Below are 243,793 nucleotides of genomic sequence, written 5' to 3'. Positions count from 1 at the left end.
ACCCAAATATACAGATGTGCAATGCATTTCTGTCACACTCTTGAGGAACTCCAATCACAATGCACTGGATCAGAGCACACCTTGCTTTTCAGAACAATGGGCTTTGTAAAAATCGAAAGGCGGGGAGTAGAGGATTAACAATAATGTACAATATGTGGATAAAAATTAGTTTTTTGAACCTTAACCCATTTGTGCCCATTTTTTTCTGAATGGTTTCATGTAGTCATGCTAATAGTGTCCTATGTGAACATGTTCTGCATTTATTTTCCCCAGGTTTTATCTATATATAGTATTCCTGTAGCTCAAGTGGTAGAGCAGTGCATTATCAAGCGCAATGTTAGGGGTTCGATTCCCTGGCATCACATGAAAGGTAAAAATTGATAGCCTGAATACACTGTAAGTTGCTTTGGATATGTAAGTTGCTTTGCTTTGGATTGCTTTTTTTTTTTATCGGATTCTTTCTTTTTTTATCGGATTTGAATGTGCGGCATCTAGTTGCTGGAGGGCAAATATGTTGTGTTCACCCCCTTCAATGTGACATTTTCATCATCTAGCTTATGATCTCTTAAATATAAAAACACAACAATTTCATTTGTCTTAAAATGGTGGAACATAGTGCAGAACATAAAAAAGTTACATTAAAATAAATAAATAAATAAAAATAAATAAATACAATGAAATAGGAAATATTACATCTATGTAATAAAAAAGGTATACCTGAAAGAAAATGAAAATTACATATTTAACTATTTGGTTACCAACATTCTGATATATTTGTATATTTTATACACACACACACACACAAAAAAAAAAAAAAAAAAAAAAAAAAATATATATATATATATATATATATATATATATATATATATATATATACACATATATATATATATACACACACATATATATATATTTTTGTGCTCAACAGAGGAAAGAAACTCATAAGTTTGCAACTTGAGGGTGACTAAACGATGACACAATTTCCATTTTAGGGTGAATTTCCCCTTATGTAAGCAGTGAATGTACAAGTAGTTTTATGAATTTACATATTTGCCTGCTATACTTTGTGATTTAAATATGTAAAATATCACATATTTTATGAATTCACAAATACTGATTGGGTCTATTGGATTAACCCTGAGAAAAGTCCTAGATATTCATAAAATTAATGATATTCTTTTTTTTTTAAATATATGATTATTTAAATAATTATCATGTGTAGGCTACACCTGTGATTGTTTTTTTATTACTGAACTTGCAGGTATTTTCATTCTTAGCGGTGTGATAGTTAAACAACAATAAATACATACAAATTAATAGAATGAAGAAAATATTACATAAAAAATGTATACCTGAAAGAAAATTATGCTTTTTTTAGGCCAATAGTATTCAATGGCTGACTGTAGTACATGATTTCATATAATAATGTACAGTAAATGTGAACTTTTGAAATTCAAAATTATAATGGAATCATAAGTCATAAAAAAACTACTGGTCATAAAGCTACTAGTCATAAAAAATTAGGGTCCTTGACCAATTAGAATGAAACACATCCTAACTGGATGAAGGGGCCTCAATATTTTGCCACTTAGAAGGCAAAATGTCATAAAAGGGAGAAAAAGATCACCTACAGCAATTAATCCCATGTGTTAGCTTTTTATCTTTCCATTCTTCCTTTTGTGTGACTGACTGCAGTTTGTAAACTGCTGCTTTCACTTGATAAACGGGACCCCCCCCCCCCCCATGGCAAAAGCAGACACAGAAGTGAGGCAAAGCTGTGGAAAGATTGCTCTCTCATCTCCTCCTTTAGACAGATTTATTCTGCATCAATTTAAGGTCTACTGTACAGAAGAGATATCACTTAAAGGGTTAAGTTAGGTTTTAGGTGGGCTATAATGAAAGCAAAAGGCACTAAACAAGACCAATAACCTTAATTTATTAACCTATTAACACATTATACCCCATTTACACCCAATTATGTTCTTTTTAGAAACGTCATATGACCCCTTTAAAGTAATGGGCAATTTTATCCTAAGTATCATTATCACCCTGTGATTTTAGCTCATGATAACTTCAGCACAGATTTAGAGTGCACATAAACGGATTTTGTTGCTGTTTCTGATGATTTTGCAAAGATATAACTCAAACTAATCTTTCACATGTCATGTGTCTTATTGCAGTGTATTTTTAACAGATAAGATCCTCTTTTATCAGGGTGCAAACGTAAGAAGGAGCAGTGTCCTCTTAACACTTATGCAGCTTGTTTCAGACAGCAGCATTTCGGCTGTGGTCGGCTGGGTCAGAGAGACTCTCTTGAGGGAGTTTGGAGTCGTCTGAGTCCTTCCCATCAGCAGAGCACTCGTGCAGTCCCTGAATGAATAAAATCTCAGCTCTGCTCAAATATCACAGCACATTCCCTGCCTCCAATGTACCAGGCGTGAAAGCACACTGTTCTGTGCACAGTAGATTACAGAAAGACAGTGATTTATATATATAAAGATGCAGAGTGTCTTTTACAGACTTGAGCAACAATTTGTGATGCTAAACGTGGAGAGAGTCCAGACATATCAGTCCAAATATATCTGAGTAATAGCACAGATAAATGAATTCTTGTTGTATCTTTCCTCCTATAAAACATTCTCTCTCAAGGTACGCCGCCAATTTTTTTATGGTTTTACAACAGAGAGACATCAGGGAGTTTCGCTTGTCACTCCCATAAAAACTAATTTTATCTGTTGGCCGGCTTTAAGAGCTCTTGTATTTCAATGATAATCCCCTGAAGTAATATGTCTCACCACACGTTGCCTGAGAACTTTGGAAATAACCTAAATACACACTACGAGCTTCCTTGTTGTTGTTCAGTTGACCCTTAGTGGTACTCGGTTCGCGACCTCAGAGCCTCCTCATGCGGTGAGGTAATCTGCTTGAAAAAGGTCAACCACATGGACATCAACACTCCAGACGTACCACCTGCCTCCTACTGAAATCAGTTAGTGTTATTGTGTAGGCATAGACAGTCTCACACTCACTAACATCAACTCAGCCTACTGAGTCTAGACAGCAAACATGCAAAAGGCCTTGATTTAATTTAATGATTAGGCCTTGATTTAATTTAAGTATTTGTTATATATAATTCACATTATTTGTTTTATTGCATTAACACCAATTTTTATATCATATATCAAATTCATAATAATAAAAGGTACTTTATTTCTGTACCTAGAATATTAATTCTTAATTCTTTAAGGGATTGTTCACCTAAAAATAAAAATTCTGTCATTAATTGCTCACCCTCATGTGTCATTGTACTGTTGTGGCCGCGTGTCAAAGACCGACATAGGAGGAGATGTAGTTGTTAAATAAAATCAAATAAAGTAAAATTAAGGATGAAACACTGGTGGCACATGGGCTATTTTAATGATACGCTTACTACCTTTCTGGGCCTTGAACATGGTAGTTGCATTACTGTCTATGCAGGGTCAGAAAGCGCAATATCAAAATATCAGAAATGATCAAAAATATCTTAACTTGAGTTCTGAAGATGTATGAAGGTCTTATGGGTTTGGAACAACATGAGGGTAAGTAATTAAAGACAGAATAAAAAAAAAAATTCAGTGAACTATACCTTTAATAAATATTAATTTTAATATTAAACATAAAAAAACAAACAAACATTTAAATGCATTATGTATCGAAATCAAGATTTTTTTAAGTAGAAAACATCACATCTGTTTTATGTGAATTAGGTAATCCAAGAATGCATTGCCCCATGCTTAGTGCAAAATTCTAAGGTGCTGAATGAGTGACAATATTTTTTTTACTATGAATATATCTTTTAGTCACTAAAAAGCTTTTGCTGAAATAGCTCCGTGTAATTAACAAAATACTATTTTACCCAATATTTCCTATGTATTTTTGAGTTTATCTATGCTGTGCATAGGCGAGCGTGATTTCATCAAGTACACCATGTTCCTGGATCAACATCCTTGTTGATCCTGGAAAACATTCCAATCAACCAATCAGAATAGAGTTACAACTTTTCAGGAAATATATGTTTTAGGCTTGCAATCAGGGTTAGGTGCTTCTACATCCTTGTTAATCAGCTATAATTTCCCACTGATTTTAGGAATAAATGATGGGTAGGGTTAGATTTAGGGGTAGGGATTGGGTTAAGTCAATATTTTAGACAATAATGTTGATCCAGGATGATCAAAAGATGTTGATCCAGGAATGTCTTACTTGGCAAAATTACGGCGACCTGTAAGCTTAGCATAATGTTACCATCTGACTCTATAAAAAGAGATATATTATAAGGTCACACCGCACACACAAATGTCATGTCAGGGTGTCACCACTCAACAACTGTGATGACAGTGCAGTCAGGGGATGGACATTTCCACTGTGTGGGACTGAGGGGTTGTACTGTTCTTTCAGTTTTAGTTTACTGTGGGCATTTGTGATATAAATAACCCCTGGGGTTAGATTTGTGATTTTTATCAGCTTGATAAAATTACGCACGACACTTATGCACGCTCATGCAAACGCATGCAGACAAACCCATGCAAATATTTATACCTTGCATAATGCAGGAGTGGAATTAATAAGGGGAACATATACACATGCAAAACCCATTAAACATGTATTTAGTACACCGTGTTCATGGAAATTACATCCATTAATCCGCTTTCCACTTTAGTTTGGGTTTTGAAAGCATTCTGTAGCACATAAGCAGTAGTGTTTTAAACTGAGAATTGCTACCTATGACACAGAACATCCCAGCATTGTCATGATTTATTCATAAGCAGTCGGGGGCAAAAGAAAGTACAATGAATTCCCCAGCAGATTTCTTGTTCTGGTTTGTTGTTGTTCTTTTTTTTTTCTCTTTACTTTTTCTTCTCTAGAAAAAATGAGCAGCAGATAGCTAGAGATGTCTGGTTTATGACTGTTAAGAACTGGGGAGTTTTTGGAGAGACAGGCACGGGGCCGTCCCGGCCTGACAGATGAACAGCAAGAGAAGTGTCTTGCATTCCAGGCTTCTGAGACACAGTTATTTATTTATATATTTAACCTGCAATAAACATATTAATATTATTAAGCAAGGTAAATTAATAAATAAAAAAGTAACAATTTTGATAGATAGATATAGATACTAATAATGTGTAATAAATAAATGATGTGTGTGTGTGTGCTAAATAAATTAGTAAATAAATAGATTATACATATCTAAAAAAAATGTTTAGATTAACTGCGGTCTTCACATTCTCCTTCATCATCTTCGTCTCTTTTATTATTATTGTTAGGAAAGGCCCCTTTTGGGTTTTCCTCTGAGTAAAGCACTTGTCCTCCACCCACAGTCTCCCTCGGTGTCTTTCTGTTTCAGTGCGTGATGCTCTCGTCTCCCTCGATTACATTGTCATCAGTGTTGCACACCTTCAAAACCGTAACCTCCCACTGTTCTGAATGCCACCTCTGAAAAACCCTGTCGACAGATCAAGCATAAACACCCCCATATTTCTGTGAAAGAAAAGTTCAGAACTGAACAACTCAACGTTGACTGACAGTGTATAGCTAATAACAGTAACGTTAGCATGAGAAGCTGAGATGAAACCCCTCAGAGTCTATCTCTATCTTAGACTTATGGTCTGTTAAGATAAATGAATACATTATATAATGTGCATATGGGGGAATGGTGCTTCTCTGAATTAATTTTTGATGTGTTCATTTTTCAATGTTAGTTTTACAGCAGTCGGCTGATTTAAACTTTTTGTACAAGGTAGTTTAAGGATTGATCTGTTCTATAAGTAACTGGAGCAGGTTTATTATCTTGAACATTAGACAAATGTATGTTGTTATTCACAAAAATTCAATATGATTATTCTGGTCTTGGGTCACCTAAAAACAACATAATGCTTTTTGCTGATAAAATATGTATGCCAAACAAAAACTTTGTACTTTAACTTTGAGGGAAAGTACAAAGTCGTGTCTAACAGAAGTACAGAAGTAAATCACTTTGTCTAAACATGCAGGAGATACATAAATCCACTGATGTTTTTAAACTTAGACTTCAAGCCTTTGGCTTTAGTGCTTCTGTGAGGTGCATCTGGGATCCAGGCTGCCATAATAATCAACAGGGAATGTTGTGGGAATACCCCCAATCTGTTACTTTGGAATGTCTTATTGGTCTGGCATAATATTTGGGCCTGTAAAAAGAGAAGGTTCAAAGGAAGAAAGAATGAGAATGATAAAGCTTAAAGTCAAAGGACAGATGTTGTACTTTAGTCTGAAATCTTCCAAAGCTGTGTATTTGTCCTCTTTTATTGATGTTAATCCGACTCGGATTTTGGATTGTTCACATAGCACATGATCATGAAATGCTTAAAAAAAGCATTTTGTATGTTAAATCCAATTACATTTCCATTGGCGTCCCAATGATACATTTCCAGGCCAGATGGTGAATGAGCAGGGAGAGTAGGTCATACTGACAATAAGTTATTAATAATTCACAGTTTAAGCAAAGATCAGCCATCCATGTGTCATATGATATTACACGTTATTATTAATGGGTGGACTGTGTCAGCTATCTGCGTATGTGAAATCAGCTTTCCCTCTATACAGCAACTGAGCTGAATGTTAATGAGTCAAGTAAAATAACATATATAATAATAATTATATAATTTTTCTATATATGGCTGGAATATTGGCATTTGGGGACTAACAAAGTAAATGAACACCAGATATAATGATATATGACATACAGTTTACTTTATAGTTTACAAAATCGGATGAAGACTTTGGCAGCAACAAACAACAAGTAATAGGTGTCCACATCCCTGGCTGCTGTAGAGACATTTTGCCTGCAATATTGATCCTATTAGTTAATGTTTTTATCGAATGAGCCTGCTGCTGACACATCAGATCTTGAAAGTCGAAGTAGAGCATTGCAGTGAGACAAATCGGTCTTTAGGGTGATCGCATTGACCCCAAAACTGAGAAAACAGTGTTAAACAAAGTCAAACAATGCTCTTACTTACCACAGTGTGACTTTCATCACATGTGCAATAAAGAATAACAAGACTGAAAAGGAAGTCGCCGTTCCACCCTTAAACAGTTTCGCATGAATCAGTTAATTCACACTTAGTTGTAAATGTTTCTGGTTTAATGACAGACCCCTTTCACAAACAAATACACCCTCATTATTTTTTGCTAAGGCAAACTAGGGGGCTTTCCCTGAAAATTCTTCTACATACAAAGCTCTGCTTATCTGGCCCTGCCCTGGGCCTGTGCCGGTATCCAGAGGAAGTTCACAACAGTCTCCCCTCACCCACCACCCCTACAATCCCCGCTTTTGTCAGGAAACACTGAACAAGCCAGCGGACAAAGGCCTTGTTTGGTCTTCAGAGGTTTGCCATGTGCTGGGACTGAGGAAGTTCCTAATTAAAACCAGTCGCTAAACATCAGCAGTCGTTCTTTCAATAGGTTTGACCACTTCCTCTTTCTGTAGATTACCATGAGGTTTTCCTTAAAGACCCCATAAAATCCCAAATGGAGTTTTGTGGCATTTAATTCATGTCTGTTCACTCTAAAGTCATCAATACCAGTGGTGTGGGCCGGAATTTACAAGTGTCCCCAAAGCTAAAAAGTCTTTATTTATTTTTATTTATTCATTTATTATTATTTATTTATTTAAATTAATTATATTAATATAATCTTAATCAAAATGCTTTTGAGTTGAAAACATATTTTTGAGTTTATTTTTGTAAAAACAAAAGTACCAGAAGTACGCATTCAAAAATCATCTTGGACAATTGAAGAAAATCTGAATCTTAATGAGATATGCATTTGATATTTGCAATTTTATATAGGAAAACTGACCTAAAGTTTCGATGACTCATCCTGCACTACACTGATTTGGTCCAATCAAATGCTCTCTAGTATGAGAATGCCCCGCCCCCTGACACAACCTGCAACAGTAAGGGACAAATTTAAAGAGATAGTTAACTCAAAAATGAACATTTTGTCATCATTTATTCACCGTCATGTTGTTTCAAACCTTTATGACTTTCTTCAGTAGAGTCAAAATAACACTGACTTTCATTGTATGGACAAAAATAGAAGCACAAAAGTTTGGAACAACATGAGGACAGAACTCTTAATTTTTTGGGTGACCTGTCCCTTTAATAGTTTTGACGTAACTAAAGGCTAAAAATATGGGATGAGCTCACATCTGTTTGTATAAGGGTCTCTCAGTCTATTTGCACTAGAGAATATAAGTGCTATGACTCTCAGCTCAGCCCACCAGCTGAACCTGGCCAAGGAGGGGGCAGCGTGCTATGAAGTTGGAGGAAGCTGTCAAAAGGAAACAGAACTCTTGTCAGAATCCATTTTGTTGTGGTTCCCGAATGTGATTCACTGTTTCTAAGACTGCCTCTGGAAAAACTGGCAAGTGGGTGACAGCGGATTGCTCAGTCAGAGTGAGAAACACACCCCAGCTTTTTACTGTTACTTTTTACTCATGCAGGCTTACTCAAAACATCAAACAACTGCAACGTCAGGTTATGAGAGTTGTGGGATATTTATGAGACAAAGTCATATGTTTAGGTTGAAAAGCAGGCGTCTAATTTCTTACTTTCACCATGGTTGAAACACGTTAGAACACGTTAACAAAGACTTCGATTTTTTTTTAAGAACGTCTCTTATGCTCACCAGGGTTGCATTTATTTGTTCAAAAACAGAGTAAAAACTAGTATTGTGAAATCTTATTACAATTTAAATAACCGTTTTATATATTTGTATATATTTTCAATTTGTATTTATTCCTGTGATGGTAAAGCTGAATTTTCTGCATTATCACTCCAGTCTTCCATGTCACTTGATCCTTTAGAAATATTTCTAATATGCCGATTTGGTGCTCAAGAAACATTTCTCATTAATATCAATGTCAAAAATAGTACTGGCCAGTCACCACCCCCCCCCCCCCACCATAAAATTTGAATCCATCATTCTGAATAAAAATACAAATTTTTGATTGAAACGTACTAAACCCTATGTCTGTGCTCTGTGTATGAAACGTTGTACATTTAATTGTGATTCAGATAAAAGGTTTATCTGACACCATGATTAAAGTCAATGAAAAATGCATCAGCGTGAGTCTCGCTGAATAATGCAGAGAAACAGAATACTTTGATATGACAATAGGTCAAAATATCAATTTGGGTCTTAATATGCATCTCTTTTTAAACTACGGAATAAATATTCTTAAAGGGCTTTCTCATATTTTGCAGTGGAGAACAGAACCTGTTTAGTTGTTTTGAATTAAAACCACTTAAAAATCTCACTCAAAAATGTTTTGACTTGTAGATGGCTGGTAAGTTTATATATGATTTTCTTTCTTCTGTGGAACAAAATTGACAATTTGACATTTGATTTTAATTAGATATTTTCACCAGTGAATATTAAGCTTAAAAAATGTGGTTTACAATTCAGAAATAATGATTCGTTCATGATCGTTCTGACTTTTGTATCCTGACCAGAAAAAGGTCTCCATTATCTCAGCTCCAGATTGAGTAAAGATTGATGCAGTGCTCCTCTAAATGTTTCAGTTGGGTGACATCATTAGACCTGACGTACACAGTATTTAAATTGTGTAACACTAGAGCCCTCAGGCCTCTGAGTACAGATAAAAAAGATAACCCTGGTGCTGAATTTCTTTAGTAGGGTCAATGTGTGCTAGTAACTCCTTGTGCATCAAAATCACATGTTGAACTAGATCAAGTTGACCCTTTACATCAGTCACTGAGGTGCAAACTAATGTATTAAATCTCAATATAACATGTCTTTCATTAGATATGAATGATACAACAAATGGTCAGAAATCTCATATTTCAGAGATGTGAAGAGACGTAGAGGCAGTGTCATTTTAGTATTATTCATGCAATTTACTACATTTTTATTCCTCAACTTAAATCTATTTTATTTCAGTTAGTTGCCAAAATATCATTTTCATCTAACATTTATATTTTATTTCAGTTATAAATCTTCAGTAAACCATCACAGCATTGCTTGATGATTGGTGCTCCAACCTGACAACCAAGCAACACATGGCCAAGAAACCATTATAAATCTCTGGTAAGCATTTGGCGTCAAACGCTACATTTTCTCTCAGAAAAGTAAAAGTTTCAGTTCTGTGATGCAACCATACTAATTGATTTATGGAAAAACAGAGAGTTCTCCATCTATGTAAAAACACTATGTATGGTTTTCCCCTCTCAAAGGTCTTGGCTTTTCAACTGCCTCCACTGTTTGTGTTTTCAGCTTGACAGCACTTTTTAAACTCCATTAGGTTATTGATACATCTGCAGACATGTCCAGACATGCTGGAACTTGTTGACCTTTCTGCATCTGTCATTTATTTCCAACTTCCTCTCAAATATCCTTGTGTTTCGCATGACTAAAAACAATACAGAGAGTTAGGGCTGGAAAATTTATCATGATTATGAACAAAAACAATTCCATTAAAGTAGTTGGTAGCCATATTCTTTGAGATAACTTTCACATAGATTATAGAGCCCCATGACATTGCTAAGACTAGTTTAGTGAGTCAGAGATATTGCACAGAGGTGCGTTTCATGAGCGGCTTGTGTTTGGACGTGACTGCAACCCTCCTTTTCCTCTTGATTGCAGTGGAAACAGATGGCTCTGCCTGATACCGCCCACTGGCAACCAGAGATCAGCACCTTTTCTCTCTCAAATACAAGAGATCAGTCTGACACACTAAGGCCCTTTGTGATGAAGCTCTACAACACTGCTGGAAATACAAAAATGACCATAGAAAAACATTTGCCAACAATAAAATTTATATTTCACTTGATTACCCATGAATGCACTGGACATCAGCCATAATTGTTGATAAGCCAGTCAGGCTGCTGTTGAATGTTAAAATTGAAGGCTTTCCATGACTACAAGCAAGTTTGTGGCAGATATCCAGACTGTTCAATGCACTGTGTGAATGATTGCCTGGCTCGCTCATTGTTTAGTGTGTCTGCCCATGCAGCCCGTTTTGACAATAATTTACGGGGCCGCTCTTTACTTAGAGATGCACTCGCAACAGTGAGCATGGACCACTCAGTGACAACATTAGTTGAGAAGAGAGAACCTCACTGGAATACAACAATTTTCAAACTTTAATTGAGCTCCTAAACGGGTAAGGAAATTTGGGGACACCCATCATCATGGCGATACCAAGACAACATACTAAACAAATATTTGATAGATTTTTTTAATTGGTTTTGGAAGTCATAATAACACTCATGACTTGTTGAGATTGACTTTACTGCTTTTATGTTTTGGGTCTCAGAGATCCCAGTGATTTAATGGTTAAAATAATCATTTAAAATAAAAATTTCCCTTTACATTTTCACTTTAACCTATTTATCTAACACAAAACCTAGTTGACAGCTATTATTAAGCTATCTATCTATCTAGCTATCTATCTAACTATCTAGCTAGCTAGCTATCTACTGTATATATATAAAATTGACATTTTATGGTTTATGCCTTGCCTTGCCTTGCCTTATCCATTCTGACAAAATGTTCATTACAAGTTCTGAAGTATCAAACCGATACTTAAATATATATTTTTAAAACCATTAAATGTGCTTCTCAGAGAAACTTTAGTAGATTCATTTTGGAGATTATGTAAAACCTCTGACTCAATAGCCATATTAACTTGTTTGTTCTTGCTGCCCGTGGTGTGGAAGCTGACGGTAAAGATGTGCTAATTAGAGGATCTTATCTGAATGAGGATGTACATCGCCTGCTGTTCTTTTTTCTAGTGACTCAGTAGTGAAAGACTCATTCTTACTCTCTATTCTACCCATACCTGTACTTTTACGTTTTTTACTTACTGTTACTATTCTACATGTGTGTAGAGCGGTAAACCGCGGTGAATGTTTTGGCATGTAGATTAATATCGCTCAAAAGTGGCGTGGAGAACAACTGGGGAGAGGCAGAAGAGAGGTGAACCGAACCTGAGGTGTGGTATACTGTTGACTCAATCTGAGGACTTTAACATTAACTTACTGCACAGACAGGTGGGAACTTCCCTGACGGTGCTGTTTAAGAAAAGTTTCAGACATTAAATAGAATCTTATTCTCTTAAAGAAACTCTTCAGGTTGGCTTCCAAGAAACACATTCAGTAGCCCAGGTTAAAATCAATTTTTAATAGTTTTTAATTGTTAGAAATTTAATTTAGGTCTGGACTTAAGCTATCTCTGGAAAACGTTTTGAGCCTGGCTGAATAAACTGATATCCTCTTGATAATAAAATATTATATAAAAAATCAGAACCTCAGCAAAAAAGAATCCATTTATTTTTTTTTGATTACACTTCACTGGCCTTTTTCAGTTACGATGACATTTTATTGGACAAATCTAACATTCACAACATTTCCAACAACAACTAAACAAACTTTTTTTTTCTGCAAGTATATTATTCAGAGCAGATCATTGACCGTAGATCTATTCTGTTTAGGATTATTTATGTGTTTTCGGAAGGATTTGTTCAATCTTTAGAAGATCCACTATTGCTTTTCTTATGTTGGATTTGTGACTCATTACATTGTCACTCTCACAATTCTCACAATTGTAACCTTTTTAATGGCCTACTGATGTATTGAACACCTTCTGAAATTATTTTGTTGAACACAGAGCTCAATTCACAGGGCAGGGACCCCAGCCTCCATACATTCAGAAGCATTGATTTAGTAGGCTTCCTCTAGTCCCAGGGCCTGGGACAATGCTCCTGGTTGTTCACCCTGATGGCAGCTCTGTCTGGATTCGCTTTCTTAAGAAAGAGTAACAAATAACAAAGAGTACCACACTCCATAATCATGGATTTATGAGGGCCAAATTCTTGCGCAGTAGGTCTGTAACTAATAAATCTCAATTACCTTTTAAATTCGATCTACTGAAATGTTTTTGGTTCAAGCAAACTATCTAATTTTAGAAACCTGTGTCCTTCAGAAAGCAAAAGTAAAATTTCAGTTTGTGTTACTGGGAAAGGCCCTTAGTCTCATACCTGACTGTGACTGTATGAATTTAACCTCTGAACTCTCATGAGTTGACCATCCAGTAACTTTACATCTTTTTCAACAAATACGATGTGGGGAAATCCCAGGAAATTATTTCATTTGTGCCTGAATGACTTACTAGTGATGTAATGAATAGGGTACTGACTTTTTGATTTTGAAACGTTTCACACTGATTACTGTAGTGTGAAAAAAAAAATCATAATTTTTTGTTCTTCACTGATTTCATTCTAATTTAGGACTGTTATAATCTAATGGGTTAAATGGAATTGTATTTTATATTGTATCTCTGATTTGGAAAAATGTAGCATTACATCACTTGCTCACCGTTGGAACCACTGCAGTGAATGGGTGCCGTCAGTACGAGGTTTGTAACTGATAAAAACATCACACCGATCCACCAATTAGTTCACCAATTAATCCACCAAAGAAACAAAATCTACTGTACATTTTAGATTTAATGCAAATGTAATTTTTTGGGGGGTGAACTATTGATTGAAAATTGTGTGTGCTAAATGAAATGAAATGAACTTTCTTCTTATTGCTATGAATTAGGTCAAAATTATTGCAAGTCTATTTATAATTTACATAGATATTGATTAATGTCCTCACAGGTTTCTTCATCATGGCCAATCAGCCTCTACCACTGTCTCAGGAGACTTTAGCTCAGTTCAATCGCTCCATGTCCACAGAACCATGTACCTCGGGGCCTCCAAGGCGACGTCTGGGCTCTATCTCCACTCGCCGAAGCTCCAAAGACCAATCCAAGGACCAGCCCCACCACAGACCCCTGTTTCTCAGGAGCATGACGATTCCTTCATCCGAGTCATCGTTCTTGAGCCCCACCGTCAGCAATTCTCACATCTCCATGGGCAAGCGGTTCTCATTCGCAGGCTGGCACCAGGGAGGAAGAGTGAGCTTCTCTGGACTGTACCTCCAACAACCCATCCAGGAGGTGTATGTGGAGAACACCTACAGAACGGGACCAGAACCAGGGTGCCATTTCAGTGCCAGCAGGACCCAGCAGATCTTACAGGCCACTTTGGATAGTTATTTGAAAGGTGTGTGTTACAGTCCTGATAGTTGTAGTCAGCTGTGTCAGATGTTAGCAGATCTAGTTCTCAGTAAACTAAAAGATGTCAATCCGCCACGATATAAAGTCGTGTGCCAGGTGGTTGTCGGGCAGAGTGGTAAACAAGGTATAAGGGTGGCCAGCCGTAGCCTGATGAACCCCAACACTGACAACTACACATCTGCTGTTTTCCAGAATCACCAACTGTTTGCTGTGGCTTTGGTACACGGCTTGTACTTTGAATAAAGGCTAAATCAACAGCCCTTAATAAGAGTGCACAAAATGCATGCTTGAAAAAGTAAATAACATTCTTTTTAAAGATTCAAACTAAGGGTGCATTTAGTTGATTAAAGATGTAGTAAAAATGGTAATATAATAAAAAATCTTTACAATTTTAAAGAAAGGATTTTTTAATAGTTGAATAGGGGCAGAACATTTTTTTTGGCTTGTCTCTGAATTAAGACTTTTATACCATAATTTAAAAAAGTTAAACATTTTAAAAAGTAAATTAATACAGTGATGTCAAACCAGTATCACAATTTATATACAAATTGTAATCTTTCAAAAAAAAAAAAAAAAAAAAAGTTAAATCTTTACACACTGTATAATAGGGCTGTATTCTTTGTTGTTTGTTTTTGAAAGTCTTATGCTCACTGAATTTGTCATTAAATATTTTACGTATCTTGCATATTTAAAATCATTCTTAACAGTTCTAAACTTTTAAAACAAGAAATTAAGTTACAATTAGAAATTAAACTTATAAAAATGTAAATGTTTAATGGTCTTTAAAATCTGAAAACAAAAAACCTAACTCAAGACACAGAACATGTAGATTTTCAATAAACTTTATTCCCCCCCACTCTCCCAGTACATAAAAAGTGATCATATTGAACATTTCCCAGTGTTGACACCGTACAATTGTTACATCAATAAATAAAAAAAAGAAAACAATAAATAAAAAAATAAATAGAACACGTGCCACATTTAATTAATAATACTAGTTAGGATTTGTCTGAGGGTAATGGCTTTCACAATGTTGGTATTCTGAACACTTATTTTAACACTTACAGCCATGGTCACAGTTTTGAGGACATTATGATTACTTATGATGGAGGATGTCAAGTAAACAAAGCTGGAGGCACACTGAATACATAGTCTTTTTCTTCCTCAAGTACAGACATTAAGGATATAATCACTTTTAACAGCAAAAAGCTTATATCAGGTGTATTTGTAGTGTTTCTTCCCCCACTCTTGCCTAATTCGCTTGGAAAAAACAAATATGAAGACTCTATATAAAGCCGCTTTCATTCCCTTTGTGACTTCAGCTTGAGATCCAGGGCCATTATTGCAGAGGAATCCATCAGAAAGGCACTTTAGTCTCTCCAGCTCCAAACTGCTCCTCCATGTATTACCGTTCCACCACAGCCATTCACCTCTGCCATCTTTAAAACTAATCTCATTAAAAGAATAACCTTTTGGTGTTCATAGCTCTTGTTTGTGTACTATTTAGTGAAATAAAATGTCCTTTTTTTCTTTTAGTTTAAAAAGCCAAGTGATCAAGCATAAAAAGCCAAGCCCATCTTTGCGCGGTGTTTGGGACACCGCGAGCAAAAGCGAGGCGCTTAAGAAACCTGTGAGTTTTATGCCATCTGCACTTAAAATGAAATCATAAAAAGAACAGGCTCAAATGTTCAAGCTGGTAGTGTGATACGGTCGGTGTAGGCTCAGTCGCAAAAACAACAAAAGAAAACCAAACGAAAAATAGTGCACCATACTTCAAAGAGGCCAGCCGATGGCCAAGGACAGGAGATCTTCGTGGCAACGTGGAAGCTTCCCCTGATTTCTTTCTTTCTTTGTCATAGTCCTTTCTGCTTCTTAAACGGAAGCGGTAAGCAGCAGCAAAAAAAAGAAAAGTTCTTAGTCTTTATGCGTTGGTGTAGTGCTGGAGAAGCTGTACCACGTAATGAAGCCGCTGCCGGAGCTCCGGAGAGCAGCCCCATTGGGAAAGCACGTTCAGAGGGTAAGAATAAGAGACGCGCTCCTTGCTGATGTATGTCAGCAGGTACGAGGAGTCCGAAGTCTTGGACAGGATGATTTTTGTATGGTCGGTGTAAAAATTCACCTGGGAAAGAGAGCGGAAAGAGAGGGAATGTTAAGAACTGGCCAAGCAATTCAAATGCTCAACATTTCATCCTTTTTTGCACCATCAGAGACTTACCTGTATGGTTCGGTTGTCAAAGAGCATGACTAAGGCGTGATCAGTCTTGATCCACTGCAGAAGCAACGGAGAAGAGCTTGGAGGTGGCTGGTCCTCACTGTTGACGTCTCCACCCTTCAAAAAAAGGAAAACTTGTTTTAAAATAAACTATAAAATTATTTTTTTACATTTTCTGATATATTTGTGATTTATTTATTGTGTAAATATTTAAAATAAATAATAAATAAAAAATATTTATTTTTTAAATAGAATTTAACTTAATTGCTGAACTTTAGTTTAGTTTATATTTTAGAGAATAAACCATTTGAAATATTGCCATTAAAAATTGTTAATTAATAGTATCACATAATTCAAATGTCGTAAGTCACAGGTACGTTTGTAGCAGTACCCAAGATGGTATGGGTCAAAATGATCAATTTTTCTTTTAAGCCAAAAAATCATTAGGATATTAAGTAAAGATATTTTATTATTTTTAATTAGTTCTATACATTGCTAAGAACTTAATTTGGACAACTTTAAAGGTGATTTTCTCAATATTAAATTTTTTTTACCCTCAGATTTCAGATTTTCAAATAGTTTTATCTCAGCCAAATATTGTCCGATCTTAATAAACCATTCACCAATGGGAAGCTTATTTATACTACACCCTCATGACTGGTTTTGTGTTGAGGGGTCACGAATGTTCAAATTCTACATTTAAGGGGTTAATTTCTACACTCACCTCCATTAGGTTCTGCTCCATGTAGTTAGCCATCAAATCCACTATGTGTTTTTGATTCAGGAGCTTTTCTGGTAAAGCGTCAGCTGGAAAACTAAAGTGTTGGTTGTTCGTCAGACAGTAACGTACGGTCCTGCAGAAGAATACAAATAAGCAATTAGAACATCATGCCTAAAGCAAAGCTACTTAAACCAATTTGGCCAAAAGCAAAGACTTTGTAAAGAGTAAAGCACTCTATGTGGGTCAGAGCTCAGTCCAAATGCCAAACTGGAGACTTCTTAACGAACGGGAATACAGAAAGCAAGCGGACGTACCTCCGCTGTTCACACAGGCTCAGATGAGTGCCTTCGTTGAAGAGTACACCGACGTTCTGATTGGAGAGCTGATAACCAAAGCCGTATTTGTTGGAGTAGTCGACCCACTTGGTTACCCAGATTAAAGGCTTGGTTTTAGAAAGGCAGGGTGGGTTTTTTGAAGCTGGAAGAGGAAAGGACAATATTTGAGTACATGATCAATGGCTCAAGAGTAAACCTTGAAATTGCTTAAGCGCCACAGTGTGACCAGAGTGTGGGAACAAACCTGTCGGCATGGAAGACAAGCAGCTGTTAAGAACCTTCATGGCAGATTCGGCTACAGCAGCAGGGGTAGGGATATCGTCACCAGCTGAGAAAGGGGGAAAAATAAGGAACAAAGTCAAATGAAAGTGATTTAATTCCTTGGGAGGAAAAACTAATTGTGTATCTTGGTTGTTATATTATATTATACACAACAGTTCTTTGAGGAAAATCATGACCCTAAACTTTTGATTCATAGTGTAAATGTAAAAAGTAAAAAGAAATGGCAAGTCACCATGCTGCTAAACCTAGCAAAAACTTTTTTTTTTCTTTTTTTTTAATGAATTAGGCCAGGATGTTTTTGGACAAACTGGTTCCTAATAGCGGCCTCTGAAAGCCTGCGGGTTGAGCCTAAAATAGGCCACATGCATGCACAACTATTTGCTGCTGTATGTCTGAGCAAATCCGCTTCTACGGTCCCTTACCATCAGTGCTGCTGGCGACGGTGCCTTTGAAGGAGCGAGACGCAGACTTCCTGGACTCCTCCTCTGCCGGGGTGTCCAGAGGGCCAGAGCTTGCCAGTTGAACCGTAGGAGAAGTGACCTGAATATCACAAGGAAGTCATATTGTTTTAACAATCATAAGTACTTCCCTGTTCTCCGTTTTGAGCAATTATTATCATGCACAGTGGACAATTACTCTCCAATCTGGTGTCTCAAGTTTAAAACATCTATTTGTCATGCGATTAACTCGCCGACTTGTGTGCGTTTGGTCAGTACGGAGTTATTCTGAGACGTTCAGCACAATAGCTGGACGATTGCACTCTATTATTCATCTACAGCAGCTTTCAAAACATGTCCCCACAGAGCCCACTATAGCTATGTTGAGAAAAAAAAAAAAAAAACAGCATGCATACTGACGTGGCTTTTTGCGACAGCCATGAGTCAGCCAGGGAGCAACAGTTTACGGTGATGCTATTAATACATGCACATAAATGTAAAAAAGTGTGATTTATTACCTCATTCACTCCCATTGTCTTGTAGCTCATTTGCCGACCGATGGAGTGCTTCACCATACCAGAAACCAGCTTAGAAATGTCATCTTTCTCCTCACAAGGTGCCTTTTCAACAGCTGCAAAGACATTTTGTGTCAATAACAAAGAAACCAATGTCAGAAACTAATGTTTGAATCCAAACCGATGGTGTTATTGTCAACTAAAATAATTTTGGTAATTAAAGTAGGTACATACCTTTCGATTTCTTCTTGCCAAAGAAGCTTTTAGCCATCTTCGTAAAGAACTTCTTGGCAGGGCTGGGTGGATTAAGCTCAGGCACCATCACACAGCTGCTGGGAGGGAGTTTTTCCGGGGTGAAGCCCTGAGGGAGGGAAAAAGAAAGAAAGAAAAAAAAAAAAAATTAGAGGACTACAAATGTACAGTAAGAAACTCTCTATGAAGAAAGCGCACACTTAAAGAAAAAAAAATCCTTTAAATTACGTATAATTACTACTCAGGGTTTTAGTATGCTAACCTTTGTGAAATACTCGTGGGCCAGTATCTGATCCAGTGTAAGGCGGTCAGATGGGTTTTTCTGTAGGATAGCGGAGATCAGCTTCTGTGCAGATGGAGTGAGGGAAGGAGGAAGGCTGTATCTCACTTCCTTAATACACTTGTAGGTCTCTTTCAAGTCTAAGGTTTCAAAAGGTGGATTCCCACATAGAAGTGTGTACCTAAATAGACAAGAAAAAGAGCTCGTCATCAAGGCTGTCAGATCTGCTGCATCATAAATAAAGTATGTGATATGGACTTTCCATACTATAAATACACTAATATAGTTCTAATAATATATTAGTCTACACCAGGAAGTCCCAGTCTTTTTTTGTAAGCTGAACCCCATTGCTCTAAAACATGTTTGTGGTTTTTTTGATGATGGTTAATGGTCACATGACATGCAGGTAAACAAAATCTTGAATTTTTTTAGAAATGGTTTAATTTTGAAACGAGGATTTATAACTTCAAATTTAATTATTAGCCTTTCATGTACTCGCAAAACCACAGTCTACACAATAACCATAAAACAGTGTAGAGTAGATTTGATAAGACTTACATTACACAACCCAGCGACCAAACATCTGACTCGGTCCCATGGCCTTGTCTGTTTAACACCTCTGGAGCCAGGTAGTTTGGAGTCCCGCAGATGGTCCTGCAAGAGCAATTTTTTCTCATCAGCACACAAAATCAATTTGATCTCTATTAAAGTTAGTGAAGGCGGCATACAAACTCACTTCTTCCTCTGCTCGACTGTCTCCAGCTTTGCTGCCAGCCCAAAATCTCCTAATCTCAAGTCCATGTTTTCATTCACAAAAAAATTACCTAAAAAAAAAAAATTGAGCATTATCAAACCAACTGAATTTGATGGATGTCATACCATGATTCAAACTGCAGGCTACACAATCAAAAACAATACCTAGTTTGAGGTCTCGGTGGAGGATGCCTTTGTTGTGGAGGTATTTGAGCGCAGAAATGATCTGTTTGAGGTAGTAACGTACTTCTGGATCTGTCAGCGTATGTCTTGCTTTCCAAATGTGTGCCAGAGACTGTAAACACCAAGCACAGGATTAGAGTAATGCCTTGTATTCCCCAAAGCGAACCATGAGAGCGCGGTTTTTAGCAAAGCAACTCACCTTTCTGCTGCAGAGTTCAAGGAAGATGTAAATGTTGTCTTGGTCCTCAAAGTGATGGGAAAACTTCACCACATGCTTGTGTTGGAGGCTTTTGTGAAGCTCGATTTCATTTATGATCTACGAGACAAAAATCAATGAATGAACATCAGAGATGCAGCTAGAAAATATGAGGATTCACATGTGTATTTGGTGATTGTTTGTTTACCTTTCCTCTCTGGTGTGGCTTTGAGACTCTGCTTTGAGGAATAACTTTCACAGCATACATCTTGTTGTTGGCAAGATCTGTCATCTCATAACATCGCGCAAAACCACCCTAAAACAAAAGCCATTCTATATTTAGTCACAAAGAATGTTTCAACAGAAAAAAAAAAAAAAAAGGTTATGAATAACTTAAGATTTGGCTGCAGGTGCCTGTACAACGGTCTTAAAACTCAATGACAGTGTCTGGAAAACTGGCTAGTTGCTTACGAAGACAATTTATTTGGAGGTTACTAGTGTGTTTAACGTTTGATTGATACGTTTTCAGCATCACTAATGTCAAGAATGCAGTATGGATCCTGAGACAGTCAATATGTCCAGACCAGTATTTGAAATCTGGAATTGATTTATGGGCATTTTTACCATTTGTGCCATATAAAAACGGTCTCATTCATTTTGCAAATGCTTTAAATGAAGAGAGAGAGAGAAAAAAAAAGGCTATAACCTAATTTTTTTTGGATCTACTGGTCACATCTGACGCATCATAAATCATTAACAAAACATTAATTTGTCCTCTAACATAAAAATGGGAAATTCTGCGTTATACATGATAATCCTTATCTCGTAAAATAATAATACAAAAAAATGATACATATTGCAGCAATCCTTAGTTGGTCCAAGAAATGTAAAGGAATGACGTATTTTTCCAAATCCTCCTACCCCTCCTTACAGCATCACAATGATGCGGCACTTTAAATACTAAGATTAACGAGACTCGAATAATCATTAAATTAGTCTAGTTAAAAAAGAAAGCCTTGCTTAGTAAACAATTCAACAAAACCGGGGCAGTGGTCATTGGTTGCACTGCTCACGAGCAACGCAGCATCATTTCCATTGATGCACGGATTCATTCATCTTTTCCTGACATCGAATATTAAAAATCCTCCCAATCGTAAACTGCAAGCACGGTCTTCGCAGACGAATCACGTAATAGACAATATTTGAAAGACACATACAATGCAGTGCTAGAAAAACCAGCAGACAGATTCTAGAAACGCACTGCGGTCCAGTGATTCTGGTGCACCGAGACACATCTCCTAAAACCAGCCAAACCCAAGCACGAGACCGATACACCGCGCACGTTTAAACACACCAGGAAATGCGATCAAATACACCGTGACAAATCACATAAATAATTAAAATAACCATATTGATGAAAAACAGACAGGTACCTTTCCCAAAAGCTTTCCTTTACAGTACGACCTTCCAGTCTTTGCGTCAACCACCACCTGCGCGACCTCCGTCTTAACGTGCTCGGATTTACTCCGGTTCGGCTTGGTGGCCGCTTGAGCCGGTTTGAACAAATCCGGATTCATCATTTTACAGGAAAGACGCTGCGCTGAAGTAAAACAAGCTGGATCCATTCATTAATATAGATCCTTCGCCCTAGAAAATAAACTCCTTATGTGAAGTCCCAAAGTCTGGCCAAGTTCTGTAACGTTAATCCTGTCCTGTGTGAGTCAAACATGCCGCGCCACCGGAGTGCTGCTGTATATAAACGGTCCGTGACGTCATGGGCAGAGGCGGGGGGAGAGAAACAACGCCATTGGCTGCTGGAGATTCAATCAAAGATCAGAGAGACGCATATGAAAGTGCGGTAGAAAGTGAATGAAAACCTGAGAACATCATCCAATCAAGGTTGACGTGATTATATGGCCCTCCGGATGACTTGCATGACGGTTTCTTTTTTCCTCTGTTTAATGATTTTGTATTATGTGAACATTTATTTAGCATTATCAAAGCAGCTTTGCATAATTTAATATTGTAAATATTGTAATATTGTCTAATTTTTCGCGGGGATTAATTAACGATTCATTGATATTATGTCGTGCTGTGTAAAAAAAAAGTAATATATAGATGGCTGCCACGAGTTTTGAATATAAATTGCTTATACACTGACTGTATTAACATCATGTGGATAAAGCAAAATTACATAATTGTGGAACATACAACTGTACAGAACTGAAAGAGAAACCTGTGGGTTCATGCGCCTCCCTGTGGCTCAATTAATAAACCACTGGGACTTTTCCCCCCCTTTTGCACAAAATGTTTTCTAGATTAGAAAATGTAATGTAATGTAAAACTAATTGACAAACACCGATTCACAGTTTAGTTAAGTTCATAATTCTGAATAATAATGCATCACAGCACTATTTCATTTAATAAACATGGGTTATATAAAGACTCAGAAACGCCTTTTTTTTTACGTTTTCTTTGTATTTTCAACTCTTAAGTTATATAATATGGTCCTAATTACTAGAATAATATTACAATAAATAAATAACCCAGAATTTTCAATAATTTTACCCCCAAAAAATTGATTAAAAAACTCCTTGTGGTTGGATACAATTATAATTATTACTGTTATATTATGTTCTTTATTAATAAATAAAAAAGTAAAATAAATGAGAATTGATCAATTGCATTAGTAGTAATAGTAATATTGAATGACACCAATATTTAATTTTTTTGATTACTAGAAGCAATAAGCATTTTTTAAAGATATGTAGTACTAATTTCAACAATATTGACAACAGTAAGCCATATGTTTCCATAATTTTACCACAATGAATAACATAAACAAATGTATGCACATTCCGTTTTCAAGCACCTCCTTGTGGCTTGATAGGTAAACTACAGCGAACAATTATTGTACATAAAAACACACATTTATGTGTACAGTTATGTTATCTGAAAAGATTTTGAGACTGTATTAAAATTCTAATTAACAGACACTGTTTTCTTTTATGTCCACAGTTTATTTAGTTCAGATACTCTGTTTTCTCTACATTATGATGAGAGTAATATTATATGACAACAATATTTAATTTCATGACCACCAGAAGCAAGAAATGACTTTTAAATTTTTCACATTTAAGGTACACGGTCTTAAGTGCAATAACATTGACCGAAAATTAGCTGAAAATTTGTCGAAAAGTTGTTACCATATGGAACAACTTAAAATTATGAACGCTTTGAAAATTACAGTGGGAATGGAAACACTTTACAAAACACAATTTTCAGTAACAGCTGTATTTAACAGGTAAAAGTATAAAAATAGATAAAATAATCTAAATAAATTGGAATGGCATGTATGAAGCAGCTGAATTAGGGTGTTTCACTGTGGAAGCAGACCAATAAACTGGCTTAGAAGTCAAAGTCATCTGCTTTGGCCTTCTTCTCCTGAGACTCAACCCAGGCCTTGTTGATAGTGCGCTTCATCTCGTCATCTCCATCTGTGTAGATCTTCTGCAGCATGCTCATCAGCCCCTCGCTTGGATCAGTGTTCCCATCCAAGTTGGGTTTGCTGAAACAGATAGATTACCATTAAATTACCATCTATGATATTTATAAACATAATTTGAAGAACCAAAGCCCGGTTCCCCAAAATGTTCTTATCGCGAAGTAGTTCTTAACCTATTCCTTAACCTCTCTCTTAACCTTATGGCACGATTACCAACACGTTCGTACGCTAAGTATATATTCTGTAAGTCACACTTTCGTAAGGTTGGTCTGGACCAAGCTCTCTCTTAGCGTTGTTTGAGCTCAAGACACTACTGTACAGCAGTCTATAGAAATCAGCGCAGCGCAGTACAAGTCAAACTATGGTATGTTGACAATGTTGTGGCTCAACAATGATTTTATATTATTTTTTACGACTCATAATAAATTATGTTCGCAATGGATACAGGCATATTTATGAAGTTGAATTTTTGTGGTATCAGAACTAATATGGTGGTAATTAACCTAATTAACCTTTTTCGTAATGTATTTAAAGCGAATTGGCAATCAATTTTTTGATAATTAAAATCTGGCAAACAATTTGGCTCTAAATGGCTAAGATCTATAAATGGGTAAGCATGGTGGTGTCCAGTAAGCGACCAACTATAGCAGCGATCCAACGTGTCATTGTATTGAATCAAAGACGGAGCCGTTTAGTCCATGTCAATTTTTTTATTCGGCAAAACTTAAGCCCTTTTGACATTTTTCCTGACGTGGCTATATAAAAAAAAAATCGCCTCCCAAGACAGCTCATTATGGAGCTGCTGGACCTTCTCAGACCTGCGCTTGCCAATCAAACGTGGCGGAATTTTGCTTTAAGCCCTGAAGCCCAGCGCTACTTTTTTTTTTTTTTTTTTTTTTGCTACAGAGAGCTTCATCGAGGTCATGGGAGAGGGCCTAATCAAAACCTCGGTGTGGAGGTGCGTCCACACTGTCACCAACGCCCTTCTGCGCCATTCCGGGGATTACATCCTGGGGATGGCACACTCGTCCCTATCGCCAATCCATCAGTGACTGATCAGGCGTAGGCTACATATCGCGAAAGGGATACGTGGCCATAAACGTGCAGGACCATAGTGGACCATAGGGTTGTGATTTCTGACCTCATGGCAAGGTCCAGCAAAACTTCAACTTCCTCTGACGAGAAGCTTGGTGCCCTTTTTTACATTGCTTCCCCACCATATTTTGTATCTAACTCTCTCTCTCTATGTTCATTGTAGATAGGTTGCTTTTTATTAAAAAGATCAATTGCAATCAATACCGCATTAAACAGAAGTAACTGCAGCTGCTTGCCAAATCAATTCTGATTGTAAAGTACCTTACCATTAATATAAAAGTGTATTATATAATTTTTGTAAGTCGTTAAACCCATGTCAAGAAGCGGCACAAGTGGTACAACGGGATAAGGAGGGTGGATGATTAGCGAGGGATACCCGGTAAGTCTAACTGTCACAACATATGGTGTGAATATATTACTGACCATTTGATAATTAAATTTATTTCTACTGATAACTTAAAATATGTTAAAATAAATGTTACTATAATAATTTGAGGAATATTTCATTTGCATAGAACGTGTTTTTCTTAACGCTGTATTGCACCTTCGCGTGAAGTGGAAAATCGATTCCTGAGCAATCGATGGAAACTAATTCAGCACCCTCACTTTGGACAGCGCTCTTGTTACGTCGGACGTAAGAGGCAGCGTGCTAAGAGCTTCCTAAGGGACACTTCGGGGAACACACATAGGAACATAAACAACTTTGGTAAGATATATCTTTCGAGGTCTTCTTAACACGCTAAGAATGAGCGTTATCGGGAAACCGGGCCCAAATTAAGTATGATACTTATAACTATGATGTTACCCTGATAATAGTGCATTATGCAGTCAAATATATATGTTTTAATAATTTTATACTTTTTATAATATACAGTAATATACTTATTTTATAATCAGGGTTTCAATTAAGAACTTTTTGAAGAACTGAACACATAAAATGAATACCATATGAGCAGGGTAGGTCAAATAAAGTACAAAAAAATTACTGTAAAAAAACTCATTTACAGTTCAGATACAAGTTTTCACAAAAACAAAGTCTATAAAATGATAAACGTTACACCGATGCAACCGGTTCTTGACTCGTGAATGAGTCAATGTTCAGCAGTTCAGTCAGAGTACTGTTTGAGTAAATGAATTACTCCGGGATATTGGTTTGTTTGAACTCAGAGGGAGCGTCAGCCACATTAAAAAAGTTTACAACTTAAGTCATTTGTGGATCAGTGCCTGTTGGAGACGCGAAACGTTTAACGGTTCAGTTTGATTTGGTGAACTGGTTCAAAAAGATCCGGTTACATCGAGTGATTCGTTCGCGAACCGGATATCACAAACTGCTTTGTTTTGAACTTTCTCTCACAACAGACACGGAAGAGAAGACAATGCTGAATAAAGTCGTAGTTTTTGCTATTTTTGGACCAAAATTTATTTTTCGATGCTTCAAAAAATTCTAACTGACCCTCTGATGTCACATGGACTACTTTGATGATGTTTTTCTTACCTTTCTGGACATGGACAGTATACCGTTCACACAGCTTCAATGGAGGGACTGGGAGCTCCCGGACTAAATCTAAAATATCTTAAACTATGTTCCGAAGATAAACGGAGGTCTCACGGGTTTGAAACGACATAAGGGTGAGTTATTAATTACATCATTTTGATTATTGGGTGAACTAACCCTTTAATAGTCAAGTGCGTCTTATATATGTTTTTCTCCTCCTCATGACGTATTTTTGGACTGATGCCTCTTATACTTAGGTGCGACTTACAGTCCGAAAAATATGGTAATAGTTTGAATAATATGAATTTACATGTATAACTTTTACATTTATATTTTCTTTTTATGTATCAGCACCATTAGATTTAAAATTGGCTTCAATATACCAATTTTAAAACTAATACAGAATCGAACTGTGTGCATTTTACTCACTCTTTCTCCTTAGACTGTTTTTCGACTTGTGTCAAGCAGTCCCACTTTTTTGTTGACTTCTTCTTGCACATAACAAGCACCATGTCTGTTTTTATCTGTAAACAAATGAATGAATTTCACTTAGCTATACAATTTTATCCATAAAACAAATCAATTTGCCAAATTACAAAAACAAAGAAAATGACCAACCTTTTTACTACTCTCTGCTACAGTAATGGGAAATAAAAGGTTGTTGACTGTCATTTGATGGTTCTTCCCATCCAGATCTTTGACTAGTACATTGAAGCCTCTGTGAAGACAGAATAGCAGAACATTACTATAGATATATACAGTATATAATCGAATGTGAATTTTAAGAATTTATTTATCTGAATATTAGTTATTAAAATAAAATAAATAAGCATTAATCCATAACGTTACCATAATAAAAAAGATAAACCAAAATTCTGCAATATTCAATGTGAAAACAATACCTCTCTGTAAAGTTGGCCTCAACATTTTCAGCTGGAATAGTATGCACTCCTTTTAGTGTAATGTAGATTTTGACAAATTTGTCAGACTGGTCCCATCCTAAGACACGCACACAAAAAACATTGACCGGTATATTAGACCAAGCATATCATTTTGGAATAGCCTATGCCTAATAGTATGAGGTATGAACGCACCATAATTATTAATTTTGACTGTGTATCCTTTGAGTGTTGTGTCAGTTTTGTCTCCAGAGTCTTTTTTGGCTTGCTGCAGTTTCTGCTGCAGCTTCAGCTTCTGCTCCAGCTCTTTCTCCACCTTCTTCTGCTCTTGCGTTAACGCGTCCCGCACGCGCTGGCGTTCACATTTCTCCAGCAGACTCGTAATCTCTTTAAGATCACTCTCAAGACCGGCGATCTACAGACACAAAGTCAGATCTGAGAACAAGTGAAGAAGCATGCTTACATCTTCAGCACGGGTGAGGTGAGATCAGCAGGCAGCTTTTATCTCAGAGACAAGCGATACTTAGTTCACCCAATGTGTATACTGTCCCATAAAACACCCAAGTAAAACAGGAGTTTAATTTACATTCATTAGCTTCTGTTTATCAGTGCATGAGGCTTTACAGTACAATGAAAACACTTGGCGAATGGCAAGACTGCTATAACACTGTAACGTTACTCACTAATGTAACGAACTGGGAGCTAAAACGAACAACACACAGTTCATTATACCATCTCATTGATGTCCATCGCTGCCTTGAGGAAACCTTAGGACACTACCTTCTGCAGTTTTGAATTCAAGTAATTAAAATGAACTTTGCTTTCAAACGAGCTCCGCTTGTCCGCTGATATATGCATTCAGGGCTGTTTCTAGAAGTATTCTTATTTCCGCGTTATGTGATGTCAAAATAAAAGTCCTCATTTTAGTTGCCTTTGATAAATGACCACTACTAAATAATTCTACAAAATCAGAATATTCATATTCATAATGAAAGAAGAAGAAAAAAATGAAATTTGAAATGAATTGATTGCATTACATATGGGGTAAAATAATTCTTAACATAAAGTACAAAAATGTACTTTAATTTTAAAATTGTAAATGTACTCATTACTTTCAAGATTTATTACAGCGACCAGAAAATATTTTGTCAACGAACAGAAAAATAATTAAAATGTAATTTACAATACATTATTTTAAGCTTTATGTGTTGTTGATAAAATGTGTCTTCTGTATTTTTGTCAAAATTAGTTCAAAAATATAATATTCCAGTTTTCTGACACCAAACAATGATATAAGCAATTGGTAAAATGGTTATATGCCAGTAACCTAAAACCTAAAGAATTAAAATAAAATAAAATAATAATAAATAAAAAAAAATCACCAAACCCAAAAGTATCACATAACACCTTTTTATTGTATCTACAATAAAATAGCACATCATTTTCCATCATTTAAAAAAAAAAAAAATCAATTCAATATTCAATAGAAGAAACAACAACATTTGAGCAGGTGCTTGTTGGTTTTCCAGCTCTTTGTCTTTGCATTTTATGCAGGAATATCTTCTTGTTTCATTGCAAGGTTTTAGAAAAATCCCATAGCTGATCACCACATTGATCTCTGTATTCCAGACATCTGGTTGTGGTCCGCTAAATGCCGAAAAACAATGCGACTGAGACGCCACCTGCGCTTCACTCCACGAGGACGTGATGTCATCACACACCTGTTGCGAATGCGCACAGGACAACTGTCCCGGGGCAGTGCGGCTATTTCTTTATCAGCTATCTCCTGAGGAAATAAACATGAGAGACATGGCCTGTCTTATCATCAATATTTTATATAAAATTGAATTATCGTATTTATTGGAAGTCAAAATAAAGGTTAATTACTGTGTTAATGTATTTAAAATTCTGACAATAAAAATCCAATCATGTACAATGGAAAACAATCTAAAGAAGGGTATAAACTTCCATCGCATGTAAACGGCAAAACTATGAATGTAACAGTTACCTGTAGCTCTTTTGGCAAAATAGTATTCTTCCTAATGGCATTGATGCGCAGTCTTGTATCTGCATATTCAAATGCCATTTGTCTCCTTTTCACATCCCGCAACATCCTCCAGTTCACATAGTAGCTCCTGGCCTGCTCCACCACTCCAAGTGAACTTCTGTAGGCCTGAAGAACATCAGAGGAGATTTTACATGCGAATACGTGTATAGTTTAAATACACCTAGTCGAAACTATAAATGTCACTAGTATGTCTTGGTGTAGGCTTATCTTATTACAGTCTAACGTGATCGCAGACTAAATACAACATCATTCAAACACAAATAAAATGGATTTAAAGTTCTAACAGACTTTAAATCGACAAATCTGACATTTTAAAAGTGAATTTACCTGTCTACAAATCGGCAAGGACGACTGCAGAAACCCCATCCCCGTGCCGAGGAGCTTCCAGGCCGCCATGTTGATCCAGCATTAACCTCGATGGTGCTTTGAAGGGTAAGAATTGTGTTTAGTACATCGTTACCGCCATCTCCTGGTCATATTCAATGTTCATTCGAGCATTTTGTTTTTTTCCTCACTCAAAACTCTGTTGCAAATTGTTTACTAATGTGTTTTGCTTAAGTTATGATGCTTTGTTGTCATAGGATAGCCTATAGCCGACAATATGAACGAAAACTTGCTTTGTCTGAATGTCATGGCTAATCATATTTAGACATTTTTGAAAAGTCCACAGAGAATTGTGGCTCTGAGCATCTATCACCAGCCATGAAAATAGTAGTGTAACATTAAAAAAAAAAAATTGGTTTCATAAGACAAAATAATCAGCAAAATCATAAAAAGTGTAGAGCAGTAATAGTTTGTGTGTAATTGCAGTATTTAGCCAGATAGTGGCAGAATATCGCTACTAATTCACCAACACCAGACTCGTTAAAAAGGATTAAACTAACAAACGTGTTTAAACGCGGTAGTACACTTTGACAAAATCACTTAAAGCCTTAAATACCTGTGATATAAGTTATATGCATTTAAAACAATAGCTAGTTCTTGACTCCAATACAATATTACCCACAACCATAGCGTATTCTATTCTATTCTATTCTATTCTATTCTATTCTATTCTATTCTATATTGTTCTATTCTATTCTATTCTATTCTATTCTATTCTATTCTAATGTTATCTATTTTTTTTTTTTTTTTTTTTTTTTTACAATTTCTACTCAAAAAAAAAATATATTTTAAAGCTTGGCATTTTAATTCAGCAGGTTGGTCTTCACAAATGACATTTTCAGACCTGAAAATGCATCTGGACACATGAACAATCGCACCTCGGAGACCTTTGAGACATTGTGAGGACCTGCATTCTGCACCTGCATTGTGCTAGTAGCAGTTCAAGACAACAGAAACAAGCACTCTTCAAGACAATAATCTGATCTAATGCTGACTGGCTGTACAGATAGGAAATCTGGGCACGTTTAGACAGAAACATTTTTGAGCATATTATAGGCCTACAAAGTATTAGAATAAACAGGGGACAGAGTGCACCTTCTGTTTTAAAATTCCTCCCTCACAGCTTGATATCAGAGGTAAGTTTCCAGGTAAGTTTCCATTCCAGCCATTGAGGGTCTGCTGCAATTTTTTGAGAGGTGGTTCAGCGAAAAATCGGCAGCTGTCAGCAGGAAGTGGCTGTCACTGGCAGCAGGAAGTGGCTGCCAATAAAACCGGATGGCAGCTGTCGCTAATACCCGGAAATTGGAGGAGGCTGCCGGCGGCAACAAGACAAATAAATAATTATATACACTTATGATTGTTTAATACTTTTTTAAATAAGTATAAAGGTCAGTATTGTATATTATTTGATTTAAAATATTGATCAAATATAAACAAAGAAATAAGATCATTTTGCTAAACGTTAATTTCCAGCTGAATGTTTATGCATGTATCATTGTTTGTGTGAAATAAAACAATTTATATTTATATACGAGAGTGGCACTTACTGGGTGTATGTTGTATATTTATTATAGGCTATATACACAAATGACTGAAAAGAGAGAAGTCTCTCAGAGACCTTTATTTAAAATCATAATTTGCGGTTATATTTGTAGTATTTCAAGAAACAACTATATATATATATAGTATATAGTATAAAGTAGCTGTTAAATTTGTAACTGGGTTAGTAAGTTGTCAAAGTCAGTGCTTTACAATGTAAACCGTATAAAATATATCCAGTAAGCAAGCAGACTAAAATATCAATCAGAATCACTAACAACAATCCGGAGGTATTTTCAAGACTCTTAGATCAGAACTGATGAGGTATACAGTGTTACTTCTCCAGCATCTTGCACCAATCACTGTAAAACCCAAGGTGGATGTGCATCGCCCCTCATTTTCCTCTTGCAACATGGTCAAGTCAAGCATTGTTTATTTATATAGTGCTTTTAATAATACAGCTCAAAGCAAAGCAACTTTACAGTATTAAATAGGAAAATAGTGTGTCAGTCAAAAATGCAGAAGGACATTAGTAAACTCAGTTTGTAGTCAGTTTAAAAGGCAGTTTATCATTCAGTTCAGTGATGTCATCCTTGAGCTCGGTTCAGTTTAAATAGTATCTGTGGAATCATGTCAATGATATCACTGTAAATGAAGTGACCACAACGAAGCAAGCCAGAGGCGACAAGGAACCAAAACTCCACCGGTGACAAAATGGAGAAAAAAACAAGGTCTTTACAGGGGATCTGTATCTGGGCTCTAGTTGTCCTGGTCTCCGCTGTCTTTCAGGGCTGTAGAGGTCCTTTCTAGGTGCGATCCACCATCTGGTCTGGATACGTACTGGATCCGGGTGACTGCAGTGACCTTCGAATAAGAAAGAAACAGATTAATATAATTGAAGATGTTAATATCTATACGATGTTTGATAGGGAGCCAGTACAGGGTTTACAGAACTGGGCTAATCCGGTCATACTTCCTGATTCTAGGAAGAACTCTAGCTGCTGCATTTTACTATTCATAAGAAATTGGTGACATTAATACCTAAATTGCTTTATTAACAGTAGACATGCATGCACAGCCATATTAATGATTATTCCCATTGCATCTTGTCATCATGTACAGAGCAGTGATTACATTTTCATGCATAATTTGCACACCTGGTAAGCAGTTGTTGTAAACCTCGTCGCAGTGTCTGCAGGGTGTACATTTTGTTGAATTCCTGACATGGCTTAGACTTGTTCTCCATTTTGTTCCACCTGTATATTGAGATGAGGAGCATGAAAACAGCATTATTACAAAGATAAACATTCAGACATGGCAACTGAGAAATGTAATGTTATGGCACCTTTTTAAACCTCTAATCAAATATGTAAAAGAAAATACTCAGTCAAGCCAGCTGGATTGCGCCCTCTTTCGAAAGGAGTCTGTATACAGTACAGCAGACTTCTGAATTTGGAACAAACCAAAGACGGACTTAGTAATGTAGCATCACCCCTCCTCCAGGATCACGTAAAGAAGAATTTCCAACAGGACAGCATCTGGCAACTATTGGGTATTACAAAAAAAATAAAAAAAAGGTGTCAGTGCCATGGTTTTGTCTCAAGATGCACATCAGTAATGTGTTTTTTTTCTTTCTAAATGCATGTTTACAAAAGCTACTTCAATGTTCTAAATTTAACTACAGACTAATCCTGGCTTAATCCAAGCCCTGTCTGTGAAACTAGACCTAAAAGTTATAAGGAATTATGAACCGGTCCATTATATTTTGTATAGATAACAATAAAAAAAAATAAAAAAAAATTGTTTTGCATTCACATGCTTACAACTTCAACTGGTACACAGAACAGTTCTGCACATGCATAGTATTAGAGAAAACACACCTCAATAGTGCAAAAAAAAAAAAAAAACTTATTTTAAGAACTCTTAAGTTAATGTATATCACACAATCTCCTGAAATACTTAACATGCAAAAATATATGGTTAGTGTTGCAAATGTATCTTCTATCATTCCAGTCAAACAACATTCTTTTATATTATTCAATAGACTGTTAACACGCTAACAAACGTTAATATTTAATGGTACGTCAAACGTAATTTGAAGTTAATGGTAGGCCCCTAACAAGGTACACAAACAACGTTGCTACCACTAATTAGATTTCATTGAACAATTAAACCAAAGTAGACACCAAGTCTACCAAGTCGTTCACCAAGATACCAATTAAAATCAAACTTACAACGCAAAAAAACATTAATTACTCCGATGACCAATTTCTGAACTTACCGTTTGATCAATCGCAACCATTACTGAAGCGTTTGGGTGCAGTTATATCTGATTGGTTGCGCCCACGTTGGTCGATACTGATTGGCTCCCACCGAATGGCAGGTCCCGCCTACCATCCGGCTGACAGTTACTGCCTTCCGGCTGTCAGTTACTGCCTTCCGGCTGTCAATGGCAACCACTTCCTGCTGCCAGCTGCCGATTTTTTATCTGAACCCCTGCAATTTTTTTTAATCAGCACTTCCATAACTTAGTACTAAATGATTACTTTGCCATTTCTTATTCTCATCTACCATTCTGTCATTACCACATAATCCCCCCAATAAAACAATGAAAGTGAAAAAAAAAAAAAAAAAAAAAAAAAAAAAACAGACGACAAAATGAAAACCAACAAACGCTTGTTATGTGCTTCTCTGCATGACATTGGTTAGTTCAACCCCAAGGCTTTCATAAAAAATGGTACTAGTAAATTCCTGTAGAATTTCCCAAGCAATCGGCCTTTGTTAAAAGATACAAGGAGATGTGTTCTGAGAAAAATGCTAACATATGTCAAATTGCACAACTTCACAAAGAAGATCCATTATGTAAATTAAAGTGGAAAACAGATCTTGTGAGGTCTAGACATGTTATTCTTCTATAAACCAATTGTTATGATGTGAGGTTAACGTAAATAAATGAACAGGAATAGAAAGGGAACATAACTAATTTTAATCCATGTAAGCCTGCAGGCAAAGTTGCTGAAGGCTCTAACCATATTTTTCCATATGTAAATATTTTTTTTGTGACAATATTTCTAAGACCACGGCTGTACAAGCAGACAACTTAGGAAGAGCTCCTGACAACTTACTAATGATGCCATGTGGTGATGTTTAATTCATGAGTCATTCCTGGATGTTTACTCAGAAATATACCTAACTTTAGTGACCAGTGAGTAAAAATCCTAGAATCTTTGCATTACTTTCTACAGTATATATATATATATATATATATATATATATATATATATATATATATATATATATATATATATATATATATATATATATATATATATATATATATATATAACATTATTCAAATAATTATATTTAGGACATGCTTTGGAAGTATCTGGGTTATTAATGCTGTTGATCTATAAAATTCACAGCATAGTTCTATTTCTTTTATTTCTTTTATAAAGCACAATGCCATACTGTGTCATGCATTTGCTGCTCTTTTGAAGTTGAATCTAATAACTGCAACTCTGATCTTCTGAAGATTTCTGAAGCATATAGGCTTCAAAATATTTAGTAAATTTCCTGCTGTTCGCAGGCCACTTGAAACCACACTAGTTGCTTTTAAATGAGATCAATCCTTTCCAAATACAAACCCGATTTATTCTGCGCTTTGTTCTTTAACAAATAAAAAAAATAATCATAGTGGTGTGAAGGGAATTCATATTCAGAAATTCCAGGTCGACTCCCACTGGGGTTTGAAAATGAGAAACAACTAAACCGTGCATGATGTCAAACTGAGTTTGAGGTTGAGATTTTGTAAGCTAAAATTGTCACAGTCATTGATTTCTATTCTCCTGTTCCTTTTGAGTCCCATGACCTTATTTGGTCACATTCCTTTTCTTGTTTAGTTAATTGATTACTCCCCACCTATTTCTGTTCTTCTGATTACATTCCTTGTGTTTATAAACCCTGTCTGTTTAGTTCTTGGTTGTCAGTCCTTAAAGTTATGTTTGTGTTTGTTCTTCGTCGTTGTTTTGATTAAAATCTCATTTTGGAAATTCTGTGTGACACCGTCTCTCCTTGAAGACATGTACTGTCACAGAAGGACTGACCTAGACAGAAAATGAAGGCTGAAGAAGCATTGAGGTTTTTGCGGCAGAGCGGTCGGAGGTTGGACCAATATACAGAGGATTTCCTCTAGCTTACTAATCAGGTGAGCTATCACGATTCATTCCTGGGTTTTTTGCTTGGGCTGGACGAGGACACAATCTGCTGCACTCTTCCTGGTGATTTCCCTTTGATCGAGCTCATTAATCTTATCCTCTGGTTGAACAATTCTGACTTCGAAGTGGATGAAGTTCATGAACAGCCCAAATATCCTCGTCCAGTCCCCTCAGGAATGGGCTGTGTTGCGCCTGCTCACCCTGAGCTGGGAACCTCTGCATTCCGCTCCAACAGCTCCTCCCGCCTTCCCAAACCCAGACACCCCAGTATCCTCCTGAGCTCAGCTGTCTCCCTCAGCCCATCAAAACTGTAGCCTGTGGCAAAGCCTCCAGTGTTGGCTCCAGCCCCAGAGCTCGCTCCAGTGTCGGCTCCAGCCCCAGAGCTCGCTCCAGTGTCTGCTGCCGGCCCTGAGTCCAGGCCCGTAAGTGTCCCCAAGTTATTTTTTTTGGGGGGGGGGGGGGGGGGTGCAGTAGGGATCCAGCCATAGAGGTCGAGGCCAAGGTTGGGGCCGTGGCCTCTGAGGCAGCTCCGCCAGGGCCTATTGAGTCTCCAGATCTGCCAGGGCCTCCCGAGTCTCCAGATCCACCATGCAATGCTTCGCCCTGGAGGTACACCCCCCCCCCCATGAAGTTACGGCTCAGGACGAGCCTTCCAGGAGGGGGGAGTATTGTCACAGTCATGGACTTCTGTTCTCCTGTTCCTTTTGAGTTTTCCTTATTTGGTCATGTTCCTTTTCTTGTTTAGTTAATTGATTACTCCCCACCTGTTTGTTCTTCTGATTACATTCCTTGTGTTTATAAACCCTGTCTGTTTAGTTCTTGGTTGTCAGTCCTTAAAGTTATGTATGTGTTTGTTGTTCGTCGTTGTTTTGATTAAACTCTCATTTTGGAAATTCTGTGTGACATCCTCTCTCCTTGAAGACACGTACTGTCACAAAAATAGTTCTTTTATGTGCAAAAAGTATTCTAGACCTCAGATTTACTTTTCAGAAAAGAGATTAAAAGTGCATATTCTTTTTATATTATCTTCACTGGTTCATTTAAACTACATCACAAAGAGCTCAAATCAGTTTCACTAATACAGTGTCCTGTTTGATTTTCATGAGCTACTTGGGTGGGCTGGTCATTCTAACGTCACTATATTAAGCCTTGCAAAGTCAGAATTTGAACACACTGCAGAAGAGAAGCTGGCAGTCTAGTATTTGTGGGTAACTCAGTTTTTATATGAGCTCAGAGAAAGTGAAATGGAAGAACGTTTGCAAAATGATTTAGTCTGCTTGTGCTAAACATGGTTCAGCATCTAAATATTAATATATCGGTTGTTTTGGCCAGTCCTCTGCCCTTCATGTAGAGCCAGAAATATTGTAATTAGAAGTTACAAGCACATGAATGGCTAAACAAAGTCATGTTTACAAGTGGGAAAGACATGACTTGTCGAGTTGGAATAGGGCATGACAATTTTTTTTTACATTACGGAAACACTTATAAAACAGTAGGAAGCTGTCTGTAGTGAATTATAATGTATAATTTAGCAAGTTGTTTTAATTTGATCTGCAGAAACCACTGATAGACACTTGAAGGCAGCATCTTTCAAAAAGTTCCCATAAATTTCACTTGAAGAAATTCAAACGTTCCACACATGTGGAGATGCATGTTCTGAACTCTTTACCATATGTGGTAACAGGTGATTTGCAAACATAACCTCAAGACTGTTTGCTTTCCACAGTCTAGCATTCTGCACCAGTGGCTCTAATTGTTTATTTAGAATTGTAAGTTTTCACACAGCATATCGTTCAGAAATTCTCCACTGTTCTATTATGCAAAACGTTGGTTAGAGAGTGGGAAACTCTCATTAACTCTCATTAAAATTAGGCCTACTTTTAAAGAAGATTTTACAAGTTTTGACAAAGTGGAATCGGTGCAGTTCTCTAACATTTCCATTGTGCTTGCTAATGTTTCAGGCAGCCTTCCAGCTATGAGTTAAAGTCCCTTTTAGACTCGAGGTCAAGGTCTTCTTGAATTTTGGAATGTTCTGCATTGCTCTCTCAGGACTGTGTCAGTCAAATAGCTGGGGACCGATGACTACCCGCACTGAACGAATCTATATTTTGACGGAAGCCCCTGTTCTTCCTCTGTCTCTCCATGGGTCAGTGCATGTTTTTATCTGCATTTTACACTCCAGTCCTTCTGTTCAACAGATGCTGAAGCTGACATATAGGAAAAGAGAGAACATCCATCCTGAAGTCCCCTTTAAGTTGATCGTCAATTTCAGTAAACAAACATAGGTCTTCTAGTACGACTCCCTGCAGTGTAATTATTATTAAACATCCAACCTCTAATTTCAGCACAGAAGCACAACAAGTATTTGATTAACGTTTTGTCCCCGATGCCTGTCTGGTTTTGACATTAGATTAAGAAATAGAGACGTCAGAGGGAATGAACCTCGCACGGCCAACCATCACAATCAGAGCGATCATGCTTTCCAAACCTAACTGTTAATCCCATCAAACATTTATGACGAATCGGGCTCAAAATAAAATATGAAATGATAACTGGGACATTAGACCTCTTCAGAGTTTTTTGCGTGACCATCTGTGAATTCATTCAAATAGACCACCAAGGTTAACAGGAAGTGTGCTCTCAGGGCACCCACTACCCTTTTCCACTCAATGGAGCGGGGTAACCCAACACAATACGGCAGAGCAGAGTCTGTAAACTTTACCAAACCTTCCTTTATTGAGTCAGGTAATTGAGATTGGCCTGCAGAGAGAAAAAGCCTCACATGTGCATGTCAGCATGTGTTTCTTGCCTGTTTTAACCATTTCACTAAGATGGTAAATTTAATCTATAGACGTTTGGGGAGGGCTGCCATTAGAAGTGAGATTGCTTGACTGATTTCCTCAAGCCATGGTGCATTATTTTCAACAGTACATCTAAACTATGTAGATGTGTAGTGTTCTGGGGAGCTGAAGTGTAATATTTCTGAACCCACTTGAGTGGGTGGGTAGGGGATATCTAATTTAGCATGGAGAATGTGGCTGGAGAAATACTAGTTCATTTGATTAGACTTCTGGAAAACTTTCACACATGCTCTTGTATGATATCAGTCCTCTGGCAACAGTATTGTCAAAAGAGTTACAGATCATTTATTACTGTAAAAGCAAAAAAAACGTAAAGTTGAACTGTTGATATAATCTGCACTTTTTTTTGTCTTTCTCTATTAAAGAATCGAAATATTCTAAAATAGAGAGAGATAAATCTGAAGCTTATAAAGCTGTCATAATTGTCTGTTGGAAAAGTAGATTAAAGGACAGGTTAGATAGTTACAGGATAAATAAATGTCAGTGGAAATGGTAGGTAATTTGATGTGGTGCACTGTAATTAATATAACAAAATTCAGACTCAGTGTTTTGATCTTGAGATGCAATCAACTTATGTTTCCTGTTTGTATCTTTGACTAATAGCAATGAAATAAGAAAATTGTAACATTTTAGCCAAAATATTCCCAGTTACACTGTTTATTTTTGCTCTTCCAACAAATATATTTCCAAATGAATTTAAAGCAGAATCATTCTATTCAAGCAACACAGAATACCTAACAGCAATGGCATTTCATTCTTGGATCAATCAACGTTTTCTAAGGAATCGTTTCAGTAAATGATTCAATGATTCATTCATTTTTTTTTTTTTTTTTTTTTTTTTTTGCTTTCTGAATGAATCTGTGTAGTTCTACAGATCGATTTACTGAATGGTTCAATAATTCACCAAAAAACCTTTGCTAACTTTGTTGCCAGGTACTGGCGTAACTGTGCAACCTGCAGAAAGAGTCGTACAAAAGTCCGTCTGGAACGCATAAAACAAAGAAAAACCGAGCGATTCACAAACATTGTCAGCTTGTAACACCATATGGGACATTTCTTCCAGAGGTTTGACCTCTGCTATACCTATAAAGAAAGAATGTTTTTTTTTTTTTTTCTTTTTTTTTTTTGGGCCATGCAGTGTGGGTTGAAACAGCATGCTTCAAGTCAAGTGTCTATCACATTATATCTTAGGAGGAAAGAATCTCGGTGGCCAATGAGAAACAGGTGAGAAAAGACAAGCTTTGCTCTCTGGGAGGGAGCTGAGCTCTTTTTGTGCCTATGGAATACTGTAGAATGATGTTTTGGTGGCCTTTTCTAATAAGGTGGTGTTTTATTCTGGTATAAACAAAACAAAGTACTGAAAATTGTGTGTGATTCTTGATTCAATTTACTGGGAATACCACCCGCATGTGCAGAATCTGTGCTGAACCTGATAAATTAACATTTAGTCAGAAGCATTTAGCAGTAAGTGTTTAAAGCAGAGTTTTGACATCTCTTTCAGTATCTATATTCTTTTGACAACTAATTAAACCTTTTGCTTTCACTTATTTAGCAGCCCTGAGCTCAAATCATATCTCTGAATGGAGAGATGCAATCAAGATCTTTTTGGTCTGTTCACCTACAGCTGAATCAAGTATAATGGATCTAAATTTAATAAAGAGTAAATAATGCTGTGGTATTACTAAAGGCTGACTATAAATTCAGAGGCTCTCATTATTAAATATGGTGTCTACTTTGACGAAGGTCCAGTTGTTTCCAATATGATGTTGAGCAAATTTAGTCAAAATTGCATTTCTATATTTATAATTTATATTTTACACTTAATTTATTTTGCTTTGCGATTTATTGTTATTATTTGGATTTCCAATAGCCTACTCTTACAGGGACTGTTTAACCAAAGATGTTCATTCTGTCATCATTTACTCATCCTTCGTTCTTCTGCTGAACACAAAACAATTTATTTTGAAGAATATGGGTAACTAAATGGTTTACGGTAGCCATTGACCTTCATAATATTTTTTATTTTTTTTCATACTATGGCTACCATCAACTGTTTGGTTACAAATTCTTCAAAATGTCTTCTTTTGTCTTCATCACCTAAAAGAAATTGTAGATATGGAACAACTTGAGGGTAAATAAATGATGACAGGATTTTTTGTGGTTGAACTATACCTTTGACACCCAATTTTTGTAGATATAGATGTCTTGGATTAACATTACATCTGGATTCATTTCAAGAAGTGAAGGACTGTCAAAAGCCATGAGCTTGAAAAAATCTTGTGACTTGAAGCTCTTTTCTATTTTTCAGGTTAGGAACATGCTGTCCCAAAGAATCCTGCCATGGACTTAAAATACATCAGCATCACAGAGGTCTGATTCAGTCAGATGGCACGAATGTGAAGAATGCCTTTTGAGCTGAACTTAAAGGTCACCTGCATGCTGGTATGTTTATTGCCATACATATTCCTGCTTTGAGTTATAACAACAATCTTACTTAAGTCTGTTTGTGCAATCAAGACCATCAGTCAGCTTTATGAAGAGAAAATCGTTATTAGGATCACATTTTCTCTGATCGTTAATGTTAACTATGTCTCAGTTCAATGAATAGAGAATGGTGCGATGAAATTGCAACACATCCTATTCGGTTGCTCTTCCTACTGCTGCTATGAAAAGCCTTCATTCCTTACCGTTTATTATGATCCCTGCTTTGGAGACAGGCAGATAAATGATTGTATAACATAACTCAAAGCCTACTGTTGACAGTGTGATATAGAATATTGGATCTGTGTCTCACACGTATGCGAGTATTTGCAGAGACCTTATGGCTTCGATTTAAATTTCTTAGCTCTCTTATGGTGGTGTTGACCTTTAAAACCAGCCTAATAAAACCCAGAAGCATTCCATATAAATATGTTTAAATACCGAGATTTAATTTTCTTTGATAGATTTCCTTGTGGCTTTGTCTTTGTAGCCACAAGTCTTTCTGCTTCTTTAGTAGACTTTAAAACAAACATAATGTAAAAAGTTAACTCTCGACAGAAGAGAGATGGGTTGTGAAAACACTTTACACCTCTGGGTTTCTCTAACGTGTAGTCTGCTTATAAATTTTATCCATGTTTTTATAGCTACAGGTTATTGCTAAGTATTTGTAATCATCATAAACCTCCAGCATAGCAATCAACATTTTTTCCTTCTCCTTTTCCCCCCAATTTTTTATTCTGCGGACCTCTCACGTAGTCTTTATTGAAATATGTCCCCATTTCCTTAATGCACAAACTCTTGCTGAGCCTCTGCCTCATAAAAAGCATGGTGAAAGCCATAAGTCTGCTTCACACCATGCCGCATTCTTGTACACAACACCGGTGGCCAAACACATTAATCAGTTTACTCAGATCCTCTTCTCAAATAAACGGAGAGAGAGGGCCGTTGGTGAAAAATGAGTGATGGATGAAAGCTGCATTTCCTTTGTGGGTATCATCTCAATGCTAGGGTTGAAAAACTGGAAAATAATTCAATAATTCAAAAGGAAACTGGTTTGATATATTTGAGGATGTGTCAGGAGGGACCTCAAACATGTGTATCGCTCAAAGGGTAAATGATTTAGAGCTCTCTGGAAAATGTAAAACATGCGGTAGCCAGATTTTGACTTCAGACATGTATATCATTCTAATGCTCACCGTTCACTGGTAAACAAGTGGTAAATAAATATGGCCACTTAAAAAAAAAAAAAAAAAAAAAAAAAAAAAATATATATATATATATGTATATATATATTGTCAGACAAGTATACCAATCCATTTAAAAAAAGAAAAAAGAAATAGTAATGATGCATAAATTGACCAAAAGTGAGAGTAAAGACTATTAATGTATTACAAAAAGTATGGATTTTAAAATATTACTGTTGTTACTGCATTTTTGATCAAATAAATGAAGCCTTGGTGAGCCTAAGAGACTTCTTTCAAAACATAATGTACATCATTAGGCAGCACATAAATAACAAATATTAAAGTGCCACTATTATGGGTTATGAAAAGTTCATATTTAGTTTTTGGGAATCTCCGACAACAGGTTGACATGCATGCAAGTTCAGAAAACACGTTCATTGTCTTTCACACTTTAACTTTCATAATATGAATGTATTTTTACTAGGGCCGGGACTCGATTAAAAAAATTAATCTAATTAATTAGAGGCTTTGTAATTAATTAATCGAAATTAATCGCATTTTAATCGCATATAAATATTTGACCTGAGAACAGTGAGAAGTAATTTTTTTCACATGGATTTATAGTATACCATTGAATAATGACTGAATACATAAGCTTAAGCAACAAAATATTGTTTATTTTTGTTCAACCAAGTCTAGCAGACCAGTGCAATTTTTGCCATGAAGTGTAGCAATAGCATATTTAGAAACAATTTAGAAATAGTACTTTTCAGAAATTCAGGAAGCTTATAGGTGCTGGAACCTTCTGCAAAGTGTTTTTTTTTAAGTAAAACACAATACTGTCAAGTACATTCAGAACATTGGAAACACTGACTATTAGAAAACATCTCTCGGTTGCTTCAGAGGCCATAACATACTAAGTCCAACACTCAATAACCTTGGCCAAAACAATAAAGAGTTCAACATAAACTGTTGCACCAACAAAATAATACATAGTTCAACATAAAGTGTAAAGTCCACGCTAGCTGCTATATGTTTTGCGTTGAGGTGATACTTGAGGCTCGATGTGCTGCTGCGGTGATATGCGAACGCTAGTTGGTGCTTCAGTATAATCGGTCCCGCCGAAACGCGTCCAGTGAGAAACGTTCCGCGGTGCAAAAATAAGTTATTAAAAATGCGGGAATTTTTTTTTCTGTAATTAATTAATCTTAGTTAACGCGTTATTTTTTGTGTAATTAATTAATCGCAATTAACGCGTTAAAGTCCCGGCCCTAATTTTTACCTTATTAGCTCAACGACTCTCAAACGATTGGTTTGATTGGTCGATTTCATTTTCATTTATCTTGCTTGTAATGCCTGATAAAGCAGGGTTTGTGAGAGCAGTGCTGCTTTGTGTACAGCCGTTACCAGGGGAACAGCTATTTTTACTTCTCCAAAAGCAACACCTAGTGGCAAAGAATGAATTTGCATTATCATTTAGACCAACACGAAAATCAACTGATGCCCTGCGTCCCAATTTTCATACTATCCATCCTAAATAGTATGCAAGATTACAATTAGTGTGTCCCAAAGCATAGTATGTTGAAAAGAGCATGCCAAAAGTCCCAGGATGGTCTACTATTTCAGGTCAATTTTTGAAGTGTGGACCCGTGCACACTCTGATGGCTAATATTACTCACAAACCTACAACTGGCTTTGATGAATGATTCAGTTCAGAAATACAATCAAAAATTTAAAAAAACTTTAAAAACGACAAAACATGGCGGATGTGCATGACCGACATAGAGAGGTAGAGAGGTTTAGATAAAAGAGTTTGAGTTACTAATAAACAACATTTAACCTGTTCTGTGTTAGGATATTTAATCTACAACAGCAATGTGAACTTTTATAAACATCCATTTGGTCATTAACTTTTAAATGCATCATTATGCAAAAAAATATGAGCAGAGTTCTCTGCATAAAGACCCATTGCTGGCAGATCAACATGCTACATAATTTGTCTCCAATACGGTAGGAAATGTGAAATGAAATGTGGAGGATGTTAACTGTGACACGATGATTGACAGGCCAGTTTACAGTGAGAGGATTCGATTAATTATTAGAAAGAGTGAACCATGAAAGACACAGCTGACCTATCGGTAAGCCCCTCCCCTCGAATGCAGATGAACCAATGGCAGTCGAGTATCAGTTGCATGGAGAGCGGAACTTGGACATCTTTAAGTTTCAGCACCATAGAGAAACAATGGAAAATCTGAAACTTTCATCGTTTTGATGGTGTTTATGCTACAAAAATGGAAAAACAATGTGCCTGGGTTACTTGTAACACTGATTCCAGGTATCCTGAGTGGATAGGCAATGGAATTGATTTAATAATATTTCCTGAACCCAAGCAAAATGTCCATAAGCATTCAACTCTAATCCCAATGAAGACGTAAACGTTCATTTTCTGGTTGTCATACTCTCATTAAATTAAAAATTTAATCTGCTCAAGCAGAATGTTAATGTCATCTTGTGCTTCAGCATGATACGTCTGTCTAAAACTAAAGTTGAAGTTAGTGAATCCATGCTATACAAACCTAAATAGTGCAATAGTAAAGTTTAGGTACTTCAATTCAGTGCCTCTCCATATTAAAATGGTTTTAAATGTAAAATAATTTGATTATACCCTAAATAAAGGGTATAATCAAAGACATATTTAATTCCCACTTGAATGGTGGTCCTTCCGTATCCAAAATGGTTCAAGAACATCTTTGACAAGGTTTTCACAATTAGCTGTCATTGCGAGACAGTGAGCAGCTCAGTTTGTTTGTCCGATGGAGCAACTGTAACTAAGGGGGGCGGGGCTTACCAATAGGTCAGTTGTAAGACGTTATGTCCCAAAGCTTGCCTACTACAAACACTCAGAAGTGTGTACTTTTCTTCACCAAAAGAGTACATATTTTAAGGACGTAGTATAGTAGGCACATTGGGACGCAGTAGGGGTTTTATTGAGCTTAAGTTTTTCCAGGTATACGTGCACAATAAAGTGGGCAGTCAATATGCTATTGATTCAAGCTGACATAAAAAAAAACGACTCGTATAAATGACTCAGAGTTGACTCATTCTTTTGAGAGACAATAACTTAATACATGGTGCACTTTCAGATTTAAATCTGTGCATAATGTTTTCATTCACTTAGAGCTGTGTTACACACTGCGTGAAAGATAGTTTTCAAAAATCCACAATAGATGCACTTTGATAACTAAAATAATAAATGAATAATGATAGTTATTTGTTAGTTAATGTTATACCAGTTTTATAACATAAAAAAATGAAAAATGTGAACATTTACATTTATATTCTTTTATCCGCATACCCTATCTTTCGAAATCTGTAGAACTTTTTTCTTCTGTTATTTATAGCAGAAGGAGCAATGCAACATGTGTGCAAGGCTTCTTTCAATACAGTGAAAGTGAAGGTTGGTCATTTCCTAAAATTCCCTCCTTGATATGGTTTCAGAAGAATTGGAATATAGCAAATCTGTTTTTATAATGCTTTTAGTGTGCCTTCACAATTCACTGTCATCAGGAAAAAGCATCACAGATTCTATTTATATTCTTTTGTTTTCCACAGAGAAGTCAGTTTTAAATACATTGGGGTGAATAAATGATAACAGAACAGAATACTATTATTATTTTTTGGGGGGTGAACTATCGCTTTAAATCTTAGAAAATTAAATTAAATATTAAAATGTAAATGTGTAACAATTAAAACATAACACATTCTATTATTATTATTCTAAGTACTTAAATCTTACCTTACCTTAAGCCTGCCGTTTTCCCAGTATTCAAACCATACTACAGTAGCAGTCACTAAATCATTCACCAAAAAGCAAAATGACGTAATTAAAACCGGTAGTAACAGTGTTTATTGGGTTTTTCAACAGTAGTTAAAGATATAGACAAGCACACAATCACTTACTTACTGCTGAGTGAATGGTTCTGTAAACTAGCCGGACATTTCCTGACTACAGAACAATTTCTCCCTGTTCTCATTTCCTACATATTCCAACCACATGTGAAAGTATCCAAATATTTATGGAAATAATCAGGTGTGCCAAATAATTTTAAGAGTTTTATAGTGCGCAAGCTCTACTTTTATCCATTTACAAATGAAACATTGAGTTTGTCATAGCTGCTGTAGGACTGAGGGGAAGGTTTTAGCTTCTGTAATAGTGATTTATTTATTTTTTTTCCATGCAGTGACGACATCCTTTGAAAGTGTTCCAAGAGGAAACTACTGCCTTTGCTATCTGTCTGAAAAATAATATACAACCACGTTATGTATCAAGCCGGACCCCTGCTTCTCTTTAAAAATCATTACACCTGGCCTGCTCTCCAGTTTCAGCCCAAGTATTTCACCTCTCTGTAACACAACACCCAGAGATCAACAGATGCCTGGGAAATTATAGCCAAATAACCTTAGTGATGACTTCTGATAATTGCTGCTCCGTTCCACTTAAAATCTTGATTATAGGCTGACAGAAAAATATGTGTGGAGCACTCAAAACTAATTAATAAAGATGTTTCATAGTTTGTTTATTGTTGCACTAAAACAAGGCACAGAAACCGTTTTTACTCCTAAAATTTCACTATTAATTACAAAGAAAAGTAAGACCTTTTAACCTTTTGTATTAGTATCTTTGTGCGACATACATTTGTGTACATGTTTCTGAATGTTTCACTGCATTAAACATGTTTCATAGACGGCACAAAACTAAAAGGTGTAAATTAGATTAGGAATTAATTTCAATTTGTAAAGTTATTCCAATTTTTGAATCAAGAGGAAAATGTGTGGAAAGGACACATAAAAATATTACTCCTGTAACCATGTAGTTTGCTGCTGTATTCAAGCTCAGGACTTGTGTTGACTTTGGCTCTACACGCCTGTCAGTAGCTATATATCACAATTTCTGGAAAACAGATTGATTAGCGCTTCTACTGTAAGAAAATCCTTGAAATTAAAAACGGATTCATTCAAATCCACCTTCGAGAGCTGGCTGTATTTGTGGACCCTTCTTGTTAAGTCTGTGTTGAATGGAATAAGTAATGAAATAAGTTCCAGACAATGTACAACAGAGAAGTGTCTCATTACCTCCCTCAGTTCCAGTTCTGTCCTCTATGGTTGAGTTTTGGAGGTAGCCACACCCAGGATGGCCATTGGCTCAGGGCTGCAATGAGGACATTTAAACTGTTTGAAGGCAGAGAGCTGAAGCACTCGGGACACTGCTGATCAGAAGGGCCCTGAATGCCCAGTCTGAGCTTGTAAACAGGTGCTTGCAGTAATAGGCGTCCATCAGTGAGCAGGGATATTACTGGGGTAAGGCACTTTTTTGAAGCTGTAAAAATCTGCTGTTTAATTGACTATAAGATGTTTGTGAGGGTAGATATCATGCTAAATAAATAAAGGAATAAATAATTATAATAATAATTGCTTGGTAATTATGCATATTTGAATCCACACTGTAAACATGCTTTGACAGCTAAATCTAAAAATATATACTAACATCTAATTGAAAAGTATTGTTTAACATGTCTTAATTAAATTCAATAATTTATAGTTAATTCAGAACAAGTAGACATATTGCACTACTATAGGGCAATCTAAACTTTTAGATTTTTATTTGTTTTTTTATATTTTTGCTACTGCTAAATGTTCAAGCTCAGTATTTAGAAACATTGCTAAATGTATGATTTTTAGACACTGAAAATATCACATTTGTCATTTAGGACTATAAATTGATGTTTGAAAGGGCAAACAGCTTCATTTCAATAGTGCTCAATGAACGCCATAAAACGACCATAAATCTTGCGAAGCAGTGGGTGTCCCAGTCTTGACAAGAAAACATATGTGTCCCAGTGGACAATGCATAGTGGAAAAATTTGTTTGAAATCAGGTGCTTTTTTTTTTTTATTATTATTTTATATTTATTTTGAAATTATTCCATGCTACTTTGCATTGTGTATTGATGTGATGTTTGTCAGTTTTCTTCTGAGCCCTTTCCCACCTGCTATAAGAGGCCGTCAACTCTTGCTATTTCTTGCTCGTTCCCTATCTATTTTTTTTTTTTTTTTTCAAAATTACTTAACCTGTCCAGACCTCACTTTTACACAAGATCTAAGCTACTGTACATCCTCCTCATCTGGCAGATTAAGAGGAAACGCTACTGTGTTGGCTTCAGGTATTATCAGAAGCCCGGATCAGATGAACAGCAGATGTTGCATGCATACAGCCCGCTGAAGGTTTACTATATGCTGCCTGCACATTACACATTACAGGCTAAGAGAGTCAGTTTTGGCTATCTGAAAGATCCTGTAAGGCTGCTGTGGTTTCATTCTCCAGTGAGGAGAGGAAACAAGTCTAAATCTAGACTTAAGCTTAATTGCTTTCAGCTTTCATCAGCTGAAAAGCAAAGGGGGAAGTCACTGGTGCTGCATGTTTGTGGCTTTCAGTCTACACTCCTCACCTCTCCACCTCTTCTCTTTCTGCATTGGTAAGCTCTGAATCTCTTTCCTAATGGTGCGACTGGGGCTTTACTTCAGATGCAGAGGAACAGAGTGTCTTTGTCTTCTTCCTAATGTGTCTCAGGAGAGGAGAGGAGAGGGCACGGCACGCCACAGTCTGGCTCTCTGATTTCCCGCCCTCTACCTCACTCAATTTATTCCCCTCTCAGAATGTGATTTATGCCGTTCACAGTCTGTTTATATTCCGTATTGCTTGTAGGTCTTTGCCCTTAGTTCCTAAAAAGCATGAATGATTCCCAGTCACAGTGTTGAAAGTTTATATTTTGACTCGGTGTTGAGATCCAACAGAAAACAGCCAGCGGCCACTTAACACACTGCATCTCTTCTGTCTTGAACCACACTCTTAAACATCTTGTTGCAGAAGTTTCATTGGGCACGGCTTCTTCTTATTATTATATATATATTTTTTATAGTTTCATTAACAATATCTACAATGAAAACAGTTAACTGTTATTAATATTAACTATTCTTAAGATATTATAGTATTTATTTTTAAGGATAAAAGGATTGTAAAAAAAAAATCTGGATACAGTATTGTAAAAAATTTATTTGATGAATTATATACAAAATATTATTCACGTTTATTATTAATACTTTTTTACCATGTAGTTCATTGGTTGAGAGTCATGAGATTTTTATTTATTTATTATAATTGTAATTAGTCACATTTCTTTTCCCACTGTTTTTCAAACAAATTATTATTTTAGATTTATTTAATTGTGTTTTAAGGTATTTTCTTTTAATACCTTCCTACCTGCTATAAGAGAAAACAACAACAATAATACTAATAATACTTATTATTATTATTATTATTGTATTCTTTTCTAGTTTTGTTATTAATAATATTTAATATGAAAACCGTTAAGTGTTAACTATGTTGCCATATTAATTATATTAACATGAACTATTCGTAATATATTATACTAATACTGCTAAAATAATTAAAAAATTAAAAAAATTAAAGGTTATTTTTCTGGAAACATATTATTAATAAATATATTTTTATATATTTTATGAATTATATTGACAAAATATTGTGCATATTTAAAATGATTATTTTCATTCTTGTTTTTTTTTTCTTTTATAGTGCAGTTCATTGATTGAGAATCGTTTTAGTTAAAAAGTTACAAAGTGGTTTTCATTACAGTTTTAATTCATTCATTACTTCAAACAAATAATTTTTTTATCCATTCGTCCATCTGTCCATCGCGTGTGTAAATTTACAGTTTAGTCCACTGGGTGAGATAAAAAAAATTTAAATAAATAAGTGAAACATCTATCATGAGCAATTCATGGACTATGCGCAGCAATTTTGGTGTCATATATTGGCCAGTCACATGCAAAATGTGGGTAGTAAGTATTTTGTGGTTGTTGCATGGCAATTTGTATTGTCTGTTCAATTGCTATGGTGGAAACAGCATTTTTGTGTGTGTGTGTGTGTGTGTGTGTGTGTTTATGCATGTGCATGCAGACTTAAACATCCCCTCAGTAGCGGTGGAAGAAGAGAGTTGGCAGGCTTTTCCAGTGTCCCTTCCAAGATAAATAAAAGAGCAAAACGAAACGTGCACATGAAATAAAAGCCTCTGACAGAAAGCAATAAACGAGACCCTCAAAGAGCCTTGCAGCTCCAGCATGTGTGTGGTGTCTGGGCCTGTGATGTGGGCTATGGCAGGACAGTCATGTACCTCACCACTCTGTGCCTTAATACTGTACCATCCAATCTACTTAGCATCAGGGAGTCCATGAGGTCATGGAGAGACTCTCCTGCCTGTTTGAGTTCAGTGGTAAAGTGTTTAAATGTTACCCAGTTAAATATCCTCATTTAGATGCATAAGTTAGAAGAGATAATGCTGAGGAAAATATTTTGTTCCAGTGCAGAGATGTGAATTGCTTCGACTCTACATAGAAACATATGTTAGACCAACAATTTTTCTTCAAATAGTCACAATTTGCTTAAATAACTTTGATTATTGCACATGTTTTGGTATAAAATTAGGTTGCATTGGCTGCATGTTACATTTTGGATTTGTCCTGTTTTATTGGTTTATTTCAAGTTATTATTTGGTAATTTATGAACACTGAATGGCCGTTAGCATCCCGTCTCCTCAGACTAATGCAATGGAATAGCTCTCCACATCTGCAAAAGAGAATCTGTCAAAAACAACAGCCCCCAGCAATGTTTTCTGCTCACTTGGTTGATCCGTGTGGCATGAGCTCCAGATTTTTCTGTGCTTCTGTTCACATTTCTACCTTGGTCCTGAGGGAGTGCTCTGTCTTCTCATTTCAGCATTTCTGCCATTCCACATCTGCTTCTGGACTTTGATGTGTGTTGTTCCATGTTAATATTTAAGCGCCACATTTACAAAGATTTCCTTGATGTTCAAAACAAAGCATGAAATGCATAAATGGTGAACGAAAATGACAAATTCAATTACACTGAGTACTGTGGTGCAAGCATATGCTGGAATGTTAAGCCATTTACTGTAATTGTCTGGTTAAGTATCACAATATCACAATGTCGTGGTCTATTATCGGAGCTTGTGACTGATGTAGAAATAAATTCCGTAAAGGTTAAGTGGCTTTGAGACATTTGTGTTTTGTTTCCATAGGTTATGCAATGTCAGTGAAACTATTTGGCTTTAAAGGCAGAGTAGATGACTGTCATTTTAGGTCCTGTAGGCTCACAAGGGCCCTCGCCTTCACATTGCATAGTGGATAGATGCAGTACGTGTGTCTCATCCTCATGTGTTCAAGATTTTTAAATGAAGTTCTATGTGCTGTCTATCTATGACAATCTGATGCTAGATAGGTTTTGTTTTTTAACTTCATTTTTAAAAATATTTGATTTATATATTTTGTATTTTTATTTTATAGCATTAAAGTTATGCTGTGGTACTTAGGCTATACTATTGGATGCATGCATCAAACATAGACATTTAAACAGTTCTTTTTTACTATTTTACTGAACTGTTATATAATATGCAATTTAATATGAATAAAATTCAGTATTTATAATTTTATAATTAATAATTTAGTACTTAAATTTATTAGAGCAGTTATATATGAATACTGCAGTTATTTTATTCTTATTTAGTATTATTGGACTATCGGATGTGCATAAAAAAGGACATTTAAACAGTTATTTAAATAACTAAAATATGATTTATTTTATAATTGTTCATATTATTTAATATGATTTAAAATGTATTGTTTAATATCAAATAAAATATTTGTATAATAAATTTGTTACATATTACTTGCTGTAATTTATCAAGTCATTCATAAAATATTTAGTATTTTTTATACTAATTATAATGTACTGTATAAAGTACATGATCAGAAAATTATTTTTCCACATCAAGATTCTTAGACCACACAAGATCATAAGCTTACCGCTAATGAATTAAATTAAGGCAGGGGCCCTGCTTTCAGCATCAAGTTATTTTAATTAACATCTTAGTTTTAAAGCGAACAAACCCCATGTGGCTCTTTCTAAGCATGCATTTTCTCTTTTATAAAACATCCTACTTTTAAATAGAGATGTATTAAAAGCTTTGAATGAGATCATTGTCATGGGGATTACATCATTTAGTTAGAAGGGTTCTCTGCTCCCAGAAGCCCTTGTGGTTGTGAATGTTGCAATTAATGGTTTGGATGGAATGTGCTTGGCAAACATACGGTCTGCCCAGTTCCTACTGTAGGATCAGACATCTATAACACTGGCCTTGTAAAACAGATTGCGCTCCATTAAACATAATGTGATGTCTTGCACATTGATTTTCATGTGTGTAGCATGCAAATCAAGCTCCTTACTGGAAGGTGAGACCGCAAACCATAAGGAAAGTTTGATATTTTAAGAAATAAATGCTTGTAAATTTAAACATGCAATCATCATAAGATTCTCAAAGGATTCATGTCTTTCTGCTTTCTTTCAGAAACCATGATTGTAAGATTCAACCGGCTGAAGAGAGGCCTCTTCCTTCTAGGGATGCTCTTCATGGTATCCCGTCTTGTGCTGTCTGAGGAGGTGGGTCCTGCAGAGAAAGAAGTCACGTTTAGCCATGTCTACAGGATTGACTCTGGTTGTAAGCAGGGTTCTCAAGTGGCTCAGCTTTCCCAGGACCAGGCCTCAGAAGGACCGTTAGTCACAGTGGATGGAGAGAATGACATTGTCTTCAAGCACAACATACGTCTGAAGTCGGCTGGTTGTGGATGTGCAGATTCCGAGGACTTCAAAGCCCTGCTGTACCGTGTAAATGGCCTGGAGGAGGAAGTCACATACTTAAAGAGCCAATGTGCTCAGGGCTGCTGCAAAGGAGGGTCAGGTATTAGTTCTAACCTGGAGATTATTCTCTGATTTTGTAAAACTAAAAAACAAGCTACCTGATTTGGACGAGTCAACCATAATAACAATTATATATAATAATTATATATACTTATTTAAAACATTAATTTCATACTAAGTATGGTTCAAATCTGACATATAGCTCAAAGCTAAATGCATATTTCTTAATATTAAGCCTAAAATGTTTTGATGTCACTATCTATGAGGATTGTTTGATCTTTGAATAATACCGGTCTTTAAATTGAAGATATTTAAAGTGTTTCTAAAAAGTATGCCTGCAATAGTTCCACTTTAGCACCATCACATATACTTAAGTACATTTTTAATTGGACTATTTCCACACAATTAAAGTGCATTGAGTACAAAATGAATTGTTCAAATTTAGCAGACTTTAAGCATTCCAGTTCAGTATGCTAAATACACAATTGCAGGGTAAAAGTTAAAAGTTAAAAAACATAAATGTATTTTGCATGAAATAAATGTATTTTAAATACATTTTAGTATATTTATTTTTCCTTAGGGATTGCTTGTTGAATATCTTTGAATTGCAGTTCAGTAAATTCCACTTCCTGTGGAGTGGCACAAATTAAAATCATATTCAATCTCACGAAAAATAACAGTGAAGCTCTGTATTTTTTTACTCTCCTGTCTCTGCTTCTGATATAAATCCTCTGGTACCATGACTGCTTATATCATGTGCTGCCTCAGTGCCTTAAGCAACCTCCAAAGTCCCATTTATCTTTCCAGAGCAGGTGCAATATGTTAAGATTGTTCTCTTTTGCTAGGTGTGGACACTAGCTGCAGTGGGCATGGCACTTACCAGCATGACTCTTGCAGTTGTAAGTGTAACCCAGGCTGGGAGGGTCCAGACTGCTCCATCTCATCCTGCCCCGATGAATGCAACGATAATGGCCGGTGTGTTGACGGACGCTGCGTCTGCTATGAAGGCTACACTGGCCATGACTGCAGCCAACTCACGTGCCCCAACGACTGCAAAGACAAAGGCCACTGTGTGGATGGCAAATGCGTGTGCTTTAGTGGATTCTCAGGAGAAGACTGCAGTATCGCCACCTGTCCGAACGACTGCATAGGAAACGGACGCTGTGTGGATGGACAGTGCATCTGCGATGAGGGATTCTTTGGAATCGACTGCTCCATGGGTAAGTTGGTTTACAGGAAATTCTGACCAGAATCTAAATTTCCTGACTGTTCTTTGTGCTTGATTCACTGAAAAGAATCTTTTAACAATGTAGATTCATTCGAAAATTGGAAAACATTGGTCATGCTGTCTGTTTCTCACTAGATTCACTAGCAATGCCATGGAATAATTTTAATAGTATTTCAGTATGGTGTAGTTCTGTCCACATTGACAGAGTAATACATGTACAAAAGTTTAGTTTATAGACGCAAACATCAGTTGGACTCAAATAACTTGACAGCCTGTTTGTTTTATTTATCTACAATGTAAAAAAAAAAAATAATGCTGAAAAAAAGGATTGAATATTTACTTTAGCTACTTTATAATTGTAGTTTGCTTCATTGATCACTGTTGCTAATTTGCAGCAACATGTGGCTTCCAAGAACACAAATAATGAGTCTTAATCCAGTTTTTCTATTAGAATATACTCGTCCTTTTTCACTGAAGTAAATTTGGTGTAGAAACAGTTTTCACTCTGCTAGTAAAACTGCTAGTAACATTTTACAAACAATTAAAAAAGAAACAAGTAACATTGAATTAAATATACAATTTTGATGAAGATAAATAAAATTTAATAAAATTTAAATTAAAATCTTGTACAAATAATCCAATAATCTTTAAAAAAAAAGTATACTAAAATTCAAGTATACTTAAATGTACGCTTGATTTTATAGGCCTCTGCAAGCAAACAAAGAGGAAACCTTTCTAGTTCAAGCTTCAACATTGTTCAAACTTTACAGAGTAAACTTACTGCTAATTCTATTCTTTTCCAATAAACACTTATATAAGAACTAATTGGACACTTTGAGTTCATTAGCTCGTATTAACTCTCTTGTTTTTCAGTCTCCTGCTGGAAGAAAACTGTAAAAGATAGGCCTCATTAGCACAAGGGAATTGTTTTTCATCAATCCTTTTCTGTTCCACACGTTTCGCCCTCAGATCTCCAGATAGAAGTGGAGTGCCTCAGAGTTGGAATGCATGGATAGATGAGCAGAGCTTTAAAAAAATATTAGCCATGGCCAGAGCCTTAGGGTGTGACATATCATCCGTGTTAACGCTTCTGAAATGGTTTCTTAGGGGAGTTAGGGCACAGTGTAATTTACTCCAAGAATGATAATAGTAGGGAGGTAAGAGCAAGCACTGCAAACTAGTCAAACAGATCAATTTGGGTGTAAAATTCTTCTGATCTTGACACTAATTGGCTTCCGAATATTACTCGAGGGTTTCAGCTGTCCATAACTTGTCTGAAAGATTTTCCTTATCTGACGCTATAGGGAACTGCTATCATTAATAAACCACTCTCGTTCTTGCTTATAACGGGGATGTCTGACTTGTAAAATCTTATGAGGATTCTATGATGATACTTTAAAAGTTATACCATGAACACCAGAAGCAATAAAAAAGGGGTTATTATAATAAGAGGTATTTATTAGAGATTGAATGTTCCAGTACCTTAAATAACCAAGAACAATAGCCAAAATTATTTTTATGCATCTATTTTGCAATTAATATATTATGCATCTGGCCGAACAGGGTAAAAACGTACATAAATGTGTGAATATAAAACAGTGGAAAAATATACGATAGTGTTGTTGTACAAAAAGAAAAGGTAAAAAAAAAGTATATTTAGTCCTGATCAAATCAATAAACGTAATTAAAAGTGCATTTATGGTTATTTAAAGTTGCTGCAAGCATCAGGCTGATGTTTCTCTGGCTTGAAGAACCATCACTGCTGATTTACGCAAGTTCAAAACAGAACTGTGTTGTAATTGTAACTTAATGGCTTTGGTTAGCCCTTACAATCAATCAGTTGGAACACGCATTTCCGGCACTTATGCTTTCTTTCCAGCTGGCTGATGATAATTCATTAGTTCAGTAGCAGGCCTTTTACTGGCAAACCCAGGAGAGAACGGCAAGAATGGCTGTATTAACTGCCACTGGATGGAAAGCCTCCTGCATAACTGAAGGAAAACATTTGACTTCCTGCCCCCATGCCATGTGGAACAATGTCCAAAGCTGCTGTTCATTCTTTCCTGGGTAATGCGGTCTCCACAGCACCCTGTTCTCCCCTCATGGATTTCCCTGATTTTTTTTTTTCTCTTGCAGTTTCCTTAAATCCACCACCTCCTTTATGTTTTCCCCTGTAAGCTGGTGGGTAATGTGTTAGTGGAAACTTCACTCCCTGGGTTGCTGTCTGTCTGACTCTGGGGCTCCTGGTTTGTTCGTGGGGCCTCCCCTCTTTTTTTTTTTTTTACCACTCCAATATGCAGTTTTGTTGAAATCCCTACTTACTGATGGAGGCTCAAAACCACAGAGTAACCAGAATGAAAATGTGTAATCTCCATAAAATATCCAACTCAGATGTCCAGTAATCACCTGGTATTTCGCAAGCTGTATAAATATGAACAAACTTTAGAACTGCAAAATAGAAACTTTTAAACAAATAGGTTACCCAAAGATGGAAATTCATTATTTTCTCAATTTCAAAGTTGTGTGACTTTTTTTTCTTTGGGACAGTAAAAAAATAAATAAATGTGTCCACTGTTTTAAATATAATGAAGGTAAATACGGATCGGGGATGTCAAGCTGTAAAAGAAAAAAAAAAAGCACCATTAATTATTAATAAATTAAGTGTTCCTGTGTGACTGTTTTTTAATATATATTTTGCAGTTTGTGTCATGAACAAATAAAAAAATACACAATAATTAAAAGAAAATCTCTCCTTTGTGAATTCATGAGAGAAGTAACAATGTTTGAATTGTGAATCAGTTGTTCTTTTAAGACTTTTGGATGAATCAGTTGCTCCAATAAAAACTGTCTGAATGATTCATTCATGAATCTGAATTATATGATTGTACGAACACTAGCTCGAATGTGAATATCAAATTATATTTTGGTGTGTTCATCATTCTTGGTTTAGTTGTACAGTTGAATAATTAATAAACGATACCCCAGTGAAAGACCGCTAGTATGTCATCTGGTGTAAAAGAATGCTCATTGATAATATTTCTTCCTGCTTCAGTTCTAGGACCGAAAGGCCTCCGTCTGATCATAGTCACAGATGTGTCTCTGCTGGTGGAGTGGGAGTCTGTGAGAGGAGCCGAGTACTACATCCTGTCCTACTATCCGAAGGGAGACGAGGGAGCCATTAAAGAGGTCCAGGTGGAAAACACCAAAAACTCCTACCTGATCAAAGGCCTCAGACCCGGAGTCACATACATAGTGCAGGTGTACGCTGTCATCAGGGGCATTAACAGTGAACCGGATGAGATTGTGGCTACGACTGGTAGGAACAATTGTTTAAATACTACAAATAAATGTGTAATGTACATGGAGAGCTTTGTAAAATGGCTTTGTCATAGCAGCATTGTTATTTATGGAAAACTCTAAGGCCAGATGTAACTAAGTTATTAGAATTCAATGAAAATCCAAAAACACATTTCATGGAAATGAATGTTTCCAGTTTTGCAACAAAAGGGACGAGCACTACAGCATTTTGATGTGGTCAGTCTTTCATTCCTTCCAGGACATTAGACTCCCATGGGAAAGTGCCGATCATCTGGATATGATGACAAAGATGAATGGCCAGCATGGGACACTGTCAGTAAACGGTTAACAAAGAATTTGACTGTCTAAAAGCATTTCCTTCTCAAATGAGAAGTGTACCTCGGTCTGAAGTGGTAGAATGCTTGTCTGCAACTAATTTCTGTCATCCGGTGGCAGAATGTTCTGGAGACATCCGATCAAAAGTATGAAAGAAATGGCTAAGGATTTGCATTCAATTGCATTACTTGTATCTTTTTTTTCGTCTTTGCTTGATTGTTTTTCAGCACCACTGTTGAATTAATGCTAATTTATTAATGAAAAATGAACAGAAATATCATTATTTTTTATTCAAACATGACATTATTGTGGCAGATAGACAATAGACATTAAACATGTGGCTTTTTAAAAATAATTTAACATTTATGTTCAGAAAGTTTTGTTCCTTTGAATTTATCAATTTATCTATTTATCAAACAATTCTGAAAAAAAAAGCACAAAATCTGCGTATTGATTTCTGAAGAATCATGTGTCACTGAAGACTGTAGTTATGGCTGCTGAAAATTCATTATTGACATCAAAGGAATAAATTAGATTTTAAGTTATATTACAAGTGAAAACAGTTATTTCACAATATTTTCCCAATCTGACTTTCTCTTCAGAGGTTTTTGGTATTGAAGGAATCAAGGTGGTGGGCCAGACAGAGGACTCTATCCAGGTGGACTGGAAGAACCCTGCGATTGCCGTGGACTTCTTCAAACTGACCCATGCCAGCCCTGATGGTCAGGGAGGACAGGAGAATGTAGCAATGAGCCAAGAGGCCAGAACCAAACACACCATTGTAGGTCAGTCCACTGTTATGCATCCATCTGCAGTCACGGGCCCCTGAGTTTCAGAGTGTATTGACTTCACTGGCTGTATAGTTAGAGCAACATAAATGTGTGTTTTTCAGGCCTCAACCCAGGAACAGAATATCAGATAGGCGTGCAAGCAATCAAAGGTGAAAGCGAAGGCAAGCCATCCTATGCCACAGGGGTCACAGGTCAGTAATATGCCTCGATAGCAATGCATAGTGGAAAATAACATTTCCAGACACCACTTTTGATTTTCTTTTATAGTGGAGACATTCCTTTGACTTGTATAGTGTTTTTACAATGAAAGCTAATAATATTTTCAATTCTGTAAACCCAAGACAGAAGCATTTTTGCAGTTTTAGATTTTCTGCAAGACTTTAGGTCATTATTTGTTTTTACTATACAACATTAATATTTAATATGTTTATTAAGCCACTTTGTTGTGCCACACCGTAGGAGATTTCACGTTTTACTACTCTTGCAGGGACATTTGATGCTCAACATGTAGGTGAAACCTGACCTATATCTGTAAAGAGATAGCAACTTTAAAATATGCTAAAATAAAAGTGACAAACAGATGCAGAAATTAGATTATTGTTCTGAGGTTGATGCTAAAGATAGGATCTTTACCACAACAATCTTTTCCTTTCATGCTCTCATGCTTTACTCTCAGAAAATATTTTCTTCTGAATGGCTTTAGTGTCCAGTGGTAGTTAAAATCTTTACAACCCAGTGCGTAAGACAGATATTTTCCTTGTCACCATAAATCAATTAAATTGCTTCCTTAACTGAAAAAAGAACAACAAATCCGTTTTATTATTTTACCCAGGGCTATTGAAATAAGGCAGTTCTAACATTACTTGCTCTAAAAAAATACACATGTCCAAAACCAACAAATATTCACGAAGAACCCCGGAGGCATTGGTTTCTGTATTATTATTGGTATCTTAGTGGTGGGAGCTGCAGATATTTAAAAGTACTGCTCCAGTATGCTTCAGAGCTGATGGTCTGCCAACAATGAGATCTTTATACTAACTAAACCTAACAAATAATGTGGAAACAAATTAGTAGTGGTCTGTAAATCTCCCTTAGAAGTGCCCAATGCTGCCTAATGAAAAGAAGTCTTATAAATATGTGATTTGTGTATGTCTGTGCCTTTTGGAAATGTTGCAGGATAATTCTGATGGACTGGGCATATAATATCCCCCCTATTAAAATGTCAATTAGCTATGGCCCTTAAATCGTTAAAAGTCATCTGTCATGTTTTAGCCTTAAATTTCATAGCCTAAATGCTTGGACTAATATTTATGTCTATTTAACAGCTATAATATTCCCTGTTTAATATTTATGCGTCAGTGCTCTTGGCCCAGTAATAAGATCATCTCTTAAGAATTATGGTTTAAGATGCAAAATTATGGTTGCAAAAGAAAACTTATCATACGTAACCACAGTTATTTTTATAGGGCGGTTTTAATATATCAAACACAGGGCAGGGAACTGCTAGATTTCGTATTCAACATCTGCGTCTTTGATATATTGCTGTAAACATAAATATAGTTTGCCCTGTCAGGCTATTTACCTATGGGAATTAAGCTCTTAGCCAAAGGTGCTGGAGAGAGATAAATTCTTTGTTCTCTGACTCCCCCGATTGCTTTGTCTGAGAAGGCAAGTGATGTCTCAGCGAGAAAACAATCATCAGTATAGCAATAAAACAAAATATGAAACCAAACAGCAGTCAAATGTGATTGTAACAGAAATACATAGGCAAATACATAAGATGAAAGCGTTTAAGCTGTCTACTCTTTAAAAAGGGTGTTGTTTTAATTAAGATTCTTCTGTTCCTAGAGACCCAAGGCTTTCTTAAAGAGCTCACCAAAAACCTCATGTTGTCCCAAACTTGTATGACAATGAAAGTCCATGTGGTTCAGTGATGTTTTGGACCCCACTGACTTTCATTGTATGTACATAAACAGCTGAACATTCTTTAAAATATCTTCTTTCACAGATGAAACAAAGTCATAAAGGTTAGTAATGATATGAGCTTGAATGGTCATTTTGAAGTGAACTGTACCTTTAAATGAGTTTCGAGCCTAAGTATATTTTTATTTGATCCTTGTCGCGTAGCTAACATCTGACTTCATATTATCCCAACAGTGCTAATCTCTTCCAAGAAGAGAGATTTTTACTTTACACAGTCAGGGTGTCGCCAAAAAAGCGGCTGGACACTTTAGATCTGTATTGGATCTTCGGAGTATTGGCTCAGAATGACAGTATATTTGTCTTAGGGGGCTCCTACAAGAAACAGTTTTGGTGTTATTGCACATTTTATATAAAGAGCCGTCTGATTTCTGTAGTTGCACACACGTCATGTAAGCCACAGCGAGATTCTCTATTTCAGTTAGTGAGAATTTAATACTCGATTCTGCCTTTAAATTTTAGGTAGTACTACATCCTTTGAGTCTGTTTCTGACAGCTACAGCAGCCATTAGAGGGGCCTCCGGTAGACGGTATTTCCCCTCTGCTCAGCAACTTATGAATTACAGCACCAGTTACTCCTACACTTATTCTCACCAAACCGTAGGAGCAGGAAATGGTTTTTCAATGCTTCCTCATAGACATGGCATATTTTGCACGTGTGCATAACAGAGAAGCCAGAGTGAGTGTACATGTATACGGTTCTTCTTGTTATCCAGTGCAATGTAGTGTGACCATATAGGACCCCTTATGTTTTACAACTGAAGCATTAACACTGACCTGAAGATGAAGAGTGAAATTTATAGATGTAATTGAAGGCCCCCCAACCTGGTTTCTTTTAGCATCCATGACTTGAACAGCTCCGTTGAGTTTTTCAAGTTCTCGGGAGCCATAAACACAACTTTAAATTAACTGAAAAGACTGCCTCTATAAAAAGAACCAAATGGCTCAATAGGGGACACTTCTTTTGCAATTGAAGACATTCAATCTGCCGAAGACTTTTGTTCTACCCTGAAATCAATGTGTCCCTCATCACCTGCTCCATAACAATCAGGTGTAGTTCTTCCTCCACAAGGGAGTTCAATGCATCGTTTGTTCTTTGGAAAGAATCATTCGATTGGACTGTTTTAAAGAACTTAATGTCCTGAAAGTGGGTAAGCAAGACCTCACATTTTGATCAGCACTACTTTAAAGTTTTACTTTCCAAGCAGAGCTGTGGAGAAGAAGAAGAGGAAGAAAAAAAGCCTAGTCCTAGACTAAAATTTCAGTCTGGGCTTTTTCATCTGAAAGAAACTTGCAATGACTGATCTTAAAATATACCAGTCTTTGATGCACACCAGTAATGTTTTTTTCTAAGGCATGTTTATAAAAATTACTTAAATGTCCTAATTAAACTATGACCGAATCCTGGCTTAGTTTTATCCCTGTCTGTGAAACCAGGACCTAAGTGCTAATTGCCATTGGCGTTGACATAAATGCACTCACTATTGATTGAAAGCATTACCATATTCTGTGGATCATTTTGCATTGCAGTGATTCTACAGTTATTCTACAATGCACATTTCATGAAGTAGATGATGCTATAATTCTGCCCTGATTTTCATCTTGGATAAACAGTTTTCCGTGATACAAAAGAGCTTCCAGCTTTTATCTCTCCTGCTGTACTTTGGCTTGGAAGCTTGGAATCTGTCCAGAGAAATTTGGGAGAAATATTTCTAATCTGACCATACTTGAATGGTCAGAGACAGGAATAGAGATACAACTGGCAGTCGTCTCAATCTCTCATGCTGTTTGATAAAGCACATATTATTGGAAAAAGCAAGAACACAGAAAAGAGCTGTTTGGCACATATCTTGTCATTATGATGTGGTTGTTTGTGTGTATTTAGTGTTGGTGCTGTCTGCTTGCAGTGTGAGCTGTTGCTTTGTATTCTGACCCATGTTTCAAACTCAGACGAGTCAGAGATGATAAGACCATCTTGGCAATCAGAGAGCATAAAATGAGAGCTGTGGATTCTAGCAATCTTGGAAAAGCATCAGGAAACAGTTTCCATTATGCGGACATTTGACAACCTTGCTTCAGTCACAGAACGGTAGCCTAAATGATGATTGCTTTTCCTTGTCTCTTCACTTCCTCCTTTGCATTGCATGGGCACTTTCTTATTTCCAGTGGAACTTCTCAAAAATGCATATTACACTGCCTATATGACCCTGCGCACATCCACAGATCTTCAGGTCCTGATAATTGCAAATCCATAAGCCTGATGAAATATAGAACCCTCAAAAGTATCTTGTTCTTGCAGTTACTTTCACTTGCATACAAAAAACAGCAAGTTCAATCACTAAAAGTTTTGTCAGGTATCCTAAACAATATGTTTTAAGCATTAAAATCACTAACCGTTGTTGGATTTATGCTGAAACAGGAAAGGTCTTTTTTATAATATTTTTTATGCAATTTTGTGTAACTTCATCATGTGTAAATTTATCATGTTTCTTCAATATTTATATATCAAATATTTGTATTTATTGTGCCCTTTACTGGAGTTCATGGGTTCATGGGCTAAATGTTGTTAGCTTTGTTAAAAAAGTATTTGGTAACAAAAGTATATAGGAGAAAAATTATATGCATATGCATATACAAGGTTTTGTGTATTAGTTGTGTTTTATAACTAATTAAATATCTAATTTATTATTCATACAGACACTATTTCAATAGTTTAAATATTTAGTTATATTTAAAATATTTAAAATAAAATAATCTATATACAACAAAAATTTTACTTTTACTAATATCTTTTTTTATGAATACAAATAAAGATATTATTTTTATGATACACAATCATATGTAAATAGTATCATAAATATTCAAATATTTTGGAAATATATTTTTGGAAATATTATTTAAAAAAATCTTGAAAATGTAATTTTTTTGTGCAATATACCCTTGCTTTATTTTTTACCTGAATGTCTTATATTATCTATCCCAACAGACATTGATGCCCCAACCAATCTGGCAACCAGGGATGTGACGGAGAACTCTGCAACGGTGGTGTGGGATGGTGTCCGTGCTGAGATTGATGGCTACGTGCTGACTTACAGCTCTGCAGAGGGCACCAGCCGAGAAATTAAAGTGGCTGCGGATGCTACTTCTTACCAACTGACCTCTCTGAAACCAGGAGTCCTGTACACAGTTTTCCTCTGGGCCTACAAGGGCTCTCGTTCCAGTAGGAAGAGCATGACCGAAGCCGAGACGGGTAAGCTGTTCACCTTCTGGTTGAGGATGTGGGGCTTTACCCTCACTGTTTTTATTTCTCCATCTCAAGTGTTCCCTTTAAAGGATCTTGCCACTATGTTTGTTCTCTTGAGCTTCTCAGTGAATGGAACAGTGCCATTTTCATATGTTCATTGTTTTCTTGTGCACATAAGCAGTCGTTTCCATAGCTGATTTTATTTCTTTTACAGAGATTTTGTCTCTCCAACAAGGCTTTTGCATGCATTCCTTGCAAAAAACCGTCTACATTTGTGCATTTTGCAGTATGCATTTTGTGTTAACTGAGAATCAGACCATGACCATGGTCTTGCAAGCTCCAGCAACCTACCAGTTGTCAACAGTGTATTATGGAGCCATAATCTTCTAGTATTTTCCATTCTCCGTAAGATGAACCATTATTAACAAGCTCTTTTTTAAACCGCCTACCCTATAATAAGATGGCTCCTTCAAAGCAATTCAAGTTCAAGGAAACGAGAGAGGTATTTCTCCAGTGGGTGCTGCTGTAGACGGTAAAGCAGATGGTCTAAGTGCATTACCAGCTGACAGTAAGAGTCAGGAAACACAACCCAAACAGAAGCACTTGGATATAAAACAAGTGTACCCATGCGTATTCTCTGTTGGGTTTCCATATTTATCACTGTCAACATTATTGCATCTAAAGAGCATTAGAATAAATCTGTGCACTGTAGTGTGAGCAGCATTGTGTATTTTTATTTGCATTGTTACTGATGCAGCCTTTAATAAACTGCATGAATGTTTGGAATATCTACGTTTCATGCTTACGGAGCCGGGGAACTGAAAGTTTAGATGAGCCTAAACAAAAGAATGTTTTTTTTTTTTTAGAAACCTAATCATGTGGCTTAAAGTAGCTGGTGCCTGAACTTATAAATAACGGTAGTGCATAATATTTGCTACTGGCTTAATTAGCCTCAGGCACATTAATATGTAATGTAGTAATGCAGATTTTATGTTAATATTTTATATTAGCGAATTAGCATCTCTGTTGATTGTTCAGTGATTCACCCATCACTCATGTTTGCTCTAATATCTCTAATGCTCGAATGTCTTAGCAAAATTGTCTTTTTTTATGTTTGTATTACTGATTCATTTAATGTGTAAATCATTAGTTTAAATGGAAAGTATAGATCAGATAAACTTTTCCCATCCCAGGAAACACATTTAGATTATAAAGATTTTGTGGGAACATTACTCTTTTGAAAAATAATGGTGGGCTCCAGTTTTTCTAAAATGTTAAAATAACCAGTTTTCTTTATATAATATAGCTAAGATATATAAAATGATTTAAAGGTTAAAATGTTTCCTACAACATTCTACTGACATTTTTTTCATCCAAAGTAAAACAGTATTTGAACATTTATTTTTAATATTCTAAAATGTATTTATATTATTCTAAAATGTCAATTTATGATTATAATGTAATTATAAGGTTACATAAAACATTTCTTACAACATTCAACTAACTTTATTTTCAACCCAAATAAAACATTATTGAAAATGTATTTTTAGTTTTCTACCAACGCTAAAATATCCATATAAATATCCACAATTATATTTTATTTTGATTATAGTGCAATTTTAAGGTTGCAAAACGTTTCTTACAAACATTCTACAAACTTATCCAGTACAAATAACATCATAAGGGCGTTCTAAGAATTTTATTCTAAGAACATTTTTTAACATTATGCGAATATATATCAGATCCTTAAACTTTACTTTTTTTTAATTTAAAAATCTATGAGTATTTATTTAAGAATGTATGTATATAATAATGTAATGTAAGAAGTTATTTAAGAATACTGTTCTACAGTATGTTGTGTTGTTTCCTTCTTTGTCTCTGTGGTGTTGTGATGAATTGCAACATTATAACAGAACCTGCTGGCTGCATTGATCAAGCTGAACACTAATTTGAGAAAATTGCACTTTTCATAAGCATAGAACATTTCCAAATTTGCATTTATTAAAGTCATTAAATCTCGCTCAACTTTTTGAAGAAGCAAACAACATCAGATAAGATTAAAGACTTTATTGATCCAGGAGGGAAATGAAGTCAAACTGTGATGGGAAATAATAGGATTTACTATCTGCATCCTGGATTTATAGCTAATTGTATGATCATGAAAAGGATAAACTGGCTACCTTAATGGTCCAATAATGCATTCCTTTACATGGACATGCATCTTCTTACATCTCCTCTGCTGCACTTTTCTATACCTGCATGACTGAAATGCAGCAATGTTTCACATTAACCTATTGTACAAATGGCTTTTTAGATATAGACGCTCCTACTAACCTCGTGACCAGGGAGGTGACAGAGGACTCGGCGTTGGTGACGTGGGACAAGGTGCAGGCTGACATTGATGGCTATATGCTGAGCTACAGCTCTGTAGATGGCTCCGGTCAGGAGGTTCGAGTAGGAGCTGACAGCACCTCCTACAGGTTCACTGCTCTGAAGCCTGGAGTTCTCTACACAGTCTATGTGTGGGCCATCAAGGGCCCTCGTTCTAGCAGAAAGAGCTCAACAGAAGCAGAAACAGGTTTTTGAATTGTGTCTTCCCAGTCAGCTTATGCAAACTAACTCAAAGTTCTCTGTTTTGAGCAGTTTATCTGTTTGCAGAAATAAGGCTTTATGGCATGGAGCCTTAAGTTTCTACAGATAAACTGCACATCTGTGCATGACTTTAATGTAGACATGTGCATTAAAAGTGAAGCGTGTCTTTGTTAAAAATGTTAAAAGACTTTCTCATATGCCTTGGTTGTCCACCATTGATAAACTGATTGGTCTTAGTTCTTGTTCTTGTCATTCCAGTTAAACGTCAATGTTATGTGCAACAAACTTGGATATTTTTTTTTAAAAAAAGGCTCCATCGTTTCTACTCACTTTGCTAAATGTAGAGTTTATACTCAATATACTCAAGAAGCTTCTAAAGGAGCTACCAAAGATGAACATAACCAATGTTTAGATTGATATCTAAAAGTCTGTCCCTTCTCACTAACATTCAGATAATTAAATTGGATAAAAAAGCAGCAATAAAACTAGGTAGGTTAGCTGATTACCTTATAAGCCCGTATCGCTGTCAGTTTACACTGCTATTAACACTTTCTCCAACGAGCGGGTGAGATTTGTTTATGGGATGGTCGGCATAAAGACCATTCAAATTCTAAGACTCCATGTTCGCCAACAAGGAAAGTAGGACTATCACAGGATTATTTTGGTAATCGAGTAATCAGACAAATATCTGACGATTAATCGAGTAATCTGATTTTTTTTTGTAATAATAAAATAGACCTAAATAAACAATAGTCTTTAGAATTACTTAAAATACATATATAATAGCAGTAACAGTTAGTTCAAATAAAGTATCAAAAGCAAGTAGTCATATAATTTTATTGAAAAAATCTGATAAATAATAGAACTAACGCACATTGCACATTATAACAAATGACTGCAGAGGGCGCCAGAAGCCTGGTCATTGTTTTTACATTTTATTGCATGATCTAACTGAACACAGGCACAATACAATCAAGTCTATATATATTTTTTTTTCCAATCGAGGACTCAATTTAAATCAGGAATTGTTACAGCCCTAAAGGAAAATGTTTCGGGAAACATACTTGAAAACAGTAATTATTTTTGCTATTCTCTTTAGTGCCACTAGTGGTAAAGAAATTACACGCTTCACCTTTAATCAAATGTGTCAACTGTTGATTTTAGAAATACATATTCCTACTAACCTCTTGACCAAAGAAGTGAGAGACATCAGTGGTTATGGTTGTGCTGTTGGCTCTGGGCAATTGAGAAGAAATCAACAGCGCCCCCTAAAGGTTCATTAGCTTGAGTCATACAGTATATAGTCATTGGCAGTTGAAAACATGCCTCTAGAATAGCTTTCTTTTCTTCTTAAATACTTCACACAACAAAACCTATTCATGTCTTATTTCTACCACTTCACTGGTCGACTCTTTATCTTCTGTCTAACCTCAGAAAATGAAAAAAAATAAAAATAAATAACTGAAGCAGACCAACAAAAGTACTTCCTTTAAGAATTAACACTGTTATACATATGGCTTTCTAGATATAGATGCTCCTACTAACCTCTTAACCCGAGAGGTGACAGAGGACTCGGCGTTGGTGACGTGGAACAAGGTGCAGGCTGACATTGATGGCTATATGCTGAGCTACAGCTCTGTAGATGGCTCCGGTCAGGAGGTTCGAGTAGGAGCTGACAGCACCTCCTACAGGTTCACAGCTCTGAAGCCTGGAGTTCTCTACACAGTCTACGTCTGGGCTGTGAAAGGCCCTCGCTCAAGCAGAAAAGCCACAACTGAGGCTGAAACAGGTTATCTGATTCAAGCGGGCTGCGTGGCTCTGCATCCATCCTGTCTTCTACTGCCTAAAGATGTCAAATGTAGCATGTCAAAGGTCTTTGCTATAGTGATAAGTGAATTAAATCTGAACATTAAGGTGAAATGGGAAGAATCCATCAGTTTTCGACAGTAACTGGAATGCTAACTCTCATAGTTGTAAGGAGAGACATTTCTCATCTATAAAGAGCTCATAAAGAATGTGTTGTTAACCCAGTGCTATTTGCTATTTCTGCAGAGATCGATGCGCCAAAGAATCTCAAAGCCACTGATGTTCAGACTCAAACCTCCACCATAACCTGGAAAGCTCCTCAGGCTAATATTGATGGCTACATCTTGTCCTACAGGGCTGAGGATGGCAGCATGCAGGTTTGCTCTACACACGAACAGCTTTTGAAACCTGTTCAGTTCAATACTGTGTCTGTTTACTGGTAACACTTTACAAGGTGTTATATGTTAACATTAGATCATGCATTAACTTAATGTACATTTCTTTATTTACTAATACAGTTATCATTTCAATTTCTATAAATTAACATGAATGTAATATGAACAAACAATAACAAAATTGTATATCATTTATATCTATAATTTTATTCATATATGTTTTTTTCCCCCCCAGATGTAGTCTCTTACACTTACTAGGGTTACATTTAATAATAATAATAAAAAAATACAATAACTGTTTATTCCTCTTATGGCAAAGCCAAAAAAAGTTTTTTTTTAAAATAGCCATTACTCCAGTCTTCAGTGTCATATGATCCCTGAGAAATTGTTCTAATATGCTAATTTGGTGCTCAAGAAAACATTTCTTATTCTTATCAAAATTAAAAAAAAAAAAATATATATATATATATATATATATATATATATATATATATATATATATATATATATATATATATATTTTTTTTTTTTTTTTTTTTTTTTGTGGAAACATAATATGAAAAAATGGAGGCTGTGATGCATGCTATAATGCAGAAAAAAATGCTGTAAAATTATAACATGCTGTAATGTAACACCCAATGCATTAGCTAATGAACTTTATCATAAAGTTTTTCCTGTTTATTTCATATCTGTTATATTTGTTACTATCTGACAGACACTTGTCAGTGTGTCCCAAATGAGTTTTTCTTCATTTCACTAATTTTCTGCTTTGTTTTTTTAGACTGTGGAAAAAATGTTGACTGCGCAGGAGAATAGATTTGCTCTTTCTGACCTTGCAATGGGGAAAAAGTACATTGTCACCCTTATTGCCTACAGGGGCACGAAGAAGAGTAGGGCAGTGGAGACAAGCTTTAGTACAGGTAATAAATTCAATACTATATTCCTTCATTTACACATTTATGAGACTCCCAGTGTATAAACGCATCTGCAGACTGATTTTCACCAAATAATAAATATATAAAAGTTGATAGAAATAATAATAAGAAAAACCCCTCATACATATATTGGACTTGTATTATATTTTAGTGGGCCTGGCCTATGAGTTTCCAATGGACTGCATGCAGATTATGAGGAATGGAAAGATGGAGAGTGGCGTCTACACAATTTACATCAACGGCAACCGTAGCAGAACCATGCAGGTGTATTGTGACATGACAACTGATGGCGGCGGCTGGATTGTGAGTATGGCATTATTATTACGTTTTTTTCTCGCAGATTATTGAATACTTATTTGACTTCATAAAATGCAAGGTTTCATTTATTAAATATTCTTCCTGTATTGATTTTATCAATTCATTTTGTGTCTACAACATACAGTACGAGTGTTGTATCTAACAACTTTTCCTATGTATCAATCACAGGTGTTCCAGAGACGAAGCACCGGCAAATTAAATTTCATGAGGCGCTGGAGAGAGTATATTAAAGGCTTTGGAGAACTGACAGATGAATTTTGGCTCGGTATATCTAATAAAGATTTCACACTATATGCTTATTGAAACTTTTCACTTACCCATGTCATTGCTTCATATTGAACTAGATATTATAATCTTGAACCTTTTTTTTTTTTTGCTTTTGTTTTTTTGACCAGGCTTGGAGAAGATCCATGAGCTGACTAATACTCCTACACAATATGAAGTGCGTTTCGATCTGGGCTTGGGTTCAGAGCGGAAATATGCCATCTATGATAATTTCAAATTAGCACCTTCCAAACAGAAGTTTAAACTCACCATTGGCAACTACAAAGGAAATGCTGGTAAACTGAATTATGTAATCCAATCTTCCCAGCTAAATGATATGAAGCAAAGTCATGTTATTAATAACACATTGTGCACAGGTGATGCCATGACCTACCACCAGGGAGGGTCTTTCTCCACGGTGGATTCAGACAATGACATTGCACTTGGTAACTGTGCCCTGACTCACCAAGGGGCCTGGTGGTACAAGAACTGCCACCTGGCCAATCTGAACGGTGGATTTGGGGACAACAGACACAGTATGGTGAGTTGAGAGGATTTTGTTATGAAGCAGGGTGAAGTTTTATAAAAATGGGGCATCTGTTTTGGTATATTATTTGCCTTAGATTCTGCAGTATTGAGATGTAATAACCAGCAGAGGGAGCTCTCAAATTACAACACTGAAGGCAGGATTGAAAGCCAAACCACTTACAAGAAATAGCCCAATAATTCAAAAGAAAAGCAGTGTCCTGGATCTATCAGATCTCATAAGTTCACAAATAAGACGATACTTTAAAGTTGGTTGGAGATTTATGTTCCCATTAGAGCCTTTATTTCTGTGAGACCAACAGGTATACTGAATGTTTTTCATGGAGGAAGAAAAACAACATTTAGGCCACAAAGAAAAATAAATGTTTTCTTTTCTTTTCTTTGTTCTCTAAACATCAAACATAACTTTGGTGTTAGGGGCTACCATCCTTTAAAATGTATTTACTTAATTTACTATATATATATTTATTGTCCATGCTTTATTTCAGTGTTCTATTTGGCATTTTAGTTACTATTAGTTTTTTTTATATATATAATTGTTCAAAAGTGACAATAAAATTTCTATTTTAAATAAATGTTGTTGTTTTAGACTTTCTTTTCACCAAAGAACCCTGAAAGAAAAGTGTCATGGTTTCCACTGTTTTCAACATTGTTTAGAATTTGCTTATTATTTCGTAAGCATCAAAACATCATATTATGATGATTCTAAAGGGAATCGTGACACTCAGAAACACAAATTAATTATATTTTTTAACAGTTATTTTAATTCAAAATAATACTATTGTTTGTACTGTTTGCCTTGTTGAGCATAAGATACTTCTTTATTGAAGCATTTCTGAAACATGGGCAGAATAATTACCACTTTGTGTGAAATCTATTTTTTATTTGATTTTTTTTTTTTATCAGAGAGGCTGCCCAATGATACAATGAATGATTACCTGAATGTTATTAAAATAATCTTAATACTTTTCTGATTGTGTCTTTCAGGGAGTCAACTGGGAGCCATGGAAGGGGCACCTTCAGTCTCTCGACTTTGCAGAAATTAAGATCCGGCCAGTGGGAGTAGCGGGCAGACAGAAGAGGTCACTGAAAAGGAGAGTAGCTGTGTATTAATAATCACTTGGCAAAAACTACAACATGTTATTTTAAAATCCAAAACATATGGGAATTGGCTCAAACCAGGTTGGAATAGTTCTTCATGTCAGGAAAGCCACTCCATGCTGTAGATTGTATGCTGTGTAACTGTATTTTGCATCATTTTACAAAAGGCAGATTTTGAATGGAATATGCTATACTTTTTATTTTATTTAGTATTTTAGTATATATGCACACGGTATATGAAAGAAATCCGAACCAAAATTTGTAGCGTGACTAACATCGCAGTGCCATTCCTAACCCAAAGTGAGTTTTTCATACATTTAAGTGAAGGTATATTGCATTATAATCTTCACAGAACCTCTTTTTTATTTTATAACAGTGTTTTTTGCACCAAGGACTTTGTACTGTATGATAAAGTTTTGAATGGATATGCAGGATTTTTCTCCATTGTAATAACTGACAATTATGATTTCATTCAAATGTAATGTATAAAAAGACGTTTTGTAACAGATACTGAGTCTTCCATCTGGTTGTGTACTGTAGTTGTACTATAATTCCTGACCAAATCAAGTGTCGCATATTTTCACAGAAATAAAGTTTGTTGACATAAGAAAGCGGTTGGAAGATTTCACTCACACATTTGCGGATCAGATTTGACTGGGTCTAGAGCCAAAAATGATGGGAAATTAGGAAAATTGCAGCATTTCGACGTCATTGTCACTGCAGTGGGCCGGTTGCTTGAAAATCTTCACAGCACTTCTCAGAGTATTTGGAAATTTAAGTTCAGATCATGCCAGGAAAATGACTGTTCTTATAGAGGAACTGACATCAGAAGGAGACATATCAGCCTCAGCAGGAGCTGGACTGTATTGGCTCATCTTCAGGACTTCAGACATCTGCCAAACTGGCACATCTACTGGGCAAATAGTAGGATAAAGAAATGTTGTTTTTATTTTGAGTTATTTATTTTCTTGCTACAAGCATGTTTTGTTCAGAACCCCGATGGATTCTGGTACTGAAATATCCCATAAAGAGTCCCGGACCCCTTTTGCGCCGCTCAACAAAAGTGCCGTGTGTTCAGCCTGCAGCTTAGCGTGCTAGATTTTTCTCTCATCAGTCCATGGCTGAATCACTGCTTTGAATGGGGTTTGTTATATTTCCTCTCCCCGCCTTCTCCTCCTGCATTAGTGTGAGCTGGAGCATGAGACAAAACAAGGTCTGTTTGGGTGGAGGGGTCTGGACTGTGGGTGTGTGTAACCAGGGCAGAATTTCCTTTACAGCCCTCTGCCCTGCCTCCTGACGCTCACGACTGTTATGTGATGGAAAGTTGCAGCAATCGGGTGTGTCCGTGGCTGAAAAATGTTCACTAAGTGCTTTTTGTCCATATATACTGTACATGAAGACGAAGTATCACACCTTGCTTGTACTATATTCTAGGTTTACTGATTAAATTTGAATGAACCATCTGAATATATATATATATATATATATATATATAAATGTGTGTGTGTGTGTGTGTGTGTGTGTGCGTGTGTGTGTGTGTGGGCATGTTTTTGTGACATACAGTATCAGGACACAACTTTTAATGACATGGGTATGACACAGGTATTACAAGGAGAGCGTGACTGAAGAGGACATATTTCCCCATTTTTCAAAATGCTTATAAATGATACAGAATGAGTTTATTTGAGAAGTTTCCTGTGAGGGTTAGGGTTAGGTGTAGGGTTGGTGTAGTGCTATAGAATATACAGTTTGTACAGTATAAAAACCATTACCTATGCCTATGGAATTTCCCCACTTTTCACAAAAACACCCCTGTGTGTGTGTCTGTGTGTGTTGTTGTTGTTGTTGGGGAGGGACTCATATGGATTTTGAAAGTCTGACAGTAATTATTAGTGTATATATATTAGGTTTATCAGTCTATACTTTTTTAAAAAATATATAATTAATCAACTTCTATCAAAAGTATATCATATATTTTTTTTCATATATTATTTGTTTATACAATGAAAGTTACTGGTAACCAAAACAGTTTAGTCTTCAAAATAGCTTATTCTATGTTTCTACAAAAGAAAGGTTTGAAATGACATAATGGTGAGTAAACAATGACATAATTAACATTTATTGGTTGTATTAACCATTTATTATTATTATTATTATTATTGTTTATGAAATGAATAAAAAATAATAATAATTTGCCAGCGGATGGCGGTGAATGTCTTCATTCGATTCGTTCAAACGGTGGACTCATTTAGGAATTCAGTAAATGGCTCTCTTTATGAATGGGCCTTAAAATCATTGATTCACGTGATTCATTCAAAACACGGATTCACCTCGGAGACGCACAACTATTCTGCTATGGCTTTAAAGGGGTCATATGATGCTGCTAAAAAGAACATTATTTGGTGTATTTGGTGTAATAAAATGTGTTTATGCGGTTTAAGATAAAAAAAAAAAAAAAAAAAAAAAAACACATTATTTTCAACATACTGTACATTATTGTTTCTCCTCTATGCCCCAGCTTCTAAAATGCGACGATTTTTACAAAGCTCATCGGTCTGAAAAGCCAGGTGTGCTCTGACTGGCCAGCAATCCAGTGTGTTGTGATTGGCCGAATACATAAAATGTGGAAAAAATGTAATTGCATAATATGACCTCTTTAAAGGTAATACGTATTTTAATTGCATTATACACACACAATTAAATTATCTACGTACGTATATATCTGTATGTGTGTGTTTGTGTGTATATGTGTGTATGTGAGACTCAATTAAACCTAAATTATTTTAACTTATTACATTTAAATAACATGATGTTGACTTTGACAGGTCTAAAAGTGCAAAACACAGTCCACAATACATATAAAAAATAATTTTATTTAATTTTGCAATTAAAAAAAAAAAAAAAAAACAAGGCTGAAAAAAAAAAAAAAAACGGCATGCATCAACCTGCATCACAACAGAGTAAGAGGATTCTGCTTCAGCATATTCATACAAACTGACACTCATTTTCATGCAGAACTGGGCTGATCAAAGCTTTGCTATCACATATGTTGAATGAGAGTGCAGGAAACAGAACTTGACAGCTGTACCAGAGACCAAAATCACTGATGGACAAGTATGATCCAACCTCACTGATTACATAATGAATACTTCAGTGGTTGCTTCACCCAAAATGCATGCTAGTGAAACACAGCAGTTAAGTGAAAAAAAGAGCATGATGAATGTTAATGCATGATTTTCTGACATGCCTAATCAGAATGTGTTGAAGTACCACATAAACATCTAATTATGGCAATGCAAACATCCCAGAATCTGAAAAGTGCAAGAAGATCAAAGTTTGTTTATCAGCAAGCTCAATAACACACAACTGTGATGATAATGGTGTCTCTAGCAGTCTTGAGTTTTGAACTCATATTTCAAAATATAAATATGAAAATATGAATATTTTTTTTTTTCATTGAATTGTGAATGAAGGAAATTATGAGACCAGTGTCATGGTGTTGTTTAACCCCAAACCCCCCGCCACTCCCCTCCCCCCAACCTCACAAACAAATTTAAATAATGGTTATCTCAGGCGAATCATCACAGAAAGAAAGGCAGGCTATATTTATAGAAAAATTGTTTTGAGAGGAAACTATCAATTTCTGAAGCCATTTAAAGCAAATCATTTTAAATGCATTGCATCTTTCAGGTATAGGACAAGTGGTTGCGACCCACTAAGTGCATCACTAGTTTTTGACATCAGTATATTACAGCATCTTTGGAAAATGTTTTTATTCAAGATTTGATCTAAGTGCAGCTTTTAGAAGCATTTGAAATTGTGGTAAGCTCTTTGGAAATCTGACATATTTCTGACATTTGATCCTTTTAGAAATGTTAAACAAGCGATGCTCTTCTGAATATTGCAGGTAATCACAATGGTGCTGATATTCAGAACCAACAACATGGTTGCGTGTGATATTTATTTTATACCGCAGTTAAAAAAAAATAATTTCATGTTGAGTAACTTACATTTAAGAAAACCGTATTGTATTTTCACTCCGCCAACTAACAAATTCCAAACATAGCCAAAACATAATCAACTGGTGTCTTTCTTAATTTCTTAACAGTGTTATGTTTTCTTCCAGAATAAATTTAGAATGGATTGGTTATGTAAATGATTCAATGACTCATATAAATGCTAACGAGTTTAGTTCCTGAATGGATCTTTGTATTTGAACAAATCAGTTGAATGAATAAATCAAAGATACCCTCACTCACTACAGTTGTTGCACACATTCAGATAAGCGGAGTACTACTAACAAGGAAAAGTTCCTCTGCTGCTACACTTGTTTGTTAGGCTGCATTACACGACCATGCAATTCAAGTGACCCGATTCAGATTTTTCCTCCAATGTAGCACAGATCAGATATGACCCACAAACATGTAAACATGGAAAAAACACACAGCTTCTGAAATTCTCAGATCAGTTTCAGGCCTCATTCATTTGTGAAATAAATCTGTTATAGATCGGATATGTTCATTTGTGTCTGCCATGTAAGTGAACATATTCCTGTCAATGTGAGTCGTATGCAATTTAAAAATAATGGAATAATGGAAAGTCCTACAGTTTTCAAACACTTCTATTATCATTTCATCTGCCTCCATTGCAAAGCATGCCATCTGTACTCCCTTTTCCAGCTAAGTTTTTCCAAGTCAGTACATCCACCTTGAGCTGTTTTGCCAAATGTATAAATACAGACATCAGATATGGGTCATCAAAAAATTGGAAATAGTCAACAAACTGTATACCGGGCATCAAGACCTGCAGGGTAAATGATGCCTGAGTGGCCGTTTAGACAGAATACTTTTTGCTGTTTAAAGATATGCATTTCTTTTCTCCTAACATCAGTCATTGGAAAGCCTTTCAGGATCACACACACCATACAGCATCTTCATACCTATTAATTCACTCTTAAACTTTACTTTTATACAAAAATTCTTTCTAAATTCTCTTTGAAATTTTTTACATTCAGGCACATTTAAGTAAACACTGCTGGAACAATTTTGTACCTTAACATGTACCATGAAGATAAATAAACATAAGATTGTTCACACCATAGTCAGTGCAAGTCTTTCATTACTCATAGGATCTGTTTTGACGGAGATCCACAAGTCTTCGTTATTCTGGCTGCTGTTTTTCTTGTTCTTCTTTTCAGTTTTGTTTGTGACTGAGGTCTCCCCTTTACGACAACAACACCGGCATCCGTCGGCATTACGACAGCAGCAACAATGACAGCACACCAGCAGAGATGTGAAGAGGACAACCAGCGGTAGAGTCAGAAGCACTACCAAGCACACCGTGTTGTAGACGCTCTGGTTGTGCTTGGATGAAGCGAGGTTCCATATATCATTGAAAAACTGTAGGATTTCCTCCTTCATGGTTCAGTGAGAGTTCTTCACAATCCCTTCGAAATTCCTACAAGAGATCAAATCCAATGTGATCTGAGATGTAAAGCCACTGTAGATCCGATTAAACCAGTAATTAGTATGGGATTTCTATCTAAAGAACAAGAACTTGTCCACTTGATCCAGATCGAACACCTGCTAACTGTTCTGTTTAGGCCTGTTAAATGTTCTTATGTCATAGCAAGCCCGATCCTGAGGAAATATGACACAAGCCAATTGAAATAAACGGTGGATGGACAATTTCAAAATCCTTGATGCACACAGTTTTTGCTTTCATCCCAAACTATACAGTTTATCTCCTAAAACGCCTTGCCTTTGGGGTCTAAGAACAAAGCTTTGCATATGAGATGTTTCTGTTTGACTTTTCACGATTCATATCTTGTGGCTGTGAGAATTGGAGAGATCGTGGGTCGTGTTTATACTTGGTGGATTCCTCTTAGCATCGGTCCCTCTTGAGACTCCAACTCTATTTTAGTCTCTTCTGCCTTGACTCTCACAGATGTGATGGAATGAGGGCATTTCTGGAGAGAGAGAGAGAGAGAGAGAGAAAGATGGAGAGTGAGAGAATAAAGAAATATCAATAAAACGAGAAAGAGACAGTGCAGAAGTTAAGTCAGCTGTGGATGCTCAAGTGACTCCATGTGTCTCATGTATCCTGACTCTCATCAATGTTGCAGGCCAGAGTCATGAGTGCAGCTACATGAGTCAAACCAGGCCTAAGAATGTGGGTCATGGTATATATTTTGTTGTGCTATTTAGTTGTTTACCTTTTTTAAATGTCAAATTTGCACCATGTAAGTAAACATCAACATGTTTACTTTAAAAAAAAAAAAAAAAAAAAAAAAAAAACTTATTTGAGCTCCATACTATAGATGGTAAAAAAAAACTCTGGATAGTTAAAACTTTGGATCACTTTCAGTTATGCTGTAATGTTTTCTTTTACTGTTTCAACAAAATCCAGTCAAATTGACTATTATATTATCAAAACAATGAGAGATGATGCATTATTTTAAAGGAAGAGGAACTAATTTATATATTCTCAACTAGAAACACTCTGACGTCGATTAATATACCACAATGACGGTGACAAAAAGACATGCTCTGGAAAACCACCAAATGACAGATAACTGACAGAACAAATACCGCAGCAAACATAATATTACTGATGTTACAAAATATTACAAAAACTATTGTACTGGTTAACTGGAGATTAACTGTCACATGTGAACTTAGTTTAAGTTGCTACTCTTCCCAGGATTTAGAACCCATTGTAGGTGATTCACATGGTTGATTTTATGTCTCTATTAAACAATATATATTTTATGTAAAATATGAATTAACTTTCATGCGACATGATTTTTTATACATATATACACCACATCAACACAAATTCATAATGATTAGTAGCTATAGTTAATGAAGTACTTGGCAACTTTACTGTGAAATAAAGAAAACATATATATTTTTTGTATTTGATATTCACCCCCCCACCACCCTGTTACTAATACTTGCCACTTAAAATCTTATTAATTTCCCCTACATTACATGGCTTCTTAGAAGTGACATCACTTCTCTGGAAGGAATGAACAAAGTATTAGGCAAACTTTTTTTTCATTACTCAAACATTTTTCTTTTTGTAATTTTTCAGAAGACTTACTCTATAGCCTAAAAAAAAGTCCACCCTGTTGTGTCCGTATATACAGGATATATAAAAAGATTGAATACCTTTTATACAATTATTTTATAAATTATCTCCTAGCATGTTGTTTTTTCATAGCTAGTCATTATCATAAACATCCACCATGTTTGCACTGAAAAAAACATATAACAGGGTGGACAAATTTACTAGACCTAATGTGAAATAATTGGTTATGATTATCAGGTTCTACTAGGCTGAGCTTGACCAGTGTTTTTCTAAAATAAGTTTCCTCCCTCGAGCTAAAAATATAAATAAATGAATAAACAATTCTGCTCAAAATCCACCAAACTGTAGGACTAATCCTGGTGTGGATTCATGAATTTTGCTTACTCACGGATGCCTTTTTACCCTGAATTGATTTGTTTATCTTTTGTTTCTTTTCGTCATATACTTCACACATCCCCAAAAAAAAAAAAAACCTACAAAAAACTAAATTAGAGAAATCTGTATCATATTGAATGCAGATTGAAACAGATAACGTGTGAAAAGATAAATACTTCATAATGTATTTTGGATGTTTTCTTTGCACTTGAATGGTAAAAGCTTATGGGATTACATATTATCAGATTTCCCCACCTACTAAACAAAAAAATCCTCTGTTTCCCAAATGTTGTGTTGCATAAACTTTCTGAAGCCTCAGCATTTTGTTTTGGCTGTGCACGGTTTCATGCAGGCAATGTGTTTGCCCTGCTTCCTGCAGACAGTTTCACAACAGGAAATCAGTAAGTGCAGCACAATTTTTTTAGGTGTGATAAACACCTATGCAAGAAAAGGCAACTCTCTTCTCAAAAGCAGACAATTTGAAGACTCTCCAAGAAGCTTAGCATTAAAAGGCATCGTATCATTTTTCCCGTTTTGAAGTTCCAGCCATAGACTTGCTTAAAACTTCAAGAGCGTTCAGCTCTACGTTCTTACTCTTATCCTTCACCTCCTCAGCATGACTCTTCTGAAGAAGAACAATCACTTTAAGTAATTCTCAGATCGGCAGAGGAATGTTAAACAGGAAGACTCTCTCAGCTTCACACAAAGCCAGGATGGAGCTCCGAATTTCACTGACAACATCAGTTACGTGCAAAGACATGCTGTTGTGCAAGTCAAGTTCCCCCAAGTTTTGTGATGAGATTAGATTAGATTAAACCAGGTAGACAAGTATTTTTTTCCGAGGCTCACAAGCAAATTTAACACATTTGGAAAAGACAAATACAGAGACGTGATTAACCTGTCAAAAGAGAGGACACTGTCTAAATACAGCACAGGCCCTCAGGGTCCAAAATGTGTCTGAGAGAAAGAGGGCGAACAGAAAGCAGTGCAATTGCTTCGTTTCCTCAGCTGAAAGCTCTTTATCAAACAAAAGCTAAAGAGTCTGCCTTATATTCAAACACTTGCATGATTCTAGACCTGTTATGGAAATATTTACAAAACCAGAGGACCTGTTTAAACCTCCACCTGCCCTTCGTTTACGGCGCCCAGTTTATATTCATGAATGATTTGTATCTCCTGCCTTCCTACTTTGGTGATGTCAAACAGCAATATTTTTCAGACTTGAAAGCAAAGTGCACAATCCCAGGCCTCAGTATAAACATCTTTCTCAAAGACTAATCTGGAAAAAAGGTCCACTGTTATTTAAGGGAAATCGGACAGACAGCAGTTGAGCAAGTCATATCGCAGATGCACATGTGGTATAAATCAAAATGAGAAAAAACATATTTCACAGCATGTCCACAAGCCTCTCCATTACACAGAATGTCAGTTACGACGCAGGAGGAGCTCAGAAGTTAAAGGGGCATATGGCCTGAATTGAGTTTGCTGTTCTCAGCTATGCCACATGTGACAAACAGATGCTCATCAGGGCAGCAATCCATCATTTCTCAGCCCATAAGCATTAAACCTTACCGGCTCTGATGAGGGGTCAGACCAGACGTCTCTGCGGGCATCACATAACCCTCATTTCAGCAACACATCTGCAGCTCAGAATGGACGGCACGTACAGCACATATCCACTGCTGTACCTGGAGCCTGTGTGTGAGAGGAGGAGTCGAGTCACTGTTTCTCAGTCTTCCTGGGTCGTACAGTACAAGAAAGAACCCTCTGTCTGCTCGCAACTCTTTTGCCTGACACACTGCATTCTTGTGGTTGCTTTATAAACTCAACTTCCCTGTGATGTCACAGAACGTAGGGAGGGGAAAATGTGTCACTGTGTTTACATAGTGCCCACAGACAGTTTTTAGCATGTAATGAAATCATTTTGAAAGTTCAAACTAGAGGTTTCACTAGCATTAAGTCGAGTGAGAGAATAGTCTTGAATCGTTTCTTGTATTTTTAACAGACTTTTATGCATTTAGACTGAGGTGCAGTACATTTTTCACACTGAATGACGGCAAAAGTATTAGTGCATTCTTCTAGTATTTTTGATTTATGGGTTGCAACATTTAGGAAATAAACACTGAACAGGGTTTGCACACACTTACTGAATATGCCACTGTTCCAAAACAAGGCATTCGATATAAAGAGATTCAAAAAACAGAATTATCCTTGATTTAACAAAATGTTCAGAAACATCAAATTTTCTCTCAGATTAGCCCCATGTCCCTTTATTTCTTTCTTACTCATAATATTCCTATTCCTACTATAAAAAAAGTTGATATAGTGAATATTACACTACCATTCAAAAGTTTTTGGTAAGTACTATTTTTATTTATTTATTTTTAAGTGTATTATGTTCACCAAGGCTGTATTTATTTGATATTAAACATAGTAAAAATAGTAATAGTATTATTATTATTATTATTGTTATTATTATTATTAAAAAGAGTAAAAGTATTTTTACAATTCCCATCTCAGAATATATTATTATATTGTGTCTCATATTATTATAATTACAATAACAGTGTTACAAAGCTGAATTTTTAGCAGCCATTAATTCAGTTTTCAGTGTCACATGATCCTTTAAAAATTATTCTAATATGGTAATTCGGAAAATGTATTATTATTGTATTAATATTTTTGGTTGAAACTGTGTTTTTTTTTTTTTTTTTTTTGGCGAATGAAATTTAGGCAAACATCTGAAAAAAAATTATTACACTTTTTTGACTTTACAGTTTATACATATTTTATGTTTTACCCTCAATTTTCATGAGCTGACCTCAAAGATCTAAAACTTTTTCTATGTATGGCCTATTTCTCTCAAATATTCTTCACAAATCTGTATAAATCTGTGTTAGTGAGCCGAGATAATCCATCCACCTCACAGGTGTGGCATATCAAGAATGTTGAGAAAAAGTTCATTTATTTCAGTAATTCAACTCAAATTGTGAAACTTGTGTATTAAATAAATGCAATGCACACAGACTGAAGCAGTTTAAGTCTCTGGTTCTTTTAATTGTGATGATTTTGGCTCACATTAAAAAAATAAAATAAAAAAAATAATTAAAATCAGTTTGTGTCACTGCTGAGGTGGTATGGAAGCCCAGGTTTCTTTGACCGTGACCTTCAGCTCATCTGCATTGTTTGGTCTCTTGTTTCTCATCTTCCTCTTGACAATACCCCATAGATTCTCTCTGGGGTTCAGGTCTGGTGAGTTTACTGGGCAGTCAAGCACACCAACACCATGGTCATTTAACCAACTTTTGGTTCTTTTGGCAGTGTGGGCAGGTGCCAAATCCTGCTGGAAAATGAAATCAGCATCTTCAAAAGACTGGTCAGCACAAGGAACCATGAAGTACTCCAAAATTTCTTGCTTAACGGGTGCAGTGACTTTGGTTTTCAAAAAACACAATGGACCAACACCAGCAGATGACATTGCACTCTAAATCATCACAGACTGTGGAAACTTAACACTGGACTTCAAGCAACTTGGACTGTGAGCTTCTCCACCCTTCCTCCAGACTCTAGGACCTTGGTTTCCAAATGAAATACAAAATTTGCACATTTTTTAATGAATATTGCTTGACAATCCTCAAAAGGCTGCGGGTTTTTTTCCGTTGGTTATGCAATATGCATCTTTTTCTTCTACACTTTTTCCTTCAACTCAACTTTGTGTTAACATGCTTGGATACATCACTCTGCGAACAGCCAGCTTCTTTGGCAATTAATGTTTGTGGCTTACCCTCCTCGTGGAGGGTGTCAATGATTGTCAGATCAGCCCATGATCAGTCCCATGTTTGTGTAGCCTAGTGAACCAAACTGAGACACCATTTTGAAGGCTCAGGAAAACTTTGCAGGTGTTTTGAGTTGATTAGCTGATTGGCATGTCCCCATATTCTAATTTGTTGAGCCAAAGTCATCACAATTAAAAGAACCAAAGACTTAAACTACTTCAGTCTGTGTGCAATGGATTTATTCAATACACAAGTTTCACAATTTGAGTTTAATTACTGAAATAAACAAACTTTTCCACAACATTCTAATTTATTGAGATGCACCTGTATGTACATACACACACATTTACTGTATATACATGGAGTTTGCTTTAATCTATTAATCATGGAACAACTAAGAAATGCAGACATGAGTATTTATTTTGGGCCTGTTCAATACTTGAACTTCTCTTACTCAACCAAGTGAAACAGGAAGGTTTCCAACCCAGCTGATGCTCATTTGCATCACTACTTTTACAATTTTGACTGTCCTGGCTGCTTTGTTAAACTTTAACAGAAGCAAGAGAAGCACTGTGTGAATGTAAAATCTGTGAAACCTTCTACCAGATTTGGTTTGCTGTATCCTTGTTGATGCAAACCTGGAATCATCAATTTTGATGTCCACAGACTTGAAATTACTGTGGTTATTCACACCCAACTTTATAGATCTATGCTGAGGCATGACTGCTAATCCAAGAAGGCAGAACTCAAAAATCTCTCTCCACCAGCCTCTTCCATCATCTTTCTGTATGACGTTCTGTCGTCTGATTGGATCCTTCAGAAGCAGCAAACTGCACATCCCAAAGGCACAGAGTGTGCTTTGGCAACATTAGGGTGTTGGATTTATGTGTAGTCCCCCTTATGAAAAATAAAGCAGGCTGCCTCTGAATCCAAATATAGCCCAGGCCGTTCCTAACCAGTCACAACTGTAGCTCATGAGTCATTCTAATGAAATGTATCAGAACAGCTCTGTGAAAACAAGAGGAGGGACCAGCAAATGCTCTGTGCTCTGCCATAAATGGCCCTGCTCCCTCCTAACTCGCTACACTGCTGGGACTAAAGAATTGTGTAACTCACGGAGTAATTTGAACTTTTTCCATTTCCTTTTTTTTTTTTTTTTTGTATATCGTTTCATTTCAAACCAAGAATCAGGGTGAAGTTTGTGTGTAAAATCTGTATATTTTATCACTAGACTTCTGGAGGGACACATTTCTTAAAACAGGGAACTACCCAATTTAGAAAAGATGCAATGTTACACGAATTTGCATTGAACCTTGAAATTGAGCTTCCTCTTTTTACAACCCCTCCTATCCCTCCCACTTTCACACTAAGATAAAGATCAGTATGCTGTAGAGGTGAAAACTAATGTACAGATATGTGGTTTTATAAATTTGATTCTAAAACAGATTTAAAAAAATGCAATTAAATAAAGCCATGACTAAAATGACAATACAGTCAAAATACAGACTGCACCTCACCATAATTTTACATGAACAACCTATATATTTAGGCTAATAAACTATACTACTTCATGGACAACTTGTTCTCATACTTTTTTTAAGATTAACTAAATATTAATGTCAGTCCCTGGGGGTTTTGCTTCATTTCCTGTTGAGCTGATTTCCAATTGAAATCGCAGGAAGTGTGCTTTTTGCTTTATTTTATACTTTAATTCAACAGAATTTGTGCTCCAAGCAAGACGACTGAACAACTACATCATAAGATAAACAAACTAACAGAAATAATACAATTTTCTAAATAACCACTTAATTCTGACTAATATGTCAATAGTTTTAATAACATTAATCTCCTTTTTTGAGACACCGAGTGAGCACTAAAGTTGTATAGGCCTATTATATGTAATAGATGTAATAGAATGTAATAGAAGTCCCACAAGGGAACTAAAACCCTTTGGTTATCAGAATTCTTCAAGATATCTTCTTTTGTGTTCAGCAAGTTTTGTTATGAATCAAGGGTGAGGAAATGATGACAGAATTTTCATTTTTGAGTGCATCCCTCTAACATTATCTAATGCATGTCAGATTTTTATTTAGATTATGACAGCAGTCTTGTTAACACAAGTACATCGTGTTGTTAGGTAGTCTAAACATATGACCGTATATTAGTATTGTTGACATTGTTTAGAATATCAACCTAAATTATTCAAAATACATAAGCAAGCAAGTTTTGTAGCTTTAGAAAGAAAGAGATGATTACAGAGGTCATGGCTGAATATGCAAATGTTTACTTCTGCTTTAGATACCTTGAAAAAAAAGAGCAACCTCACTTCATTTTCTTTTTCTTTTTCATTTTTTTTTTTTAAGGAAGAAATATTTTAAGGGTTTTTAAGACAGTCATTTGAAGGACAGTATAATTTTTTAAGTTCTCTTAAAAGTTACAGTTCTTTTAAAGTATTGAATCTTTCTCAGCTGACACCAGAAAGCCTGAAATAGAACGATTCATTTGAACTGAAGTACCACAAGGATTGGGTTCAGCCTAGACCGTATTGAGGTGAAAAGACAAAACAGTTGCAAAATAATGCCTCCCATAAAAGGCCTCAGGCCTGATCTTATTATTGGGTTTCCAGCCCTAAAGGGCACTTCTGTGTTTTTTGCACCATATGTTGAGACATCTTGACAAAAGGACAAAAGCTTGGGCATGCTCAATGCAAGTAGGCTGATGTTGCCTGAGAGCATAAATTCCAGCTGAGGAACTCAGAAAAGGCTACTTTTGTACTAAAAGCTTATTTTCTGGAAAGCTATATTTCATACATCAAGCTGAAGTGCCCTAGAAATCCAAGTGATATATTTTCAACAATTGTCATGCATGTCACAAAATGAGGTGCAATATAAACGCATTGTCTTTCGGTTTGAATGACAACATGCGCTTCCAGTATGACACTTTTCTACAAGCAGACAATCAAAACAATGACTAATTCATCTCACACAGATGAAGAACGCTCATATTTTTCAGTCAGTTTACCACTCGTTGCTGCCCTGAAGTAAATATGGATGAAAATTATCTTATTCTGAAATAAATCTTTAAAGACAGGTAGTATTATAATACTAAAAACAAGCTTCAATGCTTTGCCTGACTGATTAACCAACATAATATAATTTTATTCTTTACAGGCTAATTAAAGAAGTGTAAATGATAGCATACTGAAAAAGCATATAATCTCATCCGTTTTATTTCTCAGTTCCACAGACCTGTCAAGATCAGACACATCACTTCTTTTAGCAAACTATTCATTCTCCTGTATAGAAATCACATGTAATTACATGCATGTTGCTTACCTTCAGATGTACATTGATTGCTGGCGTTCCTCCACAACATCTGCATGTGACACCGAACGTACCTCCACTGCTTCTGTTGAAGCTGTTCCAGAGATTTGAACTTGGTTTCTGATTTAACCCCCGTATGTGTGTTGCCATTAGTGAGTCCTCCTGCAGGCGGCCGCCCAGCCTCTTATTCTAGTGTCAGAAGTGATTAGTTTGCAGCGTTCAGTGACTTGTGAAGATTTGGGGGGTGGTGTATCTGCCTACTTACATCAGACTCACCCTGGGCACGGTGCATGCAGGGACCTACAGCTCTGATAATAGAGCACAGAGGTTCTGAGGCCAGGGGGTTCAACCATTTCAAGAGCCCTTTCTGTTGGTCATTAGGCCATAGAGTGCATTATCAGGCTACTATAAGTGTGCTCTGTAAATACCTAGAAAGCATTGAAAAGGCAAGCATTAATGTTACTTTAATACAAGCCTAGCGAGTCAGTTCAAGACTGCTGTCCACCCGCCTCAAGTAGATAAAAGAGGTTATTACAGCTGTAATGGTGAATGGAATCACGTACAAAGAGGACTCATGTTTTATTTTTAGATTATAAATTAACACCTAGCAAGAGTGCGTCTACGGCTGTGAAATGGTTGAGGCACAAATGGGAGCGTAGCATAAATAAACGGCATTTAAAATTTTGTCACCAAGCAACCACCACTGACTCCATTTCCTTTTTGTACTCAACTGAACATTTCCTACAGAAGTGCATACATCCCTAAACGTTTTATTTAGTAGTCTTGCATATTTAGATCAACAGCTCCATGGTGTTATTTACATAAAACAGTTCAATAGCAAAGTTTGTAAAAAAAAGAAGACAAATTTCACACATTTCACAAGCAGTTTTCACCTTATTTTTCAATGCAGAATTAAGCTGTTTTCTTTGAATGTGCAAGACTTCTGATTCATTAGCCACTCTAGGTAAATAACTAATAGAATAACTAGTTAAAATAATATGATAATAAATACGCATCATAATGAAATGTTTTTGCACTGGTGAAATAACTGGAAGCAAATGACACCAGAGGTCTTACACATTCATGTTGCACAAATAGCTGCACCTGCTCTTACATAATTCTTTTTTTATTAGCCTTTTTATTATTTCCCAAATTATGCTGCCTTAATCACTATGGTTTAAAAACGTAAAATGTTGCACAATACAGTGATAAAACGGTTTCAACATTATTTACCTGGGCATCTTTAGGCACTGTTTGCAGCTAAAAAAGTGGATGTCATGAGATTAGTTTTTGCTAAAAGGTTTTTTGCAAGACTCCAAAAAATAATAAATAAAAAAAATAAAACGACTGGTTCAAAAGAATTTAACCTACTTTTAAAAAAAAATGTAATTTCCATATAAAGGCAAATGTTCAGCACTACAACATAAGCCATGTTGATGAACTTCAGGTAATGAATCTGCGATTTGGTAGTTAACATCTGAGCTCCTTCGCAAAGCTTTGTTTAATGATATTCACTACAATTCAATAAACACGAAGTTAATATTGAGTAACTTACATTTTAGAAGTAATACTGTTACTTTGTGTATTTTTGCATAAAGGGATCTGGGTCTGCGAGTGGCACTTGTTCATGATGAATCAGTGTTTTCAATGAATTGTCTGAGCAAAGTTAATGACTCACTTATAAACATACCAACTGGTAACGTTATATCAATGTGACTTGCAAAAAGAAAAAAAAAACTGAAATATCCACACCAGAAGCCTTATGAAACAAAAATATATTGCAGTATATTGGAAAATATCATGTAATATATTAGGCATATATTCTTAAATATATTTATTTTTTCAAATATATTGCAATATATCGAAAGCGGCAATCATTTGTATATTTTGCAATATATTATATAATATATGTATCGTCAATATATTATTAAATGTATTCAAATATATAAAATATTAGAAAATAGAAAGGGAAAATAATATATTACAATATATCACAATATATTTTAAGAAATATATTGGTAAATATATTTTCCTTTCGTAAGGGAAATGCACACAACGGTTTACAGTTAAACATCCAACTGTGGATGAACCGCATTCTGTCAATAAAATTTTTATTGTTGAGTGTTAACAAAACTGCTAATCATTTATAGGTTTGTATTTAGCTACACAGCCTGCAATGGTGAAATAAATAAATTCACAGTCAAACTCAGATTGTTTGAATATTTTATTAATGTGTAGAAAATGTATTAAAAAAGGAACTATACAGCACATTATAAGTTAAACTAGAGCTAATTTGATCTGTTACAATAATATCCAAGGTTATCTGACAATGTGGTTAGCGAGTTAAGGACAAATGTCTTAAAGACCGTTCTTTTGCACACATTACCTGCTTCATTAGTGTTCATGCTAAACACATTTTCCAAGAGCCATAGAGGTAAAGGACAAGCAGTCAAACATTTTTACTGCTCTACAACATCCTCTTAGGTACAAAATGTAGGGATTTTTACAATATCATAATGAAATTAAATAAACGTATATGAGAGTGGTAAAATGACCTAGTTGCCTTCATAATACAGAGTTAGAGTTCCAAGCGTTCTGCGTAAAATGTTTTTAAGTGTGTTCCCATGGTGAATGTTGAACCATAAGTGGTTTGGCGGAATGAAAGAGACTTGAAGTGCCCCCACCATATGCCGAGTCAATGAATAATGAAGGAAAATCTGCTTTCTCTCTCTGTCGAGAAGCTGTCTCAATCAGTCAACACAACACTAAAGTCTCTATTCCTCTTTCAGAAATTACTACAGAAGGGCTGCTTCACAGTGAACACACAAACAATTAGTTTTCTGACGGAAACAGTTAGAAAACAGAAGAAGGAACACATATTTCCACCCATGTTCTCAACAGAACAGTAACTGGAGAAAATGATGCCTTCTGGTGCAAGCAACATGTAAGTATTTTTCAATGTTAAATGCAATTAGCTTGAGCTGATTAAGAATTTACTTGGTTTCTAGTTCCCATCCCAGCTGCTGCTATGCTCTCTAATCTCACCCCTCTAAAAGGAAAGAAAAAATAAAAGCAAAGGAAAAGCATAAAAACTCTTTGATGAAATCATAGTGCCGTCTCTCAGAAGAGGCTCATTAGGAGATTTGTGACTATGTGAAACAGGTGTTGTGAGAAGCAGAACTACAGAGAAATGAAGAATATTTGTCTACAGCCTTACAGAAATGAGTAGAGCATACAGACAAATTAAAGAAGGAAAATTGAAATGATCTTGCTGAGGTAAAAGTTACATTGTATGAGGAAGGTTTAGAAGAACATGACATGGTCGTACTACTTCACAAACCTTTCAATCACTGTACAAAACACACTGAGGTCCTGTTAAACTACAGAATTAAATACTATATTCTTGTCATGTACAAAAAGGTAAACGAAGAAAGGCTATGTTCTAAGTTGCACTAGGAGTTGCATTACTTTTGTGACCTATTGTGTGTATGTCAGGTCTTGAAAGCTCCAGTTTGACTGCTTGTCAGCAGGTTTCTGTCTATGCATGAAAGGAACAGAAGATCTATGAACAGGACCCTTCAGATGGTCTTCAGTCTGCATGTACTACTGCAGTGCAAAACACAGACTGCAATTCTCCTGCACTCACCTATGAATTGCTATTAATCTAGAGGATTTACCAAGACACAGAAGGACACCATTAATCTTTCAAGTCTACAGGAACAAAACACTCAAAGCATGGAGTGTGAAACATAACTATGCAAAAATTCTCCATCTGAGTGTTTCACATGTACATATCAGTGCTCTCAGGACAGTTAACCTTAACAAAAAATTTAATAAACTCTGATGTGGGATTATGTAAAATTATTACTTATCAGCCTTGCACGAAATTGCTGAATTTTTAATTAAAATTAAAATCAAATATGGGGGAAATTATATGACTGAAAAGCATGAGATCATTCTTTCTTTTTTCATTTAAATCTGTTTTAACCTCAGATACTGAATAATTCTTTGGTTTCTGAGGTTTCAATAATAATAATAACAACATTTTGTGTTTTGTATCATCTTTTCCAGAAAACCCAGCATTTTCAACATCATCGACTGCAACACTTTAATATTACAATGGCCAGCTGTTACTGTTTAAGTTTAAAATATGAGATAAAAAAATCCAAATAAAATAAAACAAATATCGTTGGCTTCAGTGGGCAGTAAATGCAAAATATAACACTGTAATGGGTCACATGAACATGATTCGAAACTGACCAAAAATCATTCACTTACTTTTTTTTTAAAGGTATTTCTCATCATTTATAAAAATAGAAGCATCTCATTTTAACGGGCATTCGTGTTCTTCTAAAATCTTTTATCTCAAAGGGAGAAAGGATCTTTTCTTCACTTAATAATGAGGTTCTTTCCCCAGGCTTCATACTGTAAACGTGCTAAAAATACCAAACCCTACCTAGTCTTCAATCTCCCGGAGCTCAACAAATAGCATTACACATAATAGAAAGTCGTCGAACCTCAAGGTTTACAATTTACATCAGACATTCGTCAAAGGGATTTTGTCATTCGAAGATTTAAATAAGTTACATCACTCCTTCTGTCCTCCTTGCCCTATTTAAAAATAGAAACAGCTAGTAGGACGGTAGATTAATGGGTGGACCTCCTCCGCTTGCCACTGATGCTGCGGTAGTTGAAAGGTCTCATCTTCATCTCCACAAAAGGGATGGAAAACTCATGGCCTTTCCAGTGATACCAGTTTATACCCTGTCGAAGTCAAATACATAATGTCAATACACAAACAGTTATTTATCTATGACCTCATTAACATTCGTACAGTAGGTATTCATACATGAAATGTGGTTCTAGCACAGATACATTGTCATATGTTACCCTGGACCACAAAACCAGTCATAAATAAGGGTCTTTTTTTAATATAAATCACCTGAAAGCTGATAAATAAGCTTTCCATTGATGTATGGTTTGTTAGGACTGGACGATGTTTGGCCTGAGATACAACTATTAACTATCAAACAAAACAATCCATGTCATGACCTCTTTAAAGATCTCTTGAATTTGTAGATAAGACAGAGATTTTCAGATGCTGTCAGTATGTTAGTGATGTACATTTCAGTATCTATCAAAATGCATGAAATCATGTGTGTAATATTTATGTACAACACTGCTCAGCAATTCAATGTTATTGCCACTGAATTACTTCACAAAGAACACCTCTCAAAAGAATATTTTTCTTGTAAGAACCTTTATTAGTTTTCAGAGTGTTAACCTCTGCTGCTTTGATAAAATACCACTCATACCAATCGGAAATATGACCTTATCGGTTATAATAAGCTCCACCAACCCCCTAAAGCTTGTGAGAATGCTGAAATGAAAGCAGACAGTGAGACAACAGGACATGACACAGTGCAATTGAGCAAAGACGGCTCTAGATTATTTTTACCAATGGCCTGTGACTCTCACATATTGAGCTTTATTTGCTTTCAGTTAACTTCAAAATTGTTTCTGCATGTTTCCTGTCTCTTTAACGCCTGCCGTTGCAAACCCAACCACAAACAATGAGTCATAAAGCACAAAGGCCCTGTAGGTGTAAGATCAATTCGCTGAATTAAGATCGTAATCAGCGTAATTAGTTCCTATGAGATTTTTTATGTGCAGGCAGGTTTTGCTTCTTGTAATTCCGTATACTGTATAGGCGGTGGAAACAACCCTTGTATTAAGTTGTTAAAACCACATTAGCTAAATTTCAGGTGCAAATAAAGGTCACATGCCATCAAGAGTCTAGTGATCTTTGAACCACAGCTCAAACCAAGCAGCTTTGTGTTGGTCAAACGATAGCGAATCTTGAATTTCTTGTTAAATGTGCATGGGAAACTTTTGCCCTCACTTGATTTTGCAAATCAAAACAACTGGATTTCACTTGCCACGATTTGCAGAAAATCAATTAATGTGGCTGAACAAGACATTTCAGTCCAGTGTTTAAGACTATGTGGCTTACCTGACTATGTCTGGACTCTCCGTATTTGCCGTTAAGGTTGGCCCGATGACAGTTTTTGTACCACCAGGCTCCTTTGTAGGAGAGTGCACAGTTGGTGACAGCGATATCATTGTCCTTGTCCTTGGTAGAGAAAGGTCTGCTCTGGTGGTAGCTTAGAGAGTCACCTGAAGTAAAAAGAGAACATAATTAATAGGCTAAAACATCCCAAACCACTCCAGATCATCTCTGAGGTGTTTTAAATGATTGAATTGATCAAAAACAAGTTATTTCCTTTCAGTGTGTGCAAAATGAATGCTCAAATGTGGTCCAGTCGCACCTGCGGTGCCATTATACTCTCCTATCCGCAGTTTGTAGAGGCTCTTGGAATCTCCAATGGAAAACCTGTCATAGTTGGCATATACAGACTCCTGGCCATCTTTCATGTCAATGCGGAGCTCATAACGACCTTGGGCTGCAATCTTCTGAATGTTGTCCAAGCCTGCATGGAAAAATGAAAAAAAAAAAAAAAACATGTTCTAACATCCATACCATCTCATCCCTGTGTTCCAGTCCCTTAACATACTATATGGTTCTCACTGATAAGAGCCTATGATTTAATATAAAAGCAGTGCTCCTGTTTGGTGGTCCATCTCACTTTCTCTGACTCTTATATGTTGTGAAGATAAGGAGCAAAAGACTGCAGATAAACAGTCTGTTTATTGAAGATAATCAAATTTTCTGACTGTGCAGTGGAGAAATATCCTGTCCGGCTAAAGACACAATCACTTTTTGATAGCATAGGTGTCTCTTGATAATAGAACTCCATCTATTTTGTGAGTATCTACAAGGATGTGCCGTAATTCTGAACTGTAGCTAAGCCCTGAAACTCACCTCAGGATTTAATGCCACAGACTGAACCTAGGAAGCAGAAAGGTGATGAACTGTAACAGTGAGGGGAAGTGATCTGAATTACCAGATGTGGCCAAAGAGCATCTTTAAAGACAGCCATGGTTGTAATGAGATAAGTTTAATATCATATATATATATATATATATATATATATATATATATATATATATATATATTGTAACGAGTCAGCTGCCTCCTCCCTGATTGTCACCGGCACCCCGTCCTAAATCGCTGCCCTTCACCAGGCTCCCGACTGGAGTGGGTGTGTAAGAGGAAGGGCGCTGGACGGGTCAGGGCTGACGGCGTGTGATGGGGCACACCTGAAGGAAGTGGAGCCTCATTACCACCGCTGTTTAAAAGCCCAACGCGCCTCTCTTCAGGAGACCGGTCTCTTCCCCGTGCATGCACACTGGTGTCCTCGTGGGTCCAGGAAGGGTGCGTTGAGGGACTCCCGCGCCACCAAGATGTGAGCTGCCGGACCCGCGATCCGGATGGGAACCGCACCCGTATACATGGCCGACGGGCCAGGATGCCGGGCCGTCCATCCCCTACCAGCGCCGCGGCCAACGAGAGAGACGCGGCCGCTAGGAGAAGCCGCCGCCCCTCGCGCCCCGGACCGAGGAGGGGAGCGCGTGCGGCCGCTGGACTCCGCCCCTTGCCTGGACCCTTCCTCGATGAACACTGCCCGACTTACACAAACCCCGCAGCACGACGAGGACACCAGATTCCCTGTTATTTTGGACACTTTCCCCCTTTGGCCACTTTTATTCCCTGTTATTTTATGATTTCTGTTAATAAAAGCCTCTCCGAGGCCTGACGCCACGCCCACTGTGTCTGTCTTGTGCTCCTCCCGTGACACTGGTGGAGAATGCGGGCAAGGCGGAGCCTAGACAGCGCAGTTGGGAAACGTCTGGTGACGTCACTCCCTCTCGCTTGCAAATGTTCGTGAGAACCCAGACTGGGACGGAGGGAAACTGGGGACAGCCTCCCAGCCACAAAAGGGGTAAGTGACTTCCGTTATTGTCATTTTACCCTGTGGTTGGTTGAGGCTGTCACTAAAACCCGGTTTCTCTGTCCCTGTTCCGGTGCGCTGCGAGAGGGAGGACCGCCCGGAGAGGAATCCCCGCCCACTCCGACCGTTTGGAGTCTGGTTGAGGATGGTAGCACTCCCGTGTGGGTGGCGCCCTGGGGACGGGGATGTCGCTTGGGAGGGGGAATGTGACGAGTCAGCTGCCTCCTCCCTGATTGTCACCGGCACCCCGTCCTAAATCGCCGCCCTTCACCAGGCTCCCAACTGGAGTGGGTGTGTGAGAGGAGGGGCGCTGGACGAGTCAGGGCTGGCGGCGTGTGATGGGGCACACCTGAAGGAAGTGGAGCCTCATTACCACCGCTGTTTAAAAGCCCAACGCGCCTCTCCTCAGGAGACCGGTCTCTTCCCCGTGCATGCACACTGGTGTCCTCGTGGGTCCAGGAAGGGTTCGTTGAGGGACTCCCGCGCCACAAAGACGTGAGCTGCCGGACCCGTGATCCGGATGGGAACCGCACCCGTATACATGGCCGACGGGCCAGGATGCCGGGCCGTCCATCTCCTACCAGCGCCACGGCCAACGAGAGAGACGCGGCCGCTAGGAGAAGCCGCCGCCCCTCGCGCCCCGGACCGAGGAGGGGAGCGCGTGCGGCCGCCGGACTCCGCCCCTTGCCTGGACCCTTCCTCGATGAACACTGCCCGACCTACACAAACCCCGCAGCACGACGAGGACACCACATTCCCTGTTATTTTGGACACTTTCCCCCTTTGGCCACTTTTATTCCCTGTTATTTTATGATTTCTGTTAATAAAAGCCTCTCCGAGGCCTGACGCCACGCCCACTGTGTCTGTCTTGTGCTCCTCCCGTATATATATATAAAGGCTCATTAAATACCAGCATGCACACCATTTTTAGATATATATTTTTTGTTTTACTGACCCAATCAGTACAAATCTCAGCAGGAGACTGTGTTTTTACTTGATTAAAACCAGCCAGGCATCACACTGCATGATATCTGAGATATTACAGAATTGTATCACTTTTATCTCCATTTTAAGCCATGTACTGCATTTCAACAGCACACTGCACATTTTATTATCCCACTAACATTGTTTTAAGCATTAACCTAACAACATTTGGTTAGATTTATGCTTAAAACATTAATAAACAATTTTCCAAAGGAGCAAAAATAATAATAGTAATAATGTATATTTTTTTAAATATAAAACCAACCAACCAAACATATTTATTCAAGATATTATCTGAAAATTATTTCCCCTTTCTTACACAATTTTGCTTCTTAGGATAATGTACTGCATCAGTGCTTTATATATTTTACTGTAAAACAAGATAAAAATAATGAGAAAGATTTTTTTTTTTTTTCGGTGCAATGGGGAATAAAATTAAACAATTGTAACAATTTCATCATAATGGTTAATGAAGAATGGGCTACATGCTTGTTATTTTAGCATAATTTCTAAGCATAAGCTGAAAATATACATACAATTAGTTCTGTGTTCTTTGAGGAAAAAAGACTGTAATTTTCTAATGCATTGCAAAGGAAATACTACATTTTTTTATCACTCCTGGAAGGCTGCATTGAAATCTCCTGGAACTGACTAGTGGAGTCTATTACTTTTCAGAATGACTTTGCGCCTTCTTCCATAACACCATATCTCTATAGTACTGTCCTGTCTGCATGGTTGATCTTCAGCTCCATTACCAAAATATACCATTCAGGAGTAACCGAGTGTCATGACCAGGTGAGGAATTATAAGGACCATGCAGAAGTGAGGAGCACCATGGGAAAGCAGACGTGCTCTCTACTTTGAATGCTTGAATGGAGAAGCGCAGCAGAGTTCATGTCTGCCAGGTTTTGTGCTTGATGAACAGACAGTGTTTGTCGGGGATGTAGGTCAGTAAAAGTTTTGCAGATAAATAAGAAATGTATGTAGTGTTAATACTGTGTAAAAAAAAAAAAAAGATTCTCAATAATTTAGTATACCAGGGGTTACTGCATCCCACAAGACAATTTATGTAGACTATGTGTGCACATAAGTGGTTCACAGGTCCGCATGTGAGACCAAAATAAAAAATGCGATGTAATAATAAGTTCTGACAGCACATTTGCGTACTGATATGATTGACAGCTGTTAATGACCAATTACCATTTTAGATCGACAAACTGTACTATATAAGATTTATTTTCAATCTGAAAGCATAAATCTAGTCTAACCCATGTTGTTTTCAAAGCACAATGATAACTAATATAAAATAATTGTAATTGTATGTAAGACTAGGCCTTCCTTTTGATTTTAAATTGTATTACCACACTTTAATATTTAGTGTTTTAATATTTTCCTGAATGCACTGTAAGTCGCTTTGGATAAAAGTGTCTGCTAAATGCATAAATTTTAATTTAATTTAATTTTAGTGTATTATTATTATATATATATATATATATATATATATATATATATATATATATATATATATATATATATATATATATATATAAAAACTAAGTAAATAAAGTGCAATAATATTAAAACTATTATTAATAATTTTTTATAGTTATTTTTAATGGGTCACGCTATATGCAGTATATGGACCAAACCAAATCTCCAGGTTCCCTTATGAGAATAAGGCTGAAAAAAAAAAAAAAAATGTGCACCCCTGTATATGGCCATCAAGGTATTTTCATTTAAATCTGGTATTAGTATACACTACCTTTCAAAAGTTTGCGGTCCGAAAGATTTTCAATGTTTTTGAAAGAAGTCTCTTATCCTCAGCAAAATTTAATTTGATCAGCCTTTAGTATCTTACATGATCCTTCAGAATTCATTCTAAATTCTTTACATTTCTTATCATTGTCGATGTTGAAAAATTGTGTTGCTTAATATTTTTGTGTAAACCATAATTTTTATTTAATTAACAGAAAGTTCAAAATACATTTTTAAGTATAAATCTTTTGTAACATTATAAATGTCTTCGCTGTCACTTCTGATCAATTAAATTCATCCCTGCTGAATAAAAGTATTAATTTATTTTAAATAAGTAAAAAATATAATAATAATAACAATAATAATAATAATAATAATAATAATAATAATAATAATAATAATAATAATAATAACCCCAACTTTTAAATAGTAGTGTACGCTATATCAAAATATAGTTATATTTTTCAGGAAATTCAACCCACAAATAGCAGAAAATTAAAACAGCCTATTTTAATCTTATATGAAACTTGATGGACACAAACACAATAAAGATTTTCTTCAGAAATAAACTATAAGACTACAAAACAGCTTCACATTACATTAAAGGTTGAAAAGCCAAAGACACATCAACAAGGTATGATACCATAAAGGCCATAAACAACCTACAGTTAGACCATGTTTCCACCAAACACAAGCGGAGCGTCACACTGTGGTAAAACTAAAAATATAACAAGCTCTCATCTGTGATGCAGTCTTTGCAGAACAGATTATTTTCAGCTCTTTTTTCTTTTTTTTAAATCACACTGTGGTATTACAGAGAATTTCTGATGGCCACACAGCCGTTTCTAATTATTACTACGGTAAGAAGACATACTACTGATTATTGTAGGTGTGTTTACTTCAACTTCAACATACAGTAACAGCCATGAAGTGATGATGAGTATATAGTTTGTGAAGACGACTCTCTTCAATGCTGAACTTCCACAGACAATATTTGCTTTCTGCTCATGAGTAAAAAAAATTCAAATTAGCTCCTTCCACACTAAATATAGCTATACTTATTATCCAGGCAAAAATGTCTGCAGAGGCATAATTTGTGGTGTTTACTTTTTATCTGTAATTGAGACAATGCTTTGAAATCCATGGCAGGCACAAATGCTATTTTTTGCCTTTTTTTTAATGAATATAATAATAGCTTTCTAATATTATTCAGAATCAGGGATAAAAAAGGAAATGGGGCTTTATTGTTTTCTATCAAATTGGATTGTGATGAAAATAATTACTGGATCATTTAAATAGAATCTGAAAGCTCAGAGTCACCATGACAGACTGAGGGGTCCGGGAAGCACAGAGCACCTACAAACACAAGATAGCGCATGCGGGAGGGCACACAGAGAATTTCAAAGGATGGTGATTTAATGCAGCCTCTCACAGCGCTAGAAGACTTTGTGTAATTTTCATCTTTATTCAGAGCAGCACCACGCTGTCTCTCATTTGAAAGTGTGATCCGTATAATGCAAGTAAATAGGCGTGTTATGCAGTGTCCCTGAAGCAAGTTAGGGTTAAGTACTCAGCTACAGCTTATCTAATATATATATATATATATATATATATATATATATATATATATATATATATATATATATATATATATATATATATATATATATATATATATATATATATATATATATATAACGTCTCATTGCTAGTCAAGAGCACTCATCACTGAGTTACATTTCCAGGACTGGAGCTTAAATAAAACTCATTTGCCAGAAAGTGCTGACCAAATTTAGATCAGCCTGAAGAGATTAATGGGGCCTTAAATGACTATATTTTTAATGGGTCATCACGTAGCAGCTTTTTTTCCCAGACAGCTCTAACTGCTCTGTCTATAATTCAAGTGTATTTCACGTCTTCTCACCGAGCCAGAATTCATCCTCCAGGTTACCGAAGCCGATCTTGTAGTCACTCCACTTCCTGGAGAAATCAGTCAAACCGTTCTGACGTCGCTGGAACACCTGAAACACAATCAACAGAGGTACAGCTGCAGCAGAACACGCTACGCCAGTTCAATATAATGCATTTAGTGCAATATGGAGCACATGAATGGCAATTGATCCCAAAAGTGGCATTTTACTTTGGGATGATGGCATCTGCAATAGAGGCAGCTGTGCCGATGGTCATGAACAGTAAAAAGCACATTGAAAAGACCAGAATGCACAATTGCGAAAATACGGTGTTCTTCAAATAATGGTCTCTGGTGTGGGATGCAGGCAGGGTCCAAAATGTTCACTTGTTGTGTGCCAAAGGTGATTATAGCTTTTTGCCAATTGGCTGCTAACTTTATGAGGAAAAAGCAACATTATATGGTTTAAGTCAAATAGTAAAATCGGTAGTCTGATTTTGTTGATGTAAGTGGCTCATGTCTACCAAAGTAAGTCAAATTTTTCCTCAACATTTATCTTGAGAAAGTTTTTTTTTTCTTTTTTTTTTCAGACCTCCATGTGGTTTCAAAAGTGGCAGAGATTGGGTCATCTTGTTTGTAATAATAAAATGTAAAGAAAAAAATACAATAAAAAAAGCATAAATAAATAATAATAATAAATAAATAGTAATAATAAAAAATAGTACTATTTATAAAAATGGCTAAATAATCTTGGCTCATACAAGCAGTGTGAACCAGGAGAACCCTGCCAAAAAAACTTCAAATAAAAAAACTTTCAAATATGTAATTAAGGCCCCCCTTGAAACATTATTGGGCTATTTTTGGGCTAGTTTCGAGTAGCAATTGGGCAGGTATTGTTGCAAAAACAACAAGTCCATCCATCATATAAAGTGCCTCACTCAGCTCTGGGGGGTTAATAAAGACCTTCTAAAGTGAATTGTCTCTTGTACACGAGTTCACGAGAGAGTGTCATTCCAGTGGATCACATTATGGTTTATAAAGTTTTAAATATGGATATTTTTCTAACACAAATGCACCAGTTCACTTCAGAAAATCCTTATTAATCCCTGAAGCCACTTTTTATGATGTATGGACAAATGTTTCTTTCTTTAAATCCCCTTCACGTACATAAGAAAGCCAGGACATTTTTTTTTATCCAACTCAGATTGTATTCGTCTGAAAGAAGAGAGTTATATACACCTACAATTTCTTGAGGATGAGTAAATCGTGTGGTAATTTTCATGTTAGGGTGAACTATGCCTTTAAGCTATGGTTGGTTAACCTGAATCTTGCTGATCACGCTAATCTACTAGCTAGGCTTGCTTGTGAACAGCATTGTTTATGCCAGCAAAGAAAACGAGCAGCTTGTCTTTTCAACAGTGGCCAGTCCTATGATGTGCCATTGTGGGATTTTGTGTAAATCATACATTGTGCCAGACATTGAGTACAATACAGACAGACTTAGATGTGATAGTCAGATCTCTCACTCACTATCCAGCCGCCTCCGTCGGTGGTCATGTCGCAGTAAACCTGAACACCTTGGCTGAGGTCTCTGTTGATGTAGATGGTGTAGATTCCGCTCAGCGTCTCTCCGTTCAGGAGGTGTTGCGCACAGTTCTGTGGCGTGGGAAACAATTGGTTTCCTGAGGAGGAAAAGGGTTGAGAAACATCCAAAATAACAGAGCAAAAGAAAGCGAGGGGCCACTGGGAGGTTAATGAGCTGTGATTTACATCGCAGCCATGATAATGGAGTGCGAATTTGTTGATGTTATGAAACACTATCTTTGGAAGTAGGGTCCTTGAAAAGTCGCAGAAACACAAGGTAATAAATGAGGGATGTGCTCAAATGCCTTGAAGGTGTCGCTACTGATTTGTACTTGATGGTGTTGATGGGCCGATTGTGTGAATTTGCACCTAATGAGGTGAGTGAACCTGATCTGAAGTCTACAGGAGATGTGGAAGATTTGCACCTGTTGTGAAAGATGTGGAAACAATGGCGCTGGTCTCTAATCCTCTGGCGGCTTGCAGTCTCACAGTATATTCGGTGGTCTCCGCCAGCCCCTCGAGCCGGATCCATGTGTCTTCGGCATCTAAGATCAGCTCCTAAAACGCGATCAAACACAGTCTACTGATCCACAGGCACGCAAAGGCATTAGTACATTACCTCCGTTCAAACACTGTAGACCCAAACTAAACAAAGAACCACTCCGCGGCAGAGCAGGTTTGTGGAAAACATACCAAGAGATAGTACTAAGAACAGCAGCTCTTTGCATTGTGGGTGGGAAAGATATTGTTCAAAAACAAACAGAAAACAGATCACAATCACTTTAGGAACTGTCTGACAAATTGTTGTGATCCCAAGCTTCTTACTGTTGGGTGCTTTTCATACAATACTGCCTTTCCTCCCTGTGTTTTTCTACAATATGATTGGCAGCTCTAAAGCCCAGGATGGGGGAGGAAGAGTCTTATCAGGCCCTAGTGCTGCTGGGGAAAGATGGCGTTTCTATTTTGGTCTTCGGCTCATGACAGTTCACTTCCCCTCTTTTGTTTTCTGAAGAAAAAAAAAATCACTTTTATTGAACTAATCTGCCATGTGCCATGTGAGGATTCACCAGGGACCTCAACGAATGTTGTCACACGTGACCCAGCCTTGAGGTGTACGAAATGTGAAACATTTGATCCAATGTTCATTATTTTCCAGGAAAAAAAGTCACACATTCAAAGTCATGTGTTTTCGAATTATGCAGCACAGCAGTGTTTTAATGAAGTCACATCCAGTTTGCTCAGTATGCAGAAGATATTGAGCAAGTACTTTTTATAGGGAAGCTGGTGTATGTAGCAGAGTTTGACTCATTTTTATGTTCTCCTGTCGATCCTTTCTCAATCCTGAGTCTGAAATATGGGTTGAGGCAACACATAGTGGATGCAGACAGTGTATTATTAATTTCAGCATTCTAAGTCTTCGAAAAAATCCCAAATTGTCTGGTATTATCAAAACTCTCAGCATTAGATGCCAGGCTAGCTCTAATGGAAAGAGAAAGCGTTCATGTCTAAGAAGCACCAGCAGGGTTTATATCATCTGTGCACCACTGACACCCACTGGACGGACACAAACACTAACAGTGGGCTGCTAGGTCAAAGCATGTTGCATTGATCGTGTGTGTCTGTTTATGGCAACATAAATCGAAAGAATACAATTCATAACCTTTTGTATTTCCAATTGCGTTTTCCCATCAGGCTGGTTAAATAGATGTCCAAAACAGATTATACGACAGTGATCATGCATTACAAGTAATCCAATTATTTAAAACGGATACTGTATCTACTGTATCATTTCAGAGAAATTATTTCAGGGAAGTCTTTAATAGGCACATTGTGTCTGGAATGAATTTGCTAAATGATTTCATTAATATTAATGAGCAACATCAAAACCATTAATTAAATTGAGCTGTTCCGATAGGAAGATCTAAAAGCTTCCTTAGATGGTTGATCTCTTTGAGATGTAGAGATCGTGAAGTTATTAAAAGATCAGGCTTTACATCAAGCGCAGTTTAATTCTGAAATGCAATGAGCATAAAAATGTGAACAATTGCTAAGTTTAAACCACCAATAACATGTTTACACAAAAGACATGCATTTTTAGTTATAAAACTTTATAAAAGCAGTTGTATTCATTGCTCAAGGTAAAATCCATATTATGCTTGCCTTTTGACTGCCGTCTGCTGCTTTGTAGGTCAGCATGTAGTTATCGATGTCTGCGATGGGCGGCTGCCAGGATATGAGGACGCTTCGATGGTTAATCGCACTAGATGTCAGGTTCTTGGGCGCATCCATGGCTGTTTAAACAAAGATCAAAAAGTCCCATTACCAGGTTTTCAAGCAACATTACACTACATAGACTGACAGCAACTTCCAAATGACGTTTCATTTTATTGCTTACATTTACAGCCACCAAAACAAATACAAATAATAAATAAACAAAATATACACTTAATAAACAAATGTAAACAAGTACATATCATTATCTGACCAAAAAATTCAATTTAACATTTAGTGTAAACCATTCATTTATAGGGTTTTAGAATCTGTGTTTTTTTTAGTTATTCTGTTTAATCTTGAGGAAACTATGACATGCTTTTCAGGAACCTTTGATGAACTGATGTTCAGAAGAACAGGATTTATTTGAAATAGATATCCTTTATAATAATATAAATGTTTTTTTTTTTTAACTTTTAAGTAATGTGACCTTGCTGAATGAAATAATAATACTTTAGAAGTGCTCGATTTCTGTTATGCATTATTTGTTGATTTTGTTTTGTTTTAGTATGTTGTCACATGCATTTATGGCTGAGGTTCAAAACTATCTGGCTTCAGCAATCATGAGCAGAGATGGCAGGATTCACAGGGGTCTTATTCCTAGCAAATGCTACTAAGATGAATGGGAATGCTAACAGATTATAGCTATTTATAATATCCAAGTATTTTAAAGTGGCTTTGTTTAAACCTACAAACGACACTATTAGAGCATATTTACACTGATGACCATGCCCCACCTTTTTTTTTCTTTATCTGATGCTAATGTCTGTGTATGGTGTGTATGTTTGGAGCGGTGTCAGCAGCACACCCGCTGGAGGCATGTTAACTGGTCGCTAGCCTGAGGACAAAATAAATCACATGGTTGCGTGTAGTGTATGTTTCAGACACAGTGACAGATCCACTTCAGAGGGAAGACAATTAGTGTGTGTTCACCGGCATCCTGTCTCTCAACATGATCTCTTATCAGTCAATGTGCCACTCTCCCTCCAGCAGAGTATCAGCACACAACCTCAACACACACACATGCACACACACGCACGCACACACACACACACACACACACACACACACACACACACTACAAATGCTGATGCTTCTTTTCCATGTCTTCAAAAGTCATCATCTGCTGTCTATGTGCAGAAAACTAGATGTATTATTATTATTTATTTTTTTAGTTTTTTATTGTTTCCTTCAGTGGGTTAAAAAAATACAGCTCTTCTTCTCAGATCCTACCTCTCATTTTCTGGAACTAAAAGTATGACATGTCTCATATATGAAATGTTTTGTTGCACAGGCAGCTGAGACAACATTTTCATAAGAAAAATGTAAAACTCTCACAGTGTTATGGAGGAGTAGAAAGTCATTTCAGAACATATTATTTATTTTACATCTAAACATACATATGCAGTCAGACCCAGTATTATATATTGTCTATATTTTATATTATTGATAATTTTCTTAGAGGCTAACATCAGTTTTACATGTTGTTGAATTTGAATTGTATAGTAAAGACATTACAGTATAATGTAAAAAAAAAAAAAAAAAAAAAATCTGAAAACAGCACAACTGTTTTCAACACTATAGACAATAAATGTTTCTTGAACATTAAATGAGTATATAAGAATGATAATAAAATAAAATAAAATTTGCATTCCAAGATTAATTCAAAATATTACATTTTACTAAAAAAAAGTAGTTTAAAAAAAAATGTAAACAAAAAACACGTAAAAAAATCTAACCAACACAAACTGTTATACTTGTATATAAAATGCCTTATATATAGCCTATTATTATATTAACTGTTATATATATATATATATATATATATATATATATATATATATATATATATATATATATATATATATATATATATATATATATATATATATATATATATATAAAGTTTTAACAGACTGGGCTTAACATTCTGCCTTTGATTTCTCATACTTTAAACTGACTGAGCAGGCAAACTAGAATGAAATCCAACCAAGGAGAAAAGGAGAGAGATTCTCCTGTGCATATCTGAGGATCACATTCATATTCCTGTCCTCACCTTAATCTCTTTAACGATGAAGTTAGAACTGTAATCTAAATCAAAATGACAGACATCACTAATCCTGAAATAGGCAGGAAATTTGTTAGTTGTTGTCATCTTAATTATCCCCTTAAGCTTCCTTAAGCCTCCTCATAAATGCCAAAATGATGCATCTATGACACCTTCACCTCCCTCAGGATGGGAGCTGGCAGATTCTTAAACACCGCAGGATAGTAATTTCGGGCAGATTTTTCAGGCATCGCAGGCATTGAAACATTTTTATCAGAGCATGGCAGGATCTAAATCTAGTGTTATTAGGGCAGAACTGTTTCCGTATTAAATTGTCATTAAGTTGCCAAAAAAAAAAAAAGTTAGAAGGCAAATAAACACAGCAAACCTCATCAAGCGATTATCTGTCAAGATTCTGTACATCACTGAGCTGGCACTGAGGTTGCAAAGCCAATAGCCTGTGACACTTTTATGTGCAAATTAATTTCCTCTAAACAATCCAAACTAATGAAGTATTCTGGGAGGGCTGTTTGATTAAAGTTGAGGTCTAATGCATCTGAAAGCAGTCTGCCGCTCCACCTCCCCTTTTATAGATGAGCTGAAAGATTCAATGCAGAATAAAGCAGATTGAAATGAAACCGCTGCTTGTTCTAGTTCAGTCTTCTGTGTGGGAAAGACAGTTCGCCTCTCTCTGTGGACAGCCTCTGTGAGGAAAGATGGGTAGTGATGCTGATTTCCTCTCTGTTCTCACATGGGAATCAGAGCTTTGCTGACTTCAGGATTTTGTTACACAAACTACAAAAATAAAGTCACGGCCTTGTTTCTGCTTCGCATGAATCTCATCTCTGCTAAACTAGAAGAAGATGATAGTATAATTAGAGAAGTGCTTGCAGTTGTCAATTGGATATATAAGCTTGAGTGCTGTTTTACCAAATATCTTCACGGCTGCAGGTTATACGTAACCATATACAGTATGTTAAATATCAGCACTCTTGGGAAGCTGGTTGTCCAATCAAATTTAAATACTGGAACAATGTATACAGTACATGTAACAAGTTGTAGATAATACAATTGGCAAGTTTAACTTCTGCTTAACCAGTGTTTGACAGTCCTGCTCATCTCAGCACATTTTGGATGTCTGATTCAACTTATCATCTGATTAGTACAGAGCTCCATGACCTGGAGGCATTGTGAGGGTGCATCAGGTTAGTGAAACACCTTAAATGTAGGCCAGCAGCAGCAGCATTGAGAAACACAGCACTGAAGTGGAAAATACTATGATTTTATAGTCATAAAAACTTGTCATTCCCTCCCAGTATTCAATATATATGTATAAGCTTCTGGGTTCATTGACTGATGTACATTAAATAAATATCCCACTATATTAGTGCTACAGTTGATATGTTCCTTGAACGGTTTTGGGTTCTAAACTACTAAACTAGTTACTTCTCCCAGTCTGTGCATAGTTCTTTCATCTTACCTTAAGGTATTTTAAAATGGTTTCATATGTTTTTCTGTTATGCTCACCATAGCTGCATTTTTTTTTTTAAATAATAAAATATTTTATTTTCTATTTTAATATACACTAGTCAACATTAAAGAAAAAAAAAAACCTGGTAATGAAACTGGTCTCAAAATATTAATTGGGTCATGCCAAGAACATCGATAGCAATTATGCCAAAATTGGCAGAACTTCCTGTCTGCAATTTTGATTCATGTTGAAAACCTTTTTTTTTTCAAACTCCTCCTAGACAGTTGGTCCGATTTTCCCCAAATGTGACTCATCATCTTCAGACCATGTTGAATTTTTTGTCGATATACGAAACTGTTTTCGTTTAATGCATCAACGGATTTTCAGGAAAGATGCCAAACTGGATCTGAGACTATATCTCTGCAAAGTTTTGACATTCACACCAAACTCTGTATGTGCCATTGTCACCTCAAGCTGACCACACCACAAAACTTTGGTAACAAGAGTGATCAACCATAAATTAATGAAATATGATTCCATTAATTATGAAATTTCCAACTTTTGATTGCATTAGCCTATTGTAATGAAATTTAAATTAAACACTTATACCAATTATGCCATAGTAAGCTGAACTTCCTGTCTGCATTTTGATTTATTTAAAAAAACTATTTTTCAAACTCCTGAACAATTGGTTCGATTTTCGCCAAAATCCAGAGCATGGCCAGAGCATCTTCAGACTATGCTGACAAAACCTTTCACCAAATTTGTCCTAAAACCAAAATGCATTTTTGTCTTAGGACAACTTTTTTGATCCACTTCAAATGTTAACAACTGTATTTTAAAATGTAATTTATTGGTGGCAAAGCTGCATTTCCAGCAGCCATTACTCCAAGTCTTCATTGTCACTGGATTCTTTAGAAATAATTCTTATAGAATATGCTGAATTGGTTACAAACAGGAATTCCTTATTATTATCAGTGTTTAAAACAGTACTGCACAATATCTTTGTAGAAACAATGATAAATTTGTTCCGGGTTCTTTGATGAACAGCATTTATTTTTAAAAATATAAATCATTTATGACATTATAAATGATTTTACTGTTACTTATGGTCTTTTTTAATCTGTCCTAGCTGAATAAAAATATGAATTTCTTTAAAAAAAAAAAAAGGTACAAGAAAAAAAAAACTGTAAAAAAAAACAATGTTCTTGTCTTGACCTCTTGTATTATATAACCATACGGTTTCTAATATGTCAGTGTGAATGTCTCAAGTTTGGTTTAATCTCATGACTAATACAGTGATCTTTTGTTACTCTCTCTTTGCTCTTGGATTCTCCTCTGCTTCTTTCCCTGAGCTCTACCTTTCTCAGCAACTGGGGTAAAGGCCTTTAGACCTGTTTTGAGATAACGAAGGAAGTATAACTGGAACTAGGGGGTCTTGACCTCCTCAAGCCCCCCTGTAATTATAACACAGGGAACAGTGATGGAGTACTTACGTGTGACAAAGTTGGCAATGACTGTCCCACTGGTGAGAGGACCTTTAGTGGCATAAAGAGCCACTGAGTAGGTGGTGCTGGGGATGAGCTGACTCAGCTGGTACTCCTGCTTGTTACCCTCCACTAAGAAGGTGTCTGCCGTAACTGGAAAGATAACTTCCATTAGTACAGAAGCAAGTGAAGAATTGCCAGAGTTTATTTGCAAATGTTTTTGGATACCTATTTCATTTAAATTAGCATTTCAATAATTATGGGGAAAAGCATTATAATTAAACATAAATTTAAATAGTAAAAATATGTAAATATTAATGCGAACTGCATTGAACCACCAGCTACCCCTAATGACAATTTTGGTGTCTAAAGGAATGTTCACACCGAAGATGATAACTGTAATTATAGCTGTAACTACAAAGTTTTAATACAAATTCTAATTATGTGAGATTGTCTATTTGTGGGGACACTGATAGTTATGATTATATCGTCATATTTATAGTTATTGTTCTTTGTGTGAACTACCCTTAAATGTGCTTTTTGGAGGGATGTAACGATGCTCTCTGAGCTTGTTGAAAATCGATAGAAATAGAAACTGACTCTAGTCAGTTGAGATGTTAAACAATTTGTGATACATTTGGAGGTGGGGGTCATGGCCAGACTTACCATTGGGCTAGAGTGGGCTGCAGCCCATGGGCCCCGCCTTGTAGGGGGCCCCGCCTTTGCCCGTTTATGTTTGTTTGATTTGTTCGTTATTATACACCATTCAGAATTCATCAATTATTAGCTGCATTTCCACTGCGCACGCAAGCAGTGTTGCCAAGTCTGCTGTTTCAGCATAAAGTGGTATTTATGATTATTTCACATAGAAGAAGGATACTGAATCGCGTCTGCACCGATTAGTTTGTTATCACATGGCTACTTTAGCTCCATTAAGCCTTTAGCCCCAAAGAGCACACATTTATAAAGATAATTATAAATTCTCAAATGTTCACACCTCATTTGTTTACAGAGGATGATTTTATATTAATATATTAATGTTCCACTAAATTATGCGATCATCTGATGAGTTTTGAGCTATCTCTCTCGTCTTACTGCCTTTACACATAGTGGAGAAGATATGTCATTAAAATGATTTTATATATATATTGCAATAATTTAATATCTCTATATTAAATTGTAATATTTAAACTTAAAATTTATGCACAATCCATCTATACATTTTGTTGATAGTGATTTAATTTGATTGTTAATAGCCAGTATGTCTTTTTATTCGATTTGATTTATTGATTAAATAAGAACCTGAATAATAACTTTTTTTAATACTAATAAACAAACATCTCGATTTTTTTTTCCTTTCTCAAAGTTATTTCAGGGTTTGGATCTCTCAACTGAACACATCCTTATTATTATATTATAATTAATATTTAATATTACATTTAAACTTTGTCTATAGCCTACATGTTGCATATTAATTTTACTGTTTATGAAACTTGAGTGAATCGTCACATCTTTAATGATCTCAGAAAAATTGTAGGTGTGACCATATTAAACTAGTCTGGGTCATATTTTTATTTGTTTATTTATTTATTTTTCCCTTGCACAGATTTGCTAATGATATGTGAGGATGCCAAGAAACTGGTCCATCTTGGCATCTGCCTGATTTGGCTATAGCATCTACCAAGTTACAAATGCATTAAATGCAAAAGTTTGACTGGATGTGCATCTTTGATGTAAAAAAAATAATAAAATAAAAAAAAAATTTCACAAGAAGGATTTTTTCCCCCCTTTTAACAAGTCGATAAGCCAATTCATTTTGCTATCCCAACTGTGCATGATAATATGGTTAATTGTATTTTATTATTGCCATTTAGCAAGACCCATTTGCATATCTACATTACTTTTTCCCCGCCGCACACAGACCAAATAGCAAAGCAGCAAATATCTTTATCCAGTGAGAAAATAAGTTACATTTAATTTTTTATTTATGGCTGTGGCTTTTGGGATGTGATTTAAAGAGCAAATGATGCTGATAAATGATGGACAGAGAGGTTGTTTTCACATACCTTGGTTCCTGGTGAGGGTGAGCACGTAGTTATCAACACTGGAAACTGGGGGGTTCCAACGCAGCAGAGCCCCCTGAGGTGTAACATTCAGTGCAGTGAGCTCCATGGGCATGTCCATAGCTGTGTGGAACAGAGGATTACGTGCAGGTTAGTTACAGACAGACAGTCGGAGATAAGCTCAGCCAAGGTAATTGGCAGCAGTCTCATCTTCACCTTTTTTTTTCTTCCTATGCAAACGATATTCACCGGCAATTTAAAAATAGAGCACCTCAGCAGCTTGGAACTAATTTGTTGTGATTATCTGGCTGGAGAAGATCACAATTTCCTTAATTAGCTGGCATCGAGGGGGAAATTAGACAGTCAAATGTGTGCAGAGCTCATTCTCAACAGCATTTCTATGCAAGTGAGTAATGAGAAATGTTGTTCTTCATAATCCTCTATCCATGCTGTGACTTTCACAGATGGCCTTTATTTTTTCAGACAGGAAAAATCGCACTCTCCTCTTAGCACTATGGCGTATGTCCTCTTGGAAGAGGTCAGTAGACTGTAATCGCACATTACCATCTTCCCATCCTGTCCCATGTGCATTTTTGTTCTGCCAGCCTCTCTGGCCATAGCCATATCACTTCTACAGCTATAGAGAGCTGACCCTCCCATTAGGAATGACTGACTTTGTTCCAAGAAATTCTAGGCCTCTCACAACCTTCCAGAGAAGCTGATCTCCACTGCCTGACAGCAGTTCAGAGGCAAAATCCCCCAATTCCCCATCGCACATTCCCCTATCTCTGCTTTACCAAGTCTTGACATGCCCTACGCTGACAGACTAGGAGGAGAATATCAGTTTGCGCTTATGCAGTGAACGTGAACTTGATGATCCTCAGCAGGTCATTAGCCAGAGCTGTGAACCAGAACATAGCTCTGAACCAGATCCATCATGTCTCATCAACCCCTCTTGTCACCCTTTACATAACAGCTGAAATAAGCATCAATGTTTTCTATCTCCTATTAATATTAAAATGTTTTCAAAAGAGGCATTTTTAAAGGAGCCGCTTGTCACTTTGCATTGTTACAGCATTGGCAAGATTGCTGTCAACACGAGCAGCTTGAGACTGTTTGCCATATTTTTATTAGCTTTGAACAAAACTGGCAGGCTTTAAGCTGTGATGGGGAGTGTAGCTGAGTTTTGATGTATAGGAAAACACTTCCTACCTAGTTATTAAGCAAGTTAGTAGTGTTTAAGCAAAGGCCAGCATCTGTTTATTCTATTGTACTGCATCAAATGATATGACTAATTAGTTAACTCCCTACACTCGAGACATAGTCTAATTAATCAATTTCAGTGATATAATGCACAGCTGGAACAAATACTGCTATGTGAGATTTGTCTATTAAGACACAAGTTAAATATCCCTATATTAAATCTAAAGCACTATTCTATTCTGAAGATAAGCTTTTTACATTAAAGCAATACACTGAGAACAGGTACACTTGGCTTTAATACCGAGTCTCTTTCACTAACATCATAAGTGCTTATTTGTGACATTTGTTAAATATTGTTTTATTTATATTTATTGTTACATTTTATTATAAATAATTATAATAATAATAGTAATAATAATGCACATTTTATTTATTATTAATTAAAAAAAAATACATTGATAAGTATTTTTATTGGTGCTGGGCAATGATAATTGCAATTAATCGCATACAAGTTTTTTGTTTATATAATATATGTGTGTGTACTGTGTTTATTTATTATGTATATATAAAGACACACACATAAAGTATATATTTGGACAATATTTAAATGTATATATTTAATATTAATATAATTAATGTTATATATATAAATAAACATTTAATAATATAAACAACACATTTATCTTATATACATGCATGTGTGTGTATTTATATATACATAATAAATATGCACAGCACACATATTACTGTATGTACACACATTTATTTATTTATTTTGGATGCAATTAATTTTAACTAATTATATACATAGATATATAACATAATATAAATAATTATAATTATATATACTAAAATATATTTCATAGATGCACAAATATATTTTAATAACAATTAAAAAAAACATTCTACATATTCACAAAACAATCCACTAAAATAAATTAAAAACTATTTATAATAACCCTCATTTGAATAATAAACAGCAGGGTAGAGACTTTATGCACAACATTTTCTGCATTCTGTACCTTGTCTGTTCATTTAAACACGAACACTTGTCCACAATTAGTGAATGAGACAAAACCCATAGTACAAGCTCCCTTTCACCGCCGTGCGGTGCTGTTCAAGTAAGATGGCAGGTGAGCCATCTCTTCTGATCACTGATTCCATTAGTAAAATTTCATTTCACTTCTGCGAGATGGCTGGCAGCCTCCCAGAGGACGGGCGGAACGCACAGGGTGAGAGATGGTACTCATCACATGGTAAATGATGTGCATCATTCCTCAGACTGTCATCCATATTTCTATCAAATCAAAGTTCTGTGACGAACGAGGCTATATGAGAGCACATCCTTCACAAAATACCAAAAGATATTTCCTAGGGTAAATTAGAATACTTGTCTGCAGGTTGTGCAGTAGTAACAGAAGAGAACAGAAATACCTGTAAAGACAGTAGAGGTGATGACCTTGCTCTCTTGGCTTCCTCTCACTGCGTTCAGCTTGATCTCGTACTCCGTTGCTGGATGGAGGCTGGTTAGGGTGTAGTTGGTGATGTCATTGTCAATCACCACATTGTCCATCCTACCTGTGATGACAAATATTAATGCTGACTTATTTGTCCAAATAATTTGGCCAAATTAGACATGCTTTAAATATAAGGCAGAGAATGTACCTTTTGGTGATTGGTAAGACATTTTATAGTAATCAAAGGGTGCGAGTGGTTGGATCCATGATATGGTTACAGATTCCTCTGTGACGTACAGCACACTCATGTCTCTGGGAGGGTCCATACCTGCATTATGAAAAAAAAAATAGTATCTCACCAAATCAGCATATTACAATGATTTCTGAAGGCTCACGTGACACTGAAGTATTGGCTGATGAAAATTCAGCTTTTCCCTCACAGGAATACATTTCATTTTTTAATACATCAAATAGAAAACGGTCATTTCTCATTGTAATAACTTTTCACAATATTACTGTATTTTTGTTCAAACAAATGCAGCCTTGGTAAGCCACAGAGACTACTATAATAACATGAATAATCTTACCAACTTTTGAGCAGTAGTGTAAGTGTATCAATAATGTTGCATTGACTGTAGAAATTCACTATTATACATGTATCAGACTGTTAGACATGATTAACATATTCCTGAAGTAAAATGTCCAATGAATGGGGGCTACTGAGATAAAAATGAGTAGTATTCAGTTGGTTATGAGATCCCAATGTCTTCCCAAATAAAGTCACCCAAATATATTGCATTATTGATTAAAATATTTGGTAACACTTTAGTATAGGGACCAATTCTTGCTTTTAACTAATTGCTTATTAGCATGGATATTACTAGCATATTGGTTGTTTATTACTACTTATAAAGCACAATCTATTCTATATCCTTCTATTCTTAACCCTACCCAAAAACTTAACAACTACACGACTATTTATAAGCAGTAATTAGGAGTTTATTGAGACAGAAGTCATTGTTAGTTAATAGTTTCTATTCTCATGCAATTTATTTCCTATTTCTGTTTGTCAACAGCCCTAGAGAGGAGGAGTATGAGTAGTGGACACACGACACTCTTCACAAGGACGTTTGCATTGTTATTGTCCGCTGTTGTCCAGCAGGGACTGTTTCATGATTTGTTTATCTGTCCCAATAGCACTTAGCATTGCTAAAGTAAAGGTTACACTGCCCCTGAAAACAGTTTAACAGACTAACAGTGGTTCTGGAGCATTCTGACAATCGAGAGGGAAATTAACTGATTTACTCTTGCCATTTGTGACGTGGCCAGTCCTTAAAGCGAGTGAAAAGCCATTCAAACCTCCCATATTCATTAGACTAATGCATTCAATTCATAAACTATGTGTGGCAATTCATAAACAGGTTGTCAACCTCATTTAAATGCTTTCAGGGTAAAATATTCCTCAGTAAATGAGTTGTGATTATTCATGTATGCATATCTTAATTTATTTTCTACTCGGCAGAGCAGTCAATAAATATATATCCAGAATTTGTATAAAGGGCACCAAGAACAACTTTTTTTTTTTCAGCCCGTCTCATCTGCATTTATTCAGTTTCTTATTGTTGAGCATATGGTGACCTTTCTTCACTTATGTTAATGTAAAGGAGTGTTAATGTGTGAAAATATGGTTTCTAACTAAAACAAGAACATGCTGAAAATGTACGAAACACGTTTTAAGCTAACAGGCTTTATAAAACACTGACAACAGGTGCGAGTGCTTAAATAGCTCATATACAAATCACGTCATTACAATAATAATAATAATAATAATACGATGCAAAGTAAAAGTTGAAACTTTTTATTTAACTAATCAAGCTGCTGTGCAGGTGGCCTGCTGTAGAGTTAATTTCTGTTTAGAAATAGCTCCGAGACAATATCTCCTTTGGCAACTGCAAATATCAGTTCACTGACAGAACAGCTGAATAATTCTTGACACCTCCACATTGAGAGAGAGGTAATTAGGGGAGGATTACACACTGTTGAATTAATTGAGACACAAAAGTGTGAAAAATGTACTGTGCAGCTGTGTGCAGGAATCATAATGAGAAAATCCAGCAGGTATAGACGAGATCTTGTTCTGCGCACACTCGCACATAATTGTTAAGTAACTAACAAAAATGCAAAAACCTTTACCCAGTTTAGGGTAAAGCACAGTTTACCCAAAAAATGAAAAATTTGTCATCATTTGCTCACTCTCCACTTCTGTAAACGGTATAGTCATAATGTTTGGCTACCAACATTCTTCAAAATATCTTATTTAGTGCTCAAAAAAACAACAACAACAACAAATATTTTTTATACAGGTTTGTAACAACTTGAGTAAATGGATTTCGGGGTCAACTATTCCTTAAAACAGCACCCTAGGAAAAATGCATGTTAACTTGTTTTATGATTTCTCAAAAGAATCAACACCACAACTCAGACTATTAATTTAGTCAAATTTTTTCCTTTTTTTCCTTTTTTCCATTTGCATTATTTTCAGAACAGCACTTCAGTGTGAAGTATAATTTTTATTTTTATATTTCCTATTGAAATTTGCATATTCATTAAGCCTCTCAATTCTGTTAAACGTGCAATAGGAGATCTTGGAAAACATTAGCCTGATAGCACTGAAAGCGAATGTCCCAACCCTCCCTGAATGCATTTATGCTCACAGACCAGAATACCAGAGACAACATTACTACAATATGCTACATCCCCTGCTCAGGGAGTAGGGAGCAATGAACACGGTGTAGGGATCATATCGATTTTAACACAGTTCATTCACATAGCTCGAGTTGGTAATCTGAATTGGGTGTGTTAACTAAGTGAGACATGCAAAATATGTGCGCGGGCACTGGAATTAGGAACCGCTGGGCTACATCATGTGTCAATCATCAGTGAGAAAACTTTAAAAGTACTCCAATATCAGGAAGGAAGACCAGGTTGTTGATGCTTGTCTGCCATTCTAGCTCTGTCTGCACAGCGTGCGTGAATGCCATCCACAGAATATATAAATACAGATAAATAATTTTGAACCACTTAACTTATTGATTGCTATCTGTATCTGAAGGAGACTTTCAACCAGTATAACAAAAAAAGTTTCTGAAGACAATCACCTATTGAACCTTTAAGCCAGAGAATTTCATTCACATCAAATAATATGTCTTCCCAAGTGGTGGACTTAAGAATAGAACAGCATGAATGCTGAATCCATGAATGGCACAAATCTAGTTAAACATCTCTGCAGGTCTCTTTTATTGCTCAGAGAAAAGTTACTTTGTCATAAGGCTGCGGCTGAACACTTTTCATATCTCGAAAGAGATGAACTCAACAACTGGATTCAGAAATGGAGAATAGGTGAATGGAGAGCAGATAGGCCACCAACACAAAATAGGTTTTCACAGATGACTCTATATATAAATAGCAAAGTCATGATAGTTGTGTGAACAATGGCACGTCCATGACATTTTGCGTATCCAGTTCATGTATAATCTGCTGCTCCTTGGCATATTTTGTGTGCATATGTATGTACACAATGTACAATCTGTATAATGTGTATTGCTAACTGTAAGTATTTCTACACGGTGTATCCTGAGTATATGTGTGTTTATATTGCACATTATCATCTGTATAACTCTGTAACTATGTCTTTATTTAAATTGTTTCTGCACTGTCTGGAGCACACTCCCAAGAATTTCACTCACCAAGGCACATGTGCTGTGGTGATGCGACAATAAACATGATTTGATTTGAACAATTTCATAAATTGCACTTTGTGTGCTATGTGCATTACAAACTCAGCAGCAGGTATCAATTTGATGCTGTTTGACAGCATGCCATGAATATAGCATTACTTCAGTTTCTCCATTTCAAATGCTTTTGAAACCAAACTGAAGTGATTCATGAAAATGATACATGCATGAGGTCCAGAAAAATATACAGTCTGTTCAGAAAAGTGTTAATTGTTTTAAGTGCACTGGTGTAAAATCAACTGAGAAAAAACTGTTTTTAAACATTAAAATAAGAACATTCAACAACCTCAACCTTCAACATTCATTAGAATTAATACCTGTTGCGACTGAGCCTAAAACTGGCTTTGAGGTCACATTGCCGTGCATGGTAACCAGGGTAACAGTGTACTGCCTGGAGGGCAGGAGACCTGTGAGTGTGATTCTGGTTTTGGATCCATCTAGAGCAATCTCAGAATCATCATTGGAGTCCAGAGCATTGTAGTTCAAGATGAATGCGTCAGCAGGCGGTGCCGGTGCACTCCATGCCACAGTCAATGAATCAGAAGTGACATCAGAGAAGAAGAGCTGCGTGATAGGGCGGAACCCTGAAATTGAATGACAACATCTATATTACGAAATGCTGGCTCCTGTGATTAAAGATGTATTAGCTGATTGGCACATCCTCACAGGAAGGAGGAAAGAAGAGTACAAGAATGAAGAACAATGAGGTGGTCGGGTGAAGTTTGCAGAAGAGATGCAGCCAGTTAGTAGATATCAATCAAATGATGGAAACTGGATGAAGAAAAGTGGAAAATGGTGGTTGAATATGATAAAATCTTGAAGATAAAGTCTGAAGAGTTATTACTTTGATTGAGTTAAATAACAAATATGAAGTGAAGCAGAGTTTGAGGCTCACAGCTGCAAGGGGTTCTAGAAAGCTTCTGAAAGAAATGTTAAATTAAATCAATAAAATTTGTGCCATTAATCTAATGTGTTCATTTAGTGCATTCATGAAAAACAAACAAAAAAAACAAAAAACGTTTTAATCAAACCCTGGCTGTTATCTACAGTAAATCACATAAAATGGGATTTCTTGTTTTTTTTTTTTTTTTTTTTTTTACTACTGGAGCAATTCAAGCACAGAATTACAGTTTTCGTACTGCCACTAGCACCAACACACCTCGCCTAACACACTACTGAGAGGAGACTGAGCTATTCTCACAGGGTGCGCACTTGGAGTAAAAAAAAAAAAGAGTGCAGAATGAAACCAGAAATAGAATGAGATAGAAAACAGAGAACACAACTAATTTTTCAAAGTTGCGCTTGATATGCCGTCATAAAAATAAATTACAAATTTGATTGCGGAATGTGGCTTGTGTTTAATGATGTTAAAATAATTTATGTTTTGGATATTCAAAAATGTTCTCTTCTTTATTTTCATTAATCAAAATATTGTTTCAATTTATGAAATTTATTGTGCTCATTAAAATATCAAATAACTGAATGACAGTTATAAAGATGTTCTATTTGATCATTTTAATTTCATAAGTTTATCAGGGCTATAAATCAATAACATATCTTATCACTAGTTGTCAAACAAATGATGGAAATTGAATTAAGTGGATAATGGTGATGAAATATGATTAAATCTTGATGCTGTAGATATAAATTTGTAGATATAAATTTGTGCCATGCAAAAGCAATTGAGCGATAAAGAAACTGTAGTAGAAATGCATAAGGAAGAAGAACAAAATTATTAAATAAATCTATTTTGCTGATAAAAAAAAAGTTGGGAGCCCCTGGAGTAAAGGACATACTTTTAATGAAAGATGATTAGAAGAAACTACAAATGAACCTGCTTGAAAAACATGAGCCATTGTATCTTCTTTGCACATGGTTAACAATGAATAGAAGGCCTTGCATCCACACCATCCTGAATCCTCATGCAATTATCCAAGAGATTAGCAATATTTCTGGCCAAAACTGACATGACATGTCATAAGGCGGATATGAGGCAATGCTTCGGCTACTCAACAGTGATTCCTGTACTCCATTTCCCAAAAGATCAAATTACCTGTGAAGGCATCAATAGTAGCTGCAGTGCTCTGCTGCCTGCCTCTCTGTGCTGCAACTGTAATGGTGTACTCGGTGCCCGGCTCTAGACCTGTCAGAGTGGTGGTGTTGACGTCCTTGGGCACTGTCTGCTCAGTTGTGACTCCATTGGAGGAAGTGTAGGTCACCTTATAGTGATCAATAGGCCCCTGCACTATGCCCCACAACAGGGTGATGGTGTTGTCTGTGGAGGCTGTAACAGTCAAATCCAAGGGGACGTCCAGACCTAACAATCAGAGTACACTGTGGCTGTTTCAAGGTTTGCAATGGGAATACTAAGCTGTGTGTTCAGTAAACCTTATTACAAACATTATACATCAGCCTACTGAAGAAAAAAAAAAAAAACAGGTTTGCACAGAGTTGGCAGCAGGAATACAAAATACATGCAATTGAACTACTGGCAACGGAAGGCCTATAATCTTATCCCTTACCCGTTCTGGCATTCATCGTTGCTGGGGTGCTTTGGTTGGCACCTACAACTGCTGAAATTCCTATGCCATACTCTGTGCCAGGCAGTAAATCTAAAGAGGAGAGAAAGTAAAAATATTTATACATTATGCACATAAGCACATTTTGGTAAATATAGATTTGTGGGTGTTCAAAAATAGTTCATAATGAGAGACTGAGTCAAACATCTACAAGTGCATGTAGAGGTGAAAAACAAATAATTTATTTTCAATACTTATTACCAGAAATGTTCCTTATTTGCAAAAAAGCAGTTAAAGAAAGAAAAAATGTCTGTATGCCTGCAAATTTGAAAGAGTAGCTGTAGCCTAGACTGATGATTCAGGGTCTTAAAGTGACATATCATGACAATCTGACTTTTCCAGGTTTTAAGTGCTATAATCAGATCCCTGGTGGTGCATCTACCAACCAAGGAAACGTGAAAAAGATTAACCCGGTAACTTTGTTTTGGTAAGCCTTTTCAACGGTGTAGCAGTTCTAATGCCATGCCGAAAGTTTGAACAAAACATGCTAACTGTTCTGCCTTTGGCTGCACAGATGAGCACAGAACAATATTTAGAGTCCCAGCCTCAAAGGAGACAAGAGAGCAGTGGATTTATTGATTTATACTGTTTACTGCTGCTGCCAAACAGATCTAAAATAAACAAGTGATTTATTTCCCAGCTGTTTACCTTCACAGACATAACCCATTGTTTTTGTAACTCATATGTGTTTTTAAAGTCTGCATGAAATCGAAATGGACTTTATTTACTTTGCTAGCGCACATTGCAAGTATTCATGTGAACAATTAATCTGTGCAAGTCAATCTTCTGAAAAAAATTAGTTTGTTTTGGTAATCTTTAATCAAAATCTGAACATTTGCTTTGCTTTTTGAATTGCATTCCTTCTCTGATCATTTCAGTTTGACAGCTTGGGCAGAATATCCTTAAACACTCCCCTCCAACTGTTAGGTTGCTATTAGTGAGAAATGACAAATGGGACATCCTACGGTCTCGTGGACTTTAACTGACAGGAGCACATGGAGGGCATTGTAAGTCTATAAGACCGCAAGTGCACATGAAGTGTTCCACCAGGCAATTGTCATGATTCCACCGAGGAAGGCGATGAAGACAAAGATAATCCACAAAAATGTCTTTAACAATAATCCACATAAATACATTAAAGATAATGACTCCAGATAAAGTAAACGCATGTGACTGTAATCAATAACTGACAGTAAACTGAACAGAAAGGAAACTCTAAACAGGGCATCTGAAGGGGGGCAGAAAGGTGATGGGAGTTAACTAAAATGACTAACGAGCAAATAAACTAAAGAGCTTACACCAAACAGTAACAAAACCATATAAGTAAGAAAAGTAACAGGCAGACACAACAAGAAAAGACAACACTAAGTTCAGAACCCTAACAAATATAGATAAATTAAAAATGAAAATGAAAATAAGAGACCGGAAAAGTTAAATGTACATATAAGGAACTGTGGGAGGACCAGTTTGCAACTTATTAGGCCAATTGGCAACATGATTGGGTATAAAAAGAGCCTCTCAGAGTGGCAGTGTCTCTCAGAAGTCAAAATGGGCAGAGGATCACCAATTCCCCCAATGCTGCGGTGAAAAATAGTGAAGCAATATCAGAAAGGAGTTTCTCAGAGAAAAATTGGAAAGAGTTTGAAGTTATCATCATCTTCAGTGCATAATATCATCCTAAGATTCAGAGAATCTGGAACAATCTCTGTGCGTAAGGGTCAAGACAGGAAAACCATACTGGATGCCCGTGATCTTCGGGCCCTTAGACGGCACTGCATCACATACAGGAATGCTACTGTAATGGAAATCACAACACGGGCTTAGAAATACTTCCAGAAAACATTGTCGGTGAACACAATCCACCGTGCCATTCACCGTTCCCGGATAAGACTCTATAGGTCAACAAAGAAGCCATAAACATAAAGAGCACAAGGATAACCCAAGTTTTTATCAGCGCTCAGTTCAGAAGCCTGCATCTCTGATGGTATGGGGTTGCATGAGTGCGTGTGGCATGGACAGCTTACACATCTGGAAAGGCACCATCAATGCTGAAAGGAATATCAGAGCTCTAGAACAACATATGCTCCCATCCAGACGTCATCTCTTTCAGGGAAGATCTTGCATTTTCCAACATGACAATATACTTCATCAATTACAACATCATGGCTGCGTAGAAGGAGGATCTGGGTACTGAAATGGCCAGCCTGCGGTCCAGGTATTTCACCCATAGAAAATATTTGTCACATCATAAAGAGGAAGATGCGACAAAGAAGACCTAAGACAGTTGAGCAACTAGAAGCCTGTATTAGACAAGAACGGGACAGCATTCCCATTTCTAAACTCGTAGACTTTTGCAGACTGTTATAAAAAGAAGAGGGGATGCCACACAGTGGTAAACATGACCTTGTCCCAAGCATTTTAAATGGAAATTAAAAATAAACAATTTTATTATGAATAAAACCATTGTACCAAGTATTGGTTCCATATGTACTTATTTTTAACTTGTAATAACTTATTTGTACAATAACTATGTAATAACTAGGTAGTAATCCTGAACCTACCCCTAAACCTAACCCTACCCCATGTAGTTACTTTGTATTACCAGAACTTTCTTAGAGAAATTCATTGTAAGTACTCTAAGTACATGTATGTACACGTACTGTAAAATAAAGTGCAACCGATATTATAATATATTATATAGAAATTGTAAAGTATATTTCAGTACTATGAAATAAAGGAAAAAGTTGGGTTTGAGTTTACCAGAGAGAGTAGTTTTGGTGGTGGCGCCATCATTGCGTGGGACAATGACTTTGTCATACTGATCACCAGCCAGAGTGCTGTAAACCACCCTGTAGCCTTCGACATCTGCCTCACTATTGTCCCATTCCAGCTCCAGGCTAGTGGAAGTTTTCGACAGCACTCTCAGGTTCTTTGGTGCATCAATTTCTAAAAAAAAAAAGAATTAATAAATAAATAACAAAGACAATCTATAAGATTCTAGTCACTTAAATTGACAAAAGAAAGTTGGATTATCAAGTTGCATTTCTGGAATTAAATATAAATGTTTACTTTTGTGAAGCAGGCCTGCTCCACTCAAAGATGTCAGTATAGCTAAAATAACGAATGTAAAAACTAAAATTAAAAGTGAATTGTCAGAACTGCATTCCTTCACCTGTAGTAAACTCTGTGGAAATGGCTCCACTCTCAGTGCCATTCCAGACTCCACTGACTGCTACTTCATACGTGGATCCAGGCCTCAGGACTTGGAGGGAGTACTGGCTCAGAGTAGGCTGCAGGCGAAAGGTTGTCTTTGGTCCGTCCACCCCTACCAGGCCATATCGCAATATAATCTGGTCCACTTTAGCCTTGGGTGGGCTCCATTCAACAAAGGCAACCGTGTCTGAGATATCTCGTACAATAAGCTGTATTGGCCCATCTATCACTGATGAAAAAAAAAAAAAAAAAAACATTAGACAACTTCACTGATTTATGAGAAAAGTCAGAGCTTCTCAATATGCTAGAAAGGGGTTTCAACCATGAGTGTAAGGACCCCGGGTGTCCATACAACCAACTCCATGGAGATGATAAAGAAAACATACTAAATTTTATTTTTTAAACAACAACAGCAACAACAACAACAACAACAACAACAACAACAATAACAATAATAATAATAATAATAATAATAATATATCTGATAAGCATTATATAATTTTAATATAAATGCAGTTACTAAAAGTGATACTGAAAAAAAAAACTAGCAAAGGGAGAAGGTTCTTGGCTCTGTAAAGGTTTAAAACCCTTAATATAGAAGTTATAAAATGTTCTCTAACATGGTAACAGTGAAATAAGAACTTTTGTTTTGAGTAATTTGTACCTAAGGGCGTTTACTTGATGATATGAGTTTAATATATGAAAAAAAACCTTGACAGTCTGGATGAATAAATCCTGTGATTAATGATGGACATAAAAACATCCCTTTTTGTACCATTAAATACAGTTTAAGATTAAATACAAAAAAAAAAAGTGAATTTGCTTGAACTGTATTTTTCCACAGAAAAATAACCCTGAGCTATAGACCTTACTGGTCTTAGTGCATTCAGAGTGAAAAATACCCACAAAACGACTTATTTTGCTATATTGTATCATTAGAACTTCACCAATGTAATGCTGCAGGGTCAAAAAGTGTTTGCAAAATACTTAAAGTAAAAAAAGAAGAAAGTGCAATGTTGTGGAATATGCATAACACGATAAATCTGAATTTGCAAGTTAAGCTTGAAATTTAAATATAGTGGACTGTGACTGTGTCTGATTTAAAGGTAAGGTGGGTAATTTTTGTGGCACAAAAAGTACCAGAGCAAATTGCAGAAATAACCCCCACCCCACCCCAAACAGGAACTCATTGTAATTCCTGCCTCCATCTACTATAACGGCTGCTCAGTTCAGCTTTGCTGAAAGTACTATAACCTACTGAAATTTTGATGACATACAATGTTTCTTGAAAATAAGCTACTTTGTCAGAAAATTGGTAAAATCAGAATGCACAGAATGTCTGTCAGTTTAGCAAACAATGTTTGAAAACTTAGAGCCACAGTGCTTACCTCAAGTCTTATTAACTGTCAATGTATAATAGTATTGAAAATTACACACTTCACCTTTAAGTTATCCTGGTTTCATGTACAGTACATGAGAAAGTGTCAATAATATTCACCAGCAGGCAGTCCCACTGCAAACCCACACTCAAGTGTCTGAATCAAGTGGCCATGCTGGGCCTCCAACAGGCTCTTTTAATAAGACGCTAACTGACTGTGTGAACAATTAACCTGCTTCTTTATATAGGGCAACATGACCATGTGCCTCAGAAACAGGTATTGGGAAGGATGATGAACAACTCTGGTACTTATGACCTCAAGGGTTCCGCTCCTCATTCTGCTTTGATATGCAAAATGCTACTAATTGGACCAGGTGAGACTGCGCTGAATCCCACGTTTACCTTTCTAATGATGAGCCGACAACACATACTATGCATGATGCAGTTGTGACTCCATAAAGAGTATTACAACTACATAATATGTCCCGTTAATCGAACACGAGGGTTTCGAAGGAATAGATGATTATGTCACCTCAGGTTTATGGGAATATTTACTTTAAGTTCTCTGCACAGCCTATTCAATACACAAGGGTGATTTCTTGGTGTTATTCAAGGCACACCAGCACAGACTTATTTTTAAGTCCAGGCACACCAGAGACCAGGCAGTAGATTACTGTTTATTTTTCCCCGAAAATGTTGTATTTTAGCGCTTAAGCATAATTACTGTGAAGCAAACTCATGAGTAGCCGAGTCTTCCCAGGCCTTCTCCTGGGATAGATAAATCTTTGCACACATAAATAATTAAATGACATCAAATTTGTCTTTCTTTATCCAATAAGGTATCCGCAGTAGATGCGTGAAATATTAATGGACTCGCATGGATAATTAATGCGCCTTTAATTATGCTCGACCGTGAGGCCTGTAGAAATTAATGGCGTTTTCACAGCAGACATGCAATTTCAATTGTCCAGGAAAAGTTCAATTGAATCTAATCCTCCTGTCTGTAAGTGACAGAAGAAGAATTCTTGGGTGAAGTTTACATTAAGTGCATAATTGCTGGCAGACTCACACATTCATCATAGTGACATTTTCCATTAGTTGAAGCAATGTGACACCTCCTTGCAGTTAATGCCTTCCCAGCCCAGCTCGGCCCCTCTCACATGCCATTTGAAATCACTGTTTACATGCCTTCCTCCGTGAGTGCACTGTATCACTGGCTGTATGTTTTTCTGCATGTCTTGTCAGACACATTTGCAATAGCGTTTTGTTCTGACAACACACTGTCAGCAGACTAACAGTAAAATGACTGTATTCACAGTATAGTTTGAAGGTGAGCCCTCTGTTCAGCCTCACTGCTGCACTACTGATTTCAGCACCAAGGACAGGGGAAAAACAGCAGGACATGGCAGATGGGTGGAGGAAATCACTGCTCAAGCCACTTCCAACTTGTCAGCTCCATCTACAAAAGATACACTAGTGACTCAGTAACCTGAAGGGAAAAACACTTCACATTGTTCACTCTTTCATCTTCTCAGCGCACAGCAAGCAACGGTAAACTAGATCTTCCTGCACTGTGCATCCGCCCGAGGAGCATTTGTTTGCTTTGCAAACTTTTATGTCTCCATCAGTGATGAAACATTCTGTTATGCCATTCAACACTAAGAGCATCTACACTGTCTATCAAAAAACTTGCTTGCTTGGTGAGCATAGTTGATTCAGTCAACTAGGGATTATAATATAATTATATAATTATATAATGCAGCCAAAAGATTAATCGTGATTAATCACATCCAACATCAAAATGAATATATATAAATATATATATAAATAAGCAAAAAAAAAAAAAAAAAAAAAATTCTGTCATTTGACATCTGTCTATCAATGTACCACTATATTCTAATATGACATTGCAAAAAGGCAATACTACACACCTCTTGCCCACAATACCAATACATTACTAATACAATTTCCAATTCATGTTTTTATTTTCCTAATGTTTCAATGTATATTATTTATATATACTGTATATATTATATTATATTATATTATATTATATTATATTATATTATATTATATTTAGTACTTTCAAATGATTTACCGCTTATTACAGAAGTGGGTTTACTGACAAGATGCGGAATAAATATTGCATGCGATTTATCATGCAACCCTACTGTGGAGCAATGCAAATAGTCTTCAGGTTCTTCAGAAACAAATTACTGAAAAAAAGGCTTAAGTTGCATTATAGAATCTTACACAGAACTTATTGACTAAAGGTGCAATATACTGACATTGTAAGGGTAATGAGAACATGCATGTATTGGGAGGCACAAACCACTCTAGGTAGGTCATTAAAAATCAAAGACATATACAGCAAGTTCAAGAAAAAACATGATTGAGTTTTGGAGAATGAAACAGCGAGGTGTCGATGTTCCTATAGATCGGCTGGTACAGCATGGTGCTAACAATGCCAAGGTCATTAATTTTATTCCCAGGGAACACACATACACTAAGCGTATTACTTAAATGCACTGCAAAATGCTTGGAATAAAAGTCTGTCAAATGCATAAATGTAAATGAGTAACAGGCATACGTGTGATAACGGTTGCAGTAACAGGCTGGCTTCTTCCCTGGTCTTTCAAGGCCACCAGGTTGACAGTGTATTCTTCCCCAGGCCGCAGCCCTGTTTGATGGAATGACGTGATGGTACTGGGTAGTTGTGCTGTCATCCCTCCATCATTGTCCTTTGACGTGCACAAGACACAAACACATATGCAAATATCACATTTCACAATTCTGGCATCAGAGTGCAGGCAGGCATGCAGGAACAAACAGTACACCGCTCGAATCAACAGAGATTGTTTTCAGGAGGCAGTCGGCTGTGTAAAAAAAGAAGCTGCTGGAATTTCAGTGTAGATGCATTTCGCCAGATGTTTGATGTATTGAATCAAGCCTTGTTTTTTCCCCCAACTCGCTTAACAGAGCACTTTGTGAATTTGATGCATCGGACCCCACAAGACATCAACTAAACTCCTCTGGAATGGTTATGAAATCAAGCAATATGAAAGTGCGAGAAGGTTTCAGAAGATGTGACTGTTCTTAAAAAGCCTCTTTTCTTTGGTTCTTTGCCATTGTCTCGGTGAACGTACTCTTGTACCTGCCCTCACATCCATTACAATATTGTGGAAAATCAGTATGGGTCTTATGCTTTGTAGGATTAAATGTGCAGAGGATAGGACTTGCATTTCTAATATGATTTCCCCAGTGGCGTAACAGAGTTGGCTATCATGCACAGTACCCTTAGCAGACCCTCTCACCGATGGAAGATTGAAATACACCATGATCCCCCGCCCTCGACTGTCAGCTTCTTTGTATTCACTTCCTATTCTCTCTAAAGAGGCTTTTGCCTTTGTTTCCAAGTTATTTTCTTCTTTTAGACCAAAAATGAAGAATTTATGTTACTTTGCCAAGACATAAGCTTTGAATTTAGCTGAAAGCTAAAACAGTGGGAAGAGACTCAAACTTCCCAGTACAGAAACTGCATTCTTCAAGGGGTCCTGAAATTTGTGGCGTTTACCCGGCTGAACTGTCAAAACTGACTGCAAACAGATTTGCCAAATCATCTCCTGGCTGAAGGAAATTCTTTGTGTGAACCATTTTAGCAAACCATTATCCTCAGTTTCCCAGTTTCCATTACACACAAGCACACCTCCGATATATCTTTTGTTGGAGGGGAAGAGTGTGTTTACAGATTCAATGGCTGGGTCTTAATAGTAACGATACAGCCAAATGAAATAAACAACGCCTCAGGGGCTCTGATGCATATTTGTTTTTATACATAGGGAGAGATGTTTCACCTCAATGTGAAATGACAGGTATGTTGCACAGGAGACATGCTGTTTTGCATACGGCGATGTCTCCCACAGCTATTTCATAATGAGGCACCGAGCACAAGCTCCACATTTTGCTGGCATGCAGGAGCTGGACGTTTTCTTCTTCCTGTGAGGGTGCAGAATGCACATGCTGAAAATGTTTTGTCCTTTCTCCAGATGGAACATTTGAAAGGGGATTAGTGAGAACATCTCTGCCTGGATGTATTGTGTTTCTGCCATGATGCAGAATAATTCTCTTTCAAACAAGGACAGATTGACATTTATCATGCTGAGAGGCACCTGTCAGAACCCAAATCATCTTTGGCTTCAAAAGGCATTAATTTATCAGCTGTGCACAGATGTCTGTCAAAACCTTACATTGCAGTTTTCTTGTTTACTGTTGTGGAAATACAATGCGGCAGATGCTGAAGTCCACAAATGCTACCAGATTCCAGAACCTTAGTGTTGTTACGCCAGAAGCTACGCAGGGGTAGAATCAAATGAAGTGTGACCTTCTAAGGAAAGCCTTACCTTGGGAATGAAGCTTATTTCCCAACCATCAAACAAGTAGTCTAAGGGTTGCCACTGAACCTCCACGGATGTCTCCATGATGGATTTGAAGAGTAAACCGTCTGGATTCGAGAGATCTAAAAGGTACAGATTGATGCATTATTGGCCTCCATCCTGTGTGTGTTCAATAAATCAACAATTTTCTCAGCCAAGGTGGATCTTTACTCTCTGCTTTTAGCTCTGTAAAAATAGAGCAGTAGATACATAGAGGTTCACTTTGTGGTCATATTCAAGATTATTTCAGTTTTCCCAGATATTTTAAACATGCAATGCGTCTTAAATCAGTTTTATTTTATTTTATTTTAGTACTTTTATTGTATAACGGATGCAGTCGGGAAACCTGAAGAATAGAAGTCAGGAAATAGCATTAAAGTCATTGCACGAGTGTACACAAGTGAATCTCCAGCCTTTTCAGTGTCAACAATAGTAAGAGCTTCCAGAGGATTTGAAAATAATATCATGGAAACAGTAATAAAACACTATCTCGGCTTGAAGTGTTCTGCTGCATCCATGTGTATGATGACATAAAAAGGTTTGTAAGTGTAAGTGATAATGTGCAGTCATACAATAAATAGTACTAAAGAAACTCTGACAGTAGTCAGTAGTCTCTGTCGCTCTCCTTTACACCAACCTACAAAAAAGTTTGGGTTAAGCAGAATGTTTTATTTAAAAGAAATGAAAGCTTTTATTCAGCAAGGATTTAATTTATCAAGATTTAAAAGGAGATTTAAGACATTTAAAATGTTACAAATTTCTATTCTTATAAGTGATGTTTTTAACATCATAAAAATTCTGGATAAAAAGAATTGTATATATATATATATATATATATATATATATATATATATATATATATATATATATATATATATATATATATAAAATACAGTTTCCCCAAAATATTAAGTGGCATAACATTTTTTAACATTTCCTTCAGTGCTTTCTCTCTCTATTCATTCCTTCCTTGTGATATGTTTTCCTATTGATAACTGCACATTATTTTGGCTATTGCAAGCATATCCTTCAATTGCAGAAAATGGGCAAAATGTTCAACATTTGTCTCATTTTTGTTACATTACAGAAATGATGGCTCCTCTAGTTCAATATCTCAGAAGTCTAAGCAAATCCTCGATGCCTGCCAGATGCCACATGCGAATAGCAATTTCTTTCAAATTCATTAAGTTTCAATTATATCCATCATCTCTGAATTACCTGCAAAAATGTAAGGGACAGAAGGCAAGTCAGTGGTGCTTTATGAAGAATGCCCAACTGGCTTCTCAAAAATAATGGAATGTTTGTTATGATGTGTTCTATTCTAGGCTGAGGCATTTTGCTCAAGGCTGACAAGCAGTGACTGTATACAAAAGGCCCTCTAGCATTTTGCCAGTCTGGCACTGCTACTCACCAGGTGGTGGGTGTCTAATCATATCCTGTTGGCAAAGACAGCCAGTTGTTCCTCTGAAGAACTAACATGAGGTATGTGTGTGTGTGTGTGTGTGCAAATGGGTCTGTGAAGGAGTGTGTAATCTCTCATCCAGGTCTATTAAACCTGGGTCATGCTTGGGTAACAATGATGCACTTACAATGAAAATGTCACATTCAAGATCTATGCAAACCATCTCAGACATTTCAATAGAAAAATAGCCTATCGGACCAAAACACCAATGCTATTTGAATAAAAGAGCTCCCAGGAGATAAGTGCACTCACAGGTGGAGACTAAGGTGTTCATTGGGGCACTTATGATGTTGTCGATCACCGCGTACACATTGATGTTGTACTCCAGACCCGGCTCCAACCCTTTGATGGTGGTGTTGGTAACATTTCCTGGGACTCTGATCTCTAGTTGGACTCCACCAGGGGTTGTGGGGGCATAAGTGATGAGATAGTCTGTCAGGATCACAGGCCCCTCCCATTCCAGATCAATGGTGTTCTCTGACACTCCCCGAACTCGCAGATTCATAGGAGGTGACACTGTGTATAAAAAGGCAGACGATATCACATGAATATGAATTATTCTGATCAAAAAGCAATCATTCTGAGGAGACGGGCATGGAAAATCCTCTGATGTGATCTAAAGCAAACCACACTGCAAGCATTTTACAACTTTCGTTCAGAGATAACTTTTTAATGGAAGATAGATAGATAGATAGATAGATAGATAGATAGATAGATAGATAGATATTTTTAAGTTGCTTCTCCAAGCCACATGTAGTATTATCTGACACTGATGTTCTGGTATGTAGTGAACTTGAAAAAGTTATAAAATGTAGCTACTTATAAATGAGTTTGGAGAATCCCATTTGGGCTACCCAAGAGACTAAGAAACAACCCGGGTCTCCAGAACACACGAGACGTCTTCCTGATACTGGGCTCATAGGACTAGCTATAAGTGGCCCCCAAGGAATTGCTAAAGACTTGAGAAAGCAATTCAGCTTCTTCCACACGAACAGGACAGACTGGCGCTCCTTCTGGTCCCCCTCTACAACAGACCCCTCAAAACAGAGAAAAAAAGTCCCAGGGTGCATACTTAGCAAAATTTATCACTCTAGCATCTGTGCTTCTCACCCTTATCTAACTGCCAAGCTCCCCTTTTTATTTTCAAGGAGGAACAAGAATTCAGGAAGCGGAGCAGATACAGTCTATACAGACAAAAAGGGAGCAACGGTCTTTCTAACTGGATGCTTCTCAGAAGACAGTCTCATCTCTTAAAAGCTGAGATCAATTATTTGAAAAATCTTTCTATCAGAATACTATGTATGTATACTATATACTATGTATACTGTTTTTAACCCAAATATCATACTTTTACACATTCTCTCGTTATTTAAAAACTGTTGATTTACTTATCTTAAGCAAAACAGAAAATGTAATATATATAATGTGTTGTGAATTAACTGTTTTTTTATTTTTATTATTCAGCACAGCATCACAAATTCTAACAGTAATTTCTCAGTCCATTCAAACTGGATTCATTCTCAGCTTTGTACATGCATTAGTATTGACAGCCCTGCTTGTCTACATTATCGATTGCCATGAACTGAAGCAACACTATGTCAGTCAGAATAACTTAAAGACTATGTTTGGCGAAGTGTGTTGAGTAAAATTTGCTATTACTTATTTCATGATTACTTTTGTTGAATTATAGTTGACAGACTTGTTAAAGGCAGGTGTAGTTCTATGTGTGTTTTTTTTTTTTTTTGTCAGAGCAATTTAATTCCTTGATGAATAGAAAATATCTCCTGATTAGAAAAATTTTCATTGTCAAAGAAAGACATTTCACATATAATTTCATTTTAAGCTATTCGAAGATTTCAGAAAGATTTCCTTCATTACTTCTTCCCCCTTCCCCTCCCATCGCTGTTTGCAAAATACTTTTTGCTTACTTTTTCATTGACCTAATGAAACGAGAAAATTGCATAGATTAACTGAAAGAAAAGCCATATCCTAATTCATTCCCTTGATAATATGAAGACCTAAGAGAGAAGAATCTTAAGAAGCTATGTGGAGAGTAATGATTGAGCAGCCACTCGCCGTATTCCACCACCTCTCACACACAACACTCTACTATTTTCTCCTAATTGCAATGAAATAAGCAATTTTGCCTCCACTCAGTCTTGCAGAAAATGAGAGGGAGAGAACTGGGCTGGTAATATGATTTGCCCTTCCCTCTCCCACCCGTGAGATGACAGCTGTCTTCAGCGATGTGGGGTTTCGCCAGCCTTTTCCACGAACTAGCTGTGAACCTGGGTAAGCGTGATGGAGAAATTGCTTCGGCCTGGTTAATATGACACATCTTCCCCAGTGAATGTGACTTTTGACAAATGAATGGTGTTATGCTGTGAGTTGTCACCAATTTTACAGCCATGACTGCAGGAGCAGGGGGCCTACCGTGGGGTTTAGCATCTGTTGTGTGTGCCGGTAACTGGGGAATCGGTTACTGCTCTTCGCAGAGAGGATTTATATTGGAAAGAAAATTTACCAGTTGCACATCACTTAATAAAGTGGCTTGTTTATCTGCTGTTGGCTTAAACACTTTGAGAGAGAATATGCAATGGAAATGATGTTCATATTTTCTCAAACAAGCTTTTATTATAGCTTAATTTCTTCTTTGATGGATTTTAAATGCTTAAAGAACACCAGGCGAGTCAGACATTAAATATTCACGTGCAATATATAAAGCAAAATGTGTGAATTATCCAGCACAAACTCATTTTCTTGGGTAACGGTTAACTGAATCTACTGTGCCAATATAGCAAAATGCAATAATGTTAAAACAATGAAAAAACAACAATAACCAAAGCTACTGGAAATGCTATCTTTAACTACATGTAAGGTACTGTATATACTGTAAATAGATTTAATATATATATAAAATATTTTTGATTTAACAGTACAATACAAGAAATTACTCAGAAATGTCTCTTACATATCACATTTAATTATATTTCATCTATATTAATTGTTTATTTTTTTCTATCAGTTAGTAAGTTAATGGGCTTTATGTTGCAGCACTTTAAACAAATTGGTTGAAAGAACGAATGTATGAATGAATGACTCACATGCAGTCACCTACTGGTGGTTTTAGTTTCATATTTATAGTAGAATTAATTTTCAGTATTCAATTAAAAAATCAAAGACATCAATACCCATTTATTATCTTTATTTATGCAATGTTGAAACAACATATTTCATTCTAAAGCTAAAAAAAGCTTTTTTTGTAATGTATATCCTAGTATTTATTAACTTAATAAAATATTCTGCAATTGTACTTTTATTATACTAAACTGGTACACTGTTTAAAACTTATTTATACTGAAGTATATTTGATTGTGCTAATGTGGAACTATTGTATATTTCACGTTACATATCTTTCACGTTAAATATCTTTCATTTAAAGACAGATATTATTTAAAGATCTTACAATCCTCATCAATAGTGGCATCAAAGCATATTTTAGGCTTAATATAAAGAAAATTTGCATTGTGCACAAGTATCTCCAAATACAGTTTAACTATATATATATATATATATATATATAAATTGCACATCATGTATTTAATTAGAATAACTTGCCAGCCCTAGAAATAACTCTAAAATATACAGGGAATATATGTTTCAAACCTATAAATTATGTCTACAAATTTCCTGGCAACAAAAACTACAAGGGTGTTTCTACACATTGAACACTGACCTGAAGCGCAGTCATCTCCTGTATATCCCTCTTGACAGGCACAGAAACCATCCTTGCACACCCCTTTCTGGCTGCAGTTATTAGCACAGAAGATGAGAGAGCAGTCTTCCCCCAGGAAGCCAGGTCGGCACTGGCAGGTTCCGTTCACACAGGTTCCTTGATCTGAGCAGTCGTTCAGACATCTGCCCAGCGAGCAGTCTTCTCCAGCAAAGGATTCCTCACAAACACACTCGCCATCAATGCACAACCCCCTGTCAGAGCAATCACCTGGACATCGAGGCTCCGAACAGTTCTCACCGCCAAAGTTACGGTCGCATACACACTCGCCTTCGATGCAAATGCCCTGGCCGGAGCAGTCATCTGGACAGTGGGGTTCAGAGCAGTTCTTTCCAATCCATCCTTCTTCACAAACACACCCACAAACCTCCATACTGAACGTGCCATGGCCACATTGAGGGACAAAGTCCAAGCGACCTAAAATTGAACAAATATGTTGAAGTTAATTAAAGAAATGAATATCACTTACTCACCCTAACGTCAGGGAGAAATTGGCAGCTGTGGCAACACTGTGACTGAATCAGTCTGGTTCATGAATTAATCATTCAAACAGGTTTTGTGACATAAGTCAACTGATTCATCAACTTCTACAATTTTAAATTGATAGTTTACTCAAACATTTTATTCTGTCATCATTTACTCAGCCTCATGTTGTTCCAAACCTGTGTGAATTTATCTCTTCTGCTGAACAGAAAAGAAGATATTTCAATAAATGTCTGTAACCAAACAGAAGATATTTAATAACCCACATTCTTCAAAATATATTTTGAGAGAAATTCAGCTTTGGAACAAGCTGAGGGTGAGTAAATGCCATAATTTTCATTTTTGTGTGAACTATCCCTTTAAGTATATAACACTTAAAGGGTACATAACATACATAGTTTCACCTAATCTCATGTTAATCCTGAGTATCTATAGAGTAGTACTGCATCCTCCCTATCTCCAAAAGTCTTTAGTTTTATCATATTTATAAAATAAAAATACAGCTTTCCGATTCTATCTGGGAAAAGCTGAGCTCCTGAAGGCATTCTGTCACTGTGCTTTTCTGAGAAAAATGCTCATATAAGGAGTTTCCACCATCGTCTACGTCATAAGATCCACAATAGAAAAAAACAGCCCGGAAGTAAGATTTTCAGCACAGAAATTCCCCGTCAGTCATCCAAATAATTTTTTTAAACTTTGGCCATGTTTAGCATGAGAATCCATCTCTTTAACACTGTGAACAACTCTGAATACATGAAAGACCATTGTAGCCCTCCTTTAAATTACAGACTGTTTCTCACACAAAGCTACCATTATGTGTTCTGAAAAAAGTCACACCACAGTCACATCATAATTTTATAGTGCTTTTTTTCTGTCATTTTGGTCATTTTGATACTTTCAGTATCCTGGACACTCTTACACGTACAGTGTCTTTAAAAATTACTGCATTCCCTTCAGAGCAAACCAAGTCAAACAGATTTGGAACAAAATGTCGGTGAGTAAATAATGACAGAATTCACACTGGGTTAATTTCCATCAGGTTGGACTAAATTAACCTTATGAAAAAAAAAAAAAAAAAGAATAATATTAAAAATTCTGAGGCAATATCTTGCAATCTTATTAGCTCCAGCAAATGTAGCCTGGTTTGATTCAGCAAACAGAGGACTTATCAAAGGCTTGAGGGGAAGACCTCTCCAGCAGCAGTGCTGTAATTAATCTAGTTCACAATCTAACCTCATTTGTATAGCTTAATACTACTGCAGTGTTTCAGCTGTTTTTATCTGCCCTGGAAGGGCTCCGCAGCCAAGGATTGCAGGTGTGAATCCACTCGAGGGCCCCTTTGCGACGTTAAGCAAGCACAACACTACTGCTGTCCACAGTTCTGTTGTCCCTATGGGTCAATGCGCAATATAGCCTCTACTTCACTTAGCACCGCAGTCACATCACAATTGACAGAACGACCAGGATGCACTTTTGTTTCATCCACCTGGTACAATGAGCCAAAAACCACCTGAAATGGATTAAAGATTAAAAAATATAAAAAAATAGTTATAAAAAATATTATTTCAATGTTCCAGTGAATGATTCTTAGATGATTCTTCACTAATTCAGTATTATTTGAGTCTGACTGAGAAGTAAGTTTTTAATTAAAATGAGTCCTTTTAAATGGTTTAAGCTTAATTTAGTGATAACCGTTTTAGATTAAAGAGAAAAGTCAAAAAGAGAAAGTGATTTTATCTTTTTATTGTCAGTATTGCTGAATATATCCTCCATTTACCTATTTTGTACACACACACACACACACACACACATGCACCCCCCCCACACATATATATATATATATATGTGTGTATATCCAACTCCAAGACCTAAGACTTTTTCTAAGTACACAAAGGGCCTATTTCTCTCAAATACTGTTCACAAATCTGTCTAAATCTGTGTTAGTGAGCATTTCTCCTTTGCCGAGATAATCCATCCACCTCACAGGTGTGGCATATCAAGATGCTGATTGAACAGCATCATTATTGCACAGGTGTGCCAATAAAAGGCCACTCTAATTTAATATTTTTTTTATATATTTTTGTATTTCATATAGTTATTATTTCAAATATTTTTATTCCATTATTTGTGTACTACTTATTTTATTAAGCCTAAATGGTTTTTAATGTCACTATTGATGAGGATTGTATTATCTTTGAATAATATGGGTCTTTAAATGCAAGATATTAAATTGTACCTAAAGTGTACTTACAATAATTCATCTTTAGCACAATCAAATATACTTCAGTGTATCTTTAGTTGGACTTTAGTACTACTTATATATATATATATATATAATACTGCAGGATATGCAAGCAATGTGTATCTACCTCATAATCTAAAACTTACCCATAACAGAGCTCTCTCCACAGCAGCTGGAGCTACACTGTGCTCGAAGCAAGGACACCTCCCTCTCCAGCATCTCTACGCGGTTAACCAGCTGTTCCATGGCGGCAGCCGCAGGACACCCACACGCCTGCTTTGGGATATTGATGCGATGGGTGAAGGTCACCTGGCTGTCCGAGTCCACTGTCTCTTCTGTGTACTCTGTGGGCATCTTGTCACTCCCAGCTGTACCTTTGTTTGTCCCTGGCCCTGGTACCGTGTCTAGGTCCACTGAACAGAGTGACTCTAGAGGCACATTGATGTTGTATACATGATTGAAGATCATGGCCTGGGTCTGGTTGCTAGAGGGACCCCCGCCTTCGGGAACCTGTCTCCTCACTCTTGTGGTCCTCACTAGTTTGTTGGTGGGGTTAGGAACAGCTTGAATCCCAAAGAACAGTAGAGCCAGGCTCACTATTGAACCTTGTATTGCCATGGTGCACCTCCACATCACAACTCGAGCACTAGGGTGAGATCATAAACTCCTCAAATAGACCTCTGATTGGCACTGTGAACAAAAAGAGACCATTTTTAGCACTAGAAAACAGGAAAGAAAATAGCAGATCTTAACAATGGCAATATTTTACTGTCCTCAACCTCAGTATACTGTATATATATATATTATAAATAGGCAACCAATTTTGTGTTAGAGTTTATAACATTACAAGTAGTCTATTTCATAACATTTAGTTACTTTTTATTAAATATCAGACCACTGACCCACCAAAGGGAGTATTCCAGAGCAGTTTAATTCATCCTAGATCTGATTTGCAAGCATGAGAGGTGGGTTACAGGTTAATCAGCCAATCACAGAAATGAAGGGAATATGATAGGCGGCTTATACGACTGACAGGTCATTCAGCCAATCATAACACTGTCTTTTCTCATGTGACTTTTCACCTGTATCTGGCCTGCCAGAGGTAAAGGGAGGGCAAAAGCAAAAACACTTGTATTTTTGTAAGACAGTGATTCTTTTACAAAAAAAAGTTTTAAGTGTTAAGTAAGCCTAAAATTATGAACTGAAATTAAACTCAAAATACAATATAAATATTAGATTAAAAACTTCACCTAAAAAAACCTTTAGAAAAAAATAAAAGTTTCCTTACCAACTAACTGAAATAAAAGAAGTTTAGGTTTAGGTTGAAACACTAATTAATAAAACTGACATAATAAATAAAATAAAAATGTATATAACCAAAACTTGAAAACTGGAAATATGAAAATAAAAGCTAGTAATACATCTAATAATAGTTTACAAATAAGACTGTTATAGACGGTTTCATACAGTTTTGCTTGTCTGATTTTTATTTCTCAGAGAAAATATACTGCTGTAAAATATTATAATATTTAGCTAATGCTTTCAGGACTATTAAGTAATTCTTGCATCAAATTACATCAAAAGTAGACTGCATTTAGTAATTACATCAAATCTAGACAATGTTTGTTTGATGACATATAAAATGAACTACTGAATTAGAATACAAAATCAAAAATCAATAGGTGGTTGATGAGGAGATTCCAGCACTTTGTGTCTATAAAAGCCCTAAATAAATTTAATGAATTATTATTTTAATTATTATTATACAAATCAGAATAATTCACAACCGTCTTGGGAAATCCAAATGTTTTTGGGAAGTGCGCCACTTATCAGCTCATCCAAACTGTTTCACGTTATCCCCGTTTCATTAGGCCCTTGTTATTGTTGAGCCCTGAACCTAGTAAAGCGGAACTGTTATTGATTCCACATTTTGTGCTGAAATTATTTTCTGATCATTGTAGACATCAAACCTATAAGCTTTCCCTACAGCATGAGAATTATTAGAGTAGTTCAAATGGGAATTTTGATACAGCTCATTGATTCAGGAGAGACCTTTGTATGGAGTTTTCTTCAAATCTTCCTTAATCCCTTATCAGCAACAGAACTCAGGACGAGAGCAAACTGTAGAATGAATCACTGAGTCAGACTGACACCTGGGCTTTTGGGCTGTGGTCAGAGTGATAATCTCCTCTGACATTTTCTATTTTTAATGGACCGGCAGACATAGTCTTCCCTACCGAAGAAACTATTTTTTTTTGTTGCTGCTCAGTCAACTGGATAAAAGTAGGAGACTTTAAAGTAAATGTATAGTGCTCTATAATTTCTAACAGGAGAAGAATTCATAGAGAACAAAGCGTCCATCCATCCAAATCACTTCAATCCTAACACTTCACTTTAAACTCTCAATCTAAATGTACTTTCAGAATAATTACTAAAATCTACCAAATATATGTCACAAAAGAATGAATAGTTAACTATAGGCTTGTGCACTCATATATTCCTGTCACATTGTGACATCTTATTTCTATCTGTCAGAGCCTGGGGGTGTGTCTAAGCGGATTGCTCTCATTTTATTTGTGGCACTGGACCCCGGAGCAGGTGGCTCGTTCATTCCGCCTCCATCCTGCCCCTTATAATTTGAGTGGAAAACTTTCGACAGAAGTGGTCTGACACTACACAACCAATTTCTCCCTCACAACTTCTACAGAAATATAGTCTGATGAAACAAAAAATTCTAATCTGCAAAGTAACAGAGTCTTCTTCACAAATATTAGCCAAAAACAATGCCACGTGTGAAATCACAAAGCTTTTAAAGGAGTATAGGTCACCCCAAAATGATGAATTTTTCTCACACTTTGGTCATCCAATATGTAAATGAGTTGGTATCTAATCTGAACATATTTAAAGAAACTTGACATTATTTAAGTTAAATAATAAATTAACAATTTTTTTGTGGGAAAATTTTCATTTTTGAGTAAACGACTCCTTTAGCAGTCCCTTTTCCCTGAAGTGTTAAGTTTTGAGAAATGTCTTTCCTATATGGTCTAGTGTTCTCTCTGACGGAGAAGATTAAAGAGACTTCAGAACTATACAGAGACTACAGACCAGTGAAGACACTGTCACTCTCTCTTTGTCTGTCTCTCTTTCTCTCATAAAGTATTGTTACTTTTTTATACAGGCTGCCTTCAAAGGAGAAGTCAGTCCAGGTCATGCAGACAACTCTGCATTTCTCTTGTTATAATGGGCGGATGGGAAACTTTTCTTTGACTGGAGATCTTGGCAATGCCAAGCAGCCTGTAGCCTTTGAAAAGAATAAGTGCTATCACGCTGAATGACGAAGAGGCTCAATTAGGAGCGCACTCAATTAAATACGACAGGGAAGACCACAGGGTCCTTTGACTGCGCCCTTTCTCCAATTTCCTAATTTACTTTTCAACAGCACATGTTTCTTGCTGGGATTTTTCTTTCAGTCACTTAATGGTTGTCCACATGGTAGAACCGCAATCAGAACTGACAGCGCTGTGAATGAAAGGAGTGAAAGGAGCGCAACTGTAAATTCTGCTTTGCCATCTCACGAATAAATTACATTTTATAATATATGAAAATAGAAAACAGTTATTTTGAATATGGGGAACAGAAGAGACCAAGACCAAACAGATCTTACCAACCTGAGTCGATGAAAATAAGAAAATAATATTTTTTGAGCAGAAAATGTATTTGATCAGTGCCAATGCTTTTGAATACCAATAACTATAATTGTAATGTATGTATTAACAAAACAAGTTAACAAAAATATTTCAGTCGCTCACTGTCGTTATTGTTAACTAAAACCATAAAAAAATATTAGTCGAAAAACATAAAGAATTAAAAACTTAAAATACTTAAACTGAAATACTAAAATTTCTAATACAGAAATAAAAAAGACTAGATAGGCTAAAAAAATGACAGAGGCACATAACAAAATTACTAAAACTTAAAATGAAAGATGAAAATATCAAAATAAAAGCTAATTCAAAATATAAACAAAAACTATAATAGTATATACAGTTATTAATTCTAATATAACACTGAAATCGACTGACATCACTGTAGTTAAAATGTATAGTACATTCTCCCTGAAAACTAAATAAACATGTCATATTACAGAGCCAAGCAAACAAATGAAAGATTTTCTGCAAATGTTCTGTTTCTAATGAATGTAAGTGATGCTGTAATTATGTGAAAGAAGAATACATGGTGGAAAGAGATATTATAAATAAGAAAAGAACAATTGCATCATTATTGCCTGAATTTCGCATTAAAAGAGCTGATGTAACATCCTGTATTGTATCACCCCTGTTCTTGGGTATTTAAACAGCATTATCTGCTTTGTGGCGAAGGCTCTGGAGCTGTTGTTGCTGATGATCATTCTCATTGCTGAAAAGAGCTTCACCTTCTTTGTAAAATGGCTTATTCTTTTCTCTTTTTATTTTCTTTTTTTTTTTTTTTATCTTTTTTTTTATAAAGATACCACCCCTGAGATGATGAGAAAATAATTTTAGTATTTTAAATCTCTTTCTCCCTCTTCATTTAGGGTTACATTTGACTCATAAATTTGAGACATAAGAAGTAAAAAGATGAATTTTACCAAATTTCTGATTTTCTCTTCAGTGCACTCAAAAACAAAACTAAATAGTTAGGTAAAATGATTTTACTGAAAACAATGTTTACTAGCTAATGACCAACCAATAACTAACTAACTACCAGCATGGTCTAACCTGCTTCAGGAGTTTGGACTGTTTATTTTTTATTTATTTTTTATTTTAACATCAGCCAGCCAATGTCCAAACTGGACCAAAACCCCACAAATCCCATTGCACATGCCTGAATCTAATTGAAACCTTGTGATGAGATCATTTTCACCTGCAAGACACATCGTCCATTCATCATCCATTCTCCAGACAACACAAACACACAACTGATTGAAATGTCAGGGCTGAAAACATGAATAAATGTATTCCATGATATCAGACAATTATGTCTTATCCAGATGTTCCGGTGATATGACTCCAGCAATAGGTGTATTTGTAATTTACAAGCAGTAACCTGATAGATGCCCGCGTTTCTTCAAGGAGAGCTGGTAATTCTCCTGTGTCCTGCAGGACAATTCTCCTATGGTTCAGTAAATGCTTGTTGTGTTCTTAAGCCATGATTTGTTTAGAGAGAAAGCAGGGGACTTTAAAAAACAGAGCGTGCACAGCAGAGTTGTGATAAAGACATGTAGCCCACATGATGTTAGGGCATCAGGAGGTCAACAAAAGCATTAACCTCTCGCCAAGATAACAGATGGGAATGTTTGTTGGCTTCGCATTGCATTTTTAAAAGACTTGTTGATAATAGAAAGATAGAGAGGAACATTTCTGCTCACCTTCACTTTAAGAGCTACAGTACAGTGACAACATGATGTAAATGGTCTCTAACTGGTCTTAAAGAGTGAAAATAGATGAAACTGGATACGATAATGTTGAAACAACGACAATGTCTCCGTGATACAGTTTTAGTTAAGAATGAAGACTGCTGATTTTCTGAGGAAAAATAACAGACACAGGCTTCAATGAAACTCTTGCTTTTTTTTCTCAGTTGTTCAAAATTCCAAGTATGTTTTCTAGTTCACATCAAAATGAGAACAAGGTTTCATGATATAACGTGTTTTATCATTAATTTTAAGTGTAATAAAAGAGTAAAAACATAAAATATGCCATTGATACATTTTATGCATTTGCAGTTTTACTTAGTTTATGGAAATTTATATTCCTCCAAGATTTTGAACCCAAGACCCTTATCGCAGATAGCAACTTTCAGTGTTGTACCAATGAGCTGTGCATTGTCACCAAGATATACGTAGATTTTAAATAGATTAATTGTATTACTTAAATGTACATGCTTAAAATAGAGGTTCTTTACTGGCATTGATGGTTCCATAAAGAATATTTAATATCTACAGAACCTTTCAATTCCACAAAAGTTTCTTTATTGTGGAAAAAGGTTGTTTAGATTATTAGAATGTTCTTTATATTCATATATATATATATATATATATATATATATATATATATATATATATATATATATATATATATATATATATATATATATATACATACATACACACACACACACACACACTGACCGGCACCCTTATTAGGTACACCTGTTCAATTGCTTGGTAACACAAATTGCTAATCAGCCAATCTCATGGCAGCAACTCAATGCATTTAGTCGTCTAGATGTGGTGAAGACCACTTGCTGAAGTTCAAACCGACCATCGGAATGGGGAAGAAAGGGAATTAAATGACTTTGAAAGTGGAATGGTTGTTGGTTCCAGATGTGCTGGTCTGGGTATTTCAAAAACTACTGATTTACTGGGATTTTCACACACAACTATTTCTAGGGTTTACAGAGAATGGTCCAAAAAAGAAAAGAATATCCAGTGAGCAGCAGTTGTGTGGACAAAAATGTCTTGTTGATGTCAGAGGTCAGAGGAGAATGGGCTGGTTAGAGATGATAGAAAGGCAACAGTAACTCAAATAACCATTACAACCTAGGTTTGCAGAATACCATCTCTGAATGCACAACATGTCGAACCCAGAAGCAGCAAAAGACCACACCGGGTGCCGATCCTGTCAGCCACGAATAGGAAACAGTGGATACAATTCGCACATGCTCACCAAAATTGGACAACAGAAGATTGGAAAAACATTGCCTGGTCTGATGAGTCTCTATTTCTGCTGTGACATTCAGATAGTAGGGTCAGAATTTGGTGTAAAGAACATGAAATTGTCTCAATGGTTCAGGCTGGTGGTTGTGGTGTAATGGTGTTGGAGATATTTTCTTGGCACACTTTGTGCCCCTTGGTACCTATTGAGCGTCATTTAAACGGCACAGCCTGCCTGAGTATTGTTGCTGACCATGTCCATCCCTTTATGACTACAGTGTACCCATCTTCTGAGGTCTACTTCCAGCAAGATAATGCACCATGTCATATATATACACACACATATTTAGAAAATATGTACATGTATTAATGTCTATATTTAAATTTATATAATTTACATTATAAATAAATATATTTAATATATAATCATAACACATTTTTCTGAAATATATACAGTACATGCATGTGTGTGAATTTATATTTATATATATACATAATGAATATACACAGCACACACAAAAACTTTTATTTTGGATGTGATTAATCATTTGACAGCACTAATAAAAACACAGTTTTATAAAGAACTGTTCACTGAAATGTTCTTTTGGGAATCTAAAATGGTTTTATTGGTGTCAGCTGCATTGTTCATTGCTTAACAATTATCAAGCTATATTCCAATGAAGTGTTACCACTTCATGTCTATTGGGGGACCAGCAAATTAAAGTACACAGCAAAATCTCTGGTGTAAAATTTTCAGGGACGGTGTAAAATTAACAGTGTTGACATTGTTTTAACACTACATAGTGATAAAATAACACTGCTGTTGTTATTTGTAAGACAGTGTCGGTGTGAAATTTAAGTGTATTTTCAAATTTCACCCAAAGTGTAGTAACAGGCCACGCCTCCACTTAACGCTAGGCCACCAGTCTGTTTCCGCCATTTTCTTTCAGTTGAAGCCGAAGGCGAAGGAAAGGCAGGTAGATCAGATTCTCACACGATATAGCTAAATTAATAAATACATTTATTAGTAAATAGCTAAATATTTTTTTATATTCACGGGGCCATGCACATGGGTAAGGTTAGATGTCATGGACAACTTTGATCAAATCGTTTACTCGTTGAGAGAAATCGGGGCCACGTTGTACTAATTTGATACCTTAGTAATTCAGATCATGGACGCGATTTAAAATAGTGGACTAAGTTATCTGTCCTTGATTAACCTAAAACGAATATACGTATTAATAAATCGCAAATTTATTAAACAAATTTCTAAATTGTCGTCACGACATCTAGGCTTCCCTTCTCTACATTACGCCTTTTACAGATTAAAACCACACAGTTGATCATGAGAAGAACAAATTTAATGTTTGTAACTGTAAAAACGCAGAGTTGTACAAAAAGATAAAATATTATCAAGGACAGGGGAAGAATTTACAGGTGCTAAAAGCTATTGAAAGATTTGAGGCCTAATAGGCGGATAAAGCCGCGACGCACTCTAAATTGGCGGGCGGGCGCGCGCCATGTCACACTTGTTATAAAGATGAAGCTTGACCAGCTTCAGGATGTGTCAGCTAGGAGAGTTCCTGTCTCAAAACCTCGTCGAAAAATGTTTAAGGTGTTTATTTGACCATGTAAGCTGCTGTTTTATTTAATAGTGTTTGTGGAAGAACGTATAACACACACGCTTTATAATTAAAACGTTAGATTAACGAAGCTTTCGATGGGTGCTGCAGGATTTGCTTTTGTGTGGACGTAAGTTAAACATGTGCAATATCACCAAAACGTCACTCAATTTAATAATTTATAAGCGAAACTTGCATAGTTGGTTTTAAAACTTTATTTTACAAGTTAGATGTAACTGTGTTTGTGTGTAACTTTAAGTGTGTGTGTTAGGTTTTCATATTGGCGTTATCTAGATGAGTGGTTAAAAGACATAATAAATGTGCTAGCTTATTTTAATAGTGAGAGTGTCGTTCTGAAGAAATGCTGGTCCAAGTCGAGTGTAAAGGGAACCCGAAATGGATCCGAATACCAGAGAAAAATGACTGTTTTGACTTCTGTGGATTCATTAAAGAAGGTACGTTTTTCACATTTCGAATAATTTTAAGCTAATTATGACAGTGTTATTCATAAGTATTAGTCTTAATAAATATATATTTTGTTGTTGTTGTTTTTTGCATTAGATAATGGACCTCATTTATCAATTTAATGTAGAAATGAACGCATATCCCTGTGATCAAATCAGCTTACGACAGAGTTCACGTGTAATTCACGAAACCTTTGTATGCAGCCAATCTCAAAGTATTTACCAAAGATCCAAAGTCCATAAATGTGGCAGCACGAAGTAATCATCACTTGAATATAACGCCCATAAAACACCCCAGTTTAGAAACCTCGTCCCTGAGTTTGAACAAAAGTTCTAAAGCATTTATTAATCTTAGTTCATGTTCATTTTAAAATTTACTAAAGCATTATTAAAATCAAGAGTTGTGCTTGTTAAGGGTAATGCACTCTAAATTAACATGAATTAACAACGAACAAATGTATTCTACAACTGTTTTCTTTTCTTCATTTATTAACATTAAGAATACTGTAATGTATTCTTCATTGTTTGTTTATGTTAATACATTAACTTACATGAACTAATGGAACCTTATTGAAAAGTGTTACCTTAATATTAAATATCAAAACTTTTAAATATAAAATTAAATATTCACTTCTATGTAACATAATCATATACAAGTTATTTATTGAACTAATTTTTCAAATAATTTATAGTCCTACAAAGCTATTATTTTCAGAGCATATGAGCAGAGTGTCACTGAAGGTATCATTTTATCAGCGTTGCCCAGTACAGCTGTACACCATGCTATATCACAGTACTGCTACTGCAAACAAGAGCTAGTATAATGCATACAAATATCCTGTCAGCGTTGTTTGGGCAGAATTTGATTTCCTGGTGAGCATGAGCAGTACACAAGCACATAAATAGAGTGGAATACTGAGCACAGCATAAACCGCGCAGTGACGAGGAGAGTGACACATGCGCGCTGAACCCTGGCAGGCGGGGCATGCACGTATATAATATTATTATGTAGCCTATTTTCGGCTTTGCGATTTTAATTTTTAAATTTTTATTCTACCAAATATAATTAAATCTCGATACCTTTCATCCGTGCATCGATGCGGTACTGTCGCAGAAAATATTGCAATACTATGCTGTATCGATCCCACCCCTAGCAGTTTGGAAAATAAAAGGGAACAAAATGCTATCATTCTACAATTCTCCACCATATTTACTGTGCTGTGCCCAAGTTCAAGCAACTCGAACACTTGTGTATATGAGCTGAGATCAGACGTGAGATTTGATAGTAGCCACAGCTCACATACATAAATAAATTAAAAGTTTTGCACTGAAACGACCATATGACCTATTTTCTGTGGTACGTTCATTTCGTAAATGAGGCCCAATGTGTATTATAAATGTGTTTAATCCCAAATAATATTCTGATTACAATGTTAAAAAATCTTTCGATACATGTGACTTTATATCCTACTATCTGAATACTTATTTTATTGAATTATATATATATAGAGAGAGAGAGAGAAAGAGAGAGATTTTTTTTAAATGTATTACTTGCATTTGAAAATAATGCCAAGTGATTTGAAATGTTATTATTTCAGTATGTTAAAACATAAAATTGAGTTGTATTTGTTTCAACTTCTAAGCTTCAGCAAAGTTCAACTTGCCGCATGGAGCCAATGTGGTTCTTAAAGACTCTGCAGGAGTTGATGTTGATGCTGATATTTTTGATGAGCTTGTGAGAACATCTAAGGTGTCCTTCAAAATTTTGGATGGTGATAACAATAAATCGGGTAAGAAACTCATGACCTGCTGCCATGTTCATAAATGAATCATCTAGTTTGTATTCCCAAACATATTTTTTCACAATACATGATGAGCCGCATCTGTCTTTTTGGTGTTCATATTGTCTTGTGTCCTGTATGTGATTCTAAGATAATGTTCCACAAGCTGAGATCGATCTCTCTGAGCCCTCATGCCCTGGGTCATCGTTTTCATCAATAGAATCAGAAAGTTCGGAGTCCACAGTGATTCCACAATCTTCAAAGGCATCCAAAAAGCGATTCTTAGAAGAACCTTCTGACTGCAATGCGTCAAAAGATGTCAGTTATTTTCCCTCTTATGTTTTGTCCATCAATGATATAAGTTTCAATACCTTATCAATAATCTTATCAACATTAGTATATCAAAGACCGGTTTATTTGCGTTCATACTTTGTTTTTGTTTTTATATTTATACAGCTAGTTCATGCAGCGCTACACTCAAAACCAGGAGGCTCTGATATATTGAAGGAGTATGAACAAACAAGTAGCCTGTCTGACAAGACACGAAAGAAGCTGGTAAACATCCTTGTGGCTGATATGGTAGAGAAGTATGGGTAAGTGACCAAAAAAAAAAATCTTTAGTTTATATATTGCATTGGTATTTGACCACAGTTACATTTTACATGTAATGTGTAAAAAAAATTAATTTTGTGTTCTAGGAGGATTCCACCAGTCAGTATCCGTTTAAGCTACGCTCTTGGGATCATAACCTTGTTCCCCAATTTGAAGGATAAGTGCTCACCGACTGGTTATGTAAGTATACAGTACATTGAAACTGTACTCTTTATTTCAGCACATATCAAATGCATGAGTCAATCAAATTATCTGTAATTATCGGTAGCTGTAAGTATCATTAAGTATAAATATTTTATAGTTTGGGTAGTCCATTGTGTAAAGTGGGTCATGCATAGAATTTTGGAGAATATATTGTTTACATAAGTTCTGTGCATGCTATACTGCCTGATACTGATTGACTTATTGATGCTTAACATTTGTTTTACAGGAACATTACTATGATCCACGCAGTGGCCAGGGTTACATTGCCTACAGATTGAAAACTGTTCAGCGCAACTCTGTAAATAATTTGAAGGGGGCATCCAAGGTGGTTTACCAAGATGGTCCAAAGACTTTGCGCAAGACATCTTCAGCAACTGAGCAGCTGTCAGGTGACGAATGCACAGAAGCTATATCCATGATGAAGCATTCAACGGACACACCAGTTATTAAGGATAAAATGAGGACAACATTCAAGTACAGGCAGAATTTGATACATGATCCAGACAAATCTTCACTCATCCTTGATTACTTTCCCCGATTTTTGGATACACCAGGCTTGGTAAGAAATATTAAAATGTTGAAGTTAATTGTAAATGTAATTTTAGTGTTCGTTATTGACATGATTTATTTGTGTGATAGATTGACCAAGACTTTACTATGCTTTTTGGAGATGACATCTCAAGCAAATTTATTGCAAAATGGCCAACATTCTACAAGCAAAGAGTAATTGCTGACTGCAAAAACCTGCACCCTGGTGCACATGTGGATGACCTTCTGTCTGCTCTGGAGGAGTGTGATTGTGGTAAGTGTTTTTATTTATATATACATATAAAAATAAATAAAAACTAACTGGTTTAAGGTTTAACTGTATACTCTATTCTGCTAGGATGGGACAGTGATGTGGCAGCTATTCTTCTGCTCATTCATCTCTTGCCTCCGACTGTAAAAGGAAGGAAGACTGGGAAAATCAGTGCAACTGAAGCAGCTGATCATATTGTAAAGTTCATTAAGGTAAAATAAAGTTGTTGTTAGATTTACTCATTTAGTCTATTAACTTAGTTGGTGTAATCTGAAAGTGTATCTGCGTAGTCAAATACAGGTTCAAAAATATAGGACAGGCAGAAACCTTAATCTCTTCGCATCTCACATTAAAATCTTTTTACATCCTTTTCCTATAAATTAAGGGTAAAACAAAGCTTTCATTAGCACATTACAATAAGATTTTATTTGTTACTGATGTAATGTAAATGCACTGAATAATACTTGCACTGCATTTGTTTGGTTACTGTAAAACTCTAACCGAATACATTTTACAAATGTTACTTGTTTTTCCTCATACGTCACACCTCTGAGGATGAGTTTTATTTGTGAATTTGAACATGAAAGATCTTTCATGTCAATTTTCAGTAATTTCCATGATTGATCGTAGTTTAAATTATTGATCAATTAATCATTAACCTTAATGCTACAAAATGCATCTATTGCAGCAGTACGCAGTCACCGTTATGACAGGATGTGCAAATGGCACTAAAAAAATAAATAAAACAAACTGTCACCCAAATTAAAGGCTATTTAGTTTGAATAAAATGCTAGTAGCAGGATTATAAAATGACTAGATGCAATTATGATCATTTTAATTAAATGACGAGCGTGCCATACATTTGAGATCATTTTCCTGACTGCTGAATGCGCCTCTTTAAATAGTTTTCTGGTGCTCGTCGCTGTATTTTAAATTACAATTGCAAATGTTTACAACCTACATTAGAGCATTTAAAATAAAACGATCTAAAACATAACTGTGGTGCGTGTGAACGTAGTATACCAGTCCACTCTGCTGTTATGCCAAGGATGTTTTTGCTCATGTGAAGAGGATGATCTTTTCCGTCTAGTTTAAATAAAAAAATATTGTAGTTTAACATTGATAAATTGCGAATATAGAAACATTTGGATATGTGCAGAATGAGATGTGAGCAATAACCTCCAAATACATCCAAACCCACGCTCTCTCGTCCTCGTATGCAAGCACTCATGCACTGTCATGATCGAATGCACTGTAAATGCTGGATTTGTTTTAAACAAATAGGCCTAGCAGAAGGCAAAAATTAAAAATCAAACATTTTGCAGAACAGGATCAAACAAAAAAGTACTGGTCATAATACTTGCATAAAATGTTTAATGTGAAAAAAAAAAAAAAAAAGTTTACTGACTGCACACCCACAAGCGCCACAGTTAGATTTGGGATAATTTTATTTTTAATGCTATAGTGTCATTTAAAAACATTGCAATTGCGTTTTAAAATACAACAAAGAGCACCACAAAACCATTTAAAGACTCATTCAGCAGTCTCCTTGACTGGAAACAGTCAACAAAGTAAAATGATCTAAAACGTATGGCGCGCTCTCTTCATTTTATCAAATGATCATAATCACATCTATTCATTTTACAATCCTGCTAGCATTTTAAAACCGCTTTAATTCAGGTGAGAAAGCTTTTTTTCCAAGTGGCTTTTACACACAATAATAATAATACCACTGTAGAGGCATTTTGCAGTATTAAGGTTATTAATTGATCGTGAATTTAAACGTCGATCGATCATGGAAATTATTGAAAAATGACATCCCTAAATACAAATTAGTTGGATGGAAACCTGGCTGTTGTCTGCATTAAACTATGCTTCCGAACAAATGTGATTCACGGTTCTGGGCAGCTCCAGGACAGCTGTCTCTCAGAGCGCGGTGCTGTCTGTGCGCGGGGCGGAGTAACGCTGCAGTGTTTGTGAGAGCTGCAAACTTCTCCACCCCATTTACAGAGTGAAATTCTCTGACTAAATTTAACTCCCAAGGACTGTTGTTGAATCTTCCAAAAGTTTTGGCTTTGGGTCCTTCACAAGCAGCAGCAGCACTTTCCACTGCACCAATAACACGGGGCTGCCCGCCGACGTGCATGACTTTAAATCGGCGCTACTAAAAACGGATATCGGTCGAGGCGATATATATATAAAAAAAGACATTTATCGGCACGGTATATCGGTCGACCTCTAGTTACTACATTTCTATTGCCTTCCATGTTGAACTTTTTGTTTCTATTTTAATTTACTTTTAAATCCCATTAAAAGCCTAATTTGTACATTGTGAATGAAAGATGATGCCTTTATATACAGTCACTGTCACTCACAGCCACTCGCACGTGCTCCGATCATGAGCTGCACGGAGCACAACATTAAATCAGTTAACTGACCATCGACAGCTTTAATCAGTTGCATCTCTTATCGACAATTAATCAATCATAGATTAATCATTGACATTCCTAGTCCGGTGTTGTACAAAATAATGTTTAAAATCTCTCATCATATTCTCTTAGGTGGGGACGAGCGTCAAGACATTTCTTGAACAAATTGGATCTACACAGCCCTTCCTCCTCTGTGTTGGAGAAAAGAGGAGTATCATTCAGAAGTTTTACATCATCCTGGACCAGAAGGCCATTCCCTGCATGACTCAGACAGCTGTTGCAGCCTTTGATGAACTCTTTAAGGCGCACTTTGTCTTTGCCGTGTCATATGATGAGGCCTTGTGCAACTTCTACACGTTCATTCAAACAACAGTGTATGGCATTGATGTGGGCACTGCCAAGGAAAGTCCAAGGGTCAAGGAAATCCGAGTGAGAATTGAAAACACTGAGGTGTGACTCCCCTCCCCCCCAGCATCTTGCTCAAATGTTCTCATGCTTCCTTTGCAAGGTACACCACAGAAGTTGTTCAAGTTTGTTTCAGCATCTGAAGTTTCATCATGGTTTGTACCCAGGGCGTTCATTACGGTTGAAATGTGGCGAACCTGGATGTTCATCTGTGTTTTATACATATTATGGGTTCAAGAAACATATCGTTGGAGTCCACAGAGACTGTGTAGCCTCAGGTACTGCTGAGAATTTTGGCAGTAGTATCACTGTTCCGGTTTCTGATGCCCTAAGTGAGGATCCTCCAGTCACTTTTCAGACTCCTGTTGAAAATCGGCAAGTAACTGATATGTGTAGTGCTATTGTTGCTCAAGTACAAGCAGCTGGAGTTTCTGAAAGCACTGTTCAATGTTTAGTTGGTTCAATGGAAGAACTTGTAAGTGATGTTCATGCTCAGGCAAGAGACACTGTTCTAAAATGTCTTTCATCAGAGGTACCTGGGCAAACTCTAGACAAAGTTAAAGACTGTTTTAGCCAGCTCGAAAATCCTTTCTCTTGCCTTAATACTGAAAAAAAGAGGCAAAGACACTTTGAGAAAAAATGGAAAATCGTGGAACCAGTGGAATATGTTCTTGGTGTGCGTTATGATGTGCGCAAAGATAAAACTACAGGCTTACACAGTCAAGTTCCTGTCAATGACAAATTTATCTATGTGCCCATTTTAGGAACTCTCGAGTCTATGTTTACAAATTCTGAACTTTGCCACTTTTTCCAGCAGGTTAAAAGTCATCAAGATGGTATTTACAAAGACATTAATAATGGTTCTTACTTCAAAAAGAACATGTTATTTGGTCAAAAAGAGCATGCTCTTCAAATACAGTTATATTATGACGATTTCGAGGAATACACAAACTTGGCTGTGTTTATTTTATTTTAAGAAATTTGCCCCCCAAGATCAATTCTGTTTTAATGAACATCCATCTTGTGGCCCTTTTCCATTCAGAAGACTTGAAAAAATATGGCTTTGAACCAATCTTACAGCCTCTGGTAAAGGATCTTAAAATTCTCGAGTTGAAGGGAATTAATGTTCCCTTCTCAGATACTATGTTACAGGGTTCTGTCATCCAGGTTACTGGTGACAATTTAGCTTTACATGGATTGCTTGGTATGGTTGAGTCGTTCAGTGCAACCTACTGTTGTCGGTTTTGCTTAATTGACAAAACGAAACTGCAGTCTGTCTTTAGTGAGGATGACCCAGATTTAATCATTCGAACAAAGGAGCTATAGTCAGAACATTGCAGTGCTCTGGCACAAAATCCCACTCTTGCACCACTGTTTGGCCTTAAGAGAAGTTGTCCACTCAATTCATTACAGTTTTTTCATTCTTCGGAGAATTATGCTGTTGACATTATGCACGATTTGCTTGAAGGGGTTGTGCAGTATGAGTTAAAACTGCTTTTTCAGTACTTTGTTAAAAACTGCATTTCATTGGACACACTTTCGGAAAGGATTCAGAGCTTCAACTATGGGTACAGTGAAAGAAAGAATAGACCAAGTGGAGTTATAATTGATGATGGCAGCAAGGACCTTGGCCTCAATGCTATTCAGTCATGGTGCCTTCTGCGCAATACCCCCTTAATCTTTGGAGATCTAGTTGACACGGACAATGGTTACTGGAATCTTATACTACTTTTGATACAGATAGTGAACATTGTATTCTCACCAGTTGTAACACAGGGTATGACTTATTTTTTGAAACATTTAATTTCTGATCATCATAAACTTTTTAAGTCCATATTTCCTGAAAAAAGATTGATTCCAAAACACCATCTAATGATCCATTATCCTAGATGCATTCGGAAAGTGGGTCCACTTATACACATGTGGTGCATGAGATACGAAGGGAAGCACAACTTTTTTAAGAAGTCTGTGAAGAATTTTAAAAACATAACCAAAACACTGGCCAAGAAACATCAACATCAGTTGGCTTTTCATTGGGAAAGTTTTTATTTTAAAAGATTTCAGTTTGGTCCCTTTAATGAAGTCTCTACTTGCACTCTGGAGGGTAATGAGCTTTTAACTGAAACTTGGAATTTACCCACTCTCTCCACTACAACCTGGGTAAAAAACTATGGAACTGAATACCAAGTTGGAATGTATGTTTGCTCTGCTGTTGAAAATGAAATGCCTGTTTTTAATAAGATTATCAGTATTATTGTAAAAGATGGGCAAGCTTTTCTTTTGGCCAGTAATGTAATTACAGTGTGTTTTGATGAGCAGGTGCATGCATTCTGTGTTGAGGAGGTGGGAAATATTTTCACTCTCATTTGCGTGGATGATTTGATATACTATAGACCTTATGACAGGCAGTTTTCATATGACAATGACGAGAGAACTTACATTGTTCCCTGTTGTGTTTTTGTTTCAGATTGGAATTAATTGCAAATTGTAATTTTTTTAAATGCAATGAAATGCAGTGTTTGAATGTTAAATGTGGTGTACCTCAATAAAGTTTTTGCAGTATTTTCTGCAAATATGTCCTGCCATTTAATTGTAGAAACAACCAAATATTAATAAAAGCGCTATTAAAATCACCAAAAGTGCCATTATAAATAAGTATTTTGAACACTCATCATTGTTATATTCACATTACACTGGTGTTGATCTTAAAAGGAGAGTGTTAAAATGTAACACTGTAATTGAATACTAACACTGGTGTAGTGCAGAAACAACAATGAATAATGTTGAATAGGTTAAACAATTAACAATAATGAGTGTTGAATTTACACACACATGGTGTCAAAAAGTTAACACTATCAAAAGTGTAACATTTACACTCTATAGTGTGGACACATATAGACACTTTGCTGGTGTTAAATTTGACACTGTGGGTGTTCTTTTTACACCATTGATTTTGCTGTGTATGCAGATATTAACCATGCAGTCTACTAACGCTCTAATGACTGGTAGTTGACATGTAGTTACTCATAGTTAGTAAAACCTCAAAAGTGGACTATCAAAATAGTGTTACAATTTCTTCATAAGAGTAGTGTAGCAGTAGTTGAACTGGTCTTTACTCTACCTCTTCCATCACTTGACAAAGTATTTCCAGCTGGCCGAAGTGTATTTGGCAGCAGGTTAGTAGAGTTCTTCCTTTCAAGTTTGTCTAATCTAGTATCACTTTGTCACGTCTGAGAGAACATCAGGAGCAGTTCCCCTAAGAGACAGCCATGTCTCATCCATCTCTTTATCCCTCTCTAGAGACTCCTCTCTCTCTCTCTCTCTCTCTCTGTCTCTCTTAGACATGTTTTTCTCATATTGCTTTCTGTGGTATCTTCTGCTTACACCGGCTAAACTGACATGAATAGATGCCTGTGTTGCCTGTACTATGAGCCATCCTATGACTTTGCATTGTGAGAGTAAGCCTCAGTGAGACACAGACATAGGTGGATGGGTGGGGGTTTTGTAACCCCTATTTATGCAGGTTAATGTGCAAACACCTCGACGTGGAGACTGCCGCGCACATTGGCCTCGGCCTGGCCTGCAAATGCCCCCGCAACAGAGCTCAGCCCTGCAACATTACCATTCTATTCTCATTATTCTGACGGTGCCTGCCAAATTGCCTTGTCTTTCAGGATCATTGGACACTGTTCATTTTCAGCACCTGCGACCCAGCGGGTTTTACTTCGCAGTCTCCTTCTCGCTCTCTCTTCTGGAGTTCCCAAGGCAACGTGGATTTAAGCATGTTGGGACACAAGGAAACCATGTTTAAAGAAAGAAAAGTGTGAAGGCCACACTCCTTTTCACCAAAAGAGGTGTCAGACGTCTACTATTTTATCTTACTCTGTTTCCAAGAAATAAACGTTAAATACATGTTATTCTATTATTAAAATAAATAAGCATTTGTTAATCTATTATTAAAAATAAGCAATTGTTACTCTATGTAATTACTGAACAAATCTGATGCATGACTGATTGAAACTTGAAATATTTATTTTTTTTTTATTTTACTTCCAAATAATAATATATGTTTATTAATAATCTTCTCTATTTAAAATTTTACCTTTTTTGTTTCTGTCCATTGGCAATGCTGAATTTATATCATCATTGATAAATTATTAGTTATAGATATTAACTATAGATAAGGGTCAAAGGTCAAACATAACATGGTGTTTGGTTGTAAAATCACCCCCATGTTAACTATTATTTTCACTAAAGTACTTTTTTTTTGGCTTTTGGAATCACAAAATGAGTAGTGGTTAATGAATTTAAAATATTGAGATATTGACACTCGCAGTGAAAATGAGAAGTGGTTAATTAATTTAATATATTGAGATAATGACACTCCCAGTTCTCTTAATAAAATTTTTTGAAAACTTGAAATATCATATCACCTCATATCATATCTCATATATATATATATATATATTGTTCTAATGCATGAACAATATATGGACTTCAATATATGGAAATCATCTGTGCTTTTGTTTATGGAATAAGTTTTTTTGTTTATGTATTTTTTTTCAGCTGTCCATTTGTCCTTGCTCTGTTTGCGTCTGCCAATTTCTTGCTTGAATGAATTGTGAATAGAGAAATGTGTTTGACTTAATTTTATGCTTGAGTATTCGTTTTCATTTCAGAACAAAGTGAGGAAACTGTTGAGTTTAGACCTGGCTTGGGTTTAGAGTGATTCATAATATATATATATTATTCAAAAGGTGTGTACTGTCATGCTGGCACAATTCTGAATGTAAAAGGGAAGACTAAAGCTTTTTTTCTTCAGCTTATGAGAAACTGGGAGGTAAAAATGCATGTCATCAGACCAAATCCTTCAAGTAAAGGGAGAGAGAGATGTTCAAAGACTTCATTTACATTCTAGAAAGCTCCGTGTGCACAAAAATGTCAATCCAGTCCCTCAATCCACTCAGGCCTCAGAATAATTGCTCATAAAGTGCGCCACTGTTCTCAGCATGCAGTGCTGCTAGTTCAAGAAAACCGCCATTCAGAGTCAGAAAAAATTCCAAATGGAAGAACTGGCTTGCTTTCAATTCATGAGCTGAAACTGGAATAGAATCAGGCACATCTCACAGGATGTTGAATTGGAATTTACAGGAAGAGGAGAATAAACAGAGTTTACATTTTCTCTTAACTAATTAGATGAACTAATTCATACTGTCAGAACAGAACCACAAGAGTATTTTTTTGAGTACATTTTTGAAAGGGGTTGTTCTACCATAGTCTACAAAATTAAATTTTAATATAATAAAACACGTTGTTTAATAAAATCATATTTCGGAATGTTAGCATATAAGTCATACTGAAAAGTTGGTAATATGCATACACAAAATAAATGTACAAATCAAATTAGAATGTTGCTTTAATTTAAAAAGCACTTTATTTTCACAATATTTGCTTCCTCAATTCAAATTAAAGAACTGGACTGGAACATTTAAGACATTCTCAATTTAAATCTGGGTGGCACACAACCCTGCTCTTGCCATTTCAGGCTGGTTTGTCTCTTGGTTGCATTAAAAATGATGCACAGCTGTTTTTTTGTTTCATTTTTATGCCAAAGGCTAGCTTAGAGTCAAACTCATCATTACGATTTTTGGCAATCCTTGTACAATTGCACAACCAATTATGACCACAAAATGGTAGCTATTCCCAAATAAAAAGTAAAATTACATTTCTTCAGAAGTGTTCTTCTTTTTTCTAGGTTACACCATGAATTATTGCATCACTGGGTACAATGAAATTCTTGCTATGTATGTAGTCATTGTGCAAGATATGAATTAATACATCTTTTACAACTTCTCTGATATATCTGAAGCTTCTACTACCTCTCAGGCAGAGTGTTTATGGTACTATCATTGCCTTCGTTCTCTCTGTAATGTTTTTCTCTCCTATATATCAGTGAATCAAACAATTTATCAGGGGCTACGTTTGACATGAGCTTAATACCATCTTCCCTTTAAGTGCAACCCCCTCTGAAAGCGCTATTGTCTGCCATCCCTCTCTAAAGAATATTTACCTTTCATCTTTTTCCCTCCCAACCCTCTGTTTCTTTTACTCCCCAAACTGACAGATATTATTGGGCTTTCATAAAAGACAGAAATGTCTATGTTCTAAGATAGATAACAAAATACAAGATAATTTCAGGGAGTATCAGAAAAAGAATGAATTAGAGGTCAAAGTAAATTTGATTATTTGTTTCTTTCTGAACACTGACTGTACACCCTATCACATCTAATACTAAGTATATATTCTGTGTATGGACTGAAGCAGCACTGCTTTGTCGTGTTTACATTATTTGAAGTGCAGTTTTATTGTGTGTCCTTGTTCAGGGGTCATTTTCCCCTCTTTTATGCAGTTTATATCAGATTTCATCCAATATGGCATATTTACAGCCCTGCTACATAAGATCTGAAAGGATAAACTTTATATTATTTTACTGGAGAAACCATATCTGGCAGAATTGATCTGATTTCAGATATACCGCATAACATATAGTTGAGGTTTTTAAGTAAACACACTTTGGTGGATTGAAATATGCACATGGAAAGAACATCACATTTTAGAGAAAGTAACTCAAAAGTGAGATTAAGAAGTTATTTTATTAAATGTAACATTTTTTTAAATATATTATATGCATGTTAGACAAATAAATGCATATTACCGCAACTGTGTCATCCTATGAAAAATACATTTATTTATATAAAATACATAATTATTTTACATAGCAGTAATATTTTACAATATTTCTGCTTTTATACATTTTTGGGATAAATAAGCATAGCACTGGCATATGAGATACATATTAGACATTGGTGTTAGGTAGATCCTTGATAAAGGGAGATTGCGGATACCACAGAAGCACATCCTTCTAAAAAAATATAATGTCTCTCAATGATGGTCCAAATATTCACAAACCTTTTGTTTTTAGCACTGCCAAGCGAAGTTAAGTCTTTGATCTCTCTAACATACAACCTGTCTTTGTACGGTACGTAGCTGTGGTTGCATAAGCTGTCAGAAGAGATAAGTGTGTATACATAACATAAGGAAAAAGACAGGACTGTCCCGGATGGTGTAACTGATACTGACAGATATTGAGACGCTGATGGATTAGACGGTAAAATCGGACATGCATTTCAGATTATATGACTCCCACACATTCATTATTGAGTAACTTGGGTTCAGATTGATCAGGGATCTCGCTGCTGTCTTTCTCAGGTCGCTGGATTTCGATCGTCTCCTGAACTCGAAACATACCTGTCTGAATAACATTACACAGCCCTCAAGCCTCCACTGTCAGCTCTTACTTTCTAAGACATCAATATGAAAATGGACACAGTAGATTATATCACATGTTTATATAATTAGAGAAAGACATGGTAAGCCTCCAGGACCTGATTAATAACATAAAGCAAAGTTAAGATGGCAGAGAGATCCCCTGTTGCAAGTGGCACACTTGCTGTGGATGTCGTTGGGCTTGCTAGATTCTATTTATGGGGCTTTAGCATTCTTGTCTTTCATGTAAACTCCTGTAAAAGCTGCCAGGAAAAAAGCTATAAAAAAATCGCCTTTTTGATCTCTCTTCATATTTGCCAAAATAAAAAATAAAAAATACTTCCACACACTTCTGCCACAAAAAAGGTATGGTAAATAGTAAGAATGGTAGGCTTATACTGTAGAATTCATTGAGACACTTGTTTTATTATGGAATAAATCAGCATTTTTGAGCAAACTGAATAATTTAAAATATGGGATCTCTTGAATAAGAAATATAGCATATTCAAGACAGAAATCCTAGACTTTTTTATAGTATTAAGAGTAGTTACCAAAAATATGTTTTAAGAATGGTTTCCATTAAGTTATGAATATTCAAAATGTCCAGTTTATTTATTTTAAAACCATTGAAAACCTCGCCCCTCAAACATTATGGGGATGTTACGTTTGACTGAACGTTCTAAAAGAAGTAGTGCATTAGTAGTGAGGGCATCATCTGAGAGGTGCGATGGACGTTGATTATATATCTTTGTATTCCGATCAGCGTAATTAAATCAACATGCGCCTGTCATCCTTCATTTCGCTCTTCTTCGAGATTAAAGCAGCCATTCTTACACGACTCGAACTGACTAACTGATCGACAACCATAGGCAGCATGAGCGAGTTATCAGTGTCAACCTAAAGTGCTCTCTTATCCACAGAGATCTGTGAACTGGTATCTCTCTTAATTCAAGCCATGCTAATGGCTCATTAATATGAGAGTCATGGGGCTGTCAAAGACATGGCGCAGCGTAGAGCTAAAGGACACTAATCCCCATTGATTAGAGTTCTCAGATCAAAGGCTTCCAGCGCTGTCACTTCACCTCTATTCTCCCCTACCCACTCGCGCCGCAATTAGGAGCCCTCTCAGCATTTCATTAAGATGTTAAAAATACCAAGTCACCTCCCCCTCAAGGGACCTAATCACTGAGACACATAGCGAAATCCTCATTTACCATCGCGAGAAACAAACCGTGGCATCTCCCTGAACATTTCAATCAGGTGGTAAGCCCCACTCATGTCTGCAGTACACAAAAGCAAATGCTGAGTCCTCAGTAACCCTGGACTCTACTGCGCTTGCAATGTGTAATAATGAGCTCATAGCCCACCAAGGATGAAAAAAAGGACATTTAATTAACAAGAGAAAGGTTTTTTTCCCTTTCAAGACAACACATAGACTCTAGTCCAAAAAAACAACAACTTGAGAGCTCAACGGCAATAATGACAGGCTTTAAAGTATAGGAGTGCATCCCTTGATGTGAAAACTGTCAAAGCATATTTTTATAAATAAACCTTTGATTCAGATAAGAAAGAAGACAGGAAACTATAGGCAATTATGTTTAAATTGGCATGTTAAAGGAAAACGCCACCGTTTTTCCATATTTCACTATGTTCTTCCTTCTATATATATATATAATTTGTTTGCATGCATGCATGTGACCATTTAACAGAGAACTGTGAACATGCAAATGTGATACTTAGTTATTAAAATATTTATTTTAAAATATCAGGGGTACTTCAAGTAAATATATTAGGTGAATGATGTTCAGATGACAAAATGCCTGCATTACATGTAACTTAGAAATAATGTGAATTTGTGAATACAGTCTGTGCAGTATAAAAATCATTACGTCTATGGAATTTCCCCATAAAATATGGAAACCTAACATCTCTGTGTGTGTTTGTGTGTGTGTGAATAGAAGAAGAGATATATTAGAACTGCTCACACATACTGAGTCTTATCTTACCTTAAGTGCCAGTGCTGATGCTCTTCCTGTCTCACCACACAGAAGGATAATCTGCACCTGGAAGAAAGAGGAAACACATCGCTGAATTGAGCCATACATATGCATTCATGCACACTCCCAGCAGGTATCCGTAAATATACTAGTGAACATAAAACACATCCATGAAACAATCATGTACTAAGGCAGGAGTAGGCAAGTTCGGTCCTAGAGAGCCGCAGTCCTGCATAGTTCTGCTCCAACCCTTAAAAAAAAAACTTTCCTGCCTGTAAACTTAGTAATGCTGAAGACATTGATGAGCTTGTTCAGGTGTGTTTGATTAGGGTTAAAGCTGAACTCTGCAGGACTGCGGCTCTCTAGGACCAAACTTGCCTAAACCAATACTAAGGCAAAAAAAATAAATAATAATAATTCCAGTGGGGTTCTGTAGTAGCGGAAACTTAAAACCCTTGAATCATAAACAAAAATCTCAATAAATAATATATTATATAATATATTGAAATTTTATATAACATTATGAAACCGATTTGATCAAATAAACATAATTGTTTAGGAATGAAACAAGCAGCTGTTTTTTTTTTTTCTTTTAGTGAGTTATTGAATCATTCACTCAACCAAAACAATGCTTCATTCAGGAATTAAGCACCACAAGTGAATAGGGCCTAACCACCAAAGACATTGATGACTCTCTCTCTGATTCTTTTCCACTCCAAAAACCCTAAGTTGATCTGCCTCAGCAGTCCAGCAGCAATCGCCAATGTTAAAAGGATTGCTATGGCCAGTCAAATCACAGAAGGCGGTCTTTATTGTTTAGAGAAGCTGGACATAAAAACCAGCACTTCTCTTCAGTATTATTCAGTGAGCTAAGTTTTAAGAAGACACATATTTCAAATTGGACAACTGTGTTATGATAGAAATTACCAACAGTAATATGCAGCGATGTAAACAACTCTACATATTTGGTCAGATTTCTGTGAATTGAAAATAACCTTCATCATTACCTTTTAAGTGATATGTGTAATTTGTAACTGAATTTGACTAGACAAGAAGCATTAACAGAGCCATTTTTGACATAATTCTTCAAGTTATTTATTTATTTATTTGTTTGGATGGAAAATTATTTTACTGTTTGTTTTTATCTTACTTTATTCCCTGCTTATTACAAACTATATTCCTTAATCTACACAAAGTAACTGATAAATGATGTCTAAAATATAACTTAGTCAATACTAACCTCTTGTTTTTTGAACCGTTGTATAGGCTATGAACATTTCTGCTGTGATCAGAAGTTATTTTCTCATCAGTGTGGCCATAATCTTTGTATTTCTTCCTTAGGGAGAGATGTTGTTCACCAAAATAAAACCAATTTATTTCTGGATTTGCTTGTCAGCAGTGAGGTTGAACAAATGTGAAAGATTATGGTATTTAATTTTGTTTCTGACCATAGCGCGATGTCATTACAGGGCATCATGGCTTCAAGGAAGACTGGGGCTTAATGCTGTTCTGGAGAGATGTAAATTTAGTGCATACTTCAATTCTGCCAATATGCATATGGATATTGATCGAGACTTCTGAATGAGTAGACCCCAGTGCACGTTTCCCCTGAGGACACATGCCACGTCTGAACTGATTTGAATATTTAATCCTCTAGGCAAACAATTCAGGAAATAAAAATAAATAAATAAATAATGAAGACGTATTTAAATAAATAATAATATACAAATATGCTGTGTTTCTTCCCTCAGAGGCAGAACTACTGAGGCAATTGGGAAGAGCAAGAAAGCAAGCTTTATAAATGTAAATAATTTCTAAGAGAGCAGAGGATGCAGGAGGCTGGCCGAAGCAGAATAGTGCTGCGTAGGCACAAAAAACGGATCCACAAAATGAATACATGAATAAAATCGAGCGTGCTCGAAACAAATAGGCTCTATCCATTCAACTGTGTGCCAAAAAATCTATGTGAACCAACAGCGTTCCAGTTCCAACAGATGTCAGTGCTGATTTTCTGGCTCACCTTCCATCACTACTCACAACCTGTGAAGTACTACAATCAGCAATGTGGCCAGTTCGCTTGCAGTAGCTTTTCAATTATTGTTCTCCTAAAAAGAAATGTAAAAAATTCATGAAGCACCAATATGAAACCTCCAAAGCTTCTGTTTTTCCCACCCACACTTTTCCTGTAGTGTTTGAACAGGACAAATGTTGTAAAATATCTGTACTTTTCCCATATGATTCATGGCCCTCACTGTTTGCTGTAGTCTAAACATGACAGAAGCCCACTGACTCACATCCAGTCCCCGTACTGGAAGTTATGTCAGTGGAGCATCATAGAGAAGGATCACCATGGCACCAGTTCTCTGTGAATCACTGCAGACTCGCTGTAATTTGTTATCTTTTGGAGATCCCATTTCCGATGTGTTGATGCAGCAGATAGATTCCCATACTGTAACCATTTATCACCTGTCACTGGAAACTGTTGTCACACTTTTTTTTCCTTATCTTTCTGCAGGCAAAAAAATAAATAAAAAATCAGCTTTGAGAAAAGGTCTTTGCAGAAGCCTAGAGTCATAAACTCTGACAATATACAGTATGAAATTACAAACAATATTCAAAATACACAGTTTGCATGTATTCATGTCAAAATAAAGGTAAACACTGTAGTACTACTGTATGTTATGTTTGCAACTGTGTTGGTTTGAGTTTAGCTAGTGATGCTCAATTAGCAGATAATTAATCATCTTAACTTTTTGACTATAAAATGTGTATAAATATTATACAATGAGTAATCTAACGAGTGTCCTCATGTAAGAGTATTTTAAGTTAAATTGCTTTTATTTTTAGCATCCTGCAGTATTTGAGAGGTGCAGAATTTTTTTTTCCCCTGTTGTTTGTTATAAGAATTAGCAAATGGTTTTTGCAATGTTCTCAATTTATTGTCATGTCTGTAACATTTCTTAACAATAAATAAGGTCACTTGTAAGAGAATGTCACAATTTTATGGGAATGCAAGATTTCTTTATACAATTAGGTTAAACAAATTGGTGCACAATAATATATATATATATATATATATATATATATATATATATATATATATATATATATATATATATATATATATATAAAGAAAATTAAATAATAAATAATTTGTTAGGCTCTACAGTGAATCATTAAGTATTGACTCTTGCTTATTAAGTGTCAGTGCTTAAATATCGCATGGTAAAAATATGGTAATGAAAATGGCACATGTTGCTCATATTGCTGTAATTGTGTTTTCAGAGGTGAAAAATGATTCACATATGGAATGGTGATGTTCAATTAAATCTGATTAAGATTAATTGCTTGTCTTGGAATTAAAAGTGAAAATGCTGTTTTGCTCAATGAGTTAACAGAAAGGGTGAAGTCTCAGCGCTCCATTGCTCGATGATTTATGAATCCTTTTGTATTAAAATGTTAAATTAGAATGTTAGCAGTCATCTTTTGGTAAAGTTGTGCCTTGGTTCTTTACTGTTTGTAAATGACATGCCATTTAAGTGTGCCCTTAGCCACTCTTTTTGGACAGCACTTACTTTATTTTGGTCAGTATGTCTAATGGTTAGAAATGATTAATGGAAGTGTCCTTTGTGCCTTCATATAAATGATTAAACCAAAATGATGTTATGAGAATGAAATTGAATTATCAGAGCAGCAAATTCAACAGGTCAAACAATCGCTTTTGTTGCATTCGGGTTTCTGATTAATCTATCGCCACTCCCTCCCGTTTAGAACGGTCTACTGCAAAAATGCCTGAATCAGCGTTCTGTCTGCAACCATTGCCACCCCTCAGAGCTTTGATATAAAACCTGTCAAATTTGAATTCATATTAGTTTCATGGCTTGGGTTTTTATGATCGACACATCTGACAATGAATTTCATTCAGCCTTTACAGACTGTGAATAAGGAATATGTTTCCTGTGTAAGACAGTGGGTAATATTCATCTTCCTCACTCTCTTTAGTCCAACACAACGGATCACAGGATTTTCATTTCTCATGAATTGGCAATTCCTTGTTAAAAGGGTGATGCATATTGAATGAGAAAGAATGGGCTTGCCCTCATTCATGGCTAACTTCCCACATTCCACTTTATCCAAAAACAATGCTTAGTAGAAAATAAAATAAAATAAATTGGAGTACATGTGCACATAGTAAATATACATTCACAGTGAAATTTCTCTTGCTATCTTTAGCCTGGAAGAAAAGTAGAAAATGTTGGAAAGAGCTTTCATCCTTGGAAGCTGTATTACTCTGTACCCTTTTGCTGAGGCCCCAGGATCTTTTTGGAGTGCTTTTGACGGTTTTCTGAATTGTGAGAATGATTTGAATTAACACCCTTCACTAGGGAAAGTGTCAGCCTTCACCTGGTGAAGCTATGACATCAAAGAAAGCCAAGATTGTTTTAAACTTAAAACCTGAAAAGTAGAAAGCAAAAAGTTTTGACCTCCTCTTGCATTCTGATGAGAATGCACTATTCAGTGCAATGCATAAGAACAGAGTAAGCCTCGTGAGTACACAGGCTTATTATGTTCTTCCATTGCACTCATCGGAAAGGCTTCCATCAAAAGAGTATAAAATGGCCTGGGAGTCCGAAACTTAATGTGCTAGGGGTTTGCAGTATCTTATTAAAAGCATTTCTATGCCTCATGGCTTAACCAACATCGGCTTCATTGTCTAAGGAGGTCAGAAACCCTCTTTCATCACGCATCACAGAATCTGAATACAGAAAAACAGGAGTGCGGTTTTATCTCTCAGAACTCAGCAGACACCAAATCTGATACTCATTCCTTTATGCTAATGAAGATAATAATGTAATAGTTTAAGTCCGTAGACTCTATCAGGAACATCATTTGTTATCATGCAGGCAATTTAACATCTAGATCAGTGCAACATAAAATGGTACAAATATATATAAATATAATATATAATATGTACATGTTTAGACATTATTCTGTTTTCTCTCCGAGTAAACATAAATTCTGTATTTAATGAAGGCAAGCTCTAAAGAGTGGCCTACTTTTGATTCAGTTGATTAAAATATCAATTTTGAGCATAGTATTGATAATGCAACCAATCTGCGAAGCTCAAGGCTCTTCTATACAAATGGCAGTTTTAAGATTAAATTCCAAAATATGAATATGCTGAGTCTTTTTGCAGATCAATGGCCTTGAAGCAAAATTATTTATCTTATCTACAGAAATATTGATAATTATCAAAACATGGCATTGTGTCGCTAACACTGTACTTGAGTTTTTATTGAAATAAATTTCAATGATGCTTGACCTGAAATGATTGACCCTCATAAAATGCAAGGAATGCTACAAAGAATTAGTAAGAACCTCACAGAAACTTGGGAAAATGTGAGCAAAAGAAAAACAGACAGATTTCCATCAAGTCGGCACAAAGCAAGAAAAACCTTGAGAAAACCTAAACCTGTAATCTTCGGTCAATCTCTATTGAGCTGTTATTGCACATGAATGGTTTTTAGATAGGTGAACTATATCTTCAGTTTAAAATTCTGCGATTAAAAAAGTCAAGTTAAAGCAGGATCGGTTTTATTTGGCCTGCTGTAATGTGAGATGATTTATTTTGTGCTAAAAAAGAGCTGGGAATCAGCTACATATTTGAGAGCTTCTGCTGCATAAATTCTGCTCATTAATATAGACAGGCTGTTAAACAAAAAAACTGAGCAACATTTGCTGTAAACATTGCCCGAGGAAACCATCGGTGCAGACAGATACTATCAATGTGGGCTGCAAAGAGGAAAAACAAGCACAAATAATCTTGTTTACCATGATAGTTGCGTAAATCCCAAGTCCTGCCCTGCCTCGGAACATTGGATGTACATGGCCTCAGGACTGCAGGCACTTTGGTGAATGCTAATTAAAAACTATGAAACGATCAATTGAACTGTTCTGTGCTCTTGTAAAGTGCACAGAGAAGCAATGGGATGCCAGATTTGTACTGACACAGCAACCTCTCCTTTCTCTGTCTTTCTGCCCTCCTAGCACTCGTCTCTTTCTCTTGCTCGCTTTTCCACAACCTTTGCCTTTCACTGCTCTCCTTTCTGTCTTCATGTCTTTCTCATTTCAGTCTCCCTTGACTTTAGTTTCTGGATGTGCAAAGTGTTTTTTTATAGCATTTTGTGATGGAGCCTTTGGAAAGCAACTCCCTAGAGCTCTCTGGAGTCTGACTGCATGACAACAGATTTTAGAGTTGCGCTTTATAAGAGCCCGGAAAATGAGGGATAGCAACCCAGTGTTCTTTGGTTGGACTGTAAGTTTCTGGCATTAGGTCTGTATGTCCCCTGCGGTTCCACTTCAATTGGTCAAACATGAGGAGAGGAGTGTATAACAAAAAAAGTGACACATTACTTTTTTCATTACTGTGATAGTAGTTTACAAAATAGTGGTCTACTCTAGTGACCAGCCACATTAGGCTACTGTAAAGTATTTAGATGAATTGTATTGCATATGCTGCTTCACAGTCCAGAAAGCTCATTATCTTCTGATTGATTGAGTGAACAAATATATTATGCTTACTAGCCACTTAATTAGCATTATTTTGTAGGCTATATTAGGTACTACCATATGGACTCTACAGATACCAGAATACTTCCTGATTGTAACATTGTAAAAATACGATTTTTTTTTGTTTTGTGAAGCTTCTTTGAAACATTATATTGTGAATATTGCTACACCAATAAATTTGAATTGAGTTCATTCAAAATTATTCTTTCTCCTAAAAGTAGTATTTGAACATCTGATTGATTAAAATGAAATAGTTCACTCTTCTGATTCAGTTTAGTGAACCATTTCAGTTTGAACTCTCAGTAACATTATGTAATTTTTTTGCTATTCCAAATGGTGAAAATATACACAATGTTGATTGTTTATGTATTTGTAATCACCGTCGAGTTCACAGGTCGTCTATATGTGATAGGGTTAAATGATAGCAAATTTGTGAACTTCAGACCTGTGTTGATTCATACTTTCTCATCATGCAGTTGCAGTATCTATCTATTGCCTCTAAGAAACCTAATAAGAATTCAGTCTTTTGACAGCAGTCATCCTTTTCACCCCCCCACCCCCCCACACACACATCTAGTTACTCAATGAGCTTGAAAAAACTGTCACAACTGTCACAAGCTGTCTTCGGACTGACTACTTAAACAAGGTTGTCTCCTTGGAGAAAGACAGAGATAGGCATAGCTGAATTGATTTTTACACACAGACTCAAAGTCAAAGTGACAGACAAAATTCTATCCAAAAAAAAACAACAACCCTGGATCATATTGAGCACACATCTTTCTGTTCTTCTTGTGGTGAGAGTGCATTAAACAGTTTCTATCTCAAATACTATATCACGCAAGACTGAATGTTGCATTTGTTGATTAATAATGTTATCAGCTCCTTGATTTTTTTGTTGTCCTCTTTGATAAATTATAGATATTGCCATATGCGGGATGAACAAATATAGCTCAAGCAAGGCTGAGCCAATCACACCAATTACCACCAAGAAAATCATCAAAAGTGTGGCATCCTGGTTTGAAGTGTCCATCATGGATGAGTGTATATAGCTAGTTCTCAATGTTTCACTTTGACTTAGTTGGTCAGCAGGGAGTTGGGCTGGCTTGAGAAAATCAGACAGGCAGAGTGTCTCTGCTGGCCTCAGGACATTCACACTCTGGTCTGTGAAGGGGGATCTATTGGCCTATTTTTGAGCTGGAAAGGGGATCATAAGAGGTCGTTCATGAGGGGAATCTGCCCAGTTCAACTGGAAAGATAGAAATTTCTTCCTGCTCCCTACATGAACTTCCTCTTAGTGACTTAAGGGAACACTCAACATTTTTTGGAAAATAGTCTCATGTTCCAACTCCCCTAGATTTACAGTTTCTATTTTTTTTTTTTTTTTTTTACAGTTTCTCACTCAAACATGACCAAAGAGGTCCTATTTATAACTTGACTCTTCTGTAGTTACATCATGTACTAAGACCAATGGAAAATTAAAAGTTACAAATAGGAAAAATATAGAAACTCTTTGCTCATTTTTGAGCGAGATGTTATCGGTCTAAGCAGATTCAATGATCTATGCTAAGCTAAGCTAAAAGTGCTACCGCCAGACCAGGAGATCGGTTGAATGGATTCAAAAATGGTAAAACTCAACTGTTTAACTCTAGGCGTAAAGCCTTTTTTTCCAAAAAAGTGGAGTGTTCCAAAAAGTTTTTGTATTAGTAGTGGAGTTTTTTTTTTTCAGTGACACAGGTTACACAGCTAAGCCAGCAGGTGGCAACAATTGACTGTTGATTGTGAATTAAACACTGAATTTTAAATCAATAGATTCGTTCAAACATACTGATTCATCGAGGAATTAAACAAATGGCCATATGAGTTTTTGAATTATTCATTCATCCGACACTCATTTGAAACAAAACTAATGGCTGTTATGAGTGACTTTTTGAATCATTCACTCTAGCGATTCAGTGATAACACTGCCTATTTCTGCAACAAAACACTATGTGTTGCTGAAAATACATCAGGTATGCTAAATAGCAGTATTGTGTTTAAAATGTATGCAAATTATTATTTGAATTGTTGTATGAAAGCAATTATACTTGTTCAAAATCATACCTTTGGTCTGAATATCGACACCCCTTATACTACCGAAGGTGACAGCTCTTTACTGATCATTTATGTAGCTTTATCAACTGGCAACCCAAATTAATCTTATGTCACTCACATCTAATGTTACAAAATGATGGAACAATTTTGTGCATCAAAAACCCCCAAAGATTTGGAAAGCATTTTCAATTCCCATTTAAAAGTCAATTAAATATTTATGAAATAGTAATGTCTTTGTTGCATTTTATTATTTGCATTCAGCGATGCTAATACCCACTGTTCTCATATCATACCAAGCTCTTCTGTTGCAACCCACTAGCAAGCAGTGTTGAGTACTCGAGACTCGGACTCGGTCTTGGACTCGGTCTCGAGACCGTATTTTCATGGTCTCGGTCTTGTCATGGACTCGTGTGCATTTTGACTCGGTATTGACTCGGACTCGAACATATTAGGAATCGGACTTATGCCCGAGTCCACTCGAGTCCCAATCCAAATATTTCATGATTATTACTGTATGTTAATGTTTATTTAAAATGATGTATGATTGACACATCCAATGACTGGTGATTTTCTTTTGACGTGAGACGTTAGGCCAGCAACACACTGGATGCGTGGCGCAAGCGCCTCAGCTGCGTGGCGTGTCTGTTTTTAATTCGGCTCCCATGTTAACAGGTTAGATGTTGCAGACTGCCTGCGTGTGAGACGCGCGTCCCAGGCGCGACTCGAGCCGCGCGGAAAACGCGCGCATGCTAGAAATAGAACCGACGCCTATTTTTCACGTGACACGCGTGCATGTGGGAAGCGTTTCCAGGCAAAATATACTAGGAAAATATGTTTATATGTCATTTTGTACACAAATACATATTAATTCATGACATTTTGATATTTGAAAGTCTATAGGTTGACATAAATTCAGATATAAATGTAATTTTAAAAATAAATTAATAATGATCGATTTTCAAATATTGCACCTGTCAAACATACTCTATGCTGTCAATACTGTTGACGGTGTCTTATCAGTAGGTGTGTAAAAAAATAAAAAAATAAATTTGATATTGTAATAAAAAAAATAAAGAGCCTGGTTTTTTGGCGGCCTCCCTCTATGTCACCTACAGCCGCTGCAGCGCGCCAAGCGCCGCGTGCAGGCACGCTTCTGGTGTGTAAAGACACAGAAAACGCGAAGCAGCCACCACCTTTCTGGCACGCAGTAGAGACGCCACGCAGCCAGTGTGTCACCGGACTTAAGTTACCCTCCTGCCTCCGTAACTAAAAAAAACTTCGACTAGTGTGTATTTTACCCTGCATTAAAACGCACCATCCAGGGAAATTAGCATTAGATTATCCGTTGCTGTTACAGAAAGTGATAAAATGGTGACTGTTGTCAGTCCCCGCTTCCTCTGCGCCAGTAGAGAGAGTTTTTAGTTGGGGTGGATTGATCATGAGACCACATCGTGCTTGGTTGGGTAGCTGGATGGTCTCCTCACTTATTTTTTTGAAAAGTAATTATGCCCATCTGTAATCTTCACAACATCTAAAGTGCACATAATCCAAGACATTGTAAGGATATTAGCAGTCATTAGTTAAGCTTCAAGGTTAAAAGTTATGTAAAAGCTGTTACAGTTGAACATTTACAGGTATAGTGGTACAGTAATGTTACTTGTACTAGAAAGGTTATATAGAATTACAATATAGAGTCGTACAGTAATATTATGTGTACTAGAAAGGTTATATGGATGTGTATAGTGGTACAACGATGTTATGTGAAAATGAGCACTTAATATTGACAAGTAACACTTCATAATACTAATAAAATTACCTTTACACCACATACTATGTGGCCATTTTAACCTTTATTGTTTCCACCAAACATTTGACATACTCTTGAAGATTTCTTTAGGTCTTGTCTCAGACCCAATCTCTCTGAACTCGGTCTTGACTCGGACTCGACCCTTTCTGAACTCGGTCTTGACTCGGACTCGACCCTCTCTGGACTCGATCTGGACTCTGACTCGAATGAGCTGGTCTCGACTACAACACTGCTAGCAAGACTTTCGATCATATAATCCCTAAACAGACCACAAGCTCAAAAATCTGTTTTTTTTTTTTCTTCTTCGTCTTTGTTTTCTATCCATCTTCACTATCTTTTAGAAAGCATCAGAAAACGTGCAAGGTCACCTATCTCTGCAATAATTTCTTAGGGGTGTTTTTATTTGCCAGACCACCATATGATATTGAAAGACTAGAGAGTAGCTCAGTGAGATAACACTGTCTGTCTTTCTACAGGGGTGGGTCACATAAATATGCTCTCTTCTCCCATCAGCTCTTGATTAAAGACTGAATAATGTCGAACTGCTGATGAGACTTTATTTGCATCTCCACATTAATTCTAGTCAGCTCCTTTGTTCCCACCAGAACAAGAGGGTGCAACAGCTTAGTAGCAGTAACAAAGGCAGACCCTAAAAAAATTACAAGACCCCGCGTTTGTGTGTGCACTGCACACAGTGATTGCTGGTATCATGGCCTGCTACTTCGGTATATCATCCATCATGCTTGGTTTGGCATGAAAGTATGAGGAGCACATTAATCTATTTTTAGAAATTTAAATGAGGAGGATACTTTGTCATGCCCAACTAAATCCATGGGCACAGTTGATGTTTAAAGCAATGGATTACTCCAGCTGGAAGTCATTTGCTGCTAAGGTCAAAAGTAATCGAAAGTCATTTTTACTGGGGGCTGTTTTCCATGTGTGAAATACTGCATGCTCAACTCAGGATGAGGGTTGGCCACTCACCCAAATCCCCATGAAAACACCACCCACCAAACTCACCAAAATAAAGGACTATCACGGCAATAAAAAATGCAAATAAAGATAATCCAGCAACTGATCTTACAGCACATTTCAGGAATATTATCACCTGCCATAAATACTTTGCATAAAGAGGTTAAGATTTGCAGTAGGAGTTGAAATTATGAGAGAAAGCTTAACAATGGTTGTCTGCTATAATAATATCATAGAAAATCCCTTATTAGTCACAGAAACACCTTTAATTATTCAGAATCTTTAAGCCGAAGTGCTTGGCAGGGAAAGAAAACTTTTCTTAGTTCCCCTGCAGTGAATTTTGATCATTTCAAAAGGATATTTTGAGTTTGTGCAGGTTTTCTGCAGGTTTGTTGCTCAAATGTAATGACGACCATTTTAGCGTGATGCCTGAGTGATTGAATCCTTTCCAATGTAATTGGACCATAATGGCTTTGTCATTGGCCTTCTCTGCAACAGCGATTTTCAAGCATCCAAACAGGAAATTCGCACTGGACAAAGGAAAGGCAAATAAGCAGAAATTCTGACTCTATTTACCTCCTGTGGTGTAAGTGTTTTAATATGTATGCTTGCGCTTAGAGACCAGAACCTGGATGATTTTCGAGCTAGTAAAACAGGCTCCTTTGTAGGGCTGCACAATCAATCAAATTTCTAATCGTGATTACAATTATGGATGCCACAATTACGTAGTAGTTCAAAGTCCACTTAAGTTCACAAAGTTCAGCGTAGAGTTGGAATGATAGACGGTGCCATTGTTCATCGCCGATGGCTGATAGACATCACGAGTTTGCACCGTGTCGCTTACATCCGATGTAGACACAGTGTTAGGGATAGTTAGTTGTTTTCCCTTATAAGGATTCACGCTACGGGCACACCTACCCCAATACCATTCATATTTTTAATTTTCATAATTTAAAGAAATCAATCCAATGTATAGTTGACATTAGATGCTTATTATATTATAGAAAAGCACTAAAAGTTTTTCAGTTAAAGTGCTTTCAGCTTGTTTATTTTCATATAAAATTATGGCACGCAATTGCATCAAACAATGGTATAAACATCATTCAATGTAAATTGTGATAATCATAATTTATATCGCAATTACAATTTCAAAGGAATAATCAACAAATATGATTTCATAATCGAGCAGCCCTACTCTCCTGAAATGATAGAAAATCTAACAAATACAGTGGGGGCTTGTATGGATCTTGGCCTAAATATTCAAGGACATTTACTCTCCATTTTAAACACCTTCTCACTCTCATTCTCTTGAATGCTTAAATGTGGTGCCAACAGCTGACTTCCGAATGTTTCATTTACTTCCAGCTGATTAATAGGGTAGTTAAGTCAATGGAAACAAGACTGTTTAGAACATTTCCTAGCACTCAGTTATGTTTTGGAGAAAGTAGCAGTTCAAATATTACCAAATTTGTCAGTGCCACCGTGGTAATGACATGTTTTGCAATGCGAGATCCCAAATCTACCATAAAAAACAGATAATCTGAGTTCCTGCAGATACCTCTGCATTTCTGAAATTTGCAGAGCACAATGTAATCTGAAACCGTCACCCTTTCTCTTTGGTTGAGCTCACATGTTAAACCAAATAAAATGACTCAAGAGAAATACAAATTGTCAATTTTCACCGTAACCGAGCGACCAGTGGTAAAGAGATGATGCATATCGCCGCTTACTGCTGATGCTTTCTAAACATCCCGACAAAATGCCATTGCATAAAAGCTCTCAAGGATAAGCCCTTTTCCCATCTACACTAATGGCGTTAGCTCAACCCGATTTAAAGTGAACCCGAGTCAGATTTTCCACCGTCGCCTATGCATCATGCTCACTGAGGGCTGAAAACATAATGGCCATTTAGTTGACAGATCTCAATGAGATTATGAGGAAAAATTGGAGGAAGTGTGAGCAGACTCCAGGCTTTTCCCGAACAGGCACATACCAGCTTAGGCTCTGTAATAAGATCTGAAAGCGCTGATGCACATTAAATGCTCAACATCAGTCACAGGTAGGCAGGGCAGCGCTGGGTTTACACTCACCTGTCAATGCCTATCAAGCTCTATCAAGGACAGGGATATAAGTCAGTGCCTCGAGGCACAGAATGCGCCGCCAAACGTTAAAAGCAGGTACCTGTTCAATCTGTTATCGTAAGGCTACTTGGCAGACCTGAGACAAATATGTAAGCATGCTCAGCTGTAAAGGTCCATTACTTGTGACATTGGGAAGCCATTCGTAAGATTGAACTGTTGAAAAGTTGCACTTTCTCAATGCATAGTAACAAGCCAACTGAGACTGATAGTGTATTACAGCGAACCTTTCGGTTTTCACCAGGTTTGATACCTTTAATGTAAAGCCGTTATTTAATTTATGATTACTGAGCCAGCTTTAAAGTTATTATCCCATTTGCTATATTAAAAGCTGATAAGCAGAAAGTGTATGTTGTTGGGCCACAACAAATGAGTCATATTTATTTAGGCAGCAGCTATTTTCTCCAAAAGAGGGCAGATGCTTTTTGCACTAACTGTTATAGAAATAATGCACCAGAGGAAGGGAGAAAATAGCCTTGCCATCAAGATTGGCTATTTGCATTTGTAAACACACACTAGCTGTTCAGTGTCGAAGAAGAGTAGAATTTATTTTGGGATGTAGCTTGTTTTTATATTAGCTTATTAAATGGCAACTAAGTGGCATCATCTTGCTGGGCTTTTTCAAGCACACACAAACACACACACACACACACACACAAAGCACTGGAATCAATGATTTTCTATTTCAACAAATATGTTATTACCTCTAAGATTCCTTAGGCAAAAAATGTATCCAAAACAATAGAAAATGATGGCTGAGCAACTGCAGTATTCTCATTTATTTTTTATTATTATTATTATTTTATGTGTTCATTATTAATGAAGTAAGTGATGAAAGACCAGCTTGAAATTCTTTTCCTTTTTTTTAAGGATGTGCACCAGAAGGACAGTGATAAGAGTTAATTAGCATTGTTTTTTTATGTCTTTTGTGATTTTTAATGACTTTGCTAATAAGGAGCAGCAAATGCCCCAGTGGCTGGTCAGAGAGTGTTTTGTCATGAAATATTCATATTCACCTAATGCTATTCCAAAACTTTGGCCCTGATTCCAGAATAAACATTTTTAAGATAAATAGCCAAATATGCCATCATATTCAGTATTTAGAATGATTAAATACAGCAGTTTCTCTTTTATTCTTTTGTAAATGTAAGTTTAAATATAAATATATCCACTGATGCTTTCTTCAAAGGGTTCACAGAATCTAATGCCAAACTTAATGCATCAACAAAAGGAGGGGAACGAACAAATAAAATGTGTTGTCCACCTCAAAATACAGTGTTGATTTGGTCCATGCGGGAATGCTGTGACTCCCTGTGCTGTGTCAGTGAGATTGAGCTCTTTTTGAACTTGATAGCACTTTTCGAGTATACATCAGTATCAGCAGTTCTCTGTTGCTGGCAAACACTGCAATGACAATAATAGATACCTTGTGTTTGCTGTTGTGCTTTGACACTCAGGTCAAGAGTAAAGGAGATGGTTTATGCAGACAGCTTGCGTCCCTCCCACCTCCTTTTGAATAATACTTTTTGACTATATCTCTGGTAAGATATATTCATGCAGTCATTTTTCATTATGGATATTTGTGTGGTCTCTGACAGAAAGTCGATCAATTCAATCGCATTCAAAATTTGTCTATAATGCAAAAAAAGTGTTCTGTGTGTGTTTGCGGCCCAATTTTGAGAATTATAGGGACAGTTCATCCAGCAATAAAAGTTCATAAAAGTCATCATTTACTTAGCCTCATGTTGTAGGACTTTAATTTCTTTTTCCATGGAACATCAAAAGATATACTGTACCAGACAGAATTTCCATACTGGTTTTCAACATCAATAACTGAATTGGTACATTAGAATGATTTCTAAAGGGTCATGTGACACTAAAATGAAGACTGGACTGGAGACTGGAGAAATGGCTGCTGTAAATTCAGGTAAAAATACATTAAAATGTAATAATATTACATATAAAGTGGCGGGAGGAGCAAATGACAGACACAGTGGGTGTGGTGTCAGGCCTCAGAAACGTTTTTATTAAACACAATAGCAACATAAAATGTCCAAACTGGGAATAAAGTGTCCAAAGGGAGAATAGAATGGGGACCTGTTTTTCATTTCCTAGAATGCATTGAACGGACTTGCGTTTATGTAGAGACCGGTCTTGCCAAGCTTCCTTGGAAGGACAAACTCGGAAGGACGTGAGAACAAAATGATAAATGTTTACTTTCAAGAGCAGTCAAGTATTTGCAAGAGCGAGTTTAAAGCCTCTTCTGGGATTTCTAACGGCTTGATTCTCTCAAATTTGCACTCGATGCATCGTTGATATCAAGAACACATTCGAGCACTTTCATGCATCCTCTGTACTTGTGTTCTTGAGAACTGGAATTGATTCGATGGTTATTAATGACGTAGAGCGAGAACAAATGTGGCGCATTTCAAACGGGACATATCGCCCTCTGAAAGGCACTTCGGAGTGAAAACAATCATGGCTACCATATTGAAGGGTCGTTCCAAACCGAAGTGCTCAAAACTTGCTACTTCAAAGGGCCCTTCAGAATGAAGGATTTTGAAGGGTACAACTGATGGACACTCTGGGCTTCCATGATCCTTTGCACAGATTCTTTGCATGATGATGGTGCCTCGGTGTGGGCATGTGATGATGACGTGCACGTTAAGAAACAGTTGTTTGATCCCCTACACCCTTCTGGGGCATGAGGAGTGGTGGCTTCTTCACAGCGGCTTCTTCCCCTGCTTGGCATCAAAACCCACCATCAGAGTCATGGGTGCATCCTAAATCGGGACCACGAATCCCTCTATGCACCCTTTCTGGACCCATCAGGACACCAGCGTAAATGCAGAGCGGGGAAGAGACTGGTCTCTTGAGGAGAGGTGCTCTTGGAATTTAAAAGCAGCGGTGATGAGGCTCCATTCACTTCAGGTGTGCCTCATATATATATAACAATACTACTGTTTTTACTGTATTATTGATCAGATGAAGGGAGTTTTAAAAACATGTAAAAAAATCTTTGCGACCCCAAATTTTTGAATGGTAGCATATAAGAAATTCATATAGTTTTCAAGCAAATGATGAGTGAATGATGACAGAATTCATTTTGGGGTAAATTGTCCCTTTCAGAAAACAAAAAGAAAAGTGTTTATTTAAAAGAATATATATATACATACACACACACACACACACACACACACATATATATATATATATATATATATATATATATATATATATATATTCTATCCCAGCAGGCCTGCACCATCTTGGTACACCCCTAATATCAAAGTTAGTTATAAGCAGTTATGTGATCTCCAGTGAGAGACTGATGAAGAGCATGTGGTTTGATGTAAGCTTGGCCGGCTTGTTGGCCTCACCTGCTTTTCTTTAGCCCAGCATCACTGCCTCGACGCCTCCACACACAGCTATAGATCCCACGGCCATCAGCAGAATCTATCATGTGGACAGAATTGCTGACTAGCTATTACTACTCTGCAGTTGCCATAAAACCAGGCAATTAAATTCTATTGGCCTATTCTGTTCTGTCTTAAACCAGTGAGTTCTGGTTGGAGGCAGCCAGTGGAAATGGGAAATTAAATACTGTGACAGTTCCTGTGAAATTGCACCTGATGAGGTGAGCTTGGAAAAGAGGTATGGAAATACTTTGTTTGTCACCTTAATGGAAATTCAGCAGTCTAGACAGATTACTTTTTTGATAATCATAGAATGAACAGTGCTGGTGTTTATAAAGTTAGTCTCTATCATGTTGTAAGATGAACAAATAAAATAATCATAATACTCCTTCATAATACATTTTCCAAGTTTACATTTAAACTTGTTGTGGTGTAGCCTACATGTTAAAAAAACCAAGGCTGGTGACTAGTAAATGAAAAGTTCTACATTTGTACTCTGGAAAAGTTTAATGCTAAAACTTTGACATTTTCGGACTTTTATTACTGTAATATTTACGTTAATAACATAATTAATAGATATTTAAATTATGGCCCATAAGTTGATACATCTTTTCATGCTGTTTATAATAAATGGCCAGTATTAAAATGTAATCATATAATATCTAAGTAAACAAAAATCCAAATGTATTCTACAAAAATGTGCAGTTTCTTAAGTGCCAGATCAGTATATTAGAATTATTTCTGAGGATCATGTGACACTGCGGACTGAAATAATGGCTGCTGAAAATTTAGCTTTGCCATTACAATAATACATTGCACTTAAAAATATATTAAAATACAAAACAGACATTTTACATTGTAATAATATTTCATGTCATCACGAGTTTTTGCTGTGTCAAATAAATGCAAAAGTGAGCATAAGATTCCTCTTTCAAAAACATTCTTGGAGATCTAAAAAGTTTCAATAATAGTCGAATCTAAGTGTGTAAACAGAGTAAATAAGAATGCTAATTAAATATCCAATACAGGATACTGATTCATAAAAAAAAAAATAACCAAAATGAATTCTTACTCAGATATTTGCTGAGACCTTTGGAGGGAATGTAAAATGTTAGACTGTCTTCACACTGTATTCGCCATATTAGAGTTGTGAATTTGTACGTTGTGTGCTCAGGGTCCTCGTTTTCAATTTTGCCAATCTCAGACCACATGGCCTCGGGCTTTGGAGGCCCGTGGCAGTCTATAATTTGGCCTGCACATGCTGTACTGCAATTCACTTAATAATTTCAGAGTTCAAGATGGTGCAGTTAACAGCAAATGCCAAAAAAAAAAAAAAAAAAAAAAAAATAGAATGCCAAAATCATTTAGTCAAACACCTGTTGACTAAAAATGAACTTAAAAACTTTTCAAATTTTCTATTAGTGCACTAGACATAAATTCTATTTGGGAGATGTCATAACAAGAGATGTCATCCTCCATCTGAGCATGCTGGGGTTTTACTCGTAGGAGGGGGCATATAACTGTCAATCTGCTCATGGTTATTTATATCACCAACCATGAACCATATTTCTATTTTATCCATCACTGAATTTTATGATCTTTTTTATGATCATCACACCAGCACAAGCTTCAAGACCTTTCTGTGACGTCTAATTTACTGCACGGGTCAACATTTTTGTCTTGACTTTTTTTTACTGAATAGTGCGACTGATCAATTTAGAATGCTGTTTGGGCACCTGAGACAGGATGAATGAAGACAGACACACATTTTCATTCTTAGATCATCTCTTCATTATATATAGAATATATAAAACGATCTATTGTGTTGATTCCAGTTTATTATTTGTATGCTGGACAGTACTGACGTCCCCAAGGACAAAGGAGTGTCTATGAGAGATTGCTGCCAACTCTGCAGCTGTTTTCTCCTCTGTCACATAAGAAAAAGGTTCATTCATTCTGCCCCCTCAGTCTCCATATCCTAAAAATAAATTGCAATCAAGCGGGATGCAGGTACGCAATGCACCAAATCATTACATGCAACCGACTCCAGTGAAAGGATCCAAATAGCGTCATGTCTCATTAGTGGAGTGAATTATTTAACTTTCATTTAAATCTTGATTCCACCCACTTATCCATCTTGTGTCTAATGCTTGTCACTGCCTGAAATTGGATGGACTGGAATGATAGCAGCCATTTGACATTTAAAGCACATCAAAGTAAGATCTGGTATCAGTTTACTGCTATGATAGTAAATGTGGTTGTGGAAACTCCCATTGAAAGAGTTTTGGACATAAAAAAGAAATGTGTCCATAATGTTCTCATTGTTATTAACATTCATAATGCATTTTCCTCCAGTCAATATCTGTTTAAAAGAGAAAGTATGAGAATGTCTTAAATAGAGAAAGTGTTGCAGCTGAATATTGAGCTGAGGAAATATAAACATAATTTAATATTGCATTTGACATTTAAATAGAAAAGTTCATCCAAAAGTGTAATTACTCAACTGTCTTTAAGGGTTCAAAACTATATAGACATAGGCTATTAAAAATAAATAAATAAATAAATAAAAGTGATAAAATCACGACTTTAACATTTCTTTAAAAATGGAAAATATAAACTATAATAAACTATAATAGTACTATATCTCAATGAAACCAAAATAATACTGCTGGCATTTGAAACTTGAATAATGTTTTCTAACAAGGAACAAAAGAGGAGTATATATATATATATATATGGCAGAATGTCCAAGCTGCTCTTTCCTAAATAATAAAAAGTAAATGGCAACAACTGTCCAGCAATAATTTTAGTTTCATCATGACAAGTCTCAGAGGGATTGGCATGGTATTGTACTTGACAATGTTAATGCATTTGGTCTTGGTGGGATAGATGTGCTATGCTGCTGCTGTTGCTGTAAATCCACAACATGCTGCTGTGAGCATGTAAGAAATATTGCCTCTGCAAATATAACATACCTGAAATAACCCATATAGAATACATGGATCACCTTTTAGCAGATCTATATTCAGACTGAGTTAGACCTATAGGACTGTGCCATCTAGGGTTTCATGCCAGAACTCTGTATTTATCATATGGCTGCAGATGATTTGGATTATAGTGCATGAATCATATGGACTACTATGGTTCTTATATTGTACTAATTTAATTCTTTATTTAACCAGGTTGAAAACTCATTGAGATTAAAATCTCTTTTGCAAGTGTGACCTGGCCAAGAACGTAGCAACAAATAACATAGTTTACATAATAACACAAAACACAAATCACAACAACAATTCACCAAAGGATAAAACAAACAGCTTATTAAAAGCAGCTTAAATTCATGTAATGATAGAACAATCCAAAAGTGGTAAGAAGGTAGCAGATAACAAATATTTCCTTGCTTTAAAAGAAAATAAAGATCTATTGCTGTAGTAAAACTGCAATTTGAGCATAAATTTTGAAATTAATTTATCAATATGTAGCTTAAAAGTTAACTGACTATCAAAAAGCTTGACCAGGTACTTACAACATATTCTATTTTTATTCCCTGTAGCTATTATTATTATTGTAGCTTGACATCCACTGGTCACCATTCGCTTTGAATGGCAGCAGCATGCTATCAAAATTCCTTCAAAACTTTCGTGTTCTAAAAAAGTAAGTCATACAGAAAACACGAGAATAAGTACATGATGACAAAATATATTTTGGGTGAACTATCCCTGCAGAATAAGCTGTAAAAGAAAATGGTGGGAAACTAAATCTGAAAGTAATGAGTTTGCATGTTAAATTTGTCTAACATCTCATGCCAGGTAATCAGAACTCGTATATTGAGTTCCCCTCTATCATTCCACATCTATATCTCTGCCTATTTTTGTTCTTTCAGTTCATTGATACTTAGTAACTCTGAGTAGTGCCCCTCAGCCTTTTTGTTTGCCATGGTTTCAATCCACCTCGATTGCAATGGGACTGATCCTGTATTACATCATGCCATCATCGCGTTGCACATCACCTTCTTCTCCCTAGGCAATAAGAGCTAGAACTGGCAGTGAATACTTATTGCATTGTTAGCAGTAGATTGCCATTGTACTTGTTCTTTCTTGAGAGTAAGAGCTCAAAGTACAGTCGTAGTAAAGTTCAATCCAGGGGAAAAAATAGAGCTGCCATTTTGATGTATTCATTTAGCTCAATTAACTGTAAAGAACATTTAAAAAAAAAAAAAAAAAGTTTCCGTTCACATTGACTTCCATTCCAGTCATAGGGAACCAAAACTCTTCAGTTCTTCAACATATATTATTTTAAGTTCCACAATAGCAAGTCATTAATATAGGGTTAGTAAAAGATGACAGAATTTTAATTTTTGGGTGGACTATCCCTTTAAGCAATTAATAATGCAAATTCCACATAATGTTTTTTGTTTTGCTAATATAAAATTTCAAAATTAAATAGATTGACAAATCAAAAAAAAAAAAAAAAAAAAAAAAAAAAGGATTTAATTATAGAAGTCTCGCTCTTAAACCAGTAAGTCAAACAGCTCTACATGCTGGTCTTTAGTCACCTCTTTCTGTTAAGGTGGAAGTTCCTGTGATTGCACCAGATAAAAACAAACACTTAGCCAATATTGGCTGCAATCTGGATGTGCACGTACGCACATTGTTTTCCTGGCAATCGATGATTCCCTGTCTTTGCTTTAAAGGGTGAGCGTGCACAGCAGGGGGTGTCCGCTTCAGCCTCTGAGAGATTCAGAGGGGGGGTCTAGACACATGCCTTTTTAAAATCCAACCAATCAATGCCCGCTCACAGAATCGATAGGGGCCTCCTATTAGAAGTAATTAGAGAGCCAAACTTAGTTCTGCCAAGCACATCTACCTATGGTCTGGTGCCTAGGCCATGCAATAATGATCTAGGTGATTTAAAGGTGAATGCGTTAATACTAACGGTTGCTTAAGGGTTTCTTATTTTTCAACTTAGGTTACGTGTCAATGAGGAATGATTTGGAAAATGTGTACTGACTGAATCTAATAAACTAGGGAAGGGAAATGCACTGCAGTGCTGTACACATTTGAACATTTTGTGCTTTTTTTTTCTTTTTCTTTTTTTAATTTTTTATTATCATTCTTTTGAGAACAACATAGTAATAAAGAAACCTTGCCTTGGGATAATTTGTACTTATTGTGATATTTCTCTTTGTTTGGAACACACTCAAGGTGGTTTCATTAATAGTTTGTGCTCCTGTGCTATAGAGATGAAATAATCTATTTACGTAAGGACAGGTATAGCCAATGGCCCAGTTCTGAGAATAAATTAATTTTGATCATATTCCGCCAACACTAATCGCTCCCTTTTAAAATCAGTATTCACCTCGTACCATTGAGAATTGTGCCACAACCTCTATGCAGACACCAAAGGAGTAGCCATCTGCGGTCGTTATTTACAGGCGGCGTTAACATCACAATTTTCATCACCGAAATGATATGGCGCACAGCTCATTGCCAGATCCCTTTTCACCCTTCCTGCACTTTTTATCAAATTACAGGCTTGTCTTCTAAAGAGCGATTCTAGAACTTCAACTACTTCCCCCTGGATTAGCTGACTCTCTGATTCAGAACAGGAGGATTAGCATGATTGATGTAATGTACCCTGCACCCAAGCCCTGCTTCTTTTTCAGACACAACATGCAGTGCTCGTCCAATATACTGTCTGTAAATAACAGCCAATTCTTCTTTAAAGTCATTCCTCGGGTAATGTGGTATATAAATGCATAGTTATGTAATAAATGGAGGTTCTGTTAAACATCTTGGATGCTTCCTCTCCATCTAGTGAGGTAGTGAACCTAAAATAAAAGGAATGTGCAATGAACTCAGTGCTTGATGGGTGAAACTTCATCTTCTCGTGGGTGGAAATAGGATTTTCACATCAGTGCAATAGTGCTGCATAAATTTATATATTTTAGCATTGTAGCGCAAGGAAAACGGTCATTAGTGGATTTCTATGCACCGACTGGCACTTTCCTATCAAAGGCAACCCATGTTTTTGATATGCTATATACCCAGGGTGTAGCATATGAAATCTGAATTATATAACTAAACATTCGCCCAGTAGACATAAATAACTTGCTGATGGTGAGAAAATATACTAGTCATATTAGGGTTACCAGCTGACAAAGGCTTTTTTTTTTTTTCAAAAGTTTTTGTGATGTTAAATTAATAATACAGTTGCAAGATAGTAGGTATTGGAATCAAAAAAATTTAATGAATCTGGTTTTGATTCTTCTTAATGATTCAAGTACTTAACGCTTCCTTTAAGGAAACATATTTTTAGAGATGGCATAAGTGAAGTCCAGTAAATAACTTTATAATTCAATTCAACAATTCTAAAACTAAAACAACTTACAACAGGTACTGTGTCACTACACATTGATATGATTGATTTCTCTTCCAATTTAGGTCTCATACATCTGTATGTAAAAAAAAAAAAAAAAAAAACTGACTCTTTCGAGTCAAATGATTTTGAATCAGACTACACTGGTGGTGCTGTATGTTTTTAAATCACTTAAAACTATCAGTCATTCAGGAATCATAATACACTGTTTAGAACGATACGCTTATTCATTAAATGATTCATAAGATTAATTTGTTCTGTAGTCAGACAACACTGCTCACACGATCTGTTTTTGATTCAGTGAGGTGAAACGCCTAAAGAGTCATTCATTTGGGAAGTGGACTACACTGCATCCACAGTCTGTTGATTCAGTGACATGTATTGCAAAAAAAAATCTGCATCTTATTTCTTATACATCAGGGGAAGCCGCTAGATCAGTTAATGAAAATTAACATTTTTAAAAAAAAGAAGAAGAAGAAGGAGAAAATAAAATAAAAAAAGAAAGTACTGTCAGTTCCGATGCCTTTTTGAGAGTGTGGTATATATCTAAAATAACTATAATTTCAAAGCAAAACCCCTCATTCTCCACTCTCTGCACTGTCACTGACAAGTTACCACTTTAAAAGTAGTCAGAATGATTTTCTTTTGTGCTCATTTAAAAATTAAAGAATCTGGATATTATTTTAGCACACCAGTAAGACGTGTAGAATTAATGTGGACGTATGGCAGCAGAAACAAGCAGATGGAACCTGAATTTCACTCTCTTTCCATCTCAGAGACTACCAATTAATTTCCAGGTGGGTGGGAATGTGAAGGATGTGAGGGTTCTTTGCCGAAGAGGAATGTGTTAAAAATTTCTTCTCCATTTATCTTCAAAGGGGCTTAAACAAGCTAGAATGATAAAAAGCTTTTTGTACCGTAATGAAGACAGAAAGCAAAACTACACTGTATTAGCATCGGACCAGATTTACACATAACACTGTACATGAAATTAAAATTAAAAAAACAGTCTATAATATAAAATATATCAATAAGGAGTTTGAACTAGTTTCAACTAGTTTGGGAAATTTAGCAAGAGAGGAATAAACAGTTATTTGGTCAATGGTTGATTGATTTTTTTTTCTTATCAAATAATTTGGCACATCCCAATCTACTGCATTTATGCACCTAACTGTCCATTCTAATGAAGCCACAAAATAACATTATAAGAAATGTGCCCCACTTAGTGCTGTAGCACTGTATTTTTGATTTATTACAAAAAAAGATAGATTAGGGCACATTAGAGCCCAGAACCCTGTGTACTCAAATCAAAAATACTACTTAACATTCAGACTGATCCATTGATCCGCTGTGCTACAAAATCCTGGGACCAACAGTGGCAGACGAATGAAGATTTGAGCATTTGATTTGAACAGCAAGAAAAATAACTCTCTCAAATCCAAGAGAAATGAAAACTTTTCAGTACGTTGAAAAATAGCAACTCAATTTGCTATTGATTTGGACATTTTTTTTTGGCTTGCCGCAGGCTATGATTAATACATCATGTATTTATAAAAAAAATAAATATATATACATTTTTTTAGTGCCTAAACTAATACATATTCAAAAGCTAAGACTTTCTCACTGTGAAGACACATATGTGCACCCCTTTGTTTCCATCACTTTAAAAAAAAAAAAAAAAAAACTCATGCTTTCGTTGTATCCTTTGACCTCCTTCTGTTTAAATATTTAGGTCTATTTTCCCTCACAATGTCTGTTTCTCTTTGAGCATGACGGCGTGTTGAATAGAATACATTACATTCCACCAGGTCTCATTCAGTGTTCGGTAAGTGTGGTGATGTATATCTGTGCCGGCTCTTTTACAAGGTCACTCCTCTGCTTGAATAAAAAAATTATTTATCCACAAATGAGGCCAGCAAAGTCTCAATATGCTGTATTAATTTCTTAGGAGAACATGCCTCAACAAAGCAAAAGTGAAGCAATGTGTTTAAGCCTCGCACACAAGGTGGCTCGGCATATCAGGCTCTATAGGAAAGAATGCACTTTATTATATTCATTAAAAGATCCTAGGAAGAGCATCCCGCTATTTTTGCTGTGTACTTGGAGGAGCTTAATATACCATAAATGCAGTGTTTGTGCAGAGGCACTAATAATAAATCATTGAGACTCACCTCATTGAAAATGCATGAGGCAATGGATCTCAGATCTAATCCGGGCAATTAGTAATTAAGAAAAGAGACTCACTAGCACGCTTGAATCGGAGAGTTGTTTAGATAACGCTTTGCTAGACCTATTTGTCATTAATATCCATGCACTTCTGTGACAGGCTGAAAAATAACCAATGGTGATTTAGCTGGACAAACTTTATGCAGTATTTTGTGTGGACTTGTCTGTGCCGCTGCCCTGTGATTGTTCGCGGGGGGAAAGGCTTTCATTATTGCTTGACCGGTTCGCAGTTAAACTGACCCTGGCTGTCCACACTGCATGGAGTACCGGAAACTCCCATCACTCTCGGTGTGAATAACTTCAACATCCGCTGTTGTGCATGTCTGAGCACTAATACACATGCAGGCTGGATTATGTTAACTATGGCTGTAAAGATGTATGCTGTATGAATACATCACAGCAGCCACAGTCCACAGCTCTCAAGGGTTTTTGCCACATTTTGTTTGTTGCTTTGACTTTTCTAAAATTGTTTTGTACTGCTTTGTGTTTTATAAAACTTTAATCCAAAGAATTTCATTATATACATTTGAATATTTTGGGTTTGGCAAGATGTTTTTGAAAGCAGTCTTCTTAGCGAGGCTACGTTTATTTAAAGTGGTGGTTGACTAATTTCACTTTTTTAAACTTATTGTGAAATGTTGCTTTTTGAGCATGAACAATATCTGCAAAGTTATGATGCTGAAAGTTCAATGCAAACAAATATATTGTCTTTTACATTTATGGCAGTTTGATGTCTACAAATGAGCTACTTCCCAGGTTGGTGATATCACAAACCCTGAAACTGACCCGACCAAATACATGCATATTCTTATTGACTGTGACACAATGTCTTTTGTTAAATTTATTCCCATCAGTTGAGAACCACTGCTGTTTATTACATATAAAATAATATAAAGAAAATATACTCCAGGAAAAGTAATAGGAGAACTGCTTAGGGCTGTTCGGTCCCTGTACGACCGGAGCAAGAGCTTGGTTCGCATTGCCGGCAGTAAGTCAGACCTGTTCCCGGTGCATGTTGGACTCCGGCAGGGCTGCCCTTTGTCACCGGTTCTGTTCATAACTTTTATGGACAGAATTTCTAGCCCAGCCAAGGCCCCGTAGAGTGTCCGGTTTGGGGACCATATGATTTCGTCGCTGCTTTTTGCGGATGATGTTGTCGTGTTGGCCTCCTCAGACCAGGACCTTCAGCGTGCCCAGCCTGGCCCCGGATAAGCGGAAGATGATTGATGGATGGATAGATACTCCAGGAAAAAATAATCCATACAAGGCTAAGGCTGAATATGTAAATACCATTGTTGACTTAGTAACCCACTGCCCTTTTCTATTCGCAAATACAGCAGTTTTAACATATCTCCCTTTGCTTTCTCATGTGGAGACAGTATTGATGTTCCTAATGGTTACATGAACAGTTTTCCAATGGCCTCCTCTCAAATGTGCCATGGGGAGGCATAAAATATGATCGTCCAGGTGCTAATTAAAAATTCCAATGCTGACAGACAATACCACGCCAGAGATGCAATCGCCTTGTCTCTCCATGGGGGAGAGGAATAATATGATTATCTTTTCACAGAATCAATTCAGCTTCGTTTCACGGGAAAGAGGGACTCTCAGCAGAATGAGCTGTTTGAGGCAGAGAAACAAAGGGAGTGTAAGGTTTTTGAAGGCCCTGCTTTCATGTCTCCAGCATCTGGTGCCTGGAGTCTTTGCAGACCCTTTGCACATATAAATGCTTCAAACATTTGCCTTTCTTCCTCAAAACCGGCTGCCTAAGTATAGAAACGAAGCTTCTGAGACCGTTACCAACAGCTGAGCACTATGAGAGCTAGTCTTTGACTCTTAACTGTACTGAGGTCAAAGTGGTAATATCAACAAAGCAAGATCTCTTTTTTTTTCTTGGTACTCTTTCTCTGTAAAAATTCAAAGATGTGAGCTTAAAGGAACCAGTCCAAGTGTTTTGGATTCTTTGTGCACACAATTTTTCTTGGCCGAAAGCATACTAACTGAGGATGTGCAATTGGAAGATCAGGATTATACAGTAATTAAGGGATTTAAGATGTCTCTCTATTATAACAGAGAGCTATAGATCGTACAGCCACAAAAGTAATGATCTGTTCTAGATAAAGACTTATAAATGTTTTATTGAATTTTAAAGTATATCTTGTGTATCAGAGTATCTAATATATGGCTAAATGTTGCTTTGCCATTCCTATAGTATATAGGGCTGTCAGTTTAATGTGTAAATAAGTTGAAACATAAGTTTATATTCCAGAATCAAACATGAAGCATACAGTATATGGTAGGGCTTTAGCAAAAGACTTTTATTGCTGCAAGTTACATCGTTACAAAAAGTACCTTTCTTTATTGGAGAGTATTTCAGAAACAAGCAAATCACTTTTTTTTTAAACGAATGAGTTATTAAATCATTCATTGGATATGCTTAGCCTAAAAACAATGACTCATGAGAAAAGAGAAAAGAATCAAGTGAAACAAGTCTTAATATGTGAGTCATTACAAATTATCGCAAATTATTCATTCAAAAATGAATTTTAATTACTGAAAATGATTTTAAATATTTTTTTTAACAATATAAGCACATATATATTTAATTTGATTAATTAATCAATATGTCCTGTAGTTAACTCATTTTCTCATTGATTGTCAATCATCGCCTTAAAAAAATAACTGGTTTAAACTAGTGTGAAAACAATTAAGCAGACTAATGAAAATCTGGGAATTTTTTTTTTTTTTTGTCTTCTAATCCCAGGTTGAAAAGAAGTCTCAAGTCAGGAGTTGGGCCCATGTTGAGGCAGAGTAACTGATAGTTCGGCCCGACTGCACCATTTGTTTTTTAAGGGTATGAATCTAATGTCATTCCTTCTCATTACAGTACAGACTTCCAATGCCTGCGCTAATTCCTCCACCAGTTCCTTAGAGAAATCCGCTGCCCTGGCTAGCATAAATCATTTTTATTGCTGTTACTTCGGCCTCAATCTGCACAGACAGGTGATGTTTTAAACACTATGTGGATGGTAAATCTGCCAACTTTAATTAAAATGGCATCTTTCCCCTTGTGTCCAGGGCACATAATGGCCTCCAAACCTCTTACAAAGGATCTCTGAGGACTGACCTCTAGGTAAAAAATAAATAAAAAATTATAAATTTATAAAATTATATATATTATATATATATATACACACACACACACACACACACACACATGCCCTCCATATATAAGTATTGGAACGTTAAAGACAAAATTGCTTTCTCTGCTGTGGAGACAAGACATTTGCAAATATGATTAAAAGATGAATATGCTACAAAATTACACAATGTCACATTTTATTATCTTTCGACACACACATGTTTTACCAAATAAAATGGACAGCACTTTTAGAGTTCATCCCACTATTTAATGTGAGGATTAAAAGCTAATATTTAGTTGCAGATCGCTTGCATGCAATCAGAGCAGTGAGTCTGCCACACATATACATCCCCAGACTTTTGGTCTTATGCTTTGAAATGCTTTTCCCCAGTCTTTAATGCAGTCAATTCCAACTGTTGCTTGTTTAGGGGAGTTTTTGTCTTTAGTCTCCTCTTCAGCTGGTGAAATTAATGTTCAATGGACAATCTAAGACTTTACATTTCTTTGCCCTGATAAAGTCTTTGACTGAACTAGCAGGGTGTTTTGGGTCATTGTCCTGATCTAATATGAAGTGCTTTCTAATGAGTTTGGTGCCATTTTCTTGAATATTGTTAGCCAAGATGATTTTGTACCCTTCCAAATCCATTCTGCTACTGCCATCATACATTAAGTCATCATTCAAATTAAGAGTTCCTGTTCTAGAGACAGCCATGCATGCCCATGCCATGACACCACTTCCACCAAGCTTTACAGATGAGGCTGTATGCCTAGGATCATTTGCAGTTCATTTTATCCTCCATACTTTTGCTTTCAAATCACTTAGATAAAGGTTAATATTTGTCTCATCGGTCCATCAACTCAGTTCCAAAACTCTACTGGTTCACATTTGTGAAGAATCTTGCCTTTCTATTTTTGGTGTTGACCAGAGATTTGCATCTTGCTGTGTAGATTCTGTAATTCTGTGTCACATTCTCCTGCGGACTGTAGATTGGCAGATTTCACAGACATGTATTTTAGAGTTAATTTTAACAGCTTTTATGATTTGTCTGTCATCAACTACTGTTGTTTTTCTCAGCCGATCAGGTTGTCATTAGTTGCTGATGTCGCCGGTACTTTCCAAACTCTTGATTCTTCCATGCCTTTATTTTTTCCTATAGTTCTAATTGACTTCCTATTTTCTTTTAACATCCAAATTGCTTGCTTTTCTCTTTCTTTTATTCTTCATTCTGGTTTGTGTGTGCCATCGTCAAATGCAAGACTTAGAATGCAGAAGCAATGGATTTAACGGATAAGACACATTCCCTGTTTTTAATATCTGAAGAATTAATATAACAGGACACAGCTGAACACTTAGAGAGACCTGTGAGGCAACTGTTCCAATACTTATGCTCACATCAGATAGGGAGATGAAACTCTAAAAGTGCTCATCTTCTTAGCTGGTAAAACATCTTTGTGTTGAATCACCCAAATAATAAAATGTGACATTCTGTAGTTTTGTCTCATGTCCATCTTTTAATCAAATTTACAGATTTCTTGACACAGCAAACAGAACAATTTTGTCTTTACCGTTCCAATACTTATGGAGGGCACTGTATGTATATTTATGTATATTTATATATATAAAAAGGGACTACTTCATGCATCTCCAACAGATGACCTAGTTTAAACGTTTAAGGTAAAGTAAGTTTCAGAGATGGTGATTAATGCTGTTAATTGTTAAATAAACTAATCGGCAACACAATGACCAGTAAATGGCGATGAACAATTGTCATTTAACAGTCAAATTCCACATAAAAGAAAAGGCCTGAAACCCAAGGTACTCCACTGTTGTCAAGGATAATAAAATGTTTCACTTTTATTTAATGTAGTCATTTATCACGTTTAAACTGCGAAACAGAAAGGTTAAGTGAGATCCCTTGAGATATATGTTTTAACATCAACGCTTTCCACCACAAAGAGAAGTCATCCATGGCCTCTTGTCTGTCTTCATTGCTGTTAATAACAGTGTGAAACTCAATCAACGAAAGCAATTCGTTTCATTTTGCATGCTAATCATTTAGCAATGCTAAACACTTAAGCCCTTATTTGAGAAGCGCATGAATTGTGGCAACAGTTTCCGCTAGCTCCAGCTGTAACTCCGAAATGAAACACTCACTGAGAAAAGTCAACACTGATTGCTCTGTACTGCATTAAAACGCAAATATTTATGCTGTGACATTTTCCGCAAATCAATAACTTAATCCACTTTCTGCCAAATGCTTTGAAAAAGACTATGCTGTATTATAACGGTCTGGCCTTTTAACTACAAATGCCCTTCTGTGAATTGAACTTCAGACCCTGAATCCATTTATTCTCATCTTGGAGGCAGAAGTTCTAGCTGTGGGTGTGGCTTTAGCAAAGCAAAGCAGAATAAAGTGTCTGTCCTTAGTGCTAAATACATGTTACACAAACTTTATTATGAAAATGAAGTGTCAGCTATTTCTAAGGATTTAAATATATAAATTATCATTTTAGTCTACACTAAGTTACATTTTTTGGCCAATCATTCAGAAATTAATAATTGTCTTTGTAAAAAAGAAAATCAGACCAAATTGCGCTAAATTGCACGTTAATTGTTTTGTGCCCCAATGAAAACCTGAAGAAAATACGTGGCTCAAACAAAGAAGACAAGACAGTGGTATAAATTAAAAAGCCCAAACTCTGTATATGTATTAACACAGTTTATTAATAAAGTATAGGTACAGGAAAGCAGATGAGAATATGAACACTACATGCTAAACTTATCCTCCCATAGGCTTAATGGAAGAAGAGTAGTGTAAAAGTAGGCCTACGGCTAAATTCAGTATACACCTTATTAATGTTACAAACTATATTGCCTTGCCTACTAGGAAGCAGATGTTACCGGAATATGAACGCGACATGCGTCTCAAGTTAAGTGTTTTCCTCCCTTTGAAAATCATTATTTGAAAATGCTATGGCCTCTGGCCTAATGCATTAAGACAGTGATTAAAAAAGCAAAGCATACACCTTATTAATAAAGCATAGTCTATACTATTTACACAAAAGCAGAAGATCCCAGAATATGAATGCAACGCTTAGGTTTCACGTGAAGTGATTTCCTCCCATAGAAATCTACCATGCACACACACATAACCATCGGGGAACATCCTAAAATGCTTAACATGGCTTAATGCATTAACACTGTGTTTTTAAATGACCAAATTCAGTAAACACATTATTGATAAAGCATGTAATGTACAGACAGCAGGCGAGTCCAGAATTAAAGCGCAACGTGTTTTAATTATTAGGCATTAATCGTTTTCGCCCGCAAGGGAAATGTTTAACGTAGCTTAATGCATTAAAACAATTTTTAAATGACCTAATTTAAAATAGTCTAGAGGTTTATTCATAAACACCAGCCACGAAAATCCGTCTACATTCTCAGGGTAATGTTTGAACTGTAAAAGTTACATTTGAAAGACATTATATAGTAATTCGTTATGCTCCGCTATGCTCAGCTGCCACTTTCCATGACCGCGGCTGTTGCTGCCTAGCTGCCACAGACTTGCAGGACTTTGGAATTGGCAGCGGCATCAGCTGCTGGCGCCCAGTTACATAATTCCTGGTAATTAATGTTGTAGGCTGCTGAAAAATATTATATGCAAATATTTTATAAATATGTATATTCAAATTTTACTTTTACAGTTCAAACATTACACAGAGATATATGTAGACGGATTTCCACGGCTGATGTTTATGAATAAATCTATAGCCTAGTCTCTAGAAAAATAGACAATTGTTTAGATTTTTATTCAAATTATAATTTCTTAAGTTTCAATTTAGTGAACTGAAAAAAATGAGAGAAAATAGCAATTATTAAATTATGAAGTGACTGAAAAAAAAAAAGAAAAAAAATTATGTTTGGTTTAAAATTTTTAATTTTGCATTTGCACCAAATGGTCTGAAAATTAAATTGTGAAGCGTTACACGGACCTACAGTTAATGACTTTTTGTTCCTCACAATTTTAAGTTTTGTTCTTGCATTTGCACGTTTATATCTGACAATTCACAATTTTATATCCTGAAATTTTATTTTTTTATAAGATAACATTTTATTTTAATAACTATTTTATATTATTTATATATTTAATAAAATATATTTTATATTTTTAGTTTAAATCTCGGAATTCTGATTTCCCCCACTTTTTTAACCCTGTGGCAGAAACAAGCTTCCATACATGAGAGACTTTAAAAAACATTTTGAACAGTAGATGTCCTTTGTGTGAATCACGTCTATGTGATATTAACCAGCCTCTATAATTTGTCTTTGCGGACAGCCACTAATTTTCCTTTTCATTTTTCATCTGGGCCCTGCTCTTTACCAGCAGAGATGTAACAGTCATCGGTGTCCCCGAGACATTATCAAAACCTGACAAAGCACCCCAGTGTGGGCCTAATAAAGATCCTTTATGAGGCTGAGTGCATTAGTAGGACTTAGAAAAAGCATTGGACTTCATTGATTTCATGCACAGTGCAGTGTATTTACACTTCCTCTCTATCTGTTATCAGACACAGGCTGCTATTGTTTTCTTTAGCGAGGGCCACTTATGAAGCTTACTTTGCAAGAAGTGTTACTTTAAGTGCGACTGGCATGAGGAGTGGCCAGACAATGGTGTATTTTTATTTTCCCAATTGTCTTTATGTACATCTCTCATATACAGAGGTATTTCAATTGATTTTTTGGGAAGGAGAGGAGGTGAGCTTCGCAGCTGAGTGATGTCTTTGCATTGATTGAGCTCCTGGGTAGGTACTTAGAGACCACAATTTTCCCTGTGTGAAGCAAATTCAGCAATTAAATGGACTGAAATGCCGCTTTGTTACACTGTATGCTGCCATTTGCATGCAACATTGTTTTTGTCTGAGGACAAAACAAAAACAGTACTTTACAACGAAGGTTTGAAAGTGATAAAGATTTTCCTTGCTGACCTTTTAACACAAGGCAGTATGATTGACCACTGCACTGAACCTTCACTTTTTCACTTTCCTCCACCATCAACTTGGCTTTGATTTTTATATTAATGTCTTTAGAATAGGAAGTAATAACATAAATAACATAAAAACATAATAGACAAAAAAAAAAAAAAAAAACAGTTATAAAATGTCAGGCATCTGGTTTTGTATTTTGTTATTTGATATTTTTTATAAGCAAATCACAATGGATTAGATGGATGGATTTAATTTTGCATTAATGATAATAATAATAATAATTATAATAATAAAAACAACAACAACAACAAAAACATTGAACATCTGTCACACTTACCCTCTGATGTACTGCAAAGTCACCAGTGGTCTTCTGAAAAAAAAAAAAAAGAGAGAAAGAAAAATAGCACAATTATTTTCATCAAACCACCAATGTAATGATTTGACCTTTTTTCAAATTGTCAAAGGTGGAAACTCAGCCTTTTAAAAGCAAGTTATACATAATAATTCAGTCTTTTTCATAATTCATAGCGAGTGCAGCATGAACTGTACTGTAACCAATATCTGAATGGTGGGAGATAAATGTTAAGCTCTGCCAGACGCCCCTGAACCACCATTTGATGCTCTGTCGTTTGCTTTAAAGAGGCTGGTGCTTTGGTTAAAAGGGTCATAAAAGCATAACAACACTTGAACACTGGTTATATAAAATGTGAGCATGTTAAAAACAGAAACGAATAGAATAAAAGTGCTTTACATCTAGTTCCAAATCCCTTCTGTGCTTGCAGTCTTAGGAAATGCTTTCATAGTAAGACAAAGTCTCTGTAGTTTGCTGAAGAACACAAAATTAGGCACTATTTTTGTTCTGCTTGTAAATGCTTCTTTTGAGGAAGAAATTACCGGAGGTTGTTCTGTACCTAATAAGCAATGTCTTTCATTTCATAAGCAGAGTGCAGAACCATCCTTTATTTAACAGCTTCTCCGAAAGACTTCTCTTTTCTACAGAATACATGATTGGTAAACACCATGCATAAATGCAAATAGTATGGTACAGTAAAAGTAGAGATTACGAAATACATAAAACGAAATACATAAAACATAGTTTGTTTGGTGATGGTTCACAGATAAGAAGAACCTCAGCAACTGTCATATGAAAGTGCTGTGGATGATTAATAGGAAATTCTTATTCTACAATAAATCACTCAATGACCTGTGTAATCTGCTCATTAGCCAAATACTGTCATTTCTTATGTATTTATTAACTGACAGTATAAATAATTAATTTTTCATGCTGATTAAGATGTTATAATTTGTATTAATGTGCAATCCATTGGTGGTGGACATTTAAATGACTTGTTCTGTAGTTTACATGATACAGCAGTAGGTGGCGACACGTGTCTTTATGAGTGAGTCATTCATTCAGCCAATTCATTCAGACAAGCTGATTTATTCAGGAAGGAAACCTTGTGTATTTATGAGTGAGTCATTGAATTATTCATTCAGCCAATTCATTAAAAACATCATTACTCTGTGTGGCTATATTCTTTGGTACTACTGTAGTCGTGTTGATGGACCAAAAACAGATAAAGCTATAAGTGACACATCCTGCTGATAAAAAAAAATAAAAAAAAATAAATAAATAAAAAAAAAACAGTTGCAGTTGTGCTGTTTTTATGGTTATCAAGACTCGTGAAGTAGCTGAAGTTTCTCAGATGATAGTCTGTTATTGTCTCCATTTAATCTTTTTATTATGTTTAATTGTATTTGAATAATTTGTCACCTTGGAAAAGAAAATGCAGACTGAGACAGAATGTCACTAATTCAAAGATCCTTGGTGTGAAAGCAGATAAACTCAATGACACTTTTTAAGGTGAAGGGTGACCCTCGAGGCAGGACAGATCTATAGACAGCACATTAGCCCTCTGTGATGACAGACGTGAGCTTGAATGATTAATAGTGCATGTGCTTGAAATAAAGACTTATTGATGTGACCTTTGAATGCAGGAATTTGGTGCAAATGGAATGACATATATCCGCAGGACTTATCCTTCCTGATATTTCCATACCGTCATCGTCCTTGCCAGGAGAATAGAATAGTGTAGAATTGTGGCAGAGATGTTAGGCATTGAACATGCAAAAACATTTCTGAATATTATTCAGAGAGTAAAACAGATTGTTATGTGTCGTTTGTATGTTGTCAACTGACAACATTTTGTAACTTGAGAAAAATGTATAATTAAATATAAAGTTAAATATTTAAATTAAATATACTCTTAAATTTTGTCTATACAAAATTTGTACAAATTTTAACCATTAACACAGGAAAATAAAATAAAACAGACAATTAGACAAAGAAAATGTTTTTGACTCACATTGATCTTTTGTCACATTGTATAGGTTAAGTTGTTTGTCATGGGCTGTTTTGGCGGTTTTCTGTTAGAAACAGGAATTGCAAATAAATACTGCAAATTCTAAATTGTAAGAAAATTGTTATACAAAATCGTAGAGAAAGCAAAGACAAGAAAGTGTTGACTCCTTGCTAAAATAAAGTCCTTGTGAATGTTATTTTGTGACAATTAGCAATCTTTTTTAAATACATCTCACATATGTACAGTATGTCTTATAACAATGTCTTATAAAACTGTGCACACCAAGGTATAAATATACTGCACACATTTTAGACTATTTGATCATTTCGTTATAACTACCCCTATTAACTTCATTTCACGGTCTCTGTTTATTTTCATAAGTATGTATAGGTTTATGTACTTAATATAAGTGATGAATCTCAGAAATATTGCTAATTAGTTTAGATGTTGACTCCATACACTGCATACTAGGAGCAAAGGAAACAGCTATTTTGGCTGATGGGATTTTAATGCGTAACAATATCTACTTTTTGCCTTGTAAGATGAAATGCTCACACTGACAGCAGACATTGTCTTACCACAGATTTAATGTGTCATTATGGCACAGGCTTATAGTATGTTGACTCCCAGGAAAAGCTCAGTCAAACAAACACAGAAGCTTCCATCTGTTAAGCTCCTATTCGCCACTCTGTCTCAATTTTTCTCTCTCTCTTCTTTGTGGGGTGTCCAGGTTTAGTATTGATCGGGGTATTCCTAGCCCATTCGTCTAACTTTCTGCCTCTGTCCGCCCTGCTACAACTCACGGACTGAAAAGCTTGGGGGTCCTGGGATTTTGAATAGCTCTATGTGGCCTTTTTCTTGGTGAGATACTGATGATCCACTTAAGTGGTAATGTAAACAAAATCTGCTTCCTGTCTCTCTGTCTATATCTTTTTATGTAGACTGTTTAAATTAAATGGAAAGCAGGAAATGTCAGCTGTTTAAAGGTCATATAAGCAGTGTCTGAAATGGCACTTACACTTCATTTAATCATTTATCTAGTGCCTTTGTCCTCTAGATCTCCTTCTGCCCATTGTGCTTGATGTATAATAAGCCAGGAAGATTCATTGAAATCCTTTATGAGAATCTAATGGGCCTTTTCTGTTTCTCTCAAATATCCAAATGTATAATTGATGCAATGTTCTGCTGTACTGTATATGGAGATAGGCTAAAGGAAGGTTTCCACAAAATAGTTAAATAAGCATTCAACTCAGTTAGAAATATTGTTTCACGACCTTTTGTCTTTTGTCTTCAGTAATGCTCAAGTACGATTTCATAGACAAAAGGCATTTCTTTATATTCATATTGATCTATGTATCATTTAGCATTAAAATTGATATTATTATAATAACCATTTTAATGCACTGAACTGAAGCAGTTAAAACAAATGGATTTTAAAATATTTTAAAATGTAAAAGTTACTATAAATCATAATTTTTATAACAATATTAATGTTTTACTATAATTTTAATGTTTAATTAAATAAGCACAGCCTTAATAAGCATGATATTTTATTATTATCATACATTTTTTGGTTTAAAAACACAAAATCTTTCATTGTGCTACAATAGTTTCTTGGTACGGACACACCAGAAGTGGCTGTCCATAATGAGCTGTCATGTCTGCCCTGAAAACAATGTTTCTTCCACAAAGGATGAACAAGAAGTTTGCAAACCATCTTTCAGCTATTACTGCCTGCTGTCTCCCTTGTGTTTTTGCTTATCTTTCGCTTTTGTTGTTTCCTTATCCTCTGCCATTCCAAACACACTTTCTGTATTGTTGCATCCGCCTCAGGAAGGTTTAGATACATGCAGCGTCTAAACACAGTTACAGCCATATCAGTAATAGCGGCATGGCTGAATTCCCAAACTGTAATTTGACAGTAACACATATTTAATAAGTAAAACCACTCTTCCGCAAATAATTAATGAGAAAATCCGCATCCTTCATTAATCTCAGTCAATTTGAAAAACAAAGCCTTGGTCTCTGATCCATATTAATGTTATGAGTTTTCTGCTGAACCAGTCTTTAGAAATTAAATCCCCACTTCACCAAAGTAAGCTTCAAAGTTTTATTTATTTATTTATCTTTTTTTTTTTTTTTTTTGGAAGAAGAAAGATGTTGTTTTGTTTTGCTTCAGAAGAGCTGTGATTTATTGCAAAACTGAAAACTGGCCTAGATAAGAAGAAGAGGAGGAGGGTTTTATACAAATGTGTTTGTGGACACATTGACCCACAGTCCCTCGAATCCCCACAGTGTGTGTTGCTGATTAGTGATGGCTGAGCAGTAGGAGTGTGCTTTCATACTTCCTGCCTCTCAGAACACCAAACAGGGAATTTATACTCTGAGTTTTATAATAAAAAAAAATCTCCTGCTCAAAGAGGATATGGCAAAAATGACAAATTCATGTTTGATAGGATAATCCCAAGGTACTCCATCTTGGGTGAGACATGCATCAGTTCTCCTTTGAAATTCAGAGGCGAGGCGTCTGCTACACTCCTCAGACAGCGTGAATCCCATGAGTACCTCAAAAAGACCATGTTACACGCTTTTTCAGATGAAAGCCCTTTGCTCAACTAAGTAAAATTCATCTTAAAACTTTTGAAAATATTTTTTTTTCAAACAAAAACAAGAGAGAAAAAAAAGTGTCAGCTGTTATCACAGTCAACAAATTGGCTGACAAAACTCCTTCTGTTATACCTATACTTTTAACCCATTAGTCAAGTTTATCATTCTGAATGAATATTTTCTTTCAGACTTTCTCTTTTTCTCTCGCCGGGTTTGTGTGGAACAATTTGTTTAGAATGGCTTAGCAAACAGGACGCAGTTCAAATTTGGATGTGAATTTGACCTTAAAATAAAGTGACCAAAAGTGTTTAAACTAAAAAATAAAATATAATAAAAAACCCTTTGATATTTGATAGATAGCTAATGGTATTGGAAAGTGCAACTTAAAATAAGACAGATAAATTTAAAGGTAAAAAAGACAAAATTTGATCGAATTTCTAGTTTTGTAGTTGGATTCCTCTTTCGGTTTCATAGACGGACGGACGGACAGAGAGACAGACAGACAGACAGACAGAAAGACAGACAGATAGATAGATAGATAAAATTGCTGTCAAATTTAGCACGTTGATGTGTGTGATTATTTTACGCAATTAATGCAGGGGCGGAGCTAGGGTTGGCCACCTGACTCACAACTCCTGCTGAGGTCTCTTTTTTCTTGTCAATAATTAAATTTATTTAGATGCTGAACAACAACATCAAATGAGAAATGGGCACTCAGCGCCAGGCGCTAGTCAAACAAGCACGGAAAAGGTAGAGGTGATGAGGGAGCTTCAGTAGAACAACAGGGAACTGCAGCCAGATGAGATGTTGTCAGGCCATATGTCAGTAAAAAAAATAGTTCCTGTCCTGTTATACTTTGCTCGTAGCACGTGCTCTTCAATTACACGAATGGATGCAGCACACTGTAGCCTATATAATTTCTTCCAAAATGCAAAAGAAACTACAAGCATGCAACGTTGTAGTTATTTCATCATTTAAGTCATGAAGTTAACTAAAAAGCTATTAAAACTGCCTTAAAACTGTGTATGCATGTAAGTATTTGTTAAATACGAGTCATATGTCTCTAAAATGCAGTGGTTTTCTAAACTTTCCTGGAGCACTCCAGCACCGTCTCCCTCATCTAACACACCCGATTCAAGTTGCCAGCTCATTAGTGGACTTTAAGACTTGAAGTGGGTCACAAAATGTAAAGAGTTGTGAAAAAAAAAAAATACGACGTGTGTCAGATCTGCATTGAGTTCATCAGTAGCAGCTCTTAAAGGGTTAGTTCACCCAAAAATGAAAATTACTCACCCTCATACACTATAAAAAAGTGTAATAAAAAGCACCCATCCTTAATTAAAAAGTGTCAGTTCCTGGCAGATTGAGGACAACTTTGCACATGTGACGCTTAGAAGTGTCAAAACAAAACAGCAGTCACTAATCAGAAGTACAAAGTGAGGACATAACCCAAGAGGAGACTGGTTTTCCTTTGCTAAAGTAAGGAAACTTTGCTTCCTTTGCTCCTGTTAACAAGTTTTTTGAAAGTTTCTGCTTCGGTGTACAACTGTTGGTGCAAGCTACATTAAAGTGATTATCACTTTTTAAATATGGATATTTTTCTTACAAAAGCACATTGGTTTCGTTACAGGAGGCCTTTTTTCACCCCCCGAAGCCGTGTGAGACACTTCTTTTTTTAATGGTTGGGCACTTTTTCGTCTGAAATAAGGAAGTAATATACATCTAGGGTAATCTATGAGCTAATTTACATTTTTGGGTGAACTAACCCTTTAAAGCAGCCAAAATAACATAATAACCCATGCCGTGATGTCTGTTAATTAAAGAACAAAAGAAAAATAAGGAAATCAATAACTTAATTCTACTGTAATGTCAAACGATTATAGTCAATGGTAAAACAAAAAATAGAAATCAGTAGTTATTGGTATGTTTAATAGTCACCTTCAGTCATTAATCACTGTAACATAAAAGCATATTTAAACATTTTAATGTTAGGTGGGAATAATCGTCAGTTACACAGTGGGGTGTGATTCAGTTCACATTCCAAATACTGAATTGAAAGAAAGCCAGTTCTGCAGTTGTGAATTTTGCACAGGCTTCTTCCCTGCTAAAGGATTCTAGCAGTGAGAGCCTATGTTTGAATTCAGATTTGGGCTGGGACAGTCACTCAGGGAAGGAACAATAGGTCCTGCTACAATAATGTCATATAGTGATGGCTGGACTGTGTATACTTATTTCCCAGGCCTCTTTGTCATCGCCGGATCCTGCTGACCTTGTGCACAAATCAGTATCAGTGAGCACAGTCTTTATTTCCAAGCTTGAGAGAAAAGTTTGCTCACTGGTCACCTTCGTAACCTTGCTCCAAATGAACATTTCCTTTCCTGAGCCAAGCTTGCGTTGAACTCTTTCACACTTTAAAATGAATGTATCTGGGTTATGCGTACTGTAGTTAAAACACTGTGCAAAAAATAATACAGTGTATGTGAATAACTCACCAGACAGATCTATTGATGAACTGTGCTAGCTAAGTCAGCAAGGAATCTCAAGGTTATATTTGATGAACAGCTCAGTTTCACACATCACATCTCAGCAAATTATTGACAGCCCAGTAGCTTCATACACAAAGAAAATCCAAGCCCATGTATCAAGCACTGACTGCCAGTACATATGGCAGGGGCTAAAGCAGTGTTAGGCACTCCAGAAAAGCAGATTTTGGATGTCTCTCTTATCTAACACACCAGATTTAACACATCAGCTCATTAGCAATGTGTTCCATGACCTGAATTGGGTGCGTCAGGTTAGTGAGACATCTAAAATGTGAAGAAAAAAAAAATAGTTGGCCCATGTAAAATGAGTGCAGACGGTATTTGATTATTTTAATATGGCTGTCACCCAATTACCTGCTATGTCACCTAATTAATATTCATAAGCCAGGCTGACAAGCAATGAAATGTGTCCTCTACTTTTTAATCATTCCTATGATCCCTGACAGCTGTGAGCCCTCCAGGGTGCCCACCATTTGGAATTTTCAAAATTATTAATAACGAATGGATGGATGGATGTTGTATTTATTAGAACTGTATTAAGAAAACTCATCTTCCTGTCATTCCAATTCAGCTTCCCCTGGGGTTTGGCCATTTCGAATTCCACTTCGCAAACTGAAAGGGAGCCATGTCTTCAATTCTGAAATTTGCACCTTCCTAAACTGATGTAAAGCCACTTCTCTGCCAACAACACTTCAGCCAAGAATACAACTTCTGCAAATGATGATCAGGTGCTGTCTGTAGCTGAGATTAGCAGACATTGCAAAAAGTCACCCTAAGAAAATGTATTGGCCCAGATGGAATTCCTGGCAGGGTGCTGAGAGAATACCTTAGTAAGCTGTTTGATGTCCTCTCAGATATCTTCAACACCACACAAACACCGGCTGCTGTGCTAAACTTTTCGAAACCACAATCATCTTTCTGCCTGAGAAGTCAATGTTAACATCCCTTAACGACGACTCTTGCCATGAACTCACACTTGTTATAATGAAGTGTTTTAAACTACTGGTCATGACCCACATTAAGGCCTCCATCCCACCCACACTAGTTCGCTTACAGTCAGAACCGTTCTACTGTGCATACCATAACATCTGCCTCCCACTTGGTTATTTCCCAACTGCACAATAAAAACATTTTAGAACACTCATTGACATCAGTTCAGTTTTCAGCATTATCATAGCACTGACAATAACTGGCAAACTCTCTGCACAACGAAAAAGCATCAAACCATGAGAGTTTACAGAGTGCTTGTGGAAGACAGTGAAAAATAGACACACAAGATGAGCTTTAACTTGAAATGGAGATGAGAGCATTTCAATTACTTTTTTTTTTTTTTATATTCATATTCATATATAAATTCCACATTCTAATATTCCACATTATAAACACAAAGTTTTCCTCCAAATTTAAATATATGAATGCAGGCATAATGTGCAGAAAAGATTTCAAATCTCTGGATACACTGAAAAGCACACTCAAATAACAGGTTAAAACGTATGTATTTATGAGTGCTGAGTTTTGAGTTATATGCTTATGAGTGTTGCCCCTGATTATGCAGATTGTGCCACTGTGTTCATACAGTATACTAGGGTGACAAACACTTAATGTGATAAATGGAGTTTATAGAGTTAAAGTTTATTATTACCTATTAAAAGGAGTATTCAGATGGCTTACTACAGTGCTTTTCAGCAAATGTGCAGAGCAATCACATAATCATATATTTTTAAGGAAGCTGACGGCTTAATAGCAGATTTTAGAGCAGATGAGATGACAGAAGCCTGTCTAAATAGGGTTTAGCAAATGCCTTGTCCTTACAATGGCAAAAGACATGGCAAAGGCTCAGAATAATGTACATTAGCACCCAGATCTATGGGTTTTTGGCAAAAGTCATCTTAACCTGAAGTATCACTGCTGTGTAACTCCAGGATCACCTGATAACCTCTATTTTTTTCACAGACACACACACACATGCACGCACACACACACACACTTATTTACTTCTCAGGGGTTCTATTTCCAGAACCACCTACTATGTTCTCCTACATTCTCCTTCCATAAGATAATTGAACAATGCTGCCGTCTCTTAATTTGCATATATTTGTATGCACTAAATATTACGGCTGTCATTCCATTAAAAATGTTAAACAGATTAAGTACAAGATTTTCCATAACACACACACAAAAAATAAATAAAATAAGTCACACACACACACATATGTAGTTGAAAGAAAACAAAGCTTTTGCAATATTTCAGAGAAAAGTAAGTAATACGTATAAGCATACAGTATGTTGTAGTGTTCTATGGCATTGCATGTTTTAAGATGTTGCTTTAAGTTAAAGTATCACTAATTAAGCCCAGGTTCATTTGACTGCTTTACTATTTATTTAATTTAAATTATGACATTATGCAAAGTCTTATATTCTCTTGAGAGAATGTAGAACAGAAATCACCAAAACAACTTTGAAGCAGAAGTAACATGACATGATCAGAATGTGACAGCATATCACGCTGCTGAATTACGAGAGCGGCTTTGAGAGATTTTGGCTTGATAAACCCCACTTTGCTCTTAAACTTGTGCATCTGAGTGTTGATGATTGCTTTAGTTTAACCTCAGTCTGACTGACATGATTATAGGTTCTGTTTAATAACAGCAGAAAATTCTGTTCCATCCGTTTGATTTTGAACAAACTGATTGGCATTCGGTAGCTACACTAACGAGGGAAGTTGACTCTCTCTCACTGTACTGTACAGACCCATGAAGTTAAATATGCATGGAAGAAAAGCCTCCAGAAAGATCAGGTGAAGTTACGCAGGGAAAATATTAATGTAAAGGAATCTTTAACTGCTTTATGATAGAGAGGGCATTAAAAGCTTGAGCGCATTACATTAATTGGGCAGTTCTCACAGACCACTAACACATAATGTGAAAAATGAAAAAATGAAGGAAAGCCAATAAAATGGCAAACACACCAGCAACTGTTGCCTTTTAGTTTATGGAGGCCTTGTAATTAATCAGTGTTCACGAGGGTGAGGATAATTTTTATGCAGCCAAAATGTCACTGTTACTTTGAGGCACTGGATTTAATTCAGCTGAGATTCAGCCAGGGTGCTCACGCAGTATAAATACAAATCTAGCTCTGGGCAACTTCAAAATTATGTTAATAAAATGTGAAATATGGCTGTGATATTTCCTCCCGGTTTTGACAAGGAGGTATTTTTCTTTGGCAAAGATTGGCTTTATGGGGTTTATGGAGTGAATTCTAAAACTCCATCATAACTCAGTGCTCATTACTTTGCTAATGAACACAAGCTTTTTTGATCTGTTGTATGTGTATAGGAGTGTAAGTGAAATGTCAGCTTTTCTCAGGGCTCCAGAATAAAAATAAATAAATACAACGGAGCTACATGCCTCGTAAAATGAAACATTTTGGAGCAAAAATACTTTCTAAGATTATTAATTACATAATCACTCAATAAAGATCAGATTTCAGAAAAGGTTCAGTTCAATTAAGTGCATAGTTTTCTAATTTAGCTTCTGAAAGTTATTAACGAAGGTAATAAAAGTAATGTAATCTGATTACTTTTGGATTACTTTGTTACATATGTAAATAAGTAAATAAATAAATAAATAACCTACATGCTTTTATTTAATTTTAAATAGTGCTGTCAAACGATTAGATAAAAGTTTTTGTTTGCATTATGTATGTGTGCTGTGTATATTTATTATGTATAAATACACACATGCATGTATATATATTTCAGAAAAATATGTAATGTTTATAGAGTATATTAAATATATTTATTTAAAATATAAATTCTCTTAATATAAATATAGACATGTAAATACATTTAAATATTTTCTAAATATATACTGTATGTGTGTGTATTTATATATACATAATACATATACACAGAACACACACATATATTATGCAAATAAAAACTTTTATTTTGGATGCGATTAATCGCGATTAATTGTTTGACAGCACTAATTTTAAATGAAACAGATGTAATCCTGATAGTATTCGCACTTTTTACAAAATGTAACTGTAATTCGAATACCTTGTTCTTTGATGTAGCTGTAACCCATTCAAGTTAGACTCCTAGATTTTTGTATCCAGATTATGTAACACAGTTGCATGTATTCCGTTACCCCCCAAACCCTGTTCATGAGTGACTTCAGCTTTTTGTCTCACTCATTATAAAGAACAGGTTCAGAAGAATCATTCATTTGTGAATCAGACAACACAACATCGTGGGTTGGGTGCTCATCTTAAATAGCTGAAAAATGACTTTTCATGGTTCAATGAGGGAGTCAGTTATGAACTCATTAACAGCTCTGAACAATTCACTGCCTGATTGAGTCTTATTCAAATCAGTTTCTTATGAGCAAGTTCAGTGGTGTTTCACTAGTCTTTTTCACTGACTTGTTGTAAAGAACCAGTTCATAAGAGTCATCCATTCACCAGTTTGGTGGTGAATACTGTATGTCAAAATGGACCCAATTGAAAAGTGATGAGTCAGATTTCAGTGAGAGAGTCAATTGTGACTGCTCCAAATGATTCACTGACTGTTTGAGTCTGATTCTCATGAGCGATTTCAATGGTGCTTCACAAATCTTTTTAACTCATTATAAAAGAGCCAGATAGCAAAAGTCATCAATTAGCCAATCGGACAGCAGAGCTTTTGATGTATTTGGTGCTGCTTGTAGAAAACACAAGCATTCACTGTTGCAATTAGATCGCATTTGACATATCCTTATATGAATATACTCAAAGATTTCCTCACAGTGTAGATTTTCAATTATTGACATACATGTTTATTTTTTGTTGCATTTGAAATCATTTTTAATTGCAGTCTGGAGCCTTGTTTTCTCTGTCTCTCTCTCTCTTTCACAATTTAGTTGGTTCATCTGCTTTAAAGCTTGTGTATTCAAGTAGGTCTACCTGTTTTTACATCTATGCGCTCTCGCACAAAAGGTGATATTCAAGATGTACAGTCAGTAAGAAATATCATTCATCAGACAGCACAATAAATGAGCTCCCACCTCCATCCAAACTGCATTTACACACAGATACAATGTTATATATATATACATTTGTTGAGGAGCTCTATTCAGGACAGGCTATAAATGGCTGTATAAGAACACCCATTTGTTTCATGTCAAAGAATGAAGTACTATGAACTGGAGAAGTACACAAAGGCATCTTTTCCTAGCCATACTTCTACCTCGAGAGAATTTCTATGCATGCATAAGAGAGTGGAGGAATAAGCATTGCTTTGCAACAATTGCTTTTGATTAACTGTGTGCCTATACAAATTGTTGGTGGTCTTCATATGCTCTTTGTCTTGATAAATATGCTTTATGATGCACATGTTGAGTTACAGTATTCTTTTTCCAGAAAATATGCTGAAATTACAGGTAGCTGATTGTCCTAATTGTTTTTCATGAGTACACTGAGAAAGCTTTCAGAATGTAGATTTATATGGACAGCTCAAAAACTGTAAAGCAAAGGAGTCTGGTAGAAGCTGTTTTTGAAGGAGAAAATCTCTCTGTGCCATTCCTTCAGCCTCCCACACAATTAACAAAATGATTTTCACAGCTCTCTATACAATTAATCATTCACCACACTTCTTTGAACACAAACGCTCTACCAACCCCCACAGAGCCAAGCCACAGAGGGTTGGATCCGAGGCCAGTTTGAGGCCTGTTTCACACCGCACATAGATCAGTGCACAAGCCATGCAACAGTAGGCAAGCTAATGTTGCGATTTAACACGGAGAGCATTTCTGATGTGTTACTGATCAAATAATAGACATAAGCTATAATATGCTTGTCAGAAGCCAGTGGAAATTAACAAATTTGCAATTTAAGTTAATCTATATGGAATGGAACCCAAACACCAAAGTACAGCTATAAACTGCATAAATCTATTTCTTTCATGAAAACCCTCAGAAGATTTTAGCATGGTAATGGATATGACAGTGTTAATTTATCTGGTCTTGGCAAAATAGATCTGCTATGCTGCTGCTGAATTGCTGCGGCTGTTGGTTATTGTTGTTGTTGTTGTTAAATATTGCAGCTGCAAAGCAATTACAAGAACTGCCTGGTAAATACAGGGGGAGCTGGGGATGGTGGAGGATTTCATAGGAACTCTAAAAGTGCACTGTGAAATGCTCTAGTTCAGCGGTTCTCAATTACAGTCCTTGCAACCCCCTGCTCTGCACATTTTGTATGTCTCTCTTACCGCTTCAGATGTTTGTTCTATTCAAATGTATGTGCCCTACGAAGTGCCCTCACAGAAAATTCCACCATGATTCCAGTTAGAAGCAAATGTATATGATCTACTCAAAGTATAATGAAGTGTGCGAGACGTGAATTTAAATTGTATTTATTTACAGAGGTATATGATGTCGCACTTGTCCATGTGTGAAGATGTTGCAGAGCTCAAATCCGTGAATTAATGTTCCGAAGTTAAGGGTGTACTCACACTAGCCAGTTTGAACCGTGCCCGAGTGCGTTTGACCACCAAAGCGCGGTTCGTTTGACTAGTGTGAGTGCTCCAAACCGTGCCCGGGCGCGGCTCGATTAGCTGGCCCTGGCCCGCTTGGAAGAGGTGGGCCAGGGCACGGTTCAGTTGGACTCGGACACGGTTCGCATGCAGTGTGAGCGCTAACCGTGCTGGAGCACGGAAAAGGACGCGTTGCGTCACGGTTTTGCGATGCTCCAAAACCAACATGGCAGGGAAAAGTCGCTTTGGTCTACGGCAGAGGTGCAAAACGCATAAAAACTAAAAACTGCAAAGTCCTTGCTGCACTTCAGCTGATTGATACCTTGCAAACATCCTCATACGAACAGCACGATTACGTGAAAATTTTCGCGACACTAAGGCGACACATCTGTTTAACAACAGGCTGTGAGAGGGCTGTGGACCAAACGACACAAAATTATCCACAAAGAAAACAGAGCGATGGACTCCATTGTGTTCAGAGAGTGCCGCTCTTCCTGTTTATCCCGAAACCGTCGCACCATAATGACGTAAGTGTGCTCCGGCACGAAAGCTGAAACCCTAAATGTGAGTAGGGGTGTGACGGTTCGTATATAACCGTGAGACCGGCGGTTATAGTTGAACACCGTCATTAGAACTCTATAACCGCCAAAACCGTGTCATTAAAATATTTTTTACCAACATTTTTTAGATAGGATCATAAGATGCGCAATATATCGGGAGACATGGTTTTTACCACTTAATGAAGTTTTGTAAATCGTCAGACATGATATTTACCACTTCATAAAATTTTGCTTTGTAGAAAACCTTTCTTAAGAACGAATTTCGTTTTGTACAAATTTTGTCTTAATTTTAATAAATGTTTCATCAACCAATTGCGTGTATTTTAATAAATAAAAAGCAAATATAGCAGACAATGAAAACCGACATGGAAGCACCAGCGCGCCGCGTTCACTTGCACTGCACTAGAGCGCATCTCATCGCAAATGAAACTCAGCGTAGGCCTATGCCTCATACAATAGCATTAAATATCTTTGCTGCATCCTTTCTAGAACAGACAATGGCATTTTTTTGCGACTCGCATCAGCAAAGCATTGCATGGCCATAGACCGCAAAACAATCAGCGGATGGCGGGCGGGTGCGGCTTTGAAATTTGCTCCAAAAACGTTGGCTCGGATGATGAGTTTTGTGACCGATCTCCTTAATAAATGGAGGTCTGAAATCTCTGCCCCTTTACCGATCAGAGCGCGCGCTGACACGGAGTTAACCCGCTATCTCCAAGAACAACCAATTGACTCTACGGTAGATCCACTAACCCCCCCCCCCCCCCCCACCCGACGGTTATGTTATGAACCGTCACATTTGACTCACGTCATAACCGTCATCACCAATTCTGAAACCGGCACACCCCTAAATGTGAGGGCAGGCAAGAGGGGGAGTGGGGAGGGGGGACAATCGTACTCGGGCCCGGTTCATGGCAACCGTGCCTAGTGTGAGTACACAGTAAGTAAACTTCAACAGATTCTCCTGCTTAGGAAGTAGGGAGCAATGAACACTGTGTAGGAACCATGTCAGTCGTAACACAGTTCATGCACGGAGCTCACTTTTATTTTTTTAATATAGGTTTATACTGCATGTTTTTACTATAATTTCTTCAGAGTTCTCCAAGCTCCATTTAACAAAAATAGGCTTGGTGCCAACCCTATTCGCACCTACGCTTATGCCGTGCTCCAATTATGCAGCACTCACTATACCATGAGCTCTGAAATAAACTTGATAGCACGTTATTTTAGTTGTGCAGCCAACACAATGCATCTTCACTTCAACTTCACACAGCTCAAATATATGACAAGAGGTCAGGCTGATGTCAAAGCATATATGGTATTTTATCAGTGTGTATGAACAGCAGTGAGGCACACAGCAACCCAGTTATGAGTTAATAAAAGGTAGGAGGCTGAGATGAAAGTGACACCCAGCACCTGTGAGTCAGAAGAGCAGAAGTGAGACAGACAGTAAAACGGGCAAGAGTGTCTCAGAGGAGATGTTTGCGTCCCAGCAGGTTGACAGGTTCAAACGCAGGTACAGAAGCAGGGCTGCCGGCCATAACGTGCCCTTCAGAGCTTTCCAAGCTTACAGAGATGAGAGGAGAACTCTCTGGCCAAGACCCAATCCCAAGCCGACTATCTACCGGCCATGTGGGGGAGCTTATGAAGTTAGATGGATTTGGAAGGAGTTCAGAGGGATTTGATGGTTGTCGCTGAGGTGGCTGTGCAGCTTGGCCTGTAACACTGTTGACATCTCCATGACGGTGCAAAAGTTTCAGCTGCTTGGCAGGTGCAGGACGCCAGCGAGAAAGGGGACGTGGTGAAGAGAGAGAGGTATTGAGATTCGGCTTCCTCTGCCAATAGCGCCAAGCACTTTTCCTCTGGGATCTAGTGTTTTATTACCCCTTAAATGGCTACTGACTGCTCTGTATTTGAAGCGTGACAAGAGTGTTTGCTTAAAACGTGTGACTGGAGAAGCAATTGTCCTATGCCTGTCGATACCAAAAAGAGTTTTGAATAATTAGTAACGCCAAGATCCAGAGAAATAAAAGGACAATTAGAAAGCCCAGCATGAAAAGCATAGCATTAACAATGTTGCCTGTTGTTCAGCTGGTACAGTCCTGTTGGTACAGAATTACTGCAACCCTATGATCATCGTGAAAACAATAGAAAGGAAAAAGGAGATGGAAAGAACAGAAAAGAAAAGAAAAGAAAAGAAAAGAATAACAGAAGAGAATGAAAAAGAATGCAGTAAAAGAAAGGAATAAAGGTGAACTTAAAAAAAAAAAGGAAAATGAAAGGAAAAACCCAGCTGAAAAAAGACCCTGCTTAAACAGGTTTTTAAACCAGCAAACAGACCAGTTTAAAGGAAAATGGAAAAATGCAAGAGAGGAAAGGAAATGAAAAAGAAAACAAAAGGCAAATAGAGAGAAAAGGGAAATAGTGAAGAAAAAAGAAAACAAAAGCGACTAGATGTATTGTTTAATTTCATCAAATGACAGGGCTGAAAGAATCCAGTAAACAAATGTTTAGGTTGAAGACAATTAAGACAATGAGTCAAGCAGACAGACTGACTTCTATAATTTACAATTAAATTAAACTATAATTTGTTTTCACACAATCAAATCGTCTATCCAGCGACAATAAACCAGCACAGAAACATTAAGGGAAGAAGATGGCAGAGCATCACAACATGGCCGTCTATACCGATGCTAATGTATTGATGATGGCTTCTACCACTCTCTGTGTCAAGCCAAATAGTCAATGAGTTCCTTTTCCACATCCATGTAGGGGTGTGCCGGTTTCAGAATTGGTGATGACGGTTATGACGTGAGTCAAATGTGACGGTTCATAACATAACCGTCGGGGGGGGGGGGGGGGGGGGGGGGTCCAAGTCAATTGGTTGTTCTTGGAGATAGCGGGTTAAATCCGTGTCAGCGCGCGCTCTGATCGGTAAAGGGGCAGAGATTTCAAACCTCCATTTATTAAGGAGATCTGTCACAAAACTCATCATCCGCGCCAACGTTTTTTGATCAAATTTCAAAGCCGCACCCGCCCGACATCCGCTGATTGTTTTAAGGGTCTATGGCGATGCAATGCTTTGCTGATGCGAGCCGCAAAAAAAAAGCCATTGCCATTTGCCCATTAGCTCCGCCCACTACCGGAGAAACTGGTATGTCTTCTGCTTGTTCGAAAATGAATATGAATAATTCTAAATTAAATCCATTATTTTGACAGGAGAAGACAACAAAGAATAGTTTACATATAAGGTGTTGTTTAAGCGTGGTAAGACTCTCGCTCTCTCTCTCTTTGCATGTGTGAGAAACAGCACTATCAGTAAAGTGACGGTGAGTCGTGTGCCTTCACAAAGAGTTTACAGAGTGTCAAATACAGGTGCGCTGTGTGTCCATTGAGATGAGCTGAAAAGTTCAGATCGCTTGAAGGAGAGAGAACTCTGAAGCTCAGATGCTGAAATTAATGCAAGCGTCATGCGCTTCAGTCTATGCAGTAAACAAACCTGCACGTCTCTGCCTTTCATTAATTCACACAGAGACGCGCAGAACACGGATTTATATTTTAAACAACTTTTGCGGCTTAACATTTACAGATACTGGTCCATATGGAGATTTGATTTGATTATTTTATATTATATATATATATTATTTTCATAGGCCTACGCTGAGTTTCATTTGCGATGAGATGTGCTCTAGTGCAGTGCAAGTGAACGCGGCGCGCTGGTGCTTCCATGTCACGGTTATCATTGTCTGCTTTACTTGCTTTTTATTTATTAAAATACATGCAATTGGTTGATGAAACCATTATTAAAATTAAGATAAAATTTGTACAAAACGAAATTCGTTTTTAAGAAAGGTTTTCTACAAAGCAAAATTTAATGAAGTGGTAAATATCATGTCTGACGATTTACAAAACTTCATTAAGTGGTAAAAACCATGTCTCCCGATATATTGCGCATCTTATGATCCTATCTAAAAAATGAAAATAATTTTTGATAAAAAATGTTGGTAAAAAATATTTTAATGACACGGTTTTTGCGGTTATAGAGTTCTAATGACGGTGTTCAACTATAACCGTCGGTCTCACGGTTATATACGAACCGTCACACCCCTACATCCATGTTGGCTAAAACTCACAGCTGAAGCCATTTAAGTGAAAGCGGGAACCTTTTGTTGCCCAGGTGTGGCAACATTTGCCCTGTTCCTAGCGTCAGCTTTGATGAAATGTCACAGACCTGGGCTCATGTGCGCAGGTGGGCTGCTTTTGCCAGTGGGTACACAGAGTCTAAACACTGTTCCTCAGTCAGCAGGGAGTGGGATTGGGCACTAATTTAAGGCAGTTGCCCGGGAGCCCTGGGATATGGCCAGCTGGACTTTTGGCAGTTTATTGAGTGGTTACATGATCTGGCGACTCAGTGGACTGATTCACAGTCCGCTTCTGTCAGCACTGAATTCATAAAATGTCTCCTCGGGGGCAAAGAAGACCTTGTTTTTAGTGCAAACCAGCACACAAACTCATAATGTATGTCCTTATCTTTAGTGCAATGCCGTTGCGGACCACATCTAATGGGAAACACAGAACGGAGGGTGCATCAGACCTGAGAGCCCCTGTCTATTTCCAACACCCTTCATCTAAGCCTGACACCCGTTTCCTTGGCAACCGCATCGACGGTACAGGGGCTGTGGGGGTCGTGAAGTTCTGAGACATCTGAGACAGAAGAAATGGGAACTACTTATACAGGTCCTGACACTACTGGCTGGCTTTGTCTAAAAATACTGCTCCTCACCTCACCCCAATATTCTCCCTCACTTCCCTGCCTAATTGAAAATGAAATTTATGCAAACCAGGTTGATTTCATTTTAATGCCTAGCACCGTTCTCTTGTTACTTTTTATATGAGTTCAAAGAAACCATACAAAGAAATTAAATTTTCATATTAAAGCTTCCATTTAAAACCACCCATATTGAATAAAACTACTTTGCAAATACAATGAGGCAAGGGGAGCTTTTCCACAGCTTCACACAAAGTCACAGATTTCAACTTTTCCTTTTTCATTTTGTTATATGAAGGTTACCTTTATTTTTAGTGCTTTTCGAATTTGTGCGGTTTTATTATTTTACCCTTGTTCCAAACCCAGCCTTAGTCGTAAAGTATTAATATATATATATATATATATATATATATATATATATATATATATATATATATATATATATATATTACAAGGAATGATAATATTAACAAAGAGCAATATTATGTATTATAGCAATACTTATTATGTGAAAATTATTTCTATTTTTTTTATTACAATGAAAATTTTTATTTTAATTTAGGATATAAATTGACTGTGTCTTGTATTATGAAGTCTCTTATGCTCACCAAGGCTGCATTTATTTACATGATGAAACTGAGAACAACTCTTCTTTATTTTAATATATTTTAAATGTAATTTATTCCTGTGATGGCAAAGCTGTATTTTTAGCATCCATTACTCCAGTCTTAGAAATCATTCTGAGATGCTGATTTGATGCTTAAGAAGCATTATTATTATAATTTAGAGCTGGGCAACAATTAATATATTATTTTTAATCACAAGTAATCGCATGATTGTCTGTGATTAATCGAGGTGGACAAGAGCGTGGTTCAGTTATATGAAGATCAGTAATTTAAAATGGTTAAAATCTTTAAATCTGTGGAAATAAATGTGCCACTTCCTGAATATTAATTGTTGAGTAGCAAACTGCTATTAAACATTGCTTGTCAAGATGAATAACACAGTGGCAGAAGAGATACAGTCTAGAGAGTATGCCCTTCATTTCTTTCTTTGAAGAATAATGTTTGATTTTTGTAATGTTTTCATGTGTAGCTCTCTGTGTCCAACAAACCCAGTCGTGAGATTATAGTGAACGTACACAATCCTACGCAACGCTGCATTAATGATATATGCATTTTTTTATTTTATCTATTCCTCTAAGTCTGTGGATACTCCATTTCTGAAAAGATTAATCCACTGGTGGACTAAAATGTCCAATGTGATTAAAAGAGCAAAAATTCTGACCTTGCAATTGATAACAGTCATGCTTGTTCAGAACAGAACAGTTGAAAAGCCTAAAGGTGTTTATTGATTCTTCCTGCATTACTCCATATATTGAGCTCTGTCTCTGTAGAACATAAGTATGAGGGTATTGCTGGATAATTTGGGATCACCAATTTGTCTCCTGGCACCCACAGTGCACTGCAACTGACAGATATGGCACAATGAACAAGGACTTGTTGTTATTATTGTTGTTTAATAGCATGGCAGGCTTAGATTATTCTGAAGCAGTGTTCCGAAGAGAAAATTAGGCAAATGGAAGTTGGAGAACTGTAGCTGCTCAGGCTTGTTTAAACTGGATCACAACGCACAAAAATACAACTTTAGAAATATGCTAAAACCTCGTCCATAAGGAACGTCTATAATAAAGTCTCTGTGGATAAAGCTGCAGCTTCATCATTATCAGCTTGAAGCATTATCATTCTTTATTTGAGCAGTCTGGATACTTTGAGCTATACAGTAAAGACAGATATACAGTCTTTAAAAGAGCAGCTTCACCACATGAAAGGACAGGTATGTTGGTTTAGATGACAGCATATATATATTATTATTACCTCAATTAACCTCCTTGTATAAAAGTTTTAAGGGTTAGTTCACCCAAAAATGAAAAAAAAAAAAAAAATTCTCAGATGAATCCAGTTTGATTTATATTAAAGATTGTATCTGATCTTTCAAGCTGTTTAATGTCACAGGTGTTGCAGTTCATCAGTCCAAAATAAGTGAAATAAAAGTGCCCACCCATAAAAAACAAAGGCCTTCTGTAGCGAATCAATGCATTTTTGTAAGAAAAGTATCCATTTTCAAAATGTAATAATCACTTTAATCTAGTTTGCACCCATGAGTCTCGTGAAAAATAACATTTGTTAACAGGAGCAAAGGAAGCAAAGTTTCCTTACTTTAGCAAAGGAAAACCAGTCTCCTCTTGGCTTATATTGACATATATTGACTCCGACATTTTTTACAAATCCTTATTTTATACTTCTACTTTGTACTTCACTGTTTTGTTTTGATCTATCCCCCGTGCTTCAGCGTTCATCACTTCTGAGCATGCACAAAAACGACCTCATACATCATCCACTCTGATCTGTGTACAACAGTGAGCGCAAACTAGATTAAATGGATTACTGCGTACTGATTCGCTACAGGATTTTCTTCACTCCCCTCCCTCCCGGAGTAGTGTAAGACATTTTATTTTAAGGATGGGTGCTTTTTATTAAACTTCTTTAAGACTGATGCACTGCAACACCCGCAGAGTGCCATTAAACAGCTTGAAATATCAAATACATTTTTCTATATAACTCTGACTGGATTAATCAAAGAAGAAAGTCATATACACCTAGGATGACCTGAGGGTGAGTTATGTATGGCCTTATCTTCATTTTTGGGTGAACTAACTCTTTAATGCATTAAACAATACAAACTGGATCTTTCTGTAATTTGTTACCATAAATACAGTATCTGATAAGAATATGATGCATGAAAATTGAGTAAAAAAATATATATATATATTGCAATGATGTTAGCCAGAATAAAATGTTCTCTAGAACATCATCCACCGGGAAGTCCACTGAGATTTCATTCTTCCTCTTCAAAAGGATTTTAATGATATAAATGTGACCTCTTTTTTATCCTCCACTTCATCGTTTCTTGTGCAACATAATTGATTCTTCAGTCCGAAGGTCGCTCTACCATAAAGGTGTGCACTGGAAATTATGGTCAGATTTGAAAAGCAGTGACCTTTGAAGTGCCTCGCGATAGTCGGCTCCTCACGTATATAGCCCATGAGTTGCTCCTTCATTCTGGTTATATAAGAATGGCTAGAGGACATAGGAGAGAGGGCGATCACTAGAGGCTGACAATAAGTGTGTATGTGATCCAACATGTCTGCCTGAATGTGTGATTTCACTCAATTTCAAGCTTGACTGCCCCTGCATGACTCACACGTTTTCTTATAAAATATTCCCGGAAAACATTTATCTAATCCCTTTCAGGGCTTCTTTGGCTCTGTAGGCTGGATAGGACACAACTGGGAAAGGAAAGTGTCAACTTTGCACATGCAAGCATTGTATCTGTACTGCTAATGCTGTCAATTAAATAATAATAAAAGAAAATACCTAATTAAAAATAAAGGCATTTTTTTTTTTTTTTTTTTTTTTTTTTGGAGTGGACTGGGCTTTCCCTTTAACAGAATAGTCTCCAGTTCACTTTTCTCACATTTAACTCTGCCAGCTTTAATTTGAATAATCAAACTTCAAAGGCTTCTTGCTTTTTAACCACCGTGTGCCTGTGCACTGAACGGCTGCTATTCTGCTCTGAAACGGTTTGTGCCTTATCTCAATAGACAGATGTCTTCTCATCTTCAGTATGGTGATTTTTCAACATCTTGCGGGTCTAACAGTTTGACTGGCTCAGTGACCAGCAACAAGCTGGAGGTTGTCAAATTTGGGGTAAAATTTATTTGTAAACTGGATTTGCTACAGATCATGGATTAAAATATTAATAAAGCAGGAACAAAATGTTGGTGGGCTTCCTGACCTGAAGGCAGGAATAACAATTGGAATTTGGGTACGTGTCAGGGGGGCACAGTGTCTAGAAGGGTGCAGCACCACACCCAGGGGGGCACCGTGTAAAATAACAAGAAAAGCAGCACAATGGAAATAGTTCACTAATTCAATTCATGAGAATGCTAATTTCATAAATAATGATGAGAGAAAAACACTAGACAACAAGCTTAATTATTTTAAAAATGGAAAATATATATATATAAACATCTAATATGTGTCACTTAAATGTCTTAAGTATTAGCAATATCACTGGTAACAATAAGTGACAAAATTGTTGAACAATAAAACATTTTGGGGGGACTTCAAGATCTAATAATAAGAGACTTGATTTCTTTTGAAACAAAAAAACACTTTTTTTCTAAAAGAAACAATATTCTGTTATTCTTCAAGCCTACTGATGAATAACTCAAAGTGTGTGAAAACTGGATTTGATGCAGTAAAAAAAAAAAAAGAGTTTAATAGAGAATAGATGAATCAACAAATGGAACACATGAATAACTTCTTATTTCAACTCAGAGGCAAAGCCGAATGCTCAAAGAATACAAAAAGGTGTTCCTTTGCTGTCTACTTTGAGGATTGGACTGTGAGAACAATAAAGCGGGGTTTTTTGTTTTTAAGGAAAACTATTTTTAACACTGTATTTATACTATATGCATTTTTTTTATATATAATTTGTGCTCTTTGATATAGAGTATAATTGATTTGATGCAGATCTGAACATGGACAGTAAAAGGTCAAAGCATTTTTTGTGCATTTTGTTTGGTCAGTTCTGTCTCGCTCCAGTGCACAAAGTCAATACACATTGAGGTCAAGTGAATATCGAGCACAACACATGGAAATGTCATTTTGTTTCGGTCCTTCAGATTTCAGCATATAAAACATTTGCGCAAAACAAATATGCCACCAGAGCAAACCAATGTCCTATGGAGAGAACTTCATCTCACAACAAGATATGTCTGAGATTAAAATTTTGTGAAGAAGACTGTGAGGCCTCGCATTAAAATGGCTTTGATATTGCACCTGTACTGAGTGAAGCTTCATAGACTGCATCTGGTGATTCACCAAGTCATTCTTTTGAAATCAGATAATTATATATTGGATTAGAAACACTTGAAACAAGCCTTTAGAGCTTTTGAAGATATACTAGCCCCTTTTCAATGCATTGCTAAACATGCAAAACAAGAAAAGAAAAGAAAAGGAAAAAAAAGGATTTCAGTGAATCTACTTTTAAAAAAAATCACCTTTTACAGTTTTGGAACAATGTGAGGGTGAATATTACCGTATTTTCCGGACTACAAGTCACACCTTTTTTCATAGTTTGGCTGGTCCTGCGACTTATAGTCAGGTGTGACTTATTTATCAAAACTCATTTGACATGAACCAAGAGAAATTAACCAAGAGAAAACATTACCGTCTACAGCCGTGAGAGGGCACTCTATTCTGCTCAGTGCTCCTGTAGCCTACACTGAAAACATAGAGCGCCCTCTCGTGGCTGGAGACGGTAATGTTTTCTCTTGGTTCTAAATAAATGCAACTTATAGTCCAGTGCGACTTATACATGTTTTTTTCCTCGTCATGACATGTTTTTGGACTGATGCGACTTATACTTAGGTGCAACTTTTAGTCCGAAAAATACGGTAATTTATTTCAATTTCTTTTTTAGACTTATCACAGTAACAATGCAAAACTAAATCACATAATACTCCCACTTTCCCAGAACAGTCTAGTTCACTGAAAAAAAAAAAACATTCTGCCATCAGTTACTCATACTTTCATAGTTACTTATATTTTCGTTAATGCAGTCAAAATAAATGGGGACCTGAGGGTAAAAATAAATAAAAGTAATTAATTAATTAAATATCATAAAAGCAGTCCATACCATTACATTCACTCCATACCATTACATAGCTCATGTAAAACACTGAGCTAATAACCAGATAATTAATGCATGAGCAGCAGTTAATGACTACATTCATTCATGAACAAATCATTCAGATTAGCTTTGCAAACCAGATTCAGTCCTTTTAACTGATTCATTCAAAAGATCTAACTCAAAATACTGATTCATTCATTTATGACTATGAAGAATCAGGATAATTATTTCAAGAACTATCACAAAAGTGCTAAGGAGAGCTAGGGTACATAGAAAAGTGCACATTCATAAATCACTTTGTATGTTCCACGTTAATATGGTTTTGGAACAGCATATAGGGTTAGTAAATACTGACAAAATTGTTTGTTTTTGGGTGAACTCTCCCTTGAAATAAAAAAGGAAAGAGCCTATTCAAGACAGCCTGATTAGAACAAAGACCTGTTGCTAATTCTAGTGTCCTTTGCTTCATAACAGCTCTTCCACTGTCCCACACACACACTGCCGGCTCAGAAAAGCCTCATTGTGCTCTCTTGCTGGGCTGGTGGGTTAATGTAATGTGAAATATGAAGTCAGACTGCGCAGAGCGTGGCTAGATTTTATAAACACTAATCAGTCTGGAGATGTTTTCTCCAAGGATGTGTGTTCCATAGGCCAGCACACATTAACACCGCTTAAAAACATGCACAACCCATTTCGGCTTCATGGCAGTTGGGAGAAGGAGACGCATCTCGGTTGTTTATGAGATAAAAACCGGACAAAAAAATAAAAAAAAATTAACTGTAAATGGTAGGATGACACTTGTGATGTGCAAAGGGGAAAAAAAACACATTATACTTTTAGATATTGGAAGCACTGGGCTGAATTAATAACCCACTGTGTGTTGGTTGATTTCTTTACCAATTTTTCTAGAAACTCTGCATAGTAAGTAGTACATTTATTTATTTATTTATTTTTATTTTTAAAAATATTTTTTCTCCAGAATCCAGCCTAAAGGAATAGTTCACCCTCAAATGCCAATGTTATCTTTGTGTGAGTAAAACACTGTAATGTTATATTTGTCACAAGTTTGACGCAAATTAAGCTGAATGTAGTTGGTTCTTTAAAAAATTTGATATGCTCATATTCAAATTGCACTAGTTTATTTATTTTTCTATTATCATTTTTCTTAATTTCATTGATTACCATTGACTTCATATTGTATGGGGAAAAAAGCAGCAGCATAAATATCCATCTCTTTTTGCAATCTCAAAAGAAAGATAGATAAATGACATGAGGCTGAGTACATGATGACAGAATATTCATATTTGGCTGAACTATCACTTTAATCATTTTAAAGACTGTGCTAAAAAGTCTCTCTGAAATCCCTAGAGGCATCTCCAAACAACTCTTTCTATGAAGAGCACAATGTTGACCAAGGGAATTTACATCAAATGACAACACAACATAGCCCTGCTGCGGCGTATTTGAATGTAAATCTCTGAGTCTGCTTGCAGTTCTTCCCCGACTCGGCAGGCAGAATCTATTTAAATATAACACTCGTCAGCAATTGTGTGGGCTTTTGTTTAAAGATCAAGTCTCCCAGACGATCACTTGTCCATTCAAATAAGACATCGGCTGATATCATTCCGTGTGCATTCAGCTGACAAATCAAGACTTTATTAGTTAGCCTGAAATGTCCATGAAAGAGGTAATGGAATGATAGCTGGACCGCTTAGCGGAGATACAATGGATCCAAAAATGCTTCAGTTTTCTCTTTTAACTACAAAGCAGGAAGGATGGCAATTGGCAAAGAAAACTTTATGTGGGAGTGTTCATCCATCTGCCCGCACAGATGGGGAGAGCTAGCGAGTGAAAGACCAACATGAGCCAGCCACACAACTACAAACAGTAGGTCAGAGCAAATATCCACAGAACAGATCTGCTGATTCCCGCTACAACAGAAGGGCTGTCTGCGATATATATCAGTTTTTCAACAAACCACCTCTTTTCAATCTTTATCTGTTGACAAAGGGACAGGAAAGACTATTGCACAGAATATCAATGCGTCTGACTTTTATTGCGCTTCTCAAATCGCAGACATTTGATTGGCCTATTGCTTCGGGGAGAACAGGAAGCAGGAGCGGATGGTGGATGATGGGTGTTTGGGAGCTGGGCTGTCTCTCTGTGGGAAATCAATGATATTTGTTTAATTATTGGATGAACTTAATCAGTTCCACTGCTGTAATTACTAGCCTAGAAGTCATTATAAAATCATTTGTTTTATGCCATCTCGGGCTGAAATAATGAATACAAGCAATTTAGCCGAGGAATGTTTCTGAATAAAAGAAGATAAATATTTATTTAAGATTTTTTTCCGTGGCTAGCTTTAGTTTGCATGGCTGCTGTTCCCTGTGTCCTTTGGCAATATAGATTTGACACTTTGTCAATGATTTCTTTTGACAGCAGTCATTGACCGTGTCGCTTCCGGAATCCAACCGAGGTGTCGGAATACTAGGAACAATTGAGAATGACAGTGTATCAGAAAGATTAATTGATTAATACATCTGTATCTCCGAGGGTGTGCATTTAGAGAGCTACAGATGAGATGTGAGCATGAGCGCGACCATTTCCATTCCAAACATTTAGCAGAGGAAATTTGTGAGCAGATAACATATTAAGTTAATGATACAGTTCTAACTAATTGAAGACAGATGGAATCTTCACTGGAGCAAATAATTGTTTTACTCCTTAATCACTTGTCAATTAACAAGCGCAAGATACGCAGCAAACCCGATTGGCTGAAATAAATGTGACCTCACCCACACTAGAAATCAAAAACTGCTCGGACTAAAGAGGTAATGCATTAAAAAAAAGGTTGTGAACATACTTTTGCCAGTTTTGGCAGATGACAGTTTGTGCAAGACATTCTAGCATTCTGTTTGTCAGTATCTTTAGAGCGAGATAAACAGGCAATTTAAAAACGAGAACACATGATTTTCTTTCTTTTTCTTGAACTCATGTGTCTGCCACAGATCAGATCAAAGCATGATCTTTTAATCACAGTTTCAGTGCAGAACCACATGTATTGTGGTCTTTAAGCAAGCAAGTTTCAGCTGTTTATGAGACCAATATCTGGACAGAAATAAACGTTTTAATTTAAAATCTACCAACCAGTTTGGCCATCAAAACTAATATTTTAAGAGACTAAGAAAATAACTAAGATATTTCCATACTAATTGCATGATATTCAAATGTATTAATGGGAAACAATCACATAATGTAACTAGTTTACCTAAGTGTCAGCTATACTTTATATAAGGACAATAAGAACACACAAAACCTGAAGTCTTGTGTTGTTGCATTTTCACTATTAAAGGTGCTGCAAGCAATTTTAATTATTCTTTTTTTTCCTGAATACCAAGTATTAAGATATCAGTTAAATACGTGTCCTGAGAAATCACTTTTTTTTTTTTTATTCAGAGATGCGTTTAGCTGTAAAACGTATGTAAAAATCGTGTATTGTATCTGTGTTTTGTCCAGACTGATCTGGCGTTTTGGATGCGTGAAACCGCTATTTTTTTAAACCGGGTCCCAGATTGGATACATCTGAAAACAACAGCCTTACATTTTCGTGTGTACAGCCAATCCATATATTTTGTGAAACGATGATGTCATAACACCATGTCTCGCCCATATCACGTAAAGGTATCAACTACATGAACAAACACTCGACATTGTATTAAATGTTTATTAAATGCATTGTTCCATGTTCATGTTCATCTTCTTATTTTCCTCTTTTGGTTTTATGGCGGGTTGCGAACCAACTTCATAGGTCCATACCGCCACCTACTGTGATGGAGTGTGTAGAGAATATACCGTTTCTAACACTTATCTGTTTTCCTGCATTTGGACCATCATTCAAAATACTACTTAATGAAAATTCTTTAATACCTAAGGATTGTAATTCATCTTTAAATCGATCCCTTTCTCTTTCATATTATGTACTTATCATCATAACGTGTTCCACTGATTTCTCTGCTAAACAAGAATTAAATACACCAGTATTATGTTTCCCTGTAATGTATAGTGTTTGGTTTAAGATTTGAATGTCCTGTATGTATATGTGTTAAAATTACTTGTTCCCTTCTACTTAAGTTATGAATCATTTTTCTTCTCTTTATACTCAATTGTACTTTGTGATAATGCCTACCCGTTTGACATGATTCCTAGTATATCTGTACAGTTTGTCTTCTTGTTGTTGTGTCGAGGTTGTATACAGCGCGCAAGGTTTATGTGCATGCTTCAAGTCTTCTTCATTTCTAGTGTATCTCTGTATCAGAATTACAGTGCCACATACTGTACTGGCATGCATACTACAACGTTTTGAGTCAGTTTTGTGTGTACACTGATATTTCTTGAGCTGAAAAAAAGATTGGATAGGGAAAGCTGGCTTGGTGTTGATGTGGCCTCAGTAACAGGCTCTGTAAACAAAAGAAAGAAGCAGAGCACACACTGATTTAGCCGATCAGAAATGCTCTCTGCAACTGTTAAAATATTTTGTGCTTTCGGCTAGCTAACGTCTGTGGTTGATTGGGATTTTGTGAGTATGCGGTCTAATTCATCAGTTAAGATAGCATATATTTTACAGAACATTTAAAAGGGAAATGCAATTTCACAGCACTGAACAGAAGTGCAAAATGTTTGTTTGAGCACCCAGACTAAGACAGACATGCTATTTACTTTTTCATGAACATAAAATAAAGGTTTTCTGAACAACAATTGACAAAGTGAGCACTAACAACATATTTGAATACGTTCATAATGTTGAAATTCTGTTTGGTGTCTCTAGTGGTGTGGACAAGGCACACTGCAGACTGCTGATGAATTCAGTTTTTTTTTTTTTTTTCTCACAGGATTTTTTGCTCACTCTGAAGCAATTCAATCCGATTAACTCACTAATCAGATTAGCCAAATAAACATTAATCCCATTAATTTAGAGCATCACACTGCAGTTAAATCATCCTCTGATGTCCTGAAACGATCATCAAGCCATGAGCACATTTTCAAATCAAAAGAGAGAGAGCTAACCGGCTCCCCCTATTGACTGCATTCAAGCCGGGAAATCATAAGCAGGAGTGTTACCATGAGGACACATTTGTAGGCAGAAAAAGGTGGAAATAGAGGTAAAAAACAGGTGCATGAGCAGCAGGCAACGGTACAAGTAATTCTCTTTCTCCATCACTTGCTCTCTTTGCACCCTGGTATTATTTAAAGCTACCATGGCTTTCAGAAGGTGAACACCAAAAAAACGGAGTGCTGGTGAAGCATTTATCAAACAGATTGAACCCATGACAGAACGGACCACGACTTCATGTTTGAGGGGGTTAACGAGAAATTCCACCTCTGTATGGTATAATTTTATTCAGTAACAACAGCTTTTGTCGACTAACCTGTCCTTGGCTTATGATGAACATTGAGGGTTGGTAATTTAAATTGAGAACAATAGTGCTCAAAAGGGTCATTTCAACAGCAGGAGCGCATTAAAAACGCACACAAACTGCAATAACATAGCATTATGGTAAACGGATCCATCAGCTAAGCTGTATTTAAATCAATGACAAAAAATAATGGTCACTTGAAAGCCATTTACGGGCAGTTGAACAGGGAGTGCAAAGAGAGCAGCCGCCTCAACATGCGTTCATTTTGGACAATGATCCTCTGGTGGTACAATATATGCAGCCCGATTTCTTTTTAAATGCTCGTGTTCTTCCGCAGAGTGCATGTAAATGGAGCCCTGGCTTAATTACCATTTAGCAGTCTGATAGCATGAGTAGAAGAAACTTCTGCAACACAGGCATTGTGCAGAGGCAGAGCCCCTGGACTCAAATGTTATGTAAATTATTAATTTCCTCATAGACTAACACAGTTGTGCTATTTGGTTACCCACAGGCATGCTGTTACATGTTAATTAATCTCACGGAGAGGGGAAAGTATCAGAAAAATCTAATTTTATTATGCAATCATGATTAACACAAGATATTGCTGCTCAGGTGTGTTTATATAATACTAAATGATGAGGTGACTCATATCTTTTTTTACAAAAAAAATTATATATATTAAATAACATTTTACTGTACAAAAAATATATTAACTGCACTGTAAAAAAATATAAGTTGTAAATAAAACAAAGATTTTTCAAGTACATTTGATAAGAAAATACTAGTTTTTCTACAAAATTTCTAATTGAATTGAGTGTGTTGCCATTTCTTTGTAACTGTTTGTTAATTTTTTTTAAGTTATATTTTTAAGGGAAATTATGATTATTATTTTTGTCTGGGTGTAGTTGAATTTAACATAGATTTTCACCATAAATTTTATGGTATATGCTTTTCGCATACAATAAAATCACATGCATGCACGTTTTACCATATTGAAATGTAACCTTCAGGTTTGTAATATTTTGGCTTTGTTCTGAAATATAGACCAACGATGTATTTTCTGCTTGGTTAATTGCGCTTTCAGAGGGCAACATTTCAAAATGAACCAAAATGTGTTAATAAAAGTAACATCGACAAATTGTCCCAATGGCAATATTTCAAAATTTTAAGGTGGATATTATTATAGAAGTTTTAACCAAAGCAAACGTTTTAAAGTTGAATGTATGTTTATCCACATTATTGATTGATTTACATTTCCATAAATTTGGTTGAGAGAGCCTTCTGATGGCTGCATGTTTAATAGATAGGCCTGCGTGCTAGTGGGAGCAGAGGACGCTATCTGAATTCTCAGACTCAGGGAAAGCTTTGAAATCATGCCTAAGACTAATAAAAGAGGAGCAGGAGGAAGGAAGGAAGGAGCCACGGAGAGGTGTGATCTACCTACAGTGAGATTACCATGTACCCCTGGGCTCTCATCTTCCACTGTGTGGGGAGGCATGCGGTCTCGTTCGTTCACATGGCAGGGCGGTAAAGAAAAGGTCTCGCAGCCAAGGTGTTAAGATTTATACTCCAGCTATAAATCTGCAGAAAGGATCCCCACACCAGATTTTTAATATCATGCCGATACCACAGTCTCTGCCCATGGACAATATGTTCAACTGACTTTGACAAATCAAACACTTAAGAAATACGACAATATCCCTCGCTGTGCAGCTCTGCAGGGAGGAGGAATGGATGCACAACAGCAAGCGTGAGAATATTTCTCTGAAAAAGGTGGCACAGGGTGTAAGGGAAGAAATAAATAGCCAGTTTATCCTCAGGATGGATGGTGACATCATTATCTGCCCATAACAGCATCCCCAACTGTTTGGATGGAAAGTTTGCCCACTGCACAGAATAATTGCTCACTCTGGGGTACAGTGAGGCTGCATGGCTTTCAGAAAACATCTATGTAAAAAAAACTGCACAGGGCAATCAGATCATTCTTGATTGATTCTTAAAACAAGCTACATCTGCGTTTGAAGGAAATGGCTGCAACATGTCAAAGTCTGAAGTAATAGAGTTTGCCCCAAATCTATTGAATATATAATTATAATATAATATCTTTGAATTTACAATGTCAGTGTTGTGATGTATTATTCTATAAATACAAAAATAATTATGGATATAAAGTATATGTACAGTAATTTAGCTGATTAAACATAATATATACGAACAAGACAATTAAAAAATGTAAATAAATGATTAAATTAAATTTGTTTCCAGTTAATCTGACAGAATCCAAATAGTTTAAGCAATTTCAATTTCAAAGAACTTTTAACACCATTAATAATAATAATAATAATAATAATGGAATTCTAAAGAAAATAAATAAATAAACAATGTAACATAAGACATATTGAATATATATAAATATAAGATAATATAAAATATATAAGATCCATATAATTTCTAAAGCATCATATATAGAACATTTAATTTATATATACTTATAATCTCTTCCTACAATTTTAAGTATTATACTCCATAACCAGACTATATTATTATCGAAATGGCAAACATTACTGAAAGTAAAAGTTCTGCAATCATAACATAGCATCACAAGAACCATGAAACCAACTTCATGAAACCAACCATCCATGCAATGTTTTTACTCTCTGTACTTACACTTGTGTATCATTCAAAACAACATGAATGCATACCACCGATCCTACATCTGGAGTATTTCTAAATGGAATCTACTCAATGCATATTCAAATGCATGTAAATGATGTAATCAAAGAAGAATACAGCTTTGGTTACAACAGACCCTGTCTGCTCCCTGATGTGACTTCAGGAACCTAACCCTCGGTCTGAAGCTCAGAATGATAATGTTTTGATTGATGCACAACCCACAAACCAATTCATTACTTGAGCCCCCTCCCATTCCCCAGTCAGACCCCTCAAGCACAGCACAGCCGCTATGAGAAGAGAACACTTAACACCAGACGCTCAACTTACCTAGTTTTGGAACCCAGTGTTGTAATTGCCTTTAGATCTTCACCTTATCTGCTCCTCCCTGGTCCTTGAGCAGCTTTCTCCCTCTCACAATGTTTCTTGCAAAGGTCTATTGATCGGTCAAGCTGTGTTTTCAGTAGTCTATTGTTGCCACCAGTTAGATTGGAGCTCCTCTCTGGCTGCCTGTCGCGGCTGCAGTGAGGAGGCTGAGCAACGTGTGCACCTTGCTCTCGCCCTAACTCGGTCTCTCCGTCTATCTGTCTCTCGCACCCTCCTCTCTCTCTCTCTCTCTCTCTCTCTCTCTCTCTCTCCCTCTCACACATGCACATGCACGCTATCTCTGTGTCTCCCTCCCTCACCCAGCGACACCCCCTGTTCTCGTTCTCTTTCCTTCTCCTTCCCTCCCTATGCCTCTCTACCCCCGTCTTGTTCTCTCTCTCTCCCACTGTATTGATCTGACAGCGCTGGCGTTCTCCTCCTGCAGCCTCTAGAGGGTGTTCCAATAGCCGACAGTAGCCGGTCCAGAACTAATCCAACTAGCTTCAGTTCGGCTTCAGTCTGAAAGAGAAAGCTGGAGAGAAAGGAAAATGGAGAGAGAGTGAGAGAGAGACAAAAGAGTGAGGTGTGGATTCTCTGTCACATAAAAAAAATCCTGTTAAATTTACAGTAAAAGCTTTTGTAGGCAAATTTAATGTGACAATATTGTAAGCAATACAGGAGGCAACTTTGTATTTTTAAATATAGTGGAATGTGCCTACATAATAATAGTTTTGCATTTGCTGAGACATTGCAAAAAAAAAAAAAACTTGAACATGCACTGGTAATTTCCATTAACCTTTAACCACAATGCAACAAAGTGCAAGATTTTGTATTAATTGCTCAATTAGAAAAATTTATTATCGTTTACAAATATCCCGTCTGTCATCTGTTTTTTTTTTTTTTTTTTTTTTTTTTGAATATATAAAAATACGTTATTTTAAAGATTTATTTATTTGTTTTGTTGTCATAAATTAATTAGTAGATTATTTAGATCAATCCATCAAAACAAAAGGAAACCTTCAGTAACCTAAATTGTCTCTCTTTAACTTTTCAACTCCACATAAAATATGAATAAAAATAATTGTCTTACACTACAAATCAAAATACATTACTATGTCCACAAATCCCTCACCCCCAGATTAATAAAAGCATAAACATTCGACGTGTTTTAGATGAGATTTACTGACATCCAGGGCAAGAGGAAAATTAAACTACAGTATTATACTCTGCTCATAACCAATAGAAGGCCACTTAAAGTCAAAATGTTGTGCATAAATAGAAATTATATATATATATATATTGGACTATAAAAAACAGATTTTCAAGTTTCAACCATCTTTTTTTGTTGTCCAAAAAACATATATTTTTAGTTTATTTGCATGTAAAGTCCCCTTAATCGCCATTTTTACTATAGCTTTCCCATTAGTTCTGTATTACTTTAAAATTTCAAATATTTTTCGCTCTTTCTCTCTCACTGTCTCTTTTCCTCTCAGGCAAAGTGCAATCTGTGCTGTCAGCTGGGCAGTGGGACCCCTGCCTCAGTGAGAAACAGTGAAACTGAGACAGGCATTAATGTTTCAGCAGGCAGTCTGAAGCAAATGAATACAAACAGAGAAGGTGAAGTCATATTCCTGCTGCGCTGGTCTTTACAAATCAAAATTGGAAAAGAACCTTTATAGCACCTCCCAGGAGGAGGATGTCAGGCTATTATTAGTTGATACATTTCATCATATTGTCATAGTGACAGTGTTCATCTTGGCTTTCAGGATTTTTTTTTTTTTTTGCACAATCAGCATTAGTGCATGATGTAACAATCTGTCAATAAATCAACACGCCTGTGAAATGACTCGCAAGGTGAATTACACTGAGATTAAACGCTGCAGTTTTCATCTGCATTTCAACAGAAAAAGTAACCTCATACACATATTGTCATTATTATTAGTTGGGAAATTCATTTATACAGCTGCTATCTTTCTTTACAAGTGGCTATTTTCAGTTACACTGAAAAAAATGGTGTAGGAGGTGAAACTGTTTTCATTTAGACATTGCTAGTAAATTAAACCAATAATTACAAAAAATGGCAATTAATACATTATATTACACATGGAATTGTGAAAGATATAATAGTATTTGCACTTTTATCAAAACATACTCTCAAAAAACTAAACAAAAATGTCATCTCTCTCTCTCTCTCTATCTCTCTTTCTCTCTCTCTCTCTCTCTCTCTCTCTCTCTCTCTCTCTCTCTCTATATATATATATATATATATATATATATATATATATATATATACATATATATATATATATATATATATATTTTTTTTTTTTTTTTTCATAAAAATGTCTTTTTTTGTAACAACTTGCATTTTATAAACAGTGAACATTCACACAAAAAAGAAACCAAAACAGACTCGGAACAATAAGTAAATGATGAGAATTTTAATTGTAGTGTGAACTGTCACTTTAAGCTGTGGGAAAACCTTCGTCGTGCTAAAGACAAAAAAGTGCGGTTTCTAACAATAACAGGCGTCTGGAAAAACCTGTACTACCATGATGAATAATTGAAAGCGCTCATAGATTTTTCCGGAATTCCCATAGCCTGCGGTCCCTTACAGTAGACCACAAGCTACATTAAGAGTGTTAAATGGGCTGTCGGCACAAATAGAGGGCAAAGCTTAAAGACAGCAATGGAATAGTGATTGTGCTTTATGTATTAGTTGTTGCTCGGCTTGAGTCAGAGGTTAGGAGAGTCGAAAGCCTTCACAGCACCGACTCAGAGCTCCGTAGAACAACTTGAAGTGTTTGGTGAAAGTGAGTGTTTTGTACTGCCCACCTCTTTCTGATAGTTCACCCAAAAATTATAATTTCCTGACCCTCGTGTCAGTCTAAACAAGTCTAAACATGAGAAAAGAAATAAAAAAAATGTCTATATTGTGAAAGTCAATGTTGTTTTGGACCCCACTGAATTTCATTTTTTGATCAAAGCAGTCCTTCATAATATCGTCTGTGTTCCAAAAAGGCTCTTAGTGTTACATAGTCAATGATTGTGAATTATTTACATAGAAATAATAATTATGGGCTTGTATTATTTCTTATTCCGGAGAGTATCAATCAGAAATAATGGCACAGTGTTGATTATTATAATCAAGGAGGAATGAATCATTATTCAATGAATCATACACTAAATAATGATTATTTAGCCCTGAACACGAAGTACTGTTCAAGACGAGGGTGTGTCGAGTTTGATCTGGAAAAACAAGCAGTGAATTTCTAACTTTCATATAAAGCTAAATCATTAAAGTCCTCTTCAGTTCATAAGTTGTGCGTCTTGTTGTGGCTAATCTCAAATGTGTTCTGTTTTCCATCATGCATCTATTCATTAATTCAATCATGAAAAGAGCAGGACATTGTGTCCTCAAAATCATCTTTTGATGTATGTGGTTTCCTAATTACCTGGCATTGTTCGTGCCTGCCTATATAAAGCTATGATTAGCTGGTTTTGTCATATACCTCATTCATTCTCTTCATGTTAAGAATGGGCAGGGTCTTCAACTATCCTGCTGAATACCCAAGTCAGGAAATTGCGGTGATTACAAAAATAAAACCTGTAATTTCAGACACCCAAACACTGAAATTCATGAGGAAAATGATAGACTTATCAGCACCCTTCTGTGGGTCAGCTCCTATTTACTTGCCGTTACAAGTGCAAGTGCGTACAAGTTGGAAATCAAAGTAACCAAGATAACTTCATGCTTAAAAACTTGGTTAATAAAACTGTTAAAACTGTGTTATGCCTCTGATCTATTTCTGGCTACAGTGTTCCCCCTATAGCATTCATATGTAATAGATTTATTAGCTCAGAAAGGTCAAGTCTCAGCATTTCCTTACATCGTTAAAGTTGGTATCAAACTAAATTAGCAATATATTATTGCAGAATACTTACTATATGTTGATTAAAAGTAACAGTAGACTTTTACATGACAAAAATGTATTCACATTTGAAAATATATGCTTTTCTTTTTCTCAAAAAAAAAAAAAAAAAAAAAAAATCACAGGAATAAATGACATTTTATTTAAAAGAACAGTTATTTTAAATTGTAATAATTTTTCAGAATATTTTTTATTTTTTTATTTTTTACAGATTATATATTGATGAGCATAGAGCATTTAGGATTTAAAAAATTTACAGACACCAAACTTTTACTGCAATGTTTAATAACGTATAGTATAGTTATCAAAAGATGACTAGACCAATCAAAGACAATTCAGAAGATATTTAAGTGCATAATAAATGGAATATTTAGAAAATCCAGACTTGCTCTATAAAATAAATATAATTGTATTTCAGTCAAAGAAAACGAATGATTTATTTATAATATTATATTCTATATATATTTATACATTAATTCATTATATAAAATTATACATGCACAGAAAGAATGCATATCTAATTAATAGCTCAAAAAAAAAAAAATGAATGAATGAATGAATGAATACAAATTGTGCAAACTACTATACAGAGTTTGTTTGGACACTGAGTGATCAGAATGCACATTACCCATTTTAGTAGTGACTCAATGAGCCACTGCAGCAGGTCTTGTCAGTGATGTTATTTTGCTTTCAAATACATCTATAAACAAGGCAAAGTCATTATTTATTCATTGAGTCTCACTGACTTTAGCTGAAAGCAGTGTTTCCCTCAAAGCTTAGTCTGCTTACCATTTGTACGATTTACAGTGGCACAGTAGGTGCTTGCACAGTCACCATAGAGATATATCTGAAATCATAGCAATTCTGTAGCAGCCATCTTTGATCTACCACTCCAAATTGCCATGGTACAGTGGCCTGGTCTTCTCACTCTAATTCTATGCACTTCTCATTGAAATCGCAGTGTTTAGTCAAGCACTTACTGAATATATTGCGAAACATATGAAGTGAAATGAATACATTTTATGTAAAGCATCACTTGCATTCCTGAGACCTTTCTTTTAATCTAATCATAATTAGCATTTTTTACTGACAGAATATTAATACCCTGAGAGAACAGCAGATGTTTGAATGCTACATATAAACAGCCTCCATCTTCAGTGCTGTTAAAATAAATGTAAGTGCTTGTCTTTAGGATAAAGATCCCTTGAGCTGCTCTAAGCATGTCAAGGGTTAGTAAGTGTACTGTGTAAACGCAATTAATCATGCATAAGCGTTAAGGACACAATCACTCCCACTCACGTAACATGTAGCTTAGCTCTTCACACTGCAAAGATGCTTGAAAAACTGTTGGCTGGATGCTGGAAACAGCCTTGCTATTGTGTGATTTAATATTGATGAGTTAAAGTTGAAATAAATAAATAGCTACAATGCTACAAGAGGAAAACTGTTACTGTGACTCAAATTATTATTATTTTTTTTTTGTTTCTAACAAAGTAAATCAGTAATCTTAATGATTTTCATAAATGAGTGCTCATAAAAACCATCCTCAAGTCAGTCTATTGTTTTGTAAGCTGTGTATTGACTACTTGTGTCTACTTTCCCACATGGTGAATGGATTTAAAGTCCCAAATATTCATGCATTTTCAGCATTTTGGAAGTTCCCTCCCTTTGCAAAGCCTATACTATAGAAGTAACTGTCCACTCTAACAGGATAAGGCCAAGTTTATAGCAGTCTTTCACGTAATTGTACAATCCAGGTTCCCTGGAAAACATACCTCTACCTACATTTTAAAAAAACAATTGCAGTTTCCAGCTTAAATGAAAACTATTGGCAACCAAGTAACAATTTTTATTCCTTTTGAGCAAATTCTGATTATGTGAGATATTATCCGTAAAAAAATAATAATAATTTATTTACATGCAGTTCCTTGCACAATGATCACATAATTTCTGGCATGGTGAACTTTCTCGGTAGCTGGTACCTGGTACATTGCTGCTCTCTGTTTTCAGAGCACTCTGGTATAAATACACGATTCATGATAAAAAAAAAAAGCGCAAAGACTTGTAGAAGCAAGCTAAAACAGCATGGTCTGGTTTTATCTCTCATGCTTTAGTGTTGTCTATCAGTTAGGTTTAGTGTAGTGTTTATTGCAATATATGTGATAAAGCATTTACCTTTTAGCCTCACTTACCAGACATTTTATTCCTGAACTGCAGCAATATGTACAACAATCAACATAACAATTTTTACATTTATTTGTTTTATAAAAACTTTTTAATAAAATTACTTTGACTAAAAACAGCAATCTTCTATTGGCCCGAGAGGACACTAAAAGCTAGCATGCATTAAAATACACTGAAGGTATGAGGAAGTCATTGCACATTCAGACAAAAACCTTTTGTAGTATAGGTGGAAAATCAACATAAAAAGTGAAATGTAAAAAAAAAAAAACTTCTTCTAACTACAAACTGTTGAAAAAACTAAATGTGATCTCTCCTGTGTGTCATCTACTTTCCTTCCATAATGCTCCTTTTAGTGTTGACACTCATTTCCAAGCAACCCACAGTCACTGAGAGCATCGCATTCATTGGCAGCAGGTGGGGATGGGTGGTTGTCCTTGCTGAAGTCCTTGTGTGGTCTCTTAGATTTAGACTAAGCACCCTTCACCAATAAGTCTGCTGCCCACCACGTAATGTAAATCACCTTGGACAATAAGAATGAGTGTGATTTAATATTTAGTGTTTTGTTGTTATAGTACCAACTCAGCATGGACGAAATTATTTGTTACTATCCTGCTAGCTGGATATCCAATTTTGCACAGTGCCACTCATGCACACAACAGCGAATAATTTCTGGTTAGTGTTTTGTTGCTTTTGGGCCTCTTTTGGGTCATTTGTATTGTATTTCTTCTTCACTTCACTTCACTTCTTCCGCCTGTAAAACAAATATGCCATGATGCCAAACCCCTCATGCTAGAAGCAAGTCGTCACGTTTACAACTGTGACAATAAGCGATTATCAGGATCAACTAAACGCTGGATTTTCAAAAGTATGTGAAATATTTTACGTTCGTGGCAAAGAATCTTTCTAATAAGTTCAAGAGTTTTATACACTGTTCTGTTATTGTGAGGACATTTCCTTGGCCCTAAACATGACACGGCACACAACGAATTATGATTGGTTGTTTTACCTGTCAGTCATATGGCCTCTTGGAGGCTAAGGCTAAACTTCCCAGACCTCTGCCTCTTTTCTAAGGACTAGATTATTCATTCAATGCTTATCATAGTGGAGATTCTGTTGACAAGAACCAAGAACAATGCTCAGGTAAAATGCTATAGTACTAAAATATTTGTGGATATACATAATATATACAAACAATCTGCTGAAGTACTGTTTAAGATGGCATTATTTCAGCAATGAATGAATGGTGGATGTCGCGACGCACTGTTTTGTTTACTACACATATACCAAGGCGAAGACGACACTGTGTTTTCAGCTTCTTCCGTCTCACTATATGCCGATATGAACACATGAATATCATCTACAGCTGCTCTGAAAGTCACTTTAGCATTTTACCATTTAATTTGAGAAAACTACCATCATAGCAGTGATATATGATATCACATACACAGCAGCTGCAAGTTCTTCATGGCAACCCGTCAAAATAAAATTCTGGTTTAACATAAAGAAAGTAACTCTGTCAGAAATATATAATACTATTTAGCAGTCTTAAGACTCAATATTAAAACAATGCTACTACTACAAAAAATTTTGTGGAAATCAGCTTGTGAATGGCCTGCTTGTAGTTGTCTCTGCATATTAAGTTATATTAAGCATATTAATATATATATATATATATATATATATATATATATATATATATATATATATATATATATATATATATATATATATATATATATACACACACACACACATATGTCCTATGAGCTTTAAACATACTGAAGGCTCACACAGCAGTACAAAATAAAATCAAGATGCATTTAAATAAAACACATTTTAACCTTTAAGCTTGCTGCCAAACTAGATAGAGAATCTAATCTTTGAATCCTGCGGCAATTCTTGGGAAAATGCATGATCTCAACAAGCCCTGTTTCAGAGAAGAATTTTAAATTAGTCAATGTCATGCTGACTGAAGGTACAGGCAGACCATGATCAATACACTTTTCTCATTGTTTCACATGCGGTTCTGCCAATGCCAATAATCCAATTACAGGCTGCAGACACATATACACTTTGACAAAGGAAAATAGCCAGAGAGAAACTGAGTGGGAGAGAGTGTCACACTAACTTAACTCGCATATGGGCTTTGACAGAGTCCGATTAATTAACACCTCGGTTTCATCACAGGTCTGGTAATGTAGAATCAATATGTCCTTCCGAACTTAAACTCAAAATGTCTTTAAAGATTCAACAATGGTTGAATGACCGTTTCTTTAAAGGAAACATGCAAAATGCCTATGCAGCATCTTTAATGTCCCAGGGTGATCTGTGTCTTGATGGGGCAAGAATTCTAATCCTTTGTAAGTCAACAGAGTTGATAAAAATCTGTGATTCAGTGTTTTGTGAAAGAGTGCTGAACAGAGGCCAGCCACCAGTCATCTACTCCAATGTGAAAGCAGCTGGAGCAAATATGCTATTACTTTCAAGAGACAAAGGAGTATAAGACCTTTAAAACATTAATAAAAAGTAAATTACTCACTCTGTCCATGCCAGGTTGGGACTGATCTCCTTCAAAGAATTTTATGATACATGGAGAATGCAATCAATTAACATTTCCTTTCATCTAAATGGCATTTTTTTGTTACTCAGCTGAGATATTCATGGCAGACAGAAAAGACAAACAATTAATTCAACACATCCATGACAAAACACAGACAGACAGGCAGACACAATACAATTGAGTTCACAGATATATGGAGTTTGGCTATAATTTGGCTATATACTGTAAGAATGGCAGTTGCTTATAGTGCACACGCATGCAGTTATATTATCCAGCGTCCCAAACTTTTCTTTTTATGATAGATCCATATCTTGTTTTGATGAAAATTCAGACATAGGGAGTGTTAAAATAAGACCAAACACTCAGATTAACACTTTTGAGAGTTATGGCATCCTAATGTGTTTACGGTACATAAAAATATGTATAATATATTGAAATGAATATAAATGTTAATTTATGCATCCAAGATACTTAACGTGGATCTGTCATCCCTGCAACCCTACGCAGGATAAATTGTCATATTCAAAACTCCTGTAATCAGTGATTAATGACTATTGCAGTGTTTTATGAAAACAAATGATTTGTATACCTAAACCAACTGTGTCTTCCTAATTGTTACTTAACGCATGATCATGATAAATGCATTGCAATATCACATAACTTGTCTCCTTTATACTAGCAACGAACTGCCAGGAACAACTCCTTTAGTAAATTAATTCTAAATAATAAATGCCAGAGGTTCAGCTCCTTTTAAAAGACCATATTTTAACTAAATTTTATTTTTTGCAATGACTTGTTGTTTATTGCGTGTAAAATTTAAACAATGAATTGAGTCAGAGCATGGAAGAATGCATAAATGTTCTTTATGCATTCTTCTTGAAGCTGTATTTTTATGTACACTTGTTCCCTATGCTGGTTGCAGTTCCCTTCAGACTCATTATATATGCTCCGCGTGATTTAAAATTTCATGAGGGTCAAACAGTCTGCAAAGTCTACTTTATATTAATTCAATTATTTTGAAATAATATTTTGTGTATGTGTTCATTCAGAAGTTACGATACGCGGAAGATTAATTAATTCTGTGTACGCGCATTGTCTGAAATGCTGCTCTCAGCACGTACTTTGAACGAGTCGATTTTTTTATTCTGCTTTTGAACCTATTTTGTTGTTGTTGTTGTTGTTTTGTTTCACCATAGAAGCCAGTCCCATTTGAAGTTCCAGTCAAGTCTGATAACTGAATATCCTTTAGTTTGTTTTGGGATTAGCTAGGAGAATTTTTCTTGAAACCCTCCCAAACAAAATGTGGTGATGTACAGGTCCTTCAAAAAAATTAGCATATTGTGATAAAGTTCATTATTTCCATAATGTAATGATAAAAATTTCATATATTTTAGATTCATTGCACACCAACTGAAATATTTCAGGTCTTTTAGGCCTATTGTTTTAATACTGATGATTTTGGCATACAGCTCCAAAAAAATTAGAATATTTGACCCGACCAATAAAACAAAAGTGTTTTTAATACAAAAAAAGTCAGCCTTCAAATAATTATGTTCAGTTATGCACTCTATACTTGGTCGGGAATCCTTTTGCAGAAATGACTTCTTCAATGCGGCGTGGCATGGAGGCAATCAGCCTGTGGCACTGCTGAGGTGTTATGGAGGCCAAGGATGCTTCGCTAGCGGCCTTATGCTCATCCAGAGTGTTGGGTCTTGCGTCTCTCAACTTTCTCTTCACAATATCCCACAGATTCTCTATGGGGTTCAGGTCAGGAGAGTTGGCAGGCCAATTGAGCACAATAATACCATGGTCAGTAAACCATTTACCCAGTGGTTTTTTCCATAATGCTTTTCAGCAGATGGAAGCATGAAGTGCTCCAAAATCTCCTGATAGCTAGCTGCACTGACCATGCCCTTGATAAAACACAGTGGACCAACACCAGCAGCTGACATGGCACCCCAGACCATCACTGACTGTGGGTACTTGACACTGGACTTCAGGCATTTTGGCATTTCCTTCTCCCCAGTCTTCCTCCAGACTCTGGCACCTTGATTTCCGAATGACATGCAAAATTTGCTTTCATCCGAAAAAAGTACTTTGGACCACTGAGCAACAGTCCAGTGCAGCTTCTCTGTAGCCCATTTCCTGCACACGCCTGAGCACGGTGGCTCTGGATGTTTCTACTCCAGACTCAGTCCACTGCTTCCGCAGGTCCCCCAAGGTCTGGAATCGGTCCTTCTCCACAATCTTCCTCAGGGTCCGGTCACCTCTTCTCATTGTGCAGCGTTTTTTGCCACACTTTTTCCTTCCCACAGACTTCCCACTGAGGTGCCTTGATACAGCACTCTGGGAACAGACTATTCATTCATAAATTTATTTCTGTGTCTTACCCTCTCGCTTGAGGGTGTCAATGACGGCCTTCTGGACAGCAGTCAGGTCAGCAGTCTTACCAATGATTGCGGTTTTGAGTAATGAACCAGGCTGGGAGTTTTTAAAAGCCTCAGGAATCTTTTGCAGGTGTTTAGAGTTAATTAGTTGATTCAGATGATTAGGTTAATAGCTCGTTTAGAGAACCTTTTCATGATATGATATTTTTTTTGAGATAGGAATTTTGGGTTTTCAGTTGTATGCCAAAATCATCAGTATTAAAACAATAAAAGACCTGAAATATTTCAGTTGGTGTGCAATGAATCTCAAATATTTGAAAGTTTATTTTTTATCATTACATTATGGAAAATAATGAACTTTATCACAATATGCAAATTTTTTGAGAAGGACCTGTAGGTTCTGTTTGACAATTTTTTTTAAAGGTTTTCTGAAACCGAGACTGAACTATTTACTGCAATATTCCAGCTGTGATCCTTGGAAAGTCTTTGGCTACTCAAACTCTCCTCCCCACTGTGCATTAGGACGATATATACACAAGTCCTTTCCCAGACAGATTCATAACATTTTATGTTGATTGGAAATTCTTAATTATTGCCCTGATGGTGGCCTTAAAGCCACTTCACTAATTTGTGAAGATCAATTATCTTTTGCTGCACATCAGAAGTATATTCTTTGTTTTTTCTCATTTTGATGGATAATTAAGGGAATCTGGGCTTTGTTTTCCCTCTTTTTTATATTTCTGTAAAACAGGAAGCCATGGCTGGATAATTTCATGTTTCAAAATGGTCAATATGACTGGAAATATACTTCAAAGATATTTTACTCATATGAATATCTAGGGGTGCCAATAATTGTGTCCAACGAGTATTTGAGAAAAAACATTATTTCATAATGATGTTTTCCCCCATTTTAAATTCTTATTATCCAATGAAAGGATACACTTTTGTGAATTTTTTAAATAAAAGATCAAAAGGATTAACAATGCAGATCAATTTTTTACAGCTTTCTTTGATCATATTTACCAAGGGGGCCAATATTTTTGGCCACGACTGTAGGTTATAATAATACATGTTTCTTGAGCACAAAATCAGCATATAAGAATTATTTCTAAATGCTCATGTGTACAATCATCAATCAATCATTCATCAATTGTAATTTTTATTTATTCTTTTCATACTACTGTATATTTCCGTCAAATTTATGTACAAATTATTTGATCGGCAGGCAGGTTTTTCTTTGCTCATTACACATTTTCAAAGTACAATTAGGGGACTATTTTTTCAGGTTTGCCTTGCTCTAAAACTGCGGTCAACAGTATTCCTCTAAAAAAAAAAAAAAAATCTTGCTGAGTAGGAGAGTTCTGCACAAAGAGGCAATCAGGTAAATGAGCTACAGGCTGGCCGTGTGGGTGTCGCAACTCAACAGACGGAGTGTTTGATTGAGAGGCTGCAGTTATTCAAAAAGAAAGGCAATGTGCACAGCCCATGTAATATTATGAGCGGTTCCATAAACCACCCATATTGCTATACAAAACTGTCCTCAAGCTGAAGAAATCACACAGTTGTTGTTATACATTTTGCTATCTGTTGTCTTTCAGAGGCCATTTGTGAATGATGCATGGGTCTTACGTCACATAGTGCCATTCAGACTTCAAGGCTCTTCTGTTCTGCACCAAATTACTGTCAACGCTGCACTTCTTTCCAGGAACACTCACTTGAAGCAAATTAAAATGAGAAAGGGTAGGTCTTTTGGTCAAAGCGCATGCTTCATGCAGAGTCTACATGTAAAGACATATATAGATTGCAACTAGATCATTGTCCTTTATGCAAGATATTTCACATTAATCTTATACTTAGAAGTATTACACAACACAATTGCACAATTAAACTAACATGCAAATTTTCAGGAACTTGCTGTGCTGCTCTTGTTGCAGCCATGCAGTCTCTCTGACCTACAACTCAAAATTACTACTCACTGCCCACTTATAATTACCCACATATGGGTAGGCAAATGCATCTCCCAAAATGTGCAAGTGGATTGTTAATGTAGCAAAAGAATGTAGCTTTTTCACTTGCTTTTGTGTAGAACAATACTCTCTTCTGAAAATGGAAAATGCATTCAGGCATATATTTATAAAAATTGGTTAGGGAGAAAATACAAAGTAATACTTTGATTGTTCAGCCTCCTTTTAATTTCATGACACAACAGTTTCAATTGAAACATCCAGAGGTTTTGATGTACAGGTCTTTTTCATATTATCAGGCTACGGGTGCACAGAGCAAGTTAGACAAGCTGATAAACAACATATTTTAAAGGGGTCCTATGATGTTGCTAAAAAAAGAACATTATTTTGTGTACTTGTGGTAATGTAATATGTTTATACGGTTTATACATAATAACTGATTATAATGACTTATATTGTCTTTTTTCACATTGTATAAACAAGGTGTTTTAGGAGGGCATGGATGATTCTTACATTTTATAAAGAATATCTCTTTGGGATTGAGTCTTTGCTACTTTAGCGATCTTATTCACAAACAGCTTATAAAACTCCAAAGAGAAAGGAAAACTTGAAATCGCATCATATGATCATTTTCCTTTAATTATTTTTAAACCCCTGTACCATCACATACCTTATATGACTATAGTGAGTGCATAATGTATTGAGTTATTACCATGCATTACAATTATCCATGCTCTTAACTATTCTGAGGATAACCATTGTCCACTGATGCCAGTTAATTTATTTGAGTGTTTCCTCACTGCAATCTACTAAAAGCATTTTTCTTATTAAGTTACTGTATAAACTGTGCCTCAACAATATGACTCTCTTTTTGCTGAACACAGAAATAATACACATAAAACAGAATGCACTTTACCTGAATTACGAACAAATACTCTTTTGTATCTCCACTGCTGCTTGCCATTTATAGAAAAAGCTAAGCCTTTGCCTGATGTAACATCCTCCCTCAGGCGGTCCAGCTGCCAAGCGCTTCTCTGCACTGGATGTTCATCATACTCTTTTTGACGATTACTGGTAGCTGTTTTCTTATGGCTTAGACATGAAACAATAGAGAATATGATCTGTGTTATTTGCTTAGTCTCTTTAATAATTGGAAACTATATTTAACACTAAAGGGGTAGGTTAATTACTAATTTGACTGAGTGATTGTTAAAAATCTTTTTTAAAGATCATTATTTTGTGTCTTTGGTGTAACAGAATAGGTTGACATGCTTTAATGTAAAAACAAAACACATTATTCAATTATGTTCTGTGTCAGCAGGACCATACACAGATATGATGTTTACACTTTAATATGAATGTAAGCAATGTATCCATGTACATTGTTTACATATGGCATGCTCCCTGAAGGTGCCAGGTTGGCACGGAGGAGACGAATTGTTGACTAAAAGTCGTTATTTTTGTTTTCTTTGTGCACAAAATGTATTCTCGTAGCTTTGTAAAATTATTTTTGATTGATGTCACATGGATTATTTTAACAATGTCTTTGCTACATTTCTGGACCTTGATCATGTTTGGATCATTGCTGTCTAAAGCTGTTAACACTACAAGCAACATAGCAACATGTTCCCATTCATTTCAATGGAGAGCTGGCGAATTCCCGGTGACAAGCGCAACATTGGCCGTTGGCAACTGGATGGGCGTGTCCAACAACGCAAAAAAGTTCAATATCTTTTAACTTTATGCAAATCAAGAGTGACTTTCGTGAGCGACAGCCAAAGGGAAAGAAGACAGTAGAGCTCATGATCGTTTTGCTCTCAACCATAGATAAACATACACAATGGAAAAAAGGTAGGCTCTGTTTCTCAATTTTTGTTTATATGTATGCATTTAATTCATATTTATATTACATTTAATCGTTTACCTCCAAAATGTATGTACATGTATTTAGTTAAGGCCACTTAATATAAAGTGGGTCCACCTAATTCGCTTTCAAGGTAACCAGTAGTGAGAATGCCCACGAGCAACCTCATTGTCAGCTCCAGGAAACGCAGCTTATGGCAGGGTCAGAGAGCTCTCGGAATTCATTAAAAATATCTTAATTTGTGTTCTGAAGATGAACACATTTCTTACAGATTTGGAATGGCATGAGGGTAAGTAATTAATGGCTGAATTTTTATTTTTATAATTTGGTGAACTATCACTTCTCATAATCACTAAATCTCATAATTTTGTACTTTGTTCTACCTATACATTAATATAGAGATGATTTAATTCCTATTGCAATACGCAAATGGATCAGAGTCCAACTGGGAAATGTATATTGATACCCAGCCCTATTTACCAATAGATTAACAGTGAATGTGTTCAGGCCTAAGTGCTAGTTATTCGTTTTATTTCCACTGGTTATTCATTAATAGCAAATATACTGTGGGCACTTTGTTGTCATTTTAAAATGGTTGGTGGTTAAATAAACATTATTGCAACTTGTCTTGTAATTGCGTTCAATTACATTAGGAGAATGTGATCCTTTGTGATGAAATACAAGCACACAAATAACTCAAGAGCTTGAGGCCATCAGGACCGCTAATATTAAAGATTGGGTTGTCAGAAGACCTTTGAAGTCAGTTTGTTCCAGCTACCATGCCCAAAGGCTTACTTGAACATTCTTCAAACATTCCCCAGCGCCAGTACAAAAACCTGACAGCAACTTTCTGTTGCCCTCTGGGTTATTTGGGGAAAAGAGCCATTCTTTATATTGATTAAGACTTTCGTGAGCGAATTCCCTATAGAAAGGAGTTTGTTTTGCCATTCTGTTCTTGGCAACAGTCTTGGGTGCGCCTCTTTGTAGATGGTATGTTTTGAAGTCGTCATTTAACAACTGCTGTGCTCAAAAAAAGAAAAGAAAACAATAAAAAGAAAGAAACATTTGTAGTGCGATAACTTAGAGCAGCACAACATGGATGAAGTCTGTTGACTTGAACTGATAATACTAATAATTACCGGCTCATCTCGTGGACTTCCAGCTGACCAAAATCATCATTGTCATACTATATCAAACAATGATTTAAATGCAGAGTCATGGATAAAGGCACTGACAACCAAATAATAGTTCTATAAAAATAGGTTTCGACAGTCAGCTTAAAAATCTAAGTGCATAAAAGATGCTTTTAAAGTTAACTGCAGGGTTCATTCTACTGGCCCCGTGGAGCAAAACACTGTGCATGCAAGCAAAGTGCCGAAAAGTTCAATATCAACAGTATGAATAATCATGAAAATGACACATTTCTTGGAGAAACAATCAAACACTTATCACACCT

At 36.2% G+C, this 243,793-nt stretch overlaps 8 protein-coding genes and 1 long non-coding RNA gene across 18 annotated transcripts; 3 read left to right on the top strand and 6 right to left on the bottom strand.

Moving 5' to 3' along the window:
* Nucleotides 1-10,131: 10,131 nt before the first annotated feature.
* Nucleotides 10,132-14,737, top strand: LOC127951237 (dynein light chain Tctex-type 4-like). 3 transcript variants are annotated; one of them, XM_052549045.1, is made up of 3 exons: nucleotides 10,133-11,200; nucleotides 13,394-13,452; nucleotides 13,700-14,737. In XM_052549045.1, exon 3 carries the CDS (start codon nucleotides 13,711-13,713, stop codon nucleotides 14,401-14,403), a length of 693 nt encoding a protein of 230 aa, XP_052405005.1. In that variant the 5' UTR covers nucleotides 10,133-11,200; nucleotides 13,394-13,452; nucleotides 13,700-13,710; the 3' UTR covers nucleotides 14,404-14,737. The 3 variants fall into 3 exon arrangements, with proteins under 3 accessions (XP_052405006.1, XP_052405005.1, XP_052405007.1); XM_052549046.1 differs by lacking the exon at nucleotides 13,394-13,452 and having other exon boundaries at nucleotides 10,132-11,200; XM_052549047.1 differs by lacking the exon at nucleotides 10,133-11,200 and having other exon boundaries at nucleotides 11,207-13,452.
* A 249-nt stretch (nucleotides 14,738-14,986) lies between these two features.
* Nucleotides 14,987-22,064, bottom strand: LOC127951236 (serine/threonine-protein kinase PLK3). Its single transcript, XM_052549043.1, has 15 exons — nucleotides 21,760-22,064; nucleotides 20,535-20,642; nucleotides 20,330-20,446; nucleotides 20,113-20,242; nucleotides 19,931-20,018; nucleotides 19,753-19,848; nucleotides 19,177-19,375; nucleotides 18,897-19,023; nucleotides 18,666-18,778; nucleotides 18,133-18,250; nucleotides 17,673-17,756; nucleotides 17,408-17,570; nucleotides 17,097-17,226; nucleotides 16,376-16,489; nucleotides 14,987-16,279 (listed from the first exon to the last, which is right to left on the bottom strand). The coding sequence occupies exons 1-15, from the start codon at nucleotides 21,949-21,951 to the stop codon at nucleotides 16,082-16,084; spliced, it is 1,977 nt and encodes a 658-aa protein (XP_052405003.1). The 5' UTR covers nucleotides 21,952-22,064; the 3' UTR covers nucleotides 14,987-16,081.
* Nucleotides 22,065-23,325: 1,261 nt separating this feature from the next.
* On the bottom strand, nucleotides 23,326-28,219 carry LOC127951235 (calcyclin-binding protein). The gene is made up of 6 exons (XM_052549042.1): nucleotides 28,053-28,219; nucleotides 27,516-27,735; nucleotides 27,324-27,420; nucleotides 27,040-27,139; nucleotides 26,851-26,945; nucleotides 23,326-23,894 (listed from the first exon to the last, which is right to left on the bottom strand). The coding sequence occupies exons 1-6, from the start codon at nucleotides 28,068-28,070 to the stop codon at nucleotides 23,735-23,737; spliced, it is 690 nt and encodes a 229-aa protein (XP_052405002.1). The 5' UTR covers nucleotides 28,071-28,219; the 3' UTR covers nucleotides 23,326-23,734.
* Nucleotides 28,220-28,714: 495 nt separating this feature from the next.
* On the bottom strand, nucleotides 28,715-31,072 carry LOC127951232 (28S ribosomal protein S14, mitochondrial-like). The gene is made up of 4 exons (XM_052549041.1): nucleotides 30,868-31,072; nucleotides 29,716-29,811; nucleotides 29,329-29,493; nucleotides 28,715-29,106 (listed from the first exon to the last, which is right to left on the bottom strand). Exons 2-4 carry the CDS (start codon nucleotides 29,782-29,784, stop codon nucleotides 28,924-28,926), a joined length of 417 nt encoding a protein of 138 aa, XP_052405001.1. The 5' UTR covers nucleotides 29,785-29,811; nucleotides 30,868-31,072; the 3' UTR covers nucleotides 28,715-28,923.
* A 688-nt stretch (nucleotides 31,073-31,760) lies between these two features.
* On the bottom strand, nucleotides 31,761-33,787 carry LOC127951234 (uncharacterized). Of its 3 annotated transcripts, none has more exons than XR_008152621.1 (4): nucleotides 33,593-33,787; nucleotides 32,657-32,856; nucleotides 32,469-32,567; nucleotides 31,761-32,175 (listed from the first exon to the last, which is right to left on the bottom strand). It is a non-coding gene; the product is annotated as an uncharacterized LOC127951234 (long non-coding RNA). The 3 variants fall into 3 exon arrangements; XR_008152622.1 differs by having other exon boundaries at nucleotides 31,762-32,175; nucleotides 32,695-32,856; nucleotides 33,593-33,786; XR_008152623.1 differs by having other exon boundaries at nucleotides 31,765-32,175; nucleotides 32,775-32,856; nucleotides 33,593-33,781.
* Nucleotides 33,788-47,272: 13,485 nt separating this feature from the next.
* On the top strand, nucleotides 47,273-72,333 carry LOC127951231 (tenascin-N-like). 4 transcript variants are annotated; one of them, XM_052549037.1, is made up of 16 exons: nucleotides 47,273-47,412; nucleotides 52,553-52,942; nucleotides 53,748-54,122; nucleotides 57,183-57,446; nucleotides 58,366-58,548; nucleotides 58,656-58,745; nucleotides 63,521-63,784; nucleotides 66,093-66,356; nucleotides 67,896-68,159; nucleotides 68,423-68,553; nucleotides 69,353-69,491; nucleotides 69,658-69,809; nucleotides 69,993-70,089; nucleotides 70,220-70,384; nucleotides 70,466-70,629; nucleotides 71,622-72,333. In XM_052549037.1, exons 2-16 carry the CDS (start codon nucleotides 52,558-52,560, stop codon nucleotides 71,745-71,747), a joined length of 3,063 nt encoding a protein of 1,020 aa, XP_052404997.1. In that variant the 5' UTR covers nucleotides 47,273-47,412; nucleotides 52,553-52,557; the 3' UTR covers nucleotides 71,748-72,333. The 4 variants fall into 4 exon arrangements, with proteins under 4 accessions (XP_052404997.1, XP_052404999.1, XP_052404998.1 ...); XM_052549039.1 differs by having other exon boundaries at nucleotides 66,093-66,258; nucleotides 68,062-68,159; nucleotides 71,622-72,316; XM_052549038.1 differs by lacking the exon at nucleotides 67,896-68,159 and having other exon boundaries at nucleotides 71,622-72,316.
* Nucleotides 72,334-74,648: 2,315 nt separating this feature from the next.
* LOC127951230 (uncharacterized protein KIAA0040) lies at nucleotides 74,649-86,466 on the bottom strand. 2 transcript variants are annotated; one of them, XM_052549036.1, is made up of 3 exons: nucleotides 86,314-86,466; nucleotides 80,775-80,897; nucleotides 74,649-77,703 (listed from the first exon to the last, which is right to left on the bottom strand). In XM_052549036.1, exon 3 carries the CDS (start codon nucleotides 77,153-77,155, stop codon nucleotides 76,826-76,828), a length of 330 nt encoding a protein of 109 aa, XP_052404996.1. In that variant the 5' UTR covers nucleotides 77,156-77,703; nucleotides 80,775-80,897; nucleotides 86,314-86,466; the 3' UTR covers nucleotides 74,649-76,825. The 2 variants fall into 2 exon arrangements, with proteins under 2 accessions (XP_052404996.1, XP_052404995.1); XM_052549035.1 differs by lacking the exon at nucleotides 86,314-86,466 and having other exon boundaries at nucleotides 80,775-81,010.
* A 2,041-nt stretch (nucleotides 86,467-88,507) lies between these two features.
* LOC127951229 (tenascin-R-like) lies at nucleotides 88,508-227,716 on the bottom strand. Of its 2 annotated transcripts, XM_052549033.1 has the most exons (24): nucleotides 227,411-227,716; nucleotides 194,219-194,251; nucleotides 160,165-160,221; nucleotides 135,969-136,512; nucleotides 133,041-133,514; nucleotides 129,557-129,820; nucleotides 127,810-127,925; nucleotides 126,000-126,150; nucleotides 121,991-122,260; nucleotides 121,579-121,764; nucleotides 118,762-118,851; nucleotides 118,293-118,556; nucleotides 116,557-116,823; nucleotides 112,654-112,773; nucleotides 112,423-112,566; nucleotides 109,789-109,908; nucleotides 107,732-107,875; nucleotides 102,607-102,737; nucleotides 100,872-101,004; nucleotides 100,393-100,544; nucleotides 98,878-98,974; nucleotides 92,631-92,792; nucleotides 92,315-92,478; nucleotides 88,508-91,065 (listed from the first exon to the last, which is right to left on the bottom strand). In XM_052549033.1, exons 4-24 carry the CDS (start codon nucleotides 136,453-136,455, stop codon nucleotides 90,949-90,951), a joined length of 4,053 nt encoding a protein of 1,350 aa, XP_052404993.1. In that variant the 5' UTR covers nucleotides 136,456-136,512; nucleotides 160,165-160,221; nucleotides 194,219-194,251; nucleotides 227,411-227,716; the 3' UTR covers nucleotides 88,508-90,948. The 2 variants fall into 2 exon arrangements, with proteins under 2 accessions (XP_052404993.1, XP_052404994.1); XM_052549034.1 differs by lacking the exon at nucleotides 116,557-116,823 and having other exon boundaries at nucleotides 227,411-227,715.
* On the top strand, nucleotides 144,200-150,883 carry LOC127951447 (uncharacterized). Its single transcript, XM_052549335.1, has 9 exons — nucleotides 144,200-144,593; nucleotides 146,246-146,392; nucleotides 146,535-146,701; nucleotides 146,840-146,976; nucleotides 147,082-147,175; nucleotides 147,426-147,758; nucleotides 147,839-148,001; nucleotides 148,086-148,210; nucleotides 150,560-150,883. Exons 1-9 carry the CDS (start codon nucleotides 144,500-144,502, stop codon nucleotides 150,881-150,883), a joined length of 1,584 nt encoding a protein of 527 aa, XP_052405295.1. The 5' UTR covers nucleotides 144,200-144,499.
* Nucleotides 227,717-243,793: the final 16,077 nt, after the last annotated feature.

This window comes from Carassius gibelio, chromosome B2 (assembly GCF_023724105.1).
Source record: "Carassius gibelio isolate Cgi1373 ecotype wild population from Czech Republic chromosome B2, carGib1.2-hapl.c, whole genome shotgun sequence".
NCBI lineage: Eukaryota > Metazoa > Chordata > Actinopteri > Cypriniformes > Cyprinidae > Carassius > Carassius gibelio.
Note: the sequence above shows the minus strand (reverse complement) of the source record. Positions and strands in the feature narration are given on the sequence as shown.

Bases quoted from the DNA above. Each gene is read 5' to 3' on its own strand.
- LOC127951237 (XM_052549046.1), top strand. From the start codon at position 13,711: ATGGCCAATCAGCCTCTACCACTGTCTCAGGAGACTTTAGCTCAGTTC.
- LOC127951236 (XM_052549043.1), bottom strand. From the start codon at position 21,951: ATGGATCCAGCTTGTTTTACTTCAGCGCAGCGTCTTTCCTGTAAAATG. The intron at 19,849-19,930 runs GTGAGTTTGTAT...TTGCTCTTGCAG, and splicing joins ACAGTCGAGCAGAGGAAGAA to GACCATCTGCGGGACTCCAA. The intron at 19,024-19,176 runs GTTAGCATACTA...TCCCTCCCTCAG, and splicing joins CCCACGAGTATTTCACAAAG to GGCTTCACCCCGGAAAAACT.
- LOC127951235 (XM_052549042.1), bottom strand. The intron at 27,140-27,323 runs GTATTGTTTTCA...CTGTCTTCACAG, and splicing joins GAGGCCAACTTTACAGAGAG to AGGCTTCAATGTACTAGTCA. The intron at 26,946-27,039 runs GTTGGTCATTTT...ATTTGTTTACAG, and splicing joins TAGCAGAGAGTAGTAAAAAG to ATAAAAACAGACATGGTGCT.
- LOC127951232 (XM_052549041.1), bottom strand. From the start codon at position 29,784: ATGGCGGCCTGGAAGCTCCTCGGCACGGGGATGGGGTTTCTGCAGTCG. The intron at 29,494-29,715 runs GTAAATTCACTT...GATGTTCTTCAG, and splicing joins CCTTGCCGATTTGTAGACAG to GCCTACAGAAGTTCACTTGG. The intron at 29,107-29,328 runs GTAACTGTTACA...TTATTTCCTCAG, and splicing joins TTTTGCCAAAAGAGCTACAG to GAGATAGCTGATAAAGAAAT.
- LOC127951231 (XM_052549037.1), top strand. From the start codon at position 52,558: ATGATTGTAAGATTCAACCGGCTGAAGAGAGGCCTCTTCCTTCTAGGG. The intron at 54,123-57,182 runs GTAAGTTGGTTT...TTCCTGCTTCAG, and splicing joins TGGAATCGACTGCTCCATGG to TTCTAGGACCGAAAGGCCTC. The intron at 66,357-67,895 runs GTTTTTGAATTG...ATGGCTTTCTAG, and splicing joins CTCAACAGAAGCAGAAACAG to ATATAGATGCTCCTACTAAC.
- LOC127951230 (XM_052549036.1), bottom strand. From the start codon at position 77,155: ATGAAGGAGGAAATCCTACAGTTTTTCAATGATATATGGAACCTCGCT.
- LOC127951229 (XM_052549033.1), bottom strand. From the start codon at position 136,455: ATGTGGAGGTGCACCATGGCAATACAAGGTTCAATAGTGAGCCTGGCT. The intron at 102,738-107,731 runs GTAAGTACTCCA...TTGTTTAAACAG, and splicing joins CATTGCCAACTTTGTCACAC to CCATGGATGCGCCCAAGAAC. The intron at 92,793-98,877 runs GTGAGAAGACGT...TTTTCCATGCAG, and splicing joins GGAGGATGAATTCTGGCTCG to GCTTGGACAACATTCAGAAG.
- LOC127951447 (XM_052549335.1), top strand. From the start codon at position 144,500: ATGCTGGTCCAAGTCGAGTGTAAAGGGAACCCGAAATGGATCCGAATA. The intron at 147,176-147,425 runs GTAAGTATACAG...TTTGTTTTACAG, and splicing joins AGTGCTCACCGACTGGTTAT to GAACATTACTATGATCCACG. The intron at 148,002-148,085 runs GTAAGTGTTTTT...CTATTCTGCTAG, and splicing joins TCTGGAGGAGTGTGATTGTG to GATGGGACAGTGATGTGGCA.